General features: G+C 41.1%; 1 protein-coding gene across 1 annotated transcript; it reads right to left on the bottom strand.

Annotated features, from left to right (window-relative positions):
- Window positions 1–2,286: 2,286 nt before the first annotated feature.
- On the bottom strand, window positions 2,287–218,346 carry MYO10 (myosin X). Its single transcript, XM_075826765.1, has 41 exons — window positions 218,075–218,346; window positions 177,971–178,069; window positions 148,551–148,709; window positions 109,500–109,687; window positions 96,737–96,871; window positions 94,201–94,325; window positions 92,520–92,533; window positions 92,347–92,431; window positions 86,050–86,153; window positions 82,856–82,985; window positions 82,388–82,506; window positions 81,533–81,679; window positions 80,762–80,862; window positions 80,542–80,608; window positions 78,859–78,951; window positions 77,316–77,384; window positions 77,057–77,139; window positions 75,992–76,100; window positions 75,740–75,820; window positions 41,462–41,586; window positions 40,905–41,019; window positions 37,279–37,385; window positions 35,590–35,892; window positions 35,092–35,131; window positions 31,790–32,683; window positions 29,086–29,209; window positions 24,613–24,856; window positions 21,740–21,835; window positions 17,614–17,707; window positions 15,580–15,635; window positions 14,715–14,857; window positions 13,567–13,761; window positions 13,325–13,482; window positions 12,956–13,079; window positions 11,018–11,315; window positions 9,107–9,314; window positions 8,402–8,538; window positions 6,500–6,620; window positions 5,883–6,335; window positions 5,546–5,737; window positions 2,287–3,267 (listed from the first exon to the last, which is right to left on the bottom strand). The coding sequence occupies exons 1-41, from the start codon at window positions 218,093–218,095 to the stop codon at window positions 3,157–3,159; spliced, it is 6,267 nt and encodes a 2,088-aa protein (XP_075682880.1). The 5' UTR covers window positions 218,096–218,346; the 3' UTR covers window positions 2,287–3,156.
- Between the last annotated feature and the right edge of the window lie 70,012 nt (window positions 218,347–288,358).

Raw genomic sequence — 288,358 nt, forward strand, 5'->3', positions numbered from 1 at the left:
CGTTTTGATAAGTTTTTCGGCACGTTTTCATGCTGCGGGTTTTCGTACAATTTTTCACAGCACTAGACTGTTACAATTCGCAAGCGGAAATGCAAGATAAATTGACATGCTGCTGACTTTAAAATACGCACTGCAGGTCAATTTCCGTCTTGAAAAATACTGCAGCGTGTACATGAGATTTCCTGGAATCTCATTGACTATGCTGGTACTGTATTAGGCTACATTCAGACGAAGGTAGCCAACCTCGGACGTAAAAACTGCAGTTTTTCACATCTGAGGTGCACCCGTGCGGGACGCGTTATCATGCATCCCCCATAGACATGTCCTATTATTTCACTGTCGTGTGAAAAGAGCTATTGAAGTACATGAGTCTGTGTGACAGACCGTTTTTTAACAGCCATCACACGGACTACATATACGGACTACATAAACGCTCGCCTGAATGAGCCCTTAGGCTGAGTTCACACGGTGTGGATACGCTGCGGAAAAGCACGCAGCGTATCCACCCTGTGCGCCGCAGGGAATTTTGGGCGAAAAACCACACCATACTAAGGAGTGGATGTGATTGGCTGCAGCGGCGGTCACACGGGATGAAGCATCATCCCAGGAGGATGGCTGGCTAAGTGCTGCAGTTTTCCGCAGCGGACATTGCGGGCGAAAAATGGACCACAGTTTGGTGGGTTTTTTTTGCCCAAAATTCCCTGCGGCACACAGGGCGGATAAGCTGTGTGTTTTTACGCTCTGACGTAATCCAGGCTGGCCTCTAGGGATGACGTTTCCTCCCATGTCACCACCGCTACAGCCTGTGATTGGCTGCAGCAGTCACATGAGATGAAACGTCATCCCAGGAGGCCGGCATGGAGGAAGAAACACAGACTCCTGGTTAAGTATAAGATAAAAAATTTTATGAGTTGCGTTTTATGCGGCGGAATCGCTGCAAAAAAACAGCAACAACTGCTATTTTTACCACCCCATTGAATTCAATGGAGAAAACCCTCAACAAATAAGCAGTGTTTACGCAAATACAATTGACATGCTGCGGTCAATTTCTGCAGGTCAATTTCTGAGCAGTTTTTTCACTCGTGTGGATTTGTTTTATCTCATCCACTTTGCTGCTATTATATTTGCTGCAAATTTTCTGCAACAAATTCTGTTGCGGAAAATCCACAGTATTTACGCAACGTGTAAACTGACCCTTAGGCCCCATGCACACGACCGTGCCCGCAATTACGGCCCGCGATTGCGGGCACGGCCGGCCGCTGACTGACAGCCGCATTTTCGGGCCGTGCTCCCATACAAAGTATGGGAGCACGGCCTGCAAAATGCTAAAGAACGGACATGTTCCATAATTCCCGGAACATTTCCACGGCACGGACACCCTTCCGTAGTGCTACGGAAAGGTGTCAGTGTTCAATGAAAGTGAATGGCTCCGTTTTTGCGGACCGCAATTGCGGTCCGCAAAAACGGAGGTTTTTTACGGTCGTGTGCATGGGGCCTTACGCTGTGGATTTGCCGCATGCAAATGCGTGCAGCAAAACCGCACATATAACAAGTTGTGTGCATTGAGCCTAAGGGTCAATGCACACAATGCGTATTACGTGTGGTTTTGCCGCGCATATTTCCGTGCCTCAAAGCCGCAGCATAATACAGTACCAGCATAGTCAATGAGATTCCAGGAAATCTCATGTACACGCTGCAGTATTTTTCTGCAGGTAAATTGACCTGCGATGCAGATTTTAAAATCCTCAGCATGTCAATTTATCTTGCATTTCCGCTTGCGAATTGTATCTGCCTAGTGCTGTGGAAAATCGCACCAAAACCCGCAAAAAGAGAGGAAGTGTAGGAAGAGAGGAAGGTGACCTAAGATGTTTTTACAGTAAGCCCATCATATATGATAACGTGTCTCCAATAGAAAAGCATCTGTTAGAAAAAAGGTTGCTGGATAGTTAGGGACTGCATGTGCGATTCAGCTTGGAACTAAGCACCACCGCATCACCCACTTACATACCAACTCTATGGTCGTTGCATTTATAGAGCAGTGTGAACTTTTTGGCCATACTTTTATTTGATTCTGCGGTCCTCCTTATTTTTTGGTTCTGGAATGTATGATCACATATTCATAACAGCAATAATACACCAGCGGAAATAGTAGAGGGATCTTCCCCATCGGTTCTGTATCAGGAGACTTCATTCCCAACTACAGCATGGAAAACCCTAACTAGGGTCCAATGAAAGACAGAATTTCATTTAGAGGTTAATTTTTTTTTTAAATCACACGGATCCACATTAAATACAATATTTTATTGACAAGAGTTTATATTACAATGAAGCAAACCTTTTAACATATAGCATTTCCATTGCAGAATAAAGATTTGGTTTTTCTAACACTTACCACTAGGTGGTGAAATATTTTGCTTCATATTAAAACTTTCCATAGAAAAATAAAGCAGTCACATTTACCTATTTACAAGCACTTTCACAATGTTAATATGGCAAAATGTATAACATATTTCTAGTATCTTCATAATAAGGCAGTTTATAAATACTGTACTCTTTCTAGTAGCTATGTCATCTCTTCATTTAAAATACAGCAGTCAGGGGATGTATACTGGCTACGGTGAGAACGTAAAACTGCCTTTATAACTCATAACCTTCGAACTGCGTGGAAGAAAACACATAACAGACCTTATCACCACATATACCTGACCAATTAAAATATACACACAACATTGCACATTAACATTCCCTTTCATCCAATACCTGGAATAAAAAAAGAATTTACAAGAATGACAAATTCACACGCAAAAGTAAAGCAAAAAGACAAAGTTGCACCATTAAGGGTCCTGGGGAAGGCTGCCTGCAGCTATCCAATATTCTTCTTGAGGAAACCAGGAGGGCAGATTTTTCGTTTCGAGGCACATGGGGGTATTCGGTTTAAAGGCACATTACACTGCATTCGAAGCAGGGTCTGAGGCAACGGTCGCTGAGAAGCAATGAAACTTTGGGATCTTGCTGTCAGTTCTAATAGATTAGGCACTGCTATACCCTGACTGCCATGACAGCCTGGGTATGAGATGAGAAATGTTCAGCTACTTATCATTGAAGCACCTTTTAATTATAGTCGAGGTCCAAGCTATGGTCCGAAAGGATATGTCTTCACCTAGAACTTCCCTGGCTTCCATGGCTACTTTCTGATCGCGTGGTGCTGTATCTCTTCTTTACTATCATACTGATGTATGCCTTCATCAGCTTTGCAATATCAACCACCTTTATCAGAGAGAGAGAGAAGAGAACAAAATAAGTCGTTATTGCCATTTATATACATATATTCTGATATGAATGGTTGTAAATGATTTATAAAAAGATAATATTGAGCTAAAAGTAGACACATTTGGGGGGATAAACAAGTATTAATTACAAAAAAAATCCCAAACTGTGATATGTGCTGAGCAATATGCTACATTTAATTCTCTGGTATATATATATTAGCCAAATGTATTAAGAATTACATGCCGGGCGCTATCAGCAGTATACAGTGGCTGTACACAGACACAGCTTGTAGGCAAAGCTCACTGTATTGACCAGAACACGTAAGTTACATTTATGAAGTAGAGGCCACGTAATGTGCTGCATTTGTTTATCGCTTTCCATATTCGTATGGAGTTTTGAATTTGTCGATTGTGGCCGAAACGTGGTTTTCTACATTACAAGGACTGGTTTATGTGGCAATCTGATGTAAAAATGCTGCATGTTAGTATAGTCTGCTATAAAACTCATATAACTAGAGTTTAACAGCTCTATGTCGATAGAGTAACCCATACGAGGTATCCAATGATATTTCTTGTCTTTATGTTTTAAAACCTCTCTCCTTATAACTCCTGAGAAGTGGTTAGCATACATCGGACAGTAAGTTATAGATGCCCATATACTCTACCATGGAACTCCTACCTGTGGAAGCACAGATAAAAGGTGTTTTCCAATTCTTGGGAGTGTTTTAAATGAATCCTGGTCCATTGTGATGTAACATCTCACAGTCACATGACATAGTCGCATACCGTGAAAATAAATATCAGCAGCACAACCACCAACCAGACCATATGGACCACATAGAAATCCCAACTATAGGGGGGTACTCGTAGAAGATAGTCCCAGTCCAGGGGAAATAGCAGATCCAAATAAAAGAGAAGGAAACCGCGGTTTCCTTCTCTTTATATAGTTACATATAGAGTTCCTTACCTCCTTCGAGCAATTCACCTAAATCTACTTTCAAAATTTAATTCAACAACCTGGATAAAACTTCTAAAGAAATGTCAAAAATGTATAATGTACTATGTGAAAAATTGCTTCATGATAAGTTTTCTTGTTTGGGTCAATGGGAGAGAGATCTGGGAATCCCTACTAGCATACAAGATTGGGAATCTACGTTCAATCTAGCCTGTTCTCTTTCTAAATGTGCTACACACTTAGCGGCATCAAGGAAAATAATGTATAGTTGGTATTACACCCCGAGTCGTGTATCACGTATATATCCAACGTCATCTGACAGGTGTTGGAGATGTCTAGCTTCTAAAGGCCCTATGCTTCATATGTTCTGGGAATGTAGACTTTTATCGAGCTTCTGCCAGCAGGTAGAAAGTTTATTACAATCTATTCTAGGGCTCAATATTAATCCTGCTATATCTCTCTCCCAGTGTATTTCTCCCCCAGTGATAGGAACTTAATTTTTCATATGTTTCTATCAGCAAAAATTTTTATTGCAAAATACTGGAAGTCTACAACAGCGCCTAATATTCGAGAATTTATACAATATGTAAATATTAACTGTATTATGGAACTCTCTCTGGCCACTATCAAGGGTTCATATAAATGTGGGGAAAATGGGCGAACTCTAATTGTTATAATTCCATTTTGTGACTTGATCTTTGCTATCATTTCAGCGTGCCTTTGATAGACTATGTATGTTTTACTTTTATGTTGTTTGTATGTGAAAACTTTTTGGTCCAAATGTTTGCGCACCACCATATATGCAATGTTTCACCTGTACGTAATCATTGTAAAAATATTGATTCAATAATTTTTTTTTTATTAAAAGCGAATGTTCTATGCAGTCACATGACTTTGTTATATTTTCATCACTATGGATGACAGGTCACTGTGGCCTACCCATAACACATATCATAACACGGAATGGGACAGAGTAAACATTTTACAGAAAGTATATTAAAAAAAGGTCTCTTTTTTTATTTCGATCAGATCATGTTAAATGCTGAAGTTGAACTATGAATTGTGTTCCCTCATTCGTTTTATACATTATGGCAGAAAAGCGAGTTTCTGGTTGAGAAATGTATAGCAAACAGATGTTGCTCGCGAGTTTCTCTAACAACAATGAATGCTGACAAAGTGAAGGTTTCTATTCTTCTGCTAAGGAGCAACTGACAACATTAAATGACATGTAGCAAATTTCAGTGAGATTGAGCCTATGTATAAACAAAGATAGCCAATACCACATGTCGAATGTGTCTTTGAGTATACTGGGTTTACTCACCGCACTAGTTTCAAAGAGTAGCTCACGCTCATCCACAACTATCTTGTAGGTGTTGGCTAATGGAGCACCAAAAGAAAGGATATGTTCATAGTGAAACACTTCTAAAGGCCTTCCTTCTCCTCTTTTATAGACTGAAACGGCTTCAACGCTCACACCTAACCACAGTTCTTGAGGAAATCCACCTTCCTTGCACTGTAGAACACGTAAACATGCAAGAATTGTTAGAATTTGATAGGAATCTGCATATCCAACAGTAAAGGAACACATATCTGTTTTGCCTATCCAACATAAAACAAAAATATACAAAACATTTATTTTGCTAATACAATTTGCTTACCTCAACATCAAATAGTGTTGATCCATAACCAGGCCATTCTTTTATCAGGGCCATGTATTTGGTCATGCACTGTTCTGGGGTCATTCCTTGTAGTTTCTTCCATTTGTCAATAATATTGGTCCTGGTTGACATCACCTCCTCTTTAACCCACATATCAAACATTTGGTCTTCTTCCACCTTCTGTTTACTCACAGAGCCACTTCGGAAGCTTCTTCTCAAGGTTCCTTCCAAGAAACTAGACCTCTTCCTCTCAGCTCTTTCTGTAGGTGTGGACACTTTGGTGGACTGGGAAATTCGAGACTTCAGTTTCTGAACAGGATAAAATTGTTCCATCTCTGGAACAGTGGTGTGTGGGCTGTGTTCTCCTTGTGAATACTGTAACCTTAAAGCTGCAAGGACCTGTAGAGTTTCCTCAGGTGCTGGATAGTGGCCCCGAATAACTGCTTCATGTGCCTGAGAAAAGGTTTAATGGCGTGTAAAGTCAAGTTCGAAATGTCCTTACAATTACATGTGTTAATAGTTTGATATTTGTGCTATGTATTACATGATTACAGTAAAGTTTCTAAAGATTTCCTACTGAAATATACATAAATAATATGTGGTCACATTACTCTTACCTGTTCAAACATAAATGCGTATTCAACACTGTCTCTTGGTACATGTTCTGTGTCTAAGAAGCAATACAGCTTAAAGTAGAACTTCCATTGTCTATCTCCTACTTCTGCACTTGCTGCAAGCCTTTGATAAACAAAAACACAGTATAAGGTTACCTACTAAATATCTGACAAATTCCTGTAGAGATTAATACATGATCTAATACTAAAGCCCCATGTACAAGACCGGAATTGTGGTCCGCAATTACAGACCCATTCACTTCTATTGACCGCGGACACCTTCCCGTATATTTAGAAGTATACCACAAAAGATAGCACATGTCCGTTCTTTTTCTTTTTACGGGCTGTGCTGCCATACTTTATATGGGAGCATGACCCGCAAATGTGGGTAGCTGTCCGCGGCCGTCTGGCCGTACCTGCAACCGCGGGCCGTGATTACGGGCACGGCCATGTGCATGGGGCCTTAAACTGCACCACAACAGTCAAGGGACACCAATACTAGAGAATGCAGAGTATAATAAAGAAGTTACACCAGGTTAAGGTTATTGATTGCCCATAAACATGAGCTAACTAATCTGTTCGTAGATCAGGCAATGGGACCAGAAGACCATAGGACCAGACAGTGGATCTCCACCTAAAACTGGCAATGGAACAAATTCCTCTTCTGAGACTCAACTTTGCATGGTAATGTCACTACTCCCAGCCCAGAGGCCCAGGACAATATCAGTAAAATAAATATAGCATTTTGTGAGTTTTTAGCTTTTTGCAGTTAAAGGGGTTTTCCCAACTTAGACATTTATGGCATATCCACAAGATGATGATGGCCACTGCATCCAGTAAGCGAATGAATGTACAGCAGAGGTGGCCATGAACGTGGCTTTCTCCATCTACTTCTATGGGAGTTACAGAAACAGCCAAGCAAGCAGGCAGGACTGGGGTCAGGTGACTCCCGTACTGGAGATTGGTGTGGGTCCCAGAGCTGGGAACCAAATACATCAGACATTTATGGCATATCCTGTGGATATACCATAAATGTCTGTGTGGGGAATTAACCTTTAACATAGTGTTTAAAGGGGTGGTCTCAAAAGAAAGCCACCCTGGCGATCAGCCGCAGATCTGGCTTCTCAAAACCCTGACGTTCAGCTGTCATTCCTCGGGAGGCCTAACTACAAAAGTTAACAAGTCATAGACTATATGTAATAAACTTCAGCAGGCATGTACTGGGTTTATACACACAAGTTATTTTCCTGCATACATACAAGTCAGTATACAGCATATCTATAATCTCTGCTGTATGGTCTTGTGTAGATAAGCAGACACAGCACTATTATATAGTCACATCCCCAATACCTAGCTGAACTAAAGTTTATTACAATGGGAGGCGGAAGCGTTTTTTTTTTCCCAGGCGGCTTTTAGCTGTTTGCGGGGAAAAAACAGCGTCATGTCCTTTCTTGCCGCGGTTTCACCTCTGACATCCCATTAAAATCTATGGAAGGCAGAAAAATCATTCCTCGCAGCGTTTCTTGCCCGCGGTCCTCAATTGCCGTGTTCGAAAAATGCAGTGAAAGTTGCGGCAAAAAAGAGCAGACATGTCAAAATCTGCCTCAAAATCCCTGAAGAAATTTTGAGGCATATTTTTTCTGCCTGCAAAATACTCTGTGTGAACTAGGCCTTATGTTCAGGTTCAACTGTTTACTAGAACACAATACAGTGAAGAAATATTAAAATTCTATAAAGTGGAAGCAATATGGTAAAGCAGATACTGTATATAGGTAATTTTCTATACTGAAATGGCATCAATATTAGATTAATTCATATGGATTGTAACACATTTAAAGAGTTCAATAGAAAACACATCTAAGTACTGTATAATAATCTGTGAATGTTGAACATGTAACATTTTACCTTTCAAATTTAGCCAGTACATCTGCCACTACAGCTCTGCTTTCAATGGCTTTCTCTGTGTCACCATTGTACTCGAAAAGGGCAAACATATTTCTACTATCTTCCATGGCCAGGCCCCGGATCAACTTCTCTACAACCTACAAAGAGACAATGGTTATCTTCTTGTATGGCAAATATTTACTTTTCGCATGTAAGATTTTGGTGTGTACACATTACAAAGTAGTATTATATGACAATTATTGAAAACAATGGGTACAATGTAATACATGGTTGTGCCAAGTTCTCTAGAGCGAGAGCTGCTCATGGGTAGCAGAGGGAGGCCCAGAACTGGCCTATGGACCTGGTTGTCCTGATGGGAAGGCCCCTTTAAGAAGGAGATTAAACATAAATGCAGTACTATAAATTTACTGTAATTTATCAATCATTATAACAAAATACAATACTCATATTAACTTGCATTTTCACTGATATAATAAATAAGAAAATTAAGTAAGATACTTGGAGACAGGTTTGATAATTAGCCAAGGAAAAGAGGAGGGGCTGAATCTAGGAACCAATCAAATTGTTACTTTCATTTTCCCAAGGGCCTTTAATTAAAAATGAAAAATGCTGTTGGTCTCTGTGGGCAACTTGTCCTCTTTTGCTTTCTGCTCATTTTTGTAAAACGTCCCCATCGTGTAAGGGTCAGTCCGTGTAAGGTCTCACCTCGCCAGCTGTGGTGTGGGAGTTGATAGTGATCTTGCAGGCCCCCCCACCGTGGCAGTATACATTGGTTGTAATTTCCTGCCTCTTAATTAAAGCTTCAATTTCATCTCGAGATGGCACAAACTCCCTGCATTTGGTTTTTTTCAATGATTCATAGATAAATACAGCATACTTTTCCATCTCTGAACCTTGGAACTGTTCTCGTAATCTACATAAATAATAAAAAATAAAAAGATACAAAGCATAAATTGATTTACTTATAATGAAAAATCTTAATAATAATCATTCAACACTGACATAGATACAGCCTGTTTTCGAACGGATTACAGACAAATTTCTGGCTGGAATTCGGGAAAACTGCACCAGAACTAAAGCCGCCAACTCCTATATTTCTCCACAAATCCTTCTTCATTTGTTACTACAGATTACAATACAATTTCAAAACAATCTCATGAAAATATCATAAGACCAATTCCCTTACTGCCCACCTTACATGAGTTCGAAGCACCAGGTTTAAGACATGTCACATGAATCACTAACTTATTTTGATCAATAACATTTTTCCAGTCTATCCGAGATAGTTTATTTGAAATGAAGTATCTAGTATCCTGTCCCTACAGAACCAGTCTTGCGGACAGCTGGAGGGATTAAAAGCAGAATCAAATTCCTTCACCTTTCTTCAGCCTATTAACAAGATACAGATTTGTTTTCCGATAGCCCAGAGTCTGCACCTCATAACCTGGCCATACACATGAGATAAAAGTTGCCTGAACCTGCCAATTTGCCACTCTAATGTGTACAAGTGCTTCCCGACTGTCCCGCGATGTCGAGGGAAAGTGTAAAGGATCTGCCAGGCACAACTTCTGTGTATACGCCCATGGGTAATCAGTCTGCACCTGGTTCTATGTCTCTGAGACTGACTCCATCTTCCACCACTCAGGATGGCAGGCTTAGGAGTGGGAGAGCTTATCGCAGCCTGGCCAGACGGAGCTAGCTCCCGCCCTCTGTCTATTTATACCTGCCGTTCCTGTTCCTCCTTTGCTTGTGATTCTTCTCGTGTGGTTTCCTGGCCTTGCTGCAGCTCCTAGCTATTTGACCTTGCTTCATACTGACCCCGGCTTACTGACAACCCCCCTGCCCTTACATAGGCTTGTGATTATGTAAGGGCAGGGGGGTTGTCAGTAAGCCGGGGTCAGTATGAAGCAAGGTCAAATAGCTAGGAGCTGCAGCAAGGCCAGGAAACCACACGAGAAGAATCACAAGGAAGGGAGGAACAGGAATGGCAGGTATAAATAGACAGAGGGCGGGAGCTAGCTCCGTCTGGCCAGGCTGCGATAGGCTCTCCCACTCCTAAGCCTGCCATCCTGAGTGGTGGAAAATGGAGTCAGTCTCAGAGACATAGAACCAGGTGCAGACTGATTATCCATGGGCGTATACACAGAAGTTGTGCCTGGCAGATCCTTTACAGAAAGAGTGGTCAGGTGTGCTGGATTTCAAGATGCCTGATCCTTTGTTCCCGCAGAAGAACTTATATAGTGGCTCAATCCCCTCCCCCCATTCAAATAACCATGAACGCTCAGCCAAGCGTGAACATATTTAATGGTGGAGTCAGGAGAAATAGATATAGATAACAGTTATCTCATGTGTATTGCCAGCTATAGACCATTATAAATCACAGTCTAAGATGTGTCACCTACTCTAAGGGAAAACGCAGAGAATATGTTTTCCTTAACACCGCCATTCCGTGCCTTCAGATCACTGCACTTGCTGACGTGAAGGCTTCGAAACGACATAGCTCATAGCTCTCAACCTTGCATCGTGTATGGTTTTCTACAGTACAGTCCTTTCTTGAAATGTAAATGTTAAATAAATATTTAACTTACTACTTTCCGAACTAAACTTAAACCTCACCTCTTCAGATGAAATTTGAGATACTTCAGAATACTGCGGCTGGGTGGAAAAGTACAGCTCAGACAGGTGAGTATCTGCCAGTGATACAGGTTCCCAGTGCTGCCAGGATGGAGGGCGTTGTTGGTCTGTTTAATAAGCTGGCAGTAGAGTTCATCTCTTAAAGGTCGCAAGTCATGACCAGTTTGAAGAATACCCTGGATTATCGGGACAGGATCAGAGAGAGACTCGAGCTGCTGCAAAGAATTGAAAATCTTAATGGCTTCGTCCTGGAGCGTTGTATAGCCTTTGTCTTTTAACACTGTAACAAGAAATGACATGGGTGATTAAATCCCTAGCATATCTGATAACATTCAGACTATGATGGAATCTTAAAGAAACCAAACTAATTGCCTATTCCATGCAATAACATGAAGTACTCTGCTGATACTGATAACTACTTAGGGGGTTGACTGTACTATGAAATATACTTTACTTTAGTGTTTGACTTCATGACTACATTTCATATCAGTATAACAGAGAAGGAAAGGATCACACCTTAATAGAATATAATGCATAGCTGGTGCTGGCTCACGTTGTAGGAAACTACAGTATAATTTGGCTTTCACCGAACATCATCAATGTATACCATGTATACAATGTGCCACTCATTGCATTTCTAGGCACTATGATGATGCAAAACCATATTTCATCTTCAATGATATTGTCTAAGGCCTAGCCTTTAAACTAGAAGTTAGTTAGTTCTTAAATTAAAGTGGCTGTCTTGTCAGAGGACAACTTCTGTCAGATGGGAGCCATATCAGAGATCAGCTGATCACCGCGGGTACGGCTCCCGGCGCCCCTGCCAAAAAGCTGATTTAGTTGATCTATCTATCTATCTAATATCTATCTATCTAATGTCTATTTATCTAATGTCTGTCTGTCTATCTAATGTCTGTCTGTCTATCTAATGTCTGTCTGTCTAATGTCTGTCTATCTATCTAATGTCTGTCTGTCTAATGTCTGTCTGTCTATCTAATGTCTGTCTGTCTAATGTCTGTCTGTCTGTCTAATGTCTGTCTGTCTGTCTATCTAATGTCTATCTATCTAATGTCTATCTATCTAATGTGTGTCTAATGTCTGTCTGTCTAATGTCTGTCTATCTATCTAATGTCTATCTAATGTCTGTCTGTCTATCTATCTAATGTCTGTCTAATGTCTGTCTATCTATCGAATGTCTGTCTGTCTATCTAATGTCTGTCTGTCTAATGTCTGTCTGTCTAATGTCTGTCTGTCTGTCTAATGTTTGTCTGTCGAATGTCTGTCTGTCTAATGTCTGTCTATCTATCTAATGTCTGTCTGTCTAATGTCTGTCTATCTATCTAATGTCTGTCTGTCTAATGTCTGTCTATCTATCTAATGTCTGTCTATCTGTCTAATGTCTGTCTAATGTCTGTCTGTCTAATGTCTGTCTATCTATCTGTCTGTCTAATGTATGTCTAATGTCTGTCTGTCTATCTGTCTGTCTATCTATCTATATAGATTGTAAGCGCCTATGGGCAGGGCTCCTACAAAATGTATCTTTTAAACAATTGTTCCATTTGTAACACTGGCTTCTGTAATTGTTACAATGAGTTACTCCAATATTGTGCTTTGTTAAGCTCTGTGGAAGTTAGGCTCTGTTCACAACTGCGTTGGGGTCCCGTTCTGATGTTCCGTCGGAGCTTTCCGTCAAAACGGGACCCTGAACAGACACAAATGGAAACCAAATCAATGGTGATAGAAACGGAAACCTCTGGTTTCCGTTTGTGTCTGTTCAGTGTCCCGTTCTGACGGAAAGCTCCGACGGAACATCAGAACAGGACCCCAACCTATCTTCCTTGCATACATAAACTTGTTTGCATTCACTAATATTGTAAAGCCAATATATAGAAATAGATACAGAAATAATAAATGAATTACAGTTTAGGTTGATGTCTCCATATGGAAGTGGCAGCAATGGAGAATGTAAAGGGTGATGAGTATAACGAAGAATTGGATTTCTTTTGTAGATCTGCTCTACTACTTCATTATTAAGGCAGTTTTCCTTAAAAACAAAAAAACAGATACAGTGAAAATTGGATAGAAATCAGGCTCACGTCACAACAATGTTCATCAATGAAAAGCCTTCAAGAAATGTATTATTTATAATGATGTTATAATAATATATTCTTATTGTGGAGATTTATATAAAATGCCATACACATTAATGTTATTATATCGTCCAGGCCTTGTTAGTTGACAAGGCCTACCTGACTTTCGAGCAACCTCTTTTTATTATTAGATGCTCACCTTAATGTCCTGTATGAGCTGCTGTGTTGGGGTGTCTATAGGTGCCTTAGTGTCGATGACATTCTGAATAGCGCTGGCCCACCTTGTAGCTTCATTTAAGAGCTTTGTGTAAAGACGGTAACAGTGCTTGCGTCCATACACTATTACATTCCAGTGTCCTGTAAAACAAATCGTTGCCCGTGAATATATTGAATATGGACTTCTCATGCATCAAATATGAAAAAAAGAAAAGTTTTTTTTACCAGTTTCTTTAAATATCTTCTCCTCCGGCTGTACTACAGAACATAGACTGTTAAGAACCAAAGTGCCCAGTTTAATAGCATATTTCTCAGAGTTCTTGTAATAGTCTAGTGAATTGTGGGTAAGGACAAACCAACGCTTCTTTAGCTTCAACAAAGACATCTTAGAGCTATTTTTCACTTCTTTGTGTAGCCAACCTGTAATAAAAAATATCATTTTAATCCGTCCTCTGTTTTATTTTCATATAATAAGTGGAAAGATGTACGCTTTGGTAATATTATGTCGTGACACATTTGCAAAGTTATAACAATTAAAAGTTGACATACACCCATTCTGTATAGCATGTAGGTGGGCATTACTAATAATTCCAATGTTTTTGCCCTCAGTTTGAGCCTATTTAGGAATAAATAGATTTTTTTTTGCATATTTACCTAATTTAAATGGCTATTCTAGTTTTATCAAATAAAGGTTATTCATCGCACAGTGAACTATGAAATATTATACTATTTTCCAATATACTTTCTCATCTCACGATTTTTAAAATCTCTGCTTGCTGTCATTCATTAGTAAACTTCATAGTTTACTTTCAGGAAATAAAAATCTGTCCATGATCATGTGATGTACACACAGGTGCGTGGCTCGAAACAAGACATAGCTCTGATACACATACTGTAACGAACCACGCACCTGTGTGTCCATCACATGATCACGGACAGAATTTTATCCACTGAAAGTAATAAAGAATTCCATTAAATAACGGCAAACAAATGTTTTGAAAACCATGAGATATTGAAACAAAAAGTATATATTTTTTATTATACCATGAATAACCCTTTATTTGCCGAGTCAGTAAACACAGGTGACATTTCCTGAAGCAGACCATAAAAAGCGAGATACTGATAAAAATAATATCCTTTGAAAGTTACCAAAAGTGAATTTACTCTTTCAAGCATTTCTGATTATTAACCATCCACCAATATTTTACTCACACAGCACTTTAAATAAAACGGGGGTTGGGGGGAGATCATACTTACTATATTAGTCCTAGCCATGTTCTGTTCTTTACATGACAGAATTAGAAATACAAATAGATTTCCTGTGCTGCCACACATACAGTATATAAGTGTAATAAACCGAGCATGCATCTCACCTCGAACAATGAATTCCTGTCCTTCCACTCGAGTGTCGCCCTTCGACCTCTGCAGTAAAGTTATCCAGTGATGCATTTCTTCAGGTGTGTCTGAGTTACAGTGAAGGACACGATTTGCAGTAATGATTACAAATGAATTCGGTCTGGGGATGGAAAAAAGGCGGGAAAAACACTATTAGCTGTAAACATGGACACTGTTTGCACAACAGCCAATGGCCCAATAAGGATTTACCCTCACCGAGCAAATAAGTACATATGAAAGAGGTGTCGGAGTTCTCACTTTATTGTTATTTACTGTAAAGCTGCACAGTCGTGATGGAAATACTTATAGACGTATCAATCTAAATGTCTTGTAAGCCCAGCCCTTGGCCATGTCTGGTCTCTACCCTCAATAGATTGTAAGCTCTTATGTGTTTTCATATGTGTGAACTGAGATGTATGCTGCATTGCCCTTATGTACTGGTGATACACCATCTGTATTGTTATGTAAAGTCCTGGGGAAGATGATGGCGCTGGCCTGTTCACATCAGCGTTGGGCTTCCGTTCGTCGGTTCCGTTCAACCTTTCCGTCGGAGGAACCGATGAACGGAAAGCCAAACCGAAACCATAGCTTCCGTTTGCATTACTATTGATTTCAATGGTAATGCTTCCGTTGTAGTTGTATTCCGTTTGTTTGCATTCAGTAAAGTTTCCGTTTTCTTTGCGTAAACTTTATGGAAAGGTCGAATGGAATCAATGAACGGAAGCCCAACGCTGATTTGAACAGGCCCTTAGTGAATAACAATAATCAAATGCACATTTATTATATATTTTATTTGGAAGGATTGCTTTGATTTGGTTATTATGAATGGTAGTACAGACTTACCTATCAGGATTATCAGAAGCACAGACAGAATCGATCAATCCAACATCCAAAGTCCCCTGTATAGAGATAAAATATGTTGTTCAGCAATGAAAACAGGAATCATTTCTCTTCAGGGTTGGACTGGCCCACAAGAGGGTCCTCTGGTGGGCCCAGGCTCTGATAAAATTATGTACATGTACTCTATAGATCGGGGGTGGGCAATCAGAATAATATCCTCTGGTGGGCCCAAGAAACCCCAGTCCAACACATTTACTGACTTACACAATTTTATATTTACAAAAAAAAAAGTCTGAGACCATGACACATAATAAAGTGCTTTGTACATATTAATATGCCTCATACAAAGGTGCCAATGAAACCCTAAAGAATTCTAGAGGTTTTCCTATTAATAAAAATAATGTGATTTTGTGAGGAATAATTCCAGTCGTTATTAAATGGTAACATCAGATGGAGAATGTAAATTATACAAGATAACTCATTGTACAATAACTACTTACTTCCAGGACTGCCTATGGATGAAGTCATAGGCTGCTGGAGACTTGACCTTGTGAGACATTTGCAGCAGATTAAGGATATTAAGCAAAATAAGTTGGATTTTTTAACCGGCAGATGCAATAAAGACTGCATCACAATGGACATTAAAGTGTAGCTAAACGTTCCACAAACTTCTGACTTGTCATAGTGACATGTCAGAAGTTTGTATTGGTGGGGGGTCCGAGCACTGAGACCCCCAACAATCTCTAGAACGAAGCAGCTGAAGTACTCGTGTGATTGCTCAGCCGCTTCTTGTCTGTTCGGCTTTTTCCGGAAAGCCGATGTAGCGGAGTATGGGCTCATAGAATTTCTATTGAGTCCGTACACCGATACATTTATTTCCGGAAAAAGCCGAACAGACACGGAGCGGCTGAGCGCTCACACGAGCGCTTCAGCTGCTTCGTTCTAGCGATTGGTGGGGGTCTCAGTGCTCGGACCCCCACCAATACAAACTTCTGACATGTCACTAAGACATGTCAGAAGTTTGTCAAACGTTTAGCTACACTTTAAGCCATATAGTAATAGACTTGGCTTAGACTAGGTTCACATCATATTTGGGCATTACATTCTGTGCGTATGTCAGGGAATTCTCCTGACATATATCTAATGTGCTAATAGATTTTTATTAGCAAAGCACATGCCAAAAAAAAAGTCCCTTTGGCATACATTTGGCCAACACTTATTGGTATACCTTTGCCTCAATTGTTTTGAAAGTGCAATTCACAATGCTTTGTCTACAATATACAAAAAATATATAATTTTTTTTCAAAAGGAGACAACGGCAAACATATGCAACTGTATAGACATACTGTTGCATATGTATGGGGCATACATACAGCGTAATACCCACTAGTACTAGCAAAACGTGGTGTGAACGTAGCGATAGATTGATCACAGACGTGTGTTACATTACATGTTATTCTCTTTTTTTTTTATTAACCGTAAACATTTTGGTTTCCAAAATTCTAAACTGATGTGGACCTCAGAAGTACATTCCTTTACCCATTCTCATCTGGTTCTACCACCTTCCCTATCAGGTCCGCCTCTTCCAAAAACCTTTTTCAATAAAACTCAACTTTCATACCATGCCATAAGGGGTGACTAATAACTATATTATAAAACGTAATCCAACGTTCTTAAAATGCTTTGGTCATATCAGCCAAGAAGAGAAGAAGCTGCAACAGTGCGCCCAATGACCAAACACAGTCCAGCGTCCTGCTGGTGCCCCAACAATGTCAGGACAGTGTGATTAAAGTATGTTATCCCTATTATATTATTATTATATATTTTTGTATTATTATTATTATTATTATTATAGTGTAATAACATTTTCATTCTGAATTCAGGCACAATAGAGTGAAAGAGCAGATTCACCCATGTGTGCATTACCAGACAGATATATGTTGACCAGCACAAAAAAAAAAAAGTAAAAACAAAATTAGGATTACAATAAATCACTGAATAATACGCTTGGCTGAGTAATGAATGATTTCCACTTACGACAGCATTTTGTGGATTTGCTTGCTCATCGTGCATCTCCCGAATCTCCTGCTCTGTGGATGACTGGACCTGGCTCATCACGCTGAACCACTGACTGTAGGAAGAACAAAGAAATCACACAGTCATGAGCAGATTTGATACAGAACATCACAACTCTGTTCTCACTGAGTGAAATTACATGTTTAGTCCCATTTAAAAAAACAAAAACAAAAAAACAACTTTTGTAAATAGTCTTGATTAAAAATAACCTACTATTTTTCTATACAGATTTATGCATCTCCAAGGTTACAGACTACAAACATGACGTGTGTGTAGTCTGATCTTGTAGTCATAGGTTACTCCAATTTGTCCCCTCCTCTAGCTAACCTACAGACAGACTCCTGGACCTGGACTAAGCAGAGGAGTTGGACAAGTATAGAATGATCTTGATTAATGTAAGAAACAGCTATTTTATACTATGGTTTCTTCTATTAATCAGGTGTGTACATAGGTGCTGTATATTATCAGACTATTATTAGCGCACTACCCACATTCATAACTTCTGCCTAGTAGTGTCTATTCTGCTTTCACACCCCTCCTGTTCTAGACACTGATGGAGTGACTGGTGTGAATACGTGCTGAAAGCTTTATAGGAGTTGTGGCATTTGTTTACTGGAAACACAGAAATCATTATCTCCTCCAATGCTTCGGAAAAGTTAGTCATGGGTCACAAAACAGATATGACTAACATTACTAATATTACTGTGTGCGGACTTCTATTTTAGTTTTGTATTGGAAATAATGTCTTCTTGACCGGTAGGAATAGCTACTTTATTACTGGTCATATACAGTATACGTTTATATGGGAAATACTTGGGAGTCCAGAAGCCATGTATAATAAGTTAGCAATGACCTATGAAAGTGCTGTAATTGACTAGACCGCTGAAAGTATTTTAGAAAAATAACTTTTATTATGCCACTCTGAACTTATCAGACCGGGTTCACACACTTTTAGGACATACAATTATTTTCAATGAAATCTATTCCAAACTGCTACATATAAATGACATATAGTGATCAATTCCAATTGACAGAAATATTTGCCAAAATGTTGAAACTAGTTTAATAAGTCTGTGTTGTCTGACGGATCAATTTGTGGGGGTCACCGCTGTAAATAGCAGTCTTTTTCAGTTGTTATTATAGTACTCCCATGTTATCAATGTTATATAGAAATAAATTCAATTCAACTGAAAACATACTGAATAAAAACAAACATTGTGCAAACCCTGGTATATACGGATTTAGTCGTAAATTAGTGATGCAGAGACTAGAAATGAAGGGCTTATAAGCGTAACCATGCAGGGATGAATTGAGAAATCCAACCTTCATCTGAGTGTTTTTGCAACATTTTGTAATTTTCTTAACCCCTTCCCAACCGTTTCATGTAAATATACGGCAGCTAGCAGTGTGCCAGTTTGCAGAGCTACTGTATATTTATGCCTCCCCTTCCTCTGGCAATCGCAGCGTTTCTGCTGCAACAAGTATCCAGATCTAACAGATCCAGATATAACATCCCCTAGTCCAGGTGTCTTCATTGGGATCTGATGGGTTAATTACTTTCAGATATGGACAACCTTATGCTGCTGCCGGGCCACATTTGGCAGGTTGCAGCAGCACAATAGTGTCTAGATCTGACAGTAACCTGCATTCCCTGGTCTGGGTGCCATCATCGGGAAATTAACCTATCAGATCCTAATGACGTCACCTGGACCGAGGCTGTTAGTTGCTTTCAGACCTGAACGCCCCCATGCTGCAGGAACGCTGTGACCGCTGGGTTCCAGCAGAATAAGGGTGTCCATGTCTGGCAGTAGCTAATATTTTCTGGCTTGGATGCCTGTACGGTTAATAAATAAATATATTAAAATGTAAAAAAAACATAAGAAATAAATAAAAAAAATGTAAACAATTAGAACAAAATAATAAAGACAATGAAAAACTAAAAAACAATTAAAAACGCTCCCTCTATTAAAAAAATGTACATACCTCTGTGAACCCACATGCACAAAATTAGATATCCTGCATGACATAAACACGTTTTGTATGGGCATCGGGTGCTCAGGCATATAAGTGCCACTTTCCTGTCACATATAATATACGTTACCCAAAATATATTATAATTCCCCCTGAGTCCCCAATTTTTGCCTGTTCTCCCTTTCTGCTTTTTGTGCCTTCACTAAAAAAAATGTTTGTACTTGGATGATTTGAATCCATGTGAAGAAGTTGTATCTGAAGTTCAGGAGGGAGACACATGTAGAACTAAAACAGTGTCTTTGCTCTCGGCGCACTAGTGACATCATATGTTACACAATGTACACATATAATATCGCTATGCAAAGGAGAACTAGAGAGTTTATTTTTGGGGTAAATATTATGGATTGAACAAACTACCTTAAACAATTAAATTTTTTTTCCTTTTCTGACCATTTGTTCTCTAAACAAGACCCACAAATGTAAATTATATTAGCACTAATTTGAAATAATAAGAAAGTCCTATGTGTCCCGCAAAAAAGAGAAACAAAAAATTGGGGGTAAACTAAGAAATAAAAAAATATATAGAATATAGCATTCCAAATGGTGACATTTTGCTCTGTGCATCAATGCCCAAAACAACTATGGTTCTAAAATAATGAAACTATTTGTGTTTTACTCCAGACAAGTTACACACATGCAAATTTGAGCTACACCCTGCATTACTTCTACATTGGCAGCAGATGGCGGTGTTACATCAAGATCAGTTCTGAAAAGCTTCCAAAGGGATTTTATTTATTAAACAACAAATTGTGAAAAATGTAGTATTTTCTAACTTTTAAAACAGAATAGTTCTAAAGTTGCTTCTTAGATCAGGTTTAGAACATAAAATATTTTCCTGACAAAACATGTTAGGCATATTATTTATTAAAATATTTTCCTGACAAAACATATTAGGCAAATTTGATACTCAATTAATAAATAATTGTGATCCTAGGTTAAAGAGACTCTGTCACCACATTATAAGTGCCCTATCTCCTATATAAGGAGATCGGCGCTATAATGTAGGTGACAGTAATGCTTTTTATTTAGAAAAACAATCTATTTTTACCACTTTATTAGCGATTTTTAGCTTTATGCTAATGAGTTTCCTAATGCCCAAGAGGGCGTGTTTTTACTTTTGACCAAGTAGGCGTTGTACAGGGGAGTGTAGGACGCTGACCAATCAGTGACCAGTCAGCGTCATACACTCCTCTCCATTCATTTACACAGCAGCATCGCGTTCTTACTAGAACACGACGTGCAGCCACATACACAGACATTAACGTTAATCAAGTGTCCTGATAATGAATATACATGACTACCAGCCTGGACGTCATGTGTATTCAGAATCCTGACACTTCTGAATCTTTTCTGTGAGATTCCATCAAGCCACGTGTAATCTCGCGAGATTACGAGGTAAACAAGATTTCGTTTCCATTGCTGGAAATCTCACAGAAAAGATTCAGAAGTGTCAGGATTCTGAATATATATGACGTCCAGGCTGGTAGTCATGTATATTTATTATCAAGACATTTGATTAACGTTAATGTCTTTGTATGTGGCTGCACGTCGTGTTCTAGTAAGAACGCGATGCTGCTATGTAAATGAATGGAGAGGAGTGTATGACGCTGACTGGTCACTGATTGGTCAGCGTCATACACTCCCCTGTACAACGCCCACTTGGTCTAAATTAAAAACACGCCCACTTGGGCATTAAGAAACTCATTAGCATAAACCAAAATTGCTAATAAAATGGTGAAAATAGATCGTTTTTCTAAATAAAAAGCACTGCTGTCACCTACATTATAGCGCCGATCTCCTTATATAGGAGACAGGGCACTTATAATGTGGTGACAGAGCCTCTTTAAACCCTTCTGTTAACTTTTCTTTTACTTTTCTTAACTAAAGTGCTTATATAATGTTGAAACTAAATAATCTCTTACAGCAATGTTGTTATAAAATAGGAAAACTTACTGCACTGCCAATGAAGCAAGCAGACATTGTTCATGCCGCAACATAGCACAATAAACAGCCTTTGTGTGCCAATGTACCATGCAAATGTAAAAAATGGTGTTACCTCGCATCTTCAGGGGACTCTGCAATTAAGTGGTAAATTCGATTTTCCACTACGATGTCAATGCCATTCTCTTTGCCTGTGTTGTCGATGATCTCCCTGTAATAAGTGCAATTCATAAAATAATTTAAATGTTATAATAGTTTAAAAAATGTTTATAAATCTTTAATAAAAATTGCTTAAAAATAATTGCCAGTTCCTTTCTGGGTAATGTTTAAAGGTCATTTGGATAACCAAACACAACAACTTGTAAGAAAATTTCTAAACATATTATACAAAGAAATTAAAGTGCACCTCCACTTTCAGTGCAGAAGTGCGCGCAATAATCGTTGTTCTAAATACCTTTAATTAGCTATATTACTTCTAGCAGCATGGACTGTGTATAGTCTGTGCTGCCGGTTGCTCATAACCCTTCAGTGGCGACCTGCTTGTCTCCATGGCTCCCCTATGCAGTACAGCTGTGGGCACTAGAAGACAATTGCGATTCACAGGTCGGTTGCCGATGGGTACCTGGTAGATCGTGGGCAGAAGTGCAATCAGTACTGCAAAATAACGTTCAATCTGTAGTACTGACAGAACACTGCTGGGTGGCCATGGAGCCGGGTGCTGCACATGCATGCATTGACAGACTGATGCTACAGCAAAGGAGTTTGAGAAGGGAGTGAGCTTCAATGCTATAGCATCAGTACGTATCTATCACCTGGCTCCATAGAAGCCTGCACCGCCCTGCTGAAGGCGGCAAGCAACGAGAGTTAAGTGAGTATTGGATTTAATTTATTCTTTCTTCCTTTGTTGGTACACTTAATTTTGGGGCACTATGGGGAAGCACTACTACTAATTTGGGCAGTCTGGGGAGCACTATTACTAATGGGGGCACTCTGGGAGAACATCATTACTATAGGGAAGCACTATTACTATTGAGGACACTATGGGGGGACTAATATTATTACTATTGGGGGCCACTATTATTAATAGGGCTCTCTGGAGAAGCAATATTACTATTGATGGCACTATGGGGGAGCACTATTACTAATGAGGGCACTCTGGGGGAGAATTATTACTATTGGGGGCACTATTACTAATGGGGGCACTATGGGAGTATTATTACTATAGGGGAGCACTATTACTACTGAGGGCACTTTGGGAAACCTGCTATTAATGTTGGCGCACTGGGCTAGCATTATTACTATTGGGAGGCCACTATTACTAATAGGGGCACTATTATTGCTGTTCGGGGCACTATTAATAATTGGGGCCCTCTGGGGGAGAATTATTACTATTAAGAGCAGTATGGGGAAACATTATTACTAATAGGGGCACATTGAGGAGTACTATTACTAATACGGCCACTCTAGGATAGCAATATTACTATTGTTGTCAGTCTTACTAATGGGGATCTCTGGGGATAATTATAAGTATTGGGGCATTATGTGGAATTCTGCTTCAAACAACATTTTTTAGAAGCAATGCTGAAGTACTATTACTTTCAGGCGCACTATCTACTTGCCAAAAATATTTTTGGGGTCATTTAGTGGCCATTATTACTGTCAGGGCCAGAATTATTTTTGGGGGACATTATGTCACTGGAACGGTTAGGGGCACTATTTGCTGGGTACAATTATTTTTGAGGGCACTATGTGTGGCACTAATTACGGTAGGATGGACATCTGCGGTAATGGTATTTTTAGCAGAACTATCAATTTGGCGTTATTATTTCTGCAGTACAGCATTTGGGGCCACTGGGCAGCATGAAAAGCACAGCATTAGTGGTAGCAGCAAGATGCCACTATTAGGGCACCAGGATGGGGAGTTTGTGTTGAAAGGATGATTGAAAAGTGAGGAACCGAAGATGTCTGGGCAGAAAACTCTGCAGAGACCATTTGTGGTTGGAAGAAACATTTATGGCGGTCTGGGCTGGATGAAGAAGATGACAAAAGAAAACGTCTACCATCAGAGATGACATCACCTGTAAGTCACTGGCTGCATTTGTGTTTTCTGCCTTACTGATTAGTGCTGTATTCTCCTGTATGTTCTGTAGCGATGAATTTCATTTAATAATTAATATCCATCAGGGGACAGTGTCTTTTAAGACACTAACAACTCCCCTGATAACTTTCACACCATTCCTCCCATTCACCACACATTATCTGTGGTGGTCTAGGGTAGTAAAGGACTAAAGTGTAATTATCATTTTATTTAATCAAAATAGGTGCAGAATTATGTGCTGATTAATTTAATAAGACATCTATATAATGGTTGGAGCCCTGTTTTTCTGTTACAGAGCTCCAAATCTCCTCCTTTCCTTCCCACAGTCATAGTTATATGATACCACTCTGGCGGCCTACACATGGGGAGGCTCACTGCATATAGATTTATATGGCTTTGAACTCAACACTAGCTGCATAAAGCCATATATAAGGAGCTCTCCCTACGGGTGACTGCAGGCAAATATCTGATTTTATCTGAACAATCCCTTTTCTACATGGCCAAACTTTTATGCTGCTGATAAGTAACCCTATGTTTAAAGTGTCTGATAGTGGCTTGTCCCTCTTTCTCCTATTAAAAAGAGAAGTTGGGGGAGATACGTCGTTTGGGTGACAACTATCTTATGTGTATGGCCAGCTTCACAGATATAGTTCCGGATGTCAATCATTTTGGTTTAATCACTAGAAGTCAATATGAAATAAAGAGAAGAGTTCATACAAGTAATATATGCTCTCTCTAATATGTGCAAATTCATTTAATTCATTTATAACTTTGCCCACTGGCCTAGTAGATGCACCAACTACAAAAGCCTGGGTGAAGACAATTAAGTTGGCAATACATAATAAAGCTTAGTTTAAGAATTGTAATGAATCCTAGATGAAGTAACTTACTTAGCGCCTCTGAGTTCTATGGTTCCTTTTAGTTTTTCCTCACTGTCACTTTCAAAGTACATAAGCTTGGACTGCCGGAGAACAAACCAACGCTTCTTCCAGTTCCTTCTAGACAGAGTTGATGATCCTCCACCTTTTTTATAAAGCCAGCCTTGCTTCAAAGCTTCCTGCTTGGACCTGAACCACAGGAAGGCTTCATCTTTCAAGACACACCAACGCTTCTTCCATGTATTCATCATCCCACCTACAAGTAGATCAATAGAAGAAATGATTATTAAATACTTAGCAGTGAAACAAAAAACCAAAATGATTACAATAAAGACATTTGTACATGATAATCCGCATGTACAGTGGTGTTATACTGCAACTAGATCAGTCTGATGGGTAGTAATAGCTATTAATATAGAGTGAATTGAACAAAAGTCATCCATATTTGGACTTCATTTTCCATTGGAGATACATTATTGCACACATATGCTGTGCATACATCAATCCACTGTCCCTCTTGAATAATTTTGCATACGGGACACATGAATAAGTAAAAAGTTTCCATATTCTGTTGTTATTCTTTAATATGCTGAAATTAAAACAGCTTGTAGCCTGGGCCTGACTTTTTACAGTGTGAGTGTATGTACCCTAAAAATCTGTCCAGTCCTATATCACCCCAAAGACTTACTTACAATAATTGGTCCAGGAAGCTGACATACAAGGGAGTTATTTGCCTGGACATAGAAAAAACAGCGTTCAGCGATGATTTCCATTTGCTTTACAGTGTGAGGACCAGACAGCTCCCCATATCTTAGCTTTCTGGTCCCCTGTGAGTAGGACATTGAGGAAAATTGTATATTATGGTTAACTGCAGTGAAACTTCAACTTTAAATCTTAAATCTATCTCTCTAGCCATCAGAATAGTGAGCTGCACATAAAAAGACTGTAAATTGTTTTTCAAATAACAAATGTTTAATCCTGCTAGCCCCATAAAAATTCTGCAAATACTTCTGATGCATGAAGAAATATAGAACTAGTAATAATACCGTCCTTATGCGCTCATCTGTGTAGACACTAAATATGGAAAAAAAATTATGTGCTTCTACCAACAAAAAAACCCAAAACAAGTTTGACAACCAGCAGTTAAAGATTACCCTAAAGGCAGACATGCTTAACTCTAGCTACATTGACGTCAATGGGACTAGTATACTGTATTTGCTCTCTTAATTCTATATCCACATTACAATACCTGCATTATTTACTAAAGTCTTTTGTTCTGTGATTGGTGTAAAAGCCAAACAGACACGAAGCGGCTGAGCGCTCACACGAGCACTTCAGCTGCTTCGTTCTAGCGATTCGTGGGGGGTCTCAGTGCTCGGACCCCCACCAATCCAAACTTCTGACATGTCACTATGACATTTAATTTTCTGAGAGACTAAATTTTGGGTTTTCTTTAAGGGCATGTTCACACGCAGTGAGCAAAAACGTCTCAAAATATGGAGCTGTTTTCAAGAGAAAACAGCTCCTGATTTTCAACCGTTTTTTGTGCCACTCGCGACTTTCGCGTTTTTTTTCTATAGAGTCTATGGAAAACGGCTCCAAAAACGTCCCAAGTAGTGTTCTGCACTTTTTTTTCGCGGCAGTTTTTTTATGCGTAAAAAAACGCAGCGAAAAACCCTCTGTCGGAACAGAACGCCGTTTTTCCATTGAAATCAATGGGCAGATGTTTGGAGGTGTTCTGTTTCCAATTTTTCGGCTGTTTTTCGGGCGTTTACGGCCCGAAAAACGGCCGTGTGAACATACCCTAACTGTTCCCATAATCACCAACATTAAAAGAAAAAAATGCTGGAAATAGATCACTCTGTGTGTAATGAATCTCTATAATATATGAGTTTCACCTTTGGAATTGAATTACTGAAATAAATTAACTTTTTGATGATATTCTAATTCATTGAGAAGTACTAGTATATATTCAAGAAAATCAATGCTATTCACTACAAGACAACCAATGTTATTCACTTCATCTGTCAGCGGTTTTAATGTCGTGGCTAAATGATATGTATTTATATATAAATATACAGTATATATGTAATGATGGGGGTAGGGAAACAGACAAGTGAGCCCTAATCTACCCGCCACTCAGTCCCTGCCTACTTGCAACGACCCGCCCTAGGCGACGGGGTAAAACTGGGCGACGGTCCCTACGCTCAATAAGTGCATGACAGACAAACAGACAAGGGTACACAGAAGCAAGGGAAAAGGGGCAGTTGCCCACGGCAACACCGTGAGCAACAAGAGTGGTGAACGAGCCGAATCAAACTAGGAGTGTACGAGGTACCAAACGCAGAGCAGAAGAGTAGTCAGTAAGCCAGGGTCAATATGAAGCAGGGTCAAATAGTTCAAGAAGCTGCAGCAGGGCCAGGAAACCAAACGAGAAGAATCACAAGCAAGGAGGAACAGGAAAGGCAGGTATAAATAGACAGAGGGCGGGAGCTAGCTCCGTCTGGCCAGCCTGTGATAGGCTCTCCCACTCCTAAGCCTGCCATCCTGAGTGGTGGAAGATGGAGTCAGTCTCACTGACATAGAAGCAGGTGCAGACTGATTACCTATGGGCGTAGATACAGAAGCTGTGCCTTGCAGATCCTTAACAATATATACATACTCTTCAGCCATAACTTTAAACCGCTGACAGGTTTAGTGAATAACATTGGTTGTCTAGTCTTGATTGCACCTGTCAAGGTGTTGGATATATTAGGCAGCAAATGAACAGTCAAATTGTGAATTGCAGCTTGCAGCTCTGGGGTTGCATCGCAGCAGACCGGTCAGATTTTCCATGCTGTCCACTGCCGAAAGTGCCTACAATGAACACATTAGCATCAGAACTGACCATGGGACAATGGAAAAAGGTGGCCTATTCTCGTGAATCACGTATTCCTTTACATCATGTGGATAGCCAGGTGCGTGCGTGTCGTTTACCTAGGGAAAAGATGGCAGCAGGATGCACTATGAGAAATAGGCAATCTGGGGGAGGCAGTGTGATGCTCTGGGCAATGTTCTGCTGGGAAACCTTGGGTCCTGGATGTGGATGTTAATTTTACATGTATGACCTACCTAAACATTGCTGCAGACCAAGTACACCCCTTCATGGTAACAGTATTCTCTAATAGCAGTGGCCTCTTTCAGCAGGATAATGCGCCCTGCCACACTGCAAAAATTGTTCAGGAATGTTTCGAGGAACATTACAAAGAGTTCAAGGTTTTGGCTTGGTCTCTAAATTCTGCAGATCTCTATCTGACCAAGAATCTGTGGGATGTGCTGGGAGAACATGTCCGTTCCATTAAGGCCCCGCAGCTTCAAGAATTAAAGCATCTGCTGCTTACATCTTGGTGGCAGACACCACAGGACAACTTCAGAGGTCTTGTGAAGTCCATGCCTCGACAGGTATATATACACACACAGTGTATATTTGAATTGTATGGTGGAGAGGTTCCTATATTTTTTTAGAAGAAGCCTTTGAAGGTTATCTTTGGTTTGGGTCTCCTTTTTCTCCAACTCTCATATTAATATGGGGTGAAAATTTATAAGTAAATCTTGATAGAGACATAGTATGATAAACGTTTTCAATGTACTTAAGTTCCTGGTATTTTTATCAAATAATACCACAGACTGTAGAAAACACCTTTTTAGCCACATTTCTACAAAAATAATTTGAGACCACTTAAAAAATGGAGTTACTGTATCTTTAAAACATTATTAATGAGCATTCGTATAGTAAACCACATTCTTTTTATGCATGGTCAGCATAAGGGCATATACAATTTCAGTCTATAGCTTTGTGATTTTGCAGATGTCAGATTGAGAAAGTTTTGACCCTTTTGACCTTTAATAATTCGAGAACCCCTCAGCATGACCTGATTGTGTCGCCTCATTATGCACGTGTGCCCGAGCGTGGGTTCATTCAGCTCTCATCACAGCAGGACATGTCTTCCATCCCCTGCACAACTCAAACAAAGACACCAGAATACAAAGTGCTGTATATATTTACCTTAATAGCCACATATCACCAGCAGCCCAATATGTATGCAAAGCCCTCACATGATCTGTTACAGGAGTGGATTGTATTCATTATGGATCATTTATGAGAAAAAGTACACGCGTTACAACTTTTATATAAAGGAATAGCACTTCCATCATGGTTGCCCTGCAATCTGCTGTTTACAGTAGCCTGTACACTGCAGACACATATTAATGGACTGAATAGACTGAGATCCCAACAACAGCCTTCTCTGCTTTATCACATTATGGTATGGTATTACAACTGCAGTCATTATCCTTACTGTACCCAACATGCATGGTCCGTAGCTTCATTATACTACAACATGCATCGCAGCCATTATACAATAACAAGATCAGATCATACATCAAGACTAAAAAGGAGTGATATACAAAGTATAATATCCTGTGACATGGTTAACACTAGCTTACCTTTCATATGAAGAAAACTGTGGAAATAAGGCTGGGTAACGCAGCTGTAGACAGAATCCCGTCTGTAGGAAAGTTCATCATCCGTGTCAAACCTTGAATCAAAGTCTTCTTCACTGTCTTCAAACTAGAAGTACATAAGCACAGCATTAAGAGACCTATAAATGGATCCTAAAGATTAAAGAACTATATGAGAATTTTTCTCTGAAAACCTTGGTTACTGCCATTTGTGCCTTTGCCAAATCAGGAAAATTCACACTTTTTGTAAATGTTTTCTGGAGTTTACAACAAGAGTAGACCAAGAGTATGCCAAGTTTTTTCTAAGTGCCATTGTATAGTACGATTTAGAGTCATACACTGCTTGCACAAAGATGAGGTAAGTCAGTACTCTGATCGTATATTATTTCCAAGCATATTTTTCCATCTCCATCTGTTACAGATACCAAATTGCCTTATGAGAGATGATGTGGCAATAATCAGAACGATGGAATACTTGAAATTAGCAACTCATTCAGACACCATAAGCAAACAATAAAATGCTTTGTGAATAAAAGCTGGGCACAAAAAGGCCCACCATAACTACAAAAGACTTGCAAAGGATTAAACATGAAAGCTCTAGGTGCCCTATAGCTTCCAGTACTACCATTTTCTGGAACTACAACCTTTTTGAAATCTTGACATACTAGGTAAAGCGCCTAGGGAGGCTGAAACATGACATTATATAAAAAAATCACTAGACAGAGCTAGCAAAAAAATAAACATATAAGACTGATTTTTCAAAGGTGTTGACAGTGAGGCTGGGTTCACACGACCTATTTTCAGGCGTAAACGAGGCGTATTATGCCTCGTTTTACGCCTGAAAATAGGGCTCCAATACGTCGGCAAACATCTGCCCATTCACTTGAATGGGTTTGCCGAGGTACTGTGCCGACGACCTGTCATTTACGCATCGTCGTTTGACAGCTGTCCAACGACGACGCGTAAAATGACTGCCTCGTCAAAGAAGTGCAGGACACTTCTTTCAGACGTAATTTGAGCCGTTCTTCATTGAATTCTATTTCAATTTCTTGGAGAATATAATTGTTGATTAAAACAAACATGTTGGGAAAGGTGAAAGGTCCTCTACAAACCAAAGATTTTATATCTCTTTGTATAAACACTGTCATATCAGTAGGATCCTATTCTTTGTCAGATATTTAGAATATTTGATAGATATTTATGAATTGTATTTTTGCCTATACAATATTTTGGGCAGCATATTTATGAGCACATTTCTAGAGACTATAGAACATTTACTAATAATGGCATATTTATGCCAGTCAAAAAGTAGAGAGTAGTTAGTGAGATTTGCACCTCTCAATGAATTTGGCAGTCTTTGAACTCTCTGCCAGGTGAAAAATATTTCTACGCCTGCTATGAGCAGACAGATTTGCACTATAATTTTTGTTTAAGTGTATGCTGCTCTTAATGGGGTTGTCTGACCCCCATTTCTTATAGCAGCTCTCACAATGGTGAGCTGATTGCCGAGGGTCCAACTGCAGGAAGCTACAATTGCGCATCCACATTGCCCCTGAAATGTTGTATTACCGAGCACTGATTTGTAATACATGGTCACTACAAGTCCTCCTGAGTGAAAAACTCTCTTTTCAGAATCTCTTCACTTTGGCTCACAGAAAGGGGGTCTTGAGCAGAACACCTCCTGTATGACATCCATATACGCTAATAGACCACATGGACAGCCACTGTCCTGAGTGGACAACTCCTTTAAAGGTTATGTACACCTTTGAAAACGATTTTTTTTCTTTAAATAAAATAGAGTATCAGAGTGTTTGGTGCAACTTTGTAATGACTTTTTATTAAAAAAACATTTTCCCTTTTTCAGATACAGTGGCTTTGTATCCTGTACACAGAACAGCTGTATCCTGCGCTGAAACCTGTATCCGTCAGTTCAGCAGCATTGACGGGTTCAGTGTCAGCGAGTCCTGCGTGACTCTGAAACGCAGGATCAAGCTGTTATCGATCACATCTAAGTTCATAACTTAGATGTGATCGATAACAGGTGACACACAGGAGCCACTGACACTGAAGCACACGATACAGCTGTTGTGTATCCAGGAAGCAAAGCAGCTGTATCACAAAAAGTAAAAATAAGTTTTAATAAAAAGTAATTACAAAATTGAACCAAAAACACTGATACACTGTTTTATTAAAACACAAACAATAGTTTTTAAAGGTGTACATAGCATTTAAAGAAAAGTGAAAAGGAAATATTTTTTTAAACTTTTTATAAACTTGCCAATACACACAAAGTGATATTAACTTGTGATTAAGATTTTCAAGTTTAGATCTCCGAAACCACAGCTGCAGGATTGTGTTATTTCTATTTAAATACGCACATCTATAAAAAAAAAAAAAACACTATAGACCCAATGCATAAATTAAACTGTATATAAGCAGCATTCACATAGAGGAAGTTGTATAGACAAGCAATATTTTACAGCTCATACACTCCACTTGTGAATATGGCCTCATAGTTGTCACTGCAATTAGGAATTCTTCAGCAGGTCCAACTAGAAAGCGCTACCGTCTAATCCAATTATTTTATTGTACTAACCCGTCTATTTCTAAAGAACTTTTAAAATATGTACACAGCTCCAGAGAAAACATTGTAGTATAGGGACAGGATAACATTTAAGAAGAAACTTACTGATGACTGAGCTCCTTCTGAGCTAAATCTGTAGGCCGAGGAACTGTTGTATGTTCCTATGGAGCACTGATAATCTGGAGACCATTGGCTGCTGTGAGAGTTAGAGAATGTCACACTGCTCCCAGAGGTCATAGCTCTATCCTGGTAATCATCATGGTCATAGTCATAATCTCCATCATGGATGATGAGGTTATCCAGACCCTGCGGGCAATCTGGTTGCTTTTCTGGTACACAGTATGTAGACTCTCCTCCAGGCACTTTTTTTGCTGTTTTTGGATCTTGTCCAGGTGGAAGTAATATATTGTTTGGCCCATCTTCAGCTGCTGGCCCAACAGTATAATTCATGTAAGGGTCTTCTTCTGAAGAATCATCACTGGTTCGAATACCACTTGTTCTTTGGTCAGAGTGACCATGTTCACTTGGATTTGGCGAGTCCTTAAATGCATCATCATCAGCTTCAAAGCCCTCATCGACCTCCTCTTCAGGATATGGTTGACTAAAGTTAAAAGTGGGTTTTTCAGAGCTGGCAATGCATTTGAGATCCTCTGGAAATACATCACTTACAGATAAGGACATTTCGATATTCTTAACACATTCATCAATCTCATCAAAGTTCAGGGACTCCAGAAACTCCTGGGCTGCTCTGCATGCCTCTTCCTCTAGACGTCGTAGCTCATCATCTCGGAGCTGTTGCAGCCGCTGTAAGGAGGCCTCTGTTAAGGTTAATTCTTGTTTCTCCTTAATACGCTGCAAATCATCAATTTCTTTCTCCAATCTGAGAATATCTTCCACCTGTTTGTTTTCTTTCTTTTTTTCTATTTCTCGATTTTCTTTATCCTCTTTTTCGGCTTCCAACATGGCAGCAATTTTTTCCTGTTTTTTTATTTCTTCAACCTACAGTTGAGTAGATGAAAACATTAGACTCAATTTGAACAAATAAACGTTAATGTTAAATATTAGTATTTTTTATTGAATGATAAAGCCAAAGTAATGTTCACACAATTACAGTATAATGCACTATTATTTACCATCATAATAACTTTCTTTATACTATGACAAGAAGAAATCCACATATTAGTTGAACAAACACAGCTTTGATAGGAATATGAAACAGAATACAAGACAGAACATGAGAACTATCAAACACAGGGAGCAATTGATGGCAAGTAAACAAGGCACAGGTCAACTGACATCAAGATAAGACTAGATCTTACTAGCATTACTGGTATGATCTATAGTTTGCCACTGCACTGAAACGTCACAGAAGGAATAAAGGACTTAAGGCCGTTTTACATTTACCGATTATCGGGCATATAAGCATTCATAGAACGCTCGTTTACTAAAATTGCTCTGTAAAAAAAGTGCAGCGATCAGCAGATGATACGAGTTCATCTGCTGATCGTATTGTTTTAAAAAAAAGTTAAATATTATCGTTGTCGGCAGCACATCTCCCTGTGTAAACAGAAAGACATGCTGCCGACATGATAATAATGTATGAGGATGAGCGATCGGAGTAACGACCGCTTGTTCCCATGCGTAGCTCCTTGTGACAGGAGCAAACGAGTGCCGATCAGCGATGTCTCGTTGATCGGCGCTCGCCGTACCGACCGATTATCGGCCGTTGTAATAGGGGCTTTAGAATTGGTTTATAATATACAATTTGCGATTATCAGTGTGAGCTATAATATAGGTGCTTGAGCTAGATATATTGTATCTGTAATACATTATAAGATGACAGCAGATAGGTAGAACTAAATTTGTGTCTGTTGTATGTACTGTATAAGCTGGGAAACACGGGTTTAGTCTAGAAATATTTAGATGAGGATGGCATGCGCTGAATGACTCTTCCATGAGCCTACGTGTTTTTAACTTTCCTTATTACTCCTTGTATGTGAAGCAAAAACATACATTGTTGCTATAGCTTCCTATACGCAATAGAATAATCAAAGGGGTTTTAAGAAAATCAAAGGTTATTCATATATAATAAAGAGCTATAATAGATATATCATGTATAATGTGCAACAAATCCTTTGTGTATCAATTCTTCACAAGTTTTTAAGATCTCTGCTTGTAGTAATTGAATTGAAACCTTCATTGTTTACTTCCAGTTGATTCATGTTCTACTCAAGTGATGCTCTTGTAAGACAGAGCGTAACTGTAAAGGAACCGGACACCTGTGTGATAATCACATGACCGGGATGCATTTGTATTCCCTTAGAAGTAAACAATGAAGCTTCCACTCAATGATGGCAAGCAGACACCTTGAAAACCATAAAGAATTGATTTACAAAGTACTTCAGAAAGTTGCAATGTCATTTTATATCATAAATAATAATAATAATTATACCATAGAAAGTTAGAACAAAACCTTGGAAGAGCTTGATAAAATGTTGCCCATAGATCTGCATTATTGACCAAATATAGTTAATAATCATTCAATTAAAATATATAACCTGCTTATAGGAAGGCTAGAAAGGGTCTATAGTCACTCCAGCACAAACAAAAATAATTAAATATAATAGTATCTCATAATATCTACTGTAAAAATCACGCTGCATCTAGAGGAGGTGGCAATAAGAGGAGGCGTTATGCTTTAACTATTCTGCTGGCGCGAATTCTAACCAAAGCTGGAATATTTGGTAAAAATAGGTAATGTAATTAAAATGAAATGAATGAACATATTAAGGTTGGCCGGTGGGAAGATGTGTGTTCAGTAAATCATGATCATAGCTTGACCATTTTCCACTTTATTTTTATTGTGTATATTTGTTATATTGGACAAATAATAGCTTAGAGGTCATGTTGCTATGCACTTTTTTCCCTGTTGCTTAGAATTGTATCACATATCATATTAAAGGTCAAACCAAGATTCCATTATGAGTGTGAAGTATAAGGTTTTGCTACAGTTCATGTTTGAGGGATGATAGTAAATCAGATGTCCCATAAATGCATATCTGTCCAGCGAGCAGATAAATGTCTGGCCATCAGTTTAAACGCCAAAGAAACCCCACCCAAGAAACGTACCTCTCCAATACTAAAAGCATGAGTTATGGCTAGAGATGAATCACTATCATAAGTTATGTCCTGTTATATTTGTAAGCTAAAATGATGGTATGGTGGCTTGTTATATACAAAATAAGTCCAATATATTATCAATCTACCAGTAGTCGCTGTTTTGGTGACTTTACATTTTTATTGTTTGACATTATTATCATTTATATCCAAAGTTCTTGCAATTTCTAAAAACACAACATCCTCTAGAAGAAAGCAAGCAGACATTTGTATATTAGTTAATTGCCTACCTGCTTGGCTAGTAGTTCTGCCTCTTGTCTGTGCCTTTCTCTGTAAGAGGAAACGGAAGATTAATAGATGCAATTGTCGTTGTTACGGCAGGCGCATACAGAACGTTCTTTCATTGATTTCCCAACCAAACCTATGCAAGGAAGAATCTCCTTGTAGTGACTGCTTGTAGACATTAAAGCATTTACATACTGAATGTATGAGATGACTTCAGATCAGTCATTTGCAAGGATTGTTTGTATCTATACACATTTACAAATGTAAGATCATTGCATTATAAGGACCTGTAATGTATTGGCTATTTTAGACACTCATACAAGTGACATTGATATTGATTGACTTTATGGAATAATGGCTTCTGCATATTCACCAACATATTATCACCAGATGTTCTGAAATAGTTGTATTGTGCAATGTATTCTAACATTAGATGTAGCTGGTTATGAATAAATGTACACATGACATGACTTATGATTCCCTAGATATTCTGCATCCCATACCTTTCTTCTACTTCTTGTCTTAGCCTTTCTTCTTCTTCCTTCTTCTTCCTTTCCTCCTCTTTCCTCACCCTCTCTTCCTCCTCTTTTCTCCTTCGCTCTTCTTCCTCCCTTCTTCTCCTCTCTTCTTCTTTTTGTTTCTGCTCCCGGAGCTCCCTGTAAGTACGGCGGGCTATCTGTCCACGCAGCTGCTTCTGGAAGGTCACAGCTGCTTTTTTAAGACATAAAAACTTTGTCCTCCACAGGAAAGCTCGGTAGTTCTTCTGTATCACGACAATGTAGTGGAGCACCTTTCTGTACTGCTTTCTACGGAAAGAAAGGAGAGAGGCTTGTTCCACAAATCTCAATCGATAAGAAATAATCCATCCTATTTATGCATCCCGTTTATAGCAAGTGTCAAGGTGTGACAGCCGCAATATAAATGACATCCACAGTAGGAAGCATGCAAGCTCCCTGCAGAGTCTGAATGCAGGCTAAGCTGATGTTAAACAGAGCCGTATCTTTATTTCGCCTGACATGACGGTGGTTTGGAAGAGCGAGAATTAGCTCTGATATATGCCATGCTTACACAAAAAGTAATTACACCCAGCAGGATGCCATTCTGGGTGACATATTGCCCTATACGTACAGCCAGGACTCATATGCACTTGAAAAGGGATTAACTTATTATGCAAACAGCTATTGAACTGTCTACTATTGACTTTCTGAAGACACACAAAAGTAAGCAGATGCATAGCATTGTTCTGGATTTAATACATAATGTATGACACTTTGTTAACCAGTGATTTTTATAAAAAGCGGCATCAGGGCAGTATTTTCTGATACTATTATTGCTCATGATTTGAAGATAGGAAGGTAAAAATATTTGTGAGCAGGAATATTCAGAAATAATCTTGTTGTCCTGGAGAGGTTAAACCGGATCATAGCAATTTAATATTTCACTGATACCAATATGGCTACAAAGTGAGATATAGATATAACTAAACTTTTATTTATTGTATTATTTATTAATTTAAATGATGTATTGTTTTCAACAAATGTAAATGTAAGTGTATAGGAATGTCAATATACAATAGAAGGATGACATATTCTGAACAGGTTATAAGCAAGATCTTTTTTGAAAAAAAAAAAATAAAAAAATAAAAAAAAAAATATATATATATATATATATATATATATATATTAGTTGCAAAATATGTGGAATATTGCATTGAAGAGATTTTCATTAATTTCCCAACCCTAAAACACCATCACAGTTTTCACTATGTATAAATGATGCAGTTCTAAAGACCTGCTACATCTATTAACCTACTGACAATTATACATGACTTTTTCCATACATAAACCATTGTCTAACTGCTTATTCAGCATTTAAATGGACAATAAACTGAAGTATGAACTATATGTAAGAAGCCATTTTTGGCTGGGGAGATGAAAGCTGTACAGAAATGCCAGAAAATGGCAACCCAATCATCACTACGTTACCTCACATATGTCCTATATACACGCGACTGAATTATAATCTGCACTTTTATAAGCATTGTACTTTAGGTGTAGTGCTTTTTAACTGTAGTACATTCCCATTTATTTAATGTACTCTTATTGCACAAAACTTCAATGCATGCAATCCAGAGAACTTTTACTGAGAACATTTTACTTTTCAATGTGATGGCAGACCATCTATTCACTCACCTTGCCACAAAGCCCATGATGTGTGATTGTATTATTAAGGCTGCCTTGTAAACCTCTACTTCACGTTGCTTCTCCAATTTGTGCTCCAGAGACTCTCGCAGAAAAACCTGGGAGAACAAAAAATATACAGAAATTTGCTTTCTGAGCTGCGGGGATTTAGTTTTGCACGCAATTTTTGAAGGGTGCTGAAAAAGGACAAGGAGCAATAACCACCTCAATCACTGACCATTAAAAAAGAAGGAGAGGTGACTGCACTTATCTTTTATCAGTTGTAGTATTAGGAGTATTTACACTGATTTAGTACGAAGACACTTGGACTCTTTTCATGGATAATAAAAAGGAAATTGTTTTGAGTTCTGATAGTACTTGCTTTATAACTGCACTTTTTATACTTTTTTTCTGCCATATTGTTAGATTGAGGTCTCCCAGAGCTGATATATAAGATCAAACTGGAGCAATGCTTCTTAAACTGTGAGGCAGGCCTCAATGGTAGGGCGCCCACCAGTTGGTGGTGAGGCACAGCAGGGTAAACAGTCTGGACAGTACGTTTTTTGGCTGCAGAAAACTCTGGTTTATCAACATTTCTGCTTTTGAGTGTATTTTAATGTTATATTCGGTTCAGGAGAATATGGAACAATCCTTTTGGCATGGACTTTGACCACTGGTAGGGCCTGCACATTACCATACTCTGGTTGGTAAGGCCCTAGTAGAAAAGGGTTGAGGAACTCTGTTCTAGACAGTGATGGACATAAACTGTATAGGACATATATACATTATGAAAGTTGGTACCCACAGCGATGCAAGCTCTTCGCAGGGGCTTTCTGAAGTTAGACCTGTGACAATCAGCTAATCGCTGGGTCGGCTTCAATTTAAAAAAGGGGCTGTTGAGATGAGATAGCGCCTTAAAAATTGGGCACTGGTAGATAACATGCTTTTAAACCTGGACCCATTCTGAGAAATTTGCGACAGTCTGCAAATATGTAAGAAAATAATGATTGTAACAATTTTGTACATACTCGAATTCTGACTCACAGTGAAGATGGGTTTTGCTCAAATTGTTCACACTGAATTATTGGTAATGACCCCATATACAATTCCATGAACAACAATGAATCATAATTTGTCTGAATGCACTTCTAACGGGTTAAGATTGTAAATATATAGAAAAATTGGTTTGCACTCCTGGTTAAGATATTCAGGTGCTATGAGGGTTCGGGTTTGGGAAACCCACAATATTCATCAAGAAGATAACCCAAGCACTCAGACGTATAGATGAGTAAGATTCGTTTATTATATTATTTTATTATATTTTATTTTCAGTTTAATCTTCACTGAAATAAATCTTCACAAGATTTCAGTAATTTCTTACAAGCGATTTTTCAAAAATATATTGACATTTCGGCCAAACCTGGCCTTTATCATAATCGCTTCAACTAATATGCAAAGAAAAAAGGAAGATACAGAGTATAAGTATTGTTACATATAAATGTATATAAAAGTAAAAAGATTAAATGCAAGAAGACAAAAGCTCAATAACTGCATAAAGAACGTATAGCATATATAAAGATATGATAAATAAAACTATAATTAAATAGATAAAATTGAAGAATAACATACAAAATGTCTCAAGTAACAAAGACTATGCATCCATTTAATGAGCAACAAACTGACAGAGATGTTGGCCAGAAACAGGAACATATTGAGCTACGTGCTCGATACAGCAGAGATAGATTAACAAATAGTTAACAAACAACTTTTAAGTTTTACAAGGGACGCTTCACATAGAAGCAGACACACGAGCAGACACATATGCAGAGCGTCTGGCAGACGCCTCGACACTCAGTTCCACGTTTTCAAACAGGTAACAGCTGTTTCATTTCTCTATGTTTTATTTCTCTATACTATACTTACCGTTTTATTCACACCACCGGTACCTTATGGTATGGTCCTGAGGGGTATTTTGTCAATACCCCTCCATCTATTAAACTTAATAGTTGTTTGTTAACTATTTGTTAATCTATCTCTGCTGTATCGAGCACGTAGCTCAACATGTTCCTGTTTCTGGCCAACATCTCTGTCAGTTTGTTGCTCATTAAATGGATGCATAGTCTTTGTTACTTGAGACATTTTGTATGTTATTCTTCAATTTTATCTATTTAATTATAGTTTTATTTATCATATCTTTATATATGCTATACGTTCTTTATGCAGTTATTGAGCTTTTGTCTTCTTGCATTTAATCTTTTTACTTTTATATACATTTATATGTAACAATACTTATACTCTGTATCTTCCTTTTTTCTTTGCATATTATTTGAAGCGATTATGATAAAGGCCAGGTTTGGCCGAAACGTCAATAAATTTTTTTTAAATCGCTTGTAAGAAATTACTGAAATCTTGTGAAGATTTATTTCAGTGAAGATTAAACTGAAAATAAAATATAATAAAATAATATAATAAACAAATCTTACTCATCTATACGTCTGAGTGCTTGGGTTATCTTCTTGATGGGTTAAGATTGTAAGTTCACCACCATTTGAGTACTATAAATGTAATGATTATGGTTAAAAATGGCTATTTATCATGTACAAAACCATTTAATCCCAGACCATCTAAAAGCTAAAAGTACGATAGCGTACAGAAAGAAGACGCTTGAGTTCAATGACTATTATCAATGACTGCTGTAAAGGATCTGGCAGACACAGCTTCTGTGTCGACGCCCGTGGTTAATCAGTCTGCATCCGTTCTTAGGTCTGATAGAATGACTCGATCTGCTACCTCTCAGGCTGGTAGGCTGAGGAGTGGGAGAACCGATAACAGCCTGGCCAGACGGTTCTAGCTCCCGCCCTCGGTCTATTTATACCTTCATTTGCTGCTTGTCCGTTGCCTGTGATTCTTGTGTTTCCTGGCTTTGCTGTTCCTGCTATTACCATTGACCTCTGCTTCATATTGACCCTGCTTGACGGACTATTCTCCTGTTCTGCTTTTGTTACCGCGTACTCTCCAGGTTTGACTCGGCTCGTTCACCACTCTGTTGCTCACGGTGTTTCCATGTGCAACTTCCCCTCTTACCTTGCTTCCGTGTTCTCTTGTCTGTTTTGTTTGTCGTTCACATAGTGAGCGTAGGGACCGTCGCCCAGTTGTACGCCGTCGCCTAGGACGGACTGTGCAAGTAGGCAGGGACTGAGTGGCGGGTAAATTAGGGCTCACCTGTCCGTCTCCCTACCCCGACATTACAACTGCTATGTGAATACGCCTCAGCAGCGACAAAAAACTGTTTATACCATTCAGGATTTACTTTTCCTGATTAAACTGCATTTCACCATGAAATATGTCAACACGAGAAAATCCACACAATGTGAGGATCTGTTGCTTACATAGAGTGCCACATACATGCGATACACACAAGAGATTATTGCCTCAGGCATACACACCTACATTATCACACAGTGCACCTGATATAGAATATGAAGTACCCTACATCAGCAAAGACTAGTTCTGTAGGTTTTCTGGTTTTTAATGTGAGTACAGTAGCAGTCAATGATTTATTGAACCATCCATACACCACAGTAATAAATTGCTGTCCTACTCACAACCTCCTATAAATACAAAGGGTAGAGTATTACCTTGGTCTTCCCAAGCTGCCATTCAGTATCTGTCGTGTCATGAAGATGGAGTAAAGTCTCACACTTGCCTTTCAAATCATCAGGAAGCGTCAAATTCCTCATCAGAACTTTATATCTTGGAAATGTAAAAACTTTCATAATCAATAACTAATCAGGATAATAAGATTAATATATATTAACAATATTATAAAAAGAATACTCTATCAATGCTGGTTGTTAAGGCATATGCACACAGTTAGTGTGTAGTAAGGGTTGTCACATTGGCGCTCTCTTATTTTCCAGGCAGGAGGCAAACAGGCCAGAAATGAGGAGTCCATTGACCTCTATGGAAAGAAGATGTCTGGTGCACAGAAAGCACATATATACACTGATAATCCATTGGGCATTCTCTCATTGGGCATTCTGGTGCCATTGACTCAATTAGGGAAAACTTTATCTATGTCCCTGATCAGATATGTACATTCCTCTGCTTTTTATCTTTACCATATATCTAATATTTGAAACATAATAGCCATACAAACATAGAGGAATAAATTCAAGAAACACAATATGCTCACCTAAAATAAAAATCTTGGAATGGTCTTCTGACTGGAAAACCAGCTCTGCGGATCCTGACTGTTTCAAGCATTCCTGAGTACCTTAACTGGTTGAGGACCATTGTTTGGTCAAACTGGTCTGGCATCTGAAGAAACAAGCAGGTAGAACAAAACCTTAATGTTGATAAAGAAGAAAAAAAAGAAAATAGAAAGAAAAAAAAGAAAATACAGACAAAAAGAAAACATCAAAGAAAAAAAGAAATAAATAAATAAAAAAAGAAAGAAAGTTTGTACATATATAGAATCCTTGTAACTATTTTTATGATAATTTTACTACCTTTCCATTAACAACCAATGATTTGAACAGGACATTGAAGCAACAACAGAAGAAAATGGAATGAAAAATCTAACAGTAAGATATGCAGAATGTGATTCACATAAATAAAATGCCCAGAATATATTGTTTTCTTAGCCCCTATGTTGACACCACCCTATAAATAAATAATTCCATGTATATATATATATATATATATATATATATATATATATATATATATACACACACACACACACACACACACACACACACACATATATATATATATATATATATATGCACATACAGATCTCCATGCATCCTGTTTACCATCTGTATAGTAATAGATGTTGAATTTCCAGTTCATACCCAATCAATGCGGTGACTGCGCCTCACACCTACAGCTTTCCAGTAAGGCGCTACTATACGTATATCTCCAGAGAAGACATTACTTTACCCTGACTACTATAGCGCTTGCAGCATCTGGCGTTGAAGTTGTCCCCTGACTTACATTCACATGAGAAACAAGCTGTAGAATGACCTGAGCCAGTGAAATGAAGAGTCTCAGCTATAATGAACACTAGAGCCATGCTTTACATGTGCTCTGTAGCCATAGTAACTCTTCCCCGTCTAATGAGGGGCATTGTATAAACTCATCATCTCTAAGGGGCCTCTTTGACCTAGAGAAGTCAGTGGGCACTGAATGGGTACTGTCTAACCATGATAATAGTCCTTCTAGAATTTTGACGTACTTTTTAGGAGTAGAGGACGTCTCTGCAGGATATTTCGAGCGGTTATTCTGCAAATTCTTCTTGTTTTTCCTTGTCCATGAATCATAATGTGATGCATTCACCTCTATTATTTTTGATGGACATTGTTATTACTTCTATGTATCATAAATATGTGTCTGTATTTGTTCTATTATTTCCTCTCCCACCATGCGATAAATGTGACAAAGTATGACTGCATGAGAATGAGTATAAAATGTACCAAACCTTGACCCCGACACACCGTAACAGCCACAAGAAATACTACACAAGTATCCTTACCAAGCAGTTTGCCTAAAACAGTATACACATTATATAACTGTAGAGAACATTATTGTTATTATTATTATTATTATTATTATTATTATTATGTTATTAGAAGAATGTTGGGATATTAACCCCTTCAGGACTGAGCCACTTTTGGACCAAATGACAGAGCCTCATTTTTTAAATCTGACGTGTGTTACTTTATGTGGTAATAACTCGGGAATGCTTTTACCTATCCAAGCGATTCTGAGATTGTTTTCTCGTGACATATTGTACTTTAAGTTAGTGAAAAAATTTGGTTCATATATTCAATATTTTTGCGTGAAAAACACCAAAATTTAGAGAAAATTTGCAAAAAATTAGCATTTTCTAAATTCAAATTTATCTGCTTGTAAGACAGATAGTAATACCACACAAAATTGTTACTAGCTAACTTTTCCAATATGTCTACTTTAGATTGGCATCATTCTTTGAACATCCTTTTATTTTTCTAGGACATTACAAGGCTTATAAGTTTAGCAGCAATTTCTCACATTTTCAAGAAAATTTGAAAAGCCCATTTTTTTAGGGAACAGTTCAGTTGTTAAGAAGCTTTGAGGGTCTTATATATTAGAAACCCCCACAAATCACCCCACTTTAAAAACTTCACCCCTCAAAGTATTCAAAACAGCATTCAGAAAGTTTTTTAACCCTTTAGGCGTTTCACAGGAATTAAAGCAATGTAGCGGGGAAATCTACAAATTTCATTTTTTGGGCAGAAATTCCATTATAATCCATTTTTCCTGTAATACTGAAGGTTTCTACCGGAGAAGCACAACTGAATATTTATTGCCCTGATTCTGCAGTTTTTAGAAATATCCCACATGTGGCCCTAGTGCGCTACTGGACTGAAATACCGGCCTCAGAAGCAAAGGAGCACCTAGAGCCTTTTAGGGCCTTCCTTTTCTTAGATTATATTTCAGGCACCATGTCAGGTTAGAAGAGGTCTTGTGGTGCCGAAACAAAGGAAACACCCCAAAAAATACCCCATTTTGGAAACTAAACTCCTTGAGGAATTCATCTAGGAGTGTAGTGAGCATTTTGACCTCACAGGTGTTTCATAGATTTCATTAGAATTGGGCAGTGAAAATGAAAAATGCCATTATTTTCCAATACCATGTATTTTTACCTCCAAATTTTTAATTTTTTCAACAAATAAATGAGGAAAAGCACCCCAACATTTGTAAAGCAACTTCTCCAGAGTACGGAAATACCAAACAGGTGGTCATAAACTGTTGTTTGGGCAAGCGGCAGGACTTGGAAGGGAAGGCACGCCATTTAGCTTTTGGAGCGCTGATTTTGCTGGATTCATTTCTCTGCACCATGTCACATTTCTAAAGCCCCTGAGGTACCAGTACAGTAAAAAAAAACCAAAAGTGACTCTATTTAGGAAACTATACCCCTTGAGGAATTCATCTAGGGGTGTAGTGAGCATTTTGACCCCACAGGTGTTTCATAGATTTCATTAGAATTGGGCAGTGAAAATGAAAAATTACATTATTTTCCAATAAGATGTAGCTTTACCTCAAAATTGTTATTTTTTTCAACAAATAAATGATGAAAAGCACCCCAACATTTGTAAAGCAACTTCTCCAGAGTACAGAAATACCCAACATGTGGTCATGAACGGCTGTTTGGGGGAAGCGGCAGTACTCAGAAGGGAAGGCACGCCATTTAGCTTTTGAAGTACAGATTTTGCCGATTTGATTTCTCGGCACCATGTCGCATTTGTAAAGCTCCTAAGGTACCAGTACAGTGGAAGCCCCCCAAAAGTGACTCCATTTGGGAAACTACACCCCTAGAGGAATTAATATAGGGGTGTAGTGAGCATTTTGACCCCCCAGGTGTTTCATAGATTTCATTAGAATTGGGCAGTAAACATGAAAAAAATCATTTTTTTCCACTAAGACGTAGCTTTAGGTAAAAATGTTTCATTTTCTCATCAAATAAAGGAGAAAAACCACCATAACATTTGTAAAGCAACTTCTTCAGAGTAGGGAAATACCCCACACGTGGTCATAAACTGCCATTTAATAAAGTACTGTATGAATACACATCCGGGCTCAGAAGGGAAGGAGCACCATTTGGCTTTTGGAGAGCAGATTTTGCTGGATTGGTTTTTCTGCGCCATGTCGCTTTTGCAAAGCCCCTTAGGTACCAGTACAGTGGAAACTACCCAAAAGTGACTCCATTTGACAAACTACACCCATTGAGGAATTCATCTAGTGGGGTAGTGAGCATTTTGACACCACAGGTGTGTCATATATTTTATTAGAAATGGGCAGTGAAAATGAAAAATTACATTATTTTCCAATAAGACGCAGCATTAGTTAAAAATGTTTCATTTTCTCAACAAATAAAGGAGAAAAAGCACCGTAACATTTGTAAAGCAACTTCTTCAGAGTAGGGAAATACCCCACATGTGGTCATAAACTGCCATTTGGACACACAGCAAGGCTCTAAAGGGAAGGAGCGCCATTTAGTATTTGGAGTGGAGATTTTATAAGATTCGTTTTTTGACACCATGTTGCATTGAGCTATAGTACCAGTACAGTGGTACCCCCAAAAAAATTACCCCATTTTGGAAACTAGATCCCTCAAAGAATTGATCTAGGGGTGTAGTGAGCATTTTGACCGCACAAGTGTTTTGCAAAAATGAGTAAACAATAGATGTTGCAGATTGAAAATTGCTGTTTTCCACAAATATGCCATTTCAGTGCCCAATGTGTTGTGCCCAGCTTGTACCACTGTAGACACACATCCCATAAATTGTTAAGCGGGTTCTCCAGAATACCCCATATGTGGTCATAAATTGCCGTTTGGGTACACTGCCAGGCTCAGTTGGACCACCATTTGGCTTTTGAAGCGCAGATTTTCCTTGGTGTATTAGTGGTATTTCAGCTTATAATGTGGGGGCATATGTGAGCTGGGCGGAGTACACCAGGGTATATGTAAGCTGGGCGGAGTACATCAGGGTATATGTAAGCTGGGCGGAGTACATCAGGGTATATGTAAGCTGGGCGGAGTACATCAGGGTATATATAAGCTGTGCGGAGTACATCACGGTATATGTAATATGCGCAGAGTACATCAGGATATATGTAAGCTGTGCGCAGTACATCAGGGTATATGTAATCTGTGAAGTACATCAGGGTATATGTAAACTGGGCGGAGTACATCAGGGTATATGTAAGCTGGGCAGAGTACATCAGGGTATATGTAAGCTGTGCGGAGTACATCAGGGTATATGTAAGCTGGGCGGAGTACATCAGGGCATATGTAAGCTGTGCGGAGTACATCAGGGTATATGTAAGCTGGGCGGAGTGCAACAGGTCATAATAGGATGATGTAATAAATGGGGTGAATGAAGAATCCATGGATCCATGGATCGTAACTGTCATTCTTCATTTGACAGTTAGCGTATTAGGTCCTGCCTCGGGCAGGACCTAATAGGCTACCGTACCTGGGCAACCAGGAAGCCTAGTAACGGCTTCCTGGTTGCCATAGCTCCCTCCCTCTGTAAACCACTTCAATGCGGCGGACGTCATTGACAGTCGCATTGAAGGGGTTAAATGGCTGCGATCGGCGGTAACAGCCATCGCAGCCATTGCAGCGGCATGTCAGCTGTGTATAACAGCTGACAGCCGCTGAAGATAAAGCACGCACAGCTCCTGTGCTCGCTTTATCTGCAGGGCGTAACTGTACGCCCGTCTGCGGGAAATCACTTTGATTTCGGACGTACAGTTACGCCCAATCGCGGGAAAGGGTTAAACCCTTAATGACCGGGCCTGAAAAGGTCTTAATGACCAGCTAAATGTTTCGGTTTTTACCGCTCTGCCTTTCAGCAGCCATAACTTTTTTACTTTTTTATTGACGTGGCCGTATGAGGCCTTTTTTTATGCGGGAGTAATTGTATTATTATTTTTTTCACCGTTTGGTGGTAGAAAAAAATAATATTTTTACGGTGTGAATATAGGAAAAGCTATTCTTTACATAGTTTTTCTTGTTTCTTTTTTATCCCGTTCACGTTTTACGCAAAATAACGAATTAGATAAATTATTCAGGTTATTAGGGTTATTTAGATTCCTAATATGTGTAGCTTTTTTTGTTTTTATTTAATGTAGGGGCAATAAAACATAATTTATGCAAAATAATGACTTTTTATTTTTTATTTATTTATATTTTTTGTTACTATTTTCTTAATCCCATTAGGGGATAACTTTATTTACAACTCTATTTTTTACTTCTAATGTATTAGCATACTTTTGTATGCTAAAAAATTACACTGTGTCACTATGACACAGGCTGCTGTTAGGGTACACTATGTCCTGCCCTAACAGCAGGCAAACTGAACAGACAGCCCTGGGGTCCTTTGTAGGTCTCCAGGGCTGACTGCAGAGGGATTCCCTACTCTTTAATCACGTCACCGGGTTTCCGGTGATGCGATCAAAGAGGGGGAGTTCCCTTTGATTATGCCACGGTCACAGACAGCGGCGATTACAGGGTTACACAGTTGGGGTCCGAATGTTTTCCGACCCCAGCTGTATTTAGCAGGCTGCTCTAAGATGTTAGTTACAGCTCCTGCTTCGAGGATGAGCGCTAACTGGAGCGCTCATCAGCCTCTTCTACAGCAACGCCAAAAGGCGTCGCACCTGCACCACCTGTCATCTAAAGACGGTGGGCAGTCGATAAGGGGTTAAAGAGTTCATAAAGCACTAAAAAATAGCCCACATTTATTGACTTGCGTATTTAACCCTGCCAAAGTGGAGAGGGTAGTTGTGCGGGATTTGCTTCAAATTTATTAAAAATTGCACGTCCCTTAATAAATTTGTTATCAATTAAACGCTCTGACAGGCAAAAATTCTTTCTACGCCTGCTATGAGCTTACTTTTCTCGTCACTTTTGAAAATTTAAAAACAACTGAACAAATGTGGCTCAAGCTCCCAAAAAAGTTGCATTTTACACCAAAAACTGGGGTAAACACTTTTATAAATGTGGGCCATATAGTTCAATTTACTAATAGTTTTGCATTAGCTTACGTAAAATGTACTGTACACGCTTAAAAAAACACTCCAGGCAGAATTGATACACAGTGTTATGCCTAGTGTAGAGTCTGAGGGGCGGAGCATGACACAAGGAATTTCTCTATGGTGTTTTTTAGCTATATGAGGGCCAAAGTCTCTCACTGTATGGAGCATTAATAATAACAGTCGTTGTAGCTGAAATCTGTAACTATTTATAGTAGGAGATTTATTCCGAACAGCAGTCAGAAGCTTTTTTGCATTTTTAGGGATACATTTGCTTTATACATGGACCAGATCCTACTGTGACTCAGATACTGTATGTGCATGTCCCACTATTTTCTTGTAAAAATGTATCATAAAACTTGGTCTCTGAGAGGATATGTCAATGGATACAATGAGTTACATGCACTAGGTGCTTTATATCCTTTATAATAATTTATTCAGTTTTTATATCCAGTACTTGATGGTCCAGCACAAAGACACTTTTCACCCAATACTTCATAGGTCCAGAGGAGAAAATTGAAATGCCTGGAAGCGCTACACTCTGGATCAGCAGGAACCAGCATGAAGCTCGCAGCACAAAAGGTGAATGTTCCACAAAAATCTAGATTTGTTGACCTATCCTTAATCCGGTGTTAGACTTTTATTATACAACCAAATAAAAAAATGCCTTTCGTACCATGAAAATAAGACTTCCTTCCATCTATCCATCGTCACCAGGCCTATATCTGTCCATGTATCCAGACTTATGAATGTATCCAGCTCTACAGTTGCTCTACAACATCTTAGCCATGGTTAATGACAACACGTCTATGCACTTGACTGTTTTGCATGACAGTAGATTGTGGGCAAAAGCAAGACCCTTTAGAACGTCTTTTATGGGGAACCGTAGAGGGACACTGCCTCAGCTTCCCCATAATGTGTTAATAATATGGTCTAATGTCAAGCCTATTAAACTTTCTGAATGATTAATTTCAGCACTGTATGGCCACTGCATCATCTCTCCGCCACCATTGTCTCCAATTATTTTTTCGCTAAATATCAAACAGTCTCCTAAATGAGGGATAGATTAACATGATAAACAGGCCATCAGACGCCTATTATATAGCATCTGCCGCTCCATGGTTACTTTATTTCTGAACAAAGAAAACGGTTGCACTGTCCTTAATTTCATTAAATGCTAGCGATGCATTGTATTCCAATATGGTCTTCCACTACAGTATGTCAACGCCTGCTGCATTTAAAATATATAAATGTGAGAATGTATATAGATATAAGTACATCTATCTATCTATCTATCTATCTATCTATCTATCTATCTATCTTCTCATATCAAACTCTCTATCGATAAGGGGGTTTTACACAGGACGATTATTAGGCAGATGAGCATTTAAATAACACTTGTTGCCAATAGTTGCCCTGTGTGAACAGGGAAACGATCAGGAGATGAACGACCAAACGCTCGATCATCTGTTGGTCGTATCGTTTTAACAAAGTAAAATATTATCGTTGTCGGCAGCACATCTCGGTGTGTAAACAGGGAGACACACTGCCGACATGATAATAATGTGTGGGGACGAGCGATCGGAGTAACGACCGCTCGTCCAAATCCATAGCTCTGTGTAACAGGAGCAAGCGAGCGCCGATCAACGATGTTTCGTTGATCGGCGGTCGCTGCACAGACCGAGTGTTGGCCGGTGTAAAAGGGCCTATAGACAGCTCTTGACAACTGAAATATGAGAACACAATAAAATACTTCCTTAAGTACAAGCAATTTTAAGTTGCTAAGATAATATGGGAGTCACATTTTCTCTTAGCTGCTTCAGGAAAACCTTGAGAAAGTTGTGCACTGGACCATTTAGAAAACCGATTTTGTTTTTTTGGATACACAACTGAAAATTCACCATATTATACCACACAGCAATGCATTGCTTATCCTAATGCTAACTTTTTAACCTGTTCCTTAAAAAAGCATAAAAAAAATACTTATGGCGATTATATTTGGCCCGATTTGAATACCATTTGTTCTGTCTGGCAATAACACACATTTCAAGCTATTATAGTGAGACAGCAAAATCCCTTTGTACGTAGAGACAATAGCTACAATCTGAGCAGAGAGAAAGAGAAGACTTCCCAGTGACACATAAATTACATCCAAATCTTTAATTGAACAAAGATTTATTTCAATTTCCTTTTGCACATCATGGAAACAAAGACAAGTGTTTAAATAAGGGGATGTAAATCAACGAAGTGTAAATAAATGTATAATTAACAATATTTGCCATCACCCTAACAAAAGGAAAATCCCATCGCCAAGGGCATTAGTCAGTAGCCATGAGATTCACTTGAATAAAAGTTTCTTAAGATTTATGTATATGTAGCATGCTATACATTCTGTTCTATTCTATATATTCTGTTTTAATTAAAGAGGCTCTGTCTCCACATTACAAGTGCCCTATCTCCTACATAATGTGATCCGCGCTGTAATGTAGATAACAGTGGTTTTTATTTTGAAAAACAATCAATTTTGAGCAAGTTATGCACAATTTTCGATTTATGCTAATTCGTTTCTTAATAGACAACTGGGCGTGTTTTTACTTTTGGACCAACTGGGCGTTGTAAAGAGAAGTGTATGACGCTGACCACTCAGTGTTATACACTTCTCCCCATTCATTTTTAGCAGTACTCACAACGCAGCGTGATCTCGCGAGATCACACTGTGCAGTCATATACTCCCATATTAACTTTACCGAAGTGTCTTTGGAGTGAATAGACATCACCTCCAGCCAGGACGCGATGTCTATTCACACTGCCGACACTTCGGTATAGTTTCTGTGAATGACAGCACACGTGATCTCGCGAGTACTGCTAAAAATGAATGGAGAGAAGTGTATGACGCTGATTGGTCAGCGTCATACACTCCTCTGTACAACGCCCAGTTGGTAAAAAAGTAAAAACACGCCCAGTGTTCTATTAAGAAACTAATTAGCATAAATCTAAAATTGTGCATAACTTGCTCAAAATTGATAGTTTTTCTAAATAAAAAACACTTGTTATTTACATTACAGTGCCGATCACATTATGTAGGAGATAGGGCACTTATAATCTGGTGACAGAGCCTCTTTAATGTGGTGATTGCCAAGTGGAGATCTCAGGGACTGTACTGTATGCCAATTTTCTATGGATATTTTATGGACCCTGAGATCCCCATCAAGGGCGACACTGACACTGGGAGTAAATAGAATAGCTCTATTGTTCTATGTAGAACTTCCCCATTGATTAACTTTGAACATGTATTCTATACCTTCACTACTTTTCTAGTTGTTTCTCTAATTTTTTAGTTCGTTTTTTTTTAGAATAAAAGGTTGTGTTGCTAATTTGAAATTGTCGACAAGATGCTGTTGATAGATCTGATACTATTAAGTGTCACTTTGGCTTCTGCGACTCTGCTGTAGGTCAAACTGGCTCAATTACCTTCCTAATGTCCTAAGAAGCCATGTTAAGAATTGGATATTCATATGTTACTCAGACTATTTGGATGCACATGTGTTATTAAGTGTCATTCGTTAATTTGTTATTGGTGGTTTATTGCTATGATAAGATTTGTCAACAGCATGTAACCAAAAGGTCTACCTGTATTTTTTTTTTTGTTTATTTTGCACTCGGTAAAAAAAAAAAATCTCAAACATAGGTAAGACCAGCTAAAATAAAAGTTCTAAATAAGCGAAAAAATCTAAACAATGTTAATTATAACTTGAGTTTCACTTTAAATCCTGCAGGACCCCCTTAATCTACATTATTTCAATTAATTTAATTATTTATTTATTTTCTTGCAGTGGGATGTAGACAGTGATATCATGTTATCCGTCAGAACCGATGGTTTAACTTTCCTTCTTTCAAAACATATGCCAGAATGGAACCACTCAGAATTCTCTCCTGGAAGGGATAGCACCTTATACTGGGAGGGGAAAGAAAAGGGGATAAGCACTGCAGGTTGCTTGATGAATACGGGGGAAAAGAGGTGGATGGCACACATTTTGAGATCGTTTCAAAGTTTAACATGAGTGGACATCACCTCTTCTCTTATCTTCAAATATAAGCCTTGGGTTCCATTACACGACCTGACGTGGGACGTGTAAAGAAGCCCCGATCTATGAGACAAGGAGCGATGTATGGGAACGAGCACTCAATACTACGATCACTCGTCTCCATACATTTCTATCATGTCGGCAGCACGTCTCCCAGTTTACCCAGGGAGATGTGCTGCCAAGTGCCAACAATGATAATATTTTAGGCTGCATAAATGATACACTCAGCCGATGAACGAGCGTTTGCTAGTTTATTGGCTGATCGTTGCCCTGTTTACACAGGGCAATGATCGGGAATGAGCGTTTTGTGAAGGCTCGTTTTCCCAATAATTGGCCTGAGTAAAAGGGCCTTAAGACTCTAGACTCAATGATCTGGAAAAAGAAGCTTTAACCCTTTTGCTGACATGTTAGGCTTCCCCTCATACAGGAGGACATTCTTTAAGATCAAGATATTACACATAAAATTCTAGAGTGCTGGACTTAGGTTAGAAGGTGTATATTTAGTGAGAGGTGAAGGGAAACATTTTTCAGAATAATAAACAGAATTAACCTTTCGAAAAATCAGAATGAACCAGACAAAACCACTGCTTGTCCTAAATGTCAGACTCTAAACACAGACATGTGGCATGGTCTGTGGACATGTTGGAACATACAGGTCTTCTGGCAAGATGTTTAAGACGATATCCAGACTCTATGGCGCATCTCCATCCCGTTAGACCCTGTAACATGCATATTTCAATATAAACAAACAGAAACAGATAACAGAGCACACAATCCGCACTCCATGCCACTAGCTGTACACGCAGTATTTCTAGTGGCAAAATGGTGTATAATGAATAACTGGATAAATTCTCTAGATCCAACAAAAAAACAGGCACGCACATTCTTCCAGAAGCGGAAGATCTTTATTGGAGAGCACCTCACTAGATAAGATATCATAGAACTTGTTACCCCCATCCAATGCACACAATGGTATAACACAGAGCAACTAAGGGGATTGTTAGGACTGTTAAGACTCTGAAGTCAAAATCGTGATCCAAATTAATAATGGGTTATTAAAAGTTGCAGTATGCCTTGTCTGATTTACTAATAACCTTGACTGCTGAATTGTTGACCAGTTGAGTTGTACAGCACTGTAGAGTTATCACGATAGCAGAATTTGGACTTCGATACCGATACTTTGTGTAGTGTTACGATTTTCGATACCAAAACGATACTTTGCCAACAGCAATAAAAATAAAATAAGTTCTTCCATTTTCTGATGTGAGGCACGAGGTGTGATTAATTTTGAATGTGCCTCACATTAATAGTAATTACCCCTATCATGTTTCTCAGTCATAATGGACAACATTGGGTTAATGTGTGAGGCACACTAATAAGTGAAAGACGTTTTTTATTTTATTTTTTTACAGCGTACACATCATAAATGACGCAAAAAAATTGTTGTGCAGGTTATTACGACTGCGCCAATACAGAATATGTGTATATTTTATGTATTGAGAATTATTTTAATGTTTATTGTAAAAAATGTGTATGTGTATTTTTTTATTTAACATTACTTTATGTTTTTACTTTTTTATTTTTAAACTTTAATGTACTGGCATATATCTATATGCCAGTACATTAGCCTGTGTACAGATAGTACACAGGCAGTTGTGAGGACATATACCTAAGTATGCCCTAACAACAGGAAATATGGTCAGACAGCCCTGGGGTCCTTCAATGGACCCTGGGCTGTCTGCCCATATATGGTATGTCCCTCAATCGCATCATAATAGGGATTACTTGTGACGCGATCCAAGGGACATTCCCCCTTCTTATTTTCCCCTTGAATGCTGCGGTCAGCTTGGATCGCAGCATTCAAGGGAATGGCGGTGGAGATGAGAGGTTTCTCTAATCTCGGCCGTTAGAGCGGGGCTGCGGCTGTGAAATACAGTCATTGCCCCGCTCCTGACAACTGCGCGCCGTCAGCATGAGGTGATGTGGCCGGCGCTGCACTAATGAGCACAGGCACTGAACACAGAACATGGGGGAGTTTTGCAGTGCGTCCGCCATGTTCTGTCTTCAGTGCCGCCGCTCCTTAGTGCAGTGCTGGTCGCATCACATCGTGCTGACCGCACGTACACTTGTTAGGACTCAGGAGTGGGGCAATGGCTGTATGACACAGCCGCAGCCCCGCTCTTATACATTCATGTGTTACAATGCTAGACTGTGCGGCGGCACAGATTAGTATTGAAATACATGAAGTAACGACATCGATCCGTTTGAGGGTGCACGGCATCGAAATAGTATCGAAGTTTCGATGCATCGTGCATCCCTACCTCATTGTTCCAGGGACTGAGTTCCAAAACCTGGCTAGTAATTGGTTTTGTTTTTCAAAAATCAAATAAAAATATGAAGAAAAAAAAGCTATATTACTTGGTGATGTGACATGTCTTTCCTAAAGAATACACATGCTCCTGGTAGTACATAGGATGTTCACACGCTCATAGATATTCATTGCTGCTGAAAGGATGGCTCTTTACAGCAAATAAATAAAAATCACACAGGGGGGAGTTGCAATAACATGTACAGCCGCTGAAAGGGATGAGCTGCTGCCCCTGTGTAAACAATGAAAGGGCCCCTTCATTTTACGGTGCACTGAAGGTCACCGTTTGGAGCGCAATGATGAAACAAATAGGATATCAATGTTAAAATCCCAAGAAGATAATACCAATAATATCTCACACTACATACAACATTTGTTTTCTTGAAAACTCTTTATTTCCTTCCATCAATTGTAGCTGCCTCGGACAGGTTGCTGGTGTTAGGCTTTGTTCACACCTGCTTCTGTGTTTCCGTTGTTCTGCTCCGTCAGAGGAGCAGAACAAGAGAATTACGGAAGCAACAGTTCCATTGCACAATGGACACCGCTGCTGGAACCCATGAACTTCTGTCGGCTTTTCGTCAGGGTGTCCGTGATTTGCCAGAGACAATAGCGCAGCATGCTGTGCTATTGTCGCCGGTAATCTCAGCCAGATCTGCGACGGAGGCCCCTAAGGGAGCCTCCAACGCAGATGTGAACGAGGCCTTAGACATAGACAAGAGGATGCATAACCATGTTTCTGGAGGTGGAAGGGTCTTGTTTGTGTCCTACTTAATACACTGCAATAATTACTTTTCTTGAACAAATACTGTCCCTGGGACCTGAATTATGAGATGGTCACCTTTGGTGGACATAGAAATTGTGTTTGCAGTCAATACCATCTCTTTCAGTCAGAGAATACACAGTGTACTGTCTTTGTCTGTCACCAATAACTGAACAGGGAATCCTATTCTTATTTGTCTGATAAATGCAGGGCAACTGTTCAAGGCAAAAATACGAAACCTTCAAAATCACAAAGCCAGGGTTTTGTATTCAACCTTTCATTGAAGTTTCTAGGTCAGTGTGAGAAGGACTGAATCTATCTTTTGACAATTTCCAGCAAGCTCATCCAGTTGTAGCAGAGCTCAGTTTGTTATGTGGAGCAAATCTTAACAGTATGTGTTATCTGTGGTTTTAGATGGGACTGCAGGTTATGGATGGCATTATGGTGCTCAGTGGTTTTGGACACTGGCTATGAGAACTATGACAAGAATTATGGGGAACTATGGCTATGGATGTTATAGCTGGCATTATAGCGTACTGTGGCTTTGGGCATTATTGCTTTAGGCAGTATGAATGGAATTATGGGCACACAGTGGCTGTAGGCACTATGGCTAAGAGCATTATGGCTGTAGTCTTCATGGTCGGTATTATGGGGCATTAAGGCTTTGGGCACTACGGTTGGTTTCAGGTGGGCATTAATGTTGGTGTTCTGTATGCACTAGGGCTACTCTTGTTTAGACATTATAAATTACACTACTTTTTATGTACTACATAGTAATAGTACAACCTCCTTGAGACAAGATTCCAAAATTGGTCTTTTAGAGGGGTGGTCCTCTCAAAGAATATGGCCGGTATATATAATACATTATCTAACTGAACATCTGTCTGGAAATCAGGTCTAAAGAGGTCTTCACAAAGTCATGGTCTTTTGAAGAGGTTTCACTGTAGGCTGATGTAATTATATATGCACTGCTAAAAATGCAATATAACTATATATATATATATATATATATATATACACACATAGGACATTTATTGTTGGTGTATTTTATTTCTAGCCTTTATAAGGCAAAGTGTACATGTGAATACAAATAACTAATACATAGGAACAGAATGGAGTATAAAAATAAGCTCTGCCAGAATTACTTTGTATCTCATGGAGTGTTTTTTTTAGAGCTGGTGCCAGGATGACGGGGGAATGAAATCATCTGACATCCTATAACTTGGATGTGACTGCTTTTACGGAGTCAAGCGCTACTATCAGGTTTCTGAAATTCCTACATATTATCAAACGTGTTTCTGTACTGACAAATTCGAATATAAACAATGAATAAGTAAGCGGTTTGTTGCGGATGTTTTTTTCAGGCCTATATGTCATCTTTAAAAATAGTTTGTCATAACATCATAAAATATTGTAGTATTCGATTTTTTATTACATATTTTAGTTAGTTTATGAAAAAGGGCAAAACTAGGGAGATATAAAGTGTGAAAAAATTCTGGATATATCTGTACACGTTCTGTCAATGTATATGATCTGGGATTATCAATGCAGCAGAGCTGAGCATGCCAATGTAGAATAGCGGAGTTTGTCAAAGTAGCAGAGTATGTCAATATAGCGTAGCTCAGCCTGCAGTCCTGGATTATCAACACTGGAGATCTCAGTTTATCAATGCAGCAGGGCTGAGGTTGTCAGTGTAGAGAGCTAAGTTTATTAATGTAGCTCAAGGAGTTTGCCAAAGTTGCAGTTTATCAATATAGCATATCTCAGTTTGTCAATGTAGCAGAGCCGAGCCGATCAATATAGTATGACTCGGTTTGTCAATATAGAAGTGCTGAGTTTAGCAATGTAGAAGAGATAGCAAGAAATAGAAAGTAAGTCAGCACCTCCAAGCAAAAGTAAAATAAATGGGCAAGTGTAATCTTCTGTGATTACAATGCAAAAGAACAGAGTTTTTTGTTAACATAGTAGAGCTGAGTTCATCAACACAGCAGAGCTTATTTTTTCTATGTCACAAGCATAAATATATTATTGCAGCAAAGCAAAGTTTGTGAGGCATAGCAGAGTTGAGCTTGGTAAAGTAGCAGAAAGAAATTGGTTTTCTATAGGACTGTAGGTAGTTGCATATATAGAGCGAGTGCCATCACACCCTACCAACATCAGACATGTGGGTCAAGTGCTTATGGCCTTCTCCGCAATCCTAATTATGTCTCCTCTAGGTCTGAAAAGGGCATTGCTCACTGACTATTGTGTAGTCACTTGTTTGCTGATATTGCTGCAATTGAGGATAGAGAAGAGCCCTATACAGGTTCCCAAAGCTCATAGGAAAGGGATAGCCCAGGAGTCATCAACCTCCGGCACTTAAGCTGTTGTGAAACTACAATGTCCAGCATGCCCTGACAGACATGCTGGGAATTGTAGTTTCACAACAGCTGGAGTGCCAAAGGTTGCTGACCACTGGAATAGCTTAAGTGTGAACCTTCCCCCACGGATCTGCCACTAAGCTATATATGCCCTTGACTGAGTTATCAAAGTACAAATTCAGCTCTTCTATATCTGTATAAACATGTCACAATCCCAACTACAACATTTTAAACATAACGAACAGGTGTAAACATACATATAAAACTACTCCATGAAATCAGTATTAAATCCATCCCAGTACTCGTACGAGAGATGGACTTGTGTCTTTTTACTCTTTTTATATTACTACCACTATAATCTAGTGGAATAAATTTGTAGATATATAGAATTATAATAAATCTGTCTTCCATTCATTTAAATATGTGTGAAATAAAAGCAGAATTCAAGATCTATCTGCTCAATGCAAACTCTATGTCTCTGCAGTAAATCCCTATCCCTGGATATATGTGGGGAGTCCATTATACCCACCTTTCCTTTCTTCCTCTGTTCGCTCAGTTTGCTTCGTTCCTAAAAAGTCTGCACGCTAGCAATGACTGGAGAGGAGTGCACACAGGCTCCGGCACACAGAACAAGGCTTTCTTATGCGGGCTGGTATTTCAAGTCCCCCATGTGATATCTTTGGCTGAGCTTGTTTAATTCATTCCTTCTTGTGTCTAAAGGAAGCCGGACTTGGAAGATAGCCTTGCAGGTTCGGTGTGTCAGCATACATAAGGAACTGGCAGCAGGCGGCATAGACAGAGACACTAGAATTGTGCACTTAAATAACTTGTACAGGCAGGAGAGTTCCTGAGGTTAAAACAAATAGCATTCCTGGAACAGTCTACTGTAAGAAAAATAGACAACCTGCTGCAGGTCGGCCCTGCCTGTGAATACTTGGTAATGAGGCATACACTCTCCGAGGACTTTTGGAGAATTGCAAATCTTTCCCAAACATTTCCAGGGCAACCTAGTCACTTGGATGCTGACTATGGGGTTATTTTCAATGATGGGCTCTTCACAATTCACAAGTTCTATAAGAATACTCTGTACAGTGTAACCAATACTATAAGATTGTTAATATGAGTAGAATAGAAATATTCCATATGAAGGAGCTGCTGCTATTTAGATAGAGGGTAATGTATTCTCTGACTGTGCATGGTATATGCGTTTTGTGATTTATTGTGGAAAATCTAGAAAAGGCCATCCATAAATCATACTACGCATAATGTAAATCCTGACATGTATCTCACTGTGTAAATAGAAAAGCTGATAAGCCTACTATATGTAGAAGAAGCTGGATACTGTTCCAAAATATATACGAGTGATAATAAAAGTTCTTTATTGTCAAGTGGTATATGATATTACTGACCAACTACATATCACAGTATAGAAGAAAAGTAATGTGAGTTAAGGTGGTACGGATGGCACCCTGCTCCTAAAAGAGGCAACGGGGTGTGACGCCAGACAGCTAGTTATTTACTTATGGTTAAGTTGCTATCAGGCATACACATGTATTACAAATGTCATTATTTGTTTGGGTGAGTTGCTATTATGCACTTATGTTCCATATATGTGTATTCTGACCTTGTGTGAATTGACATTTGCATGCATGATTAGAGTACAAACACACACACACAAATATATATATATATATATATATATATATATATATATATATATATATATATATATTATGTGACAACTTGGGGACCACTTAGCTCATGGGATCGCCATCTCCCGGGTGAGATGGTTGACACACGTAGAAAGTTCACTCCAAAAAGGTTTAAACCAGCCGCAGCTAGCTTTATTGTCTTCACAACAGCAATCAGTGGTACAACAATAAACATACAAAATAAATCCTAGGCCGTCCAGCCTCTAACTAACACATTCAGTGTCCCTCACTACGAGACACTGAGCCTTGTGCCCAGCACCTCAAAACCTTCAGTTTTACCTCACATGATGGTGACTCTCACAGGCTAGCATGCCTGTCTTCCCCAAACTGCTAGCCCTGTGTGGACTGCACACACCTGATATAAAGAGCCGTCTCAGGTGGAGCCTAACTAGGCTCATCAGACAGCCCAAGCACCAGCAGAGAAAACCCTCTCTGCTGTACATGCTCCTTGGTTGCTTAAAACCTGAGTTTCTGCACCGTCCAGTAGCTGCACTGCCACATATCCCCCCCCCCCTTTGGTAAAGGCCGTAAGACTGATCACATTTCAACCACCCTCCAGGGTCAAAGCTCCTACGTTGGGACATAATCACACTTAGGGTCACCCCTACTGTAACAGACATTTGATAATCACCCCTGGGTGTATTATATAGGTGCTCCTGCAACTCTTCTATGTTGGCATGCCTAGCATCCTCATCCCTTGTAGGCACTACTAGCTTTTGCTGATCACAGCCGTATTTACATGTGTTGTGCCCTACATTCATGGACCTTTCCGCATCCATGAAGTGGCTTTGTGTGTCACCCCTTGGTTTAGACACTGGCTCAGTGTTCAGTAACACTCATCTCGTGAGTTTTGGTATACACCGTACCATCCAGCAAACCACTTTCAGACGCTATACTCCCCTCCATCTTGGAGTTTTTCATCTCAGCATTTAAATGCTCAGACTGTCCGTCCAGAGACAATTTTCCACCACACTCACCAGACCTCTCTGGGTTACTATTAGTAACAGTACGCACATCACATGTGACACTCTCGACTTTCTCAACTACGGCCTCAAGGGGCACACTTGAACTAATCCCCTTTTCTGTCTCGGCTGCTGTTTCTTTACCCCCTTAATGCTCCAGGACATACTATTATGTCATGGTAAGTGCATCGTTCGCGCTCCATGACATAATAGTATGTCATGCATTAAACAAAGCGCCGCGCGCGTTCACGAGCTGTGACAGCCGCTGTTTCCGACAGCAGGCTATCACAGCTCAATGTGCCGGGACCAATCTAAATGGTCCCGCCTTCACGATCGCAGCTATTGGTTAGTTGCTGACCAACTGTCCAATAGCGGCGATCTGTGTCTAAACTTCCTCTCCCTGACATCACATCCGCCCTGAACGTCTCTGTTGGAGTTCGTGAGGCGTTCGGAGCGGTTGTGTGCAGGAAGAGAGAGAGAGAAAAAGTTAAAAAACAGACTTTTTTCAGCTACCCACTACCCACTACCCACTTCATCCACTACCTTCTCCTGTTCCCTTCCTTTTTGTGGTCCTTCCACATTTTTGGTCAGTGATCTCCTATCACTGACCACTTCTTAGTCTTCAGGGACAAATTTTTGGTCCCTGGGGAATATTTTTTTCTTTTTTTCTTTATAAAATATATAAAACTAAAAAAAAAATGTAAAAGTAAAAAAAAAAAAAAAGTTTAGACAATTTAGACAATTTAACTGGTTAGTTTAGTATTAGGGTTAGTTAGTGTCAGGGAACAGTCAAAAAGCGTAGTTAGGTGTAGCGTCAGGGACTTCAGGGTCAGGAATCCGTCACCGTAGCTAGGTTTAGCGTTAGGGATCCATCACCGTAGTTAGGTTTAGCGTCAGGGAAGTTCACATAAAATCTTGTTAGGTTTAGCGTCAGGCACCCGTCACCGTAATTAGGTTTAGTGTCAGGAAAGCTCGGAATTATCTAGATAGGTTTAGTGTCAGGGAATCGTCGCCACAGTTAGGTTTGGCGTTAGGGAAGTTCACATAAAATCTAGTTAGGTTTAGTGTTAGGAACCCTCACCCTAGTTAGTTTTAGTGTCAGGGAAACCCACTTGTTCTCTAAAAACAAAACAAAATAAAACACGCTTTTGTGCTAGTTTAGGTAGCAGCCTATTGCTCCCAGTTTGGGATTTTTTTATTTTGTTTGCTGTATACTAAGCACAACAAACATGTCCCAAAAGGACATTTAGTGCCGAAGAGGCATATTCATTTCTTGCCTCCGACACAGACTCGTCGGATGATGAGACTCTATTTTATTTGTCGACTTCCTCATCCAGTGATGAAGAGGAGGGACCCCCTAGGAGACGCCCCAGGACCACCACCACCACCGCCACAGTTGAAACCCCCTCGACAAGTGGCCGTACAACAATTGATACCCCTGAGCGAAGTGACACCATTTGGTCGCCCACACCAGACCAGACCTATGAACCCCAAATCCCTGAGTACACGGGCAGCCCAGGGATCAAATTTAACACGGCAGGGCTCAGTGAGATGGACATTTTCAAGTTCTTTTTTACTGATGATTTTATAGAACTTATGGTGTCCCAGACAAATTTATATGCCCAACAATATATCACCAAGAACCCAAACTCATTTTATGCCCAATCCCAGAGGTGGACTCCTGTAGAGTTGGGCAAGTTCTGGGGACTTCAATTGAATATGGGGCTTCTAAAAAAGCCATCCATTAGGACCTACTGGAGCACGGACATCTTATACCACACCCCGATGTACCGTATGGCCATGTCCAGGATGCGTTATGAGGCAATACTTCGCTTCCTACATTATACTGATAATGAGCAGTGCCCACCCCGAGATGACCCCAGTTTTGACCGTTTGTATAAACTGAGACCCCTATTAGACCATTTCAGTGCCCGGTTTGCCCAAGCATACACCCCCGAGAAGTGTATTTCTATAGATGAGTCCCTGGTACATTTTAAAGGGAGGCTTCAATTCCGCCAGTACCTGCCGAGTAAGAGGGCAAGGTATGGCGTAAAGATGTATAAGCTGTGCGAGAGTGCATCAGGGTATACCTACAAATTTAGGATATATGAAGGGAAGGACAGCAGTATTGAGGCCCCAGAATGCCCCCCCCTTACTGGGAATTAATGCAAAAATTGTGTGGGATTTGGTGCACCCACTGCTGGACCAGGGTTACCACCTCTACCTGGATAATTTTTATACCAGCGTCCCACTCTTCAAGTGCCTCACTTCTAGAAGTACTGTGGCATGCGGCACTGCTAGAAAAAAACCTGAGAGGCCTCCCTAAGACACTGCTTGGGCAAACACTCAGAAGGGGTGAGAGCAGGGCACATTCTAGCAGCAACATATTGTGTGTCAAGTACAAGAGAGATGTCCTTGTATTGACAACAATACATGGCCACACCAGTACCCATGTACCTGTACGAGGTACCAGTACAGAGACCCCCAAACCAGACTGCATCCTGGACTACAATAGGTACATGGGAGGGGTGGACTTGTCAGATCAAGTCCTGAAACCCTACAGCGCCATGCGGAAATCGAGGGTTTGGTATAAGAAGCTGGCCGTGCACATCATACAGATGGCATTGTACAACGCGTGCGTGCTACATCGATATGCAGGCCAGAGGGGAACTTTCCTGGAATTTCAAGAGGTGGTTATCAAGAACCTAATCTTTAGGGACCAGGAAGAGGGAGCACCTAGTACTTCTGGAAGCGAGGCCACACGCATCGTACCAGGGCAACACTTTCCAGGAGAAGTTCCCCAAGTTGGCGGGAAGGGAAAGACTCAAAAGAGGTGCAGAGTCTGCTATAAGAGGGGGATAAGGAAGGTCACAATATATCAATGTGACACGTGTCCTGAAAAACCAGGGCACTGTATGAAAGATTGCTTTAAAATTTACCATACATCCCTTGATTTTTAATTTACCCTGATACACTCCGCACAGCTTATCCCCCTCATCTTTCCCTTCTGAGCCATGCCGTTTGCCCAGGCAGCAGATAACAGCCACAAATAGAGTATTGCCGTACCCAGGAGAACCCACATTACAATTTATGGGGTGTATGTCTCCGGTGGCACATGCTGGGCACCATATATCGGACACTGAAATGGCATATATGTATAGAAAATTGCAAATCTCACTCTGCACCCTCTGCTGCGCATTACCTTTTACACAATAACTGTGGGGTCAAAATGCTCACTACACCTTTAGATGAATGCCATAAGGGGTGTCATTTTTAAAATTGGGTCACTTCTCGGGGGTTTCAACTGTACTGGTACCTCAGGGGTTCAGCATACATGACTTAGCAGCAGAAAAGCGCCAGTAGGCCAAATGGTGCTACTTCCCTTCTGAGCCCTCCCACGGGCCCAAGCGGCAGTTGATCACCACAAATGGGGTATTGCCGCACTCAGAAGAAGTTGGACAACAACATGGGGTCTTTTATTCCTTGTGAAAATAAGACATTCTGAGCAAAAATTAAATATTTTTGCAAAAACAATCATTTTTATAATTTCACAGCCCAATTCAAATACGTGCTGTGAAAAAACTGTGCGGTCAAAATGATCACAACAACCATAAATTAATTCCTTGAGGGGTGTAGTTTCCAAAATGGGGTCACTTCTGGTGGGTTTCCATTGCTTTGATACCTCTGGGGCTCTGCAAATACGGCATGACACCCGAAAACCAATCCAGCAAAATCTGCACACCAAAGAACACAAATCGCTCCTTCCCTTCTGAGCCCTCCCACGGGCCCAAACGGCAGTTGATCACCACAAATGGGGTATTGCCGCACTCAAGAGAAGTTGGACAACAACATGGGGTACTTTTTCCTTGTGAAAATAAGACATTCTGAGCAAAAATTACATATTTATGGAAACAAGTAAAAAAAAAATATTTTGCAACCCAATTCAAATACGTGCTGTGAAAAAATTGTGGTGTCAAAATGGTCACAACAACCGTAAATGAATTCCTTGAGGGGTGTAGTTTCCGAAATGGGGTCACTTTTGGGGGATTTATACTGTTTTGGTGACACAATATCTCTTCAAATCTGGCTTGGTAGCTAAAATATATTCTAATAAAAAAAGAGGCCCCAAAATGCACTAGGTGCTTCTTTGCTTCTGGGGCTTGTGTTTCAGTCCACGAGCACACTAGAGCCACATGTGACACATTTCTAAAAACTGCAGAATCTGGACAATACATATTTAGTAGTGTTTCTCTGGTAAAACCTTCTGTGTTACAGAAAAAAATGGAATACAATTGAATTTCTTCAAGAAAAATGTAATTTTCAAATTTCACCTCCACATTGCTTTAAAGGAACAGTGTCATCGCAAATAATTTTTTTATATGTTAAAGATGTTAGTGCTTTAATAAAAACGTTTATATTCATTTGTGTGTTTGTGTTTTACTGTTTCTTATTTTTACACTTTTTCTTCCCTATGGGGGCTGCCATTTTTTGTTCCATTTCTGTGTGTGTCGATTAACGACACACACAGACATGGAATACGGCAGCCACAGTCCCATAGGGACTGCGAACGGCTCCCGTCCCATTGACTGCCGTGTACGGCGTCTGTGTGGGAACTGCGCATGCGCCGCTCCCACACAGTCCTATTCGAAATTGGCGCCGTCCGGCGCCATTTTCCTGTGGACCGGAAGTCGCGGCCGGACAGTAATATTACTACTTCCGGTCGCGGCTTCCGGACTTGTGCACATGGAACAGCGGCAGCAAACGGAGCGGACGGGCCGGAGGGAGCCGCGGCGGCAGGAGCAGGTAAGAGATTTCAATGTATGTTAGTGTTTGTGTGTGTTTACTACTGTATGTAAACCTACTACACTGTGGGTTACCTCAAAAAATGGCGACACACAGTGTAGGAGGTTAAACCTTTCAAACCCCTCGTTTATCCCGGCACTAGCCAGGATAAAGGAGGGGGGGATGCTGAGAGCTCACTAGAGCGAGGGCTTTTAACCCAATGTTGCAATGCTGCAATTTTGGGAACAGCCCCATCTAGTGACCAAAAATGGGTAGTATTATAAATTAGAAATAATTTATAATATTTCCTGGCTCGTGCCAAAAAAAAAAAAAAAATTTGAACAATGTTTAATCACCCACACACTAAATGTTTAATTTTTAAAAAAAAAACATGTTTTTCTGGCAACACCATCCCTTTAATTCCTGTGAAACGCCTAAAGGGTTTACTTTATAAATGCTGTTTTGAATACTTTGAGGGGTCTAGTTTTTTAAATGGGGTGTTTTATGGGGTTTTCTAATACATAGGCCCCTCAAAGCCACTTCAGAACTGAACTGGTACCTTAAAAAAAAGGGTTTTGACATTTTCTTGAAAATATGAGAAATTGCTGTTTATGTTCTAAACCTTGTAACGTCCAAGAAAAATAAAGTAATGTTCAAAAAACGATGCCAATCTAAAGTAGACATATGGGAAATTTTTCCATTTTTCACAAATATACACTGAATGTAACGACCAAATTTTACCACTAACATGAAGCCCAATGTCTCACGAGAAAACAGTCTCAGAATCGCTTGGATAGGTTTAAGCATTACGACGTTATTACCACATAAAGTGAAATATGTCAGATTTGAAAAATGGGCTCTGAGCCTTAAGGACCAAACTAGGCTGCGTCCTTAAGGGGTTAACCGCCTGTTCACACAATGCATTAACCTGCTCAGGCTGTGTGACATACTCACGGGTTAAAGACACGTTAGGCACAATTTTGGACATTTCACTAGTGTCATCACATAAACGCTGTGCATCAAATACATGTGCGCAATTTTTAGCAGGCATTTCCTGAAACACATTATCACTTGAAATCATTACAACTGGGGCATTTTCCATTTTTGGCAGTGGAGCAGCACACCCTGCAGAGGACTTTTCCCTGTAAGGCTTATCGGAGATATTGCCTTTCTCCAACAACTGCCAAAAATGAGGGAAGTTCCTTCCCAGCACAAACTCCTCATCAAGTTCCTGACATTTTATAAGTCTGTGCTGCACAGTCCCAAAATCAGTTTCAAAGTCAATCAGAACGGTCTCACCCATCTCAGGATCCTTCTTTACAAACAGTAAAATGTCCTGATGCACCCTTGAGACCTCTTGGCGAAGATCCAGACTGACCCGTAGCGGAATCCCACCAACCAACACTTCACGTGTTTTTTCTTGCGCTCTCTCTGGCCTCCTGACCAGAGAACAATCAGGTGCACATCCATCCGCTTGATGGCATCTCCAACAGCGCTCCTTCTGCTGAACAACAGCCACATGCTGTCAGGGTTGTTTGCTCCTAGCAACGGTCCTCACAGCTTGTATCACAGGTACGCACGCTCCGTGCTCTTCTCTGCGAACTCTCTGTAATACCTCCAGAGTACCCGGCATAAATGCAGCGGACGATGAAAAGAATCCACTTGGCTTGGAAGGCTGTGCATCCCCGGACAGCACCCGTGCCCTTAGAGCCTCTCTATCTGATTCCAACTGTGCCAGGACCCTTTGGTTATCCTCCCTCTGTTTGGCATTTGTTTCCTACAGCTCTGCATTCAACTGCACCATTTGTTTGAGGAATTCCTCCATAAGACCCATTGCAATGGAAAAAGTCTCTTTAATTGGGCTTCTGGCCCTTTAAATTTCACTGCATACTTCTTGTGCCATTTTATTGCCCAAAGCAATTCTCCGCCATATGTGACAACTTGGGGACCACTTAGCTCATGGGATCGCCATCTCCCGAGTGAGATGGTTGACACACATAGAAAGTTCACTCCAAAAAGGTATAAACCAGCCGCAGCTAGCTTTATTGTCTTCACAACAGCAGTCAGTGGTACAACAATAAACATACAAAATAAACCCTAGGCCGTCCAGCCTCTAACTAACACATTCAGTGTCCCTCACTACGAGACACTGAGCCTTGTGCCCAGCACCTCAAAACCTTCAGTTTTACCTCACACAGTGGTGACTCTCACAGGCTAGCATGCCTGTCTTCCCCAGACTGAGAGCCCTGTGTGGACTGCACACACCTGATATAAAGAGCCGTCTCAGGTGGAGCCTAACTAGGCTCATCAGACAGCCCAAGCACCAGCAGAGAAAACCCTCTCTGCTGTTCATGCTCCCTGGTTGCTTAAATCCTGAGTTTCTGCCCTGTCCAGTAGCTGCACTGCTACAATATATATATATATATATATATATATATATATATATATATATATATACACATACGCACAGACACTACCCATTCAAAAGTTTAGGGTCACTTAGAAATTTCCTTATTTTTTAAAGAAAAGCACAGTTTTTTTCAATGAAGATAACATTAAATTAATCAAAAATACACTCTATACATTGTTAATGTGCTAAATGACTATTATAGCTGCAAACGTCTGGTTTTTAATGCAATATGTACATAGGTGTATAGAGGCCCATTTCCAGCAACCATCACTCCAGTGTTCTAATGGTACATTGTGTTTGCTAACTGTGTTAGAAGGCTAATGGATGATTAGAAAACACTTGAAAACCCTTGTGCAAATATGTTAGCACCGCTGTAAACAGTTTTGCTGTTTAGAGGAGCTATAAAACTGACCTTCCTGTGAGCTAGTTGAGAATCTGGAGCATTACATTTGTGGGTTCGATTAAACTCTCAAAATGGCTAGAAAAAGAGAGCTTTCATGTGAAACTCGAGAGTCTATTCTTGTTCTTAGAAATTAAGGCTATTCCATGCGAGAAATTGCCAAGAAACTGAAGATTTCCTACAACGGTGTGTACTACTCCCTTCAGAGGACAGCACAAACAGGCTCTAACCAGAGTAGAAAGAGAAGTGGGAGGCCCCGCTGCACAACTGAGCAACAAGACAAGTACATTAGAGTCTCTAGTTTGAGAAATAGACGCCTCACAAGTCCTCAACAGGCAGCTTCATTAAATAGTACCCGCAAAACGCCAGTGTCAACGTCTACAGTGAAGAGGCGACTCCGGGATGCTGGCCTTCAGGGCAGAGTGGCAAAGAAAAAGCCATATCTGAGACTGGCTAATAAAAGGAAAAGATTAATATGGGCAAAAGCACACAGACATTGGACAGAGGAAGATTGGAAAAAAGTGTTATGGACAGACGAATCGAAGTTTGAGGTGTTTGGATCACACAGAAGAACATTTGTGAGATGCAGAACAACTGAAAAGATGCTGGAAGAGTGCCTGACACAATCTGTCAAGCATGGTGGAGGTAATGTGATGGTCTGGGGTTGCTTTGGTGCTGGTAAAGTGGGAGATTTGTACAAGGTAAAAGGGATTTTGAATAAGGAAGGCTACCACTCCATTTTGCAACTCCATGCCATACCCTATGGACAGGCGCTTGATTGGAGCCAATTTCATCCTTCAACAGGACAATGACCCAAAGCACACCTCCAAATTATGCAAGAACTATTTAGGGAAGAAGCAGGCAGCTGGTATTCTATCTGTAATGGAGTGGCCAGCGCAGTCACCAGATCTCAACCCCATAGAGCTGTTGTGGGAGCAGCTTGACCGTATGGTACGCAAGAAGTGCCCATCAAGCCAATCCAACATGTGGGAGGGCCTTCTGGAAGCATGGGGGGAAATTTCTCCCGATTACCTCAGCAAATTAACAGCTAGAATGCCAAAGGTCTGCAATGCTGTAATTGCTGCAAATGGAGCATTCTTTGACGAAAGCAAAGTTTGAAGGAGAAAATTATTATTTCAAATAAAAATCATTATTTCTAACCTTGTCAATGTCTTGACTATATTTTCTAGTCATTTTGCAACTCATTTGATAAATATAAGTGTGAGTTTTCATGGAAAACACAAAATTGTCTGGGTGACCCCAAACTTTTGAACGGTAGTGTATACATATATCCTGCTGCTTGTATGTAACTGCTTTTGCATACGATGTATGTCTACATTATCATTAGATATTAGTCAGTTATTCTATGTATTTGCATTGTGTCATTATCACCATTTGATTCAAAAGTCTTGTAGATTCTACGAGACTGATACTTGCTCTATTCGTCTGTGTAGTTACCCTCTTTCTGATATATGATATTTTACCACATATGTCTTGTAGACATCTACATTTTGTCAAAGATTAGTTGCCGTTTGGCCTCTATCACACTGTGGCAATCATCTTTGCTTTTAATATGTATTTTATATTTTGTAATCAATAAAATGTATACGTTTTATAAGTATTAGTGTGGTATTGACTCTATTTGTTGGTCTTTATCCCAAAAAGAGGCAAAGACTGACAAAGTTAAAGATAAACTCTTGCCAATATATAGTTGTTTGAATGAATCGTAAAACGTGTGTTGGTGGAGGTCCCAGGGCCATTGCCCAATTTTCCATTCCTATAATAATGTATTCTCTCCCTCTCTCTTTGTGTCTTTCTCTATACAGATGTGTCCTTCCTTAGCTTTTCTCTTATGTCAACATATCCTGAGATGTGTGGTATGAGATGACCAGCTATGAAAAAAACCCATGATTTTGTGATACTCTGTCACGAGATGTCTATGCTATATGTGTCTATGTGTGCCCCCAGTGGTTGTGATGTGAATTACAGCCTGTCAAGGATTTTACAAGTATGTCGCAATATTGTATTGAATTGGTTTAATGACAAATTGGAGTCCATGACCAAATTCAAGCAAAGGTAAGAATGGACACATCTGTCTATATAGATGGAAAAACAGAGTCGGAGCAGCACTGTGGTATAATATACGCCAAATAAGGCCAATGCTAGGCTTCAGGACAAGGAATGACCTCTCCTTATACGATAAAGCATCAAAGAAAAACGAAGCAACACTTAATGTGTAGTGGGTTTATTCACCAAACATCCAGTACAACATTTCACCTTCTCAATGAAGGCATTTTCAAGTAATATAATATTTTGTGTATAGATATATATATATATATACATACAAATACAATGTCAGCCGCACAGCCTTGTGAATCATGGATGGGTGCTGACCTGCCCAGGTCAGGGCTAACAGACCTGCTATTAGTAGAATCCAAAAATCAGGCAGCACTCCAAGGTATAAGCAAAGTAGAAAAAGGTGCTTTATTGGTCCATATACACACGACGTTTCAGCTCAACACAGGAGCCTTTCTCACTTGAGAAAGGCTCTTGTGTTGAGCTGAAACGTCGTGTGTATATGGACCAATAAAGCACCTTTTTCTACATACTTTGCTTATACCTTGGAGTGCTGCCTGATTTTTGGATATATATATATATATATATATATATATATATATATAACACACAAAATATTAAATATTATAAAACAGAATAAGATCATCCTCTACATTGATTCAAATATGCCCAGAGCAGAATATTTATCTACTATATATAAAATATATACTGGAGGAACCCCTAATTATTCATAGAAAGACTTCATATATAAGAGAAACGTGATACAATAAAGATGTGTCCCCATGCCTACAAAAAAAAAAATGTAGACTGTCCCACTTTATAAAGGGAGAAGTGACAAAACAAGCTACTTCACTCTGAAAGGGATATGTGACAAAACAGAGTGTCCACTTCTAAAGAAAATGGCAACAAAAGAGTCTGCCCTAGTTTAAACAGAGTCATATGATGGAACATGAATAATGAGGAAGGAAACAGTTCAGGATTGCAGTCTGAAAAGCCAGGCTGGTGGGTACATTGTGCCAGATCATTGGCCTGGCGCTACTAATGACTGCAAGTAATTATAGTCAGACATCCCCTCATTAAACTACATTTATTGAAAATTTTAAAAAAATCTACCAAAACGCTTATCCATAATTACCACAATTGTAAATTTATTTTTCTTAGAGTTATGTTTATATATCTAAGAGTATGTTCACACAGGTCGGATACGCTGCGTAAATGTACACAACGTATGCGACCTAGAACCGCAAAAAATTGTCGCTGAGATTTTCATATGGAAAAGCTGCTGCAGAAAGGAGAGAAGAGCAGGAAAAAAATAATACAATACTTACCTTCACTGGCATTGTCATAGCGATCCGACCCTCTGGTCTTTATGCAGCCTGGCCTCCTGTGATGACGCTGCAGTCCATGTGACTGCTACAGCCTGTGATTGGTAGCAGTAGTCACGTGGGATGAAGCGTCATACCAGGAGTCCAGCCGCACGGAGAACAGTCGGGGAAACAAGGAGCGGTCGTTATTACAATGTCGGGGAGGACTAACATTTGCTATTTGTTGCGCCTTTTACCTGCTAATTTAACTCAATCGGGGGAAAAAAAAGCATCAAACGTGCAACGATTCCGCACGCTTATTAAAAAACTTTATGCACGTTTTCTCAAGCACATTATTTCCGTAGCGTGTGGATGAGATATGTTCAAATGTCACCCACTTTGATGCTACTGTAATATGCTGCGGATTTTCCGCAATTAAATCCATGGCGGAACATCCGTAGCTAATCCGCCCAGTGTGCACATACCCTTATTCAGATTTCTATTTGTGCAGTTTGTTTTGCTTTGAACTCAGAATCTCCTCTTACAGAATACTGTACTGAACATAGAAATACAGACGTCTGGAATCTATCCCAATCAGGAGTTGTTGTAAGGGATATAAAAGGATGCAGCTGCTGTGCATGTAGAATGACATTTCATAGTAATGGTAACTGACTATTGGATCATAAAAGTGACTAGCAAAATCACATCATTTATATGAAGGAATGGGCAGCAAATATCTTAAGCGGATCTCTATGTTGCTTCGCTACATGCACACCTGGCTCAATTGCCATTACAAAAGAATGGCAGCGTTGTGGATGAGCGGCATGTTACACTAGAGGGTGAAAGATTTTTGTATACTTGAAATATCAGTTGTGCAGCTTCCATACTAAAAAAAAGAGTTGCTTTTACCTTTTAGTAACATATAGAAATAGATGAAGAATGGTGTGTGGAGTCAGCAAGAAAACAGTGCCACCTAATGGCAAATTACTAAGAATATTCCTTATAATAGTTTGTTTCTGATTTTATATACCTTAGTTAAAGCTGTGTGGTTGTAAGTATGATATAAAGCATTTTGTGTTTCTTACTGTAACAAGAGCAGCAACTTTTTCTAAACTACATATGAACGTACAGTGAAGGAAATAAGTATTTGATCCCTTGCTGATTTTGTAAGTTTGCCCACTGTCAAAGACATGAACAGTCTAGAATTTTTAGGCTAGGTTAATTTTACCGGTGAGAGATAGATTATATAAAAAAAACAAAAAAACAGAAAATCACATTGTCAAAATTATATATATTTATTTGCATTGTGCACAGAGAAATAAGTATTTGATCCCTTTGGCAAACAAGACTTAATACTTGGTGGCAAAACCCTTGTTGGCACGCACAGCAGTCAGACGTTTTTTGTAGTTGATGATGAGGTTTGCACACATGTTAGATGGAATTTTGGCCCACTCCTCTTTGCAGATCATCTGTAAATCATTAAGATTTCGAGGCTGTAGCTTGGCAACTCGGATCTTCAGCTCCCTCCATAAGTTTTCGATGGGATTAAGGTCTGGAGACTGGCTAGGCCACTCCATGACCTTAATGTGCTTCTTTTTGAGCCACTCCTTTGTTGCCTTGGCTGTATGTTTCGGGTCATTGTCGTGCTGGAAGACCCAGCCACGAGCCATTTTTAATGTCCTGGTGGAGGGAAGGAGGTTGTCACTCAGGATTTGACGGTACATGGCTTCATCCATTCTCCCATTGATGCGGTGAAGTAGTCCTGTGCCCTTAGCAGAGAAACACCCCCAAAACATAATGTTTCCACCTCCATGCTTGACAGTGGGGATGGTGTTCTTTGGGTCATAGGCAGCATTTCTCTTCCTCCAAACACGGCGAGTTGAGTTAATGCCAAAGAGCTCAATTTTAGTCTCATCTGACCACAGCACCTTCTCCCAATCACTCTCAGAATCTTCCAGATGTTCATTTGCAAACTTCAGACGTGCCTGTACATGTGCCTTCTTGAGCAGGGGGACCTTGCGGGCACTGCAGGATTTTAATCCATTACGGCGTAATGTGTTACCAATGGTTTTCTTGGTGACTGTGGTCCCAGCTGCCTTGAGATCATTAACAAGTTCCCCCGTGTAGTTTTCGGCTGAGCTCTCACCTTCCTCAGGATCAAGGATACCCCACGAGGTGAGATTTTGCATGGAGCCCCAGATCGATGTCGATTGACAGTCATTTTGTATGTCTTCCATTTTCTTACTATTGCACCAACAGTTGTCTACTTCTCACCCAGCGTCTTACTTATGGTTTTGTAGCCCATTCCAGCCTTGTGCAAGTCTATGATCTTGTCCCTGACATCCTTAGAAAGCTCTTTGGTCTTGCCCATGTTGTAGAGGTTAGAGTCAGACTGATTAATTGAGTCTGTGGACAGGAGTCTTTTATACAGGTGACCATGTAAGACAGCTGTCTTTAATGCAGGCACCAAGTTGATTTGGAGCGTGTAACTGGTCTGGATGAGGCTGAACTCTTAATGGTTGGTAGGGGATCAAATACTTATTTCTCTGTGCACAATGCAAATAAATATATATAATTTTGACTATGTGATTTTCTGTTTTTTTTTAATATAATCTATCTCTCACTGGTAAAATTAACCTAGCATAAAAATTCTAGACTGTTCATGACTTTGACAGTGGGCAAACTTACAAAATCAGCAAGGGATCAAATACTTATTTCCTTCACTGTATGTGAGAGATTACTGCCTTCGGCAGAAGGGGCTTCGCCCCAGAAGTAATTTTGAGCATTACAATGGCTCGTTCTGACAACTGGACAGATTTAAATTATGTATCTTATCACATTTCCCTTATTCTTTCAAACTGAACACTACTCCAGCTGTAAGGGATAGTAGCACTGACACGTGATATTATTTATATATGTATTTCGAAAAGAGATCTTCTCGAGTTCTACGTAACAGATGTATAGTATTATTCATTGCATTGCTAATTGTGAATGTTTTACACTATGATCAGCTTTATGAGTACATGGCTTTCACACCTTCTTTATGGAAACTCCGTGAACACTGCCGGACAGTAAGATGACGACTTCCGGCCGCGGCTTCCGGCCATATGTTCAAGGAAGCGAAGACGCAAGGAACAGGAGCGGAGGCGGCAGCGGCGGCAGGAGCAGGTAATTTATGTTTGTGTATGTGATGTGTGTATTATGTTCGTGTATGTTCGTGTTATACTGTCTGCTTAGCACTGTATCTAATCCTCCTACACTCTGCAGTCGCTCAGAAAATTGTGGCACACAGTGTAGGAGGTTTGAAGATTCAACCCCTCCTTCTCCTGGCACTAGCCAGAATAAGGATGGGGGGATTATGTGAGGACACTAGAGCGAGTGTGTCTACCCCAAATTTGCAGCATAAAGCAATGAGGTTGCTTTACCACATTGACCATGCTGCAATTTTGGGAACTGCTCCCTCTAGTGACGAGCATATGGAAATGTTATAAATTTGAATCTAGAAAAAATTAAAAAAATTAAAACAGATAGGAGATAAGAATTCTGAATGAATGCACGTTATTGGTGAGTTTGGAAGATTTAGAAGAATTTAGAACTGTGGTATGTAGGGAAGGCGAATTCAAAGCAACACAAACTTCAGCTGGCATGTGTACATAGTATATCCCTTCTTAAAAATACATAAACAAAAATGTAATCCCTAATACATGGGGATCAACAAACTAAAAATATAGTAAACTAGTAAACTGACCGGCTGCTATACTGAAAAGTAGGTTAATTCTTTGTTTCGACAACTGTGTGCAGAAGGCTTTATGGTGGCATTCAGAGTCCTTGTGGCTCCATACTGTGCTGACATATGTGTGGCGCCGTATTATGCAGATATACCTTCGGAGTACAACATCCAATGTAGCATGCCACAATTTGTACATGTCAGATTCACTATCATAGCTCCGTACAACTCGGAGGTTGCTTGTTAAGATTTTAATTAACATAGATAAATGATATTTAGGTAATGTCATTTTAGATTAATCAACATCTTCAAATTAAAAATAATCTCTATCCCCTTACAGTTTGACTATTAGGGCATATGAGTATGGCGGTCTCCATTATTAGATCGCATAGTCCTTTTGTAAAGGTACAGATGATTACTTGATTAAAATTTCATTCAGATGCACAGGTAAAACCGGTATAAAATATTACAGAGGAATTCTGTAATTCGGGTGGAGATCTAGTTTAAAACAACAGTGTGTAGTTAGTAATATCTGGACCATCCCCCACTGCTATTGTACGTACATAACTGCACGTACAATAACAACTCAATGATGGCAAAGATGTTATCAGTGTGTGGGAGTGAGCAACTAGAATCCGGTTTATAATCAAGTAACAAGTGCATACTCATAACAGCGATGAGGTAGCAGCGGGAGACAAGACAGCATAGACAAATGGTTCTAAAAAAAAAAAAATAATGCTTTCAAGTTTACTTTTGATTAATTTTTTAATGCAATACAACCCGGAGACCTAAATCAGTATCTCACCATAAAATATATATTTTTACATCTTGAGTAAATAAGAGATCAGCTCCTCCATTAAATAAATAATAGCTCATACCACACACATACACTAAACGGCAGAAATTCTATATTTAATTATGCAGAACTGTATCTTACCTTGTGTATATTTGGCTTAATGCAGCGCACAAAGAAAGGATTAGATGTGCTCAGTGTTGCCATCAAGGAATGCAGGGAATCCTAAAATTAAGAAAAGCCTTATAATTATTCATATACTAAACATAACTGATTTACCACATGGGGTATTCAGATTTGGCAGCTCTATACAAGTGTCCATAGGTTTTAGACTTCCCAACAGTGCCCTCTGGTGGTAGTATGAGATTCACCATAGTACCACACTTATATACAGACCTTGAACTGCAGGCTGACGGTGGGTTTCCGGTGCTTACTTCCAGACTTTAGAGTGTCTTGGTTATTTCGGCTTGAGACATGTTCAAACAGGTCATATATGAAATCAAGTCTAGAAAAAACAAATGTTAGAAGACAATAGTAAAGTGGTAGAAACCAAGCAGCGCAATAAGCACTGACAATACACAACTGCAACAGTTTCATGCAATTTGTCATAATCCAAGGATCTGCAGAATAGAATCGATAAAACAACTGAGTACTACTGTAGATGTCTTATTTCCTAATACAGTTAAAGTCTGTTAGTCTGGAATTTAATTGTCTGGAAATCCTGATAATCCAGCAATGACATAAACAGCCTCATGGTGAATTAAGGCTGGAATCACACAAACTATTTACCATTGTTGATGAAGATACACATTAGCACCAGCGCCAAGCGTTGTCGGCATCAAAAATGTGTGCTTGCGTCAGAGTGACCCAGATCATAAACTTCTTCCATTAACACAAGTGTCAGACCAGTGGAGCCCAGATCTTCTCTGGACCTCAGGCCTATTAGGGTGGACAGACAGCCATCGAGGAGGAGATCAGTACTTCCGGTGCTTTGAATTTTTTTAGTATCCAGCATCTCGACAGTCATGGATATACCGGATTATTGCCATTTCACTAAATAGTCTCTCTTACAAATCCCCAAATCCTGATATCAGGAACTGTGGTGGCATTGGGGAAATATCTATTAACTTATATTATGTCCATAGATAGGCATCTGTGCCTGATATTTCCTAGGAATGGACAGAACTTAAGTAAACAAACAGTTCCCTACACCACCACTATGAGCCCTGAGATCAACACTATAGAGAGTATGGTGACCATCTAAAGGCCCTATTACACGGGCAAATGATTGGGCAAACGAGCGTTCATATAAACGCTCGTTCCCGATCATTGAGCTGTGTAATAGCTTCCTCGTTGACCTGCGCTCGTTTTCACGGCCCATATCTAATACTATATGTGGCTGGCAATAAGTGATTCTAATAATGCTTGTACAGTACATGTAGAAGAAGCAGAGTGCCTTACCTGCTTTCACGTAAAAGGTTGAGAAGGTCATCTCTGAAAGTGTCTCGATTCTTTTCCAAAGTACCTCTGACATCATACAAGACCTTTTAATTGGAACAGAGAGCATCATTATACAACTAGATAACCTTTGTAAAACATCAGATGAAGAATAACTAGAAACTATGAATCTGATGGCAAATCACATACATACAGTATTGTCAGAGCCTTGTCCTTGTACTCTATCATTACAGTTCACATAGATGATATTTTTAAAGGTTACCTCTCCAGCATAGTGCTTTACACCAAAGTTGTGAACAGCAACTCTTGGCTTCACATAAAAGGAGTTATTCTATAGAAAATAAACATACACAAATTAATACAAAAATACAGAAAAAAGTTAGAAAAATGTAAATATAACTGTTATTTGTCATTAGATTGTGGAAAATGAAAAGGACCCGGCTGCATATTATCATAATCCCGAATCAAACATTTGCTGGTCCACTGACTACTATAGATGGTTCTTGTCTACATGTCAGGATGCATGCAGCTGCACACCTGTCATTCCCCTGGTATATCCACCCACTCCATCTTCTCCACATCCCATGGCAGCCATTGGCAAAGTACAAAAGGTATGAGGTTCAAAAACATAAGGGAGGTATTTATTAAAGAGGCTCTGTCACCAGATTTTGCAGCCCCTATCTGCTATTGCATCAGATAGGCGCTGCAATGTAGATTACAGTAACGTTTTTATTTTTAAAAAACAAGCATTTTTGGCCAAGTTATGACCATTTTTGTATTTATGCAAATGAGGCTTGCAAAAGTACAACTGGGCGTGTTTACAGTAAAAGTACAACTGGGCGTGTTGAAAAGTAAAAGTACAACTGGGCGTGTATTATGTGCGTACATCGGGGCGTGTTTACTACTTTTACTAGCTGGGCGTTGTGTATAGAAGTATCATCCACTTCTCTTCACAATGCCCAGCTTCTGGCAGTGCAGACACAGCCGTGTTCTCCAGAGATCACGCTGTGACGTCACTCACAGGTCCTGCATCGTGTCAGACGAGCGAGGACACATCGGCACCAGAGGCTACAGTTGATTCTGCAGCAGCATCGGCGTTTGCAGGTAAGTCGATGTAGCTACTTACCTGCAAATGCTGATGCTGCTGCAGAATCAACTGTAGCCTCTGGTGCCGACACGATGCAGGACCTGTGAGTGACGTCACAGTGCTGCACTGCCAGAAGCTGGGCGTTCTGAAGAGAAGTGGATGATACTTCTCGTCAGAACGCCCAGCTAGTAAAAGTAGTAAACACGCCCCGATGTACGCACATAATACACGCCCAGTTGTACTTTTACTTTTCAACACGCCCAGTTGTACTTTTGCAAGCCTCATTTGCATAAATACGAAAATGGTCATAACTTGGCCAAAAATGCTCGTTATTTAAAAATAAAAACGTTACTGTAATCTACATTGCAGCGCCTATCTGCTGCAATAGCAGATAGGGGTTGCAAAATCTGGTGACAGAGCCTCTTTAAGCACCCTGCGCGTACAAAAATCGCAAAAGGTCCAAAAACTGAGTGGACGGGCTTAGCAGGAGTGGCAGGGCCACCCGTGGCACGATAAACTTACTATAATTTACTGGAGTAAATTATTGCGCAAATCTATGCCAGTGTTTATTAAATTACAACCTGCGTATGAAACACCAGTCTTAATAAATTCCCCCATGGTGTTCTCCTGTTCAGTATAAGAAGTTGGACACTTATATCTATGTGAAAACTGGGATTCCATATTCTAACCGTACTACAAAATGTAAAATACAACGTACCGCATGCTGGTTATGTAACTTCTCCAGTAAGGTAGTATCGGTGGCTTTAGGAAAGTAGCTTTCTTCATTGAATAGCGCTAATAAGCCAAGTTTCTGTTTAAAATAGATGCAAACAAGTCAGCGAAGTCAGCCATGTTGCTTCTTCCTGCATACAAACATGGCTGAATGTTCCTATTTTGAGATGTGTCTACAAAGTTTTCTTCAACACTTGTGGTGCAGAGTTATTTGTACCAAAAATATCCTATTTACAACCGTCAAAGCATTCAGTTTTTACACACACACACACACACACACACACACACACACACACACGCACGCACGCACGCACGCATGCACACACGCACACACACTAGTTTACACATAACAAGAAAGCTACACATGATGTCCTATATTTGAGCCACACTAAGAACAATGAATCTATGCTAACTACTAAACATGCATACAAAAAAGAAATGTTCCTGACACAACATAAAGGGGATCTCCAGTCAACAACTAAAATGTACGTTTTTGTCTTGTAAGGACGAAATGCCTCACCCCTCTTTACCTAAGGTCCTGTAATGCTGAGATCACTATGAATTCTTTGAGTAATTCATGGTGCTGTAAAGTGAGGGGGGATAAATCTCAAGTTTGAGGGGAACGTTATTTTCCATGCTTTTGTATTTTGGGCCCATCGTGGCATTGCAGTTATATTGAGACAGATATTTGTGAACGGTGTCTTTTACTGCGTGCTATTGTTTGCGTTATCTGCTGGTTTCCCACCTAGCTGGTATTGCAGAGGAAAGTGGTCAGTCTTGCCACTGTGTATAGCACTTATGTTATCTTGTGTACCCTTGTGTACACTGTACTGTTGTGGTTCTGTTTACAAGCAACATTGTAGGCTGGTGCCTAAAGTTACTAGGCAACGGGATGAACGACACAGATGCCACTTTGGTTGTGTTCGGTTGAGCAATGATGCACAGAATGATTAAGCGGCATCATTACGCTGGGGGCAACACTATTCAATGTCTGGAGGGAGTTATAGTGACCTAGGCTCGTGAGCTGCTGAGGTGGTTGGAGAGCAAGCAGCTGGAAATTACGGCACTGATCATTGGGTCTGTAGCCTGTGTCTGTCCATCGAACAGTGATGGGTTGGGCAGGAGCCTGCTGCCATAGACAGCAAGTGAGCAGCAATTTTGTTGTATACAAGTTCTTATTGCCAGACCAACATCTGTATTGTGAGGGGTGCCATTGGCCATTACATATCTGCAACAATTATACAGCACGCCAGCCATAATTGCCTGCCTGGGCAATGTCCAACCACTGTGTCTCCCACATAGGGAAGATCTGAATATACGTGTGACCGCGTGCACCATTGGCAATGATCTGAACATACAGTAAAGTTTGAGATTGCAATTACATCTCCTGTCCTCGTGCCATTTTTCCCGCAACATCCCTGTAGTGGACTGTATACTACCTCATCCTTATAGCATCATTAGTAAATGAGTGATGTCATGAACGGATTACAGTCATCCGTGTTAAGAAATACTCCCTCTACTGGTAATTTCTAGAATACAATCTATAGCATTTGTCTTTTCATATGAACCCTGATAACTTTTCCTTCATCTAAACTACAATTTCTAAGATATCTAAATGAATATTTGGCTCATGTTTATTAATGAGACATGTACTGTTATAAATACTTACCTTTTCTATCAAGTCCAAACACTCCCCATTATCCGTCCAGTTAATGTCTTCCCATACAAGTCCTTCCCTAAAGTGAACATAAGGTACAATAAAGTGTTATATACAGTATGAAGAGACTGGGGCTTCAGTATGCGTGATGTTTTCTATGCTTGATATAAGTCAGACAGTATTGTGAGAAAAGTTTATTGCCTTCAATAGTTTACAAAACTTGGAATCTAACCTGCTATATTCTAGCTGCTCCAAGGAAAAAATGTGCTTATTGAAATATTCCTGCAGCTTTTCATTTGCATAGTTTATACTGAACTGTTCAAAGCGATTGACCTGCAACAAGAATAGTAGTTTTAAGAATATGTTTACATTTGAACATTTTACAGTTTACATATAGCACTATGGGTCTGTCGACAGGCTTCTTGACTGTTTCCAATAACAACCAGCAGAATTGTGATTGCAGCTCTTGGCTATAACACAGGCTGTAACTCAGGAGAATATAAGTAATACAATGTATTCATAAAGTTACCTGACTTTTTAGATAACGGTCTAAGTTTGAATATATATTTTCTAAAGTCAGGTTTCTTCATGGGGCTTGTGCTATGACATTAGATTCATTATAATTGATTGATAAAATAACACCCACAAACCATAAATTAAAGGCCAAAAAACAAGTATGTTACCACTGCTAATAAGATACTTGAAAAAAGCGGCATAAAATATGGGTAAATAGCAACAAAATCACCAAGCCGCATCTAAGGGCATATATATATATATATATATATATATATATATATATATATATATATATATTTATTATATGTGTATATATATATATATATATATATATATATATATATATATAAATATTTATTTATATTTACATGATTTATAATATTTGATGGCCTTGATTCCACATGAAGACAGATAAGGGCAGCTGTTTGTGATGCTACTGTATTTTTACAGACCAGAGGGCGAAATCTATGTAGATATGAAGAAATACCTCAAAATTTTCAAAACCAAAGATGTCGAGAATGCCAATTGATTTGAAATCATCTTTTCCTTTAATCCGACTGTTGATCTTCCTGATCACCCAAGTAAAGCATTGTGAGTAGAGAGCCATGGCCACTGAATCTCTGCTGTCTTTTGCCTGTGGTACCGCATGTAACAACTTGGATTAATACAAGGTATGCTTTTTTCCCCCAAACCCATGACTACAAGATAGTAACTATATTCAGACAAAGACTTGTGCAATATGAATAGTCTGAATGTCCAGAACACGCTGACATTAGATAGATCCTTCCTGTCTAGTACAAGTTTATGGGAAGCATATATTTTTTATGAGGAACAGTTATTATCCTTTCTTTGACTTCTATGTTTAGCGAGTTAAAATCTGACAAACATGGTGTCCTCCTGCTATCTCTTTGAATATCCACATGTCATGTGAGTACTGTTTTTAGTGGATTATTGACCATTTCATACACATTAGAAAAGCTTTTACTATACTGTTTTGTATTCTACAGCACAATATTTCTTGACCATTGAGAATTATTTAACTAAGATCGGTTTAAAAAAATAACGTAAATGTAACCTTGTTAGTCAAGGTTTCCCCACCTATTAATTGAATTGACAACTTCCATGCGGGACGCTTTTATCAGTGGGGGCTTGTGACCTGGGACCCCCATTGATCAACAGAAGAACGGGGCACAACATTTACAAATACAAACTAATGTTAACGTGGCGCCCATACTTATTAATGGGACTGTGTTTACATATTTCTTTTCAACTTTGAAGTTATTAGTAATATGTTAACCATAAAATGGCGATTTCTATTTTCATCAATAGTTTGTGAACTTACTTGCTGTATGCTGAGCGGTGTAGAAATCTCCTCTCCCCTGAGGATCATTGATCTGTGTGTCAGTGCTTCTGTCAGTTGCTCAGAGTCCAGCCCCAGCAAATCTGCAGTTCGCCCTAGTGCTGGGAATAACATAATATGTCTCCATAGATTACATCCGATCATATAAAAAAACACAGTGCATCATGGTCTATCTGACCATGCAAGTTATTCCATGACTGGGTGGTAATATGCGATCAGTTCATATGATCTGGTAGGATCTGCTTCTAATATTACTCTTGTGACTAGACCAAGTGCTTCCAAATCATCTTATACGTTTTAGTCTAAGCGAACATCTGTCTAACTATTCAGAAGTTTTTTTATATTATGTACACAGATCTCCAATAAAAACATAAAAATGTGCTAAATACCCTGGCCCATATATAATCAACACGTCTGTATTACCATACATATCACTTATATGGCTTTTACCTGTCTTTGTAGAGATTTGTGCCCCTCCAGCAGTCATAAAGTCAATGTTTCCCAGGTGCAAAATCCCAGCAAGCAACCTAAGAACTTCACGGAGATCTTCAGAAGTAAACTTCATGACCTCCATAGCAGTCTGCAAGACATTGCAACATTACAGAAACATATAAAGTACAAATGTAAGACAAAGCAACAAACCATTTTGCAATATTTAACACATGTTAGTTCAACGGCTTTAACTATTTTATTTGTCGGGCTAGTGACGTGATTTTTGCGATGTATTTTACTTAGTATTTTAGTTAATAATGCTTTTTTTTCCAGATTTTTCTTTTGGTAATAATATAATATTACCCTAAAATAGAGTTTTCATTTGTGATCGTCATTGTCTACTGGAAATTTTTATATCTCACATGTCTATTTTAGGGTAATTTGCTCAAGGCTAGCGTTAAGACAATGATTGGCGGGGAAAGCATTTTTTTTTAGAGAGGAGGTATTTTATGTGTAATTTTTATTTCATTTATATTTGCTTTTAGTATTATTTATTATTATGGTCTGTCCCTCAAAGGTCTAAATACACCATTTGGGGACTTTATTATTTCAATATTTTATTTTCACATTATGCATTTTCGTTGCAACTGGGGCTGCAGTTACTGGGGAAATCAGCCCTGCTTTAGTGACTATTGTCACCGATAGGGCTGTACTGGTCTAGTTAGACTCAGTAACAGCAAAACCACTAAAGGGTATTCCCGGCAAACAGGCGACCAGTCACATAGTCACGGGACCAACAGAGGCAGTGCCTCTATTCTTTACAAATTGCTCATTGATCGTTGTGTATGTGAAAGCAGAGACAATTTCCTCTCCAGGGTCCCCAGCTAAATCCAGCTTAAGCCCACGCTGTGGATATACTATAACGCAGACTTTAAGGACCAGGAATACCCGCTGTAAATAAACAGAAGGCATTCCTGAACCGGTTAATAAGGAACATGAAAACAAGAAGCCCCACAAAATGATCATATAAGACCAGATCCTGCCACTACAACTAATGGTTGAGTAACATGAAAAACATCTACATGGCTAAACGCATATCATCTGATCAGAGGATTAGGACAGACAATGTAATACTTGGGCCATAAAATTTATCAGTACACACTAGTATTGGGGTGGTCCGTTCATCAATAATGGATAGATATTCCAGATCTATAACTTTCCTATCCATTTCACTTTTTGGTGGAAAAAAAAAAGTTACAACTCTCACTAGTTAGTATCTAGTTTATTCAATATAATGTAAACTAATGCAGAACATCCCTCATCTATACTTGGAGAATTTACAACTTGTGATGGTGAAACCAAAATCTCCAGAATTGCAACACATGATGTACAGTATGTGAATAAATAGAAACGCCACAAACATCTGAAGATGTGATCAGACAACCACATCAGACAAAAGACGTAAGGGCTTTCTCCTAACTTCTGGATTTATACACTACTGTATATGTTATGTTGACAGATTCTCAAACATTTTCCAATGCAACAACTTAAGAACGTACAAAACACACTGTACACATTATCCCTGTAAACACGTTGGGCAATGATATTGTGAAACAACGTAAAAAAACACAATTTAATAGTTCTTGATAAATGCAAATTAATGTTCAGAAGCCAAGTGGCTGATTCAGGGGAAAGCTAAATTGGAAATATGGGCAGTAATGTAACATTCCTTGGCTCTTAAGGAATCCTTAAGAACCGTTAAATGAAGCCATCTTTTCTCAGAGCAATTTCAGCCCGCTATGAAATATTCAGTACGGGAGAATGTGCAACATAAACAACATAGTAAAAATGTCATTAACACAATGTCCAATACTTTAATAAAGTATGATTAATGTGAGATTGCGCTAAAAGATGATGACACTGGCACTGAATAGAATAAATTACCAAACTAAATAAGGAGCCTAATGCAATGACACAGTCTATTTTACAACGTGCTAAGATAAAAAGATGATTAGTTAATGCATAATTAATTAACAATCAAAATTAGTAGTATCAACTAGGTCTCTGAATTATTCACTCTAGTGAAATGTTGGGAGGTCCCCAATTTCTTTGAATGCCTAATTATTGTTAACATATCTCATATAATATAAATATTCAGTATTTCTGGACTCTGATTCATTATATTTATTTTTCTGCATTTGTCAGTAGTAAAGCAAACCTAGATCTTAAGACCACTTAAAGGACACCTGCCATCTAGGACTCAGGACTGTTGGGAGGTCCTCTTTAAAGGGGTTCTCCAATAATCAGTATTTATCACCTATTCACGGGATATGTGATAAATATCTGATCGGTGGGTGTCCAACCACTACCAATCCCAAGAATGTACTTACCTGACCATCTCTGTGCACTCCATATCGCCGGCAGCCCTATAGAATATGAATGGAGCAGTGGCTGAGCATGCGCAGTACCGCTCCATTCATATGGCTTGCACAGGAATGACCAGGTAAGCACATTCTCAGGATCGGTGGGATTCCCATCGGTCAGACACCCACCATTTAGATATTTATTAACTATACTAACATAGGTGATAGTTTTAGAACTTTGCGTTGTGCCGTTCCTCTGTTATTCCTCCTAGAAATGTATGAATAAATTGACAACTGAGTCTTTCTGCATCAGAATCAGCGTGAATTCTGTCTGTCCAAGGCTTCTATTGCTATCAATGAGAAACCGCCCCGTTGTTTTACACTAGCGGAATTTTCAGCATGCGGAATGGGAAACTGCCTCACAGAAAAAAAAAAGAAGTAACATGTCACTTCTTGACACAGTTACCGTGGCATGTTCCGCCACAAAAACAGCGTTGGAAGCCACAAGCAGATTATCCCCATTGAATGGAAATAATCTGATTGCAAAAAATGCAGCTGTAAAATGCCAAGCTGTGGGAGAAATTCAAGGGTCAGTCTCGGTTTTCTGCTGCAAAATATTGACAGAATACACGCCAGATTTTTCCAATGGAAAAATATGTTGTGTGAACAAGGCCTTACCATTCACCTTGTCAGCACTGATTGAGCATTGTCAGTATATGTAGGAGGAACCCACTGCAGCTCATTATTCTAGTCATCAATGGGGTCCCAGCAGTCAGACATTTGTGGCATATAGCTAGCGAATATGTGTATGCTCATATAAGTAGCCTGCATACTCCATATATTTCTTACTTTCACTTCTTGAAAGGTCTCATTGTCACTGATGGTTTCATCCCTGATACATCCAGACTGATTCAAGTAGTGGTATTTCTCTGGTTGCAATAAATAAAAAGCATCTGTGAGAGAAACAGAAAATAAATAGTCGTTTATATATTTGAATTTATGCCACAGAATTATATGATTAAGCTTCTCATAATTCATAGACAAACTTTCATCAAAGAACGCAACATCAGATACAGTCAGTATCGTCACTATACGTCAGTATACAATGCCTGTGAAAGCATGTTGTAATGGTATAGAACTGCCCAGAATGTGAGTAGCCAATGACTGCTCTCCATCTGGCATCGGCAGGAACTCTGCTAGAGAGTGTAATAGTCCTTGCTGATGTCATCCATCTGGGCACCAGCCTTTAGCAAAGCAAACTTGTGAGTAACACAGTTGGCAGAGACTCAACTTTAAGCTCCAGGACCCCAATGCAAAATTTATAATAGGGTTCCTCAAATATAAAAAGTAATTGATAACACTGGTTTCTTCATATGGAGCAGAGTTCCTTTGTAGCCACCTCAGGCTGCAGGGCATGGGTGTGACTGCAACCTCTGCACCCCCTGCACTATAACACCACCTATGGCAGTTGGTTCTCCATAAGAGCATGGAGATCTGGAAGAGTCATCCACTAGCTGCATCGCTTGTTTCTAAGCAACAGCACAAACATATTCAGGCCAATGCTTAGTAATACAAGGTAGAAAAAAATCTGCTTTAAAGAAATTACTATTTTAGGAAATAAATTTCATTTATTTGGTTTTAAGAACCATTAAGAAAGGATCCACAGAAAACAAGATCAGATGAGTGTAAACAGCAGTGCCAAGCCGTCCATGAAGCGAGATGAGTTTCTCACTTCAGCGGCAGCCTGCTGCCTCTCTGAGGGTGAGGCGGTGCCACTGAAACCAGCCGCCCCCTCCTACAGTATAAATTTACCTGCGCCTATAGAACGCAGATACAATTACATGCATAAGTGCTGCATAAGCGCTGAAGGGGAGGGCACGTTCCATGCCCTGCTATTAAACGCCTTTCAATGACGCAAGCAGTGCGATGACGTCATCGCGTTGAATTGCAAGCCACCCTGCCAATCACCACCTTTCAACGATGCAAGTGGCGCGATGACATCATCTCGCCGCTTGTGTCGTTCAGACCTGCTCAGAAAAGAGGCCTGCATGGCAGGAGGACGGCGCGGGTACTGGATCTGGTGAATGTAAAGTTTTTGTTTTTCTCTTAAAAGTGTGAGTGGCATTATCTACAGGGGGCAGGGCACTATCTATAGGGGGGCTATTTGTGGGGCACTACCTACAGGGGGGCTATATGTGGGCCACTATCTACAGGGGGCTCTTATCTACAGAGGCTCTATGGGGGACACAATCTACATGACACTCTATGGGGTCACTATCTACAGCGGGAATTTTTTTGTGTGGGACACAGTGTATGTTGCTATTATAATCAGGGACACAGTTTATGGCGCTATTAGAATTAGAGGCGCAGTGTATGGAGCTATTACATTTAGGGACGTAGTGTGTGGCCCCATTAGAATTTTATCTTTGTTTATAGGTGCAGAAATGTCTGGAAAGTGAGAAGCTGAAGACAACTGAGCAGCAAACTGCAGAAATGGACTGTGGCCAGCAGAAGTTATCATACAGGCCTGGACTGGATGGAGAAGAAAAGAGAAAAAGAACAACTAGAATCTGAGAAGTCATCTGTGAGTCACTTAATGTAAATGTTTATTCTGCCTCTAATCAGTACTGTGGTCACTTTATGATCTGCAGAGAGATGGGTGGTATGATTTTTTTTTTTGTGAAACCGCAACTCCCAGCATATCCTTACCATTGTTTGGGCCATGCTGCGAGCTGTAGTTTTACGCCTTACAAACCTATACGGCAGGGGTTACACTGAATTGAGCTGTATTTGTGCTGGTGCTGTATTTATTTACTGAGCTTGGTTTTGATGCTGTATTTATGTTCGGAGTTTTGTACGGGTGTTGTATTTATGTACTGAGCTTTGTTCTGGTGCTGTATATATGTATTGAGCTTGGTTCTGGTGTTGTATATATGTACCGAGCTTGGTCCCGGTGTTGAATATATGTACTGAGCTTAGTTCTGGTGTTGTATTTATGTACTGAGCTTGGTTCTGGTAGTGTATATATGTACTGAGCTATGTTCTGGTGCTGTATATATGTACTTGGCTTGGTTCTGGTACTGTATGTATTTATTTATTTATGTATGTACTGAGCTTGGTTCTGGTACTGTGTGTATATATATATATATATATATATATATATATATATACTGAGCTAGGCTCTGGTGCTCTATCTATGTACTTGGCTTGGTTCTGGTACTGTTTGTATGTACAAAGCTTTGTTCTGGTGCTGTATTTATGTACTGAGCTTGGTTCTGGTGCTGTATTTATGTACTGAGGTTGTTTCTGGTGTTGTATTTATGTACTGAGCTATGTTCTGGTGCTGTATATATGTACTTGGCTTTGTTTTGGTACTGTATGTATGTATGTATGTATGTATGTACTTAGCTTGGTTCTGGTACTGTGTATATATATATCTAAATACTGAGCTAGGCTCTGGCGCTCTATATATGTACTTGGCTTGGTTCTGGCACTGTATGTATGTACAAAGCTTTGTTCTGGTGCTGTATTTATGTACTGAGCTTTGTTCTGGTGCTGTATTTATGTACTGAGGTTGTTTCTGGTGTTGTATTCATGTACTGAGCTTGTTTCTGGTGCTGTATATATGTACTTAGCTTGGTTTTGGTGCTGTATTCATGTACTGAGCTTTGTTCTGGTGCTGTTTTTATGTAATGAGCTTTGTTCTGGTGCTGTCTATATGTACCGAGCTTGGTTCTAGTATTGTATTTATGTACTGAGCCTGTTCTGGTTCTGTATATATGTACTGAGCTTGGTTCTGGTGCTGTATTTATGTACTGAGCTTGGTTTTGGTGCTGCATTTATGTGCTGAGCTTGGTCCTGGTGCTATATATATGTCAGAGCTTGGTTCTGAAGCTGTAATTATATAGGATATATTTATAATAACAAAATTGCTGGGCAGATGGAATTGTTTTCAATTAATTGTATATTTAATGGGAACCTGTCTGGTAGTTTTAACCCCCTTGAACCGCCACCATGCGGTAATACATGACTTGACAATATTTCGAAACGTTCCCTTGTATGTTTTTTTTCAGATGCAGCAAAGTCTATATAATCAACTTTTAAAACGGCGCATACTAAATGCTAATTACTCATGAACAGGTCATTGGGCGTTGCCGTTATCCTGAAGAGTCACATAGTCCTGCCTCCAAACCCAACTTTCCATGCTTGATTGACATCCCCCTGGCTGTTATACATCACTAGCAGCCTCCTCCAACTTTCTCGGATGAGCCATTGCCTTGGGCACGCACCGTGCAGCGAGGTGTACTCTGCCCAGCTTCATCGCTGCACCACGCATGCCAGGGTAGTACAAGGTAACAGCGCATCCGCAAGAGTTGGAGGAGGCTGCTAGTGATGTAGAACAGCCAGGGGAATGTCAATCAAAATCTGGGGGGGGGGCGCCATTTCAATTTTCGCCTCATGCAGTAGAAAAGCTAGAATCGGCCCTGGTAAACAGGTAATATTTTTTATGACCTAGGTGAAGAATGACTTTTAACTTTAATGTTTTTTTAACTTTACTGTGCCATACATTCTACATTTCTCATGATTGTGCTATATATAGAAACTGATTCTGAGAACTTCCTAGAAACCGATTCTGAGAACTTCCTAGAAACCGATTCTGAGAACTTCCTTTGCTATGTATCTGTATATCTGTATTTGCATTGTTTTACTGATATTGTATTGTTTTACTGCAGTTTTGCTAATTCCCCTGTTTGAATGATAGCACAGTGGAAGGAAACCAGACTACCTGTATCTGCTGGAGACAGCCATATACTAAATTTGAAGTGAAACACATATTTTTTTTTAAGTGAACAGGCAAACATATGACTAAACAAATAATTTTTACATTCTGTGTGCTGTAAGTCAATTATTTTCACTAACTATAATATTTTAAAAAATAAACTTAAAGCGGATATGTCATCAGACTACTGTTTGCGGCCATATGTAATGGCAGCATAGTGTGAGGACAGGTCCTCCCTTCTATGAGCCCAAACAGCACAACAAATTACTGTGCCATTTGGCCGATAGGAGCTGTCAAAGTATACAGTGGACTCACAGTGTAATCGCCTGTTTGGATGAGGGGAGCACCTCTTCTTCCGCCTGTTCCCGCCCCTCTCAGCGGTGAGTGATTGCTGGATGCTGTATATGAAGACACACAGCCTCCTGTCAATCACTGCTGAGAGGGGTGAGGGGGGCAGGGGCGAGCGCTCCCCCATGAATACTGTAAACATTTTAATTATTAGTTTGAGGGATTCTTTGATAGCTCCTAAAAAGCCAAACAGAATATTTATTTTGCCATTTGGGCTAATAGGAGAGCGGACCTGTTCTCACATGTAAGGGCAGCATAGTCTGATGACAGGTCCACTATTCATTTTAATTGTTAATAATTGGAAAGTTCACAATGTGAATATACAATACAAATTATTGTTATTGTGAAGTTTAGATTTTATAGTTCAATTTAAATGGTACAAAGTGAATCATTTTTTTAAAGGTCCAGAGTGAACAGAAAAAAACCTTCCTTCATATTTAAAAAATACCCAAAGAACTTATCTCTGTAGATATTGTAGAGTACCTACTGAAATGACATATTATCGACACCACTTTAATGAACAAGTTTTGCTATGGAGCCATGGCTACTTATGGCGCGTCTGCTGTGTGCATTATTTTTCAAGTGGCATTGCTTTTTTTTATTACCCCATACTGTGATATCATTGTGTGCTTTATAACTGTAATATGACATAAAAAGAACCATTATTTTTGTGCTGTACTATCACTTTAAGTTTATTAAACTAATTATTTAAGTTACTTATTCCTTTACTGTGGCATTACCATGTGTATTATGTCTATGCCAAGACATCACTGTGTGCATTATTCCTGTATCGAGACATCATTTTGTGCATTATCCTTGTAGCATGACATCACTGTGCATTATATTGTGACCTCACTAAACTGTAATCTTACTGAGTGGATTATGCCTGTACTGTAACGTCATAGTAACATTGTGACACACTTCATTATGTGGTCATAGAGTTGGGCTCTATATCAAACATTGCTATGGTGGCCCATGGTGAATTGTTATGCCCCTGCTTCCAACATGTTGTATTAGAATAAATTTATATCATAAAAATGTATCTTTCTGTCATCATTTTGCACAGTATAGGGATTAAGAAGGGTGTTCTTAGGAAGCCCCTTTCTGCTGGGAGAATCAACTTTTCTGCAGTCCATACTCACTCCTGGGCAGTCAGCTCCTTATCTGGAAGGTATATGAAGGGAAGCATCTGTTTAGAATTGAGAATACCTGTAGTGACCACTCAACCAAACCTTGACCTATGCATGATGTCTAGCGAGAATATGTGCTTGTTATAAGTATACTTAAAGAGGCTCGGTCACCAGATTATAAGTGCCCTCTCTCCTACATAATCTGATCGGCGCTGTAATGTAGATAACAACAGTGGTTTTTATTTTGAAAAACGATAATTTTTGAGCAAGTTATGAGCAATTTTAGATTTATGCTAATTAGTTTCTTAATAGACAACTGGGCGTGTTTTCACTTTTTACCAACTGGGCGTTGTGAAGAGGAGTGTATGACGCTGACAATCAGTGACTAATCAGCGTCATACACTTCTCATTGTTCCAGCCCAGCGTGATTGTGCAGTGAAAGAAGCTGGGCTGGAACAATGAGAAGTGTATGACGCTGATTGGTCACTGATTGGTCAGCGTCATACACTCCTCTGTACAACGCCCAGTTGGTCAAAAGTAAAAACACGCCCAGTTGTCTATTAAGAAATGAATTAGCATAAATCTAAAATTGTTTATAACTTGCTCAAAAATGATAGTTTTTCACAATAAAAACCACTGTTGTTATCTAAATTACAGCGATCTGATTATGTAGGAGACAGGGCACTTATAATCTGGTGACAGAGCCTCTTTAATCCTGGTAGCTGCACATGTCTCTGTACCATAAAGCAGTTGCCTTCCTGCGTGAATAAAATGCTAGGTAGAGATTGCTCTCCCCTTGGTGAAAAAGGACTTCTTGGAACCACAGCACACTCTAATGTTAGGTAAAGCTGCAGAAAATAAGCCAAATGATAATGTACGTCAAGTTACCTCTCTCTTCCTTCCCTGCGCCTTCCAGCAGTGCATAAAATATGTGGTAATTCCTCTCCTCTGGGTTCTGCCGCACTACACGATTCTACAAGAAGGTAAAAAAGACCCTTGTTACTGGTAATTTGCCATTTAGCAACACAAAATAATGCCATAAACAGAACTGTCTTACTAACCTTTTCTAATAAATCTTCATTACGAGAACACTGAAGTTAAAGAGTCACAACCATGACCAAACAAATTAAGAAATTATCTATGGGTGAATACATTTAAAGTGAATGAAAAAGAATGATCACAAAGATGCAATGGCGGATCATCATCAGGCCGTTGTGGGCGGCCGCCCAGGCCCAAGGCTCCCGTGGGGCCCATGGCCATCCAAAGTACAATGCAGCGTTGTCGAGTTGTTTTGCCGCAAAACTGCATTGTGTATGACCTGCAAAAGGACCTGCAGACATAAGGTCACATGACCTTATGTCTGCAGTTCTTGTTACTGTTTAGAGACCTGCTGGTCACATGACCGCAGTTTAGAACAGCAGCAAGACTCCATGGAAAAGACTGTCAGGTGAGCTGCTAGGTAAGTATAAGGGGATGCATTTGTTTAAGGGGTCTGTATTTAGGGGGTCTGGTCTGATGTATGTATTTAGGAGGGTCTGGTCGATGGTCTGTATTTAGGGGACTGATCTGGGGTCTGTATTAGTTTAAGGGGTCTGTATTTAGGGGGCCTGGTCTGGGGTATTAGTTTAGGGTACTTTATTTAGGGGATCTGGGGTCTGTATTAGTTTATGGAGTCTGGTCTGGGGTCTGTATTACTTTAGGGAGTCAGGTCTGTGGTTATTATTAGTTTAGGGGGTCAGGTCTGAGGTCTGTATTTAGGGGTCTGGTCTGAGGTGTGTATTTAGGGTGCTTGTTTTGGGGTCTGTATTTATTTAGGGTGCTTGTTCTGGGGTCTGTATTTATATAGGGTGTTTGTTCTGGGGTCTGTATTTGTTTAGGGGCATCTGGTCTGGGGACTGCAATAGTTTAGAAGGTCTGGGGTCTGTATGTATTCTAGGATCTGGTCTAGTGTCCAAATTTATTAGTCTGAGTAAAAGGGGTTGTCCGGGCACATGGATAGGTCATCAGTATGAAAAACCGGTTAGTGCCCTCACAACCCTTTTAATGTATGGTCCTGGGCCTTGGTGTCTGAATTTTTTTGTTTCTATAGAGGCTGGAAATGGCTGCAGAAGCAAGGGGCAAAGATGTCTCATCAGAAAACTCTACAGCCATCAGGGGAAGTTGCCATAACGTGTCAGATGGAGAAGAAAAGAGAACGACTCCCATCAGAGAAGACATCACTTGTGAGTAACTGGATCTATAGAGGATCTGTCCCCTCTCCTGACATGTCTGTTATAGGAAATCCTTGTATTTCACATAAAGTCTTGGTGTACCCAGGACTAATAGACAAATGCTTGTTACCATTCCCATTGTCAAGAGGATGTATCCCTACACAGTGTGATACAGTCAGCGATGGTTGGAGACTGTCAGTATGTAGGGACACAGCCAAGGAGAATCGTAACACTCATTTGTCAATGCTCGCACAGAAAGGTGGTGTTCACTATAGACACAGCAGAGGGGTGGTAGGGAAGGGGGGTCCAAGTTTGTGGAACAGCCCAGGGCCTATGGTCTACTTAATCCGCCACTGCAAAGATGACACTAGAAAGATTTTTAATTATTACAATGGTGATTACATCTCTCTTGTTTAGAGCTGAGAAATGACATCCATCTAGACTAGAGTAAATTACGGCTCATTAGTACTTGACAATGTAATAAGTAGAAATGAGCTTTAATAGTTGTCATTATGTTGCTGAGAAAGGATACAATCTACAATACGTCCTCCCTGAATGTGTCCTTTTTGGCATATATGCAGTTGAATGAACTTCCCAAAACGACTCGAGTTATTGTTGTAAACAGTCCTTGCGTTCCCAAAGGCTTCCATGATTGGACTACGAGACACAAACGAAAATAAATTAATATCATGTTGCATCAGCCTATTTCTAATTGAAAGTATTGTGCAATGTCTATTCCATAATCATGAACATGATTTTACATGCATCAAATGTTATAGCAACTACATGATAACCTCCTTTGTTGTCTATAAATCTTTTTTACTACTGGTTTCCTGCATTCCATCTTTGTCGCCACCTTTGTAAAGTTAAAAGTGCATCTGAGAAAGGAAACTGTTATTATATGTTAAAGGTTATCTGCACTTTTGAAACCATTTTTGTATTGTTTAAGGCATATAACGTATTAAAATTCAGCATCATTACAAATAGTCTTTCAAATTATTTCATTAAAATTACCTACTGCTTTATGTGTACACCTCCTATGCAGGTCATCGTATCTCCATGGTTACAGACCACAAACAAGACATATGTGCAATCAGATCCTTCAGTCATAAGTTAAGGGGGTTTTACACAGGACTATTATCGAGCAGACGAGCGTTAATATAATGCTCGTTGCCAATAATTGCCCTGTGTAAACAGGGGAACGATCAGCAGATGAACGATCATCTGCTGGTCGTATCGCTTTAAAAAAGTAAAATATTATCGTTGTCGGCAGCACATCTCCATGTAAACAGGGAGACGTTCTGCCGACACGTTAATAATGTATGGGGACGAGCGATCGGAGTAACGACCGTTCGTCCCCATCCATAGCTCCGTGTGGCAGGAGCAAACGAGGTCTTGTTGATCGGCGCTCGCTGAACCGGCCACTTATCTCCCGGTGTAAAAGGGCCTTTACTCTCTTCCATCTGTCCCCTCCCTTACGGTAGGTTAGAAAGAAGAAGCCGGCAGAGGGAGTAGAGTAAGACATGACAGAAGGATCAGACTACATATAGAGTTTGTTTGTAGTCTGTAACAATGAAAACACATAGACAAAATATTTTTTCAGAGTTGCCTTATGTTTTAGTTTAGATGCATTCAATCAATAAAACAGATGAATTGCACATGTGCACATAGATTTTATGTTTGGACCTAATGCAAAATGGTAGGAATGAATTACAGTATTTATACAGAATGGCATTGCATAAGTTTCGTTCTGCATCTAAAGGCCCTAATACACCGGCCGATTTTGGTCGATGCAGCGAGCACAGATCAACGAGACAACTCGTTGATCGGCGCTCATTTGCTCCTGTGAACGATAATGTTTTACTTTTTTAAAACGATACAATCAGCAGATGAAGTCAAGTGGCACATTAAAAGTGATAAAAATATATGAAACTGGGAAGTACTGCATTTTACCAGGTAACAACAAATCACGTCAAATTTCTAGGCGTCAGTATTTGCACTTAGCGGTCAGATCTGGTAGAAGCTGGAAAGAGTACTGTTTACATAAAACGAACTGTTAAGATAAACAACTTCCTAATATTATTTAGCTAATACATATATATTGATATTACATATATATTGCTATTAAATAAATATATATATATATATATATATATATATATATATACACATATACACACACACACACACACATACATACATACATACATATGTGTGTGTATTTTCCAACATAGTGATGCAACGTTTCTGTCCTACCTTCGGACCTTTCTCAAGCATCCCAAGGTGGGACAGAAATGTTGTATCACTTTGTTGACTGAATAAAACCACATTTACATTTATCACTGGAGTGCTGGAAGATTTCTATAGTTTATAATCCCTTTATAATCCTTGAATCAGGAATACCTGTTGTGCACCAGCTACCTTAATGACCATAGAGAAAAGTAACGGCACAAGGACTTCAAGGTAGATGAAAAAGGGTGGATTTATTCACCTCAAGTGAGCAACGTTTCGGCAGATGCAACTGCTTTTCTCAAGCCAGCTTTCTCAAGGTAGCTTGAGAAAGTCAGTTGCATCTGCTGAAACGTCGCTCACTTCATGTGAATAAATCCACCCTGTTTCATCTACCTTGAAGTCCTGGTGCCGTTACTTTGCTCTATGGTCATTTTGTATTGAAATTTGGGAACTGATTCATCCCCTGGCAACGAGCACATGGCCTAATCTATGGTATGTTGGAGTGCTGTGTCCATTTGCCTTTGGACTGTATTTATTTATATATATATATATATATATATATATATATATATATATATCAAGAGTTATATAAAGTATATAAGTGTTATTCATATGATGCATTTTAAATTTTCAGTGAAATCATACTCAGCCGGTTCATTGACTATATAGGACATTCAAGTAATTCTAGTGTCAAAACAGTCGTATTGCACTACTATAGCAGGACAGTCATAAAAGTCATTGAGTATAGGGTGTGGTTGTCATACACCTGATTGTGACTCAATAGGTGAGATTGAATAGGCCAGATTGGTACATATTTTTTAATGTACGACCATTACCTGCTCTCCAAGATTGCTTGTTCCACGCTTGCTGTCTTTTCTTTTGAGGAAATTTCCAAAGAATGTTGGCTCATTGCAGATAAGTATTTCAAAATTAGCTTTGTGCTTTCGGTCTTGCCTGCTCCACTTTCGCCGCTGAAAACAATAAACATAAATCTTAGCATATGTACGTATATATGTATATGCATGGCTGCAAGTATGTAACATCTAAGCAGACTAAAAGGATACTTTATATCTTTACATAAGCATGCTTTACAGTTCTTTTATCTGCGAGATTACAATTACCCTAAAACCCTGACAACAACTTTGAATAACCCAATGCAACCGTGTATTACATGGTTAACCACTCATTTGAATAGGTATGATGTAATACTACATTTTCAGCTATAAGGCTGGGTTCACACACACTATTTACGGACGTAATTCGGGCGTTTTAGCATTGAATTACGTCCGAAAATGCGGCTCAAAAGCGTCAGCAAACATCTGTCCATTCATTTGAATGGGTCTTACGATGTTCTGTGCCGACGGTCATTTTTTTTACGCGCCGCTGTCAAAAGGCGGCGCGTAAAAAAGACTCCCGCGGCAAAGAAGTGCCTGTCACTTCTTCAGACGTAAATGGAGCCGTTTTCCATGGACTCCATAGAAAAACAGCTCCAATTACATCCGTAATGGACGCAGCGAAAGACGCCTGCACATGCCTTTACGGCTGAAATTACGGTGCTGTTTTCTCCTGAAAACAGCATTGTAATTTCAGCCGTAATGGACGCTGCCGTGTGAACATACCCTTATTGCTGGGGGTTTCAGTAGCTGGATATATGGTTGCTGGGGTGACTTTCATCTAGTTGGGATCCATATGTTTTAGAAAATGTACCGTAAGTACTTTGTAGGCTGAAACAAATAGGCTCAATGTCTAATGTCTGGTGAACCCCCTTGAATTGGCCAATCAAAGCTTGCCCCAACGTTGTGCGGTCCAAGCTGAGATCATATCATTAGACGCCATGTCATTACACTCAATTTGTAAGCAAGTATATAGCAATTTTTTTTGGACAGTTTCAACATATTAAGCCCTATTTGTACTCCCCCCCCCCCCCCAAAAAAAAAACAACAACTTTAGGTCAGGTTCACACAAGGCAGTTTGGTACAGTTTTTGAAACAGTTTTTTAATATTTTTTTTTCTTAGCTAAAGGTAGGAGTGGATGCTAAAGAGAGTAAACATATAAAGTAATACTTATACTGCCCTTAATCATCCACACCTTGTATTGCCTAAAAAGGAGGCGTAAAAAACTGCACTGTGTGAACCTGGCCTCCAGCAGTATCTATACCTTTCGAAGCAACTATCCATCTGTCTCTTGCTTCTTGCTAACCTAAATTTGGTAGGTTAGCAAGAAGTAGGAGTTAGATACAAGACATTATAACTGCAGGATCAGACTACACAGGGTTTTTTTTTGGTCGGTAACCATGCATACACTTAGGGTATGTTCACACCAAACGCAAAATACATCTGAAATTACGGAGCTGTTTTCAGGCGAAAACAGCTCCTGAATTGAAGTTTTTGCAAGTACTTGTGTTTTTCGCGGCGTTCATTACGGACGTAATTGGAGCTGTTTTTCAATGAAGTCAATGAAAAACGGCTCCAATTACGTCCCAAGAAGTGACATGCACTTCTTTGAGGCGGGCGTCTTTTTACACGTCGTCTTTTGACAGCGGCGCGGTTTTGGGCCGTTTTTTCGGGCGTAATTCGAGGCGTAAAACGCCTGAATTATGTCTGTAAATAGGGCGTGTGAACATACCCAAAATGCTAGACTATTAAATGAGTTGCTTCATTTTGAATAAAAAAATAATTTTTTAGAGTAATACAAAAATGTCAAAGCTTCAAAGGTGAACATTACCTTTAAAGTGTTTTTAAAATGTGCCCATCATCCACTGTGATGTGTTTTGTGATGGGTATTATGGTCTACTATTTGCCAAAAATCTAGTCTTACTCTAGAACTCGGAACTTGCGGCCTAAATACGTTCCGTCCATTACGGACGTAACATGCTCGTGTGAACCCAGCCTTAGGCTGAATTCACACAAGCATGTTCGGTCCGTAAAGGACGGAACATATTTTGGCCGCAAGTCCCGGGCCGAACACAGTGCAGGGAGCCGGGCTCCTAGCATCATAGTTATGTACGATGCTAGGAGTCCCTGCCTCTGCGTGGAACTACTGTCCCGTACTGAAATCATGATTACAGTACGGGACAGTTGTCCTGCAGAGAGGCAGGGACTCCTAGCATCGTACATAACTAGGACGCTAGGAGCCCGGCTCCCTGCACATGCTCTTGTGAATCCAGTCAAGTGACTGATTGTGTGATCATTGAGTGATTTCAGAGCGATTGGATCTCACTAGACCTTTCTCAGCTATGATTGTGACACATGAAACTAATTTCCCAGTAATCGGAGTGGTGAGTCAAATCCAGTGGAGAAAAACAGTAGAGTGAAAAATAAATACACAAAAATATACAATAGCTGTTGAATGCGACAGGAGTTAAAAGGCCGGAATCTTACAAAAATCAATAAAATATAGCAGAGGACTTGCTGACTTGTATACTTTAAGGGCTTATTTAGACGAACATGTAATACGCCCATGCAACGCGCGTGATTTTCATGCGCCTCGCACGGACCTATGTTCGTCTATGGGGCCGTGCAGACTGTCGGTGTGTTTCACGCAGCGTATGTCCACTGCATAAAACTCACGACATCTCCTATAATTGTGCGTTGTTCGCGCATCACGCACCCATTGAAGTCAATGGGTGTGTGAAAATCACGCGCAGCACACGGAAGCACTTCCGTGGGACGCGCGTGATTCGGTCAACAGCAGTAAAAATTATGAATGAAAACAGAAAAGCACCACATGCTTTTCTGTTTACAAACATATAAACAGAGAGTCATAATGATGGCGGCTGCGCGAAAATCACGCAGCCGCGCACCATATGGTGATGACACACGGAGCTGTTAAGTACCTTTTGCGCACGCAAAACACACACGCTCGTGTAAATCCGGCCTAAAGCAGAAACTATTCCAGTCATTCATGGGTTTTGCTACAAAGTACTTTCACTAAATATTTTTTTAATATCAAATATTACAATTATGAACTCGGAAAGTAATTTATAAGGATTGATAAGTGAAGAGGGATACTGCAAAATTGGTCATTTACAGCAATACAGTAATCCGTTACTGTAATCTGGTTTGGACAGCCTTAGCCAATGAAGCCTTGCAGCACTGTGGTAATATATAATCTCTTACTAAAAGCTCAGTGTCTCGTAGCTTGGTGCCAGAAGACAAATTACAAAGAAAAATAATACTTTATTTTCCCATTCCTCAAACCACTAAAATGCAATGAAGAAATTGACAGTAAATCAAATGCAATCTGAACAAAGCATAGATACATGTGAGTTTGTGTGCTGAAACTGAGCACAGAACTTGGTCACATCAGAACAGAAAATGTCATCCCGCAACACTTCTGAGGCAACTAACTTTGGGCAGCGCGGTGGATCAGAGGTTAGGATTGTTGACTTACAGCATAGGGTCATAGGTTAAAGGGGCAGGGAAGGACATATTGCGTGTTACACATGTTCAAATAGGCTTTTCGCCTTTGGGGTATCTGTCACTAGTAAATGTTCCCACTGTGTATGGGCAAATTTGGGAAGTCCAAAGAGAGAAGACAAAAGCTCACCACACTCCCCCCACAAGAAGGCCGGGACCCATGGTTTTTCTGCAAAACTATGCAAAGAGCATCACACTGCCTCCGCCTGCTTGACTCTGACCCGTCTGTGGCTATGCAGCCTGAAACGCAGCGAGCTGCAATGCACTGTGTGTTCTGACACTTTTCTGTCATAGCCAGCATTAACATTCTCAGCAGTTTTTGGTTCAGTACCTCTTCTGTGGGATCGGACCAGATGTGCTAATTTTCATTCCCCACGAGCATCAATGAACCTTAAACGCCCATGACTTGTCGCCAGTTCACGGATTGTCCTTCCTTGGACTACTTTTGGTAGGTACTAACCACTGCATACTGGAAACACCCCAGAAGACCAGCGGTTTTGGAGATGCTCGGACCCGGTGGCCCACTCATCACAATTTAGCCCTTATGAAAATTGCTCATATATTTTCACTTGCACATTTTTTTGCTCCCCACACATCAACTTCAAAAACCGACTGTCCACTTGCTGTCTGATATATCCAACCACTTGACAGGCGCCATTGCAAAAAAATAATCAACGCTATACATATCATCTGTCAGTGCTTTTAATGTAATGGCTGAATTGGTGTTTTTCCCACACAATAGTGCCATCGAATGCTCAAATAAAACTGCAATACAGTGTCTAAAAAGATCTGCCATACAATGCCTAAAAAATGGGTTAATAGTATCCCTGAAAGGGTTAAAGGGGTTTTCACATCAGGGACATTTATGATTTACGGAATCCACAGGATGTTTGGGTGCTTTGTGTTAGAACAATTTCAATGGTGCAGCAATAGGGCAAATTATTTCAATATCTTTCATCGTAGCCCAGTCCGGTAACTCACACTGAGCACGGACGGGTCTCGGCAGTACTACATCCGGACACGCTAGCGCCCCGGATGTAAGCATCTCAGTGCTTATCCTCTCGTAGTCACATACTGTGTTCGCATCGGGCTTAGCAAATAGCGAATACATTGCTCATGCTACGTATAGCTCCCTGATCCAGTCAGCTGAGGAGGCTATCACTCACAATTAGCTTCCAGCACCATGTACCGGTCGCTGATTGTCTGCACTGCTGCTCCGCTGTGACTCCTTCTGACACCGTGGGGCAACGCTGGAGATATCTGCGTCCGCTATCTTGGTGCCACAGCCATCCTACATGGTTGGCACCTTAACTGTTCACCATACAACACTCTGCATGCCCTTATATATCAGCATATACTGCTGACTGTACTGCCCACTCTGGGGGTGTGTGTATAGGGGTCACTCAAACGCACCCAACTGCACCATTGGAATTTTTTTTCTATTTTTTTCTATTTTAGATTGATTAATTAATAAAACTTATATTTTTATTATTTCAATTATAGAGAGACCACACACTTTTCTTCTCTATTCTCCTTCCCTTCATATATGATCTCAACTTAGGTGGTGCACACCAGTGTGGTCTCTCCATTGACATACCAATTTATGTTATTGGTGGCTACCTTTCTATCGGGTATATCATAAATGTCATATATCCAAGAAAAAGAGACTGGAAGCAGCACTCAGCATAAAAATGTGAATTTATTCACCCAACACAGCAACGCTTCACTTCCTCCATGGAAGCATTTTCCTTGATATTTTGAAGCTAGCACCAACCGTTTCTGGCTATTGACACAGTGCTGCTCCTATGTTTGGATCTTTTATATAAATGTCATATACATGCGGTGTCCCACCTCTGGGACCCGCACTTATCTCTAGAACGGGGCTCCCTAAACCCCGTTCTACCATTCTGTATTACGGCTGAAGCGTGGGATTTCCAACCATGAAGAAGGAAACAGCGTAGATCATTAAGCTACGCTGTTTCGGTATGTCCCATAGAACTGAATGGTAGTTACAAAAACAGCATGGCTCGCATGCTACGCTGCTTCCGTAACGGACATTCCCTACTATGGGACTTACGGAAACAGCGTAAATCACAAGCTTCAGCCACAACACAGAACTGGGGGCCCTGTTCTAGAGATAGGTGCGGGTCCCCAGAGGTGGGACCCGCATCTATCTGACATTTATGACATATCCTGTGGATATAAAAAAAATACAAAAAAACTTGAGGACAGCATCTGTATGGCAAAGGTGTAAAAGTGTTTTATTAACACATCCCAATAACAAAGTGCTACGTTTCGACTCCGCAGGAGTCTTTATCAAGCATGATGTCCTCAAGTTTTTTGCATTTTTTTATATCCATAGGATATGTCATAAATGTCAGATAGATGCGGGTCCCACCTCTGGGACCTGCACCTATCTCTAGAACGGGGACCCCAGTTCTACCGCTCTGTGTTGTGGCTGAAGCTTGTGATTTACGCTGTTTCCGTAAGTCCCATAGTAGGGAATGTCAGTTACGGAAGCAGCGTAGCATGCGAGCCATGCTGTTTTTGTAACTACCATTCAGTTCTATGGGACATACGGAAACAGCGTAGCTCAACAATCTACGCTGTTTCCTTCTTCATGGTTGGAAATACAACGCTTCAGCCGCAATACAGAATGGTAGAACGGGGTTTAGGGGGCCCCGTTATAAAGATAGGTGCGGGTCCCAGAGGTGGGACACCGCATGTATATGACATTTATATAGCATGCCTGATATAGACTCCTGCGGAGTCGAAACGTAGCACTTTGTTACTGGGATGTGTTAATAAAACACTTTTACACCTTTGCCATACGGATGCTGTCCTCCAGTTTTTGCATCAATTGATTGTCCAGAAGGGATTTCTAGACTTGGAATTTGCATCCTGCCGTAATCGAGTGGAGATATTCCAACCAAGTGTGTACTGTGGATAACCAGTTTACCATATCCTGTGTATATGTCATAAATGTCTATGATGGGAAAACCCATTTAATGGTAAAGTCCCTGCTGGTGGTCAAAAGCAGGGAAGATTTACATGCTGCACTTTCAGGTCGCTCCTGAGGATCCAGTCATCAAGGGTCCCTAAGGGCATGGCCAGACGTAGCGGAATTGCTCTGGAATTGCGGAATCCTGACACTTCTGACTCTTTTCTTTGAGATTTCTAGCAAGGGAAATGAAATCTCACGAGATTACGGAGGTAAACGAGATTTCGTTTCCCTTGCTGGAATCTCACAGAAAAGATTCAGAAGTGTCAGGATTCTGAGTACACATGACGTCCAGGCTGGATGATCATGTGTATTCATTATCAGGACACTTGATTAACGTTAATCTCTGTGTATGTGGCTGCACATCGCTGCTGTGCAAATGAATGTACATGAGTGTATGATGCTGACTGGTCACTGATTGGTCAGCGTCATACACGTAAACACGCCCAGTTAAAAACACAATACACGCCCAGTTGGACATAACGAAAAAAAAACGCCCAGTTGTCCATTTCAAACCTCATTTGCATATATATATAAAATAGCTCATAACTTGGCCAAAAATGTAAGTTTTTTTAAAAAAAAAACACGTTACTGTTATCTACATTGCAGCGCCGATCACATGCAATAGGAGATAGGGGTTTCAGAATCTGGTGACAGAGCCTTAAATAGAACTTTACAAAAACACTAGTGTTTTTAAGGGTATGTGCACGCACAAAATAACGAGCTGTTTTCTAGGGAAAACAGCTCCTGATTTTCAGCCGTTTTTTATTCAAAGTCGCGTTTCTCGCTGCGTTTTTAACAGCCATTTTTGGAGCTGTTTTTCTATAGAGTCTATGAAAAACGGCTCCAAAAACGGCTGAAGAAGTGACATGCACTTCTTTCTTGTGGCCGTATTTTTCCGCGGCCATTTTGCAAAACGGCCGCGTAAAAAACGCCATGTCGGAACAGAATGCCGTTTCCCCAATGGGCAGATGTTTGGAGGCGTTCTGCGTCCGATTTTTCCGCCTTTTTTAGCACAGTGTGAACAAGGCCTATGTTTTCGTAAGGGTGTTTTCACATTACGTCCTGCCTGTCCATTTATCATATGCGGCGGAAAAGCTCCTGGCGCATACATTATATGGACACAAAAAAAACATACAGTATAATTTTTTTTTACTGGACGCCACTGCATAAAATTGCGCAGTCCCACCCGAACTGAGGCTTTTTTAACCTCCATCAGGTGTATGGGACTGTTTACCATACGTTCTGGGAGCTTTCCCGGTGCATACATTACACGGATGGGCAGGATGTAATGTGAAATTACCTTTAGGGCGGGTTCACACATGGCGGAATTGCACTTAAATTCCGCTGCGGACACTCCGCAGCGTTAATCCGCAGCGGAGCCGTTTCTACATTGACTTTCACTTTAATTTAGCAGTGTTCGTTTACACGATGCGTACAATTCCGCTGTGGAGCATAGGCTGCGGAGCGGAATTTGGTGTCCGCAGCATGCTCTGTCTGTTGCGGAGCAGTGGCGGACTCATGGCGGAATTTCTCCATTGACTTCAATGGAGATTCAAAGTTCCGCAATGAAGTCCGCAGCTGTCATGCACATGTCATGTGTGCTGCGGATGCGTCTTGCTTTTTTTACTTGACATTTCTTCATTCTGGCTGGACCTATGTATTTCTAGGTCTACAGCCAGACTGAGGAAGTCAATGGGGCTCCCGTAATGACGGGAGCGTTGCTAGGAGACGTCTGTAAATAGTCACTGTCCAGGGTGCTGAAAGAGTTAAGCGATCGGCAGTAACTGTTTCTGCACCCGGGACAGTGACTACCGATCCCAATATACATGTATCTGTAAAAAAAAATGAAGTTCGTACTTACCGAGAACTCCCTGTTTCTGTCTCCAGTCCGGCCTCCCAGGATGACGTTTCAGTGTAAGTGACGGCTGCAGCCAATCACAGGCCAAGCACAGGCTGCAGCGGTCACATGGACTGCCGCGTCATCCAGGGAGGTCGGGCTGGATGCCGAAGGAGGGACGCGTCATAAAGACAACGGGCGGTAAGTATGAATTTCTTTTACTTTCACTAGGGAAAGTGCTGTCCCTTCTCTCTATCCTGCACTGATAGGGAGAAGGGAAGCACTTTTCCCGCAGTCCGCAGCAGCTAGTCCGCATCAATTTTCTGCACATTTTGTGCAGATCCGCAGCCGTAATCCGCAACCCGGATTAGGTGCGGCATTGATGCGGACAGTTGCGGAGGAATTCCGCCATGTGTGGTCATGCCCTTAGGATGAGTTCACACGGGGCGGTATACGCTGCGTAAAAGAATGCAGCTTATCCACCCTGTGCGCCGCAGGGAATTTGGGCCGAAAATCCGCACCAAACTGTGGGGCAGTTTCTCGCCTGGAATGTCAGCTGCGAAAAACTGCAGCACTTAGCCAGCCTGCAGCGGCGGTCACATGGGATGAAGCGTCAGCCCGGGAGGCCGGCCCTCTGACATCATCCAGGCCGGCCTCCTAGGATGATGTTTCATCCATGTGACCGCCGCTACAGCCTGTGATTGGCTGCAGCGGAGGTCACATGAGATCAAGCGTCATCCCAGGAGGATAAAACACAGATTCCTAGGTAAGTATAATATATTGTTTGTTTTCTGAGTAACGTTTTTTGCGGCAGGATCGCTGCGAACCCGCCGCAAAAAACACAACAACTGCTATTTGTTGCAGAATTTACCTCCCCATTGAATACAATGGGGAAAACCTGCAACAAGTAAGGTGCGTTTACAAAAATACAATTGACATGCTGCGGAATAAAACTCTGCACCGCAGGTCAGTTTTTTACGCTCAGTATTTATGCAGCGTGTGGAGAAGATTTGTTTTATCTCATCCACTTTGCTGCTGCTGTATTTGCTGCGGATTTTCTGCAACGAATTCCATTGTGGAAAATCCGCAGTATTTACGCAACGTGTGAACTGGCCCTTACTCCGTTTACTCAAAGGCTATCTTTTGTAAAACAGGACAAAAATATTAAAACGGCTGTCCACGTGGGCAATGTTGGTACTTTTTATTACTTCTTATTTAACTCACTGTAAAGGCTGTAAAAAAAAAAAAAAAATAGCCAAAATCGCTGTTTTTTGCTCACATTAACTCAAAAAAATGTAATAAAAAATTAATAAAAAGTTGCATGTACCAAAATATTGTACCAATAAAAGCTACAGCTCACCCCGCAAAAAATAAGCCCTCACACCGGTTAGACAAAAATATAAAAAAAAGATATGTCTCAGAATGTGGCAAAACAACATATTTTTTTTTAACAAATAGTTTTCTTTGTAAAATAAGTAAAATATATGAAAAACCTATAGAAATTTGGTATCACCGTAATCGTATTGGGCCGCAGAATAATGTTAAGTTGTTGTTTTTACCGCACGATGAAAGCCGTAAAATCTAAACCCCAAAAACTATGGAGGAATCCGGTTTTTTTCCAATTTCAGCCCACAAAGAATTTTTTTCAGTTTCCCAGTACATTATATGGTACTATAAATGAAACCAATAGAAACTACAACTCATGCCGCAAAAAATAACCACCATCCTATTGACGGAAAAATAAAAAAAGTTATGGCTCTAGGAAGGCGGGTAGTGAAAAATGTAAATGAAAAAGCAAAAAATGTCTCAGACCTGAAAAGGTTAAAATAAGAAAGCAGCTCATACTTACCTCTCTCTCCCCAGACGTTCCTGCGCTGGGGGCTCCCGTCACCTTTGTTCTCGGTTTGTATACAGAGCGGCTGCAGTGGTGACATCACGTCGACAGTACATCACCGCTGCAGCTGCTCTGTATACAAACAGTGAACAGAGGTGACGGGAGCCCCCAGCGCAGGAACGTTTGGGAGGAAAGATAAGTATAAGTTAATCTTTAGGGTATGTTCACACGCAGTAGCAAAATACGTCTGAAATTACGGAGCTGTTTTCAGGCGAAAACAGATCCTGAATTTCAGACGTTTTTGCAAGTACTCGTGTTTTTCGTAGCGTCTTTTACGGGCGTTATTGGAGCTGTTTTTCAATGGAGTCAATGAAAAACGGCTCCAAAAACGTCCCAAGAAGTGACATGCACTTTGACGCTGGCGTATTTTTAAACACCGTCTTTTGACAGCGACGCGTAAAATGACACCTCGTCTGAACAGAACATCGTAAGACCCATTGCAAGCAATTGGCAGATGTTTGCAGACGTAATGTAGCCGTCTTTTCAGGTGTAATTCGAGGCGTAAAATGCCCGAATTACGTCTGAAATTAGGCCGTGTGAACATACCCCTAGGGTATGTTCACACGCCCTATTTACGGACGTAATTCAGGCGTTTTACACCTGGAATTACAGCCGAAAAAACAGCTCCAAACCGTCTGCAAACGACTGCCCATTGAATTCAATGGGTCTTACGATGTTCTGTGCAGACAGGCTTTTTTTTTTTTTACACGCCGCTGTCAAAAGACGGTGTGTAAAAAGACGGCCGCCTCAAAAAAGTGCATGTCACTTCTTGGGACATAATTGGAGCCGTTTTTCTTTGACTCCATTGAAAAACAGCTCCAATTACGTCCGTAATGGACGCCACGAAAAACGCTTGCACGTGCAAAGACGTAATTGGCGTTGCCATGTGAACATACCCTTATTTTAACTTCGCGACCGCATGTGTCACACGTAGCTAAGGCCGGCCATTCTTGGAATCAGTCGTGATTCGTTTTTTGCTAGTTTTTTTTAGAACTCTCAAGCTTTTTACATTTTCCCAATTTTTTGTAACAAAAATATATCGTTTTTGTAACACTGATACATATATATATATGTATTAGTGGTACATATATATATATATATATATATATATATATATATATATATATATATATATGTATTAGTGTTAGAAAACCAATATATTTTTTTCACAAAAAATTGGGAAAATGTACAAAACGTAAAAGAAAGTTCTGAAAAAAAAACAAGCAAAAAAATTGGTAATTGATCATTTTTATCTGTATATGTATGTGTATATATATATATATATATATATATATATACACATACATACATATACAGATAAAAATGATCAATTACCAATTTTTGCTGCACCAGTTTCTCCTTTATTCCTTCCCTAAACTCTGTTAAGCATTTCCGCCACCAGGGGGCGATAACTGCTTTACATACCTCATCTCCCAGCTACAAATTTGAAGTAATCTTACACATTAGATCTGCTATTTAACTTCAGGATGGTGTTTCATGGTAGGATATCAACCTAAATCGTCTGAGCAGAGTTATCTCAAACCATTCCCAGGAAGTCCGATAATAACCGGCAGTGAAACGTTACGGAAGATTCACACAGTGAGCTTTAGTGTCTGTGCCTATATGTAATAACTGTCTGCGGAACCAATGTCAAAAGCTCATATATAAAAAACATGTTTATCGAAACCCAGGATTCAACTTTTCATAACTTTTCACTCTATACAAAACCTTAATACAAATGTCGCGCTACTTGTCAACCATCATCATTATTATAAATGTTGTTTAAAGATATGTATTTGAGAAGTTGCCTGACATGACAATAGCTCACGGAATCTGGACATTAGTATGTGTAGCCCTAAACTGAACAACAGATGTCAATCCATCATTGCTTCTAGCCGTTCTGCCCACACAGTAAGGTACCATGCAACCTGATGTGAATTAACAAAGCCGAGGGGAAGGGGGAATGAAGGGCAAAACTATATAATTATGACAAAATAAGAAAAAACTGGTATAGTAAGGCAGAAACATTACATTTAACTCCATCTCATCTTACCTAACGTTGTATCAATCCATATGCCTTGTAATGCTGTACAATATATCAGGCCCAGGCTTGATGATAACTTTAGTCTCATGTTGTCTAACGCTGGACTAAAGTCTTTATACTTTTCACATATATACTGAGATTGAATACCTACTCTCCCTTCCTATTGGCAGCATGGATTCTGTCTACAGGACAAAGGAACGGTGTCCGGTGTGAGCTTCAAAATATTTCAAGAAGCCGTTCTAGATAACGTATATTACAAGTCTTAACGACATTGCATTAAATTCACATTGCATGACCATTTTTAATCTCCACTTTAATGTTTGTATCCCATTTCTATAAATCAGAGGAGATTATATTACTCGGTCATGCTCACTGTGTAAAAGAATATGGCTGCCACTCACCTGATAAGAACACACTGATTGTCGTGGCGCTTCCATAGGCAGCGGTAGCATTCGTTGGCCACAGCAAAGATGTGAGGAGGAATTTCTCCCATGTGGTGCCTGCTGTAAAGCTCCACTGTGTTTCGGTCATATAAACCAGGTATTAGCTTGTAGGGGTTAACAGAGGCAAGAATGGAGCCAATATAGGTCTGAAATAAAGCACAAAAGGAAAACATTACTTATACATGCACCAGGACAGTCATTAAGATGCCTTTCTGCGATTCGATGAGCTAAAAACACGTAGTCTATGAATCTGTTAGGAATGAATTACATTAGTAGAGATTACCCAAGTAGTATTCATGAGGCATGAAATGTTGGATAGTTACCTAAAGTGCATTTAGGGGGGAATTTATCAACTTTTCTACTAGTTTTCTGGTGTAGAAAAGTAGCAAATGCCTCAAAAGTCTGATGCTTCTACGCCACCTCCGCTACTTTTTTAAAAAGGGATCGGATCTTATGGGAGGGGGTTGGGACCACCCGCGGCTTGACACATTTACTATAATATACGACTAGTGCAAATTAAAGCAGAAATCTTCACCAGCCCATAGCCTTTGTAGATTTCCCTTTCTGGCACACGGACAGCCAAAGATGCGCCTAATTTAATAAGAGGCGCCTTTTAATAAATCAGCTGCACTTTACACCAGCAGTCTTTATATTAATACTGGCATAAGAAATGCCAATAAATCCCCCCTATCCTTTGTATTCCCTGCTCTAAAGGGGTCGTACAAGCTTAGAAAACAAAGGCGACTTTCTTCCAGGAAAGGCACCACACCTGTCCATGGGTTATGTCAAGTATTCCAGTTCAGCGCACTTAAAGTCCAAGGGGATGATCTGTAATACCACACACAACCTGTGAACAGGTGTGGCACTGTGTTTAGAACAAATAAGACATATTTTCTAATCCTGTACAACTCATTTAAGTGTCTAAGGACATATTTCAGGGGTGTCAAATCTATCTGTCTGAACAAAGAGGCACCTAAGTGTCCCTATTTGGTCTTCGAAAATGTTGTATACCCCAGGGGTGGACACAGACAGCAGTGCAAGAACAGTATATGGGATAATATCTCACCATAGAGCATCCCCCTTATGTTTCTCTAACAATTTACCAGTATTTGTGAGCTATAGACATTAGCAGCATCCTACTAGGGTGCAATGGGTCTCCTTACCAACTGGGCCCCTGCAGAGGTTGCACCAGTGGTATGTCCGCCCCTGGTACAGTTAGTTGTACCACACTCAGTATATATCAATATATGTATCTGAAGAGCAAAATCAATTATTTTTGTATTTTGTAGAAAATATACTTTTCTGAGCACTGCTTAGAATTAGGCAGCTAAAAAAAGAATGATTCCCTATGGCTGAGAACTCAACTACTACTCCAACAACATCTACAGACTCAAATCATATCAATGGCATTTCCTGACCACGGTCTGTGCTGGAGCTCATGTCAGACTGGCAACTTCACATAAACACATCTGTAAAAGACGCAGACATGCCAGCATCAGAGACGGGCGGGCGCGGCCATTGACTTTTACAATAAGACTGTTCTTTTTCCTTTTTCTACAATTTTCTGCTGAGGGAGGACTTTTTTCCAGTTTACTTGGGTTTCTCTTAATTCCATCATCTGACTATTAGACATGATGTCCTTTGATGTGAAAACTAAAGAGCAACAACAAATATGTCTTGCTATTTTTGAAAAAGCTTCTGCCAGTCCAAACCACACACAGAATTTTCCAGCGTTTCGCATTTCAAATTGGATGCCCAGAACTACCACTATACTTAGCTGTAGCTGAATCTCGGAGGGTCAATTAGGAGACTGCAGATGGCAAGAAAGAACACATTTAAAAAAAATAAAAATATGTCATACAGTTACAAGAGTCTAGAGGCAAACACTGGCACATATGATTCATAATCACATAGTCCTAAAAATAATAACATGCCAACCATATATCAAGTAATGATTATATTACAGCTTTGTCAACAGAAAAATAAAAAAGTTATAGCTCTTGGAATGTGTCGATAAAAACACGAAAAAAAGACGCTTGGTCCTGAAAACTCAAAATAGGATGGTACTAAAGGGGTTAATAGGGAAATAATGAATAAGGAGAGGTTAAGATATAAGGGAATAGTAGGGATTGAAACTTATATGTGGTAATAAAAAGGCAACCAAGTTAGGGATTCACTAGTCAGACAGTTGACGGATCCATCAGTGGAGGATGCCCTAAGTACTAATCGAAGAAGGCAAATAAGACACAGCGATGTGACTACAAAAATAACATACAAAACTGACAGACATGAAAAGAGAAGTGGAGGAGTGAGGAGAAATCTGGAGATTTTGGTATAAACTAAAATTCAGGCTGGGTGACTGGGTGACCAAAGACAGCTATCTCTTATCTGCAAAATGTCTTTCTATGGTGGCAACTTCCCTTTCATGTCTATGGTAGTAAGACGTGTCATGTAAATCTGTGCACTGGTGTGAAAAATGAATATGGTAGGGATACAGGCACGCAACTAAGGTAAGCTAAGCTTGAAAAACAGTGAAACCGAACCATTGCCCAGCATAATATGATGAGAAATTCTCCTTTATTATTCCTTGGGTTCACCACATATAATTGCATAGGAGGACACGAACATGTAAATAACATATGCTGCCATTCATACACTGACCACTTGAACAACAGGATACAGATGTGTCGACCCTTACCTTTGTTTGCATTTGGTTAAGGACTGCAATTTTTCATTAAACAAATTCAATACAACGTGACATGCTAGAAAAACCTTTGACAGGTTGTAATCCACATCACAACCATTGGGACACCAAACATGGACACATATAGTATAGACATCTCGTGACAGAGTATCACAAATCATTTATTGACTACTGTGTTTCCACCACTGGAAAAGGGATAATGGAAGAGGAGAGGCAGTAGATAAGTGAGAAGTCAAGAAAGGGCGGAAAAAAGAAAGTAATAATCCAAACCTTTCAAGTTTCTGAAACTCACAGGTGGTCATAATCGGATAGAGCCACTTTTCAAGTTTTTGTATAGGGCCCCAGGGTTACTGGCTGTAACCATATTGCTAAACAGATTGGTAATTACTAGTCACAGGGCCACCCTGTACAATAACTGTTCTGGACAATCCAGTTGTAGCTGCCATCGAAAAAAAGATTAGGACTAGTTTACATTTTCCCTGGCCCAGTGTATATGACTGGGGTTGTACCATAGTTATGTTAAATTCTGGATTTTACATAACAAATTTTAATGAATTTCTGCAGTTTTAAATATTACATTGGTTAATTAACCAGTAAATGACCATTTCATTTTACAACGCTGCATTAACAAGGTTAACGGAATCTATAGCTATAATGTACAAACCACATGCCAGGCAGCTGAATACAACAGCTGTATACAGTCACTGTTCTCTGTTCCGTCGCAAATAAAACACATGTCTTTGAGAATGAGCAGGCAATAGAAAGAACATTACTTAGAGAATGTATCTGCTGATCCATCATAAACACAGACAAGATAATTCATGGTCTTGTTTTAGCTCTCAAACTTAGTTTAAAGCCTGTGGTAATGTAATGAGTAATTTTCCCTGTCTCCCACTAATTTGCACTGGCCATTGTCCAACTTTCTCCCGAAATGATAAACTGTACATCTAAGGTCACATTCCCTACACGGAGCCATTGTTTGTGTTGACTTTATCCAGCACAGTAGTATAAGGACGTTACTGTAATGTAGTGAAAAACACATGTCCAAGTACACAAAATCATCAAAAGGATAATGAACTTAGTATCATAAGACAGAACATGACACCAAACTGATGACTTCAATGTGCTGGTATGTGACTATATATATAGTGCCACACCTGTGCACAGGTTGTATGTAGTATTGCAGCTCAGCCTCATTCACTTTAATAAAGCTATGTTGCTATACCAGACACATCTTATGAACAGGTGCCACGCTGGTTTTGGAATATAAGGGTATGTTCACACGGCAGCGTCCGTAACGGCTGAAATTACGGGGCTGTTTTCAGGAGAAAACAGCACCGTAATTTCAGCCGTAATGGCATGTTGATGCGCTATTTCGCTGCGTCCATTACGGACGTAAATGGAGCTGTTTTTCCATGGAGTTAATGGAAAACGGCTCCATTTACGTCTGAAGAATTGACAGGCACTTCTTTGACGCGGGCGTCTTTTTTACACCCCGCCTTTTGACAGCGGGGCGTAAAAAAATGACTGTGTGCACAGAACATCGTAAGACCCATTCTAATGAATGGGCAGATGTTTGCCAACGCTATCGAGGCGCATTTTCGGACGTAAATCGAGACGTAAAAAACGCCCGAATTACGTCCGTAAATAAGCCGTGTGAACATACCCCAACAGTCATGTTTATCTAATCCTATACAGCCCCTTTAAAGCCGGGTTCCAACGTAGCGTAAAAGCTGCGGAATTTGCACAACAGAATTGTGTGTGGAAACTCCGCAGCATTTACAGTAGCAGCAAAGTAGATGAGATTTAGAAAATCTCATGCCCACGCTGCGGAAAAATAACGCAGCGTAAACGTTAATAAATTGACCTGCGGTGCGGGAATTTAATTCCGCACCATGTCAATTTATGCTGTATCTTTGTTGATTTTCTGTTGTGGGTTTTTACCCCATTGAATTCAATTGGGGTGCAAAACCCGCAACAGAAAGCTAAGTGTTGCGACTTTTGCGGTGTAATCGCCCAAAAAAATATCGCAATTCCGGAATAAAAAAATCATACTTACCCAGACCACTCTCCTCCTGCAGCCCAGCCTCCTGGGAGGACGTTTCATCCCATGTGACCGCTGCAGCCAATCACAACCAAGTCGGACACACTGCGTGATTTTTATGTAGTGTATTTGACCTGTGGGAAACCGGCCTAACAGCTCGATCCTGTGCGTCAGAGACACGCAGGATCCGCTGTCATTGAACCCGTCAGTCCTGCTGACCGGAAAGATACAGGTTTCAGCGAACGATACAGATGCTCTGTATACAGGATATAAAGCAGTTGTATCTCAAAAAGTAAAAATTATTTTGAATAAAATGTAATTGCAAAGTTGCACAAAACACACTGATACACTAGGTCGGAAACGCTGCACAGTTTTTACGTAGCGAATCCGACCCGTGGGAACTCGGCCTAAAACTACTGACAGGTAAAGTGAATAACATTGATTATCTTGTTACAAGGCACCCGTCAAAGGTTTTCTATATATGAAGCGGCAAGTGAACTGTCAGTTCTTAGGGCATGTTCAGACGTGGAGGAATTTTTCTGCTACAGATTTTTCCGCAGATTTGCGGCAATTATGCAACGGATCTGTACCTGTACCTGTCAAATATGAATTTGCATTTTTGACAGGTAATTCAAACGTGGCTGATATCACAAAGGACTTGCCTCAGATTTCAGCCTTTGCATTGCAAAGGCTGAAATCCGCAGTGAAATTCCGCTGCTTCCCCACAACAGACAGTGCATGCTGCGGAGTGAAAATTCTGCAGCACAGTCTAAATTCCGCACTGTTGTTTTCCGCAACGTCAGAACTAAGTTACCTAGAAAGGTATAGAAACCACTGGAAAAAAAGGCTGCTGTCCGCAACGGAATTCAACAGCAATTCCACCACGTCTGACCGTGACCTTAAAGTTAATATGTTGGAATCTGATCGACTTTGACAAGGGCCAAGATGTGATGCCTACATGACTGGGTCGCAAAATAGCAGTTCTTGTGTGGTGTTTCCGGTATGTAGTGGTTAGTACCTATCAAAAATGGTCCAAGAAAAGACAATCGCTTGAATCAGCAACAAGAGAAGTGAAGGCAAGTCCGTCAGGTTCAATCCCACAGAAGATCTACTGTAGCGCATATTGCTGAATATGTTGCTATGATATAAAGGTGTCAGAACACAGTGCATCGCAGCCGCAGACTTGTCAGTGTGCCCATGCTGACCCATGTCCACTGCAAAAAGTGCATACAATGGGCACCTAAGCCAGGGGGGGCAGGCGGGGCATGTGCCCCGGGCGCAGCTTAGAGGGGGGCACCAGTGCCACCTCCTCTTGCACTATAATTGTACCTGTGTCGCAAGGACACAGGTACAATTAGAAGCAATGAATGACCGAGTATATAGCCCCCCCTATAGATATAGCCCACCCCTGTAGATATAGCCCACCCCTGTAGATATAGCCCCCCTTTAGATATAGTCCCCCTGTAGATATAGCCCACCCCTGTATATAGCCCACCCCTGTATATAGCCCACCCCTGTATATAGCCCACTCCTGTATATAGCCCACCCCTGTATATAGCCCACCCCTGTAGATATAGTCCCCCTGTAGATATAGTCCCCCAGTAGATATAGTCCCCCTGTAGATATAGCCCCCCTGCAGATATAGCCCCCCTGTAGATATAGCCCCCCTGTAGATATAGTCCCCCTGTAGATATAGTCCCCCTGTAGATATAGTCCCCCTGTAGATATAGCCCACCCCTGTATATAGTATCCCACAAATATCTCCCCCTATAGTGCTCCACAGAAAGCCCACCCCTGTATATAGCCCCCTTGTACATATAGTCAACCCCTGTATATAGTGCTCCACAGATAGCCCACCCCTGTATATAGTATATACAGGGGTGGGCTATCTGTGGAGCACTATATACAGGGGTGGACTATCTAGTGGAGCACTATATACAGGGGTGGACTATATGTACAGGGGGGCTATATACAGGGGTGGGCTATATGTGGCGCACTATATACAGGGGTGGGCTATATGTGGAGCACTATATACAGGGGTGGGCTATCTGTGAAACACTATATACAGGGGTGGACTATCTAGTGGAGCATTATATACAGGGGTGGGCTATATCTACAGGAGGGCTACATACATGGTTGGGCTATCTGTGGAGCACTATATACAGGGGTGGGCTCTATCTACAGGGGGGCAATATACAGGGGTGGGCTATCTGTAGCGCACTATATACAGGGGTGGGCTATATCTACAGGGGGCTATATACAGGGTTGGGCTATACGTGGAGCACTATATACAGGGCTGGGCTATATCTACAGGGGGCTATATACAGGGGTGGGCTATATGTGGAGCACTATATACAGGGGTGGGCTATCTGTGAAACACTATATACAGGGGTGGACTATATGTGGAGCACTATATACAGGGGTGGACTATATGTGGAGCATTATATACAGGGGTGGGCTATATCTACAGGGGGCTACATACATGGTTGGGCTATCAGTGGAGCACTATATACAGGGGTGGGCTATATCTACAGGGGGGCTATATACAGGGGTGGGCTATCGGTAGAGCACTATATACAGGGGTGGGCTATATCTACAGGGCGCTATATACAGGGTTGGGCTATACGTGGAGCACTATATACAGGGCTGGGCTATATCTACAGTGGGCTATATACAGGGGTGGGCTATCTGTAGAGCACTATAGGGGGAGTTATTTGTGGGACAATATATACAGGGGTGGGCTATATGGGGGCACTATCTACAGGGGGCTCTATGGCAGGCACTATCTACAGGGGGCACAGTGTGTGTGTGGGACACGGTGTATGGTGCTATTATAATTAGAGGTGCAGTGTATGGCACTATTATATTTAGGGGTGTAGTGTGTGGTATAATGATAACTTTATATTTATTTATAGGTGCAGAAATGTTGGTAAAGTGAGAAGCTGAAGACATGTGAGCGGCAAACTGCAGAAATGGACCGGGAGAAGTCATCATAGAGGTCTGGACCGGATGGAGAAAAAGAACTAGAATCTGAGACGTCACCGGTGAGTCACTTAATGTAAATGTTTATTCTGCCTCTAATCAGTATTGTAGTCACTGTATGATCTGCAGCGAGATGATGGGTGGTATGATTATGATAGGATTTATTTTTTGTGAAACAGCATCTCCCAGCATATCCTTACCATTGTTCGGGCCATGCTGGGAGCTGTAGTTTTACGCCGTACACACCTATACGGCAGGGGTTGCACTAAATTGAGCTGTATTTGTGCTGCTGCTGTATTTATGTACTGAGCTTGGTTCTGGCGTTGTGTATAGAACCCTATTGCTTGTAAGATGTACAAATGTGTTACATAAAAAGCAATGACACGTCAATTGGTAGAAAAAACAAACACGGCGAGGGGGAAGGAGATGTCAGGAAAGAGGTTGGGGGGGGGGGTGCCAAACTGAATCTTTGCCCCGATTGCTGAAGAACCTAGCTACGCCTCTGCCTAAGCATCAAAACTGAATCATAAATTAAGAAACTAGCCCAGCATTAAGAATCACATGGCGCTTACCTAGGGAAGCGATGGTACCAGGAAGTACTATGGGAAGTAGACAACCCGGGGGAGGCAGTCTGCTGCTCTGTGATGACTTGCCCTCCAAATTCCTCAGATGTCAATCCGATCGAGCATCTGTGGGATGTGCTGGAAAGCAAGTGCTATAGCGATGATCTTTTTCATTTGCTGTTATTATTTTTGATGTCCGGGAGGTTACCTCTTAAATTGTTTCTTCATGTTCTTTACAAAAATGTATTGTAGAGTCTTGATTTTTCATTGCACTGCATTGCAATATTTTGTATCTGTTTCTTATTCTAATAAAAATTGTTGATAAAGAAAAAAAAAAAAGGAAAACCAAGTGCTAGGCCCCACCTTGCCACTAACAGGACTTAATTAACATTATTATGACCACCTCCTACTTTTGACGTTGGCAGCGCGTAGCCTATGAAGGAACTGATCTGTTGTGGACTGGCTTGGTGGGTATATAAGGTGTGTGATAGGCTGTCTTAACACATGTCACTCGTTGTTGCCATGGGTAAAAGGGGCGATTTATCAGAGTTGCAAAAGGGATGATTATTGGATTTCGGAAAAAAGGATGGCAGTACTTCTCAAACAGCGCAGTTTGTGAACTGTCTGCATGCTGCTGTGATGAAAGTGTATCGTGAGTGGACAAATGGCACTATTGGCAATAACCGACGTGGAAACTGTGGAGCACCACGTGCTATTGATGTGTGAGGTGAACGTCAGCTACAAAGGTGCGCAAGGGCCGAACGACACACTACAGTGGAGCAGCTCACCATGAAAATCAAGCAAGGGGCTAACAGACATGTGTCTAAAACAACAGTTCAGCGAACCCTACTGTGTATGGGGCTCCGAAGCAGACAGATAGTCACTGCTCCTATGCTAACAAAGGTGCATCGGAAATAAAGGCTTTAATTTGCATGGCATTAACAGAATTGGACCACCGATGATTGGCAAAGGGTTGCCTTCTCCGATGAGTCACATTTTCTGCTTTATCGAACGGATGGACATTGGCGTGTCAGGCGAGAACCATCAGAGAACAAACACCCTGCAACCATTGCTCTAAGAACACAAGCTGGTGGCGGCAGCTTTATGGTCTGGGGAATTTTTTCATGGCATTCTCTGGCCCACTCATTCATGTGGAAGGCACTCTGAGCTAATTTGGGTATGAATCCATCGTTGCAGATCACGTTCACCCATACATGCGGTTTGTCTTGCCTGGGGCAGACGGAATATTCCAGCTAGACAATGCGACATTTCACATGTCTAGAAATGTCCGACAGTGGTTGGAAGAGCACAACCAAGACTTCCGAGTGCTTCCCTGGCCCACTAAATTGCTAGATTTTAACCCAATTGAGCATTTGTGGGACCACCTCGATCGTCTTGTTCACTCTATAGATCCTCCCCCACGCACCCTCCAGCAAATGTGAGATGCAATGCAGTCAGCATGGCTCCAGATACCTGAGACAACCTACCAGCACCTTATTGAGTCACTCCCAGTCCATCTAGCTGCCGACTGTGCTGCACACGGTGGTTACTCTGGATATTAGCTGGTGGTCATAATAATGTGACTCGACTGTATATACTGTACAGGGTGGGCCATTTATATGGATGCACCTAAATAAAATGGGAATGGTTGGTGATATTAACTTCCTGTTTGTGGCACATTAGTATATGGGAGGGGGGAAACTTTTCAAGCTGGGTGTTGACCATGGTGGCCATTTTGAAGTCGGCCATTTTGTATCCAACTTTAGTTTTTTCAATGGGAAGAGAGTCATGTGACACATCAAACTTATCGAGAATTTCACAAGAAAAACAATGGTGTGCTTGGTTTTAACGTTACTTTATTCTTTCATGAGTTATTTCCAAGCTTCTCTTTGTTTACAGCCATTGACATGTCGCAGAGGTTAACACGTGAGGAGCGGATAGAAATTGTGTTGATGTCTGGTGAACGCAGTACCCTGGTCATTGCAGCAGATTTCAATGCAAGACACCCTACGAGACCACCCATCTCCCATGCTACAGTTTGCAAACTGTTGCCAAGTTTCAGGAAACTGGTTCAGTGTTGGATTTGCCCAAATGTGGACACATGAAAACTGTCACTAATGAAGAAACATCAGTGGCTGTCCTAGCTTCATTCAGCAAGAGCCCACAGCGTAGCACTCGCCGCATGTCACTGGAGAGTGGCATCAGTCGAACATCCCTTCGGTGGATATTAGCTACTCACAAATGGCACCCTTACAAACTCCAGCTGCTGCAGCATCTCAACGAGGATGACCCAGATCGGTGCACTGAATTTGCAGAATGGGCAAAACAAAAATTGGAACAGGACCCTCAGTTTACACAGAACATTTTGTTCAGTGATGAGGCAAACTTTTATGTGAATGGTGAATGTTCAGCAACTGAAACTACGGATACTGGAAGCCTGTGCTAGCATTTCTTCTGCGGTGTTGCTATCAGTGTGTGAAGAGTGGGAGAAGAGGGTTGCATTGACAATTCAACACAATGGGCAGCACTTTGAACACATTTTATAAGTGGTCAGAAACTTGTAAATAACTCATGAAAGAATAAAGTAACGTTAAAACCAAGCACACCATTGTTTTTCTTGTGAAATTCTCGATAAGTTTGATGTGTCACATGACCCTCTTCCCATTGAAAAAACTAAAGTTGGATACAAAATGTCCGACTTCAAAATGTCCGCCATGGTCAACACCCAGCTTGAAAAGTTTCCCCCCTCCCATATACTAATGTGCCACAAACAGGAAGTTAATATCACCAACCATTCCCATTTTATTTAGGTGCATCCATATAAATGGCCCACCCTGTGTATATATATATATATATATATATATATATACAGTGGAGGAAATAAGTATTTGATCCCTTGCTGATTTTGTAAGTTTGCCCACTGTCAAAGACATGAACAGTCTAGAATTTTTAGGCTAGGTTTATTTTACCAGTGAGAGATAGATTATATTAAAAAAAAACTGAAAATCACATAGTCAAAATTATATATATTTATTTGCATTGTGCACAGAGAAATAAGTAGTTGATCCCCTACCAACCATTAAGAGTTCAGCCTCCTCCAGACCAGTTACACGCTCCAAATCAACTTGGTGCCTGCATTAAAGACAGCTGTCTTACATGGTCACCTGTATAAAAGACTCCTGTCCACAGACTCAATGAATCAGTCTGACTCTAACCTCTACAACATGGGCAAGACCAAAGAGCTTTCTAAGGATGTCAGGGACAAGATCATAGACCTGCACAAGGCTGGAATGGGCTACAAAACCATAAGTAAGACGCTGGGTGAGAAGGAGACAACTGTTGGTGCAATAGTAAGAAAATGGAAGACATACAAAATGACTGTCAATCGACATCGATCTGGGGCTCCATGCAAAATCTCACCTCGTGGGGTATCTTTGATCCTGAGGAAGGTGAGAGCTCAGCCGAAAACTACATGGGGGGAACTTGTTAATGATCTCAAGGCAGCTGGGACCACAGTCACCAAGAAAACCATTGGTAACACATTACGCCGTAATGGATTAAAATCCTGAAGTGCCCGCAAGGTCCCCCTGCTCAAGAAGGTGCATGTACAGGTCCGTCTGAAGTTTGCAAATGAACATCTGGATGATTCTGAGAGTGATTGGGAGAAGGTGCTGTGGTCAGATGAGACTAAAATTGAGCTCTTTGTCATTAACTCAACTCGCCATTTTTGGAGGAAGAGAAATGCTGCCTATGACCCAAAGAACACCATTCCCACTGTCAAGCATGGAGGTGGAAACATTATGTTTTGGGGGTGTTTCTCTGCTAAGGGCACAGGACTACTTCACCGCATCAATGGGAGAATGGATGGAGCCATGTACTGTCAAATCCTGAGTGACAACCTCCTTCCCTCCACCAGGACATTAAAAATGGCTCGTAGCTGGGTCTTCCAGCACAACAATTACCCGAAACATACAGCCAAGGCAACAAAGGAGTGGCTAAAAAAGAAGCACATTAAGGTCATGGAGTGGCCTAGCCAGTCTCCAGACCTTAATCCCATCGAAAACTTATGGAGGGAGCTGAAGATCCGAGTTGCCAAGCGACAGCCTCGAAATCTTAATGATTTACAGATGATCTGCAAAGAGGAGTGGGCCAAAATTCAATCTAACATGTGTGCAAACCTCATCATCAACTACTAAAAATGTCTGACTGCTGTGCATGCCAACAAGGGTTTTGCCACCAAGTATTAAGTCTTGTTTGCCAAAGGGATCAAATACTTATTTCTCTGTGCACAATGCAAATAAATATATATAATTTTGACAATGTGATTTTTTTTAATTTTTTTTATATAATCTATCTCTCACTGGTAAAATTAACCTAGCCTAAAAATTCTAGACTGTTCATGTCTTTGACAGTGGGCAAACTTACAAAATCAGAAAGGGATCAAATACTTATTTCCTTCACTGTATATATAAATAAAACTATACCTTCATCTATCTGTGTTTTATCAATGTATTTCATATGTATCTATATCTATTTATGTAATCTATCGTTTATTTATCTTATACATTATCTATAAGAACTATAAGTTATCTATCTATCTCTACACGCATGTACGCCAAGAATGCTCCATGCGTACGCGCTAAACGTGTTCACAGGCACCTGTTAGCTTTTCAATAGTCTATGGGTCATGGATGTCTGTAATGGATGCCTAACAGTTGCATTTGTCACCCATACACTATTATGGCATCCGTCACGGAATATGTTTTACGTATATTTAAGGAGCTCTTCTCGTTTTTTACACTAAACATAGACCAAAAACGCGAATGGGGCCTGACTTAGAGGAAAGGAGAAATCTCTGCTACATTGTAGTGATTGTTTTGCTCAGTGTTCTGTTTCCTTACTAGACCATGCTAGTAAACTTGCCAGAATATTGCAGAACAAAGGGAAGTGGGATGAAATCCTGGAAAAGCATGTAAAGTACATTGATGCATATGCTAGAACATTGCATGCTGCACTTTCACATCACAGAGCAAAGAGCAATAAGACTTTGTGAAACATGGACACATAACAGAAAAAACATCTGCATAGTTTCAAGACAAATTTGCTGAAGTACACAGGCTGCTGTTTTTCCTTTTAACATCCGTCCAAAACTAGTAAAAACAAATCTAAAAATAGAATTTGAATTTTCTACACACTATTTATATTCAATTAGAGTCGATTTCACATCTACCTAAGGATTTTGCTTCCCCTACTGTTTAGTATAGGTTGCAGAATAGCCATGCTTATGAACTGACCCTTAAAGAGGACCTGTCACTAGGTCGTATAAGTTGAACTGGTTTACAGACTTCAATAGCGCTGTTTCCCTGATTCCAGCGCTGTTTTTCTGGAGTTCCCATTCCAGAGATATGGCCTACTATTGTGTAGGCTGCCTATGCGCTAATTTGCTGTAGTTAGCCAACAGGGTGGAGCTAGGTCCCCTGCCCCTGATGTGAGGCAGCATGATGTGAGGCAGCATGTTGGCTAACAACAGCAAATTAGCATATAGGGAGCCAACACAACAGTGGTCCATATCTCTTGAACGGGGGGTCAGGAAAAAAACAAAAACTAGAATCAGGGAGACATCGCTATTCAGGTCAATAAACCAGCTCAACTTATATAACCTAGTGACAAGTCCAGAGAAGACCAGCAGCTGATACAGTGACATAGTCAAAACTTCTCCAATAAGGTACGTTGTTCATGGAAATGGAGGAAAACCATTGTCATCTGCCAAATACCTAGCAGGGCAAGCACTGAAGCAAGTAACTAATCATATATGACACAATAGAGGATTTCCTTTTTTGTTTGAGTTACTAGAAAGTGACTTTACTTATAGTTAAATGAGTTAGAAGAGCAAACAAAACACAGACATTGATTCACCAAGGAATTCCGGCAGATTTCAGCTCTGAAGCCAACAAAAGACTGAATAAGGCTCTTTGCTATACTATAGGTTGTATCTCAAGATCAGTATGAGATAAATAATGTAAAGTATTGACAAAGTAACTGAACTTGTTATGTAGATTTAATACAGATGTAAACGAAAATGGCGTTCAAAGGTGAACATTTACTTTAATAACAGCAATTGTATTGTAGGTTATTATTTAAATTTTAAAATAGTTCTCTCTCCTTTTGTTACCTTTGTAAAAAGTAAAAAGTAAAAAACCCAAATAAAGGAGTAGTCTAGATTATAAAACACAATTACGAAATTTTGAGTTAATAGACTAAAGAGTGGTTACAAAATATCTCCTGTAGAACCAGTCCTATCTTGTATAATAAAAATAATAATAAATAACCATTGATATGAATGGGCACTATGTAATGCTTAATTTCCCCTGTGGTGGCGCTGAAGGGAAATTAAACACTTACTGCTAGGCTTCCCCACAGATTACAGCTGACTGCTGAGAGTCCCAGCAGATGGGCACTTTGTGATCAGCTTATTGTCAAGGGGCTATTCTAACAAGTAGGGATTGTCCAAAGCGGACAACCCCTTTTACTTAAACATGATACAATGTTGTTGGACAATAAAACGTAAAGAAGCACTCCAGCAAAAAAAAAAAGTTTTGCCTATATAGTGCAGCATAAGCTATTGTTAAAGAATAATGTAGAGGTCCCTGTGTATGATTTGTGTATACCTGTTTTCGTTGATGTGCCATTTATGAGTTGTCTGCCATCTTGCTTCCTTCTTACCTTCTGATGTGGTTCCCCTAATGCAGCCTACATTTCACAAGTTGCCTCTGGCTTTGCAGAGGGGGCAGAGTCTCATCACATTGCACTTTCTCTGCTCTAAGTCCTATCTAAGTGCAGCAAGTGATAGATCTGTGACATAGAACTTCTGAACTCACACTACAGAATCTATGTGATGCTGTTTCAGTCGGTCTCCCCTGCCTCCTGCTTGTGATAGATTTCTCCTTGCAAACAGAATGCAGGGGAGAGCAGTGACAAGCTGCATTTCATAGAAATACACTAGAAATTCTGCACACAGCACTCACAGACAGTATAGACAGTTAGTGTGAGTTAGAGGAGTTTTATAACTCTGCAGCTGATCATTGTATGGACTCACCTATTATATCACTACACTCCTGGACCATTTAGGGCAGAAATAATCTCTTCAGCAGCACTATATGCATGGGGACATTCAGAGGAAAAAGGGTGGAGCTTGGTGGGGAGAGAAGGTGTATCTGAGCCGTCAGGAAGGATTTGATTGGTGATGATGTAATCCTGTAGTTCACAGGAAGTCATCTACACAGGGCAGACTGACCTCCTGTCTACACAGGAGAGCATGGTCTATTTTGGTGGTCAGACTGAGATCACATGACACAGCTTCCTATAATGAAATAATCCAAAATGTATAAATGCAACTGAGCTAGGAAGAAACAAATGACACTACTAGAATATTGCCAGTCAGTTAGCATTATATGTGCCTTTTTTTTTTGTTTTTTGTTGCCGGAGTGCTTCTTTAACAAGTCCAGCAGGGGTGGAAACTTTTCTATATTAAAAATGTTTATTTTGTCACATTCCTTGCAGAGTTTTTCTTTCTTTCCTGGCCAGGCCAAGCTACAAATGCTGTGATTACATTGCATTTCTGTGACTGATTTGTAATGTCTTATATAGTCAATTCAAGAGCAGGGCCGCAGGTTTCTCTTGCTGCTTTAAAATTGTGTCTTTGTGCTCTGTGCAAACTGAAGCCGCTCCAGCTTTTTGTTTAGTTGTTTTATAAAAGCCGTGTTCATCATTATAAACTTTGCTGCTGAAGCTGGAATAACACGCTTACTGTGGGTATGATTTTCTATGACACAGATGTTCCATGGTGACTGTAGTAGCCTATTTTTAGAGTAAAAGAAAACATGCTGGTCAATGGCACTATTCAGGTGGAACGACGGTACCTGTAAACTATTTTAAGACAAGGTCCACAAACTATTCTGTGGTAACAGCCAATCAGCACTGTGGTTTTGAAAGGTATTAGACATTCCTAATGGTAAAGATCATACACAGAAAGTGTGGGGAATATATTCAGCATAAAGTTTCTAAAAGTGAAAAATGTTGACATAAAAATGTGTAAATCCATCAGTTTGTTTTTTTTTCCTTAAGAAGACTACAGTAAGCTATTTATTCAACTATAACTTTTTCAGGTATTCATCTTGGGAAGTCCCAGTATATTATTAGCATTTCCTGTTATAATTAGGTTGAATAGTTTGTGGACATCAAAAACCATTAGGCTGGCCATACCCATGAACCTTCTATCACTCCCGAGTCTACCATAAACATGCAGGCTTAGATTGACTAAGCATGCCTGTTTATTTCATTGGGGAGAGGGGAATAAGCTGCTGACAGACATCTCTGGAAGCAGTTTTACTCCCTAAAAGACAAAGGAACAGGAATGTTGAAATCCAGCATGCCCAATTCTTCTTTCCCCCAACATCTGCCATCAAGGGACCATTGGGAGGACCACATACACTTTAGATCATCCGCCGATACCACTGAAATAGTCAGGTTGCCTAATGCTTTAGTCTTTGTACCAGTCCATTTACCTACCCAGTGGACCAGAAGAGCATAACTATTACAATATTTAAAGAAAACCATTCGGCACTCCGTTAAAGTGTTATGCTCGTGTCACAATTAATATCCATTGAAGAGACTGGCACGTTTAATGCGGAATCTTGTTACTTTATTTATCAATAGGATATAAGCATTAAACTTATGGAGAATCTTTCCCCTGCCCATACACGTGCAGCTGAGTGCAGCATGTAATAGGCAGGGCTTCACAAACACTATCTCACTTTACATTTTGTTCCTATCTTCCTTCATTATTTATATATCGGTACCATTATATTTGGCACCCAATATGTAAATAAGCCCCTAAACTGTCAATGGGGCTTTTATTTCTAATTAAATGGCAAGGGGGCGTGATTTCTTCGCTCTGACATTGTTCAATCAGCTGCGGACAGTATCAGGGCGGCTTGCGCTGTGTTCCCTCCCGCGAGAGCACACACAGACTGGTGGTTCTGCAGCGCTCTCTGTCTGTGTTCTCACAGGAAGGAACACAGCGTAAACCGCCCTGACACTGTCCATAGCTGATTGGACCGTGTCAGAGCCAAGAGATCACGCCCCCTTGCCATTTAGTTAGATAGAAACGCCCCATTGACAGTTCAGGGGCTTATTTACATATCGGGTGCCAAATATAACAGCACCGATATGTAAATAACGAAGGAAGATAGGAAGAAAATGTAAAGTGAGACAGGGTTTGTGAAGCCCTGCCTATTACATGCTGCATATGTATGGGCAGGTGAAAGGTTCTCTTTAATGTGTTTCGGCTGTACCTGACAGCCGAAATGTGTCATTTTTGATGCCTATATCTTATTGATAAAATGACTAAGAAGATTCTGCATTAAAAGTGAGTGCTGGTCTATTTATAACTATGACAAAGCATACATATTAAATATTTTTTTTTAAAAATAGTCGGTTAGTAAGTTGGTAAGCTGTGCCAGTATCTCATAACTAAGGCTGTGTTCAGATCAGCGTTGGTTTGCCTTCATGGGTTCCGTTGCAGCTTTCTGTTTGAGGAACCCATGAACGGAAAGTCAAATGGAAACCAAAACTTCCGTTTGCATTACCATTGATTTTAATGGTAATGCTTCCATTGCAAATGATTTCTGTTTGTTTCCGTTCTGTAAGGGTTCTATTTTTTTAAAACGTCTCCTATCCCTTCCTGCACAGTGACCTCTACACAGGTCATAGAGAATGCCTAGAAAACTGCCATAGAAGTGAATGTGTCCCCTCCTGTTCACAGGTTCCGATGGTCCATGTGGCTGCTCTAAAAATATCTCTAAATGCTGTTAAAATCAGCTCAGGCAAGATGACTGCCCGATAATCATGTACAGAAAATAGAATAAAAAACATCTATAATGGAAAAACACTATCTGGTTTTAATTCTGAAAAATATATAGGTGATACTTTCCTTTTAATTGGGATTGCGCTGCAATATAGTCTACACAACCCATGGACAAATGTGACACAGTTTTTAGGAAAGAAGCAGACCCCTTTTTCAAATCTTGTAAAAGTTGAGGTGAGCCAGACAGACATTCACATATTCATCCTCATCTATAACCCTAAATAAAGTCTCATATGCAATTAGATGTATTCCCTCCCCAGTTTGTAAAAAAGTTAAATACTATAAGTGCCAAAATCAATATAGACAAAAAAGTGTTTAAGTTTTGCCAGATGTGTAAATAGTATATAATTATATACCAGATGGTGCCCCGTTTATTCCATCAAATCCCATAGTTCGTGTACTGATTGATGCAAGCTAATGTAGTGAATGGAAGCACTCAGGAGCAAAACAAAGAAAAATATGAAAAACTTTGCACACATTATTCCCATGTACAGTGTATTTAGCAGTAGTAATGACTAATCGAAAAAAAAACATGAATGGCTGTTTAGTGTTAACACACAGTTTGATTTTATCAGTCCCAACTCTATATTCTACTTTATAGTAAGGCTGGGTTCACACGACCTATTTGCGGACGTAATTCGGGCGTTTTTGCCCCGAATTATGTCCGAAAATAGCGCCTCAATAGCGCTGACAAACATCTGCCCATTGAAAGCAATGGGCAGACGTTTGTCTGTTCACACGACGCGTAATTTACGCGCCGCTGTCAAATGACGGCGCGTAAATAGACGCCCGCGTCAAAGAAGGGACCTGTCACTTTTGGCCGTAATTGGAGCCGTTATTCATTGACTCCAATGAATAGCAGCGCCAATTACGTCCGTAATTGACGCGGCGTTCAAGCGCCTGCACATGCCGTAATGTTTTCAGGCTGAAACATCCCCGTAATTTCAGCCGTTACGGACGCCCTCGTGTGAACATACCCTAACAGATCTAAAGTGTATTTTGAACAAAATCTTTTCAAGGGATATGTCATGATGTACAATATAATTGCTCAATTTGATGTAAAATAAATCCCCATACCTTTTTTCATGCAAGTTTGCCAATTATATTGATTTCTATTAATAATATGAAATTTGAATATGAATAGTATGAAAAGAAGCCACTTTCTGGTATTTTAACTTGTATAACAAAAAAGAAACAAACAACAAATAATACAACATGTAACTTTTTAGGTTATAAATATAGATACATTTTGCATCATACTGGTAAAGAATCAATCAAGCAAGATGAATCTGGAAGCCTAAGGCCCCATGCACACGAACGTGCTTTTGCGGCCCCATTCATTTCTATGGGCCCATGCACACGACCGTGGTTTTCACAGTCCGTGCATGGCCCAGGAGCATGGACCGCAGAAAGAACGGGCATGTCTTATTATGGCCGTGTTCTGCAGTCCACGCTCATCGAAAATAATGGGCGCGGCCATGTGCATGGCCCGCGATTTGCGGTTGGCTCACAGGGGACACTCCGAAAATCACGGCCGTGCACTTGGCTACGGTCGTGTGCATGAGGCCTTACAGACCTATATTTATGGTTTTAAATGGTTCAAAAGAAAAAAAAAGTATATTGGTACGGTCAAACTCATCTAGTTCCAAGTAAGGGAGTATCTGGGGGATCTCAAAGCCATGGATGTAGCTATAGCCTGCAGTCGCACTCAGGCCTTAGAGCCTGGAGTGGGTTCTCTTTCCCATATGATGACACCAATACTGCAAATAATGCGTGATAATTGAGGAACACTGTTACAGATTGGGGCCCTGGGGCTTCAGGTTACACGTCTACTCTTACCTCCATTGATTACAATTAAGTTCTTGTTGGAGAGGTGTGGTCCATTGATATTCCATTACATTCTAAGCTGAGAGAAGCAGACAGGAGCTGAAGGAGCCCAGTGATGAGAACTTCTAACATGAAATTTCTAATAACTAAACATTGCTGATGCACTTTTACGATTGCAGCTATAGCTTTACATTTATGCTTAAAACATTGCAACAACTTATGGGAATGTTAAAAATGGTCATCAACTGTACGAACCTAATGCAAACTCAAAGAGATAAAACTACATAAGTAAATTTAAAAAAAAAACATATTTTAAAATTCTACCAAGGGAGTCAGGTCTTGATTAGTTTATTTTCGATTCGGTTCACATGAAAGAACCGGTACTAATAAATAAAAGCGTCTCTCTTTTTACTATTTTTTAATATTAACAAGCTTGAATTTTTACTTGTTGTGCGCACATGTGTTTTTAATGCCAGATTGAAAGGAAAATCAGACCCATGTGAGCACAAATTAGACATGTGAGCTAAAAAGTGCTGGAGGCAGAATTAACTCGCATGACTGGCACACATGCCAAAGGATCACCACAGGACTCTCTGACCTTGGAAAAACAGCTCAGGTCATATATTAAATTGAATGGTTTTATCCATATTGATTGTCTAAATAAATCTTTTTTCTCATTTGTCTACCATTACCTATAATAAACGATGTATGAACAAGGCATAGGCCCATAGAGTCCTTTACGGATCACTATTACATTATACTTGCAAACAGCACAGGTAGCGTGAAACAACCTGGGGGAGTTCCAGGGCAACAAAACTAACATATAGGATCATTTAATAAGACATCTTTAAAGGGTAACTAAACTTCAAAGTGACAGGTCAGAAGTTTTGATCGGTGGGGGTCTGAGCACTGAGACCCCCCCTGATCGTTAAAATAAAGCGGCAGAAGCGCTCAGGTGAGCGCTGTGCCACTTAATTTCTGATCGGCTTTCCTCAGAAAGCCAAGCAAGCAGTGTACGGACTCATAGACTTTCTATTGAGTCCGTACACCGCTCCGAGGAAAGCCGAAGAAAGCCGATCAGAAACTAAATCGGCACATCGCTCACCCGAGCCCTTCTGCCACTTCGTTTCAGGGTTGGGTGTGGGGCTGAAGTGTTTGGACCCCGACCAATCAAAACAATGATGTGTCAAAAGTTTTTTAAAAGTTTAGTTACACTTTAAGAATTCTGACCACAAAATGAATATGATCTGGTATAGGCAGGAAGAAAAAAATAATTCTTTGATACTATGCCAGAACATATATCAAAATATCTGATTATATCGGGGTGTAAAAGATAAAATGCATTTTTTTTAATCATTCAAATACCATTATTTCTGTGAAAAAAGGCAAGTTTAGAGCTGATCTGCTGTTTCGCAATAGATTGTCTAAGCTCGCTAAAAAAACACATTACATTATTTACAACAATCCAGGGGTCAATCAAAATGTTAAGAAGATTACAAGGCAGTTAACATAGTACCTGAGGCTGTAAAGAGTGGACAATTGCTATAGATGGTCACACATGACCACATATGTTTACCCAACATGACTTTAAAGAGGCTCTGTCACCAGATTTTGCAGCCCCTATCTGCTATTGCAGCAGATAGGCGCTGCAATGTAGATTACAGTAACGTTTTTATTTTAAAAAAACGAGCATTTTTGGCCAAGTTATGACCATTTTTGTAGTTATGCAAATGAGGCTTGCAAAAGTCCAAGTGGGTGTGTTTAAAAGTAAAAGTCCAAGTGGGCGTGTATTATGTGCGTACATCAGGGCGTTTTTACTACTTTCACTAGCTGGGCGCTCTGAAGAGAAGTAACATCCTCTTCTCTTCAGAACGCCCAGCTTCTGACAGTGCAGATCTGTGACGTCACTCACAGGTCCTGCATCGTGACGGCCACATCGGCAACAGAGGCTACAGTTGATTCTGCAGCAGCATCAGCGTTTGCAGGTAAGTCGATCTTACCTGCAAACGCTGATGCTGCTGCAGAATCAGCTGTAGCCTCTGGTGCCGATGTGGCCGTCACGATGCAGGACCTGTGAGTGACGTCACAGATCTGCACTGTCTTACCTGCAAACGCTGATGCTGCTGCAGAATCAGCTGTAGCCTCTGGTGCCGATGTGGCCGTCACGATGCAGGACCTGTGAGTGACGTCACAGATCTGCACTGTCTTACCTGCAAACGCTGATGCTGCTGCAGAATCAACTGTAGCCTCTGGTGCCGATGTGGCCGTCACGATGCAGGACCTGTGAGTGACGTCACAGATCTGCACTGTCTTACCTGCAAACGCTGATGCTGCTGCAGAATCAACTGTAGCCTCTGGTGCCGATGTGGCCGTCACGATGCAGGACCTGTGAGTGACGTCACAGATCTGCACTGTCAGAAGCTGGGCGTTCTGAAGAGAAGAGGATGTTACTTCTCTTCAGAGCGCACAGCTAGTGAAAGTAGTAAAAACGCCCCGATGTACGCACATAATACACGCCCACTTGGACTTTTACTTTTAAACACACCCACTTGGACTTTTGCAAGCCTCATTTGCATAAATACAAAAATGGCCATAACTTGGCCAAAAATGCTCGTTTTTTAAAAATAAAAACGTTACTGTAATCTACATTGCAGCGCCTATCTGCTGCAATAGCAGATAGGGGTTGCAAAATCTGGTGACAGAGCCTCTTTAAGCAGGGGCAAACTTGCCCACCAAAGTACCAGAGGACCCAATAATGGGCCCCTACACTTTATATTTCTATGAATTTATTTACAAACTATCCCTATTTTTAAATGACCTAAATAAAAATCGAATTTTTTATACATTAGAGTGCTGGATCTGCCTTTTCTACACACCATTTTTGTTGATATATTCAATTACCGGATTAAAGATATACCCTTACATTTCTGTTTAATGAAGTAGATTGCTGCAATGTATGAACTTTACTGTTATAGAAATCTTCATGGATACATCCTATCCATAAAGAACTGACAAGTTAATTAACCCTGTTGGTAGAAGGTATAAACAAAGACGTAAACCAAGCTTTCCCCCCAATGCATCTGTGGACCCTGATGCAAAAAATAATCAGTTTTAAGATGTTTTCGTTTCTTAAAATATTGTAATATTAACATCTTAATGGGCTATATGCACTTGAGCCCAATGTAATACTGTAAATTAACTTCTGCCTCTTTCTTTTTTAAAGTATTCACTTTATTGAAAGGTCAGCCACACGCATTGTGATATTTTCATGAAAATCAACCTTCTGTGATTAATTATAACTGCATATGGCATTAAAAAGCAGTTTGTAAATTGTTCTGTCTAATGGACTATATGTGTAGAGATGGTAAAAACGTCAAAGAAAACACAGACGAGTGTGTTGGGTCAACCATCTATACTGTGATCAGTGGCATACCTACCATAAAGACGACTGCCATTATGGGAGAGAGCCTGGCCATGAGCTGCTTCCCCTGACACTGTCATAGTGGCTACCATCAGCTGCCACTGCCATGCAGATGTATACAGCTTCCCATTGACTTCCATACTAGCTGTATAAATCCATATGCAGTTAGCTTCCCCTAGTGGTGGGGGCATGGTACCACAATTATCATTTATACAAAACAAAACAGAGGTACCCTGAATTGATATATTATACATTTATATTCCCCTTCCTGCACTTAGACATACTAGTACATCCTAACTGCGGTATTCTTAACGCAATAGGACGTAATGGTAAGTTTAGTGGATGACACGGATACTGGAGCTGTGCCCACACATTCAGCAGCAGATACCAGCTGTAACTCTGATCCCGACTATTTAACCTCTTAGATGCCGCACTGAATAGCATGGGGAGGTGATCGGTTGCCATGGCACCCGGGGGCCTGACAAAGGTTTCCCAGGCCTGCCATGGTTATTTCTCTATTAGGGTGTCGCACATCCTAATAGAGTGTGTAACATCCACGGCCGCAGACCATCAGGACTACTCACCCCACGAAGGCCGCAGCCATAGACTTATGAGTCTCATCTCCTCCCCAGGAGATGCCAGGGCTCACTTCCACTCCACTCTGCTGTGTCCCGTAGGGACATGTTTCTCGTCACTAATTAGCCCGTGATCACCCTGGACTTGAGTAGGGCCCTGCCCTTTTCCCTGAGCGTTGTTCGTATTCCTCTGTTAGTCTTGCAAATGGTCCCTTAATGTTGTAGTTGTTCCTGTGCCCGCTATAGTGTTGGAGTCGAGTTCTGCCATTTGCCACGTCTGCTGTGTTACACCACGTGTGGTGTCATCTGTCTCATCTGCATCACCTGCCGTCAAGATCCCATCTGTGCCTAGCCGTTGCTACTGTCTGGACTATTACAGGTACCCTTGTGCTTGAACTATATATATTATCTTGGCACACTGAAGATTGACCAGCTGCCATCCCGCTACGGCGGTACGGCCCAGTGGGTCCACACACACACACAGATCGTCACAGTGTGCCTGGCAGTTTATCACTGACTATACCAAAGAATTAAGACAGTGATTGCATTACAAAGTCCCCTACTGGGAGTAAAAACAAATTATGAAAGAAAGTTAAATAAAGTTTTTGATTTAAAAAATAGTTTAGGAAAAAAACTTTTATATTCATAAAAAGTAATTTTATTGTGGAAAAGTGTTAGAAAATAATAATAATACATATTTTGTGTCATCGCAATTGTAATAACCCATATAACAATAACGTTAAAAAAACGCAAAAAGGAACAACTATATTTGATTTTTTTTCCATTCCCCCATAAAGATAATTAAAGTTAATCAATAAGTTATATGTATCCCAAAATTGTGCCATTGAAAAATACAACTCGTCCTGCAAAAAAACACAAGCTTTCATACAGTAATGTTAATGGAAAACTAAAAGATGTGGCTCTCAGAATGTGGCGATGAGAAAACTAAGTACACTCCAGAATGGGTGGGGTTAATTAGCACAATTTTGGACCTAAAACTGAATGGCAGGCATTAACTTTAATTAAAGCATAGATCATACGGCGGAGATGTCAGTAGGGGGGTGGGGGGGCTGGCACATTTTATGAAATGATCAAAAATGCTCACAGATACACAAGCACCACCATTTGTTCATCTTTACAAATAGTCACATGTCCACAAAATCAGAGGTCCAAATGAAGACTGGTGTATTAGTGGTATGCCAGGCTGAGGACGTGGCATGGTGTGCTCTGTATCTGACAACACAGCACATCACAGCATATCATACTGAACATTATCAGGTCTCACCACCACTTTTTGAAGAAAAAAAAGCACCACAGAATTTTTTGCATATTGAAAATTAACAAGCCGTATGAACACCCCTTCAAAACAGCCGGAAGTCGGACCGAAAAGGTATTGATGGCTGTCAGTCATATTGCAGTCCCATCTACTTTTGGCTACTGAGAATTGTAAATAATTGGCATTAATAGCACTGACCAGTATAGGATATGCATATACTTTTTTCTACTTTAAATCTACAGTTGGTCTATACGTGTGTGTATCTATATATATATATATATATATATATATATATATATATATATATATATATATATATATATATATGTATGTATAGATATATACAAAACCTAGCAGCACTGGCAGCGTGTGGGTGCAAGCTCTGAGGAACAGACCAAAGTTCCAAGTACACAGAAATCAAAAAATGAGCAGCAACTCCAAAGATTCAGGTGAAAAAAATAGGTACTTTATTGCCCGTGCAACGTTTCTGCTCCGTCCACTGGAGAAAGGCTCAGAAACGTTGCACAGGCAATAAAGTACCCATTTTTTTCACCTGAATCTTTGGAGTTGTTGCTCATTTTTTGATATATAAATATATTGTCTAACACTAATGTTCTGAAACAACAACAATATAGCAAAAATAGCAGGTATCATCATCAGCAAGAATACTTACACAGACCAGTTATGTGCAATTATAGTATAAACTTGTCCCTTAACTACATTTATAACATGCTGACTGTTTCGATTTTGATTCTTAAACCAGGAAAACATAGCTGTGGTACATACAGGCGTAATCTCTGGATTTAGATAAACTGACATAAAAACACCCAAGGTGTGGCAACTAACCACAATGTTAAACACAGGGTGGAAGAATATAATTGGTAGTTATTTGGACTTCTAGAAGCCAGTTTGCAGCCAAATTTGAAGGGAGAAACTCTTTAAGCATGATGATTGGAAACATGGCTTCTGACTTCTGTATAAGGGTATGTTCACACGAGGGCGTCCGTAACGGCTGAAATTACGGGGATGTTTCAGCCTGAAAACATCCCCGTAATTTCAGCCGTCACGGCATGTGCAGGCGCTTGAACGCCGCGTCAATTACGGACGTAATTGGCGCTGCTATTCATTGGAGTCAATGAATAACGGCTCCAATTACGGCCAAAGAAGTGACAGGTCACTTCTTTGACGCGGGCGTCTATTTACGCGCCGTCATTTGACAGCGGCGCGTAAATATACGCCTCGTGTGAACAGACAAACGTCTGCCCATTGCTTTCAATGGGCAGATGTTTGTCAACGCTATTGAGGCGCTATTTTCAGACCTAATTCGGGGCAAAAACGCCCGAATTACGTCCGTAAATAGGCCGTGTGAACATACCCTAATAGACACATGTAAAGCAAAAAAAAAAAATGCTATTAAGTGTTAGCTTTACATTTCTGGCACTACTTCATCTAAAACATTTACATAATACGAAGCATTGGACTAGAGCAATGTTAATGGAGAATGCTACTTCTCTTTCAGCATCTATTTTGAATACCACCTTTTATTCCCACAAACCTCAAATCAAACCTATTCCTCGCTGTAACGCAATTGGCTGCAGCATTATCCCTCCCCCTTTGCTTTGTCTGCAGACAAAGTAGACCTGTCGCACCAAGCCACGCCCCTAATTAAACGACTCAGCCGCTTGCAAGCAGAAAATCCTTTGTTTACTGTTATAATTCATTTTTAGGTTTACTGTTCCTTTAACACACAGAAAATAATTTATCCAAAAAAACATGATTCACATTTTAATATTACAATTTTCTCTCTGGTTACAAGTGCAGATATTTGAAATGTTGGTGAAGCTTTATGAGGTTGACACATTTATTATTATTTTTCTTTATAAAAACTAATGAGAGATTGTTACAACCTGATCCTATTTCCAATGTTGCTTAACAGTAATATAACCTTGACTTATGCTGTAACTATATACACTGATACAAATCATGTATGCTACCTTCCAGATATGCCCTATTATTATATTTTTCATTAAAAAAATGGAGTATTAGACAAAGGGAACCTGAGTAATCACAGAACACAACTGGAATATTTCAGCAAAAGCAATAGCCCCCTTACTTACGCAATTGACCATCTTTAACACTAGAGCTATTCTCCGTTTTATCATGCTTCTTGAATTTATTCAGATCGGTATGAAAACAGATTAGTCATAGCTGTCATTGTGGCCTTAGCTTCTGCTGATTGAGCACTATGCTTATTGGCGTTGTACACCTTTGATGGGCATTTTTTTTTTAATAAACAGGTCAGTCATTGTGTTTAGTGTAATTTTTTAAGTAGTCTTTATTAAAAAAAAATTACTTTTTGAGATACAGTTGCTCTGTATTCTCTATGCAGAGCAGCTGTATATAGCGATAAATCCTGTTTCTATCAGGTCCGTGGGACTGACGGGTTCAGTGACAGTGGGTCCTGTGTGTCTCTGACACGCAGGAACCACCTATTATCCATTACGTCTAAGTTAATAACTTAGATGTGATAGATTACAGGTGGATCCTGTGTGTCAGAGACATGAAGGACCTGATGACACTGAACCCGTCAGTCCCACGGGGCTGATGAATTCAGGTTATAGCAAAAGATAAATCTGCTCCGTATAGAGAATACAGAGCAGTAGAATCTAAAAACTAATTTTTTATAAAAACGAATTATAAAGTTAAACTAAACACTATGACTGACCTGTTTATTAAAAAAAAATATATATATATGTCCTTCAATGGTTTACAAAGCCTTTGAATGCAGCTAACCCTGTTTCATTTTTGAGCCTCCCATTGTGAGTAAATACCAAGGTATGGAAATTCTGACTTCTTGATCATAAGCCACATTATATGCAATTTACCAACATCTTATAAAATATTGATTATTGGCTTCACTTTGCTTGTGTGCTGGTGCAATAAAGAAAATGACTAAAACTTTACATGTCATTTGCATACAACATAGGTAAAGGTCCGAATCAGTGGTCCACAGCTTGTATCTACTGTCCCACCACAGACTCCACAACCATTGGGTAGCATAGTTCCTGTTTCAAACAATTTGTGAGATAGAGTAAGTAAATTAGTCTAAAACATGGAGCTTAGTTGGTATATGTTACAATAGCAGAATGCACCATCACTTTGGATATACCAAATAATTCATTTTTCTGTATCACTTTTTGTGTATTATTACTAAATTCTTCAGTAATTAAGTTTTGCATGCTTTTTACTTAATGCTTTAAGGCCACATATGATACTCTCTGCAGCTGGAGGCCGCTTTTAACACAATTGAAAAGTATGCAGCTCTAAAGATAGAAGTAATGGATTAAGGCTCGCTTTTATTTCATATCAGCACTGAGGTTTCCTTTACATAAAGCCTTGCATTCCATGCATATTCTATAAAGTGTAGGAATGTAAAACTGTAAATTACACGACCTTGTTCAATGCTGGAAAATATCACACTATGATAACTTACAAGATGTCCTGTTCCTAAATTTAATAACACTTAATATCAATAAAACATAAGATAATGGGAGAGAAGCATGGAAAATATTTCAGAACATTAAAGCCAAAATCTCCATTAAACACATCTTCTGATATACTGATAAGTGCAATGTTATTGGTGGGGGTCCTTCAGCTCGAATTTCTAAATTGAATAGGCTGTGGGATTTGTAAAATGTTTAAGACCCTTCAGAACTAGTCAAAAACTTTCAACACTGGAAAACTTACAGTATTGCTACTGAAATCAATAGTGTAGTTTTTCCAAAATTTTAGCATGTCGATGGTGTGGTAAAAGCATGACATTTGATAGATTTTCTGTGATCAAACTAAGTACTTGTAGCCCCTTTGATTTAGGAATCAGTGGTGTCCAAGACCACAGACCCCACACAGGACCAGCCGTGTATTTGGTCCTGCATTCTATTTCAGTCCTAAACCTGTTGAATCAATATCCCTTATTTCAGAAGCTACATACATACCCCTATCTCTAATGGTACCCAGTCCCTATCTCTAATGGTACCCACAATTATATTTCTCCCCCTAACTGTAAGAAGCCTATTTATATAGGTTTGGAGTTTGAGAGTAAAAAGGAGCACTAGAGGTAGCCCACTGACACGAAGTAGATTTTTTTCCTGGGTATTTTGTCCTATGGCTTTGATACTGCATGATGTTAATACTTACCACTGACTGTGTTGCCAATGTTCAGTAAAAATGTATATTAACCAATCATTGAGCCTGGACATTGTAGACATTCCGTAGTTTTGACGGAAGCAATACCGTAGTCGACTACGGTATTGATTCCCTAAAAACGACGGAACCCTTGCACAACTGAGATAAACGGAAACCATTTGCACCGGATCCGTTACCATTGAAATCAATGGTGATGCAAACGGAAACCTATGTTTTCTGTTTGTTTCAGTCAGGTTTACGTTTTGACGGAAAGCTCCGACAGAATGCCGGAACGGAGCCCTCATGCAGATGTGAACGAAGCCTTTAACTTTGCTAATGGAGCATGATTGGCCAGCTTAGATTACTATTTGCTCTACAAATAATGAAACAGCTTCCCAAATGACCAAACATTCTCAGTGATCCTATGGTCCGATAAGATTCAAAGACATATTACATGTCTACATTTATATAAACAAGAATTTAATATTTTGTGGCTGGGCTCAATGCACTCTTAGTGAGGAAAAACAAGTCTTGGAGAGTTCACATGTGCTGATGTTGTAATTATAAGCCAACCAATGAACCAATCACGCAGTATAGGAAAGGAAATTCACGACAATTCATAAATGGTTAATAATTGGAATAGTAGCACGATGATGAATAACACTAGGGTTTTAATGGAAAAAAAAAATTAGGTAAAACTAGGTATTGAGAAATAAAGTATTATACTAATAAAAGGCAATGAAACGTAAGCCAAATTGTGATTTCAGACGCTTTTCCAATTTATGGGCCTCCTTTATAGCAATTCCAAAAGGGTACTTGCTTGTTCCTTCAGATATTGTTTGTATCTAGGTTATCCTTAAATGGGTATTTCATGATATACGGTACTGTGCAAAAGTTTTAGGCAGTTGTGGAAAACTGCTGCAAAGTAAGGGTATGTTCATACAGAGTTTTTTGCAGGCAGATTCAGGCAGGCAGATTCAGATTTTGGCGTGTTTTTCGCAGCATTTTTCGCTCGTGCCCATTGAGCGCCCATTGAATGCTGCAAAATACGCTTTCTATGCCTCCCTTTGATGTCAATGGTTGGTCAGAGACGTAAACGCCTGAAGATAGGGCATGTCGCTTCTTTTGCCCGCAAGTGTTTTTTTCCACTTGCAGGAAAAAAAACGTCTCCGCCTCCCATTGTAATCAATGGGAGGCATTTTTGGACGTTTTTTGGCGCGTTTTCCAATGCGATTTCCGCATTTAAAAAAAACTGTGTGAACTGGGCCTAAGAATGCTAATTGTTAATAGATTTTTTTATCCATTAGCAAAATACAAAGTGAATGAACAGAAGAGAAATCTAAATAAAATCAATATATAGTGTGATCATACTTCGCTATCAAAATAGCATGAATTCTTCTAGGTACACTTGCACAAAGTCATAGATTTTGTAGGATTATAGTCCGGTCCATGATTAACCAATTATACCAAACAGGTGACAATGATCATCATTTTCATATGTAGGTTTAAACACAGTCATTAACTGTAACAGAAACAGCTGTGTAGAAGGCTTAAAACTGGGTGAGGAACAGCCAAACTCTGCTACAAAGGTGAGGTTGTGGAAGACAGTTTCATGTCACAGGTCCACCATGGCAAGACTCAGCACAGTAACAATACACAAGGTAGTTATACTGCATCAGTAAGGTGTCTCCCAGGCTAAATTTTCAAAACAGACTGGGGTTTCAACATGTATTCAAGCTCTATTGAAGAAGCACAAAGAAATGGGCAATGTTGTGGACCTTATACGCAGTAGTCGGCCAAGGAAACTTGGTGCAGCAGATCAAAGACACATCATGCTTACTTTGCTTCGAAATTGGAAGATGTCCAGCAGTGCCATGTGCTCATAACTGGCGGAAACCAGTGGGACCCAGGTACACCCATCACTATTCGGAGAAGTGTGGCCAGAAGTGGAAGAATTGCAGCCAAAAAGCCATACCTGCAATGCCAAGCAACTCAACTATGCACGAAACATAGGAACTAGGGTGCAGAAAAATGGCAGCAAGTACCCTGGACTGATGAATCAACATATGAGGAAACAGTGAAGCATAGTGGAGGTTCCATGCAAGTTTGCATTTCAGCAAATGGAGTTGGGAATTTAGTCAGGATTAATCGTCTCCTCAATGCTGAGAAATACAAGTAGATACTTATCCATCATGCAATACAATCAGGGAGGCGTCAGATTGGCTCCAAATTTATTCTGCAGCAGGACTCCAAACACACCGCCAATGATATCTCAACATCATCGTGTAGGATTTGAGGAAGATATGTGGTTAGTCCTCCAAGATCTTTGGAACAACCTAACTGCCGAGTTCCTGTAAAGACTGTATGCGAGTGTACCCAGAAGAATTGATGCTGTTTTGAAGGCATGCCCTATTACTGGAATTTTACTGTGGATTACTTTAGCAAGTGTCTGGCTGTTCCAGATTTATGCATATATTTATGTATATACAATATTTGTAAAAGCCACTTTTGACCTTCCTGACAGAGCCCTATTTTTTAAATTTGACAAATGTCACTTTACCTGTGCTTTTACCTATCCAAGCGATTCTGAGATTATTTTCTCATGACAAATTGGACTTTATGTTACTGGTAAAATTTGGTCGATACATTCAGTATTTAATTGTGAAAAACATCAACATTTAGCTAAAAATGTAAATGTAATGAAATTAAATGTATCTGCTTGTAAGACAGCTAGTAATACCACTCAAAATAGGTGCCAATTAACATTTCCCATATGTCTACTTTAGATTGGCATCATTTTTTGAACGTCCTTTTATTTTTCTAGGATGTTACAAGGCTTAGAACTTTAGCAGAAATATCTTACATTTTCAAGAAAATTTCAAAAGGCTATTTTTACAGAGGCGAGTTCAGTTGTGAAGTAGCTTTGAGGGGTCCATACAATACAAACCCCCATAAATCACCCAATTTTAAAAACTGCACCCTTCAAAGTATTCAAAACAGAATTTAGAACGTTTCTTAACCCTTTAGGTGTTTCACAAGAATTAAAGCAAAGTAGAGGTGAAATGTACAAATAATTTTTTTTCAGAAATTCACTTTTAATCAATTTTTTTCTGTAACACAGAAGGTTTTATGAAACGCAACAGAATATTTATTGCCCAGATTCTGCAGGATTTTGAAATATAAAATGTGGCCCTAGTGAAGCAAAGGAGCACCTAGAGGATTTTGGGGCTTTCTTTTTTTTAGATTATATTTTAGGCACCATATCAGGTTTGAAGAGGTCTTGTCATGCCAAAACAAAGAAAACACCCCAAAAAAAAGACCCCATTTTGGAAACTACACCCACAAGGAATTCATCTAGGGGTGTATTGAGCATTTATTAGAATTTGGATGTGGAAATGAAAAATGAAAATTTTTACAAATAAGATGTCATTTTAGCTAAAAAAAAAACAAACAACAATTTCCACAAGGAATAGAGAAGACAAAGCTCTCCAACATTTGTAAAGCAACTACTCCAGAGTACGTAAATACCCCATATGTGGTCATAAACTGCTGTTTGAGCACATGGCAGGGCTCAGAAGGGAAGGCGCACCATTTGGTTTTTGGAGCACAGATTTTCCTGGATTGGTTTCTTGGCACAATGTCACATTTGCAAAGCCCCTAAGGTACCAGTACAGTGGAAACTCCCCAATAGTGACTCCATTTAGGAAACCACACCCCTTGAGGAATTAATCTAGGGGTGTAGTGAGCATTTTGACCCCAGAGGTGTTTCATAGTTTTTACTAGAAATGGGCAGAGAAAATAAAATTTTTATTTTTTTCCAATAAGATGTAGCTTTAGCTCCAAAATTTTTCATTTTCTCAACAAATAAAAGGCGAAAAAGCACCCCAACATTTGTAAAGCAATTTCTCCAGAGTACGGCAATACCCCATATGTAGTCAAAAACTGCTATTTTGGCCCATAGTAGGGCTCAGAATGGAAGGAGCGCAATTTGGATTTTGGAGTGTAGATTTTGCTGGATTGGTTTCTGGGTGCTATGTCGCATTTGCAAAGCCCCTGTGGGACCACAACAGTGGAAACCCCCCAGAAGTGAGCTCATTTTGGAAACTACACCCTTCAGTGTTTTCACCTAGGGGTGTAGTGAGCAGGTTAACCCCGCAGGTGTTTTCCAGAAATTAGTGTGCACTCAATGTTGCAGAGTGAAAATGGCAAGTTTTCCATAGATATGCCAATATGTGGTACCCAGCTTGTGCCACAATGAAATGACAGCTCTCTAATTATTATGCAGCATTTCCCGGTTTTAAAAATATCCTAAATATGGCCTTAATCTTTTGCCTGGACATTCGACAGGTCTTAGGAGTGAAAGAGTACCATGCAAAATTGAGGCCTAATATGGCGAATTACTAGTTGGTATTGGTATTGGTATTGGTTGGAAGTATTGGTTCACAATTACAGAGGCAATGTGACATAATAAAAGAAACCCCTGAGAAGTAACCCCATTTTGGAAACTACACCAATCAAGGCATTTATTAAGGGGTGCAGTGAGCATTTTCACCCCACATGTCTTTTCCATAAATGAATGCGCTGCGGATGGTGTAAAGTAAAAATTGCAATTTTTCTTTAGATATGTGATTTCAATGGCAAATATGTCGTGCCCAGCTTGTGCCACTGGAGACACACACCCCAAAAATTGTTAAAACGTTTCTCCCGTGTATGGAGATGCCTTATATATGGAAGTAAACATCTGTTTGGGCGCAGAAGGGAGGGAGCACCATTTGGCTTTTGGAGCACTGATTTTGCTTGGTAGTAGTATTACTAGTATTTTAGTTCATAATGTGGGGGCATATGTAAGTTGTGCGAAGCACATCAGGGCAAAATAAGAAGGTATAATAATGGGGTAAAAAAAAAGAAAAAAGAATGCATAGATGTGTGTTACGCAGTGAAGCAATCCTTTATGCACACACCAGTGTCGCACTGATAAATGGTGTCCTTTCTTATCTCCCTTTTTGTACACACTCAGCACTAGGGATGATCTAGGGATGTGCGATGCAGGGATCAATACCGTCAATTTATGTATTTTGATACGAAGCCGTGCGGCCGCACAGCTTAGTATTGCAATAAAAGAAGAGGACATGGCACGCATGCACTGTACAGTGCCTGCGATGTTCTTTTCCTTCAGTGACCGCCCCGCTCGTCATTAGCGCCCGCTGTGTCACATGAGGAGGCAGTAACGCTCCTTCCTACTCTCTCTACTGCCACAAATGATAATCTGAGCATGTGAGAAGGAAGAGTGAGGCGAACGTTGCGAATGGGTTCTTGATGACGTGCCTGTGTTGCTCGCACCACTAGTGTGGAATCAGGACCGCGCTGCAGTGTAGTGACAGACCAGCCCCAGGCAGGTATTAGTTAGAACAGTACCTGTATGTGCCTCACATTAATTATAAATAACCTCATCATGTACCTCACACATTAACCCAATGTTGTCCATTATGACTGTGAGCGAGGTACTTGATGGGATCTCTTACTATAATGAGCAACATTGGGTTAATCTGTGAAGGAAATTATGGGGTCAATTACTGTTAGGCCTTATTCACATGGCTGTGTTTGATATATGGACCGTATGTCGCCCGCATTTCCCAGATTGAACACATTTCAGGAAGCCGAACTCCTAGCATCAGTTATCTATTCCCTGCCTGCTCGTGGGAATAGTGTCCTATACTGAAAACATGATAACAGTACAGGACAGTATTCCCACGAGGAGGCCGTGACCCCTAGCATCATAGATAACTGATGCTAGGAGCCCGGCTTCCTGAAATGTGTTCGATCCGGGAAATGCGGGTGACATACGGTCCATATATCAAACACAACCATGTGAATAAAGCCTAATAGTAATTAAACCCAATATTGCCCATTATAATTATAGTAAGTACCTCGCTCAGTCATAATGGGCAACATTGGTTTAATGTGTGAGGTACAAGATGGGGTTAATTACAATTAATGTGAGGCACATGCAGGTTCAAAATTTGTAACACCATGTGCCTTACATCAGAAAATGTAAGGACATTTTTGTGGGATTTTTATTGTTGGCAAAGTATCGTTTTGGTATCTAGTATCGCAATACTACTCTAAGTATCGGTATCAAAGTCCAAATTCTGGTATCGTGACAACCCTACTCTGCACCTTTGCTGTTTGGAGAATTTTGCTGGGAAAGTGTTGTCCTGGTATAATACGGGTACACTCGCTTCTAGCAGATATGTTTAAGCTCCCCCCTTCCTGGTTCCCTAATTTTAGGGCCTTGATAAATCACCTCTTGAAACAGAAGAAATGTTCCCGTCGGGCCTGCACAACTGCATATTTTTTCTTTCTTGACTTATGGGAGCCTTAACTTATTTTTTCTTAGATGTAGTGGTATGAGGGCTGTTTTTTTTTTTGCGAGACGACCTGTAGTTTTTATTGGTACCATTTTGGGGCACATGCGACTTTTTGATCACTTTTTATCCTTTTTTGGAGGGGCAAAGTGACCAAAAAACAGCAATTATGGAATAGTTTTTTAGTTTTTTTTATAGTGTTCTCCATGCGTTATAAATTACATGTTAACTTCATTCTGCGGGTTAGTACGTTTCAGGCGATACAAAATTTACGGCACTTTTTTATGTTTTACAACTTTTTGTTTAAAGAATGTATTTTTTCTGTCACCGTGTTGTGAGAACCATAACATTTACATTTTTTAGTTGATGGAGCTGTATGAGGGCTTGTTTTTTAAAGACAAGCTAAAGTTTTTATAGGTACCATTTTTAGACACATGCGACTTTTTGAGCACTTTTTATTCCAATTTTTGGAAGGCAAAGTGACCAAAAAAACAGCAATTCTGAATTGTTTTTTAGGGGGTTTTTTTATGGCGTCCACCACGCGAGACAAATAACATTATATTTTTATAGTCCAGGCCGTTACGGCCAAATATGTATGGTTTATTTCTTTCTTTCAATAATAAATGACTTGATAAGGGAAAAAGGGCGATTGTGTTTTATTTTATTACTTGAAACTTTTATTTTATTTTTTAGTCCCACTAGGCGACTTGAATGTCCAACTGTCTGATTTATTTTCTAATACATTGCACTACCTATGTAGTGCAATGTTTTAGAACGGTTAGTCGTTCACTGACAGCAAGCCTATTAGGCTTCGCCTCTGGGCCTAATTGGCTGCCGTAATGGCAGGCCCTGCGATCGCATCGCAGGGCTGCCGATTTGCTGCAAACCCCTAAGAAGCAGCGATAAGGAGTTAATGGCAGGGATCGGAGCTAGCTCTGGTCCCTGCCGTTACAGCAGAGTGTCAGCTGTAACATACATCTGACACCCGCCGCTGATGACACGGGCTGAGCTCACACCATCTTGCCGTCGGTACCGGAAGCCTTTTAGGCCCTGCCTCTGGGTGGGGCCTAGAAGGCTTCCATACTAGGCAGACCGGGAGGCCAGTATTAGGCCTCTGGTTGCCATTGCAGCCATCGGTCTCGTTGCTGGGGTGATGATTGGCTGAAAATACCTTAAATGCAGCAGTCGCTTTTGACCGCTGCATTTAAGGGGTTAATGGCGGGGATCGGAGCTAATTTTGGTCCCTGCCATTACAGCAGGGTGTCAGCTGTAACATACAGCTGACACCCGGGGATGATGGCACGGACTCAGCTTCTGAGCCCGTGTCATCCATTTGTTGTACGGATACGGCAAATTGTGGGAAGCACTGGCTTTCCAGGACGTATCCATACAACAAATGTTGGGAAGGGGTTAACATACCAGTTGATATTTTGACAGTGGTAGTGAGTTAAAGATATACAGATAACATAGGACAATTTTTATATAATAATGTAACATTAACACAATAACTATACATATATAAGACTTCTGTGAGACAGAGATGAGTTAAAAATTATTGTGAGAAGAAAATAATTTAATTGACACTTCCGGATATTGATGCAATGATTGCAAGAGTAGAGATTGAATGAACGAGATAATTAACCAGATGGTTTCAGTCTTCCTCAGGCAAGGACGGCTAAAATCTATGTGCAGTAGGCTTCAAAAAATAAAATAAACTATACAAAGCTTGCCAAGCTGTAAGCAAGTGCTTGCCATGATGCTATGTGCACCTTAATGTTTTGAGAATTTAAATGTACAAACATAAAGTGCAATGCTAATTACTGTGTTGACTGTATCTTTCTAGGTCAGCGTTGTGCTATATCTATGTGAAATGTCCTATAGACATCATTTGCTGAAGGCTAAATGATGATGCAATTCTGTTAACTTATCAACTTAATAAAACACAAAGTACAGAAAATAAAAAAAACACCTCCATCTCCTTACACATTTTCTACATAGTGGAACCAAAATGAAGGTGGAAGACAAAACATCTTCAAGATAACTTTTTGTGAAATCGTCAGAGAGCGTAATCTCTTTATACAGTTACTAATGCTTACATGTCCATTAACATTTCAGTATTTAAAGGGGTATTTTGGTTTCGGAAAATAAGTGAATGCACTGTATAACGAACAGTTTTTTTTTAATTTTTAACATACTTTGTGTAGCAACAAAAACTTTGTTCACATGTTCAGGATTTGCATATGGCAAATCCTGGCGTGTATTTTTTAGCCCTATTGTCATTTTATTAGGCTAATCTGCAGGTTTCTGTGTGGAACCTTCAAAAATAATGAGAATGCAGATTATTTTTCTGCATGGTTTTTTTCTGGTGCATATTAATAGGGTATAAAATATCCAATGTATTAGCATTGGATGTAAAATGTTAAGAGATTTGTTGAGGATTTAGGCGCTGAATCTGCTCCTAAATCCTCATCAAATCCTGAACTTGTGAACATAGCATGTTGTATACCACCAGAGGATGAAAATGTGTCCTGGTCATATCATGATCACATAGGTGAACAGCTCATTACAAGGCACAGCTCTGAAAACAGCGCTGTAACTGTTACGAGTCACGCATCGGTGTGAGCATCACATGACGGGATAGTTTTATCCACAGATACAGAAATTTTGAGAATACACTATTACAAATGATTAATGAACACAACCACTGAATGACAAGTAAAAAGTAGAAGATATTTTAGGCTTCGTTCACATCTGCGCTAGGGCTCTGTTCCGACGGAACGTTTGAGCTTCCTGTCGGAACGAAGCCCATTTCCCTCACAATCGTCGTTTTGACGTAATCAATACCGTAGTCGACTACGCTATTTATTCCATCAAAACGACAGAACCCTTGCACAACGGAGACAAACGGAAACCATTGGCACCGGATCCGTCACCATTGAAATCAATGGTGATGGAAATGGAAACATATGGTTTCCGTTTGTGTCTGTCAGGGCTCCGTTCCGACGGAAAGCTCCAACGGAACGTCGGAACTGAGCCCTAGTGCAGATGTGAACGAAGCCTAAGGCTCATTGGAAATTAGCTATAACTGAGGAAAATAACTCAATGACTCCTGCCATAAATGACTTTGTAAAATAACACTTACATATATGTTGTTCTCCTGGTATCTCCGATAGAGATTGTACATAATTGATCCTTCATGGAGATCACAGAGTGCTGCCATATCTTCTACACCATTTGTGCTGGTTGAATGCATAATGTTCACCTTCTGCCGAGTAATTGTGCTCTGTTTGTATGTAAATACCTAAATAAATAACCAAAAAACACAATATTTCAGTATATGTTTAACATTTAAAATCAAAAATAGATATTGGGATGCACTCCTCAATCAATTGGCGTGGTGATAGTAAGGTAGGGACGAGAATCCCACAATATTGGAAATATATAACCCCAGCACACACAGAGGTACGCAAAAGATCCAGATGCAAACAAATTTAAGTTTTATTGCAACAAAAGATGGTAAAGTTGAGGTGGAAAGCGACTTGGTAAAAACGTTTCGGCCGAACCTCGGCCTTTGTCACGGTCGCTGTAAGACGATATCACTGGTATGGGTTGTCCGCCGGATATTCCCTGTGTGGACACACAGGGAATATCCGGCGGACAACCCATACCAGTGATATCGTCTTACAGCGACCGTGACAAAAGCCGAGGTTCGGCCGAAACGTTTTTACCAAGTCGCTTTCCACCTCAACTTTACCGTCTTACAGTGATATCGTCTTACAGGTCTGCACTGTCAGAAGCTGGGCGTTCTGAAGAGAAGAGGATGTTACTTCTCTTCACAGCGCCCAGCTAGTACAAGTATTAAAAACGCCCCGATGTACGCACATAATACACGCCCACTTGGACTTTTACTTTTAAACACACCCACTTGGACTTTTGCAAGCCTCATTTGCATAACTACAAAAATGGTCATAACTTGGCCAAAAATGCTCGTTTTTTAAAAATAAAAACGTTACTGTAATCTACATTGCAGCGCCTATCTGCTGCAATAGCAGATAGGGGTTGCAAAATCTGGTGACAGAGCCTCTTTAAGGCATCACACGCTCTAATGAAGAGTAACCATCTGTTCAACAAACACAGAATAACGATAGTCCACGGCAATGACTTTGATATATTTAATTAAGCTATTAATATAATGTCAGCCATTTAGTTCCATATAAAAATATTGGAAGAAGTAATACTGAGAGGGCCACCATGTAAGCTAAATTAACGTACAAAAAGTACTTGAGTCAACTACTACAGCATGAGATTTAGAAGGACCAAACAACATAACACAGCTCACATTTCAATAAGCTTCAGACATATACCTTTTGGATGTAGACATACAAAACAAGAGTTGACGTGGTTGACCCCAGAATTTGATTACTGTCTGATGACTCAATAGTAACACTTAGTAATGTTTACAGTAGGTATAGCCAAGTATGAAATATTCTTATACTAAGATTAGCAATTTATTAGTCTGATTGGTTCTAATTCTAACGGAAACAGCTGGAAACATTCAAAGGATAATGGGGAGCCACACTTACAACCTGAGTAGATGAGCTGAGGTATCGTAAGTAACGTCAATACACTAGGCCTACCTTCGTACATGGAGTCAATCAAGAGGTGGTCCAGAATTCTGACTGGCCACACTAATAGCTGAATGATGTAATGCACATACACCACCAGGTATTTACAATACTTTTACGGCATAGTTAAGTCATGTCTGATAGTGGTATAACGTGAATGTGACATTTAACGGTTATGCTAAAACAAGGGTATGAGTATCAACGATCAGTGCTTCTCAAACTGTGAGGTGGGCTTCATTGATGAGGCTCCACTCAACAGTTTTGACATAAGCAATTCTAAAGTGCACCGGTGTTTCTCCTTTTGTGCTTATGTCAATGTCAAATATTGGGTTCAGGACGCAAACGAATAGAGATGTTTAAATTTGGAATGGGCTTCAACTAAGGGTGAGGCCCAGGCATCATGAGGGCCTGGCTGGTGAGGCCCCAGTAGGAAAAGTTTGAGAATATTTGCCATAGAGCCACCACTGTGGCTGCTATGGAGCCAATATAGTGGAGGAACCCTGCTCATGTTAGCCTTATCCACTTTGCCAATGTGAACCTGAGGAGGGTGCCTCCTCTCCAATGGCACCATTATGTATGAGACCATCCTGAATTGTAATAGGGAAGGGACTGGTCACATTAACCTTCACCAGATCTGTGCTATAGGGCCTCTACTCCCCTATGTAGTCCAAAGTTTATTTTTTCTTCTCCTTAGTATTTGGCAACCAAAACTTAACCTGGAATTTTCTTCCAGAAAGCTGAGCTTTCTTTGACTATTAACAACACAGTAATAAGAAAATATCTGGAGATTTACTTTTAGCTTAACACTAGCCATTTGAGGACGGCAGTGTGGAGTTACTTTATATTGAAACTTACCACATTTAGACATTGTATCCATTCATCATCAACACTTCATACAATAACTGAACCCAGCAGACAATTGTTCTCCAGTATGATTACTATAAAAGTACATGCTATGTGTTGGGTACTGGATCAGACAGCAGCTAGAAAACATTGTGGTGTGGAGCAGAAATACCATAGAAATCTATCCTGCTTTGGGGAATTCTTATTTGTATATATTTAGCATCAATAATGTATACCATAAACTTGCTAAAGCTCTCACATCTTGGCCCTATGGGGGGAAGTGAGGCCCAAGGTTCACGTTACAAGTTGAGGAATGCGGTATCCTGCGGAGTTCGTGCTGAGATGCCAGACTATTTGAGCAGTTCACTGACAATGCTGCTAAAATATCTCACTCAATGCAGCTATTAGTATAAAACAATGTGTTTTAAGGTAAGGATGTCTATTGAATAATGCATTTCATTCCAATACGCTGTTTCCAGAAGTTGCAGCACACTTCCAGAGACGTAAACATGACCCATGACATACATTCCAGTCTTTTTGCTCCTTTGTAAAGTTGTGGTGGTTTTGGTACCTTATACAGTAAATCTCCTGAGGAGAGACTTATTGATGAGAAACAGACGCCGGCAGAATATTACAGCTGCTGTTTAATCATTCAGTCTAGAAGGTAAGAATGTCCATAGTGGAAGTCATGTTAAAGGTTCGATGTCAATCACCATAAGAGCGTAGTGTAGAGAATGGAAAAAATGCTATATAACCAATTTAAGAGTCCTAAACGGGTATGTCTGGACTTCTTCCACTAAAATACACACAGAATTAAAGATGTCTGAATGAGATGGAAAGATGTTTTATACATTACTGGTAACATTAATAGACTGTAATAGTAATAGACATGTATAGCAATGAAAAGGAACCTGTCACCAGAACAGGCCTTCTTAGTATATGGGCATTTGTGAGATGCTATATTACCACTCAACTAGTTGGTGTGAAAGGCTACAAATGAAGTGCCGCATATACTAATGAGTCAAAAGTGCCAAGATGTGTGGCAAAATGCACCACCAGATTTGCTCAAAGCAGATTATTACTTTAAAGGGGTCTCTCTTTGTGGGATATTACTCACAATGTAACAGAAATGTTAAAAAATCTCAGCTCTGAAGTATTTTAAGAAACTTTGTGAACTCACTAACAGAAATGTTCGGTCCCTAAATACATGTCTACCAACATTTAAAACCAAAATGATAGAACATTTAAAGTTTTGCACGTTCTACACTGGAACGCCCCCAAAATTGCCTAGAAAAGTCTCTGTAAGGACAAGTTTTGCTACTTTCATGGGCTGGTTCACAAGACTGTCCTGCATAAAACAGGCCTGTGGGGACGAATGCTTTATAAAGGTTCCCTGGTTATATGGAAATAAAGCTTATTCTCTGTATAATAATTTTTAAAAAAAACGCAGGAAATTTCAAGTAAACACTATTTTTTTACTCTTTCCATTTCAAGATGTCTGCTTACTGTCAGAGAAACGCGGCATTCTTTTTAAGGCTGGGTACACATTGCGTTTTTACAATGTTTTAGCTGTAATGGGGTTTTAAATTTAATGGTTATAGGCTTACAGCTGAAACACTTTACAAAAAACTCATTGGTATTGAAAAAACTCATGCGTTTTTTTGATGCATTTCTTTAGGCTGCATTTGAAATCGCAAAAAAAAAAAAATGCACAATGTAAACTCAGCCTAACATTTAGAGACTGAAAACCTGCCCTGGAAATTTGCTACTCTCACATTTAATGAGACATGTACCTTTGTCAATTAGAAATGATCGGGACTGGTGATCAGTCTCTGAATGTAAACAAAATTGTTTCTATTCAATGAAAGCAAGGAGAGAGCTTGAAAATATTAATGATAAAAATACAAAATATTTTACAAATGTACATAACTTCTCATTATATAATTATTAAAGTTATTAACATAAAACTGGAAAACCCTAGATAACACAATAAGGTTGTTTATACAATAAAATACTTGTACCTGTATTATAAGGCTAATTCACACCATGTTTGTGTCTTTTTTTTTTTTGTATAGCCAAATATAAAACTAATATGACGTGGTGAACAGGAGCTGAAACCAACTCAACAAACATATAGGTTCTGTCAAGAAGCCGCATCATTGGCTTCAGCATTGAGCAGGTCCGATCTCTGCCTAAACACTTATCATTTGCTCTCTGTTTAGTGACCTTGTAGCAAACTGATTGCTTTCAAAGCTAGATAATGGTTAAACCCAAACAATCTGCAAGATTTATAGCTAAGCTCTTTACATGAGAGTCAGAATTAAACTGTACTGCATCCTTGACTATGGCTTATCCGAACACAAAATATGCAGAACTTATCTACTTTCAAAACGCAACTGGCATCTGTATGACGCAATATAAAAGCTCGGGGGCACTTTGACTTTGGTATAGATACGCTGACAGTTCATGTGTATATATTGCATAATTAGTATAGGACGGTCATTAGTGTAAAAACGGCTGCCATATTGATTGAGAGAATGTCATTATATTGTAGCTGATCATCTGGGCACTATAAACCAGGTATGGACAAAATACTGTAGAATTTAAGAGCCAGTTACTCCAATCCAGCAGAACCTTTCACTTTTTTAATAGTCAGACAGTAACTTTATTCATGGGCATAAAAAACAACCTAGTAACAAAAGGTCTAGATCCATTGGCTATCTGGCGCCTTAGATTTGTTAGATCCAGCTATAGACGCAACTATTGTAATAAGCACTCTACAAAAACACTAATCCAGAATCCACTCCAGAAGGCCACCTCTTTGAGTAGACCGCCCCTAATCTAGACCAGATTCTTCTGTGACGGTGTCTCAATTCCCTTATGAAGCAATCGAAACAATGGTATGTGTATGCCCCGGAAGTCTGGCAAAACTCTTGGTGTGCGCATGAGAGAGGTGTATGATATTTATTTTACTTCCTATGAGTATAGTAAAGGTTTTGATTGAATATAAACTTTACTCTGCTACTCTTTGTTACATTGGTCATGAAAGGTGACTGGATGGAGGAGTTGATAATGGAATTCCACTAAAGCTCTATACTATGTGGAGCCACAAGGTCCAAGGCAACTATTGACGGCAGGGAATACAGCATATGTCGCTTACTCTACGGTGTTTGGGGAAGGGACATCTCTGTAAGTGAATTTGGACTGAGATCAAAGACTGTCTGGGTGGTAATCTGTAAATGAACTATTATTAAAGGCTTACTGGAGTTTGCTTTGTTTTACCAGCTTTGGTTTTCTTAAAAGAGTGTTCTACGTTGAATTCATTTTTTAGACTTATAAAAACAGTCTCTTTATTTCATCCGTTCAAAACATAACGTGGAAGTTACAACTTCTGACCTGGCAAGGGCCTTTTCGCAATAAATGTGCTTCATAATTGTTATGCCTGTGGTCTCTGACCGCTGCATGTCCTACTCCCCGGTAGCCACGACCGCAGGACACTCACAGCTTGCCGTCTCCCTCCCCGGAAAACACGGGCGCACGCGGCTGCAGCTCTCCACTGCTTCCCCTAGTGTGCGCGTGCACGTTCCCGGCCTTAAAGGGACAGTGTGCCAGTAAAATTGTCCCTACCTAATCCCAATGCATCCTGGACTTTAAAAAGGACTCTGCCCTCTTCCCCCTAGCATTGTTGTGTCTACCCATGTTTGTTCTGCAAATGGTTCCTTAGCTGTATCTTGTTTTCCCGTATCCAGTATTTGTGTTTAGTTCCATTGTGAAGTCTAGTGTCGGAGTCGAGTTCACCATCTGTGCTCGATGCACATGCCGACCCATGGGCCCAGACAACTACGCTACTTCTTTGTCAAGTGTCTGCCAAGTCAAGTGTCTGCCAAGTCTTCTATCCAGGTACTCTTGTCCTAAAGACTATATTTGACTCTTGTTTGGCCAGCTGCTACTCAATTACGGCGGAGCGTCTCAGTGGGTCTACATACCCCACAGTCGTGACAATCATGGCCCTGAGTAAGGCCGCAATTTCTTCCTATTTGCTCCTTATATACTATGTGAACTAGCCCACTTTTTTAAGAGGACCACCACTCTAGAAAACCATTTCTCACAGCAATTGTCTCAAAAAGTTTTCACTATATATAAAACATGAAGACGAAAATTCATCATATTTTTCACTTGAACATTTAATAGGTTTCAGAAAATAATAAAATGTATATAAATGGCATCCACTTACATATTTATTTATTTATGGTCATTCCCATGTGTATAAGGATAGTCAGCATTTTACATGAGACGACCTTGGCATTCAAACAACCAAGGTTTAGTGTGAGAGCCGCACATAATTAGGAAGTCTGTGTCATACCAGTTCTACATTAACACTTCATTATTCACCGTTTCCCCTTACAAATATATGTGCATGTGTCTCGCCAGCACACACTTGTGAGGCCCCCTATTTACACACAAAGCACATTGTGGATTTTTTAACATTATAGATAATCTTGGTGAAAAGTCAATATTATTAACGAAACTATAATGTTTTATGCTCTACACTTAGTAGAAGTTCGTGACCATAAGAATTTCAGTTAAACGTAATTGCTCGGAGCCTAATACAGAAATATTGTAATTAAAGGGAAAGGGAGTTTCCAAACCTTAACATGCCAATACATTACTTTTACAACTGCTTTTACGTTTAAACAAAGTTTCTGGGATTATTTAATTAAACATGACACCCATTTTTGGCAATGAACCACCATTTTCACAACAGTATCTATCTCAAAGCGATAAGTGCATGAGATAAGGATAATTTACTCTGTTATTTTTTGGATTTATAGAATTGTGTTATTGTAAATCAAAATAAGGGCACTGTATATGTTTGGAATGCTTACTACTACTTGTACAGTTTTTCCCTTTAATCGATATTGCACTGGCCGGGATTCAGGGAAAGACTGAAAATTGTCTGGGTCCTGGGCAGTCAAGATAATGGGCCCTTAACCAAACATGATACTTTTTTTTATAATTTTGTTTAAAAAATTATTAATTCATTACTTTTCTCTCATGTGAAGGAAAGCAGGGTATTTGTGTATAAGAAAAGATAAGTGGAGGGTCTGTGGGCTCCCTAAAGCCCTGAACTAGAGGCAGTGCCCTATTGGCAAAATGTTCAGTTCCTCCCTGCTGGAATAATATATAGCCAATGATATACCCTACTCTTGTTATATTATATTCATGCCGTAAATGTGCTAAAAAGCAAACATTGATCAATTCATCTGTGGTGGCTCGATGGCACGGCCATTCTGAACTTTACAGTATTTTGATACAGTATTATTCTATATTAGTATTATCTTTGCTCACCTTTCACCACATTCTGCAGCTATAGTAGAAATGTGCCAGCTGCATACAATGAACACATAGACATTCTTAAACTAAAATTGATTTTAGGCCACATTTGACTTTTCCATTATTGGTGACTGACCCATTGCTGACTGTAAGTGTTGCTAGTTAAAATTGACTGCGAGTAGAACTGAAAAGTTGATTTGAAGATGTTGTTTTCATGTACCTATTAAAATTATTGAAACAGAAAATGTAACATAACTGTAACACAATTTATTAATAAGAAACTTAGTTAACATGAATAGATGCGGCAATGCTGGGCAAAATCTGACAAGTGACAATTTCATATTACCCAAAATCTTTCCTCTAGTCCCATAATGTAGAGATCTATGGTTCGCTTCCTTTATTTAATTGCTGTGATCTATCTGGTCATCTGTATAACGAAATAGTCCTTCTTCTGGATCATGTGATATTTACTAGCATGCAAAATAGCTCTCCCCCAAAAGGTTGAAAATTGTGTCTCTAGTGTCACCTTTAGGTAGTTACCCTGTCAGTCAATGTCTGACCCCTTAGGCCATGTACACACGTTCTGGATTCTGTCAGGATTGTGGAACAGATTCTGCACCAAAATCCTAACATAATTCGCTAACATTCTGCCGGCAATACATGACCCATCTGTAGACAGCACTGTTTTGGAATAGGTGCTCCTCATCAGTATTGAGAAGGGTTCTGTTTGGCTGTGTGAGATCCAATATTTAAGAAAGATGCTAATTCTCCTTTTGGAGATGCAACTGGCAGGGGAAATATTTTTGCTGTTTTTCCAATAGTTACATTTTAAATATGTGTCCTTGGAAAGTTCCGCTATTACATATACTCGTTCTTATGTATATTATAGTATTCTTATTTTATATTTATACTTTTAATGGTTTTTATAGTATGTCAGGTACACATTATTAGACCGGGCACTAGCTAACCACATCAGTCACTCACCCTAGAATGCCAGAATATTATCTGCCACATCAAAAGAATAATGAATAAAGCTTCCTAGGTTACTCCCAAACAGCATTTTCATTAAAGGCTATTTGAATGTGTTGTTTTTTTTGTTTGTGCATTAGTGTGTGTTAAACTTTGTAAATACATTTTATTAAAAATTATGTTTACTTTTTACGATACAGCTGCTCTTTTTTCTCTGTACAGACTAGCTGTATCTTTCGCTAAATCCTGTTACAGTCGGGTCCGCGGGACTGACGAGTTCAGTGAAAGCCGGGAGACACACAGGATCCATCTGTAAACTATCACATCGAAGTTCTGTCACTGAACCCATCAGGTCTGCGGGACTGACGGAGTCAGTGAATAGCGCTAGATACAGCTGCTCTGTCTTGAGAATACAGAGCAGCTGTATCTTAAAAAGTAAAAATAATTTTTAATAAAATGTATTTACAAAGTTTATTAACATACACACACGCTAATACACATTTTTGTTTAAAAAAAATTAATAAATAAATATTTACATTTTTACATAGCCTTTAATAAATTAAGCAGGATTATAACAACTATTGATTTTAAAAAGCTTTACAGGCAGAATATTAAAAGACAAGTTCAGAGTCATTTGACTTAAAGAGGCTCTGTCACCAGATTCTCGAATCCCTATCTCCTATTGCATGTGATCGGCGCTGCAATGTAGAGAACAGTAAAGTTTTTTGTTTTTTTTTAAAACGTTCATTTTTGGCCAAGTTATGAGCTATTTTATATATATGCAAATGAGCTTTGAAATGGACAACTGGGCGTGTTTTTTTTCATATGTCCAACTGGGCGTGTATTGTTTTTAACTGGGCGTGTTTACGTGTATGACGCTGACCAATCCGTGACCAGTCAGCATCATACACTCCTCTCCATTCATTTACACAGCACATAGTGTTCTTACTAGAACGATGTGCAGCCACATACACAAGTGTCCTGATAATGAATACACATAACCTCCAGCCTGGACGTCATGTGTATTCAGAATCCTGACACTTCTGAATCTTTTCTGTGAGATTACAGCAAGCCACGCGTAATCTCGCGAGATTACGAGGTAAACGAGATTTCGTTTCCCTTGCTGGAAATCTCACAGATTGGCAATTTATGCGTGTAACATGAACACAAGATATTCACATCGTGGCAGTGACACTATTGGAGATATTTATCATTATTATTATTGTTGTTAATTATTATTCCGCTTTGGTTTTATCAGTGGTTGAGTTTCTGTTTTACACATGTTTGCTGTGTTAGCTGCATGCCTAGGTTGGGTAGTACGGGACATTGAGGATGGGGTTTGATGGGGACGAGGTAGTTAATTAGTATGGACAGGTTATTTAAAGAGGCTCTGTCACCACATTATAAGTGCCCTATATTTTACATGATGTGATCGGCGCTGTATTGTAGATTACAGCAGTGTTTTTTTATTTAGAAAAACGATCATTGTTGACGGAGTTATGACCTATATTAGCTTTATGCTAATGAGTTTCTCAATGGACAACTGGGCGTTTTACTTTTTGGCCAAGTGGGCGTTGTACATGCCCAGTTGTCCATTGAGAAATTTATTAGCATAAAACTAATGTAGGTCATAACTCCGTCAAAAATTATCGTTTTTATAAATAAAAAACACTGCTGTAATCTACATTACAGCGCCGATCACATCATGTACAAGATAGGCCACTTATAATGTGGTGACAGAACATCTTTAAGTAATGGCAGTATGCCCTCACTAGCAAGCAAGTTATCCCTCATACTACACATGCGCAAAAGTACAAGACCTACTGCATTACATGATGTGGCCCTAATGGAGACATGGACTGATGACACTGACGGAATTTGATGATACTTTCTCTACATCATTGTGGAATATGTTGGTGCTATATGAACAATCAGAAATTATTAACGATTATAAAATAAGTATGGTTGATCTATCGTTCAAATTTGACCAAGTAGATTGGATTGGTGATCTAATCATTGCTTGCAAATGATTTACTTTATCAAATCAATCACATAGTAGCATGAAAACCAGTTGCTGGGAGCGAATCCTATTTTACTGAAGGAAGGACAGGTCTTCATTTCGCTTAGCGGATTGTCCTTGCTCCTATACCATGAGGGGAGTCAACACAAAGAGAACATCTTGCTTGACCACATTAATAGTGTATCAAACCTTTATATAGGAGATACTATTACCACACAAAAGATTGTATATATTTCTTTGCATTTCTTTTTTAAGCAGTGATACAGAATGACCTATTAACCAGTGGAGATACAACAAACTGGATCCAAAAAAGGAACATCCTGAGGTTATTGCAGTAAGTGTAGTAAATTGGCAGTTTTCGCTTATAATGAAGCAATACTGTACATGTACCCATTCCTGCTGTTCCCCATTCACAGGCTTTGATCATCTACCATATGCATGATATCTGGCCAATGTTCTTTTGCAAATAAAACACATCCTGTTACTTTGTGTTTGTGAAATTTGATAATTTTATTACACAATATATAGGAAAAATATGCTTTCCATCAAGTGACTAACAACAGGTGCACCACAGTCTCTGTCTGCTTATGGCTATGTTAACATAGCGTCTTTACACTACGTTTGGCATAAGTGAGGGTAATGCTCCTGGCGCATAAGCCTTACATATCCATGGGGCACAATTTACCTGCCAGATGCCAAAAATATGTAATTTCGCCATTCGCCGATGCATACCTTTTTTTCCCCACTTTATAGGAAAATATGCTGAACTTTCCTATACAGAAGCATGCTGCAGAAAATACATATGTACCATGCAGTATATAGTTTTTGTTATATCATGGGAGCCTATGGACGACATACAGTGGCATACATCAAAACTTTTCCATCAGAGGTATACATTGAGAAATACTCCTGACGTATAACTCCGATTCTTAGTATAAGATTTCAATATCCTATTGAGATGTACATAAAAAGTTGTGAGTGTGGCAGCCAATTATACTGCTAAAAGCCCAAATAGCTATAGGTCTATGAGAAAAATTATACCAATTACAAAAAGATCTACAGGTCTGTTAGGACTAGAGGATGCGCAGACAAAAGATGATTCTAATGACCACGCCCTATAGACATGCAAGAGCAAACTGGACAAACGTCCAATATCTGGATCCTAATGTCAATGAATGTATGGGCACCTATTGTATCCAGCTAGTGAAAACTGTTGAACAACATTGTCAATTATTTTGGTCTGAACCATTCAACAAAGAATCACTTTGCATTTTGGACACACATTTGCACAAAGCCACAAAATTACTAGCTGTGTTTGTGGAAAGCAGTTAGCCCAAAAACAATATATTATAGAGTCCACATCAAGTCTTAAATTTATTCAAACAACTGAAGCATTGTAGTCTACACTACCACTGTGAGGTGGAAATAGTTAACCAACTCAATGTAAAATAAGTTCCCTGTGCAGTAGCTTATATGGGTGTCCCACCTTATGGTGTACCATATAGTTCCCAAATAATCATGCAGTGCCCCCTACAGTAATGATAAGTGAAGCGCCCTGTGTGACCGCACAGGTCGCACACCCCTAAGGTCTGCCATGGAAAGTCGCCTTACTTTTCACTGTGCAAGGATAATATTTTATTCCCATAAAAGCACAGAACTACGTTAAAGTGAATGTCCGCCTTTTAACACCACAAGATTTAGGGTAACATTTTCTGTGCTGATTTAAGAGTTTGTCCATAATTCGAAAAACATGGCTGCTTTCCTCTATAAACAAGCCAACATCTGTGCATAGGTTGTGTATATTTTTGCAGCTCAGCTCGATTGACTTGTATTGGTCTAAGCAATACCACACACGACAGGTGGGGTGTTGTTTTTGAATGAAAGCAGCCATGTTTATCTCACCCCATACAACCACTTTATTACCTTGCATTCTGCTTTTTTCCAGGAATAGAAGCAAGGCAGCTCTAAAGATATATCGAGAAATCAATCAGACCAGAAAAAGATAAAAAAATAAATACAAATTGTGTACAGAGGTGGACATTGACTTTAAAGAGGCTCTGTCACCAGATTTTGCAACCCCTATCTGCTATTGCATCAGATAGGCGCTGCAATGTAGATAAGAGTAACGTTTTTATTTTTAAAAAACGAGCATTTTTGGCCAAGTTATGACCATTTTTGTATTTATGCAAATGAGGCTTCACAAAATCACATATGTGTTTTCATTAATGCATATTTCATACAAAAATATAATATACACACACACATATATATATATATATATATATATATATATATATATATATATATACACTGTACTGCAGTAGTGAGTAAAGAGAAACAAGGACTGTTTGGCTGTACAGAACAATAGCTGGGCTTGGAGGTCATTTAAGTGGTCGTAAATTTTTTGCATTAGGTAAATAGCATCGACTTGGATTTTATTTATAGAAACATTGTAAATGCTGGAGGGTTAATTCAAGCCATCTTGTTTTAATTCTAACAAAGAAAAAACCTTGCTAAAAATGTTTTGTAATTGCAATGTTATCCTAAATGGAAGGATAAGTAAACAGTTTTTTACAGGATGAGGTTTCAGATGCTTACAAGAACAAAGTGAAAATATTGTGATTCTGGAATATGTGGATTTATTGCTTAAATTACTATTTAAAAGTTCTAAAACATTTCCAAGTATTCAACCATTAAATGCCTGAATAAGTAATGTGAGTAAGAACTTTTATATAGAGAGGACCTGTCAGCTCTCCTGATGTGTCTGCTTCAGTAAATAATTGAATTTCCCACAAAATAACGATCCTGGAGCATATTTTCTAAGAATTCTGCATTGTACCGTTCCTCTGTTATTCTTCCTACAAATTTATGAATACATTGACAATTGGCTGTTACCAGTTGAGGGTGTGTGCCTAAACAGTCAAATCAGCACTCACAGTCTCACACACATGTGAATGGGGCTGACAGGTACTCTTTAAAATACTGTAATTAGGCTTACGCTATGTTCACACTTGCGTTGTGGATTTTGTTCAAAACGGACGCCACAACGCTCTATTGAATCCATTGACTTACGGTGTCCATTGTTTTGCTAGACGACAAAGCGCTGCAAGCAGTGCTATTTTTCAAATCAAATTTGGTGGAATCTACGACAGAGGCTCCAAACGGAGCTTCTAGAACAGAAGTGATTAGAGTCTTACACGTGTGCATGATTCTTAATTATTCTAATAATTGAGAAAAGTTCCCAGTATGCAACTGTTCATGTCATAGGCTTATGTGAAAGTTGTAATTTTGATTTATGGGCATTACATTTTTTGCTATTTTTGGATTTGTCTGATCATTTGCTTTCCTAGGGATAAGCAGCACCACAACTTTGGGCTACTCCAATCTAATAAATCACTGAAAAAGAACAATATTAATTTAAAATCACTGAACAGGCCATACTTGGGTTGTGGTGTGTCTACCTGCCCTCATGAGTAAGTACGGCCTGTTCAGTTACTTCAATCTAATAATATTAAATCATGATCCTGCCACTGGGTCTCAGTAATCTACGTAACAAATCTTTGCAGAAAACCAAGAAACTATAAGAAGATTATGGGACAAGAACAGTAAAAAATATCATGCTCATCTACAGCACAATCCAAATTATGAATAATATTTGCTATTACCGCTTCACTTTTGAACCACTTGAGAAACACAGAGGAAGACAAAGTATGATGCCTTACAGTGTAAATTTGGATACTTGGCACATACAATATGTAACATTGAGAAGAAAAAAATAAAGCACAATGCATCTCTCACTAACTAATCTTATGATTGATTGATTGATTGATTGATTGATTGATTGATTGATTGATTGATTTAACCATCTTTTTTTTCTTTAACAGCAGATTAAGGTTTTACCAATGATCCCTTGAAAAAATCCATCAATTTCTCTTAAGCTATTACACGGCGAGGGCCGTGTAAACGAGCGCCGATCAACGAGATATCTCATTGATCGGCGCTCATTTGCTTCTTTCACGAGGAGCTAGTTTGGAGACGAGCACTCGTTACTCCAATCGCTCATCCCCATACATTTTATCATGTCGGCAGCGCATATCCCTGTTTATACAGAGAGACAACAATAATATTTTAGCCATTTAAAATGATGCAATCAGCCGATGAACGAGCATTTTCTCGTTCATCGGCTGCTCATTGCCCTGATTACACAGGTCAATTATCGGGAACTCTTGTTTGCCCGTTAATTGGCCAGTGTAAAAGGGCCTTTCGTTTCCAAGTTTTGACAAAATGGGGGCGATTGCAAAGTTTAAGCCACGGGCGTAGCTATAGGGAGTGCAGAGTAGCAGTCACACCCATGCCCTGATGCCTGAGGGGCCCAAATGCCTCCCTGACACATGAAAGGACGCCAGTATTATAAATGGCATGGGGGGGGGCATGATACAGATTTTGCATTGACGCCCCAGAACTTCAAGTAACCACTAGACTTGGTTTAAATGAGTACATTTTGTCATTATTATTTATTAAAAGGTCATATTTGATTGGCTCCTGAAGCTTGTGCTGGTAGACTATTTTTCTACCTTTTGACGTTATGTGGTACCAAAACATTCAGTACCAATGTATGAAAAAGTCTCTTCTATAGGTCAGAACGGTTATTAGACGTGCTTCAAAATTGTTAATATTATAAATGTAATTGGAAAAATCAATCCCATTACCTCAAAATAATGTTGAATGTATGCCCTCTCAGGATGACCAATTCAATAAAGGAAAAAAATCTGTGTTCCATTTCTTTAATTTCAAGGCTTTAATTCACTTAGTGAACACTGGGGCAGATATTTGTTAACTGTTTTAGATACTTTTTTCAACATGCTCGACAAGGGGGCGTGGCTTAGCAAAAAGGGGTGAGGGCCACATATTTGCATTATTTTCTTTCATATGACATCCTCTGACAATGTCCTTCTTGCTATCTGTATTTTGGGCGTTCCTCTGTGTTATATGAATTATTACTGGTGACTACTGCTATTGTGTCTATCACATGTGTATATGGAGTGGTCACAGATACAGGAAGTCATTGACAACTAGGTTAGATGGAGACATTAAAAAAAAACAGAAGGAATGATTTGAAAATTCACAGAACAGTATTTTATTGTAATTAGATTATGCCAAAAAGATTTTGGAAGTGGAGTTAGACTTTAATGTATGAGGAACTATGTGTAATACTTTTCCTTTAAATGGACCCTCATCACTCTTTTTTTTTCTATAATTTTTTATGTTTATTGCCTCCTTCATTGTCCGCACATGTGAACGTCCCTTTGTGTATGTGAATCAGCCTTTTGGTTCACATCCTCTTGCTTGTAGTTAGTAAACATTCTCATGGCTATGCCGTGTACCCTTAGCCTTTTATCAGTAACAATTAATTCCGTAATTCCGACAATCAAACGAGGACTTTCTCAACAGCCTCTCAAGCATCCACCCATACAGCTGAAATAAATTATAACTCTTGCATAGTGGAATGAGGATGTCGGTCTGTGCAGAACATCTGCTTTAATATGAATTCATTAGAAGTGTGGCTATTTCTGTACTTTTCTGCACAAGAAATAAGACCCAGATGGCATGTGCTATGTGTCTGAAATCGGACAGAATGTATGATCTTCTTACCATTTCTATTGTGGTAATTTTAAAGGCTCTACTGCAACCTCTGTTGCTGAAGTGTAGTTGTTCTATATGTCATAAGATATAAATGACTATCATGAAGAATTCAATCTATTTTGTAATATTTCTGATGCAAACACATACAAATATTAACTAGCACAAGAGTGGACATCCCGGAGTACATGAATATATATGAGACAATATCACAACTAAACTGAATACGGATGTACTAGGCTTAGTCACAGACTGATCCCTGCGGAATCGTAGGCACTCCATGCGCCCACCGCATGATATCCCAGTGAAGCATTGTATTTTCTCTTAGAAGCATACCTGGGTTGTATGGCAAACAATGGAGCATGCCATGATGTTCTGTCTAAGAAATCACAGCGAAAAACCTCTCTGTACTTCTTGGTGCTGTTTTAGGGTATGTTCACACGCACTAATTACGGACGTAATTCGGGCGTTTTTGCCCCGAATTACGTCCGAAAATAGCGCCTCAATAGCGCTGACAAACATCTGCCCATTGAAAGCAATGGGCAGACGTTTGTCTGTTCACACGAGGCGTAATTTACGCGCCGCTGTCAAATGACGGCGCGTAAATAGACGCCCGTGTCAAAGACGTGACCTGTCACTTCTTTGGGCGTAATTGGAGCCGTTATTCATTGACTCCAATGAATAGCAGCGCCAATTAAGTCCGTAATGGACGCGGCGTTCAAGCGCCTGCACATGCCGTTACGGCTGAAATTACGGGGATGTTTTCAGGCTGAAACATGCCCGTAATTTCAGCCGTTACGGACGCCCTCGTGTGAACATACCCTTACAGAGCACATTGGTGCTGTATTATGGGTCCATACAGCAAGGATCCCTAATTGACCATGTGCATTAGGCCTAGGTGTCCATATATTTATCCACATGTCATATGGGGTCAAGTATCAATGAAAAGAAAATCTACAAAGTATGGTGGTCACAACGTACTTTTTCTTTTTACCTCAAATACCGAAAGTTTTGACAGTTTTCTTTTAAACAAAAAGGGTGTGATTACACAGTCATAATATTACAAAATACATATAACCTCAGTGTCCTCGATATTTATAAATAATGGCATACATGTAAGACAATATAGACCTGTCATACAGGTTTTCTTACAGTTGAAGGCACAACAAATTAACAAAGTGTTATACAACGTTACTATAAATATGTTGCAGAATCAGGGGCATATTGAACAAAACAATACTTAGTAACACATGACCTCTTAAATAGTCACATTGAGAAAACTGGTGTATGAGTCTGATTTATGCTTAGTAGTGGGTATTAATCAATGCTGTGTTTGACTTACTGTAAAAATTTGTCTGTGAACCCCTATTAAGATAATTGTGACACCCAAATATAGTGTTGTCTTCAGTGCATAACTAGACCAATGTCAGCGAAAAGTTTGGATATTTTTAACCCTTGGTGACACGTGACAATCACGAAGGGGGATTATGCACCTCCATACTCAACAGGTGTCGGCCGATTCTTCGGCTTACTCCGATCCTGGCGGTTTAACCACTTAGATGCTGCAACCAATAGTGTCCCCAGGAAGTAATTAGAAAATGGGGGGCCCGTTTTATCACCCCCCCCCCCCGTGACAGGATCACTTGGTGCTGATGGTTGTCTACCTGGGGGCCTAGTGAAGGCCCCGAGGTCTGCCATCTTTGTCCTTCTATTAAGCCAGGTTTTTACCCATTACATCCCACAAAGATTTTTTTTTATGCAGTCCCCTAATATATGGTACATAAAATGGTGCTATTAAAAACTAGAACTTGCCCAGCAAAAAAACAAGCCCTCATACAGCTATGTCGATGGAAAAATAAAAAAGTAATGGCTTTTGGAACTCGTGGAGGAAAAAATAAGAATGGAAAGAAAATGGAAAAATGGCTGTGACACCAAGGGGTTAATATTTACTTTTCTGAAAAACATAGTGATTTTTTTTTCAGTATCACATTACTAGTACCAGCAATACTTGCCTTATAATATCTCCATGAAACACAACACTGTAGCTTCACAGTCAATAGTGTGGAGTCTCCTCTTATTTGCTATCCAAAAATAACGGGGGTCCATATTAAGCTTAAAAATCTTAAGATAAATGAAAAAAGCCATCAGCTGTTGTCAGGGTATTTATAAATGAGCACACACACTGTGACACTTCAATGTCCACAGGCAATGTGACAGTTACAAAGAAACAATCCTTGTCAGCAACAGATGTCCATAATAATAGGTGCAGCATGTTCACCCACCAATAGCCAGAGACAAGCACCCAAAAACAATATAGGTCCATTGTTAAAGACTGTGACAAAGTAAACCAATAAAAAAATGCTTGGGACTGGAAAGGTTATTCTGTTTTATGCCGTCTTCTTATGTGGATGTGTTCTCACATATAGGTGCATTTGGTAGCTCGTACCAAGGAGGTACAGGTTAAAATACTTCTGACTATGACTGCTTTCCACATAAAGAATAATGCTCATACATGAGAAGAATGACGATTTTATTTTTAGATTTGCTATTTTGATACATCGATGATGTATATAGTAACAGGGTGGGATTTTATGCAAGTCCAGAATGATTTGTTTTTATTACTCCAAGCAAAGTATCGCTGAGTAGCTACAAATATCAAGGAAATTAGAATGAATATGAAAAAATATACATTAGCATTATTATCAATAAGTCCTATCGAGCTGCTTGACACTGCCGATGCTCATATAGCTACTGCGTCTTCAGATTTCCCTATATTCTGGCTTCTCAATGGAAAGTTCATGAAGTTCATGATGTTTTTTCTAAACTTCATAAAGAACATCAGAACCAGTTCTACAGGGAAATATAGTGCCTTGAAACCACAAAATGCAAACTTAACAAATAGAGTTTGAAGACTCTCAGCCAAGGATGTTGTTATGAAAACCATTACTAAAATACTTTGAGCTATGTACCTTTACTATTGGGTCCTTTGCATTGTTGGAACATCATAGAAGGCTCTTTGCCCAGTTGGATTTTACGCATTACGTATGACAAGAAGCACAAAACAATTGTTTTGCCTGTGTTATAAAATAGAAATGGTTGTGAATACAAACACAACTTAACCTTGAGGTGAACGCTCAGTTTCTACTGCACCCCTTACATTTGTCTGGTAAGTATTATGTTACATACACTGGAGCCTATGAAGGAGTTAGTAGCGAGTGTTAAAAAGAACAGAACATTTTTCACTTGTAAATATGAAGGACTGCCAGATTTTTCTACAACACATGCGTGAGAATTAGAGGATTATCCAATGTTCTATAACAACTACAACTTGAACCAATTTTCCTGCACAAAAATCTTAATATCTATATTCAACTATAGAGAAGCAATTAATAATCATTGATTTTAGTGAGAAAAGTTAGATAAGTAAATATTCATTAAAGCGATTCATAAATTCAGAAGTCAGACTTCAGCCAAACACTAAGCAGACACACAAAAGATCCAGTCTTCTCTGACCTCCGAGCTTTCTGTTCTGGAATCTTGACTGCATTTGACATCTGTAACTCATTGAGTTTTTGGTTGGCTTTCTGCAGTCAGCAAACTGACAAAGTACAAAAGTATTCCTATCCCTTTATAAAATGGTGCTACACAAGTGTCTGTTCCATGCTCATGAGAACGCTGCTTTGTGACTCTTATCAGGAAAGATTCTGTACTGTCATAGATGGCTGCTTAGCCTGGGACCCTGAATGTGATTTACTGGTTCTGGGGCTAGTTCAAAGGTTAAATGACTTCCCTAGTACTGCATGACCTTTGGGATGAAACCTAGGTTTGTTCTGCAAACCCATAAATGAATCTGCATTCCACAGGGGCTTTGTACTGTTTATGGAGCTATCCTATTACTATGGCTGGCAATTCTTCCTTCTGTTTCCCCAAAATAAAATTAAAAGGATGGATCATCCACGTGTCTAAGATTACAATCTACAATAATCTACAATCTGTCTTCTAGATATATCTGAAACAAAATTTGATGTTAATGAAAACAAAAACATGGAAAAGGATAATACAGAATTAAAGGGGTCCTATACATTTAGAAAACTGTGTCCGCAATCTCATGGGGTTATATGCAAAACAAGAGGACAGGAAGTCATGCACTATTGAAAATAGAAAAAAAATCTTTATTGCAGCAAAAAGCTAAAACAGAAGATCCAAACAGAAATGATGGTCTGCAGCTATAAAAAAGTTAAAAACGACACCACAAGGTCTCAATATATTAGTAAAATCACAGTGTATGCAGATACTTATATAAGACACTAGGCAGACAATGCAACTGACCATAATGTTGCGCAAAATAGTATAAACAGAAATAATAATTAGTTCCACAGAAGAAAGAGGTATAGACTAAGGTAGAATAACTTATAGGTATTTAAGTGCAGTGAAACAGAAACCCACATCGGTAAGATGCTGGGCAATAAGGGAAAAGAGTCCCAAATTTGGGACACTAAGTCACACATTTATAACTAAGTAATGTCTTACCCATTTAGTGTGATGAATATATGCCAGACAAGCGCCCCGACGCGCGTTTCGCGTAAAATAGTCTTCTCAAGGGGTTGTAACTTTCTCATATAGTCCCCCATCTCCATTTTACATCACTACCCTGATCACTGGACTTGCAGGAAAAGGGAGAAGGTAGCAATTCAGCAGTGGAACATCATGTCTTAAATTATAGAATAGGCACCTGCACATAGGAGAACATTTCCTGCAGTTGCACCACTGCCCTTACCCTATATACCCCATGACTTAGAAAGCAGCACTCTCCCCAATTTTATTAAAGCACTTAACCTTTTTAAAGAACAACAGTACTTATGCCAGCACAGCCGGCTACAAGATAGGCACAGATTGATCATTATTTGGTGATCACCCAAATTTCCTCATAAAATACAGGTTCACCTCCAGGGGACAAAAATCTTTTTTATGGGTTCCTGTAAGGGTTGTACTTCATCCATATTTAACTGAATACGGGCAAGGCAGATGTCCTATCGAAATAGAAGTGCTATGCAGGATAGGGGCCTTGCAGAACGGATGCATGGTTTGGATCAAGATTATTGTATTTTTTAATAGCTCCTAATGCTGTGTATGTACATGGAAATAGAACATATTTTCCAACATTATCATATATATATATATGACTTGTTGGCTAATTATGCAAAAATGTGGTCTTTTCAATTGTTAAAAGAAAGGGTTTAAGGTTTTTTTTTAAAAAATACAAGACCAATTAATGTTCCATATATAACCACAAACACACAAATAAATCAAAAACCGAAAAGGTGGAAAAAACTAAACATAAAATAGAAGCATCACGAGTCATAGATTTAAAGTGATTCAGGCTCTCCATGGCTTGTGATGTCTCAGTACTCTAAAGGGTTTTATATGTGCTAATATATTTTAAAAAATGGGCAAACAAGCAGCACTCAAAAAATGAGAGGTTTATTCACCAGATACCACCACCACCACTACATTTCACCCTCTCTATGAGGGCTTTTTCAAGTAGTGTTGATTGATCGAGTGCGGTTTGTTCTGTATATGTATATATATATATGTATACATATAGATATACACACACATCAACTATGGAGGGAATTTGACAACATTTCCATGCCAATTTTTAAAAACGTTGTTGGAGACTAGTGGAAGGGATGTGGCCACCCATGGTCACCATATTTACTATAATTTACGCCAGAATCTAGTTTAAATTATAGTGGAAGTCTACGCCAGCCCCTGGCTGATGTAAATTTAATTCATTGGCGAATAGGCAGTCAAAGATGCGACAAAGTTATCAAGAGGTATGTACCTCTTAATTACTTTGTTGCAACTTACTCCAACTTGTTTCTTGCTAAGACTGGCGTATGAAACGGCAGTTTTATTCGATCTTCCCCTATATGGCCAAAAGTATGTTGACACCCCTCCTAGTTACTGAGTTCTGGTGTTTCATCCATACCCATTGCAAACAGGTGCATAAAATAAAGCACATAGCCATGTATTCTCCATAGACAAACAATGGTAGTAGTATGAGTCGTACTAAAGAACTCAATGACTTTAAATGTGGCAGTGTCAAAGGATGTCATCTTTGTAAAAAGTCAGTTCATGAAATGTCTGATCTGCTAGATCTGCCACCATGTAGCAATATGTGCCATTATTGTGAAGTGGAAGGCTCTAGGAGTAGTAACAGCTCAGGCATAAAGTGATAGACAAGGACAACGCATGCTAATAGATAGGGGCCGACAATTGTTGAAGTGCATTGGTGTAAAGCACGCCGGCACTGGACAGTAGAGCATTGTAAACGTGTTCTCTACAGTGATGAATCACATATCACTATCTGTCAGTCTGATGGACAAATCTGGGTTTGGCAGATGCTAGGAGAACGCTACCTACCAGAATGCATGGTGCCTGGTGTAAAATTTGGCGGAGGAGGCATTTGTCTGGGGCTGTTTTCAGGGTTTTGGCTAGTGGCTGGTCTAAAATTTGGTGGAGGATGCATTGGTCTGGGGCTGTTTTCAGGGTTTTGGCTAGTAGCTGGTGTAAAATTTGGTGGAGGAGGTATTGGTCTGGGGCTCTTTTCAGGGTTTTGGCTAGGCCTTTTACTTCCATTGAAGGGTCATGTTAAAGCCATAGCATACAAAGTTATTTAAGAAAATTGTATCTTCCAACTTTGTAGCAACAGTTTGGGGAAGACTTTGACAAGCTTGGTCTGGAGGAACTCGAGTGGCCTGCACAGAGTTCTGACCTCAACATCGTCGAACACCTATGGGTTAATTTAGAATGCCGATTGCAAACCTTTTTGTCCAACATCGGTGCTTGACCTCACAAATGCTTTTTTGACTGAATGGGCACGATTTCCCATAGACGCACTCTTGTGGTTAGCTTTCCCAGATGAGTGGAGGATTTTATAGGTGAAAAGGCGGCCCAACTCCATATTGACGCCAATGATTTTGGAATGGGTTGTCCAATAAGTTCATATATAGGTGATGGTCAGGTGTCCACATATGTCTGGCCATATAGTGCAGCTCTGCCTAACAAATATACAAAGACTTAAAGATTCTCCAATGTACTTTATGCACTCAACATTCTTGACTTAAAGAGGCTCTGTCACCAGATTTTGCAACCCCTATCTCCTATTGCAGCAGATCGGCGCTGCAATGTAGATAAGAGTAACGTGTCGGACGAGCGAGGACACATCGGCACCAGAGGCTACAGTTGATTCTGCAGCAGCATCAGCGTTTGCAAGTAAGTAGCTACATCGACTTACCTGCAAACGCTGATGCTGCTGCAGAATCAAATGTAGCCTCTGGTGCCGATGTGTCCTCGCTCGTCCGACACGATGCAGGACCTGGGGCATAAAGTGACGTCACAGCGTGATCTCTCGAGAACACGCTGTGTGTCTATGCACTGCCAGAAGCTGGGTGGTAACGAAGAGAAGTGGATGATGCTGATTCGTCAGCATCATCCACTTCTATTCACAACGCCCAGCTAGTAAAAGAAGTAAACACACCCAGATGTACACACATAATACACGCCCAGTTGTACTTTAGAAAGCCTAATTTGCATAAATATAAAAATGGTCAGAACTTGGCCAAAAATGCTCGTTTAAAAAAAAAAACAAACGTTACTCTTATCTACATTGCAGCGCCGATCTGCTGCAATAGCAGATAGGGGTTGCAAAATCTGGTGACAGAGCCTCTTTAAGTGAATTACCATCGCCCAAATTCAATACCTTTCCTCAATTCTACATTTTGTATTGGCTTTACTCCAGTGATGTTTAGCTATAGGTTAATACCATCTGTCTGTGTTGTTTATTTTTGTAGTCCTTGTATAAAACATAGGTCAGCTGTAGACCTTACATATGATAAAACTGTGACTAGAAGGGACCATTGTGTTCTATTCCAACATAAAATAAACATCTCTGCCTAATTATATAAAGTAATGCTGATAAATCATACAAGTAATCTAACAAAATAAATCAACACATTAAATAAAATGTACAGAATGCCACACAAAAACCAAAGAACATACCATTTGAAAGTATGTCCTAACTAGTCATTGTCTGTAGCACTGGCATTAAGTAGAGACAGGAGAAGCAGCTACATCAGATGTCTTAGTTATTAGTTGTTAGTTATTAGCATTAGTTTCAAAACGACATATATTTTTATTCTTTCATGTACCTTTTTTTTTTTTTTTTACTAAAAATAAAAGTGGACTTTTTTTGCTTCAACCAAAAGTATTCCTGGTCAGGTTGAATTTTTTTCTTATTTTTTTGTTTCCCTTAAAGGGGTATTCCAGCCAAGACAAGTTCTCTGCACATCACCGCCCCATTCAGGCATGGTGTAAAAAACTGTATCTGCAGTTTATTCACAGTGGTAGGATGTCTGTTTAGGTAAAAATTCCAGGAGACTTAAAATCAGCTCTTGGTTGACGGAGATGCCTCGTGAAGGGGGTAACCCTAGGTGAACAACCCTTTATAGAACGACTTTTAAGAAGCAAAACATTGACGTTCTAAATAAATATTATAGACTTGGGCAGATATATTACTCAAGCTGCAATCCATACTCTGACAGCCAACAAACGGAAAAACCGACCCCTGAAACACTATCTAGATGATAACTCTGAGCTTATACTGTCACAATGAGCAGCCCTGAGTAGCATATGCTGTGCAGAGTATTGTTATCAGTGAATATATATCTCCGCATCTGCCAATAGCTTTGTTTGCAAGGGGCCTCAGCATATGCTAGGTAATCATTATAAAATATTAACCTGAAAGACAAGGTACTTCTAAATACATTTTCTGGTATATATTTATTTGGACGTGTATTATGCAAATAAAAGTTCCCTTTTTGATAGCATAAAGTAATTCTATCCTTCAAACAATTGTGGATAGGTGATAAATGTTGGTTCTGGGAATTCTGCTTTCATAAAACGTCACTACGCATGTTATTTGATAACGTATAATGCAATTGACAATGATTAACAGCAAGGCCAAGAAAATGCGAGCGCGACAAGCTTCTAGTTTTAATGAGATTAAAGACAGTCACAAGGGTAGAAAAACACCACTCTCATATTGTATTGGACTGATGCCGAGCAATTGAATTACATGTAAATGACAATCCTGTCTTTTGTAGCCTCCGCTTACGTAAAAGTAACACTGTTTACCATAGAGGAGCTACATTCAGATGTCTCTCTTTTGAAACCTGAGACATAATGTGAATTTGCTTTCTGGCTTATTTCTGAATGAAAGAATTCATTGTCGTTGAGAATAAGGTAAATTATTTTGGCAGATGCTGTTATTCGGTGTTAATTTGTAACAGCTGCACTTCGGATTTGACATGAGTTATTTACTGGGGAAAAAACTTTTTTTTTACTAAAGTAGTCCACATATCATGACTGAAATCTATTCATAGACTACCATATAAAACATTGGCCCTAGAATGCATGGAAATTTTTCCCCTAAGGCCCCATGCACACGGCCGTGCCCGTAATCACGGGCCGCGATTGCAGGCATGGCCAGCCGCTGACAGCCGCCCGCATTTTCGGCCGATGCTCCCATACAAAGTATGGGAGCACGGACCATAAAAAGCAAAAGATAGGACATGTCCTATCTTTTGCGGTACACTTCTACGGCCCAGACACCTTCCCGTAAATAAATGGGAAGGTGTCGATGGACAATAGAAGTGAATGGGTCCGTAATTGCAGACCGTAATTGCGGTCCGCAATTACGGACAATTTTTACAGTCGTGTGCATGGGGCCTAAGAGAAATAATACCTAGGAATACAAGTCCCTTCAATAATCTCAGCTATTTCAGCACTTATACCTAGATGTCCACAGACTCTGAATGGCATATAAATCTGTATTATTATGTAGTTACATTCACAATCTCACTCCATTTTCCTGGATCCAACATAGTTCAGAAAGCCGGGATCCTAGTCATCATAGTCAGCCATGATCCTGTGAGTCACTGCCTCCCCGCAGTAATACTGTCCCATAGTGTAATCATGTTTTCAGTACAGGACAGTAGTCCCTTAGGCTTCGTTCACATCTGCGTCAGGGTTCCGTCGGAGCTGTACGTCGGAATGAAGCCCTGACCATAGGATTCCGTTTCCATCACCAGTCGACTACGCTATTCATTCCGTCAAAACGACGGAACCCTTGCACAATGGAGACCAATGGAAACCATTTGCACTGGATCTGTCGCCTGTGGTTTCCGTTTGTGTCAGTCAGGGTCCCGTTCCGACGGAAAACTCAGACGAAACGGGAACCTGGCACAGATGTGAACGAAGCCTATTAGAACTATTTAAAAAATACTCTGCTTTGAACCAAAATACTGCCACTGTTCTTAAAGTCAGCGCAGGGGGATTTCAAGGAAAGGCTCTCCTCTCAAACTACAGACTACATTTTATGGCAGCCTACAGCCTGTAACGAGTATACCCAAGAAGAGCCCAAAATTGAAAGCGTAACTGTTCGTTTGCAAAACTTTTGATATGTCATAGAGACATATCAGAAATTTTGATCAGTAGGGGTCAAAGTGCTGAGACCCCCACCATAGCTGAAATTATGTGGCAGAAGTGCTCAGCTGAGCGCTCTGTACCTTCGGCTGTGTTTGACGCTCATCCTAGGCTGAAGATTGGCTCACATAGAACGCTCTGCAGGAGCCATAAAAGAGTGTCATACAATATACCCATATGGGAGTGCTACAGTTCTACTGCCATACAGTAGCCAACTAATGAAGTGCCCAAATAACAGGGCCATACAAATTACCCACAGCAGTTGCTGACAGTGATAGATTACTTAATACTCTAAACCCGATAGATTCTCACCTATCTCCATTGGCTGGCCGTGAATCTGTATGCCCATTTTAAGGTTACCTGATGCCCTAAATGCACATGTTACAGTAAGGATTAAAATGATGAAGGCCCTAAATGTAAGAGGCCTTTAGGGATATTGTACCACTCTATGCTATTCGTACTAGTTTATTTTTCTTTTTAAATCAGGGTAAAAGTGTGTAGTAGAATAAATAATATTTTAAGCTCTATTGGATCAAAGAAGAAATCAATGACAAAAATCCATATTGAAATAAATTTATACGAAATGGTAAATTAGGAATTTTAAAGAGTTGCTTCTACATTAGCCCTCCATCCAGCGACATGCCATGTATGTCTGAAAGATGGGAGTCTCAGCTCTTGGACCCACACCTATCTTCATAACGGGGTTCACCCGACCCCTTTCCGCTTGCTCAGCTGTTTCCGTAACTCCTATAGGAATCAATTGAGAGATGCGTGGCCACCTCTCTATTTATTCTCCACTTTAAAGGCTGCTGGCTGCCTCACCAGGTGGGGTGACCCGTGTTCTGGCGATAGGTGTGGGTCCCAGAGGTCAGACTCAGACATTTATGTCATATCCCGTGTAACGTTAATGTCTGAGGACGGAATACCCCTTGAAACAACTATTCCCTTTCTTCAACATACAATATTTACTCTAAGAATTTACAAAGCATGTGTCCGTCTTGTAAAATTGTGCAGCTGCAACTACTTTCAAAATGACTATATGTTATAGTGCATGGATACACTGCACATTTATGAAGGGAAATGTTTTCCTAGCAATAAAGAAAATGAAACAGAGCGTAGTAGGAATAAGTAAACATGCGCATGCAGCTTGCATTGACAAAAGGAACTAAGCTCTCTATAGATCAATGTAATGACTAGCACTGATACATTAACAATGGAAGGAAGACTCGTCCTACAACACTTTTTGTAGTATTATTCCTGGTGACATGCAAGAAAAAAATAGCTTTTATTCCACAGACATTTAAAGAACTGTTAAGTCTAAATTGCCAGCTGCTTCTCATAAATGAGCTATCCGGGTGTAAAAGTCTGTCAAAAACAAAAACCAGGTGCTCAAAAATGTACCAGTTATGAAAAAAATTCTGAATAACGTGTACTAAAGTCCATGTAAAAAGTATGTCAACTTTTACAAACAGTGGTACTGAGACCAACAATACAGCCCCACTAAAAATCTGTAGTACTTTTTTCTCACCAAATTTTAAAATTAGAAGTCAATGGGCGAAATTGATCAAGATTGGCGTTTCATATGTCAATCCCTATTAACAATTAGTTGGAGTAAGATGCAACACATTTATTAAGAGGCAAATGGTTTTTAATAAATGTGTCGCATCTTTTGGTCCGGCCGTGCGCTATCTATTTCCCCACAATCGAAAATAAAAAATTAGTATGTTCGTTCACTTAACCGCTCATTTACACTTCTCCTCACTGGGTCCCCTCAACAAGCCATGGCTCATACAAGGCTCTGACACCGAGCAACTTCAGTGTTGCGTCACATGCTACGACCTGCCACTGCCCGGCATCAGTACCTTGTGTGAGTTGCAGAATACTGAGGAGGCCTGAAAGGACCCGATGGGTAGAAGCGATGAGGTGTAAAATGCATACACATCTTTTCTTAATAGTTTGATCGGAGGGAGTCTGATGGGGGGCCAAGGTACAGAGCCCGGCATGGGTCTTTACCTTGCTATGCACCCTAGAGTGAAATATACGCGAGCTAGGAACTGGCGTCGATTTCTGCTATAATTTACGCAGCAGAAAACTGGTGTAGAGAGGTTGATAAATTTCCCCAAAAAAGTGAGTTTCCTCAAAAGGGCAATAATAGTTGGTAATAGAACTTCTTCAACTCAGTTCTAGTGCAGTTAATGTAAAACTCTAGAGGCTTCCACTGTATTTATTAATATTTTTTTTTAGAATCCCTAATGAGTAATTATGTATGCACCAAGTTTTCTTAGTTCAGTTCTAGCAACAGGTCATGCCACCTGAGGGTGGATGGTAGATCTCCGTGCTCCTGTAAATATCAGTGTGGTAGCTAGTAGACGGTCATATAAAGTGCATCACAAAGCAAATACAAGCAAGGGTCAAAGTAAGAAAAATATGGAACATGTGGTCCATCCAGATGCTTGAAAGTAGGAATGTATGGTACTGGTGCTACTAATGTTCATAGCTCAACGTAAAAATGGTCTCCATAACCATGGCATTATTTTGGTGAACATATTTTAGGAACATAAGGACAGTATTAGCTTTCCTTACCTGATTGTAATATGTCTTAAATACAATAACACCGCCAGCACAGGACTGAACGTAACTTGGATAATGTTGTCCATTTTCCCGTAACCAAACTTGTGTTCCCTGCAACAGAAAAAGATGATGTAACAATTTCGTTTTAAAAGTGCTGTCTATTTAGAAGGGTCAAACGTATGCACAGAGGGGGCAATTTGGCGTTTCAAACATCAATCTAAAGAAATTATTAAGAGCTATGTCACTATTATATTGATACAGAGGTATTAAACGATTTTTCAATCCTGTGCTCTAGTAAATCTGAGTGAATTGCTTTAGCCTGATACTAGTAATTTTGGCAAATAGCGCATTCTTAAGGTTAACGTAGTAAATAATTAATTGTAATCGTTCTCTCAGGCAGTATCTTTCTAATATTTTAAGACGCGCACACCTCCTAATAAATGAGGTAAATCTCTGGCCGCTCCACAGGACACCCCGCAGTGAGGAGGATCAGGGGGTTCTGGACCCCCGTTCTCATGATCGTTGGGTGTCCCAGCGATCAGAAAATGATCACCTATTCTGTGGATAGGTGATAATTCATGATTTTGGGAATACCCCTTTAAGAAGTTAACAATTCCTCTCTTTACATATTTACATAAGAAGAAGTCAGTGTCTATTTGGATGAATCATTAGAGGGGTTGTCTGGTTTAGAAAACCCATTTTTAAAAATACATTTATAGGGTATTCTCAGTTAATAGAGGAGGCTACTACATTCAGGAATCTCATCAGCCTGAACAGATTTTTTCTAGTTTATTAAAGTATTATACATCAATACATCAAAACATAAACTACTATAAAATATGCAGAAAGACACTCTGATGGGGCCAGAGAGCAGAAAAAGGCTCAAAGATACAGAAACCGCAGGGAATCAAAAAGAGAATAATATTATATATACATATGGGATAACGACCCAGAAAATACCAGTTATAACATGTCTGAGAGTACGGCCTTTTGAAATAATCAGCAGGTATCCCTAAATTCAATAGTAGAGATAAGCCTAAAGGTCACACTGACCAATAACAAAAAGTATAAGCGGCACACTGTAGTGAAATGCTGTTATATCCAAATTGTGCTTTGAGAATATGTAAAAATATAGCTAGAACAGATAGTGGAAGATAAGAACAGTGTAGCAGCTCTGGATAAATATCCTAACATTGGTAGAACTCAAGATGAAAAAATGAGTTCAAATACTAATGTGACACATGGCTATAGCACAAACCACCATGTTCAGTCCCAAAAAATCCAATATGCACATAAATGGAAAATAGTGGTTTAAAGAGGATCTGTCACTATTTTATTAATTCCCTATCTCCTAACTAATCTAATAGGCGCTTTGCTGCTGATAACTACAGTGTTTTTTGTTTTTTTTCAAGAACCTTTATTATTATTTGCAAAGTTCTGTGTATTTTTCTAAATATGCTGATTTGGCTAAAATAGCCAAATAGGAGGGGACTCTTTCTTTTCACTCTGGGCGGTGTAATGTTTTCTGTATGACGCTGTCCAATCAGCATACAGCTTCTCCCCCTTCCCTGCCCAGCAACACAGTGTGATCGTATAGTACTGTGTTTTCAACTGGCGATATCTCCGGTTGTGTCACATCTAGAACTGCGATCCTGGTGTCATATGAAAGATTAGAATCAGAGGAACCGCTGTTCTCGGTGTGCACAGCCAGAGATATGGCTGTTTTAAGTGATCCCCCTTCTCTCCAGTGTGTGTGAAGCAGTTTCATGCGGATAGGACAGCACCATAGGCTGTGAGGTAGCTCCACCACAGGAAAATAGCTGCTGTTGATGCCCATTTTTAAGTATAGAGCATTTGCATATTTAGAAAAAAGCTCATAACTTTTAAAATAGTACAAGTTTTGGGACACAATTTTCACTACAATTATCAGTATGACAGCACCTTTTAGATTATCTAAGAGATAAACCATTACTAAACTAGTGACAGATCCTCTTTAAAGAGGCTCTGTCACCACATTATAAGTGCCCTATCTCCTACATAAGGACATCGGCGCTATAATGTAGGTGACAGTAATGCTTTTTATTTAAAAAAAACGATCTATTTTCACCACTTTATTAGCGATTTTAGATTTATGCTAATGAGTTGCTTACTGTCCAAGTGGGCGTGTTTTTACTTTAGACCAAGTGGGCGTTGTACAGGGGAGTGTATGATGCTGACCAATCAGTGTCATGCACTTCTCTCCATTCATTTCTTCAGTTTATAGAGATCCTTTTAGATCGCTATGTGCTGTCTTATACTAACACATTAACAATACTGAAGTGTTTAGACAGTGAATAGACATCCACGGGATGTCTATTCACAATCTTTGCACTTCGTTACTGTGTCTGTGGTACTTACAGCAGAGCAAGCGTAATCTCGCGAGATTACGCTGTAAATGACAGCTTACAACGAGATCACGCTTCCTCTGCTGTAACTACCACAGACACATTAACGAAGTGCAGGGATTGTGGATAGACATCCCGTGGAATGTCTATTCACTCTCTAAACACTTCATTATCATTAATGTGTTAGTATAAGCCAGCACATAGTGATCTAAAAGGATCCCTATGCGCTGCCTAAATGAATGGAGAGGAGTGCATGACACTGATTGGTCAGCGTCATACACTCCCCTGTACAACGCCCACTTGGTCTAAAGTAAAAACACGCCCACTTGGGCATTAAGACACTCATTAGCATAAATCTAGAATCGCTAATAAAGTGGTGAAAATAGATCGTCTTTTTAAATAAAAAGCACTGCTGTCACCTACATTATTGCGCCGATCTCCTTATGTAGGAGATAGGGCACTTATAATGTGGTGACAGAGTCTCTTTAAGTCAGTGCAAGGCATTACCTTTGAACATAGTAAATAAAACTGTCAGATGGCACCTCGACACGCGTTTCGCTGGCCTGCAGCTTCGTCAGGCTGTCCATATCTTAGACCAGCAGTAGGACACCATGTGATCAGCTTATCATCGAGGAACTCTTCTAACAAAAAAAAATTGTCCAAAACGTACAACCCCTTTAACTGAATAATCTTATAAATACTCACTATACTGTAACTGACTTGTATTAACTTATTTTCATTTACAAACCAGGCACAAATAGAAACTTTAAATGTATCACTGCTTACTATAATCCTGAGCAGAGAAATCCAGAGACACTTAAAGGACCAGTGTCACGGGAAAAATATTTTTTGTATCAATTTGCTTTTAGTGTTTGATTTAAAAAAAATATATTTATTTGTGTGTTTGTGTTTTACTTTTTTAAATTTTTTCACTTTTTCTTGTCCATGGGGGCTGCCATTTTTTTTTCCATCTCTGTATGTGTCGATTAACGACACATACAGACATGGAATACGGCACATACAGTCCCATAGTGAATACGAACGGGGCCCGTTCCATCCACTATGCTGTATGCCGTCTGAGTGGAAACGGCGCATGCGCCGCACCCACACAGTCCAAATTGAAGGTCTTCGGCCGAGCGACGTCCGGCGCCATTTTCTTGTGGACCGGAAGCCGCGGCCGGACAGTAAGATTACTACCTCCGGCCGCGGCTTCCGGACTTGTGCACTTGGAGCGGAGGGTTCAGACTGAGCGGACGGACCGGAGGGAGCAGCGGCGGCAGGAGCAGGTAAGTTAGGTCTGTGTATGTACGTGTTTTACTGTGTGTTTACTACTGTATGTAAACCTACTACACTGTGTGTTAGCTCAAAAAATGGCGACACAGTGTAGCAGGTTTGACCGTTCAATCCCCTCCTTTCTCCTGGCACTAGCCAGGATAAGGGGGTGGGGATTCTGTGAGCTCACTAGAGCGAGTGTGTCTTCTCAAATTTTGCAGCATAAAGCAATGTGGTTGCTTTACCACATGCCAATGCTGCAATTTTGGGAATTGCTCCATCTAGTGACCAGCACTGGGAAATGTTATAAATTAGAATCTAATTTATAATATTTCCTGACTCGTGAAAAAATTAAAAAAATTAGAACAATGTTTAATCACCTATACACTAATTGTTTAACTAAAAAAAAATAAAACATTTTTCTAGCAACACATTCCCTTTAAGTTACATTTTGGTGTAGAAAGTACGATTTTAATATAATAATTTCATTTCTTACTTTTCCTAATGACTTAAAGTCATCAGTGACAGAGATGTAGCAAACCACAAGGAAAAGCACAATATTTACAGGTATACACAATATCCATTTACCCTACAACATTACAATGACTTTCATATAGGATATTTCATCTGTATATAATTGACTTGGTTCCATGTATCTACTTTCATTTAATAAGCGGACGTGTATCAACATATAGCCTATTGTTTAATAAATGTTATGTTACAAAAATATCATTTGATAGTCATACACTTGTGTCATTCTGACGCATAACTTACCCATGAAATACAACATGGACTCTTTTGTTTTACCTGAATAAAATAACATGTAGTGGAAGTGTTCCCTGCCCTGATGACCTATATAAAGCACCGCTCTACAAAAGGTTTATTCCATGGTACAATATCCTGAGCTGCCTACACACGTTCCACCCAAGAATACTGGAAAAGGCAGATAGTTACACATTTAGAAGCGGTGATATTGCGTTTTCTTCTCATACTGGCTCATATAGCTGATGATAAAGGACACGTCTTGACTCCCACCACCAAGAACAAGAGGCTTACCTCCACACTAAAGAATTTACTTAAAGAATTTCCACCCAAAACCATAACATTTATATATTTATTAGTAAATCAGGAGGTAGCCTAGTACCTAAAGTAATTATATTTGTTTTTCTCACAAATTTATTGGAAATTTCCTGTTTTATTTCAGATGACATTTTTGTGAATGTAACAACAGGTAGTGGAGCCATGTTGGTTGTCACTTTTAAATTAACTGTTTATGGCCCTATTACGCGGGCCAATGATTAGGCAAATGAGCGTTCATACGAACACTCATTCCCGATGATTGCCATGTGTAAACAGGGCAACGATAAGCCGATGAAACAGCAAATGCTCGTTCATCGGATGATCACATAGTTTATGCAGAAATAAATATTATTATTGTCAGCAGAACTTCTTCCGGTGTAAACAGGGAGATGTGCTGCCGACATAATGGAAATGTATCATTGTTCCTTGTGAGAGGAGCAACAAACGAGCTGTCTTGTCAATTAGCGCTCGTTTTTACGGCCCATATCGGCCCGTGTAATAGGACGCTTAGTAACTAGTTACAAACTGTCGGTTTCTGAAAAGCTAATTATGACTCAATTTCCTTGTTATAACCCAAAGGGGTTGTACAGAATAAGAAATAAATATCTGATGTGTGTTTTTTTTTTTTTAAATAAAAATAGTGCCAATCTTGTCGATGGGTTATGTCTGGTATTGCAGCCCAGCCCCACTCAAGTCTATTGACAAGCATGGCACAATTTCTAGGAAAAAAGCAAGCCCCTTTTTTTTCTAATAATGGACAACCCCTTTAATAAAAACAATAATTTTAGAGTAGAGAATGGAAGCAGGACAGTGCATGGCTCACACAATTCCATGAAAGTGCGCACTAGGACCCTCACATTTATTATTTATTTACCCATACTGCGTCAACATATTCGACAGCGATGTCACCATTCACATCAGTCATTATACTCAATTTGGCTAACAATCAAATACATATCTTCTGCATAATTACTATAACTGAACTCTGTAACAATTACAATACTTGGAACCATACAACTTTTTTTTATATCTGAGGCTTTGAAATGATGGGAAGCAAATTATCACCATTATCATTTAGTGTAAATATTAATGTAACACCAAGAATTATAATGCTTAGTACAGGACACTGTAGCAAAACACGAGTAGAAGATATCACATGTGGGAACTAGACAAAATAAAAAGTCAGCGGCAGATGTGCAACTCTGGTCACTGATCTTGTGTTTAGGTATAATATTCTGCAGGTACCGCTGGTATCAGCCCTAATAATACAGCTGTAAAAAATATTTGATTGTAATCTGTATAAACATGAAATGAAAGAACCAAGCTAGAAAGATACAAAATATATTTTTAGCGGCTCCTTGGATTGGTCCATTTTGGTTAGTGGTGGACAGCTGCACTTGCCAGCTTCCTCTGCTGTCAACCAGCTGCTCTAACAATAGTGAAGACAGATCGGACAACACAGATCCATGGCATCAACAGATTGACAATTTAGTTGGATGTTAGTGATTCCTTTAGTTTTCTTTTGTCAGCTACATGAAACAGTATGGCCCATTTAGAAGAGCTAAAGAGTAACCAGGCCAGTACAGACAAATGGAATGTTTAGGCAGCTATAATTTTCCAATATTATGTTATAATCAAAATTTATATGCGATGAGCTAGCATATGTATGTGACATGTTTGCCAGCCTCTTCAACCATTAAGTTGCCCATGAAAGGAGAAGGGGGCAGTTTAGTATGTACTTTTTAAATGATTGGCTAAGCCAGGACACATATTTAGGGGGCAAGGCTAGACACAAGGCATGAGGGCTTGGTGAAAGGCCCCATTTTGATGTTAGTAGGGGGACTACCCCTTCACTATGTACATCTCTGGTTTACAAAATAAGTTTTTTCACCTAATGAAACGAATGCCCCAATAATTGTGTTTAAGCTGTCTATTTACCCACTGAAACACTTGGCTACAAAAGAAACAAGAACCAGAAAAAATTGTTCCAATAATACCAAGATAAAATCTTACTATTTCCCATAGTTTGTTTTTTTCTAGAATCATCTATGCTATGCTATAAGTTATTATGACTGTACAGACAATTGTGGCCACTACAACAAAAGTCAGATACATTTCCACCAATGGCTACAGTGGGGAAGATTAACTAAGCTGTTTAAGATTTAGTGAGTATAAACTTAAGGTCCGATATGGGCCATGAAAATGAGCGCCGATCAACAAGACAGCTCGTTGATCGGCGCTCGTTTGCTCCTTTCACAAGTAGCTATGTACGGAGAGGAGCGATCGTTCATCCCCATACATTTCCATTAGGTCGGCAGCGCTTCTTCCTGCTTGCACAGGCAGATGTGCTGCCGATAACGATAATATTTAATGCCGCATAAACGATACAATCAGCCAATGAACGAGTGTTTGCTCTTTCCTCGGCTGATCATATGAACGCTCATTTGCCCACTCATTGGGCCGTGTAAAAGAGCCTTTAGATCAGGCAGTCTGAAGGTGCGCCAAATTTACCACAGGGGCGCACGCTATGTCATAAATTTGGCGCACCTTACTAGTCATGCTAGACGCTTTTCTCTTCCATACATCTTGGTTGGCTTGATTTTAATTTGGCGCACTTAGACCTATTCTTTCGCCTTCCCGCTAAGCCACGCCCCATTTCCCTGTGTCTAGTGAGGTGCGGACATCTGTTCTTAAATTAGTCTAAAATTAAATGCGCGAAATTGTGCCAAAATACACCAAAAAAATATACTTTTTTTTACGCATTCTAGACGCAGAAGTAAATCTGCCCCAATTATTTTTGCAATTCACAAACAGGAATTATAGATAGAGGTGGTAATGTATGTGGTGACTAGTGAAGCTGCTATGTGTAACATACACTTTCACATCATGAATGGGGCAGCACTAGCCGGCTATTATCATAGTGCACGCTGACTCAGACATTGGTGTAATTATTCTTTACCTGAGCTTGGACAAGGTGGATGTGAAGACATTACTATGTTTTTGAAGGAGACTGTTAGACAGTGACTGACTATTGAAGATGCACTGAGGTTTTTATTACTCAGTAATCTGATCCATAACAATGATAAAATGCACTGCCGGCATACAAGCTGTTATACCAGAGCTGCCGGTGAGCCAGGTGTGACAAAGTGCCGATAAACTTTACAGGGACAGAGGGCAGCAGGCGACGCGCGATAACAGGCCTAGGTTCTATTGCACCATTTGTATTTGAATAAAAACATCAGGGAAATGCTCTTATGAACACGTCATAAACCACACTGAACTCTGCTACATATTCTGTGCTGCGTGCACAGGAAAAAGTGCTAATAAAAGTGAAGCTTATTTAGTCTGGAGCCTGACATGCAAGTAAATACTACAAAAAGCACATGGTCCGGATTTCAGGATTTCTTGACAAACTACATATAAAAAAAAGTGCTATTAAAACTTATTACTATCTTACAATCATTTCACACCCTCCTCTGAGGAGGAAAAAGTATAATGTTTATTTATACAAAAAATATAGTATGCAAATTTGTAAGAGAAGTCTAGAAGATGGCGCAGACACGGCAAAATCCAGCATTGTTGGACTGTAGTGTAAGAAAAGGATGTGATTATATCTATGAACAGTGGCAAACATTGTTTTTGTTCAATAAAAGTGTTGAAAATGTATGAATAATAATGTGTGATCTTTGAACTGTACCATGTCTATATACAAACCATATTCAGCAGCATTGCCGAATGTTTAAATAATAGTGCATACCTTAAAAAAAAAAAAGGAGGTGGTAAAGCGACCAGAATATATTTGAAGGAAATGGGGTGATAAAACAGTACACACAAATATTTGAGCTGATACAAAATGAGTGACCGTACCAGTGACCCATTCAAGAAAACAATGGCTTCCAGCAGATAAACATCAGTCAAAAATATATAGGACTTGTAGAAATGTTTGTCCAGGTGGTGCTTCGAAACTGGGGAAATGTCAGCGTCTATAATAGACCCGTATCCAGTATGTCCAGTATCTATGCATCGAAAGTGTTAGCTGAGAAAAGTAAATATGTCACCTGAGTCATGTCCAGTCCTGCAGAACAAAGAGCGGTGTAAAGTCCAAGTGGTAATTTGAGCAGTGTAAAATAGGCTAACAAATTAAATTCAAGTTTTCTTCTTTATTCTGGATAAATGAATGACATAGTCTTACAACTACAATGTCTAACTAACTTAAATCAGCACAGAAAAAAATTTATTTTTCCGTTCTGGGGGCGTTCTTTGTCATGTATTTAATTTTATTGCATTAATTTAACCCCAGTTTGGTACAATTACAACCCATGTCCACTCAAAAACACTCTGGAATAGACTGAACGGTGCTGACAGCTCTTCTATGTGCCATGTGCTGCTTCCTATGTCAGGTAGTTATGCTCCTGTGCTCATTTTCTTTTCAGCGGCAACAGAGCTACCAGTATCATTTTGTCAAAAAGTCAACACATCTTTACAGAAATATATAGTTCCTGCTCTTTCCTCCCTCCTTTCTTCTATTCTCCCTGTGGCTACTCCTGTAAGGTTTGGGAATGAAAAGCTACGAAATCAAATAATATTAGAATTTTACTACAAAATCACGGTTCTTTAACACAGCATAATGATGGACTATGAATCTTAAATTAATTTACTGAATTCTTCAAAAAAATGCTATTCAGCCGTTGCTTCCAACAACAATAATATATTGGCCTAGCAGGCATTCACTAAAGGCAGACCTGAGGCCTTTGTTAGGACCCCGGCTGCCATAAATACCATAGGCACACCCGTGATTGCATTGCGGGTGTGCTGATGGGGTGAGAGAGGGAGCTCCCTCCTTCTATGACTACTTAGATCCGTCATTCGCTAGTGAGCGCCGCATCTAAGGGGTTAAACGGGAGGGATCGATGCCGATTTTGATACCTCCTGTAGCTGACAGCAGGGAGCTTTTACTGTTCCAGGCGGCGCTGCGTAAAAGGGCTACTGCATCAGAATAAAGACCGTGAGTGACCGATGTAAAAACAACTATGGGCGGTCACTAACGGGTTAATAACCATAAACCAATGTTTGAAAGCACATATGCTAAATATATAAAACATATGAATAAATTATTACCGATTCGATGTGATCATAAAGGTAATAATTGTTGTTTAAATTATTACTAAAAAATAGCTACATCTATAGCCACTATGGAGGTTTGTAAGACCTGACAGGGTTAAGGTGGCCATACACATTGAAATTTTTCCTGAATCCCCCATAAACATGCAGGCTCAGCTTAATTCCAACATCTTCCCTCGGGTTGGAGTGGGGAGGCACATTATGTAGTTTGCCGATCCCACCAAAATTGGCAGGTTCGGCTGAATTTCATCTAATGAGTAAGGGCACCTTTAGAACAACCATCAGACACCAATACAATTGGGTATAATTAGATAAATAGTGCAAAAAGACAGCAGCGATGTTCACTAAAGAACCTTTTCCCCAGGCCGACAATAGGCCGGTGCAGCGAGAACCGATAAACGAGACATCGTTGATCGGCACTCGCCCAGTGTAAAAGGGCCTTAATCTAATTTTCTTAATGTATACAAACTGTCCTCATACTGTATCATATCTGCCACACAATTATTTCTAAACTTGTGCTACTTTCTAAAAATACATCCAAAATTATTTTTTGATGTTAAACACATTATCATTATTGGGATAAAAGTCAGAAGGATTGAACTCAATGCACCCTGGAGTATTCTCTACACAATTCTGGCAAGAGCTGTTTCTTTAGGAAGAGAAGGAAGGCCTCAGGTCTAACTGCCTTCCTTCAATAAAAGTTTATAATTTATTTGTTGTTTTTCAACTTCTTTGGGGTGACAATGTTTGGACTGAGAACTAGCTTTAAAGTAGAGCAGATTCTTCCTGTCAATTATAGTTTTTCTGTTGCATTGAACTAATCTCATGACACAGGGAAAAGAGATTCTAAGGAATCATGCACAAGATCATATTGCAACCTCTGAGTCATACAGAGCCGTAATATGGCACTCATAGCATTTCAGTGGCCCACACTGCTTCATACGAATTTTATACAGAAGCATATAGAAATTTCATCTAGTGACTCAGTGTGGTCCCTTAGAGTGGTAGGAGTGCCATATTACGACTCTGTGCAACTCAGAGGTCGCAATATGCCGTTGTGCATGATTCCTAAAAATCTATGTTCCCAGTGTGATGTGCTTAGTTCAATGCAAAAGAAAGACTATAATTGACAGGCACCGTTGGCTTGCATCAATGGGGTCCTGGATTCAAATCCGACATAGAGAAACCCAGGGGCATAGCTAAAGGCTCATGGGCAACGATGCAAAGGTTCTTCTTGGCCCCCCCAAACTTCTGATGGCCGATGGCCCGCAGCTTTCAGAAGCATCGCTTGGTCTCCTAAGTGACCTAACGATGCAGCACTAGCAGCCAGGGGCGTCACTAAGGTCTTGAAATGCCAGGGGAAATAGCGGCAACACATATACTCCCCCCAAAAAATGTGTGTGTGCGTGACTATAGGAGACAGCATATCTATAGAACTACGACCCTATAGCTATGGATAGGATTAGATACAGTGGCTCAGCAGACAGTATCACACATGATAGGATTAGATATAAGGCCCAGCAGACAGTATCACACATGATAGGATTAGATACAGTGGCTCAGCAGACAGTATCACACATGATAGGATTAGATACAGTGGCTCAACAGACATTATCACACATGATAGGGTTAGATATAGGGCCCAGCACGCTGACATTGCGGCTCCAGCGCTGGACCCAGGAAAGGCTAGAATAATAATTGTTTTGCTTTTTTATGTGTTACTAATTATTTTTGTGTTTGTGATTTTTTTAGAAGTTCGGTTGTTTGACTACTTTGGATTCGAGGATTACTTTGATAACGGCGTTTTTTTTATTCTCAATAAAGTGGATAATGAGGGTTGTGTGTGGGATTTCTATTTCAATAAAATATTTTTTCTCTGTCTTTGTATTTTTCGAAACTTTATTACTACCACCTTAGTAATGGCCGCTGGCTGACGTCCATTACTAAGGCAAGGCTTAATGTTAGACATGAAGAGGCTATCACTAACCCCCGTTATTACCCTGGTACCCACCATGGTGACGGAAACATTGCTAAAGGTTTCCGTTTGTCACCGTTGACAAGGCTCCTTTGTTTTGATGGAATCAATAGCGCAGTCGACTGCGCTATGGGTTGCGTCAAGAACAATGGAACCTTGTAACAACGGTGACAAACGGAAACCTTTAGCAATGTTTCCGTCACCATGGAGATCAATGGTGAGGAAAACGGAAGCTGAGGTTTCAATTTGCCGCTCCGTTGCGGGGTTACCCGACAGAAGCCTCTGACGGAACCCCTCAACGGAAGGGAAACGGTGATGTGAACACAGCCAAACACATATGGCAGGCTTAGATACAGAGCCCATGTGCATGTGTGATACTGTTTGTTGAATCTTGTATCTAAGCCTAAGGTAGGCTTAGATACAGGGTCCAGCAGAAAGTAATCTTATACAGTATATGATTACTGTCTGCTGGGGGTCTGTATCTAAGCCTACCACATGGTAGGCTTAAAAGGGGTTGTCCAGTCCCTAAACATTGATGGCCTATCCTGAGGATAGGCCATCAATAGCTGGTGGGTCGGGATCCGACTCCCAGGACCCCCGACCATCAGCTGTTTTGAAGGGGGTTCAGCGCTCGTACGAGCGCTACTTCCCTTTAATTTTCCTTACTTACTCACACTGTGAATCGCTGACAGGTCCGTGTCGGTGATTCACAGTGTGAGAAAGTGACTGGAATGAAGGGGAAGTAGCACTCGTACGAGTTGGGATGTTGTGCGCAGCACATAAGGTTGTGACGTCATGTGCTGCGCACAGCGCTGTGACGTCAGGACCTCCGCGGCGCTCCAGAAGGAAGAATGTAAGTACTGTCAGTTACTATAGTAACGGGGGCCCGTGCAGTTTATTACATAGGCCCCAGTTACTATAGTAACTTTTCATTGATGTGGTGTGGGGGGCCGCAATTGCGACCGCTGCGACCCCTATAGTTACACCACAGGGGCAACCTATTCCTCGAGTTTGTATGTTTTATGCAATTTTGTGTGAGTGGTGATAGCTCAACCTGCTTTCTATGAAATTGACTCTAGTGTGTGTGTCTGAGATAGGAAAATTAGATTGTAAACCCCACTGAGGACAGGGACTGATGTGAATGGTGATAAATAATCTTTGTAACTATTTAAGCAACCAGCCAGGCTGGGCTAGAATATTACAAGAAAAGGTTAAATATGTCATGGGGAAGTAGAAGAGCAGCATTATGACAAGGTAAGGTAAGGGGGTGAGGGATGAAATAATTTTTTTGTTGTTGGAGTTTTTCTTTAAAATGGCAGTTTAGGCTGTGTTCAAATCTGCGTTCAATATTTACGTTGTTCTGCTCCATCATAGAAGAAGAAGAGCAAAAAAAATAATAGCAGTGACGGAACCGTCAATGACTATAATGGGATCCGTGGGGTTTTCGTCGTTTTACGGGACAAAATATTATATCTTACTGCGCTATTTTATCCACCATTTTTGCTGGATCGGGAATGAATGCTTTTAACGGAGCCTCTAATGTAGATGTGTACACAACTTTACAGTATTTTTATAGATTCTACCCATTCATAACGTTCACTACGCTGGACGTCTTTCTTTATCTTATCTACCTACTGTCTTTTCCTAAACTGATGTCACCTGTAAAGCATTCACATTTAAATGAGATTGTGCAAATCAGTTTCGAAACAAATGGCCACCACACCACACCCTTGTATTACATAGAACACTACTACAGTGCCTTGGAGCAAAATTCATTTGCTTCCTGGGCCTAATATGGTTTGCACTTGCCTGCAAGTCATTCGTTACTAATTGTTGCGTCACACATACGTCAAGAACAAGACAGCCTTTGCTTGAATATAACATGCATCAGTAAGGTACAACTCATACAACACACAAGAGTAATTACTATAGGAATGTAAATTTCTGCATGTTTAAGGACAAGTACATGATAAAACTAGTTGATGATGATGAAGATGAACACACATGAGCACTGTAGGAGGTAGAGTATGACTATTTATTGTGATAATGTGTGTGATACTGCTTAAGGGGTTCGACAATAATTAAAAAATGCTAAAGCTGGCAGAACACCACCATTTTTTTTTAGCAATCAGGCAATAAGAATATTCATAGACATGAATAGAAATCAACAAGAAAGTTAGGCACCAGTAGTAAATGTGTAGGTGCATTGGCTATCTGTCTCCTGGGTTTGTTCAGCCCCGGTGATCAGACATGCCATAACCCGATCATAGAAATATTCTGGTTCAATCTTTTACTGTGCAGAGTATGACTGGTAACGTCTGCTTGCATCACCAAGGTTAAGTCAACCGTCTTAACAGGGAATGGGTGAGGTCCGTATCACAGGTGCAGCACTAGTAGTACAAAAAGGAGAAAATCTGGTATTGATTGCAATTTTTTTCTACATGAAAGCAGGAAGAGATCCAAAAGAGAAGGGTTAAACATGTCTTTAACTTTCCTACTTTTTGGAACCCACTCCCTCCAACACCCCCAGAAAAAGAGACACAACTGCTGTTTTTGAACCTTATTATTTCTGAGTTTACCCCCAATATATTAGAACACTTTAAATCATATTTTAGGTCTTGTGATTAGACCAACCCAGATCAAATGTTAAATTAGCACTTCTACATGCCATCTAATATACATTTTTACATACAGCAATTGCTCCTGCCAGGGGCTCAGCTACAGGCGCTGCAGTGGTTGCGGTTGCAATTGACCACTGGATACTCAGGGATCCAAAAGGTCTGTCCGATAGGAGGAGGCCAGTACTGTCAATGATAAATGGTAGTTTAGGGACCCTGTTATAGATTTTGCAATGGGGCCCAGAAGCTTTAACTTATGCCTCTGGCTACCAAATATGTCAGGTTATATATTTGGTATTTGCTCTAACGAATAATTCATGTTTTAAAAAAAACACTGGTATTTTACTAATATTATCTCAAAAGGTTGTAACGTAGAAGGTAAAAGAGGTAAAAAGATCAAGTGTTTAAGCCTGACATTTAATATTAGTAACTTGGCTCATAATGAAGGGAAAAGGCTTGGGTCTGTCTGGAAAGATCAAGAGTTAGTAGTTAAAATATAACTCTTATTCATTAGGAAGTCTGGGTGGGCAGAGGGTAAAGATGAATGGCAATTTAATTTGCCACATGGTCAGCAAAGCTGCGTTGCAGGAGCGGGCGTGACAACAAAAAGAACCATAAAATGAGGCCTTTATTTAGGGCAAGTTTATGAGCGTTAGCAGAAACACTCTAAACTTATAAAGAGTCATGTGCAGGGTGCTCAGAAGTATGAAGTGCGTGCAGCTTAAAGCTCTCCATTCATTTCATTGGCAAGCCTGCTGTCTATATTAATTTTAAAAGTGGCCATTTATCAAGTAGTCATTATAGTTCAAAAATGAAAAGGGACACAAACTAAATTAAACTATCATAAAAAATGCAAAGATATATTTTACTGCAAAGTAAAGGGTAAACAAATCAATCATTTGGGCAGTTACTGGTATCCTTATTTATGATTTATTCCGTATGGGTATGTCAATTTCTTTTTAGGAGAAATATCTGAAATCTACCACTACATTCACTATAAAGGTAGGGGATGTAACTGTGCAGGAAGAATCCATAGGGGTAACCATATTTTTTTTGGGTGAAGGAGATACCTTTACACCCCATTGATTGGATTGCATGGATTTTAAGTGACTTATTACTACTCAGTACTTGTTTGTCTGAATCAGACTGCTTTGTCAGCTGTGGAGAAAAGCAAAGAAATATGAACGACCCCTTTAATTTCTTCAAATGTTGTATGTTATGGAGCTGATCAACAGGTATAAAATAACTGAACACTTCATAGTTAACCAAATATGTTGATCAGGAAAAAATCTGATGATTCAAACATTGCTCTAAACAATTGTACCAATAAATAAAATAGTGGGTTCAGTTGCCCTCTATTACATACAATAATTTAAAGTAAACCCAGTGGATTGAATTTTGCCTAGTGCGTATCGCTGCCTCTTGAGCATGCAGTAGGTGTATTAACTAACAAGAATCAAGTATTAATATGGACATGGGACATCCTCCTTCTTTTCCATCTACTTGGTCAAACACACATCAAGTGTAAATTCAATCCTGGACAGTTGCTTCCCTGTAGGTTTGTGAAGTAGCAGAGGGTCCTTGCCCAGCAAATTCATTCCCCATTTTTTTTTCTGTGTCTATAGTGCTGAATGCACGTTATACAAAGAACATCAAGTTCAAGCATAACCCTACTAAAAGGTCCCTTTCAAAACAATGAGAGCTATATAATAGCAAACAGCCAAACAACATTTTCTTTATTTCAATAATTGCTTAGAATAATGCATATAAAACTGAAAGGCCAATTGCCCCCCCCCCCCAGGATAACAGGGCTTCGTGGGAAGCCCCTGTCCCTACCCTAACTTTGTGAATAATGCAGTATATACAAAGCAAAGAAAATAATAATAATACAGCCCAAGGGAAAGTTGTCCTTTAAAATATTTTTCAGAGAATCTGTTGTTGAAACAGTTTATCTAAAGGGGGTTTTACACAGGACGATTATCGGGCAGACGAGAGTTCATAGAACACTCATTGCCGATAATTGTGTGAACAGGGGAATGATCAGCAGATGACCGAGCAAAAGTGAAATATTATCGTTGTCGGCAGCACATCTCGGTGTATAAACAGGGAGACGCTCTGCCGACATGACAATAATGTATGGGGACGAGCTATCAGAGTAACGACCGCTCGTCCCCATCCATAGCTCCGTGTGACAGGAGCAAACAAGCGCTGATCATAGATGTCTTGCTGCACCGGCCGCTTACCGGCTGGTGTAAAAGGGCCTTTAGACTATCGCAGACTCGGAAAGCATGCAGAACAACAATCCCTGTTACGAAAAGATTATAGATAGGATAAGAAATTGAGAATAGTTCTGTTTAAAAGTAGTAACAATAAGCCTGGGGAATATGTTGAATATATAGCCTTATCAGCTGTAAAATAAGTTAAATCAATTTCAATTTTACAGATAACATCGAGTGACATATATTCCATGCTAGATGTGTGATTGACGTGTAATAAAGGGCTAGATGCCAAACTTTAGTGGGTATTGTTAAAAGGCACAATTCCTTTTCAATAGGGACTAAGTTTGTTATCCAAGGGCAAGACGGTTAAATCCTTCTTGGGATATAACAAGCACTGCATGCTTTCTATGGCAAGGACAGGTTCCATGCTGTTCACTATAAAGAGGAGCCCTTCTGTTCTTATACAGGCTTCCTTTCAAATGACACACAGCTAAACTATAATCTGTTACAAGTAACAAACTAGGATCAGTCAAGATGAATCCATGACAGATTGTAAATGTGAAGTCTCTGTGTGAAGGCTGTTACTTTATATCAGCATACTTAGCTTGTATACATGGTTACCTTTCACTGTATACTAACTTTTATAGGCAAGAAAGAATTGTGTATATGGATAAAGAGTATAACAACATGTAGCCTTTCCAGTATGTTTTAGATGAGTGTTCTCAAACTGTGAGGTGGGCCTTACCAGTGAGGCGCCCCTAAATTATTATTGTTGTGCTTATTTTTATACTAGGTTCAGGAAACTAATGAAAGGTTAATTGAGCAATATTTTTCGTTTTGGCATGGACAACAAACATGGGTAATGAGGCCCCGGTATCACCATGTTCTTGCTGGTGAGGCCCGAAAATAAAAAATTTGTGAGGATATGTACAGTGTCAAGACACAGTCCATAATGATGCTATAGTATGACTACACAATAATGAATTTATCTGTATTAAGAAAGAAATTAGGTGCACTAAATAAGGCTGACCATACATTACAGATTTAGATTAAGACCATTTTTCTCCAGAAAAATTGATCCAAAATTGAAGTTTTGTATTCTCGGTGTTCAATTGTTTTCAGCTGTTGAAAAGTCGTTCATGCCAAGCGATCATCCCATCAATAGAAGTCCAAAACCAGGGCACAGATCAAGACAGAGATCAGTTGGCGATTTGTCAGTTTAATTTATGTAGTTGTCATCCAACACATCAACCTTCACAGACCGATCATGGACAGCTTAGGGCTACATTTACATGACAGTGAAAAACGGCCGTACGACGTCCGTTTTTGTAACGGCTGTCACACGGCCGTTTTCAGATCAATAGAGTTCTATGGGTATATTCACTTGACCGTTTTTTTTAACGGCCCGTGAAAACTGTCCGTCAAAATTTTTTAGGAAAGAATTCTTGTAATGGCCTGTAAAAACTGATCCTGGCCGAGGAATCCGCACACAGCGCTACATTGAGCCCGGGGAAGCCCTTAACATTACTATCCATATATGGACAGTGATGTCAGGCATTTAACTGTAGAGTCTCCGGCCAGAGCATTCGCGAGATCTCTGGCCGATGACTCCGGTGTCCCACCCCCTTGTAGATAGCACCCCCCTGTAAATAGCAGCACCCCCCGTAGATGGTATACCCCTATAGTGCCGCTGTTGCTCCTTGTAGGAGCGGAATCCCCGGCCGACGCTCTGGCCAGGGGATTCTGCTACTAGAGAAGCCCCTGGCGTTACTGTCCATATATGGACAGTGACGTCAGTGGCTACCTCTGGTATCCCCTACCAGAGAAAATCCCCGGCTGACGCTCTGTCCAGGGGATTCCGCTACTGGAGAAGCCAGGTGCTTTCTACAATGAGGGGTGCTATCTACAGTGGGAGGTGCTATCTACTGTGGGGGGTGGTGCTATCTACAGTGGTGGTGGTGCTATCTACAGGGGAGGTAGTGCTATCTATAAAGGGGGGTTGGTGCTATCTACAGGGGTGTGGCGCTATCTACATGGGCACTGTGGCACTATATTGGGGTGTGACACTATCTACAGGGGACACTGTTGTGCTATCTACATGGGCACTATGACACTGAGGGCACTGGCACTTTATATGTGGTCACTATGGCACTATGTCACTTTATATGTGGGCACTGTGGCACTATCTGCAGTGGGCACTGTGGCACTATGTTGGCACTATCTACATTGGCCACTATGGCGCTATCTACAGGGTCATTGCAGCACTATTTACATGGCAACTGTGGTGTTTTCAAGGGATTTGGACAATAAAACCAACAAATTAAATCCAACCTTTTTTTTAACGGCCATGAAAAACGGATGGCAAACGGCCATTAAAAACGGACAGATGGAGTGGAAATGGATGAAAATTTGGAGACACACTGATGCAAAATGGCCATGAAAAACTGACAGTTGATCAGTTTTTAATGGCCATTTTTTTTCCACTGTTGTGTGAATATAGCCTTAGGCTCAAACACACTAGCATTTTCTCTTCACTGTCATCTATTAGCTTTCATTTGTTGTGACATTGCAGACCTTCCAGACCCCACATGAATACGACACTATATTCGCCTGCCTCTCCAATAATTCTATCCTTTTGCTTGTAACAGTATGAAAAAGGTCAGTGTGGACAGAAACATCTCTACTATTATAATTACTCTACTCCTAGTAGGCTTCTTTCACACTGGCGTTACTATACGTTTACCTCTATTCCGTCAGAGGAAGAGGGGATCAATACATTAAACAGAAAGCAACGGTTCCGTTAGAATTACCATTGATTTCAATGGGACTACTTTTGTATCAGTAGCTTTCCATTTGTCACCGTTCTCTAGGTTTCCATTTTTTGGAACGGAAACAAAAGTTCTGCAGACTGCACTTTTGTTTCCGTTCACAAAAATGGAAACCTAGCAAACGGAGACAAACGGAAAGGAACTGATACAAAATAATTATCATTGAAATCAATGGTAATTCTAACGGAACCGTTGCTTTCCGTTTATTGTATCGATCATCTGTTCCTCTGACAGAAAAGAGGTAAGGGTAAGGGTAGTGTGAACTTAGCCTTACATTGCATTATTACGGTATTTACCGTTAGCGCAATAATACTGGAGAGTGCTGTGATTTCTTCAGTATAGCTGAACATAAACATAAACTGTTGGATGAACGATCGTTCGATGGGAAGTTATCTCACCCTACTCCACAATAAACGTACCCCTTCTGATCAGCTGAACATGCAAGTAAATACTATTGTGGGATCAAGGGTAAAGGGGGTTTTACACTGGTAGATCATCGTGCAGACGAGCATTCATATAACGATCATTGCCGATAAAACGCTCGATCATCTGCTGGGCGCATCGTTTTAAAAATGTGAAATATTATTGTTGTCGGCAGCACATGTGTAAACAGGGTGTTGCGCTGCCGACATTTTAATAATGTATGGGGACGAGCGATCGGAGTAACAACCGCTCGTCCCCATCCATAGCTCCGTGTGACAGGAGCAAACGAGCGCCGATCAACCATGTCTCGTTGATCAGCGCTCGGTTGCACGGCCGGTGCAAAAGTGCCTTAAGTTACAGCTAGACATGGGACCTCCATCTAAGCACATATGACTTCACATGCACCATACATCTAATATAAATTACACTTATAGAATCTATATATAGTGGAAGGGCTTGTCCACATGTAGCGGAATTGCAGTGTATTTTCCGCTCAGAATTGCGGATGTAAAGTAAGCAGCAGAATACAGTAGCAGCAAAGTCCGTGAGATTCAACAAATCTCAACCACGCGCTGCGTAAAATTTCCGACCAGAAATTTACCTGCGGTGCGTATTATTTGTACCGCAGCATGCCAATTCCTGCTGCGGAAAATGGACTGAATTGCTGCGTTTTTCAGAGATGTCACCAGCTCCCAGCATTGAGAAAAAATCTGCATCATTTTCTGCAGTAAAAACGCAGGGAATGGTGCGGTTTTTCCGCAGTGGTAATCCTGACAGTTTCTGCAGCAAATCCGCTACATGTGGAGATGCCCAAGGAATAAAAAGATGTATTTGTTTTGGGGAGCTAGCTTTATCACAGTTTACATCATTGTGCAGTTAGCCATCAAAAATCTGCCCTACCTATGTATGTCGGTTTTATGTACCATAATGACCTATTGGGCCCAGTTTCTATTTCTACCTGGGTACCACCTACAGTGACGCTTCTTCTCAACAGCCTTCTCTCTCTGCAGGCTTGCACCTCAAATAATATACTTTAACCTCCTTGTATGTCATGTTCATACATGGTACAATTGTCTACCAAGTATTGCACATTGTTGCTTTTGCTAGTGTGAATAGGTATAAAGAGAGGCAACAGGCATGCTGAAAAACCAGTGACACCTTTCTCAATCCTGTTTTCAGAAGATTTGATTGGAAAAGTAGTTTTAGGCCCCCTGCATACGTTACGTATTTGTTGTGGATTATTGGCAGTGTATCCGCAGCGTTTCTTCTGCATATATTGCTGTGGATCACCCCCCCCCCCTCCCAACCTTAAAAAGGGTGAAATCCCAAGTGAACATCCAGAACGGAATGAGGATTTGAAAATTTGCAGCAGGCTCATATTTCCAAAAGTTTAGAAGCATGTGAATGAAATTTACTTTTAAGTCTCATCCGCTTGCCTGCAACAGTCTCCCACTGCGGATTTTCCACCCGCAAATCTGGACAGAGGATCTGCAACAAATCCGCATCGTGTGCACGGGGGCCTTAAAGTCCAAGTCCTTTAAGATCTGAATGAAACTTCCCTTTAAATAAAAGAAATATAAAAATACACTAGGAAACAATTAATAACATGAGGTTCATAAACAGTATTGTCACTTAGGGTATGTGCACACGTAGTGACCAAAAACGTCTGAAAATACAGAGCTGTTTTCAAGGGAAAACAGCCCCTGATTTTCAAACGTTTTTTGAGCAACTCACGTTTTTCGCGGCGTTTTTCGCGCCGTTTTCGCGGTGTTTTTTACGTCCGTTTTTGGAGCTGTTTTCATTGGATTCTATGAGAAAACAGCTCCAAAAACGTCCAAAGAAGTGTCCTGCACTTCTTTTGACGAGGCTGTATTTTTACGCGTCGTCGTTTGACAGCTGTCAAACGACGACGCGTAAATTACAGGTCGTCTGCACAATACGTCGGCAAACCCATTCAAATGAATGGGCAGATGTTTGCCGACGTATTGTAGCCCTATTTTCAGACGTAAAACGAGGCATAATACGCCTCGTTTACGTCTGAAAATAGGTCGTGTGAACACAGCCTTAAAGAATAAAGTAGAGATTTGATAACATTCTCTAAATTTCATGATTCAATATGCTTTTAAAGTCGTGATCCTTTATGTTTGTCATCCTAAATATATATCAAAACCAAATCATGCCATGGTTAGAAATCAGTAACATATGGAAGTCAAATACTATATGTATTTATTTTTAATAACCCCAAAATGAGGCTTCATGTCTAAACAACTTGTGGCCAATCACTCTTGTGACGGTCTAATTGACTTCATTCTTCAGAGGTAATTGAAGGTAATTGGAAAACCCTTCTGTTACAGATGCTTATCTATGGTTAAGGCAATGTATGGCTTGTATTATTGAGGTGGAGTGGGTGAGGGGCTTTGGGTGAAGGGAAAATGTAAACAGACTTTTTAATGAAAACTGCCATTCTATACAACAAAGAGACAAAAAGTCTTAGGGTATGTTCACACGCACTGTTTTCAGATGTAATTCTGGCATTTTACGCCTCGAATTATACCTGAAAAAACGGCTCCATTACGCCTACAAACATCTGCCCATTGCTTTCAATGGGTTTTACGGTGTTCTGTTCGCACGAGGTGTAATTTTACGCGTCGCTGTCAAAAGACGGCACGTAAAAAGACGCCCGTGTCAAATAAGTGAATGTCACTTCTTGGGATGTTCTTGGAGCCGTTTTTCATTGACTCAAAAAACAGGTCCAATAACGTCCGTAAAATACGCCGTGAAAAACGCGAGTAGTTACAAAAACGTCTGAAATTCAGGAGCTGTTTGCAGGCGAAACCAGCTCTGTAATTTCAGACGTATTTTGCTACTGTGTGTGAACATATCCTTATAATACAGCATACAAGAAGATAGCAAAACAGTGTTGCAATAGTCAACACCAAAATTATTTCTTCAATCTACTGTATTGTAATAGTGCTCATTCACTTGACATTTATTATCCACCAATAGATTTTATAACTATATTTGCTTATAACCGCTTTATACATGTGACAAAATTCAAACTTTTTTAAAGGAAGAAATCTGGCAGACCTTTTCAAATTAGGCCATTATTAATAATAAAAAATTTGTGAGTGTAATTACACCCACTAAACAACCCACCTAAAGCGTTGTTCCGTGGGCCTCAATAAAGCACGCCACACATGGTAAAAAAAAACCCTAAGCAAGACAACTACTACATTCAGCTAAGCAAAAGGGTTTATGTAACGCACTAAGGGTATGTGCACACACACTAATTACGTCCGTAATTGACGGACGTATTTCGGCCGCAAGTCCCGGACCGAACACAGTGCAGGGAGCCGGGGTCCTAGTATCATACTTATGTACGATGCTAGGAGTCCCTGCCTCGCTGCAGGACCACTGTCACGTACTGAAAACATGATTACAGTACGGGACAGTTGTCCTGCAGCGAGGCAGGGACTCCTAGCATCGTACATAACTATGATGCTAGGAGCCCGGCTCCCTGCACTGTGTTCGGTCCGGGACTTGCGGCCGAAATACGTCCGTCAATTACGGACGTAATTAGTGTGTGTGCACATACCCTTAGGGTCCTTTTAGGGCATGCCCAGACGTGGCGTATTTCTTCCGCAACTGTCCACATCAATGCCGCACAGAATCTGCGTTGCAGATTCTGTTGCGGCTCTGCCCAAAATGGGCATTAAATTGATGCGGACTAGCCGTTTGAGGGGAAGAGGGCTTCCCTTCTCTCTATCAGTGCAGGATAGAGAGGAGGGACAGCACTTTCCCTAGTGAAAGTAAAAGAATTTCATACTTACCCGGCCGTTGTCTTGGTGACGCGTCCCTCTTTCGCCATCCAGCCCGACCTCCCTGGATGACGCGGCAGTCCATGTGACCGCTGCAGCCTGTGATTGGCTGCAGCCGTCACTTAGACTGAAACGTCATCCTGGGAAGCCGGACTAGAGGAAGAAGCAGGGAGTTATCGGTAAGTATGAACTTCTATTTTTTTTACAGGTTGATGTATATTGTGATCGGTAGTCACTGTCCAGGGTGCAGAAACAGTTACTGCCGATCGCTTAACTCTTTCAGCACCCTGGACAGTGACTATTTACTGACGTCGCTTAGCAACGCTCCCGTAATTACGGGTGCACACACGTAGTCACCCATAATTACGGGAGCCCCATTGACTTCCTCAGTCTGACTGTAGACCTAGAAATACATAGGTCCAGCCAGAATGAAGAAATGTCATGTTAGTAAAACCAATACGCTCTGCAGCACACAACATCTACATAACTTCTGCGGATTTCATTGCGGAATTTTGAATCTCCATTGAAGTCAATGGAGAAATTCCCCAATGAGTCCGCAAACAGTCCGCCACAACCATTGTATGCTGCGGACACCAAATTCCGCACCGCAGCCTATGCTCCGCAGCGGAATTGTCCGCAACGTGCAAACGAACCCTACTAAAAAGCTGTGGAAGGCAATGGAGAAACGGGTCCGCTGCGGATTTCCGCAGCGAAATTGCAGAGCAATTCCGCCACGTCTGGCCATGCCCTTACACCGGCCACTATTGCCCGTAAAAACGAGCACCGAGCAACGAGACAGCTCGTTGATCGGCGCTCCTTTGCTTCTTTCACAAGGAACTATGATCAGTAGTGTATGGGACGAGTGATCATTCGTAGCATCACTTGACCTGATGCATTTCCATCATGTCGGCAGCCAGTGGTGTAACTACCGCCGTAGAAGCAGTAGCGACTGCTACGGGGCCCGTGGCATGAGGGGGCCCGTGTCGCCCGCCGGCACGGGCCCCCACCATGGCCGCAGGCTCCGCTAGCAGCCGCTATGGCTGCTACAGCGGGACGCCACTGAACAGTACGGCAGAGCAGGGAGGTATCTCCCCGCTCTGCCATTAAACAAAAGACATGTATCCCCTATCCACAGGATAGGGGATACATGTGTGATCGCCGGCAGCGATAGGGAGAACGGGGGACTGAAATTCCCCTGAAGTTCTCCATCACAAACCTCGGACTTCCGGGGTCTGTGTCGGCAGCTCCGTAGAAATGAATGGAGCGCCGGTCGCGCTTGTGCGCATGCGTGACCAGCGCTCCTTTCATTCTTAGTGAGCTGCGCAGACGCCGGAAGTCAGAGGTTAGTCATGGAGAACTTGGGGGACTTTCGGTCCCCCTTTCTCCCTATCGCTGCCAGCTATCACACATGTATCCCCTATCCTGTGGATATCCTGTGGATAGGGGATACATGTCTTTTATCGGACACGCTGTAGGTCGCATTTTTTTGGGAAGGGGGACGCTGTATGGCGTTCCTTACAGGGGGGGGCGCTGTATGGCGTTCCCTACAGGGGGGGCGCTGTATGGCGTTCCCTACAGGGGGGGGCTCTGTATGGCGTTCCCTACAGGGGGGGGCTCTGTATGGCGTTCCCTACAGGGGGGGGCTCTGTATGGCGTTCCCTACAGGGGGGGCTGTATGGCGTTACCTACAGGAGGGGGGGGGCTGTATGCCATACAGCCCCCCCTGTAGGGAACGCCTTACAGCCCCCCCTGTAGGGAACGCCATACAGCCCCCCCTGTAGGGAACGCCATACAGCCCCCTCTGTAGAGAACACCATATAGCCCCCCCTGTAGAGAACGCCATATAGCCCCCCTGTAGAGAACGCCATACAGCCCCCCCTGTAGAGAACGCCATACAGCCCCCCTGTAGAGAACGCCATACAGCCCCCCCTGTAGGGAACGCCATATAGCCCCCCTGTAGGGAACGCCATACAGCCCCCCCTCTAGGGAACGCCATACAGACCCGCCCTGTAGATAACGCCATACAGACCCCCCTGTAGATAACGCCATACAGACCCCCCTGTAGATAACGCCATACAGACCCCCCCTGTAGATAACGCCATACAGACCCCCCTGTAGATAACGCCATACAGACCCCCCTGTAGATAACGCCATACAGACCCCCCCTGTAGATAATGCCATACAGTCCCCCTGTAGATAACGCCATACAGTCCCCCCTGTAGATAACGCCATACAGTCCCCCTGTAGATAACGCCATACATCCCCCTCTGTAGATAACGTCATACATCCCCCTCTGTAGATAACGCCATACATCCCCCTCTGTAGATAACGCCATACATCCCCCTCTGTAGATAACGCCATACATCCCCCTCTGTAGATAACGCCATACAGAGTCCCCCCTGTAGATAACGCCATACAGAGTCCCCCCTGTAGATAACGCCATACAGTCCCCCCTGTAGATAACGCCATACAGTCCCCCCTGTAGATAACGTCATACAGAGTCCCCTCTGTAGATAACGCCATACAGTCCCCCCTGTAGATAACGCCATACAGCCCCCTGTAGATAACGCCATACAGCACCCTCTGTAGATAACGCCATACAGCACCCTCTGTAGATAACGCCATACAACCCCCCCTGTAGATAACGCCATACAGCACCCTCTGTAGATATCTACAAAGGGGGCTGTATGGCGTTATCTACAGGGGGCTGTATGGCGTTATCTACAGAGGGGACTGTATGGCGTTATCTACAGGGGGGTCTGTATGGCGTTATCTACAGAGGGGGCTGTATGGCGTTATCTACAGAGGGGGCTGTATGGCGTTATATACAGGGGGCTGTATGGCGTTATCTACAGAGGGAACTGTATTGCGTTATCTACAGGGGTCTGTATGGCGTTATCTACAGGGTGTCTGTGTGGCGTTATCTACAGAGGGGGCTGTATGGCGTTATCTACAGAGGGGGCTGTATGGCGTTATCTACAGAGGGGGCTGTATGGCGTTATCTACAGAGGGGGCTGTATGGCGTTATCTACAGGGGGGGCTGTATGGCGTTATCTACAGAGGGGCTGTATGGCGTTATCTACAGAGGGGCTGTATGGCGTTATCTACAGAGGGGGCTGTATGGCGTTATCTACAGAGGGGGCTGTATGGCGTTATCTACAGGGGGGGCTGTATGGCGTTATCTACAGGGGGGGCTGTATGGCGTTATCTACAGGGGGGGTTGTATGGCGTTATCTACAGGGGGGACTGTATGGCGTTATCTACAGAGGGGGTTGTATGGCGTTATCTACAGGGGGTTCTGTATGGCGTTATCTACAGAGGGGGCTGTATGGCGTTATCTACAGAGGGGGCTGTATGGCGTTATCTACAGGGGGGGCTGTATGGCGTTATCTACAGGGGGGTTGTATGGCGTTATCTACAGGGGGGCTGTATGGCGTTATCTACAGGGGGGGTTGTATGGCGTTATCTACAGGGGGACTGTATGGCGTTATCTACAGAGGGGGTTGTATGGCGTTATCTACAGGGGGGGCTGTAAAAAAGGCACTATCTACAGGGGGGGGGTTGTGTGACACCCAGGGGAGGGGGGGGTCCCAGTCAAAAGTTTGCTATGGGGCCCAGTCTTTCCTAGTTACGCCCCTGTCGGCAGCATCTCCCTACTTATACAGAGAGATGTACTGCCGACAACGATAATATTTTGTGCTGCATAAACGATACGATCAGCCGATCGTTGCCCTTTTTACACAGGGCAATCAACGGGAACGAGCGCTCATATGAACGCTCGTTTGCCCGATAATTGTCCTGTGTTAAAGGGCCTTTAGACCTCAAGCCTTTACTAGTTTAGAATTACCTAATTTAATTAAGTCTGTCCTGGAGACTGAATTATTTTTTAAATGGGTTACATGACTATCCCAAATTAATCCAAATTAATTTAGGAATCTAGAAAAAATGTAAACATTGAAATATGACCATTTCTTACAGTCTACTTAAATTTTAAATGGGTCTGCATCAGGAGATTATTAAATTGTTGACCCTATTTAATGATGCATTTCATATGATGTAACATAAGGAAAGTGTCCTAAATGTTGGAAAATCTTATTGCACATGCGTGAAAAATAGAAGGGTCATAACCTTTCTGTCTCACTCTCCTGGCAAATATACAGTCAATTCTAGACCCAAGGAAATTCATTGTTAATTGTTATCAGATGGACACGCAAAGTTCAAAAGGTGAATGTTCAACTCCTATGTTAGGGTCAAATAGAAAATGGATCGTTCCTAAACACATTATGGTGTTCCATACGCTTTTATTAATACCATACAACCACAAAAAGGTAGTATAATTAAATGCAAACTTGAAATATTCATGAATACACAGAATAAATCAAGCACAATGACCTTTGAAATAGTTTTGTGTTGTTTTTTTAAAATTAAAATGTCTATCAGTGTGTTTGGTGCAACTTTCTAGATACTTCTTATTAAAAATTATTTTTACTGTTTGAGATACAGCTGCTTTATATTTTGAATACAGAGCAACTGTATCTAGCACTGAAACCTGTATCCGCCAGATCAGCGGCACTGACAGGTTCAGTGTCAGGGGGTCCTGTGTGTCTCTGACCGTTCATAACTTAGGCTTCGTTCACATCTGTGTCAGGGCTCCGTTCCAATGTTCCGTCTGAGCTTTCTGTCAGAACGGAGTCCTGACTGACACAAAAGGAAAACATAGGTTTCCGTTTCCATCACCATTAATTGGTGACGGATCCGGTGCCAATGGTTTCCGTTTGTCTCGGTTGTGCAAGGGTTCCGTCGTTTTGACTGAATCAATACCGTAGCCGACTCCAATCTGATGGAAAGCTGGATGCAGATGTGAACGAAGCCTTAGATGTGATCGATTACAGGTGGATGGATTCAAGTCTTAGCGCACGATACAGGTGCACTCTATACAGAATACTAAGCAGCTGTATCTCAAAAAGTAGCACCAAACACACTGATAGACATTTTTATTTTTTAAAAAAACAACAGAAACTATTTCAAAGGTGTACATAGCCTTTAGGCCTCATTTACACGAGCGTATTATACGCGCGTGCGACGCGCGTGCTTTTCACGCGTGTCGTACGCACCTATAATAGTCTATGGGGCTGTTTAGACGATGCGTGAATTTTGCGCAGCGTGAGTGCGTTGCGTAAAACTCACGACATGTTCTATATTCTTGCGTTTTTCACGCAACACGCACCCATTGACTTCAATGGGTGCGTGAAAACAACGCATGCCACACTGACGGTCCTGCGTTGCATGCGCGAAAATCACGCAAGAGCTGTCAAACTCCTGAATGTAAACAGAAAAGCACCACGTGCTTTTCTGGTTACAAACATCCAAACGGAGTGTCAAATTAGAGATGAGCGCACCGAACTTCACCGGGTTCGGCCGAACTCGTTTTAACCGAACCCGGCAAAAAATGTTCGGGTACGCGACGTCAGGAGACAGTCACTGCCCACGGTGCTGAAAGACTTAAACTGTTTCAGCACCATGGACAGTGACTTTCGATCACAATATACATATACGTGTAAAAAAAAAAAAGAAGTTCTGACTTACCGATAACTCCCGGCTTCTTCCTCCAGTCCGACCTCCCGGGATGACAATTCAGGCCAAGTGACAGCTGCAGCCAATCACAGGCCAAGCACAGGCTGCAGCCAATCACAGGCTGCAGCGGTCTCATGGCCTGCCGCGTCATCCTGGGAGGTGGGGCCGGATGACAAGAGAGGGACGCGTCACCAAGGCAACGGCCGGGAGACCGGACTGGAGGAAGCAGGCAGTTCATGGTAAGTGTGAACGTCTTTTTTTATTCACAGGTTGGTGTAGATTGTGATCGGCATTCACTGTCGAGGGTGCTGAAAGAGTTACTGCCGATCAGTTAGCTCTTTCAGCACCTTGGACAGTGACGGGCGTCGACTACCTCATCTCTATGATGGCGGCTGCGCGAAAATCACGCAGCCGCGCATCATACACGGATGACACACGGAGCTGTCAATTGCCTTTTGCGCACGCAAAACGCAGCGTTTTTTTGCGTGCGCAAAACGCACACGCTCGTGTAAATGAGGCCTTAAGGCTAATAGCATCGGGTACTATACTGCAATTTCAGGCACTAAAATATATAGTGCGCGAGATCATCAATAACAAAAAAAAAAGTTTTTTATATTGTCATATAGATAGGAATAATACTAGGGGTATGCTATGAGGTTACAGTATACAGAGCTTGAGACATGTTCAGCAAAATGGGGAAGTTATTTTTTAAAATACATGTTTTAAAACTCCTCCCCTTTATAAAAAAAATATACCACTTTCTGCATGTGATTCAATACTTTCGTCCATGGGAATATATTTCACCTGTGGATGTTACTATTGTCTCATTCACACAAGTGATGGCAATCAAGGATTTTAATAAAATCCGAGACATTGTTGATCGGCGCTCGTTTACTCCTGCCACACGGGGCTATAGATGGGGATAAGTGGTCGTTACTCCGATCGCTCGTCCCCATACATTATTATTATGTCGGCAGTACGTCTCCCTGTTTACAAAGGGAGATGTGCTGCCGACAACGATAATATTTTACCTTTTTAAAACGATACGACCAGCAAATGCTCGAGCATTTGCTCATTCATCTGCTTATCGCTGCCCTGTTTACACAGTACAATTATCGGCAACGAGCGATATACGAACGCTCGTCTGCTTGATAATTGCCCAGTGTAAAACCCCCTTAAGTTTACGATGAATGCGGATAATAACTATCCACTGAAGAAGTGCCCTGTTACATCCATGTATGGATATAGGCAATTATCTGCATCAAATGGTCTATACAAAATAGGAAAATAAGTGAAAGGTGTATGGTGGACAACAAACATTAAAATTTAGTTTAACTGCAAGTGAACATATATTTTGCGTCATGGGAAAATAGTTCAGGGTAAGGGTATGTTTACACGGCAACGCAAAATATGTCCGAAAATTATAGAGCTGTTTCAGGTGAAAACAGCTCCTGAATTTCAGACGTTTTTACAAGTGCACGTGTCTTTGGCGGCGTCCATTACGGGCGTAATTAGAGCTGTTTTTCAATGGAGTCAATGAAAAACGGCTCCAATTACATCAATGAAAAACGGCTCCAATTACGTCCCAAGAAGTGTCCTGCACTTCTTTGATGCGGGGGTAATTTTACGAGCCGTCTTTTGACAGCGACGCGTAAAATTACACCTCGTCTGCACAGAACATCGTAAGACCCATTGCAAGCAATGGGCAGATGTTTGCCGACGTATTGGAGCCGTGTTTTCAGGTGTAATTCAAGGCGTAAAACGCCTCCATTACGTCTGAAAATAGGTCGTGTGCACATACCCTTATAGTTCAGGAGACCTTTGGGTTCTGCCTACTTACTCAAGGAAACAACAATTTCAGGTTAGTAAATTTGAGGTTTTGTTAGGCTGGGTTCACACGACCTATTTTCAGACGTAATGGAGGCGTTTTACGCCTCGAATTACGTCTGAAAAAACGACTCCAATGCGTCGGCAAACATCTGCCCATTACTTTCAATGGGCTTTACGATGTTCTGTGCCGACGACCTGTCATTTTACGCGTCGCTGTCAAAAGACGGCACGTAAAATTACAGCCTCGTCAAAAGAAGGGCAGGACACTTCTTGGGACGTAATTGGAGCCGTTTTTCATTTACTCCAATGACGAACAGCTCCAAATTACGTCCGTAAAAGTCGCCCCGCAAAACGTGAGTACATGCAATTACGTCTGACATTCAGGAGCTGTTTTCTCCTGAAAACAGCTCCGTAACTTCAGACGTAATTGCAGTTATCGTGTGCACATACCCTTACCATATAAGTAGCGATTGTTGAAAAGAAAAATCCCTATTGCTAATACAGTATCATCCGAAACATTTGTGCAACCATGTCCAAAGTAATATGGCCAACTTCATGTGCTCGATATAAGGGCTTGTCCACACACAACGAAATTGCTGCACAAAATTTCTGCAGTAATTCCGTTGAAAGTCAAATGCTTTCCGCTTTGGCAAAAACACACCATTTCCTGTGGTTTTTACGGCAGAAAACGGTCCGTAAATATCTGCGTTTTTCACAATGTTAGGAGATGTGCTCTGAAAAACGCAGCAATTCTGCACACTTTTCATAGCAGGAATGGACATGCTGTGGTCCGAAAAATACGCACCGCAGGTCAATTTTGGCTCAGAAATTTTACGCAGCATGTGGATGATATTTGTTAAATCTCACCCACTTTACTGCTACTGTATTCTGCTGCGTTTTTTCTGGCCTAAATTTCGCAGTGTGTGGACAAGCCCTTACTGTGAAATGATTCTGTGACTTATTTTATTTTTGTCATATCCCAGACATAGCTTTATAGGATATTTTGTAGGTATATGTTGAAGGATCAAAAAAATCAGTAGTTTGTATTTTTTACATTTAGAAATTTTCTATTCATTGGTGAACTGTTTGTAGCTTGAAAATAGGCCTGTGACATAATAGGTTACTTCTCCACTATATTATCCTCTAAGGTATGATCAACACGTTTCAAAACTGTGTTCTCGGATTTCCCTGTTTACTGGCTATACGGTGAATCAGTCGTAGTCAGCAACACTGGCAGTTACGGACGTCACGATGCTGTTTAAAAAAATACAAGTACTAACAAGTGGAGTAGGTCGGGAAGATGTATCTGGATCCCAATGCTTTATTGCTCAGCGCACCATACCTGGTTAATCATTAGCAACCCTTTCAAGTTAACCTGTTAAAGCGAGGAAATAAAAAGTAATGTTTCATCTATAGTAGAAGTGTTTTTGAACTTGAAAGCTTAAATACAACAGATTTAAAAGCAAGCATGCCGGCCTTAGGAATGAAATGCAAATTTAAGAGCCGCCAGGATGATTCCCACCTGCCCGTCTGGACTGTGAACAAACAATAGGCAGGTGTTCAGAAAAAAAACGACTCAACAAAGAAGTTCATTCAACATATAAAAAACAAACATGGTTCATTTATGTTACGGTATGGGGAACAAGTAAAAATAAAAAGCTCAACAATGATAATTTGACAATATTACATTAACAGTTTAATTGGACAGTCCGTTCATTACAACTTCTGTGTTTGTGGCCTATTAGGGTATATGGACGTCATAGAGGGGTTTTTTTCACACTCGGGGCAGCACTCATTTAGTCAAAGTAGAGTGCTGCTCGAAAGAGAAGCTTTAATTTTGGAGGACATATTGTGCCCTACATTTTTCAACAGGAAAAATGTGTAAGTGCCAGTGGCTTCCACTTGAAGTTACATGTATGCAGCTAAATACATAAGTAACAGTTGCGCCACCCTATCTTGAGTTTGCTACAATGTATCAGCCTGCAGTCCAGGCTGTTTAGCTCATCGAACATTGTCTAGACTGGATACAAGTGAATTCACTTCTTAGCTGAGAGTAGGACTAGGTATAGTATGTAAAGTACAGGGTTCTGCCTCTGAATGTAAACAAGTCAATATGACTATTGACCGCAGCATCTAAGGGGTAAAACAGCCGAGATCGGAGGTATCTGTTGCTGGAGGTCCACTGTCAATCACAGCCATCCTCCTGTGGCTGATGGCACTGGCTCAGTCTATTTGCTTGAGTCATTACTGTGCCATACATGTACGGCGCTTGTCATTAACATCAGGCTCCCAGTACAGTAAATGTATTGGAGTGTAAAGTCAAGGGGTTAAAATTTACCCAAACCCCTTACTTTAGTAGAATGGGAAGAAGGAAAAAGGCTGGCACTGCTGAACCGGCACAATCGGAACAGGGGTATGTCAAATGGCTTCTTTTCTAAATGGATAATTGCAGGCAAGTTGCCACGGAGTTGCTCATCGAAAGTGCTGCACAACCAGCTAAATGTATTATAGAAGAATGATCGAGGCACTCACCGCAATGGCAAAACAATTTCTTTATTGGAAAAGATCTCGGTCAGGATGTGGAATTGCCTACGGCTGTTTCACGTGCGTACACGCTTTCTCAAGGGCCTTTTATTGCCCACCCAAATTATAAGCCTAACAGTTCAAAAATTCACAAAAATCGCATCGCTAACCCAACAAATAAAAAAAGTTACAGCAGTTTAGCTAAAATGTACTAAAAATGGCTAAACAATGTCTGGTGCTGAAGGCTCAAAATAGCCTGTCCTGAACTGGTTAAAAAAACACACAAGTATTTTTGGAGCCTGTGCTATGGGTAAAGCCACGCTGGATTCACGATCTCCGTTTGGTAGGACTACTTTTGACTATGCTTTTCAGTACAGTTGGGACTACGGGATCCCCATATTTAGCCTAGCCATATAAACAAGTAGCCACAAGAATGGCTAATGGAGAGGGATACCAAGTGGCTATAGTTTGTATTGATAATGTCCAATAGTATTAAGTACATTACTGAAAATGCTACATTGTAAGGAACAAATGTTCTAAGGGCTCTTGTTAATGTATAAATAAACATTTCGCATACATACTGATCATATCTTACAGCTATAACAGACAACCCCCATAGACCCAAAGTCTACACCCCGAGTCTCAAATGTAAAGCACAGAACAAATAGATAAAGATGAAAGTCTAGAAATGTCAACAAATTCCAAAAAGGTGTTAGCAAAGCCTGTTGTATCTGCATTTCCAGGGAACTACTTTCATTGTCCCTGAATCATTTAGACATCAAGGATGACTACTGAGTATGCTGATTCATATGTACTAAACCTAACTTAGACCACTGCCTAGACAGTACAGTAAAATAGAAGGCCAATGACATTAATTAAAATAAAAGGAGTTTACGAGGCTCGTCACATAATGTGTAGTACAAAGACTTCCCTGCCACATCAAGTCAAATAGTGCACATCACAAGTGCTTTGATGTGTAAATGACCTCTTCCGTCTTTTTTTTCTCTACACTGGTCTTATAAAATATTTTAAAAAAATAACAGTGCAACTAAATTACCACAACAATCCAGACAGATATATGTCAATAAATACAGAGCTCTAACTACATACTGGCATTTTATAGCCTACTTATCTCGTGAGAGCTTATACTATTGTATTGGAATAACAATTGATTCAGCTACAATAAATTAATGAAAATAATTAAAGAGGTTCCCCGGGACTTTTATATTGATGGCCTATGCTTAAGATTAGTCATCAATATCAGATCGGTGGGGGTCGGAGTCCCGGCACCCACGTCAATCAGCTGACAGTGTTCGCAGCCAGGGCCTCTTCACAGTTTACCAGGCATAGTGCCGTACACTTCCGTAGCAGCTGTGCCTGGGATGGCAGTTCCGGTCCTATTCATGTGAATGGTACTGAGTTGCAATCCCAGGCACACCCGGCACAGAAGCTTTTGGTGCTGTGTTTGGTAAATATTGAAGATGCCCCCTTTCAGTAAGCTGATCGGCGGGGGTGCTGGGACTCGGACACCCACCAATCTGATATTGATGGTCTATCCTAGGGCCATCAGTATAAAAGTCCCAGTGAAACACCTTTAATAACATAAAATCTTTAAAAAATTCTTGATTTAGGCAGTGGGATAACATGTCTCTACGCTACAGACTTTATATCCGCATGATCACTTGAGGTTGTAGTGCTAACCACCTGTCGTACATTTTTAAAGCAAAGAATTACATTAATATTGTTAATTGCAGGAGATGATAATTGTTCATGCTTAAAAGTTTACACGTGTGGAATTTTTCTGCTATCCTGTGAACAGAAGTCTAAAGGTACATAACAATATTACTACTAAGTGACTGGTTTTTGGCAATCCCTACATATGCATGGGCCTTAATATATCTACAATACCTGCAGCCCTGTTCTCTGTATAACAAAATATTCACTCTAGCCAGCCAAGTAAGGGTTTTGTTGAACAGGGAGAGGGGTCAGCAGAAGTTGTGGTCTCAGATGAGCAGATTCTGATGTTTGATTATAATAGTTGGGTTAGAGGATAGTAGGAATGGGTACATAAAGCAGGCTTACTTGGAACCTTGTGCGTAGGTTGAGATAACCACATAAACATATTGACTGATGGTGGATCACCAATGTACAGCCATATTTTGCAGCATGTCTAGAAGGATCATTTTAAGCCAAAGGGATTGGCTGAAAGCTTTGGGCTGAAAAGTTTCTTGTGTCATTGAAGTATGGCTGTCAGGGTCAAACAAAATTTATATTGACTTCTATGGAGTATTAGGGTATGTGCACACGATAACGTCAATTACGGCTGAAATTACGGAGCTGTTTTCAGGAGTTTTGCAAGGCGTCCATTACGGACGTAATTTGTAGCTGTTCTTCATTGAAGTCAATGAAAAACGGTTCCAATTACGTCCCAAGAAGTGTCCTGCACTTCTTTGAAGAGGCTGTTATTTTACGCGCCGTCTTTTGACAGCGACGCGTAAAATTACAGGTCGTCGGCACAGTACGTCGGCAAACCCATTGAAATGAATGGGCAGATGTTGGCCGACGTATTGGAGCCGTGTTTTCAGGCGTAATTCGAGGCGTAAAACGCCTCGTTTACGCCTGAAAATAGGTCGTGTGAACTCAGCCTAACTGTCCAACACCATTGCACTCAATGCTTTGTGCCACATACTAACTTGCATGAGAAAATGAAGTCTTATTATAGCCTTAAAGGGATTTTCCAAAAATAGACATTTCCTTTCCCCATGCTCTTTTAGGGTATATGATCACCACTCTATGAGCCATAGCAGAGGTCCACCATAGCTGTATTACAGCTTATTACTGGACATTATAGAAGCCAAACCCGCAGCAATCAGTTTATCTTGGAGGCTTTTTTTATTCTTTCATCCAAATCAAATGTTTCTCTTAGGCCTTATTCCCACAAGCGCGTCGGACCGTGTTTGCTTTTTTATATCCATATGTCATGCATTTTTCACATACGTTTTTGTCTTCTGAAAGCACTTCCTGGGTTTGCTTTTGGCATCCGCAAAAACGACCCAGAATAGGGAATGCTCTGAGTTTCTCGCAACGGACACACGCTCCGTAAAAAAAACAATTGTGTAAAAAGCCCTGTTGCCTCGAATGGGTCCGTATGCCGTCTATTGATAAAATAGACAGCACACGGACGAGAAATACATTAGTGTGAGTAAGGCCTAAATAAAGCGATCAAAGGTGTATATTTCTATAGGAAACATCTATCAGCTGACAACTTTTTAGACGATGTGTCCTGTCAGGTCATTTACAAGTTATGCCACCGAATGTTCATGGCAGTTGTCCTGTCCGAGGTGTCCATTTGATTTAATTCGAGTCTTTTATTCAGAACAGACAAGCGCATTTTTTAACTGCGTTTAACATTGTTATTCCAGTGTTATGACCCAAGAAACGTCTTCTGGGTGACTGAGCTGGATTTGTCTGGCATCTGGGAACAAGGTTTTTTTCTATTATGAACAAAAAATTGGTTAACTTGGTTAAATAAAAAGAGATAACTAAAAAAAGTAATCTAAAATGTTCTCAATACGAATGGTAGATGTGGAGGCATGGGAACCTGAAACCCAAAATAAGTTTTTTACTACAATTTATATGCACAACCACAGAAAAAATAATACAGAGTATGCACATTTTAGAAAGAGAGAGAGAGAGAGAGAGAGAGAGAGAGAGAGAGAGAGAGAGAGTGAGAGAGAGTGAAAGAAGGAAAGAAAGAAAGAAAGAAAGAAAGAAAGAAAGAAAGAAAGAAAGAAAGAAAGAAAGAAAGAAAGGAAAGAAAGAAAGAAAAGAAGGGAAAGAAAGGAAAGAAAGAAAGAAGGAAAGAAGGAAAGAAAGAAAGAAGGAAAGAAAGAAAGAAGGAAAGAAGGAAAGAAAGAAGGAAAGAAAGAAAAGAAGGGAAAGAAAGGAAAGAAAGAAGGAAAGAAAGAAAGAAAGAAGGAAAGAAAGAAGGAAAGAAAGAAAGAAAGAAAGAAAGAAAGAAAGAAAGAAAGAAAGAAAGAAAGGAGGAAAGAACGAAAGACCCAACCTTTAATATTTTTCTTCTTGTATTGTCTTTAGGACCTAACAAAATCCCCCAACTCAATTGTGCTGCAGTCCCTTTTACAGACATGGGTGGGATTTTTATCCAGTCTATTGCCATTTACAACCATGAATTAGAGTTTGAGCCAAATGTGAAACAGAAACATATCACCAGAGCTGGATTTAGACTAATAGATGCCAGATGATGTCACAAGCCGCACAAGTAGCAATGCCCTATTTGTTTTAACATGTAACGTACATTAGTATGTAGTGGCATACACCCGAGTTGGCTCTTTTACCTCCACACCTTTACAGAATGGGCAGTTCTGGCGCACCAGTAACAGCTATGATAAAGACTATTGCGTAAGTCGAAGTGTTGCATGCATTTTTTGGGGGGCTGTGTTGATGGACACTTGAGTTTTTGCCACATGGATGCGGTCACAAGTCTTCTTATATTTGACATAATGGTCTGAAATTTAGTATTTCTTGGACATTGCTGAATTTTTAGCATTTTCTGAATTTTTCTAAGCGAGTGCTTCAGGCAACCAAAAATATTTATGGTCTGAATTCAAGGCAACCACAGCTTCACCGAAATGACTACAAACAGAAAGGAGCTTTTTTTTGTTGTAGATTGTACATATGACAAGCTACAAACAAGTCCATGAAACGATCCATTCAACACAGTACTACATAACAAAATCACATGAGTCTCATGGATGATGTCGTTTAACTTTTAGAAACCTCCATGAAAATGTCTCCAGTAACCTCGAAAGATTGTTTTTAATCCATGTCAAAAACAAGTTAATTCTTTCTTAACCATAAAAATAAAAATTTAAAAATTCATGAGAGAGTTTGCATGATGATGTCTGTACACAAATTTTCACAGAATCAGGAAGCAAGTGCTTAAACCAGCAAGCCATCTGATATTATTATTATAGCAGGTAAATACTGTAGTTTGCCTCTAGAGTCTATGAGTATGCCATGATCATAGGGCCACTTTTTTTTTTTACTGCACAGCGCCACTTTCTACTTGGGGCTGTGCAGGTACTGCAACTAAGCTTCATTTACTTCAATGGGGTTGAGTTTCAGGTTTTTTAGCACATGGCCTGGTCAGGAGTGATGCTGAAAGCTTTGAAGGTTTTTTTTTAATATATATATGGGATTCCTGCGATGGAAACCTCCACTGATCAATAAGTTCTGGCATATCCTAGTGATAGTTTAAGCCCAATGTTAAAGTGGTTTGTACATTGATGACTTGTCCAAACTGCAGCGGCTGTGCTGGGTACAGCAGCTCAGCCCCATTTACTCGATAAATTCCCGAAAAAACCCTTTTAAGGATTGTTTACAAATAGCGATTATTAGTAATATTCAAAATGAAAACAGTAAATGCAAAAATCATTGCTTCATGTAAATAGAGTGAACGTCAGACAAAAATAAATAGTGTCACAAAGGTGTTAGGTGTAAACAGATGAATGGAAGAGCAATGACAATGGGCCATCTGCATCTATCATAGCAAAGCCAATGGGTGTGAATGATGAAACAACTTCCAGGGTTGTAAAATAGTTTGGATCAAGAATCCTCTGTCACTCTAGTATTCAAAAATAAAATGTATGACAATACAAATGTTAACGTAGAATGATTTTTATCATGAACAGACTTTGTAGTAAAGTATCTATGTACATAGGTGGATCAAACGTCAATATCTGCAAATGTGTCCGGTCGTGGGCAGATCTCCATGCCTAGAGCCGCCTTCAGAGCTGACGCTCTTTTTTATTACTTTTATCCCCGTTTTCTTTTTCGGGCATGTGGTTTGTCTTTCTCTACACAGCGGGTCCGCACGTCCAGCTTCATATATCAAGGTACTCCTCACAGGAAACCCAAATTCTGCTAAAAGGAAATACCAGAGGAATCAGGCAGGCTGCCATCTCCTTGTTTCTAATTCAGCATCCAATAACAAAACAGCGGATTCTATTCTCATGTCCGCCACCAAATAGCCACTAGTAATACATGTGGAAGTAACTAGTAACAGTGGGCAATGTCCCAGGTTATGTGTCCCTTACACAGCATCTGGGGATGTTTCTATGTCACTTTCCTGTTACCAGCAGAAAACAGGAAAGCCAAAGGCGACAGGAATTGAGCACAATTTCATGGGAGGCTAAAATTCAGGAAAGGTGGCGAATATTTACCCACAATCCGGCTTATTTGTTACTTCTCAGAATGTAACACAAACACCTTTGTATCAAACACAATGTAACCACACTGACTACCAAGGTGAGAACTTCCAGCGGTGGCCACAAAGCCATCATGTGGGCTCTTCATTCATAATGTCTACAAGGAACTACTAATAATAAAACAGAAAACAGCAAGAACCAAGCAGAAGACCTGGACTCACCTCTGTGAAGAAGTTATCCATGGTGGAGTATTGTAGGAAGTCACGTCTAGAGTAAGATCCCGGGGAACCATGTGCTACATGTATATATAGTGACTTAATCCATTCTCCCCTTCTGAAGAACACCACGGATCAGTAATGCACCTTCATCCGGAGCCTTTGTCTTATCCTGAGCAGTCCCTGGCACTGGGACAACTTGAGCCGGTGTTGTCCCTCCAGTGAAGATCCGTCTGTAGTCAGAAGGTCCCGGGATTAAGTTGCACTAGTTTGGTTCAGGCTCCCCGACTCTGTCACTGTGCTGACTCGCCTATGCTCGGCTGCTGCTGGAAGCCTGACCCTCCCCAGTCCCAGTATGAGATCCCTCCCCCGGAGCTGCCAATCACCTCCAGCCTGCAGACGTCCTGTGCTTCGTACAAGCGTCGGGGTCCTGACTCCTGACTGAGGGGCGCCCCCCACAATGGAGGGAAGGATTCGACGTGAGGCAATTCTAACAGCTGGACGGAGGGAGGCAGAGTGCGGAGCTTCCCTCAGAAGGACGGGAACAGCTGGAGGCTATGTCCATCATCATCATCCCGCACAGACGGGACACAGCTTCAAAGCAGTTCTGCAGCAGCCAGTTACTTTCTTTATATGTGTCTATAATAATACCTGTCCCCTATCAGAATATTCTCCTGACGGAAATGGCCATAGACTTTCATTAGTCAGCGTCATGTTTGGTTGGTATACACTGGAATACCGTATACAATATATATATACATTTAACATGTGGGCGGCATAGTGTAGAGTTGCATGTGTCTAGGGTAAAAGTTTGCCAAGCTGTTTCAAATTTAATTCTCAAACGTGGTGGGAATCTTAAAGGGGTTGTCTGGTTTCAAAACCCATTTTCATATTCACTTTAAAAAAAATAAAAATCTAAGTTATTGTAGGGCCACCCTCTGTTCAGGATCCTCACACATTGGCTAAAGTGGAGAGCGTCCTGTGCTGACAACATATTGACTTGAATGGGCCCTGTGTAATAAGTGGTGTAGCTATAGGGGTCACAGAAGTTGCGACTGGGCCCGAAGCCGGGGAAGCCCGTGGTAACACAAGCACCACCCAACATACAAAACACACATACCAAAAACGTAACTAATAAATAAAGACCGAGAGACAATTCATATGGAATAAAATGGCCACGGTATTTATTAAGGGGTTACATAATAAATAGAATAAATAAATATTAAACTTGTAAGGGGCCGTTCAGATATGTCCAGCGTATTGAAGAAAAGCTGGAGGTAAACGGAGGATATCAGTTGTGGCACCATATGGCGCAGGACCTCCCTCGGAGCCGGATCTAAAAACGTTACCTGCATCGTTTTTGGTTCCGGCTCCCAGGGAGGCCCGGCACCGTATCCTATTTTAATGGTGGCCGGATGATTGCCGGGTGCTGCCGCAGGTGGGTGTGAGCTAGGAGCGGAATACCCAGTCATAGCATTGCCAGGGATTCCGCTCCAGGCAGAGACCCTGACAACTACCCTCCCCCCCCGTCTGGCCTTAGGGGTGTGTGACACGTGCCATTGCACATGGCGCATCACCCCAGCAGGTGGAAGGGGGCGCTGCGCTGGCTCCCTTCCCCTGTTTGTTTCAGAAGCGCCCGGGACCGGCGACTCAGCAGTCACCTTTCCGTCCGGCCGCTTCTTCACACAGTGGTGTCGCTGCCGCTGTAGCAGCCATAGCAGCTGCTAGCGGCGACACCGGGCATGAGGGCGCCCATCGGGACAGGGGACGGGAACCCCCATGGCCGGCGGTGTCGCAAGCAGCAGCTATGGCTGCTACAGCGGCAGCGACGGCACTATAGCAGAGCAGGGAGGTATCTCCCTGCTCTGCTATCTACTAGCACCACTGTAGCTCCCTGAAGGAGCAGAATCCCTGTGTGGCCGGGGATTCCGCTCCTGGAGTTCTCCGCTTGATGTCTCTGTCCATATATGAAGAGTGACATCAGGGGGAACTCCTGAAGCGGAATCCCCGTCCACAGAGTTGTCGACTCTGTGGCCGGGCATTCCACTCCAAGATAAGCCAGTGACGTCACTGTCCATAAATGGACACAGACGACAGGGGCTTCTCCTGGAGTGGAAATTCCCAGTCACAGCGTCGGCAACGTTGTGTACAGGAATTCCGCTTCAGGAGTTGGCCCTTATGTCACTGTCCATATATGGACAGAGACATGAAGGGGAGCGGAATCCCCTGCCAAAGGGGGATTTCGCTCCTTCAGGGAGCTACAGTAGCGCTATCTATAGGAAGGGGGAGAGGTGCTATCTACATGGGGGCTGTGGGCTGTATGGCACTACCTTCAAGGGGACTGTGTGGCACTACCTACAAGGGGGCTGTGGGGCGTTACCTATAAGAGGGCTGTGGGCTGTGTGACGCTACGTACAAGGGGGCTTTGGGCTGCGTGGCGCTATCTACAAGGGGGCTGTGTGGCGCTACCTACAAGGGGGCTGTGTTGCGTGGCACTACCTACAAAGGGGCTGTGTGGCGCTACCTACATTAGGGCTGTGTGGCGCTGCCTACAAGAGGGCTGTGGGCTGTGTGGCGCTGCCTACAAAGGGGCCTGTGTGGCGCTACCTACAAGGGGGCTGTGTGGCGATACCTACATGGAGGCTATGTGGTGCTAGCTACAAGGAGTCTATGTGGCGCTACCTACAAGGGAGCTGTGTGGTGCTATCTACAGGGGGGCTGTGTGGCACTATATACAGGGGGATGTGTGGCACTATCTACAGAGGGCACTGCGTTATTATCTACCCCCTGTAGATAATAACGCAGTGCCCTCTGTAGATAGTGCCACACATCCCCCTGTATACAGTGCCACACAGCCCCGCTATAGATAGCACCACACAGCTGTGTATGGCACTATATACAGGGGCACATTTTCAGAGCCTAGACTTCCATTTTGCAGACCATTGTGGTAAAAACTTATGTTAAAAACGGATGGTAAAAACTGATGACAACTGATGGTTTTGTAGTTAAAATTGTGAAAAAGCCTGATGGTAAACTGATACATTTTGCGTCAGTTCTTGCATCAGTTGTAATCCCTTGAGAGACAAAAAAACCTGATGCTGATACAACTGAGGGCCTGTTCACATCAGCGTTGGCTTTCCGTTCCGGGGTTCCATTGGAGGTTTCCGTCAGGTGAACCCCGCAGCGGAAAGTCAAACTGAAACCACAGCTTCCGTTTCAGTCACCATTGATATCAATGGTGACGGAAACATTGCTAATAGTTTCCGTTCGTCACCATTCCGGCAGGTTTCCGTTTTTCCAACGGAATCAATAGCACAGTGGACTCTGCTATTGATTCCGTCGTTAAAACGGAAACCTGCTGGAATGGTGACGAATGGAAACCATTAGCAATGTTTCCGTCACCATTGATATCACCATTGAGCTCAGTACATACATACAGCACCAGAACAAAGCTCAGTACATATATACAGTACTAGAACCTAGCTCAGTACATATATACACTACCAGAACCAAACTTTCTACATAAATACAGCACTTGAACCAAGCTCAGTACATAAATACAGCATCAGAACCAAGCTCAGTACATAAATACAGCACCAGAAGTAGAACCAAGCTCAGTACATAAATACAACACCAGAACCAAGCTCAGTACATATGTACAACACCAGAACAAAGCTCAGTACATAAATACAGCATCAGAACAAAGCCAAGCTCAGTACATATATACCACAAGAACCAAGCTCTCTACATAAATACAGCACTAGAACCAAGCTCAGTACATAAATACAGCACCAGGACCAAGCTCAGTACATATATACCACAAGAACCAAGCTCTGCAAATACATACGGCATCGGAACAAAGCTCAGTATATATATATATATATATATATATATATATATATATATATATATATATATATAAATACCACAACAGACAACCTATAAGCACAAATACTCAGGGAACATAGCGCCAAAAGAAATCTTTATTATATAATAAGTATCAACAATACATGGTATCACAAAAATGAATATATAGAAACAACTAGATAAAAGAGGTCACATGCATAGAGCAAAATCCGTTAGGTAAGATGTTAATATACCTAAGGGTATGTTCACACGGCCTATTTACGGACGTAATTCGGGCGTTTTTGCCCCGAATTACGTCCGAAAATAGCGCCTCAATAGCGCTGACAAACATCTGCCCATTGAAAGCAATGGGCAGACGTTTGTCTGTTCACACGAGGCGTAATATACGCGCCGCTGTCAAAAGACGGCGCGTAAATAGACGCCCGCGTCAAAGAAGTGACCTGTCACTTCTTTGGCCGTAATTAGAGCCGTTATTCATTGACTCCAATGAATAGCAGCGCCAATTACGCCCGTAATTGACGCGGCGTTCAAGCGCCTGCACATGCCGGTACGGCTGATCTTACGGGGATGTTTTCAGCCGTTACGGACGCCCTCGTGTGAACATACCCTAAGGCTGGGTTCACACGACCTATTTTCAGACGTAAACGAGGCGTATTATGCCTCGTTTTACGTCTGAAAGTAGGGCTACAATACGTCGGCAAACATCTGCCCATTCATTTGAATGGGTTTGCCGACGTACTGTGCAGACGACCTGTTATTTACGCGTCGTCGTTTGACAGCTGTCAAACGACGACGCGTAAAAATACAGCCTCGTCAAAAGAAGTGCAGGACACTTCTTTGGACGTTTTTGGAGCTGTTTTCTCATAGACTCCAATGAAAACAGCTCCAAAAACGGACGTAAAAAACGGCGCGAAAAACGCAGCGAAAAATGCGAGTTGGTCAAAAAACGTCTGAAAAGCAGGGTCTGTTTTCCCTTGAAAACAGCTCTGGATTTTCAGACGTTTTTGGTCACTACGTGTGCACATACCCTAAGGGTATGTTCACACGACCTATTTTCAGACGTAAACGAGGCGTATTATGCCTCGTTTTACGTCTGAAAATAGGGCTACAATACGTCGGCAAACATCTGCCCATTCATTTGAATGGGTTTGCCGACGTACTGTGCAGACGACCTGTTATTTACGCGTCGTCGTTTGACAGCTGTCAAACGACGACGCGTAAAAATACAGCCTCGTCAAAAGAAGTGCAGGACACTTCTTTGGACGTTTTTGGAGCTGTTTTCTCATAGACTCCAATGAAAACAGCTCCAAAAAAGGACGTAAAAAACGCCGCGAAAACGCAGCGAAAAATGCGAGTTGGTAAAAAAACGTCTGAAAAGCAGGGTCTGTTTTCCCAGTTTTCAAGGGAAAACAGCACCTGATTTTCAGAAGTTTTTTGAGCAACTCACGTTTTTCGCGGCGTTTTTCGCGCCGTTTTCGCGCCGTTTTTTCGCCCGTTTTTTGAGCTGTTTTCAATAGAGTCTATGGGTATGTTCACACGTAGCCAACAAAAACGTCTGAAAATCCAGAGCTGTTTTCAAGGGAAAACAGACCCTGCTTTTCAGACGTTTTTTTACCAACTCGCATTTTTCGCTGCGTTTTTCGCGCCGTTTTTTACGTCCGTTTTTGGAGCTGTTTTCATTGGAGTCTATGAGAAAACAGCTCCAAAAACGTCCAAAGAAGTGTCCTGCACTTCTTTTGACGAGGCTGTATTTTTACGCGTCGTCGTTTGACAGCTGTCAAACGACGACGCGTAAATAACAGGTCGTCTGCACAGTACGTCGGCAAACCCATTCAAATGAATGGGCAGATGTTTGCCGATGTATTGGAGCCGCATTTTCAGACGTAAAACGAGGCATAATACGCCTCGTATACGTCTGAAATTTGGCTGTGTGAACATACCCTTTGAGAAAACGGCTCCAAAAACGTCCCAAGAAGTGTCCTGCACTTCTTTTGAGGAGGCTGTAAATTTACGCGTCGTCTTTTGACAGCTGTCAAACGACGACGCGTAAATTACAGGTCGTCGGCACAGTACGTCGGCAAACCCATTCAAATGAATGGGCAGATGTTTGCCGACGTATTGGAGCCGTATTTTCAGGCGGAAATCGAGGCATAATTCGCCTCGTTTACGCCTGAAAATAGGTCGTGTGAACCCAGCCTAAGGGTATGTTCACACGAGGGCGTCCGTAACGGCTGAAATTACGGGGATGTTTCAGCCTGAAAACATCCCCGTAATTTCAGCCGTTACGGCATGTGCAGGCGCTTGAACGCCGCGTGCATTACGGACGTAATTGGCGCTGCTATTCATTGGAGTCAATGAATAACGGCTCTAATTACGGCCAAAGAAGTGACTGGTCACTTCTTTGACGCGGGCGTCTATTTACGCGCCGTCATTTGACAGCTGCGCGTAAATTACGCCTCGTGTGAACAGACAAACGTCTGCCCATTGCTTTCAATGGGCAGATGTTTGTCAGCGCTATTGAGGCGCTATTTTCGGACGTAATTCGGGGGCAAAAACGCCCGAATTACGTCCGTAATTAGTGCGTGTGAACATGCCCTAAGGGTTAACAGAACAACCCATCTCAAAAATGGCATAACCACATCATGCACAACCCCACCACTGATGCGTAAATGCTACAATATAAAGTGCACAATCACTGAATACTAGAGTGCATAAATGTAGGTACAATTAGTAGAATATTACTAGTAATGAATATACAAAATGACAAATACTAGATAAAGTGGACTCAAAGACCCAACCAAATTAATGACTAGGTGAACAACCAGAAGGATATTCAAGGAGACGAAAGGAGCGAAAGGCCGTGTGAGATCTGTCAAAAAGACCGCCTCAACGCGTGTTTCGCCCAAGAAGGAAGGGACTCAGTAAACTTGTCCACCTAATATGTGTTTATTAGCAGAGTTGCGTTGTAGGGTAGTCCACTTGCGGTAGGTAACTGTCCCGCAAGATATACTTAGAAAATAAATTATCGTTTTGCGCTTACCTTCCTCTCACTTGGCAGTCCGGACGACACGTCCTTGGCTTCTACTGCGCCTGCGCGTTCGGCATGATGCGGTCGATGATGACCCCTGGCTGTCAGCTGACGGCGGGGGGTCACATGGGCAGGTGTCACGAATCGAGAGGGTGTTGTGATTGGTCAGTTCATGTATCGCCGCCAAATACGAGGGGTGGAGTTTAGGTGTTTATAGTAACCCAGCGCCTGCAATGAAGTATGCCGTTGACATCGATACGTGCATCTTCCCGTGACGCACAGCAGAATATCTGCTGTTGAACACTATTATCGCTGGTGATGAGGCCAGAGTTACCAAGATACGGACCCCTGAAGATGAGTATCTGAAACGCGTAGGGTCGTTCATTGTACATGGAATGTCTGCATAGGGGACAGTAACATTGTGTTACACCCAGCACTAGGAGATCCGGAGATTTATTTCGGACACTGGTGCTTTTTTTGGGGATTGTACTATTGCTGTGCCCAGGATATATGCTGGTTCCAGACAAATATTGTTACAAACACTGAGATATATCTATCATAATGACTCAGTGTTTTCTGTTTAATACGTTTTTTAATTTTCACGGTGGGGCTCATTTCACAGTGGTGTGTTACCCCTGTTTTTAAAACGAGTTACTATTAAAAGGTATATTTTACTCAGTTGTCACTTCAGTGAACCTTCTAATTTTTTCATATTGTGGGAGCACAATTATATTTATATCAATTTATACAGTGAATTTATATTTAGTCCATACAGTTAATAATTCCATTATATCTGGGTATGGCAGCCTTTGCACTCTCTGATTTAAACACAGAAGGGTGGATGAGTGAGGCAAAAAGTGTCTTTTCTGAATGTGAACTGGTGTATACAGCACAGGGTGCATCTCTCAAATCTACCTTTAAAAACCTTAATAGATTGCATAAGGATTACACTAGAAGCTGGTGGGAGATTCAGAGTCTGGATAACTATTTAAAAAATAACATAGTTCCCAGAGGCCTTAGGGTCCCCATTGTTCCAGCATCAAGATTAAAAACCACTAATATAAAAGAAAGGTGGGAACAGGAGATCACAGGGAGTTCACTTAGGCTGATGCAGATTTTAGTGGAGGAAGAGAAAGTCCAGTTTGACTCTATTAGTGCTGAGCTTAAAAAAGAAATTGAGGCAGCTAAGTCTTTGGTAGATACCCCTGGTTTTGATAAAAAAGACAAAATCCTTCAACAAACTATAGAAAGGTTCACTAATCATTTAAAGGAACGTAAACACTTCCAATTCCAGAGAGACCTACAGGAATTTAGGGAGAAAAAAGCTTACGACTTTGTTAATACCCAACAACAGCAATATCAACAGACTAATAGGGGGCCGAGGGAAACTGACCCTTCCACATCAGAGAGTGAAACAACAGACTCTGAAAGAGTGGGCCCTTTCTTTGGTGGTAGTGGTGGGAAACAAAAATATAGGGGAGGAGCTAGAGGTAGAAATAGAGGCCGTGCTAGAGCCTCTTCTAATAGTGGCAATAATTTTTTAGCCAACAATCCCCCCATTTCCCGCTACATGCTGAGGGGACAAAAGGATTAGTGAAGGGAAATAATATGGATAGGCTACAAATCATCAACCTATCTGAATACAATTTGAGTGCATCAGAGAGTATATTATTAGAAAAGGGACTTTCCTTTGTCCCCACAGTTAAATTTGACTCATTTTCTTGGATAAAGGATCTCAATTTATTTGCTCGCAAGCTCAAATGGATCAAATTCTTCAAACACCATAATAGGAAAAAATGCATGGAATTGGGGTTAGAAGAGTCTGATATGGAAGGCCTTGTGGCCTTAGAGGGGTTACTAGAGGAATCTGGTAGAACCCCAGGTCTAGGTCCTTTCACCAATCTAAAAATGAAGAGTAGAAAGTTGCCACCTATAGGAGACTTTACCAATGTGGATTTATTTGTGGAGATGGTGGGAGATGAGATCAAAAATCTTAGTCAGGACATTAGGGGCATAGATAACAACTTGTCTTGGTCCGAACGAGTAGCTCTGACCACTTTAGAGAAAAAACAAAATATTGTTCTAAAGGCATCTGATAAAGGTGGGAACATTGTGGTCATGAGTAGGGATGATTATAAAAAAATGTGTGAGGACATTTTACTCAATCCTGATTGTTACACCATTTTAAAGGACAACCCCACAGCACTATTCAAGAAAGAGTTGCTGGGCATTCTGAGTGATGCAAAGAGCAGATCTTTGATTAGTGCGAGAGAGTTTGGGTTCCTGTTCCCACAATTTCCCATCATGGCGTGTTTTTATAGCCTGCCCAAAATCCACAAAGGGTATCCCCCCTTACGTGGCAGACCCATTGTTTCAGGCATTAATAATTTAACTCAAAATGTGAGTACATATGTTGATCAGGTGTTGCGCCCTTTTGTTTTGAGTCTCACATCATATGTACGTGACACTATGGATGTCTTGAAACAGATTGACGGTATTTCTTTGGAGAAAGACACACTTCTGGCTAGCCTGGATGTTGAGGCGTTGTATTCATCCATACCTCACAAATTAGGTTATAAGGCGATCGAGTACTTTCTTGGATCAAGAGGCACTCAGTTTGCAGCCCATAACCATTTTGTTTTGCAGTTATTACAATTTGTTCTTGAAAAAAATATATTTATCTTTGAAGACAAGATCTTTCATCAGCAATGTGGCACTGCAATGGGGAGTCCTGCAGCTCCCACCTATGCAAATTTATTTCTTGGCTGGTGGGAGGAGACAATTGTCTTTGGGGACAACTTTGCTAAATGGACTTCATCCGTTGGATTATGGATTAGATATATTGATGACGTGCTGCTTCTCTGGAACTCTACAGCAGAGGAGTTCCATAGCTTTGTAGCAGCCCTCAATACAAATGATGTAGGGCTTAAGTTCACATGTGAGATCAGTGAAAAAGAATTGTCTTTTCTGGATTTGAAAATTATAAAAACAGAAGAAGGCACAATTCGTACCAAGGTACACCGGAAAGAAACAGCAACCAATAGTTTCTTGCAATTGAATAGTTGTCATCCTTATCCCCTCAAACGTGGCATTCCGAAAGGCCAATTTATGAGAGTACGTAGGAATTGTAGCTCCATGGGTGATTTTGAGTGCCAGGCCCAAGAACTCAAAACAAGATTGAAGGATAGAGGTTTCCCCAAGAGTGTAATCAGGAAGGCCTATGAGGGAGCAAGGGACGCAGACAGGCAATGTCTCCTGGTTCCTAAAAAACGTAAAGAAGAACAAGTTACGAGACTCATAGGCACCTATGATTCTAAACAAAATGATATTATGCAGATCCTGAAAAGGTACTGGCGTATTCTCAGTTCTGATATAGATTTGGTAGATCAGATCACACAGTGGCCTTCTGTCACGTATCGGAGAGGGAAAAACATTAGGGATAGAGTCATGCACAGTTGTTTTGACCCCATTACACCTGGGGGTACGTGGCTGGATAGACAAATACCAGGCACGTTTAGATGTGGTAGCTGTAAAGCTTGTGATTTCATTCTCAAAGGGAATAGCTTTACCAGTGTTGCAACACAGGAAAAATACAACATTCGGGATTTTGTCAATTGCAAAACAGCGGGGGTGGTTTACCTAATTACATGCCCATGCCCCCTAAACTATGTGGGTAAAACAGCACGACAATTTCGACGCCGGATAAGGGAGCATGTTGGAGATATTATCCATGTTAGGGACACCCCAATATCTAAGCATGTGCATGCTAAACATCAAGGCCATGCAGCATGTTTAAAGTTTCAAGCAATTGAACTCATTAGACCCCCAAAAAGAGGAGGTGACTGGGACAACCTAATTCTACGCAAAGAAGCCCAATGGATCCATAGACTGGCATGCATACAACCAGCGGGTTTAAACGAGCAGACTAATTATACGTGTTTTATTTAATATGCAATACCATTCCCCTTAAGGTGGCCAAATTTCACCTTGGGTTGCCTCTGTGGGTGGGTGGGTTCCATTTGCATTGTGCACTATGTTCGATATGGCCATATTGGCCAGCCAACACATAAAGAGATCTTTTGTCAGTTTTTTCAAATGGAAGGGACTCAGTAAACTTGTCCACCTAATATGTGTTTATTAGCAGAGTTGCGTTGTAGGGTAGTCCACTTGCGGTGGGTAACTGTCCCGCAAGATATACTTAGAAAATAAATTATCGTTTTGCGCTTACCTTCCTCTCACTTGGCAGTCCGGGCGACACGTCCTTGGCTTCTACTGCGCCTGCGCGTTCGGCATGATGCGGTCGATGATGACCCCTGGCTGTCAGCTGACGGCGGGGGGTCACATGGGCAGGTGTCACGAATCGAGAGGGTGTTGTGATTGGTCAGTTCATGTATCGCCGCCAAATACGAGGGGTGGAGTTTAGGTGTTTATAGTAACCCAGCGCCTGCAATGAAGTATGCCGTTGACATCGATACGTGCATCTTCCCGTGACGCACAGCAGAATATCTGCTGTTGAACACTATTATCGCTGGTGATGAGGCCAGAGTTACCAAGATACGGACCCCTGAAGATGAGTATCTGAAACGCGTAGGGTCGTTCATTGTACATGGAATGTCTGCATAGGGGACAGTAACATTGTGTTACACCCAGCACTAGGAGATCCGGAGATTTATTTCGGACACTGGTGCTTTTTTTGGGGATTGTACTATTGCTGTGCCCAGGATATTTGCTGGTTCCAGACAAATATTGTTACAAACACTGAGATATATCTATCATAATGACTCAGTGTTTTCTGTTTAATACGTTTTTTAATTTTCACGGTGGGGCTCATTTCACAGTGGTGTGTTACCCCTGTTTTTAAAACGAGTTACTATTAAAAGGTATATTTTACTCAGTTGTCACTTCAGTGAACCTTCTAATTTTTTCATATTGTGGGAGCACAATTATATTTATATCAATTTATACAGTGAATTTATATTTAGTCCATACAGTTAATAATTCCATTATATCTGGGTATGGCAGCCTTTGCACTCTCTGATTTAAACACAGAAGGGTGGATGAGTGAGGCAAAAAGTGTCTTTTCTGAATGTGAACTGGTGTATACAGCACAGGGTGCATCTCTCAAATCTACCTTTAAAAACCTTAATAGATTGCATAAGGATTACACTAGAAGCTGGTGGGAGATTCAGAGTCTGGATAACTATTTAAAAAATAACATAGTTCCCAGAGGCCTTAGGGTCCCCATTGTTCCAGCATCAAGATTAAAAACCACTAATATAAAAGAAAGGTGGGAACAGGAGATCACAGGGAGTTCACTTAGGCTGATGCAGATTTTAGTGGAGGAAGAGAAAGTCCAGTTTGACTCTATTAGTGCTGAGCTTAAAAAAGAAATTGAGGCAGCTAAGTCTTTGGTAGATACCCCTGGTTTTGATAAAAAAGACAAAATCCTTCAACAAACTATAGAAAGGTTCACTAATCATTTAAAGGAACGTAAACACTTCCAATTCCAGAGAGACCTACAGGAATTTAGGGAGAAAAAAGCTTACGACTTTGTTAATACCCAACAACAGCAATATCAACAGACTAATAGGGGGCTGAGGGAATCTGACCCTTCCACATCAGAGAGTGAAACAACAGACTCTGAAAGAGTGGGCCCTTTCTTTGGTGGTAGTGGTGGGAAACAAAAATATAGGGGAGGAGCTAGAGGTAGAAATAGAGGCCGTGCTAGAGCCTCTTCTAATAGTGGCAATAATTTTTTAGCCAACAATCCCCCCATTTCCCGCTACATGCTGAGGGGACAAAAGGATTAGTGAAGGGAAATAATATGGATAGGCTACAAATCATCAACCTATCTGAATACAATTTGAGTGCATCAGAGAGTACATTATTAGAAAAGGGACTTTCCTTTGTCCCCACAGTTAAATTTGACTCATTTTCTTGGATAAAGGATCTCAATTTATTTGCTCGCAAGCTCAAATGGATCAAATTCTTCAAACACCATAATAGGAAAAAATGCATGGAATTGGGGTTAGAAGAGTCTGATATGGAAGGCCTTGTGGCCTTAGAGGGGTTACTAGAGGAATCTGGTAGAACCCCAGGTCTAGGTCCTTTCACCAATCTAAAAATGAAGAGTAGAAAGTTGCCACCTATAGGAGACTTTACCAATGTGGACTTATTTGTGGAGATGGTGGGAGATGAGATCAAAAATCTTAGTCAGGACATTAGGGGCATAGATAACAACTTGTCTTGGTCCGAACGAGTAGCTCTGACCACTTTAGAGAAAAAACAAAATATTGTTCTAAAGGCATCTGATAAAGGTGGGAACATTGTGGTCATGAGTAGGGATGATTATAAAAAAATGTGTGAGGACATTTTACTCAATCCTGATTGTTACACCATTTTAAAGGACAACCCCACAGCACTATTCAAGAAAGAGTTGCTGGGCATTCTGAGTGATGCAAAGAGCAGATCTTTGATTAGTGCGAGTGAGTTTGGGTTCCTGTTCCCACAATTTCCCATCATGGCGTGTTTTTATAGCCTGCCCAAAATCCACAAAGGGTATCCCCCCTTACGTGGCAGACCCATTGTTTCAGGCATTAATAATTTAACTCAAAATGTGAGTACATATGTTGATCAGGTGTTGCGCCCTTTTGTTTTGAGTCTCACATCATATGTACGTGACACTATGGATGTCTTGAAACAGATTGACGGTATTTCTTTGGAGAAAGACACACTTCTGGCTAGCCTGGATGTTGAGGCGTTGTATTCATCCATACCTCACAAATTAGGTTATAAGGCGATCGAGTACTTTCTTGGATCAAGAGGCACTCAGTTTGCAGCCCATAACCATTTTGTTTTGCAGTTATTACAATTTGTTCTTGAAAAAAATATATTTATCTTTGAAGACAAGATCTTTCATCAGCAATGTGGCACTGCAATGGGGAGTCCTGCAGCTCCCACCTATGCAAATTTATTTCTTGGCTGGTGGGAGGAGACAATTGTCTTTGGGGACAACTTTGCTAAATGGACTTCATCCGTTGGATTATGGATTAGATATATTGATGACGTGCTGCTTCTCTGGAACTCTACAGCAGAGGAGTTCCATAGTTTTGTAGCAGCCCTCAATACAAATGATGTAGGGCTTAAGTTCACATGTGAGATCAGTGAAAAAGAATTGTCTTTTCTGGATTTGAAAATTATAAAAACAGAAGAAGGCACAATTCGTACCAAGGTACACCGGAAAGAAACAGCAACCAATAGTTTCTTGCAATGGAATAGTTGTCATCCTTATCCCCTCAAACGTGGCATTCCGAAAGGCCAATTTATGAGAGTACGTAGGAATTGTAGCTCCATGGGTGATTTTGAGTGCCAGGCCCAAGAACTCAAAACAAGATTGAAGGATAGAGGTTTCCCCAAGAGTGTAATCAGGAAGGCCTATGAGGGAGCAAGGGACGCAGACAGGCAATGTCTCCTGGTTCCTAAAAAACGTAAAGAAGAACAAGTTACGAGACTCATAGGCACCTATGATTCTAAACAAAATGATATTATGCAGATCCTGAAAAGGTACTGGCGTATTCTCAGTTCTGATATAGATTTGGTAGATCAGATCACACAGTGGCCTTCTGTCACGTATCGGAGAGGGAAAAACATTAGGGATAGAGTCATGCACAGTTGTTTTGACCCCATTACACCTGGGGGTACGTGGCTGGATAGACAAATACCAGGCACGTTTAGATGTGGTAGCTGTAAAGCTTGTGATTTCATTCTCAAAGGGAATAGCTTTACCAGTGTTGCAACACAGGAAAAATACAACATTCGGGATTTTGTCAATTGCAAAACAGCGGGGGTGGTTTACCTAATTACATGCCCATGCCCCCTAAACTATGTGTGTAAAACAGCACGACAATTTCGACGCCGGATAAGGGAGCATGTTGGAGATATTATCCATGTTAGGGACACCCCAATATCTAAGCATGTGCATGCTAAACATCAAGGCCATGCAGCATGTTTAAAGTTTCAAGCAATTGAACTCATTAGACCCCCAAAAAGAGGAGGTGACTGGGACAACCTAATTCTACGCAAAGAAGCCCAATGGATCCATAGACTGGCATGCATACAACCAGCGGGTTTAAACGAGCAGACTAATTATACGTGTTTTATTTAATATGCAATACCATTCCCCTTAAGGTGGCCAAATTTCACCTTGGGTTGCCTCTGTGGGTGGGTGGGTTCCATTTGCATTGTGCACTATGTTCGATATGGCCATATTGGCCAGCCAACACATAAAGAGATCTTTTGTCAGTTTTTTCAAATGGAAGGGACTCAGTAAACTTGTCCACCTAATATGTGTTTATTAGCAGAGTTGCGTTGTAGGGTAGTCCACTTGCGGTGGGTAACTGTCCCGCAAGATATACTTAGAAAATAAATTATCGTTTTGCGCTTACCTTCCTCTCACTTGGCAGTCCGGGCGACACGTCCTTGGCTTCTACTGCGCCTGCGCGTTCGGCATGATGCGGTCGATGATGACCCCTGGCTGTCAGCTGATGGCGGGGGGTCACATGGGCAGGTGTCACGAATCGAGAGGTTGTTGTGATTGGTCAGTTCATGTATCGCCGCCAAATACGAGGGGTGGAGTTTAGGTGTTTATAGTAACCCAGCGCCTGCAATGAAGTATGCCGTTGACATCGATACGTGCATCTTCCCGTGACGCACAGCAGAATATCTGCTGTTGAACACTATTATCGCTGGTGATGAGGCCAGAGTTACCAAGATACGGACCCCTGAAGATGAGTATCTGAAACGCGTAGGGTCGTTCATTGTACATGGAATGTCTGCATAGGGGACAGTAACATTGTGTTACACCCAGCACTAGGAGATCCGGAGATTTATTTCGGACACTGGTGCTTTTTTTGGGGATTGTACTATTGCTGTGCCCAGGATATATGCTGGTTCCAGACAAATATTGTTACAAACACTGAGATATATCTATCATAATGACTCAGTGTTTTCTGTTTAATACGTTTTTTAATTTTCACGGTGGGGCTCATTTCACAGTGGTGTGTTACCCCTGTTTTTAAAACGAGTTACTATTAAAAGGTATATTTTACTCAGTTGTCACTTCAGTGAACCTTCTAATTTTTTCATATTGTGGGAGCACAATTATATTTATATCAATTTATACAGTGAATTTACAATTAGTAGAATATTACTAGTAATGAATATACAAAATGACAAATACTAGATAAAGTGGACTCAAAGACCCAACCAAATTAATGACTAGGTGAACAACCAGAAGGATATTCAAGGAGACGAAAGGAGCGAAAGGCCGTGTGAGATCTGTCAAAAAGACCGCCTCAACGCGTGTTTCGCCCAAGACCGGCTTCGTCAGGAGACTCATATATACCACAACAACCAAGCTCAGTACATAAATACAACACAAGAACCAAGTTCAGTACATAAATACAGTATTAGAACCAAGCTCAGTACATAAATACAGCACCAGAACCAAGCTCAGTACATAAATACAGCACTAGCACAAATACAGCTCAATTTATTGTAACCCCTGTATAGTTTTGTATGGCGTAAAACTACAGCTCCCATCATGGCACGAACAATGTTAGGGATATGCTGGGAGTTGCTGTTTCACACAAAAAATCATGCCACTTATCATCTTGCTGCAGATCATACAGTGACTACAGTACTGATTAAAGGCAGAATATACATTTGCATTAAGTGCCTCACAGATGATGTCATCTCAGATTCTAGTTGTTCTTTTTCTCCTTTCTTCTCCATCCGGTCCAGACCTCTATGATGATTTCTCCCGACCACGGCCCATTTCTGAAGTTTGCCACTCAGATGTCTTCAGCTTCTGACTTTTCAATCATTTCTGCACCTATAAACGAAGATAAAATTCTCATGGTGCCTCACACTACACCCCTAAATATAATAGCGTCATACACTACACTTTTCAATATAATTGCGCCGTACACTGTGTTCATGATTATTATAGCACAATACACTGTGTCCCCCCCCCCACACACAGTGCCCTCTGTAGATAGTGGCTTTCATAGAGGCCCCTGTAGATAGTGCCCTACATAGATCCCCCTGTAGATAATGACCCCCATAAAGCTCCCTGTAGAAAGTGTCCTACATAAATCCCCCTGTAGATAGTGCCCCACATATAGACTTCCTGTAGATAGTGCCCCACATGTAGCCCCCCTGTATATAGTGCCCCACGTATAGCCACCCTGTATATAGTGCCCCATGTTATAGCTCCCCGTGTGTATAGTGTCCCATATATAGACCCCCTGTAGATAGTGCCCAACATATAGCCCCCTGTAGATAGTGCCCTACATATAGCCTCCCCCTGTAGATGCAATGCAGGCCTGCTCTCTTCTGGGCAGGTCTGCTGAACGACGCAAGCGGCGTGGTGACATCATTGCGTCGTTGAAAGGCGCTAAATGGCCGGGCACGGAACTGGCCACGCTTATGCATGTAATTGTATCTGCGTCCTGAAGACGCATGTACAATTATAGTGCAGAAGGGGGTGGCGGCGGCTTGTTTCAGTGGCGCTGCCTCCCTCTCAGAGAGAAGCTCACCTTGCCTCATGGACGGTGTGGCCCTGGCTGAGCCATGTATCTAATCCTATCCTGTGTGATACTGTCAGCTGAGCTGGTATATCCAAACCTACCATGTGTGATACTGTCTAAAAAATGAAAATCTGATGTATTCAGCTAGGGTTTGTTTGGATCCATTATAAAGTATCATATGCATCATGGATCAATTAAAAATAGAAACCATGATATCAGCACAAATTTTTTTTCTCGAAAAAGAGGACCTGTCACTAGGTCCTAACATCCAATTTATACTGTACATATATATTACCTTTAGCCCGCTCTTCCCCCGTTTCCAGCGCTGTTTTTCTTTTTGTTCTGAATGCACCCCCCCCCCCCAATTATGAGTAATGATGCTCTGTACTTTAAGCCTCCAAAATGCTAATTATTCACTGTAGTTAGCCAACGGAGCATGAACTCCAGTGAATCTCACTGGCTGGAGCATCTTCACTGCCTCTGACGCCGTCCAATCAGCACGAGGCTGCTCATGACAAGCCATGTGCAGTGAGACCACGCTGGGCAAGACTTCTAATCAAACACGTTTGTCATAAGTTGTTTTGCTCGTATTGGACAGCATAATAGGCAGTGAAGATGGCTCCACCCAGGGAGATTCACTGCAGTTCACGCCCTATTGGCTAACCAGTGAATTACCATTGGTTGCCTAAAGGACAGAGCATCATAACTGAGAAGCATGGGGGGGGGGCAGAACAGAAAAAAAAAGCGCAGGAAACCAGGTGGAAGCGGGGTAAAGTATGTTCACACGCAGTGTTTTCAGGCGTATTTCGGGGTGTTTACGCCTCGAAAAACGCCTGAAAAAACGGAAGCTGAACGCCTACAAACATCTGCCCATTGAAATCAATGTGAAAAACAGCATTTAGTTCATACAGGGCGTCTTTTTACGCCGCTGTTTTAAAAAACGGAGCGTCAAAAGACGCTCTGTAAAAAGGAGTGCATGTCACTGCTTGAGGTGTTTTTTGGAGCTGATTTTCCATTGAACACTATGAAAAATGCCTCAAAAAACGCCTCAAAAGAAGCGCCATATTCAGGCGAAAACAGCTCCTGATTTTCAGACTTTTTTTTAACAACTCGCGTTTTTTTCGTGGCGTTTTTTATGGCCGTTTTTTTAGCTCGTTTTCAATGGAGTCAATGAAAAACGCCTCCAAAAACGTCCCAAGAAGTGTCCTGCACTTCTTTTGACGAGCCGTCATTTTACGCGCCATATTTTTACAGCGACGCGTAAAATAAAGGCTCGTGGGAACAGAACATCGTAATTCCCATTGAAAGCAATGGGCAGATGTTTGTAGGCGTATTAGGGACGTTTTTTCAGGCGTAATTTGAGGCGTAAAACGCCCGAATTACGGCTGAAACCACTGCGTGTGAACATACCCTTAAAGAAGCTTCACTTTCAGCTTCAAAAACGCCTAAAAATCAGAGGCTGTTTTCTCTGGAAACAGCTCCGTATTTTCAGACGTTTTTTTTTTAAGGGTCTTAGGTTATGTTCACACGCAGTGACCAAAAACTTCTGAAAATACGGAGCTGTTTTCCGGCGAAAACAGCTCCTGATTTTCAGATGTTTTTGTAGCAACTCGCGTTTTTTACGGCGTATTTTACGGCCGTTATTGGAGATGTTTTTCAATGGAGTCAATGAAAAACGTTCCAAGAAGTGACATGCACTTCTTTTTTGTGGGCGTCTTTTTACGCACCGTATTTTGACAGCGTCGCGTAAAATTACACCTCGTGGGAACAGAACACCGTAAAACCCATTGCAAGCAATGGGCAGATGTTTGTAGGCGTATTAGGCCGTTTTTTCAGGCGGAATTCGAGGCGTAAAATGTTCGAATTACGTCTGAAAACACTGCGTGTGAACATACCCTTAGGGTATGTTCACACGGCCTATTTACGGACGTAAATCGGGCGTTTTTGCCCCGAATTACGCCCGAAAATAGCGCCTCAATAGCGCTGACAAACATCTGCCCATTGAAAGCAATGGGCAGACGTTTGTCTGTTCACACGAGGCGTATATTTACGCGCCGCTGTCAAAAGCCGGCGCGTAAATAGACGCCCGCGTCAAAGAAGTGACCTGTCACTTCTTTGGCCGTAATTGGAGCCGTTACTCATTGACTCCAATGAATAGCAGCGCTAATTACGGCCGTAATTGACGCGGCGTTCAAGCGCCTGCACATGCCGTTACGGCTGAAATTACGGGGATGTTTTCAGGCTGAAACATCCCCGTAATTTCAGCCGTAACGGACGCCCTCGTGTGAACATACCCTGAGGGTATGCTCACACACAAACTCAAAAACTTCTGAAAATACGGAGCTGTTTTCAAGGGAAAACAGCTCCTGATTTTCAGCCATTTTTTTTAGCAACTCGCATTTTTTGCGCTGTTTTTTCTGCCGATTTTGGAGCTGTTTTTCTATAGAGTCAATGAAAAACGGCTCCAAAAATGGCTCAAGAAGTGACATGCACTTCTTTTTTTGCGGGCGATTTTTACATACAGGTAATGTATGTAAATTGGATGTTAGGAACTAGACACAGATGACAGGTCCTCTGTAAATACATTACATGCGCTGTAAAAATGCCTATATCATTGAAAGTTATATAAATGCCAAAGTATTTTCATTTCATTTATTTAATAAAATATAATGGAGCAAAGGAAAAAAAAAATACAATTAACACAATTTGTTTTAAAGTAATACTTTTTATTGAATAAAACTTACTAAACAGTAAAAAAAAATAATATTTGCCACATACTTATAACAGCCCATACAATAAAGTTATCCCCTCAATTAAGGTGAATGGCAGATGGCATAAAAAACAAAAACAAAAAAACAAAAGCAAATTAATTGTTTTATTCATTTTGCCATTATAAAAAAAAAATCATAAAATTAATTGTTAACTTCCCAAAATGATAGAGGGGAAGGGGCGGGGGCAAAGGATAGACAAGGTTTAAATGGAAGAAAAATAAAAAAGTTACTATTGTCCTTAAAGGGGTACTCCAGATGTCAAAGTTTAGCGCCTATCCACCTATCCTGTACCTCGCACAGAGTTGTATGGAGTGACAGTTCTACATGACTGTATATTGCTCCAAACAACTCCTCTACACTGCAGATGGGAGGATAGGTAATAAATATTGACACCTGGAATACCCCTTTAAGGACAAAAAAAAAGGTTAAGAAAGTACTCTATGAGGTGCAATAGAAGCTACTTTCTCCCTGTGGGATCTTCGTGTTAATCAGTCACACATGCATTAGTATTATGGCAATACCCCCGGCTTTCCTTTAAGAGATTTTGTCACATACTAGGAGGCCAGACCAGCTCTCCTATTTTCCAGACTATTCCTTCCCCAGCATTTCCACAGATGTTTCAGAGCTTGTAAAGACAACCCGTAGGCATTCTGTATGCCTCTTTCTCCCCTAGAAGGAATGCTTCTAGATGAGAATATCTCAGCCAGAAAACCTCTATGCATAATTCTACGTACACAGTGATACAGTATGGGCCCATAGAATTCTATGGACATATGGAAACGTAATATGGCGGTGTGTATGAGGCCTTAGAAGTATTTAAAAGTTTATGTATATGGTGTTTTCAGAAGTGAAGGGTTATAATTTTGTGATACTTTGTTTTATTCTTGGTTTACTATAACATACTCTATATGGCCAAAATTATGTGAACACCTGACCAATTCACCTATATAAGCTTGTTAAAAATCCCATTCCATGGACGTTAATATGGAGTTGGGCCCTTTTTCCGGCTATAACAGCCTCAACTCTTCTGAGACTTTCCACAAGACTAAGAGTTTCCTATGGAGATTATGGACCTTGCTTTGTGCACTGGAGCAAAGTCATGCTGGAACAGGAAAGGGCCTTCTCCAATCTTTTGCCACAAGGTTGATAGCATACAATTGCAAGCTTCCCAACCATCATGGATACAGTGGGACAGTCCCAGATTCCGGGCAATATTTCGATGTCCCAGGAGGCCGGCTAATACATACTCCACCATTCACCCTGTGATGTCTGCCGTGTGTGACTTGGCGCAGACAGGGACAATGCAGTGATGTCATCGTTCCTGCCTGTCCTGAGCCACACACAGCACAGACCGGAGGAGACTTGCAGAGGGATTTCCTTCATTTGTCGTGTATTTTATTATCTGGGGGCATTACACTGCGTGTGAGAGGCACTCGGGCGCTTTATACTTTGTGGGGATACACCATGGAGGCTTTATACTATGTGTGGGGGGTAGCTCTATGGGAGCATTATATTGTGTGTGGAAGCACTATAAGGCATTATTCTGTGTGGGAAGGTACTATGGGGGCATTATACCGTGTCTGGGGTGCACTATGGGGCATTATACTGTGTGAGGAGCACTATGGGGGCATTATACTGTGTGTGGGGTCACTGTGTGGTCATTATACTGTGTGTGAAGGCACTATGGGGGCATTATACTGTGTGGGCAGGCACTATGTGGGCATGATACTGTGTGGGGAGGCATGATACTATGGGGAGGCACTATGGTCGCATGATAATGTGTGGCGAGCACCATGGGAGCATTATACTGTGTCTGGCTCTCTGGGGGCATTATACTGTGTGGGGGCACTGTGGTTGCATGATACTGTGTGGAGGCACTCCTGGGGCATGATACCGTGTGTGGGGCATTACTGGGGAATGATACAGTGTGGGGGTACTAAGGGGCATGACACAGTGTGTGGGCACTACTGGGACATGATACTGCATTGGGGCAATGTGGGGGCATGATACTGTGTGGAGACACTCCGGAGGCATGCTACTGTGTGGAAACATTATAGAGGCATTGTACTGTGTGGGAACACTACGGGGGCATGATGCTGTGTGGGGGCACTATGGAGGCATAATACTATAATACTGTGTGGGGTTACTACAGGGGCATGATACTGTGTGGGTCACTAGGGGGGCATGATTTTGTGTGGGGACACTACTGGGGCATGATACTGTGTGGAGGGAACTGTGGGGCCATGATACTATGTGAGGGCACTATGGGGGCATGGTACTGTGTGGGGGCACTAAGGAGGCATCATACTGTGAAGGGGCACTAAGATCGTATAATGGCTGTGTTGGGACAATATTGACATATGCCATACAAAGAGGACACTATGAAGGTGTTTAGGGCCCAAAGGAGCACTAGTACTGTTTGTTACCTAAAGCAGGGCACTATTATTGTGTGGGGTTACAAACAGGACTGGGTGTGCATGGACAGGAAGTAATGGGCATAACCTATTTGTTAAAAAAAATTGCTGCGCCACTCAGCACGTGTCGCATGAGTTTTTCCTCTATATGATCGTTGAAAGTTGGGAGGTATTTGCCTAAAATATCTTAGTATGCAGTAGCATTTAAGGGGTTGTCCCAAAAAAAACCATTTATCACCTATGCACAGTGATCGAGAGAACTAGGGTCCCATGTCCCGTTTAAATAGGGTGGTGGTCACGTGTGCACACTACAACTCCATTCATTCATTATGAGAATGACGGAAAGAGTACAGCACTTGATTTTCCTTGTTAATCCCATGGAGAATTATTGGAGCGGTAGTAACCACTGCTCCATTTGAACGGGGATACGGGACCCTCGTTCTTGGGATCACTGGGAGCCCAAGTAGTTGGACCCGGAGTAATCATACATTTTCATACAAACCCCTTTAACATTACCCTTCCCTGCAATTATGGGGCCTAGACCAAACACTGAAAAACAGGTCCCAGATCATTATCTCTTCCTTACCAAATTCTCGAGTAGGCACTATGCATTCCGGTAGGTAGCATTCTTCAAGCATCTTCCAAATTCAGATTCGTCTACCAAACTGTCAGATAGTGAAACGTGATTCATCACTGCAGAGGACACGTTTCCACTGCTTCAGAGTCCAGTGTCGGCATGCTTTAAACCACTCCAGTCCATGCTTGGCATTGTGCATGGTGATCTTAGGCTTGTATTATGCTGGTCAATCATGGAAAGCCATTCATGAAGCTTCCGATGGACAGTTATTGTGCTGATGTCACTTCTAGAGGCAGTTTGGATCACTGTACTGAGTAATGTAACACAGGATAGGTGATTTTTATGTGTCACATGCTTTAACACTCGGCAGCCTGGCTTGTGAGTAAGAGCGATCTACTATTTTGTGGCTGAGCTGTTGTTACTCTTAGGGTATGTTCACATGTGCACGTCCGTTACGGCTGAAATTACGGAGCTGTTTTCAGACGTAATGGCAAGTGCAGGAGTTTTTCTATGGAGTCAATGGAAAACGGCTCCAATTACGCCCCAAGAAGTGACATGCACGTCTTTGACGTGGGCGTCTTTTTTACGTAAAAAAAAATGACCGTCGGCACAGTACATCGTAAAACCCATTCAAATGAATGGGCAGATGTTTGCCGGCGCTATGGAGCCGTATTTTCGGACGTAATTCGAGGTTAAAACGCCTGAATTACGTCCGTAAATAGGGTGTGTGAACCCAGCCTTAGACGCTTTCACTTCACAATAATACCACATACTGTTGACCGCTACAGATCTAGCAGATCAGAAATGTCACAGACTGACTTGTGTCACAGGTAGAATCCTATGACATTGCAATGTTTAAAGTTACTATGGTCTTCAGCATGACCCATAATACTACCAATACTTGTCTATAGAGATTGTATAGCGGTGGGCTTGATTTTTATGCATCTGTTTGCAGTGGGTGTGGCTTAACCCATTTCCATCGTAAACAATTTTCAGATTTTCATTTTTTCCTCTCCACCTTCCAAAAGCCATAGCTTTTTCATTTTTCCGTTGTTATAGTCCTATGAGGGTTTACTTTTTGTAAGACGAGTTGTAGTTTTTCGTAGCGCCATTTAGTGTGCCATATAATGTACTAGGAAATGGGAATAAAATTATTTGTGGGGTAGCAAATGAAAAAAACTGTGATTCCTCCATAGTTTTTTGCGCTTCGTGATCTTTATTCTGTGGGTCAATACGATTACGGCTATACCAAATATATATAGTTTTTTTTCTATGTTTTACTACTTTTACAAGGAAAAAACTAAGTGTAAAAAATAAAATGTATTTGGTCTCGCCAAATTCTGAGATTCCTAACTTTTTTATTTTTCCGTTAATTAAGTAGTATGAGGGCTTATTTTTGCGGGATAAGCTGTAGTTTTTAATGCTACCATTTTGGGGTACATGCGAGGTTTTGATCACTTTTTATTTAAAAAAAATGTCTCAATTTTTTGGGATATGAGGTGACCGAAAAATTGTGATTTCCATTTTTTTTACGGCGTACACCTTATGGGTTAAATAATGATATATTGTAATAGTTCAGACGTTTACGGATGCGGTGATACCAATTATGATTATTTATTTATTTTTTTACAATGCTTCAGGAGGAAAATGGGAAAATGTTTTTTTTTTTAACTTTTAATATATATATTTTTTTTTACATAAAAAAGACTTTCTTTTGCAAATTTTAACTTTTTTTTATTAGTCCCCCTAGGGGACTTTAACCAGCGATCGCTGGATCGCTTGCACGATATACTGCAATACTAATGTATTGCAGTATATCGTCTTTCTGACAGGCTTCTATTAAGCCCTGCCATAGGCAGGGCTTAATATGAGCACAGATATGGCAGACCTGGGGCCTTCAGTAGGCCCCCAAGCTGTCATAGCAACCATTGTCACCTCGCGATTGCATTGCGAGGGGTGCGATGAGCTGCTAACAATTTAAATGCCGTGGTCGCTATTGACCGCGGCATTTAACGGGTTAAACTAGCGGGATCGCGTTCGAGCGCGATCCCTCTCGTTACTGTGAATTGTCGCCTGTAACATACAGCCATCACCCGCATTGTCTTGAGCGGGCTCACTACGTGAGCCCGCTTCATACTTCCCCTACCCGGCTATGATGTAGCCATTACGTCAAATGTCGGGAAGGGGTTAAACACCTGAACTTAATAATTAGAAGGAATGTTCACAAACTTTTGGCCATATAATTTATCTTTCTGCTCCATCCTCCAAAGAAATGATGAGAAAAAGAAAACCACCTCCTTCATTTTTTTTTTTTGCTGATGTAAAAAACGTGCGACATACGGATGACATACGCGCATAAAAAACGCAGACGCAAGAGGTTACACTTTCCTATATGTACTTGATGTATCTTGTATTCTGTAAATATGTGGCTGTTGGCCACGAAAATAAAGAATTAAAAAAAAAAAAAACGCAGACGCACACCGTACACGGATGTCGCACGGGACTGCAACGCAAGAAATACTCGTGTGAATAAGGCCTAAGGAGGAGCCACTGCAGCCTCTTCATTTTACTCATTGGTAGAACGTCTCAGAGTTCAGAGCCCTACCAATCAAACATGGGTGACCTGATGGGGCATTATGTTATAGTCCTGAAAAACCCCGTTATTATTTCAGGATAGTTTTTAGAATAAGTCATCATGTGTGTGTGTGTATTTTGTGATCACAATTTTACCTGTATGGGCTTGTCCACATGTAGCGGAATTGCTGCGTATATTCCGCCTGGAATTACGGATGGAAAATACGCAGCAGAATACAGTAGAAGCTAAGTGGGTGAGATTTAACAAATCTCATCCACACGCTGCGTAAAAATTCAGACCAGAAATTAACCTGCGGTGCGTATTTTTCGTACTGCAGCAAGTCAATTCCTGCTGCGGAAAGTGGACTGAATTTCTGCGTTTTTCAGAGGAGATGTCACCAGCTCCCAGCATTGAGAAAAACGCAGCAAAATACGCACCATTTTCTGCAGTCAAAAATGCAGGAAATGGTGCGTTTTTGCCGTGGCGGAAAGTCTGCTACTTTCAACGGAATTGCTGCAGAAATTTTCTGCAGCAATTCAGTTACGTGTGGACAAGCCCTATCACGCACCTCCAGTTTTCCCCTCTGCTGGCCTTATCTTTAATTGTCAGTTTTTCCTCAGCTTTGTTTGTTCCAGAAGGGGTGAACACTAGCTCCTATAATGTTCTCCCACACTGTGGCCTTATTTAGGCATCAATTACACGAGAGTAATATTCGCGCGTGCGACGTGCGTGATTTTCCACGAGTGTCGTACGGACCTATATTACTCTATGGGGCAGTGCAGACAGTCCGTGGGTTTTGTGCAGCGTGAGTGTGCTGCGTAAAACTCACGACATGTTCTATATTTCAGCGTTTTTCGCGCATCACGCACCCATTGAAGTCAATGAGTGCGTGAAAACCACGCAGGTCGCACGGAAGCACTTCCGTGCGAACTGCGTGATTCGCGCATCAGCTGTCAAACTCTGAATATAAACAGAAAAGCACCACGTGCTTTTCTGTTTACAAACATCCAAACTGAGTGTCAAAATGATGGCGGCTGCGAGAAAATCTCGCAGCCGCGCATCATACACTGATAACACACGCAGCTGTTAAGTACCTTTTGCGCACGCAAAACGTTGCGTTTTTTGCGTGCGTAAAATGCACACGCTCGTGTAAATCAGGCCTTACACGAGCGTAGTTCACGTCCGTGATACGCGCGTGAAAATCACACGCGTCGCACGGACCTATGTAACTCAATGGGGCCATTCAGATAGTCCGTGATTTTAACGCAGCGTGTGGCCGCTGCGTAAAACTCACGACGTGTCCTATACTTAAGCGGTTTTCGCACATTACGCACCCATTGAAGTCAATGGGTGCGTGAAAATGACGCGCGGCACACGGACACACTTCCATGTGCTGCGCGTGTTTCGCGCAACAGTAGATCAAGTAATGAAGGGAAAAATAAAACCACCTCCTTCATTTCTTTTTCTAAACATAAAAACAGAGTGTCATAAGGATGGCATATGCGCGAAAATCACGCAGCCACGCACCAAACACTTATGACACACGGAACTGCAACACGCAAAAAACGCAGCGTTCGTGAGAATTTCGCCTAAGGAGCACTGAATTCCTACCCCATGGTTCTGTGCTTGCTTCTTAAGAACTAGCAGAGGGTCCTGTTCAGAGTCCTGCGTGAGCTCCCCATGTTTACCCAGACTCAATACTATGATCAATCATTTGCTTGCCCATGAGAAATAGTAAACTGGCTGCAGATACCCCTGTCTCATAGACAAACACAGGCACAGCAGCAGCAAAGCGTTTAGGACATTTTACATAAGAATTTACATTGAAAATACTGAGCAGTGCTTCTCTCAATCAAGCATTAGTGTGATCTAAGGCCTAGTTCACACAGAGTTTGCTGCAGGTAGAAAAAAATCTCCCTCAAAATCCCTTTTTTTCCCGCATTTCTTGTGGCATTTTTTTTACCCGCAATGTAATACAGGGACTGCAGGCATAAATGCAGCAAACAACGCTCAGAAACGAGCACCGCAGGTATTTTCTGCCTCTCATTGATTTCAATGGGAGGTCAGAGGTGGAAACTGATCAAAGAAAGAGCATGACACTTTTTTTTTTGCCATAAGCCGCTCAGGAGAGAAAATCCTCTGCCTTCCATTGAAATAAATGGGGGGCGAAATGGGACTTTTTTTGTCACTGATTCCGATGCGGTTTCCGTGAACTAAGGCCAGGCTCCCGCTGGTCGTATATGCTGTGAAAAACTATGCAGCGTATTCAACCTAGAACGCACCACATTTCAGAAAGAGGCACTAGGAAAAAAAAAATCGTACTTACACCTTCTGTGGTATCCCTGCGAATCAGCTTCAAAAGTCGCACCACTTGGCTATTTGTTGCAGGTTTTACTTCCCCATTGAATTCAATGGGGAAAACCTGCAACAGAAAAGTCATGATAACGCAGCATAAAATGACATTCTGTAGATTTAGAATCTGCACCGCAGGTCAATATATGAATGTTTTCTCTGTGATTTTTTTCTGCAGTGTAGCCATGAGATTTTCTAAATCTCATTCACTTTGCTGCTAGTGTATATGCTGCAGAATTTCAGCACAGAATTCCATTGTGCAAATTGTGCAGCAAGCAAAATGAGGCTGGGTTCACACACCCTATTTACGGACGTAATTCGGGCGTTTTAACCTCGAATTACGTCCGAAAATACGGCACCAAAGCGTCGGCAAACATCTGCCCATTCATTTGAATGGGCTTTACGATGTTCTGTGCCGACGGCGCGTAAAAAAGACGCCCGCGTCAAAGAAGTACCTGTCACTTCTTGAGACGTAATTGGAGCCATTTTCCATTGACTCCATGGAAAAACAGCTACAATTACGTCCGTAAAGGACGCAGCGAAAAGTGCCTGCACATGCCATTACGGCTGAAATGCCGGAGCTGTTTTCTCCTGAAAACAGCTCCCTAATTTCAGCCGTAACGGAGGGTGCCGTGTGAACATACCCTAAGGGTATGTTCACATGTCCTATTTTTTTCATTTTACGGACCGTGCTCTTATACTTTATAATGGGAGCACGGCTCGTAAAACCGGCCGGCTGTCCGCGGTTGTCCATGTCCATAATTACGGGTCGTAATTACGGGCATGGTCGTGTGCATGAAGCCTTAGACAGTGTATGGGTATGTGCACACGATAGCAGGCATTTACGTCTGAAAATACGGACTGTTTTCAGGAGAAAACAGCTGCCTCGTTTCAGACGTAAATGCTGCTCCTCGCATTTTGCGAGGCTTCTCTGACAGCTGTAAATTTTGAGCTGTGCTTCATTGACTTCAATGAAGAACGGCTCAAATGACGTCTGAAAGAAGTGTCCTGCACTTCTTTTGGCAAGGCTGTATTTTTACGCGTCGTCGTTTGACAGCTGTCAAACGACGACGCGTAAATGAAAGGTTGTCTGCACAGTACGTCGGCAAACCCATTCAAATGAATGGGCAGATGTTTGCCGACGTAGTGTAGCCCTATTTTCAGGCGTAAATCGAGGCATAATACGCCTCGTTTACGCCTGAAAATAGGTCGTGTGAACCCAGCCTAACAGCTAGATATGGGGGAAAAAAGCCTCTGTAAATGGGGAAAGAGGCATTTTTCTTTAAGAAGATATATTACAAAATGTATTATCTTTGTATACACTATCGATTTATGAAAAAAAAAAAAAACAATAGGTACACTTTTAATGATTGAAGTTACACAATTAGGGTATGTTCACACGGCCTATTTACGGACGTAATTCGGGCGTTTTTGCCCCGAATTACGTCCGAAAATAGCGCCTCAATAGCGCTGACAAACATCTGCCCATTGAAAGCAATGGGCAGACGTTTGTCTGTTCACACGAGGCGTAATTTACGCGCCGCTGTCAAATGACGGCGCGTAAATAGACGCCCGCGTCAAAGAAGTGACCTGTCACTTCTTTGGCCGTAATTGGAGCCGTTATTCATTGACTCCAATGAATAGCAGCGCCAATTACGTCCGTATTGGACGCGGTGCTCAAGCGCCTGCACATGCCGTTACGGCTGAAATTACGGGGATGTTTTCAGGCGGAAACATCCCCGTAATTTCAGCCGTTACGGACGCTGTCGTGTGAACATACCCTTATCAACAGATGTTGTCAAAATAATCTATAATAATAATAATAATTATTGTCCAAAAGAGGCTAATATGACTGGTGTGTGAAATTTTTGCACTAAAGCATGTTCGAAATGAACTAATGCACTTGACATCCATGAACTCTAATCCTTAGAAGTCCTCTGTATTCACACAATTAGACAAAAATGTGCACTAGGAACGGGACATACTAAAAAGAATGAAGAAACAGAATGAACATATTAGTAAGTATAGTAAGTATAGCAGTAATCGTAAATATTCTAAACACATTTTTGCAATATTTTTTGATACTGTATTAATGAGTAATAACTTTTCGATTTTTGTTCTAATAAATCACATTAATTAAAGTTAAAGTAAGTGTAAGGCTAACTTTGGTAAAGTTACACTTATATAATAATGAATTGCATATACACCAATCCCTTAATGTAAATCTCTTCTGGGTATCACTGTTTATGAGCTGAATCTGATAGTAGAGTAGCACAGCGGTGGGAAATGCAAATTCCTATTCTCTGTGAATCAGTCATCAGAATATTGATGGTGCAGCAACATAGACTGACATAAAATAGTCTTGGTCTTCAGACAGACTGACCAAGTAGCAGAAGCTTGTTATGTGAGTGCAGGGTTGAGACAAAGGGTAGGCAAAGAATGATGATGCTTAGCGCAGCATTCGGGGGTTGGGTTTACATTTAAGAAAAAAAAAAATGACTATACATATAGTACATATTTATAGTACACATACACTTAGGTCCAGAATTATTTGGACAGTGACCCAATCTTCATGATTTGGGCTCTGCATGACACCACATTGGATTTGAAATGAAACAACTGAGATGCAATTGAAGTGTAGATTTTCAGGTTTAATTCAAGGGGTGGAACAAAAATATCCTGTGAAACATTTAGGAATTGCAACCATTTTTCTACACAGCTTCCTCATTTCAGGAGCTCAAAAGTAATTGGACAGATTAACATTACCATAAATAAAATGTTTTGTTTTAATACTTTGTAGAGAATCCTTTGCAGGCAATGACTGCCTGAAGTCTGGAACCCATGGACATCACCAAACGCTGGGTTTCCTCCTTTGTGATGCTTTGCCAGACCTTTACTGCAGCGTCTTCAGTTGTTGCTTGTTTGTGGGTCTTTCTGCCTTAAATTTTGTCTTAAGCAAGTGAAATGCAGCTCGATCGGGTTGAGATCTGGTAAATGACTTGGCCATTGCAGAATATTTCACTTCTTCGCCTTAAAAAAATCCTGGGTTGCTTTCGAAGTATGTTTAGGGTCATTGTCCATCTGTACTGTGAAGCGAGGTCTAATAAACCTTGCTGCATTTGGTTGAGTCTGAGAAGAAAGTATATCCCTGAACACTTCAGAATTCATCCGGCTGCTTCTGTCTTCAGTCACATTATCAATAAACACTAGTGACCCAGTGCCTTTGGCATCCATGCATGCCCATGCCAACACACTGCCTCCACCATGTTTTACAGCGGATGTGGTGTGCTTTGGACCATGACCCGTTCCAAGCCTTCTCCATACTTTCTTTGTCCCATCATTCTGGTACAGGTTGATCTTAGTTTCAACTGTCCAAAGAATGCTGTTCCAGAACTGGGCTGGCTTCTTTAGATGTTGTTTGGCAAAGTCTAATCTGGCCTTTCTATTTTTGAGGATTATTAATAGTTTGCACCTTGTGGTGAACCCTCTGTATTTGCTGTCATGAAGTCTTCTCTTTATGGTAGACTTAGAAACTGATACACCTACTTCCAGAAGAGTGTTCTTCACTTAGGTAGATGTTGAGAAGGGGTTTTTCCTCACCATGGAAAGGATTCTGCGATCATCCACCACTGTTGTCTTCCGTGGACGTCCAGGCCTTTTGGAGTTCACGAGATCACCAGTGCGCTCTTTTTTTCAAGAATGTACCAAACTGTTGATTTGGCCACTCCTAACATTTGTGCTATCTCTCTGATGGATTTCTTCATTTTTTCAGCCTAACGATGGTCTGTTTCACATGCATTGAGAGCACCTTTGACCTTATGTTGGGGGTTCACAGCAACAGCTTCCAAATGCAAATGCCACATCTGGAATCAACTCCAGACCATTCACCTGCTTAATTGATGATGGATTAACGAGGGCATAGCCCATGCAGCCCATTAAATTGCTTTTGAGATAATTGTCCAATTACCTTTGGTCCCTTGAAAAATAGGCAGCTACATATTAAAGAGCTGTAATTCCTAAACCCTCCCTCAAATTAGGATGTGAATACCCTCAAATTAAAGCTGAGAGTCTGCACTTCAAGCCCATATTGATTATATAACTGTATATTCAATATGTTTTGCTAAACAGCTAAAATGCCATAACTTGTGTCACTGTCCAAATAATTCTGGACCTAACTGTACATAGAGGGGTCACGACTCTACATACAGGAGTGCAATACAAGCCAAACATACGTTACTGATTGAATCGGGGCTGATGGATGTCGTCTGCATGATTGTCCATTTTTCAACAGCTATCATGCTGATCTGCAGGCACCAAGGGTGGGGATGTATCTTGCCTTGGACACCAAGGCCGAGTTCCCACGTAGCGTAAACACTGCGGAACTTCTGCAATGGAATTCTGTGCGGAAATTCCACAGCATTTACAGTAGCAGCAAAATGGAGGAGATTTTCAAAATCTCATGCTAACGCTGCGGAAAAAACCCGCAGCGTAAACGTTAGTATATTGAGCTGTGGTGCGGAATTTAATTCCGCAGCATGTCAATTTAGGCTGCGTTTTCAATGATTTTCTGTTGCGGGTTTTCCCCATTGAATTCAATGGGGTTGCAAAACCCAGAACAGAAAACCAAGTGTTGCGACTTTTGCGGCGGAGTCGCAGCGAATTAGCCACAAAAATCGCAACTCGGGAAAAAAATAAATATCATACTTACTCAGAAGTCTCTCCTTCTTCCTGCAGTACGACCTCCTGGGATGACGTTGCATCCCATTTGACAGCTGCAGCCAATCACAGGCTGCAGCGTCACATGGCCTGCCATGTCATCCCAGGAGACCGGACTACGTGCAGAGAAGAGGGAGGGGGTAAGTAAGTTCATTTTTTTTTCTCCTGAGCGATTTTCGCCTGGTGCGATTTTTCAGGCGGAATGTACCGCGAGTTCCAGGTCGGATACGCTGCATGATTTTTACGCAGTGTATTCGACCCGTGGGAACCCAGACAAGAGAGCTTGTCTTGTCCCTGTGTGGGTGCACAACAGCAAAGTTTTTTCAAACAGTTGTTATGCACTTGGTACATTGCATAGATAGACATATTTTTGTCCCATAAGTAGATATGGTCAATGTGTTTCTTTTTCATATCTATATTGTAAAGTACATTGAGATACTGTAAAGTTTGACCTTATATGACTGTAAAACAAAATGTAGTTCTAGTGGCTGTTGAATAAGGACATTTTAGATTTGTGCAAGAAAAGTTATTACCCTTACACAATGGATTTTTATGAATTAAGAAGGAAATTAAAGCATGTCAAATAGGGTAAACTTGCCAGTTCATCTGATTAATAGGGCATATGCATTAAAAACCTGACCTCCTGCTGTAGGAAGAAGTGCAGTGTAAAAATCAAACAGGGTAACCTTGAAAGTATCCTTAGAGTTTGCTTTCTTGTTTTTTCCTTGCTAATCCGTAAAGCTATTTGTCCCAAAATAGGGAATCCCTAGGTTGCAGTTCCCGGAGTGGTCACAGACTGGCAATTTGCGCAGGCAGAACAATCATGTTAACAGGAGCATAAAATAGTGATAATAAGATATCAGTCAAGAGAGCAACATAACCGGAGGATAAGGCTAAAACAGGGTCAGGGACGGGCCAAGGATCAAATACCAGGCGAAGAAAATTAGATGCAGATAACGGAAGTAAGGCAAACGGACAGTCCAAGTTTCGGTAACCAATAGCAATCAACTGACGTGGTCAAACAAGCTGGGTCAGAATTTAAACTTCACAATAGAATTTAACACAAATACCAAGTTAGACAAACGAATACCTGCCACTGAAGCCAGAACTCAGATCACTTAAATAGAACACCTAGGCCTCTGATTGGTCAAATAGTCTGATTTCTGATTAGCCAAACGGCCGTGTATCTCAAACTAGTTAATCGGCAGTGCGCTCTGCGGGAGGGCAGTGCTGAAATGTGGACGGGTGAGTATACTATAGCGTCAGGGTATGTTCACACGCTTACTAAAAAACGTCTGAAAATACATAGCTGTTTTCAAGGGAAAACAGCTATTGATTTTCAGCTGTTTTTTAAGCAACTCGCGTTTTTCGCTGCGTTTTTCACGGCCGTTTTTGGAGCTGTTTTTCTATGGAGTCAATGAAAAACGACTCCAAAAACGGCTCAAGAAGTGACTTGCACCCGAAGTTGACTGACTTCTGGTCAGAAGTGTGGCGCATCTCCTCCAAATGTACGGAGTCTCCCCTTCCCTGCTCCCCTGCCTTCTTCCTGCTCCATCTGTGTGACATTCCAATAACTACGTACAGGCGTTCGGTGGTTCGTCATCTGGTGAATGCGGCTAGAGCATGCATTCCTGCGCTGTGGAGACAATCTCGTCCTCCGTCGATTGCTATGTGGTTCGGCAAAATCCAGGCGATTATGAGAATGGAGGATTTCACTGCATCCATGAGAGGGACCCATGCTAAATTTCTCAAAACCTCGTATAATTGGATTCGATTTCAATCTTCGGCGGAATTTAGGACCATTGTTGCCTCTTGATTTTAATCCCTATGGTCTGGTGCTCTATGTAAGCTCCCTATCCGCTCCAATTCCCTTATCCTCCCTTCTTCCTTCTGCTTCTCTCTACCTTCGTTTTGTCCTGTTTTTCTTAATGGTTCCCCTGCGTGTCTGCTGGTATCAGTGGGCACAGGACTACTTTTCTAGTAATGTTCTCAGTCGCTCAATGCTGTTTTTTCGCATCTGCTGTTACAGCTTTATGTTGGCCTGCGTGCCGATGTGTGTGCTTCCATATGTATGCACTTTATTACCTATTGCTTGATATTGAAAATGGAAAATAAAAGAATTTATAAAAAAAAAGAAGTGACATGCACTTCTTTTTCGCGGGCGTTTCTTTACGCAGCCGGTTTTTGGAAACGGGGCTTAAAAAACGCCCATCAGAACAGAACGCCGTATTTCCCATTGAAATCAGTGGGCAGATGTTTGGAGGCATTCTGCTTCCGTTTGTTCAGGCGTGTGAACATACCCGTACTCATTTATGCTCTTCTAAGGTCTCATGCACATCACAGCGACTTGTATGGAGGCACCAGGAGTCCCTGTGGCTCCTTACTAGGGAGATATTGTCCTCTAGAAGCATTAGAGAATACCTCCTTAACCCCTTCCCGCTCCTTGACGTACTATTACGTCATGGCAGCTGTATCGTTCGCGCTCCATGCCGTAATAGTACGTCTCGGGAGTAACGGCCGTTTCGGCCGTCCTCCCGACACATACAGAAGCTGTGACGCTGCTGTCTTGTTCAGCAGCTGTCACAGCTCCTACAGCGGGGACCGATCGCTGTGTCCCCGCTGATTAACCCCTTAAAAGCCGCGTTCTATAGAGATCGCAGCTTTTTAGGGGTTAAGCTGCCATCGCCGGCCTGCTACGCGATAGCGGCCGGCGATGGTGACTATGGCAACCGGACACCAAACAATGGCGTCCGGCTATGCCATAGACGGAAGCCTAGTGGGTCCTGACAACGTCAGGACCCACTATGCTTGCTGTCAGTGAGTAGCTGACAGTTCTAATACACTGCACTACGCATGTAGTGCAGTGTATTAGAATAGCGATCAGGGCCTCCTGCCCTCAAGTTCCCTAGTGGGACAAAGTAATAAAGTAAAAAAAAAGTTAAAAAAAGATGTGTAAAAATAAGAAAATAAAAGATTTAAAAGTATTAAAAGTAAAAATCCCACCTTTTCCCTTATCAGTCCTTTATTATTAATAAAAATATATAAACAAACAAATAAACTATACATAATTGGTATCGCCGCGTCCGTAACGGCCTGAACTACAAAATTATTTCATTATTTATCCCGCACGGTGAACGCCGTAAAATAAAATAATAATAAACCGAACCACAATCACAATTCTTTGGTCACTTCACCTCCCAAAAAATGGAATAAAAAGAGATCAAAAAGTCGCATGTACCGAAAAATGGTACTGATCGAAACTACAGTTCGTTACGCAAAAAATAAGTCCTCGCACGGCTTTATTGATTGAAAAATAAAAACGTTCTGGCTCTTAGAATAAGGGAACACAAAAAGTGAATGATTGTTTACAAAACGTATTTTATTGTGCAAACGCCATAAGACATAAAAAAAAACTATAAACATCTGGTATCGCCGTAATCGTATCGCCCCGCAGAATAAAGTGAATATGTCATTTATAGCGCACGGTGAACGCTGTAAAAAAAAAAGAAAAAAAAAACAATTGTAGAATTGCTGTTTTTTAGTCACCACGCCACCTAAAAATAGAATAAAAACTGATCAAAAAGCCGCATGCACCCCAAGAAAACTACAATGGATTCCTCAAGGGGTCTAGTTTCCAAATTGGGGTCACTTTTGGGGGGTTCCCAATGTTTTGGCACCACAAGACCTCTTCAAACCGGACATGGTGCCTAATAAAAAAGAGGCCTCAAAATCCACTGGGTGCTCCTTTGCTTCGGAGGCCGGTGCTTCAGTCCATTACCGCACTAGGGCCACATGTGGGATATTTCTCTAAACTGCAGAATCTGGGCAATACGTATTAAGTTGCGTTTCACTGATAAATCCTTTTGTGTTATAAAAAAAATGGTATAAAGAGGATTTTCTGACAAAAAAAAAATTTAAATTTCACCTCTACTTTGCTCTAAATTTTTGTGAAACACCTAAAGGGTTCATAAACTTTCTACATGCTGTTGTGAATACTTTGAGGGGTCTAGTTTCTAAAATGGGGTATTTGATAGGGGTTTCTAATATATGGGCCCCTCAAAGCAACTTCAGAACTGAACTAGAACCTAAAAAAATAAATAAATGAGGCAATACTTCGCTTCTTACATTATACTGATAATGAGCCGTGCCCACCCCGAGATGACCCCAGTTTTGACCGTTTGTATAAACGGAGACCCCTATTAGACCGTTCCAGTGCCCGGTTTTCCCAAGCATACACCCCCGAGAAGTGTATTTCTATTGATGAGTCCCTGGTACATTTTAAAGGGAGGGTTCAATTCCGCGAGTACCTGCTTGGTAAGAGGGCAAGGTATGGCGTGAAGATGTATAAGCTGTGAGAGTGCATCAGGGTATACCTACAGGTTTAGGATATATGAAGGAAAGGCCACCCCCAAACCAGACTGCATCCTGGACTACAATAGGTACATGGGAGGTATGGACTTGTAAGATCAAGCCCTGAAGCCCTACAGCGCCATGCGGTGTGGTATAAGAAGCTGGCCGGGCACATCATACAGATGGCATTGTACAATGCGTACGTGCTACGTTGATGTGCAGGCCAGACGGGAACTTTCCTGGAATTTCAAGAGGTGATTATCAAGAACCTAATCTTTAGGGACCAAGAAGGGGGAGCACCCAGTACTTCTGGAAGCGAGCCCACACGCATCGTACCAGGGCAACACTGTCCAGGAGAAGTTCCCCAAACTGGCAAGAAGGGAAAAAGTCAAAAGAGGTGCAAAGTCTGCTATAAGAGGGGGATAAGGGATGACACAATATATCAATGTGACACGTGTGCCGAATAACCAGAGCTCTGTATGAAAGTGTTTTAAAATTTATCATACATCACTTGGTTTATAATTTATCCCAATTTTACTTACCCTGATGCACTCCACACAGCTTATCCCCCCTCGTCTTTCCCCTCTGGGCCCTGCTGTGTGTCCAGGCAGCTGATAACAGCCACATGTAGGGTATTGCCATACCCGGGAGAACCCACATTACAGTTTATGGGGTGTAGGTCTCCGGTCAAAATGCTCACTACACCTCTAGATGAATGCCTTAAGGGTGTAGTTTTTAAAACGGGGTCATTTCTTGCGGGTTTCAACTGTACTGGTACCTCAGGGGCTTCTGCATACATGACTTCGCACTAGAAAATCCCCAGTAGGCCAAATGGTGGTCCTTTCCCTCTGAGCCCTCCCATGGGCCCAAACGGCAGTTTATCACAACAAATGGGGTATTGCGGCACTCAGGACAAATTGGGCAACAAAATGGAGTATTTTATTTCTTGTGAAAATAAGAATTTTTCAGCCAAAACTACATATTATTTGAAAAAAATAATTTTGTTTTCATTCCCAGCCCAATTCAAATAAGTTCTGTGAAAAAACTATGGGGTCAAAATGGTCACATTACCCATAAATGAATTCCTTGAGGGGTGTAGTTTCCAAAATGGGGTCACTTCTGGTGCGTTTCCATTGCTTTGATACCTCTGGGGCTCTGCAAATGCGACATGGCACCCGAAAACCAAACCAGCAAAATCTGTACTCCAAAGAACACACAGCGCTCCTTCCCTTCTGAGGCCTCCCATGGGCCCAAACGGCAGTTTATTGCCACAAATGGGGTATTGATGCACTCAGGAGAAATTGGGCAACAAAATTGAGTATTTTGTTCCCTGTGAAAATAAGAAATTTTGGTAAAAAATTACATCTTATTGGAAAAAATGTCATTTTTTTAATGTCACAGCCCAATTGAAATAGGTGCTGTGAAAAAACTGTGTGGTCAAAATGCTAACAACAACCATAAATGAATTCCTTGAGGGGTGTAGTTTCCAAAATGGGGTCACTTTTGGTGGGTTTCCATTGCTTTGATACCTCTGAGGCTCTGCAAATGCGACATGGCACCCGAAAACCAATCCAACAAAATCTGGACTCCAACAAACATATAGCGCTCCTTTCCTTCTGAGCCCTCCCATGGGCCCAAACGGCAGTTTATCACCACAAATGGGGTATTGCCACACTAAGGACAAATTGGGCAACAAAATGGGGTATTTTGTTCCCTGTGAAAATAAGAAATTTTGATCACAAATGACATTTTATTGGAAAAAATGTCATTTTTTTCATTTCAGAGCCCAATTCAAATACGTGCTGTGAAAAAACTGTGCGGTCAAAATGGTAACAACAACCCTAAATGAATTCCTTGAGGGGTGTAGTTTCCAAAATAGGGTCACTATTGGGGGATTCCTACTGTTTTGACACCTCAACACCTCTTCAAACCTGGCATGCTGCCTAAAATATATTCTAATAAAAAAGAGGACTCCAAATGCACTAGGTGCTTCTTTGCTTCTAGGGCTTGTGTTTTAGTCCACGAGGGCAGTAGGGCCACATGTGGGACATTTCTAAAAACTGCAGAATCTGGACAATACATATTTAGTAGTGTTTCTCTGGTAAAACCTTCTATGTTACAGAAAAAAAAATGAATAAAATTGAAATTCAGCAAGAAAAATGAAATTTGAAAATTTCACCTCCACTTTGCTTTAATTCCCGTGAAATGCCTGAAGGGTTAAAAAACCTTCTAACTGCTGTTTTGAATACTTTGAGGGGTCTAGTTTTTAAAATGGGGTGTTTTATCAGGGTTTCTAATACATAGGCCCCACAAAGCCACTTCATAACTCAAGAGGTACCTTAAAAGAAAGGCTTTTGAAATTTTTTTAAAAATATGAGAAATTGCTGGTTATGTTCTAAGCCTTGTAACGTCCAAGAAAAATAAAAGAATGTTCAAAAAACTATGCCAATCTAAAGTAAACATATGGGAAATGTGAACTAGTAACTATTTTGGGTGGTATAACCGTCTGTTTTACAAGCAGATGCATTTAAATTCTGAAAAATGCAATTTTTTCAAAATTTTCTCTAAATTTTGCAATTTTTCACCAATAAACACTGAATATATCGACCAAATTTTACCACGAACATGAAGCCCAATGTGTCACGAGAAAACAATCTCAGAATCGCTTGGGTAGGTTTAAGCATTCCGACGTTATTACCACATAAAGTGAAATATGTCAGATTTGAAAAATGGGCTCTGAGCCTTAAGGCCAAAACTAGGCTGCGTCCTTAAGGGGTTAAAACGACATCCAATGGAGCTTGCCACAATTTTTTTCTGTTAAAATCATACAAAAGGCTCATGTTTTTATACTTGTTTTTGTATCATTTGTTAATAGTATGTATTTAAACCTCTCTCTATTTCATATATACAGCACCCTGGAAGATATACAATATATAATATTAAAAATAGCATACAGTACAGTTGTATTTAAAAGTGCAGTCAACTTTTCAATATAGTTGCGGCTCTGGGATCTTGGCCAAACATATGCCAAATGGACACCCAATTGGCGTACATTTGCCAACTAATGTCGATGGGCACATCAGTGTTTCTCGGGAGTCGTATGAATCTATCCTTTATGATACATTACTGGCATTGGCTAAAAAAACTTTACCAAAAACGATTTCAAAAACTGCATGTTGGAAGGCAGTCTAAAGGAGGTAATGCGGTGAAATAATTTTATGACAGGCTAAATCAGACATGTCATATTAGGCAGGATTCACACAGATGTGTAAGTGCAGTTTGGTGCTGTTTTTGATGCATATTTTGTTTTCTTACCAAAGTCAGTAGCAGATCTTAAAGGGAACCTGTCACATCAAATATGCAGTCCGATCTGCAGGCAGCATGTTATAGAGCAGAAGGAGATGAACAGATTTATATACATAGTGTGGTAAAAGATATAGGATAACCTGTAATTTATTTTATAAAACTCTCCCGCACAACGGCTTCCTCTGTCACGCCATTGTTTCCCCCCACGGCGCAATCACATAGTAGTAAAAAAGTAGTAAAACATGTAAAAAACAATATCAAATTTGTATTGCCGTAATAGCACTGACCCACAGAATAAAGTGAGCATGTCATACTCCACGGTAAACACTTTAAAAACAAAACTGAAAAAACAATGGCGGCATTGCATTGTCTTTCCATTCCACCTTTTTTGTCATAAAAGTATTACAATGAATAATATGTACCCCAAAGTGACACTAAAACATACAACTCTTCCCACAAATAACAAGCCCTCATATGGCTACGTTAATGGAAAAATCAGAAAAATCATGGCTTTCTGAATGCAGTGATGAAAAAACAGAATTTTTTTTTTGCATCTTTAAGGCCAAAACTGGCTGCGTCCTTAAGGGGTTAAATCTTTGCTAACTCTGGGCTTAAGAGTCCAGTGGGCGGTCTTACTCAGGGATTGTGTTAGGGATCTGCCAGGTACTTCATCTAGCTATACTCCTGGGATTAATCAATCCACACCTGAGGCCAGACCTGTTCGACTGACACCATCTCCCACCAACCAGGGTGGCAGGCTCAGGAGTGGGAGAGCCTATCGCGGCCTGGTCTGTCGGAGTTAGCTCCGCCCCCTGTCCTTTATTACCTGCCCTGTGCTCTCCCTCAGTGCTTGTAATTCTTTTGGATTCCTGGCCCCACTGCTGCTTGCTCCAGCCTGCTTCTGCCGTGCTTCTGCCTTGCTGCAGTTCTGCTTGACCTGCTTTGCTTTGCCCCTGGCTTGCTTCTGTCCCCGTGCTCGCTCGGGTGTACTCACTTCGTCCTGGTCCTGACTGTTCGTTCGCCGCCCCGTTTCCTCGTGGCGTTCCGTGGCTACTGCCCCTTCCCTTGCGTGTTCCCTGTTTGTCTTCCTGTGCACTTAGCCAGCGTAGGGACCGCCGCCCAGTTGTACCTCGTCGCCTAGGGCGGGTCGTTGCAAGTAGGCAGGGACAGGGCGGTGGGTAGATTAGGGCTCACTTTCCCTTCACCTCCTTCCTGCCATTACATAGTAAGGGCATGTTCACGCTGGGGTATTGATCAGGAGGTTCCACCTCCTCTTCCCCACTAAACCGGGTCCCCTTAGTAAGGGTCCGGTGGCCCCTCATAAAAGGGGGAGTACTGTTAGGGAGGGAGGCATGGAAGACGTCATGTATGCGAAAGGATGGGGGGAGCTCCAGACGGAAGGATACAGGGTTGAGGACTTCAATGATCTTATAAGGTCCAATAAATCGGGGAGCAAACTTCCTGGACGGGACCTTAAGGCGCAAGTTCCTGGACGACAACCAGACCAAATCCCCGACGACAAACCGGGGGTTAGCAGAACGTCTACTATCCGCCTGAATCTTTTGTGCGCTCTGGGACGCCTCTAGGTTCTTCTGAACCTGGGCCCAGACAGTGCACAGTTCCCGATGAACCTCCTCTACCTCAGGATTATTGGAACAACCAGGGGAGACGGAGGAGAACCTTGGGTTAAACCCGAAATTACAGAAAAACGGGGGACCCCCTTGAGACCCTGACCCAGCAGATGCAGGGCCTCTCCCTACAGGTCCAGGCCCTGGCCCAAAGGGTCAATCAGGGTGACGCTGCTTTAGTAGTACCCCTCACCTCACCTCTAGAACCTGACCTCAAGCTACCTGACCGGTTTTCAGGGGACCGTAAGACGTTTCTCTCCTTCCGGGAGAGTTGCAGACTGTATTTCCGCCTAAAGCCCCACTCCTCAGGTTCCGAGAACCAGCGGGTGGGTATCATCATATCCCGACTCCAGGAAGGGCCCCAAGAGTGGGCCTTCTCCTTGGCTCCTGACGCCCCTGAACTTTCCTCTGTTGATCGTTTTTTCTCTGCCCTCGGACTCATTTACGACGAGACTGACAGAACTGCTTTAGCCGAGAGTCAGCTGGTGACCTTACGTCAGGGTGGGAGACCGGTTGAGGAATACTGTTCTGATTTTAGGAAGTGGTGCGTAGCTTCTCAGTGGAACGATCCGGCCCTAAGGTGCCAGTTTAGGTTAGGATTATCTGACGCCCTGAAGGATCTGCTGGTTAGCTACCCCTCGCCTGACTCCCTTGACCAGGTTATGGCCCTAGCAGTACGACTTGACCGACGTCTCAGGGAACGTCAGCTAGAACGCTTCAGTGTGCTCCCCTCTGACTTTTCTGCGATCCCCCCCGAGGTCCCGTCTCCTCGCCCCTCCACGGAGGACTCGGAGGTACCTATGCAACTCGGGGCCTCCATGTCCCCTCGACAACGTAGGGAGTTTCGCAGAATGAATGGTCTCTGCTTCTACTGTGGGGACGACAAGCATCTACTGAACACCTGTCCCAGGCGCAAGAATAAGAAGCCGGAAAACTTCCGCGCCTAAGTGATCATCGGGGAGGTCACTTGGGCGCACAGGTATTTCCCGTTAATGTGAAACGCAATAAAATTTTGCTTCCCTTTCAGGTCTCGTTTGCTGGCCGGTCTGCCACGGGCAGTGCCTTCGTGGATTCTGGCTCATCTGCTAATATCATGTCTGTGGAATTTGCTATGTCTCTAAAGATGCCTTGTATTGATTTACCTTATCCTATCCCTGTAGTAGGAATCGACTCAACCCCCCTTGCTAATGGTTATTTTACTCAGCATACTCCTGTTTTTGAACTCCTGGTTGGCTCCATGCATTTGGAGCAGTGCTCTGTACTGGTGATGCAGGGATTATCGTCTGATCTGGTTTTAGGCCTTCCCTGGTTGCAGTTGCATAATCCCACATTTGATTGGAGTACTGTTAGGGATCTGCCAGGTACTTCATCTAGCTATACTCCTGGGATTAATCAATCCACACCTGAGGCCAGACCTGTTCGACTGACACCATCTCCCACCAACCAGGGTGGCAGGCTCAGGAGTGGGAGAGCCTATCGCGGCCTGGTCTGTCGGAGTTAGCTCCGCCCCCTGTCCTTTATTACCTGCCCTGTGCTCTCCCTCAGTGCTTGTAATTCTTTTGGATTCCTGGCCCCACTGCTGCTTGCTCCAGCCTGCTTCTGCCGTGCTTCTGCCTTGCTGCAGTTCTGCTTGACCTGCTTTGCTTTGCCCCTGGCTTGCTTCTGTCTCCGTGCTCGCTCGGGTGTACTCACTTCGTCCTGGTCCTGACTGTTCGTTCGCCGCCCCGTTTCCTCGTGGCGTTCCGTGGCTACTGCCCCTTCCCTTGCGTGTTCCCTGTTTGTCTTCCTGTGCACTTAGCCAGCGTAGGGACCGCCGCCCAGTTGTACCTCGTCGCCTAGGGCGGGTCGTTGCAAGTAGGCAGGGACAGGGCGGTGGGTAGATTAGGGCTCACTTTCCCTTCACCTCCTTCCTGCCATTACATAGTAAGGGCATGTTCACGCTGGGGTATTGATCAGGAGGTTCCACCTCCTCTTCCCCACTAAACCGGGTCCCCTTAGTAAGGGTCCGGTGGCCCCTCATAAAAGGGGGAGTACTGTTAGGGATCTGCCAGGTACTTCATCTAGCTATACTCCTGGGATTAATCAATCCACACCTGAGGCCAGACCTGTTCGACTGACACCATCTCCCACCAACCAGGGTGGCAGGCTCAGGAGTGGGAGAGCCTATCGCGGCCTGGTCTGTCGGAGTTAGCTCCGCCCCCTGTCCTTTATTACCTGCCCTGTGCTCTCCCTCAGTGCTTGTAATTCTTTTGGATTCCTGGCCCCACTGCTGCTTGCTCCAGCCTGCTTCTGCCGTGCTTCTGCCTTGCTGCAGTTCTGCTTGACCTGCTTTGCTTTGCCCCTGGCTTGCTTCTGTCTCCGTGCTCGCTCGGGTGTACTCACTTCGTCCTGGTCCTGACTGTTCGTTCGCCGCCCCGTTTCCTCGTGGCGTTCCGTGGCTACTGCCCCTTCCCTTGCGTGTTCCCTGTTTGTCTTCCTGTGCACTTAGCCAGCGTAGGGACCGCCGCCCAGTTGTACCTCGTCGCCTAGGGCGGGTCGTTGCAAGTAGGCAGGGACAGGGCGGTGGGTAGATTAGGGCTCACTTTCCCTTCACCTCCTTCCTGCCATTACAGATTGACAGCTAATTCTGTATTCACACTCATATAGGGAAGACTGTCAATGGTTGAGAGCGCCCATTGGACTCTTTAGCCCAAAGTAATCAGGGATTTAAAAAGAATAAATTACAGGTTATCTTGATTTCTAATTTTACACAAAACTATATATCAATGTGCTCTGCTCCTCCTTCTCTATAACATGCTTCCTGCAGATCAGACACCATGTTCTATGTGACTGGTTCCCTTTAAACAAAGGAAGAAAATATATGAAACACACGTACAGCCCTTATTTTCTGGATTCAATCCTAGGTTTTGGCTAAAACAAACACAAAGCATGAAAAGCATTAAACACTGCCCCATAATTGAAAAGCAATTTCTCCTGATTAAGGTAATACCCCATATGTGGTAATAAACTGCTGTTTGGACCCACGGCAGGGCTCAGAAGGTAAGGAGCACCATTTGGCTTTTGGGGCTCAAGTTCTGCTATAATGGTTTTCGAGAGCCATGTCGCATTTGCAAAGCTCCTGAGAGACCAAAACTGTGGAAACCCCCAAAAGTGAACACATTTGGGAAACTACACCCCTCAAGGAATTTATCGAGGGGTATAGTGAGCATTTTGATCCCATAGGTTTTTTGCTGAATTTAGTGGAATTAGGCCATGAAAATTAAAATCTGTTTTTCTAATAAAATGTAGTTTTAGCACAGATTTTTCCATTTTTACAATAAATAAAAGAGAAAGAGAACCCCAACGTTTGTAAAAAAAACTCTTTTGAGCACGGCTGTGCAGTGAATACAAATGGACATGAATGGAGAGAAGTGTATGACGCGGATTGGTCAGCGTCATACACTTCTCTTTATAACGACCACTTGGTCAAAAGGTAAAAAACGCCCAGTTGTGTATCAACCACTTCCCGCCCTGCTCCGCAATAGTACGTCCTGCAGAGGCGTTAGTTCCCGCATCAGGACGAACCGGGAGGTCAGCTGTCCCAGACAGCTAACACTCCAGACTTGCCGGTAAGCGGACCATTGCCGCTGATTTTGTCAATTAACCCCATAAATGCGGCGACAGATTGCCGTCGTCGCATTTAAGTGGTTTGAAGCACATCGGCAGCCCCCACTAAGTGATCGTGGGGGCTACCGATGCTTGTCGTGGCATACGGAGGTCAGACAATGACCTCCGGGTTGCCATGTATGGAAGCCTCGGAGGAGCAGCCTCCGCCGGTTCTCCGAGGCTTCCTGTCAGTGTGACTGTCACGTCACAATGACAGTTGGAATGCATTACACTACGTAGGTAGTGTAATGTATTCCAGCAGCGATCAGAGCTGCAAGTCTAAGTGTCCCCTAGTGGGACAAGTGAAAAAAGTAATAAAAATGTTTTAAAAAAGTGTAAAAATAAAAGTTATAAGTTATATAAACAAACACTGCATTTTTTTCCTATAATAAGACTTTCATTATAGGAAAAAAATGAACACGTTAAAAAAAGTACACATATGTGGTATCACCGCGTTCGTAACAACCCCAACTATAAAACTATAATGCTATTTTTCCCGCACGATGAACACCCCAAAAAAATCAATAAAAAACGACACCAGAATCGCTATTTTTTGGTCACCACCCCTCCCAAAATAGAGAATAAAAAGTGATCAAAAAGTCGCATGTACCGGAAAATAGTACCGATAAAAACTACAACCCGTCTCGCAAAAAACAAGCTCTTACACAGCTTTTTTGACTGTAAAATAAAAAAGTTACGGCTCTCAGAATATGGTGACACAGAAAATAAATTATTTTATAAAAAAGTGATTTTATTGCGCAAACGCTGCAAAACATAAAAAAAACTATATACATATGGTATCGCCGTAGTCGTATCGACTCGCAGAATAAAGTAAAATTGTCATTTATAGTGCACGTTGAACGCCGCAAAAAATAAACTAAAAAACATTGTCAGAATTGCTTGTTTTTGGTCACCCGGCTTGCAAAATTTTTTTATAAAAAGTGATCAAAAAAATCGCATGTACCCCAAAACGGTACTAATGAAAAGTACAGATTGGCCCGCAACAAATAAGCCCTCACACAGCTCTGGTGGTGAAAAAATAAAGAAGTTCTGGCTCTCAGAATATGGCGATGCAAAATGTGCAGTGTTTTCTAAAAGCGGGTAACATCCGACACCATGTATCAGTGCGACACAGGCCACACATCTATGAATTATTATTTATTTACCGCATTATTATACCCTCTTATTATGCCCTGATGTTCTCCGCACAGATTACATACGCCCCCACATTATAAACTGAAATACCAGCGAAACCCAAAACAGAAAATCTACCAAGCAAAATCTGCGCTCCAAAAGCAAAATGGCGCTACTTCCCTTCTGAGCACTGCCATGGGTCCAATCAGCAGTTTATTACCACATATGGGTTATTGCCGTAATCAGGAGAAAATGCTTTACATATGTTGTGGTTCTTTTTTTCCTTTATTCCTTGTAAAAATTTAACATTTCTATGCTTTTTCAGAAAAAAAGTTGACTTTAATTTTCACTGCCTAATTCCACTAAATTCTGCAAAAAATCTGTGTGGTCAAAATGCTAACTATACCCCTAGATAAATTCCTTGAGAGGTGTCGTTTCCAAAATGGGGTCACTTTTGGGGGTTTCCCCTGCTTTGGTCTCTCCAGGGCGTTGCAAACGCGACATGGCACCGAAAACCAATCCAGCAAAATCCGTGCTCCAAAATCCAAATGGCGCTCCTTCCCTTCTGAGCCTTGCTGTGGGTCCAATCAGCAGTTTATTACCACATATGGGATATTCCCGTAATCGGGAGACATTGCTTTACATATGTTGGGGTGCATTTTCTTTATTATTTCTTGTAAATATTAAAAATTTCTATGTTTTTTCAGAAAAAAAGTAGATTTTCATTTTTACAGACTAATTCCAATATATTTAGCGAAAAATCTATGTGGTCAAAATGCTAACTATACCCCTAGATAAATTCCTTGATAGGTGTAGTTTCCAAAATGGGGTCACTTTTGGAGGGTTTCCCCTGTTTTGGTCACTCCAGGGGGTTGCAAACGCGACATGGAACCGAAAACCAATCCATCAAAATCCGTGCTCCAAAATCCAAATGACGCTCCTTCCCTTCTGAGCCTTGCTGTGGGTCCAATCAGCAGTTTATTACCACATATGGGATATTGCCGTAATCGGGAGACATTGCTTTACATATGTTGGGGTGCATTTTCTTTATTATTTCTTGTAAATATTAAAAATTTCTATGTTTTTTCAGAAAAAATTTAGATTTTCATTTTTACAGACTAATTCTAATAAATTTAGCGAAAAACCTGTGTGGTCAAAATGCTAACTATACACCTAGATAAATTCCTTGAGGGGTGTAGTTTCCAAAATGGGGTAACTTTTGGGGTGTTTCCACTGTTTTGGCACCACAAGACCTCTTCAAACCTGACAAGGTGCCTAAAATATATTCTAAAAAAAGGAGGCCCAAAATCCACTGGGTGCTCCTTTGATTCTGAGGCCGGTGCTTCAGTCCATTATCACACTAGGGCCACATGTGGGATATTTCTAAAAACTGCAGAATCTGGGCAATAAGTATTGAGTTGCATTTCTCTGGTAAAACCTTCTGTGTTACAAAAAAAAATGTATTAGAAATGAATTTCGGCAAAAATAATTAAATTATTTTTTTTGTTAATAAATTTCACCTCTACTTTGCTTTAATTCCTGTGAAACGCCTAAAGGGTTAAAACACTTTGTGAATGCTGATTCGAATACCTTGAGGGGTGCAGTTTTCAAAATGGGGTGACTTCTGGGGATTTTCTAAAATATAAGGCCCTCAAAGCTACCTCAGATCTTAACTGGTCCCTGAAAAAATTGCATTTTGAAATTTTCTTTAAATTATGAGAAATTGATGCTAAAGTTCTAAGCCTTGTAACGTCCTAGAAAAATAAAAAGACGTTCAAAAAATGATGCAAACATAAAGTACACATATGGGAAATGTTAACTAGTAACTATTTTGTGTGGTATTACTATCTGTTTTACAAGCAGATACGTTTAAATTTAGAAAAATGCTAATTTTTGCAAATTTTTTCTAAATTGTGGCGTTTTTCAAAAATAAATACCAAAATTATCGACAAATTTTTTTCACTATCATAAAGTTCAACATGTTACGAGAAAACTATCTCAGAATCGCTTTGATAGATAAAAGCATTCCAACGTTATTACCACAAAAAGTAACACATGTCAGATTTGAAAAAATCGGCTGGGTCCTGAAGGCCAAAACAGGCTGGGTCCTGAAGGGGTTAATAAACTAATTAGCATAAATCTAAAATTGCTTAAAACTTGCTCAAAAATGATAGTTTTCCAAGATAAAAACCACTGTTGTTATCTACATTACAGTGCCAATCAGATTATGTAGGAGATAGGGCACTTATAATGTGGTGACAGAGCCTCTTTAAATGTTTTTTTTGGGTGTGATGTCGCATTTGCAAAGCCGTGAGGGACAAAAAAAAAGTGGAAACACCCCAAAAGTTACTTCCTTTGGGAAACTACACCCCTTAAGAAATCTCTCTAGAGTTATAGTGAGCATTTACACTGGTCTTTTGCAGAATTTCTTAGAATTAGGCAGTGAAAAGTAATATCAATATTTTTTCCAATAAAATGTTGCATTTTTTTCATTTTCACAAGGGATAAAGGAGCAAAAGCACCCCAACATTTGTAAAGCAATCTCTCTCCGGGTACAGCAATACCCCATCCCATATGTGGTCATAAACTGCTGTTGGGACACACGGCAGGGCTCAGAAAGGCAGGAGCACTATTTGGCATGCAGATTTTGCTGGATAGGTTTTTGGGCATCATGTCGCATTTGCAAAACTACCGGGGGTACTAGAGTACAGTGGAACTACACCCCTCAAGGCATTTATAATTTGTCTGGACATATGACAGAGTTCAGAAGTGAAGAGCACAATGCGCATTTGAGGTATATTTTGGTGATTTTCACAGCATTGGCCCACAATTGCAGGGCTCTGATGTCAAATAGTAAAATAAATTCACAAGTAGTGGCCCCCATATTGGAAACTACACCCCTTGAGGAATTTTAAATGGTGTAGTGAGCATTTTGACCCTACAGGTGTTTTTTCATTAGAAATTATGAGCAGCGGATAGGGAAAAGTGAAAATTGAAATTTTATACTGATATGCCATTTAGTGCCCAGTTTGTGCTACTGAAGACAAATATCTCATACACTGTTAAGCTGGTTCTCCCCGGTATGGTGAAGCTATATATTTGGACGTAAACTGATGTTTGGGCGTGCTGTAGGGTTGAGAATAGAGGGAGCACCATTTGGATTTTGAAATGCAGATTTTGCTGGTAGTAGTGATTTTTGGGGTTTTACTGGCATTTCAGTTTATAATGTGGGGGCATATGTAAGCTGTGTGTAGTACATCAAGGCGTAATAAGAGAGTGTAATAACGCGGTAAATTAATAATCCGCAGATGTGTCGCACTGATAAATGGTGCCCAATCTTATCTGCTTTAGGAGCGCACTCTGTACATTTTGTGTCGCCATATTTTGAGAGCCCTAACTGTTTTTTTTTTGTGACGGAGCGTTGTAAGGGCTTATTTTTGCGGGACAATCTGTACATTTTTTTGGTACCATATAGGGGTGCATGCAAGTTTTTGATCACTTTTTATTCCATTTTTTTGAGAGGAGTGGTGACCAAAAAACAGCATTTCTGATATATATATATATATATATATATATATATATAGAAGAAGAAGATTTGCAGCACTCCAACATGAAAAAAAGTGGTGGTTTATTCAATCCAAAACAACAGCAACGTTTCAATCCTACAATAGGATCTTTGTCAAGCCTAGTGACACATCTATTCAACAAACTTATATATGGTTGAGACTGTTTTACATAATTGGCCTCATTATAATACAATAAAGTGCAAAGTGTATGAAAACATACATAATACATAGTGTACGGTATCATCGTAAAAATAAACCTGATACAGAAAATACAGAAATGTGTATGTGACATCGTGAGTAACAATACATAATATCAAAAACATTAAAAACAACTGATTACATCATAATCATTTATGCAGCAGTGGTGTAAAATCTATCGTCATATCGTCACTCACCAATCAGAACTTCAGATTTAACTAGTCAGTCATTGGTATATGTGTTCGTAAGAGTGTATTGCAGCAATCAGCTGCAGCCCTCGTGGTGATTAAAGTTTGACACATCAGTGTAATCCCCCGAGGCGGAAGTGTATCATCATTCAGCAGCAGAGAGCATCGATCGCATCCATATGATGTAATGCGTGTCAATGCGTTCCACTGAACTGACCCGTCTATAACGGTATCATAGGTTGCTAAGCAACTGTTATAACTCTGTCATGGATACCTATTGACAAGGCTATGTCAGTCAAGAAGTCAATAATTGCAAAAAAATGCAAGACTATTAGTCAATGCTCCTCATGGTAAGTGATAGAGATATTAAGGAAATTCAACAGTAACTTTATATCAGTATTTTTAATCAGTTTTTTAAAAGACGATCCACACGTGGGTGCAAAGATCTCTGTTCACAATCAAGTATCCAGAACGATCTTGTTCCCGGAGTTATGGGACCACATAGCTACGTCTTCACGTGTCTAGGATGTCCCATTACCCTCCTCCGTGTAACGGACCGATTTGTCACATCAGTGACATAGTATCTCATAAAGCATACGGCATAAAAAATAAAAAATATATGAGAATCCTTCTCACTTTTCTTGCAAAGGCCTATAATATCTCTATATCACTTTAAAACCAAATAGGAGACTAGAAAAATTCAACAAATAATAAACATATTTTATTGATATAATAAGACTTGATGAATTGAACACAGCCCCGTCAGATATCGTAGCACAGTAACATTACTATTTGAAAAAAATCAATCAAAGAAGTTCCGAAATTCTGTTGGGAGTGGTATTCCAATCTAAAAAAATACAAAAATAACATTTTTAGTATTTATCAAACATTGACAGTAGATGAGAAATATAGATATTGATGTTAATGTGTCAACAATCATCATACCGAAGAGGACATCTAAAGGACCCAAGGAAAAAGAACATGAGGACATCATAAGGCTATTCTATCTACAACGAATTCTACATTAAGTCCACAAGGTTTTAAGGTGTTCAATAAAAATATCCATCTCAATTCTTTTTTGTGTAAAGCCAAATGGCGATCACCGCCAAATTGTAATGGAGGAACATGGTCCAGGATCATGAATGTTAGATCCCTTTCATTGTGACCATGTTCCGAAAAATGTTTAGCCACAGGTAAGTCAAGTTTCTTTTTGCGTATAGAGAAACGATGATTGTTTAGATGAGTTTTAAAGGCACAGGTGGTTTCACCCACATATAGGAGACCACAGGGACACGATAGCACATATATGACCCAGTCTGAGTCACAGGTGAAATTGTGTTTAATTTGAAACTGTTGTCCAGTCACTGGATGTCTAAAAAATTCCCCTTTGTACATCAAGGCGCAATTGACACATCTATAGCATGGGATATTGCCCGGTTTTAGTGGTTTAAAGATAGGTTGTGCCGTTTTTTTATGTTCTGGCATTCTGGTTTTCACCAGTCTATCTCGAAGATTTTGTGAGCGTCTATAAGACATAAGTGGACCATTATTCAATACATCTATGTGTCCAAAGCTATTGCTGATTATTGGCCAATGTCTATTCATAATCCTGGAAATATCTCCACTTTTGTCATTATAAGTTGAGATATGTTTGACATGTTGGCATTAGATGAGTTGATCCATAACCACGATCTCATTATAAAACCTGCTGACAAAGGTGGAGCAATCGTGGTTATGGATTCAGATATGTACATGAGAGAATGCTATAGACAACTAGCGGATACCAATGTATATAGAGTACTTAAAAATGATCCTAGACAGGATATTACAAAGAGGATTACTTCACTTATTAAGACAGCATTAGAGGAGGGCATAATTGATCAAATGTTATATAAATTCCTCATTATTGAATTTCCTGTCACTCCTTGCTTGTATTTATTGCCAAAAATCCACAAAGATTTAATGAACCCTCCAGGTCGCCCAATTGTATCTGGTCGGGGTTCATTAATGAGCAATATCTCTATCTTTGTGGACAAAGTGCTAAGAAATTTTGCTATTAACTCCAAATCTTATATCAGGGACACCACCGATTTTTTACAGAAATTAAAATCTATAAAACTACCAGAGGGATCTATTTTAGTCTCCTTTGATGTTACATCTCTTTATACCTCCATTGATCATAACAAGGGGCTTGATGCGGTACGACGTAAATTGATGACTGCAGACTATGACAATGCTACTTGTGAGTTTATTATGTCATTAGTAGAACTTATTTTGACATCCAACTATTTTTTATTTAAAGATAGTTATTACATTCAGTTGAAAGGAACGGCCATGGGATCCAATATGGCTCCCACGTACGCCAATATTTTCATGGACAATATTGAGGAGATGTCGGTCTATGTATCCCACCACTTCTCACATGTTTTGAGGTGGTGGCGATACATAGATGACATCTTCCTCATTTGGACTGATACTGCCACTACATTAACCGATTTTCACCAGTTTCTTAATTCGATAGATGAAGATATTCAATTTACTATGATACAATCTATGGATAATATCCAATTTTTGGATGTTACTGTATCCATTGTTAATAATACAATTAGAACTAAAATGTACACCAAAGAGACCGATAGGAACACTTTGCTACGATTTGATAGTTGTCATCCAAGAAGTATGGTAAGGTCCTTGCCATACAGCCAAATGATTAGGGCCAAACGCAATACTGACAGACAGGAGGATCTTGATATATCTTTAGACACCATGATTGATAACTTTCTACTAAGAGGTTACCCTAAATCATTATTGTGGACACATAGAAAGAAGATCGATAGTATAGCGAGGGACAGTTTGCTACAGTCTAAAAAACCGTTAGTAGATGGAAAGCGGAAACGCATTCCATTTATCTCAACTTATAATGACAAAAGTGGAGATATTTCCAGGATTATGAATAGACATTGGCCAATAATCAGCAATAGCTTTGGACACATAGATGTATTGAATAATGGTCCACTTATGTCTTATAGACGCTCACAAAATCTTCGAGATAGACTGGTGAAAACCAGAATGCCAGAACATAAAAAAACGGCACAACCTATCTTTAAACCACTAAAACCGGGCAATATCCCATGCTATAGATGTGTCAATTGCGCCTTGATGTACAAAGGGGAATTTTTTAGACATCCAGTGACTGGACAACAGTTTCAAATTAAACACAATTTCACCTGTGACTCAGACTGGGTCATATATGTGCTATGGTGTCCCTGTGGTCTCTTATATGTGGGTGAAACCACCTGTGCCTTTAAAACTCGTCTAAACAATCATCGTTTCTCTATACGCAAAAAGAAACTTGACTTACCTGTGGCTAAACATTTTTCGGAACATGGTCACAATGAAAGGGATCTAACATTCATGATCCTGGACCATGTTCCTCCATTACAATTTGGCGGTGATCGCCATTTGGCTTTACACAAAAAAGAATTGAGATGGATATTTTTATTGAACACCTTAAAACCTTGTGGACTTAATGTAGAATTCGTTGTAGATAGAATAGCCTTATGATGTCCTCATGTTCTTTTTCCTTGGGTCCTTTAGATGTCCTCTTCGGTATGATGATTGTTGACACATTAACATCAATATCTATATTTCTCATCTACTGTCAATGTTTGATAAATACTAAAAATGTTATTTTTGTATTTTTTTAGATTGGAATACCACTCCCAACAGAATTTCGGAACTTCTTTGATTGATTTTTTTCAAATAGTAATGTTACTGTGCTACGATATCTGACGGGGCTGTGTTCAATTCATCAAGTCTTATTATATCAATAAAATATGTTTATTATTTGTTGAATTTTTCTAGTCTCCTATTTGGTTTTAAAGTGATATAGAGATATTATAGGCCTTTGCAAGAAAAGTGAGAAGGATTCTCATATATTTTTTATTTTTTATGCCGTATGCTTTATGAGATACTATGTCACTGATGTGACAAATCGGTCCGTTACACGGAGGAGGGTAATGGGACATCCTAGACACGTGAAGACGTAGCTATGTGGTCCCATAACTCCGGGAACAAGATCGTTCTGGATACTTGATTGTGAACAGAGATCTTTGCACCCACGTGTGGATCGTCTTTTAAAAAACTGATTAAAAATACTGATATAAAGTTACTGTTGAATTTCCTTAATATCTCTATCACTTACCATGAGGAGCATTGACTAATAGTCTTGCATTTTTTTGCAATTATTGACTTCTTGACTGACATAGCCTTGTCAATAGGTATCCATGACAGAGTTATAACAGTTGCTTAGCAACCTATGATACCGTTATAGACGGGTCAGTTCAGTGGAACGCATTGACACGCATTACATCATATGGATGCGATCGATGCTCTCTGCTGCTGAATGATGATACACTTCCGCCTCGGGGGATTACACTGATGTGTCAAACTTTAATCACCACGAGGGCTGCAGCTGATTGCTGCAATACACTCTTACGAACACATATACCAATGACTGACTAGTTAAATCTGAAGTTCTGATTGGTGAGTGACGATATGACGATAGATTTTACACCACTGCTGCATAAATGATTATGATGTAATCAGTTGTTTTTAATGTTTTTGATATTATGTATTGTTACTCACGATGTCACATACACATTTCTGTATTTTCTGTATCAGGTTTATTTTTACGATGATACCGTACACTATGTATTATGTATGTTTTCATACACTTTGCACTTTATTGTATTATAATGAGGCCAATTATGTAAAACAGTCTCAACCATATATAAGTTTGTTGAATAGATGTGTCACTAGGCTTGACAAAGATCCTATTGTAGGATTGAAACGTTGCTGTTGTTTTGGATTGAATAAACCACCACTTTTTTTCATGTTGGAGTGCTGCAAATCTTCTTCTTCTATATATTATACGTCCTAGGATCGGGACGTTTTGCTGGGCACCTGGTCGATTATTCATTAGTGAGTGCTGCTGCCTTCTTGTTTGCTATATATATATATATATATATATATATATATATATTGATTCTTTTTTTTTAAGCCATTCACCGTGCACTATAGATTACATATTTACTTTATTCTGCGGGTCAGTAGATTATGGCGATACCAAATATATGTAGTTTTCTTTATTTTTTATGGTGATACGATAAAATCACTTTTTAAAAAAAAATCATTTTGTTTTTGTGTTGCCATATTCTAAGAGCCGTAACTTTTTTATTTTTCCATCAAGAAAGCTGATGGCTTGTTTGTTGCAGAACAAACTGTAGTTTATATTGGTACCATTTTTGGGTACATGCGACATTTTGATCCGTATTTATTAAATTTTTTGGGAGGTAAAGTGACTAAAAAAAGCGATTTTAGTATTGTTTTTTTTTTGTTTTTTTACAGCGTTCACCGCACGAGATGAATAACATTATATTTTTATAATTCAGGCTGTTACGGATGCGCCGATACCAATTATGCATAGTTTATTATTTTTTTTCTAATAATAAAGGACTTGATAAGGGAACAAGGGCAATTTTTAATTTTATTACTTGAAACCTTAACTTTTTTTTATGTTTGTACAACATTTTATTTAACTTTTTTTTTAGTCCCACTAGGGACTTGAAGGTCCAACTGTTTGATCATTGGTATAATACCCCGCAATACTTAAGTATTGTATGGTATTATACCTGTCAGTTTCACACTGACACGCAGTGTATTAGGTCCTGCCTCTAGCAGGACTTAATGGCCCTCTGTAGATGGCAGACCTGGAGGCCTTTTTTAGCCTTCGGTTGCCATAGCAGCCATCGGCACCCCACGATCGCGTCACAGGGTGCCGATGCTGTTGTAACCCCTTAGATGCGGCAGTCGCTATTGACCGTCGCATTTAAGGGGTTAATCGGTGGGAACCACTTCTGTGATCCAACCCAATGGCGGATCATCATATGGGCGAACCGAACATAATCTTAAAAACGATGCAGCACACTAGCGCTGCTAACAGTCGCTGCAGAGATGGGGAGAAGGTGCAGGGAGAGCAATTCAGGGCGGGTTTGGCTGGGATAGTGAAAGACGTTAAGCACATCTGCTAGTGTTTAGGACACGCCTCTCTGATGCTGCGCGCGCCGCCAGAAAGGAACAGGAGAGCGATCCCTTCACAAACCTAGAAGAGAGGAGCAGGGCTGTCACCGGCGGTGAGGTTAGTGGTAGTGGCGTAGCTATAGGGGTCGCAGCAGTCGCAAATGCGACCGGGTACTGAAGTCAGTGGGTCCCGGGCCCCCTGCACCACATTTGCCTGTGTTGGTTTACATAAAAGTGCTCCGAATACTGTAACATAGTAGGCTAAAGGAGCTTTGATGATGTCATGCCCATGTGACCCCGTCCACCAATTAGGTCCTTCTACCACAGTGAAGAAGCAGAATATCTGCAGGGGAGAAGGCCCGCCCACCAGGCAGGTCCTTGTACAGAGCCCCAGGCTGGTGAGTGCTTTTGCAAACCCCCATCCCTTCATCCCTCCCTCCATCTCTTCATCAATTCATCCCTCCATCACCCACTTGCTTCATCACTCAATCCCTCCCTCCCTTCATCCCTCCATCCCTTCATCCCTCCATCACTAACTCCCTCCCTCCATCACTCACTCCCTCCCTCCCTTTATCCCTCCATCACTCACTCCCTCCATCCCTTCATCCCTCCATCACTCCCTCCATCCCTTCATCACTCCCTCCCTCCCTTCATCCCTCCATCACTCACTCCCTTCATCCCTCCATCACTCCCTCCATCCCTTCAGCTCTTCATCCCTCCATCACTCCCTCCCTTCATCCCTCCATCACCCCCTCCCTACATCACTCACTCCCTACCTCCCTTCATCTCTCCATTACTCACTCACTCCCTCCATCCCTTTATCCCTCCATCACTCAATCCCTCCCTTCATCCTACCATCACTCACTCCCTCCCTTCATCCCTCCATCACTCCCTCCCTCCTTTCATCCCTCCATCACTCACTCCCTCCATCCTTTCATCCCTCTTTGTCCCTTGTCTCTCCTGAGCGCTTTTGAAGAGTATGTTAACTTTTTTATTCATTGTGCTTTTTTTGCCGTGATTTTTGTAATTGCTGCAAAAAGGGCTGTTATAAAAATTGCGGCCAAACTCCGCCATTTGTAAGACAATAATGAAAATTGCGCCAAAAATAATAGTACAAGGCAATAAAAAACAGTAGGCTTTATTCACACAGTGTGGTTAAGTCACGTTTTTTTGCTGCGATTTTATCACATCTAAGTTATGAACTTAGATGTGATCGATAACAGCTAGATCCTGCGGATACAGGATACAAAGCAGCTGTATCTCAAAAAGTAAGTTTTGGGGCTATTTTTTCTATTTATTTTAATATGTTCCCTAATGTAACTGTATTTATTCATATTTTTACTTTTGTGGGGCAGCCATCTTTATTAGCATCTGTCTATGTGTCTCTGCACGACACACATACAGGTACTATACGCAGTCGCAGATCATCATTAGGGTGGTTAGCCCGAACCGCACATAACCACACGGGCCCCCTCAGGCCCGGTGGTATCGCTAACACCGGAGGGGGCCTCGGCACATTTACTTTTATCTGCGTCCTCAGTAAGCAGATACAAATGAATACTGTAGGCTGCAAACCACATTAGGCCTGCAGTCTATAACGCTCAGGGAAGACTCCCTGCGTAGGCCGGCGTAATGACGTCACTGCATCACGTTGGTTTGCGTATGTGTCCCGACCGGAGCCTGTACAGCGCCCTGTCCGTTGTTTTTTTGGGGAGGCGAGTGCTGTGTAGCATTATATACAGGGGGGGGTGCTGTGTGGCACTATATACAAGAGAGGGAAGCGCTGTGTAGCACTATATACAAGGGGGGCAGCTCTGTGTGACACTATAAACAAGGGGGGAAGCACTGTGGCACTATGTACAAGGGGGCGTGCGCTGATTGGCACTATATACGAGGGGGGTGCACTGAGTGGCACTATATACAAAGGGGAGCGCTGTGTGGCACTATATAAAAGGGGAGTGCTGTGTGGCACCATATACATGAGGTTGAATCGCTGTATAGCACTATACAAGGGGTGGGAGCACTGTGTGGCACTATATACAAGGGGGGGCTGTTTGGCACTATATACAAGGGGGGGCTGGGTGGCAGTGTATATATGATGCTATATACAGGGGTCTGTGTGTGGCATTATCTACAAGAGGGGGTCTGTGTGGCACTACCTACAGGGGGTCTTTGTGGCGCTAACTACAGGAGGCAGTGTGTGGCGCTATCTCAGGGAGTGTTGTGTGGTGCTATCTACAGGGGCGGTGTGTGGCGCTATCTACAGTGAGCGGTGTGTGTTGCACTATCTACAGTGGGCTGTGTGTGGCGCTATCTACAGGGGGTGGTATGTGGCACTATCTACAGGGGGCTGTGTGTGGCGCTATCTACAGGGGGCTGTGTGTGGCGCTATCTACAGGGGTCGTGTGGCGCTATCTACAGGGGGATATGTGTGATGCTATCTATAGGGGGCTTTGTGTGGCACTATCTATAGGGGGCTTTGTGTGATGATATGTATATGGGGGTGTGTATGTGGCGCTATCTACAGGGGCTGTGTGGCGCTCTCTACAGGGGTGTGTGTGATGCTCTCTATAGGGGGGGCTGTGTGGTGCTATATACAAGGGGTTCTGTGTGGTGCTATTTTCATGAGGGGGAGGGCCGTGTGGCGCTATCTAAATGGGTCTGTGGGTGGCGCAATTTACAGGGGTCTGTGTTTGGCGCTATCTACAGGGGTCTGTGTGTGGCACTATCTACAAGAGGGGGTCTGTGTGGCACTACCTACAGGGGGTCTGTGTGGCGCTAACTACAGTGGGCATTGTGTGGCGCTATCTATAGGGGTGGGTGGTGCTATCTACAGGGGATGTGTGTGGCGCGATCTACAGGGGCTGTGTGTGTTACGCTATCTACAGGGGCTCTGTGGCACTACCAACAGGGGCCTTTGTGTATGTAGTGCTTTACTTCACAGTGTTTGACACAATTATATTCAGGGGCACAGTGTATTGTGCTATTATATTTAGAGGCACAGTGTGTTGCACCATGATAATTTTATCTTCGTTTATAGATGTGGAAGGAGAAGGAGACATCTGAGTGGTAAATTATGCTGAAATGGGTCATGGCCTGTAGAAGTCGTCATGAAGTCTGGACCGGATGGAGAAGACAAGAGGAAAAAAAGCTACTTGAATCTGAGCAGTCGTCACCTGTGAGTCACTAGATTTATAGAGAATCTGTCACCGCTCATGACATGTTTATTATAGGAAATCCTTGTATTTCACAAAAAGTCTTTGTGCAGTCCAGGACTAATAGACAAATGTGTGTTACCATTCCCCTTGTCAGGAGGATGTGTCCCTGCACAGTGTGATACTGTCAGCGATGGTTGGAGACAGGGGTGTAACTATGAAAGACTGGGCCCCTTAGCAAACTCTTGACTGGGCCCTCCCAGGTGCCACAAGCAGCCCCCCTTATAGATAGTGCCCCCATGTAGAATGTGCCATAAAGCTCCCCTGTAGACAGTGCTATACAGCCCCGCCTATAGACAGTGTCACACCCCACTTGTGGATAGCGCCCCCATCTCCCCCTTGTAGATAGTGCCATACAGCACCACTGTAAAGGATTTCCTGACACAGCTTCTGTGTCGACGCCCGTGGTTAATCAGCCTGCATCTGTTCCTAGGTCTGCTAGAGTGACTCGATCTGCTACCGCTCAGGCTGGTAGGCTGAGGAGTGGGAGAGCCTATCGCAGCCTGGCCAGACGATTCTAGCTCCCGCCCTTGGTCTACTTATACCTTCATTTGCTGCTTGTACTTTGCCTGTGATTCTCCTGTTTCCTGGCTCTGCTGTTTCTGCTGTTACCATTGACCTCTGCTTTATATTGACCCTGGCTTGACTGACTATTCTCCTGCTCTGTATTTGTTACCATGTACACTCCTGGTTTGACTCGGCTCATCCACTACTCTGTTGCTCAAGGTGTTGCCGTGGGCAACTGCCCTACTTCCCTTGCTTCTGCGTACTCTGTCTTGTTTTGTCTGTCGTGTACATATTGAGCGTAGGGACCGTCACCCAGTTGTACGCCGTCGTCTAGGACGTGCTGTGCAAGTAGGCAGGGACTGAGTGGCGGGTAGATTAGGACTCACCTGTTTGTCTCCCTATCCTGACATTACATAATCACAGGCCCATTTACCTTTTCTACCCTGGTCCCTGACACACTATGGACCCCCTTGAGGCCCTGGCTCAGCAAATGCAGGGTCTCTCCCTACAGGTCCAAGACCTGGCTCAGAGGTGAAACCAGCGTGATGCTACCCAGGTAGTACCCTCCACACCACCTTTTGAACCCCACCTCAAGTTGCCTGACCGGTTCTCAGGAGATCGGAAGACTTTTTTTTCCTTTCGAGAAAGTTGTAGGCTCTATTTCCGTTTAAGGCCCGGCTCCAGGACGGACCCCAGGAATGGGCCTTCTCCTTGGCCCCTGACGCACCTGAACTCTCTTCTGTTGACCTTTTCTTTTCGGCTCTCGGACTCATCTATGACGAGACTGACAAGACTGTCTTTGCCGAGAGTCAGCTGGTGACCTTACGTCAGGGTAAGAGACCCGTTGAGGAGTACTGTTCTAACTTTAGGAAGTGGTGTGTAGCTTCTCGGTGGAATGACCCTGCCTTGAGGTGCCAGTTTAGATTGGGTCTGTCGAACGCTTTGAAAGACCTGTTAGTTAGTTATCCCTCTTCTGACTCTCTAGATCAGGTTACGACTTTAGCGGTACGTCTTCACCGACGTCTCATGGAACGACGACTTGAACGTTTTTGTGCCTTCTCCTCTGGCTCCCCTATGATGGCTCCTGTGGTTCCACGGAAAACTCGGATGAACCGATGCAACTTGGGGCCTCCGTGTCTCCCCAACAACGTAGAGAGTTCTGCAGGAAGAATGGTCTCTGCTTCTACTGTGGGGATGGCAAGCATCAAGTGAACGACTGTCCTAGGCGTAAGAATAAGCAGCCGGAAAACTTCCGCGCCTAATTGACCATCGTGGGAGGTCGCTTGGGCGCACAGGTATTTCCCATATACATGAAACCTAATAAGATCTTGCTTCCCTTTCAGGTCTCTTTTTATGGTAGGTCTGCCACCTGCAGTGCCTTCGTGGATTCAGGGTCTTCTGCTAATATTATGTCTGTGGAATTTGCTATGTCTCTAGCTATGCCATTGATTGATTTGCCTAAACCTGTCCCGGTAGTGGGTATTGACTCCACTCCACTTGCTAATGGTTATTTTACGCAGCATACCCCTGTTTTTGAACTCATTGTAGGCTCCATTCATTTGGAGCAGTGTTCTGTACTGGTGATGCAGGGATTATCATCCGATTTGGTTTTAGCCCTTCCTTGGTTGCAGATGCATAATCCCACGTTTAACTGGAATACTGGGGATCTTACTAAATGGGGTAATGAATGCATGACATCCTGTTTTTCTATTAATTTGGTTTCTCTCGCTGAGGAGGTGAACACTCTACCTGAGTTTATTCAGGATTTCACTCATGTTTTTTCTAAAAAGGCTTCCGAAGAGTTACCTCCTCATAGAGAGTACGATTGTGCAATCGATTTGGTACCAGGAGCTAAGCTCCCTAAGGGTAGGATGTTTAATCTCTCTTGTCCCGAATGTGAAGCCATGAGAGAATATATCCAGGAAAGCCTGGCCAAGGGTTACATTCGCCCCTCTACTTCTCCGGTAGATGCTGGCTTCTTCTTCGTAGGGAAGAAGGGTGGTGGTGTTAGGCCGTGCATCGATTACCGAAACTTGAATAAGGTCACTGTAAGGAACCAATATCCCCTTCCTCTGATTCCTTATCCGAATCAGAGAAGGGGATGAGTGGAAAACTGCGTTTAACACACCCGAAGGTCACTTCGAATACCTCGTCATGCCCTTTGGGTTGTGTAATGCTCCCGCGGTCTTCCAGAATTTCACAAATGAGATTTTAAGAGACTACCTGGGGGTATTTCTTGTAGTGTACCTTCATGATATACTTGTGTTGTCCAAGGACTGGTCCTCCCACATTGAGCATGTCAGGAAGGTGCTCCAGGCCCTTCGGGAAAACAAACTCTTTACTAAAACTGAAAAATGTGTATTTGGGGTGCAGGAGATACCATTTTTGGGTCAAATCCTCACTCCTCATGAATTCCGCATGGACCATGCAAAGGTTCAGGCTGTGGCTGAATGGGTCCGACCTGCCTCCCTGAAGGCTTTACAGTGCTTCCTGGGGTTTGCTAATTATTATAGGAGATTTATTGCTAACTTCTCGGTCATCGCTAAGCCTCTTACAGACCTTACTCGCAAAGGTGCCGATCTCCTCCACTGGCCTCCGGAGGCGGTCCAGGCTTTTGAGGTCCTTAAGAGGTGCTTTATCTCTGCCCCAGTCCTGATTCAGGCTAACCAGATGGAGCCATTCATCTTGGAGTGGGTGCTGTCCTGTCCCAGGGTACTAGGTCTCTCACCCATCTCCGTCCCTGTGCCTACTTCTCCAGGAAGTTCTCCCCCACTGAGAGTAACTATGACGTTGGCAACCGCGAACTCTTAGCCATTAAATGGGCATTTGAAGAGTGGCCCCACTTCCTGGAGGGGGCTAGGCACCAGGTAACGGTCCTTACCAACCACAAGAATCTGGTTTTCCTAGAATCTGCCCGGAGGCTAAACCCGAGACAAGCTCGATGTGCGTTGTTTTTTACTAGATTCAACTTTATGGTCACCTATAGGGCTGGGTCTAAAAATATATTTTTTTTTCTTTATCAAAGATTTTTATTTTGAAAATTTCCACAACAAAACAGCATATACATTAGTTTCATGCATTTGCAAAATTCACATACAGTGCACTATAACACTTCAATATTTCAATATTACATAGAGTATCAAAGACACAGAGCAGCAGTAGGAGGTAGCCTCCTAATCAGCAGACAAAAATTTATACAAGAATGCAATGGAAACAACAGTCCCATAAGTGCGGCAAAGATAGTGCATTGTTAAGGGGATCCAGTCCCCACAGGTGGGTAACAATTATCACATATAAGTGCACTTTATACGACAAACTAACACTAACACAAGACAACAATGGGAAACACATACGGATATAGCACGCAAAAAGTAGACTTTATGTAGGTATTCAAAAGAGGCCATCCAGCCAGAGAGGTAAATCATCACCACCCCGGAATCCAGCCCACACTGCCCAGGTGCGGACAAAGAGCTCCGCCTTACCCTGATCAGCAGATATCAACTCCTCCATCCTCATAATTCCATTCTCCTCCGTCACCCATTCCTTCAGGGAAGGCACAGTGCTGGACTTCCAATGACGAGGAATCACTGTTCTTGCTGCGGTCAAAAAATGCCTAAAGACACTCTTTTTGAGGTGTGAGAGTGATCCCGGAACCATGGAAAGTAAACCAATAGAGGCCGAAGTCTGAACCTCAGTATGAAAAAGTTTATTTCCGAGATCAAAAATCTTTCCCCAAAAGGGACGAAGTTTGAGACAATCCCACCAGATATGCAGCATGGTTCCAGGAGCCTCCCCACACCTCCAGCATTCATCAGGTACATCAGGGAATATCCTATGCAGTAAAGAAGGACAGCGATACCATCTAGTAAGAATTTTATAGTTTTTTTCCTGGGCAAAGCACGAAGTCGGCAGTTTATGCGCCAGGAAGAAAGATGTGCCCCACTCCTCAGCAGAGTGTCAAGTCCCCAATTCCTCATCCCATGCGGTGGTGAATGTCAGCTGGGAGTAATCGTATTTAGGGAGGAGGATCCCGTGCAAAAAAGACAGCACATGAGAGGGGGCAGTAGTCAACAACAAGTAGTGTTCCAGAGGAGTCTTAACCTGCAGCAAAGCAAAACGGTCGCCCATTGACAAAAGATAGGAGCGCAATTGAAAATAGGACCACCAAACCGGACATCCCCCCGGGCAGGCCCCGGAGACAACAGCCTGTGACAAAATTGTACCTTCAGGTGTAAGAGTCTTAGCCAAGAAACTACCGTCCTGTCTCTCCCAACAGAGGAATGTGTCCACACCCACCGCCGGAGTAAAGGAAGGATCATCAAAAAGAGGGGTTAGAGGTCCTGGACGGTGAACAATGTCCATCGTAGCAATGATCCTCTCCCATACTGCAAGAAACTGACGTGTGAGGTAAGGCAGAGAAGATGAAGGTCGCTGAGAAGCGGACAACCAAGGCAGAGACTGCAATGCTAGGGGAGACATGGCCTTCTCAATGCGCACCCATTGCTTACCCGCACCTGAACGGAACCAGTCTACTAATCGCATCAGTAATGCAGCTTGGTGGTAGCGTTTAAAATCTGGCAAACCTGCTCCCCCCTCCTTTTTCGGCCGACTGAGGACAGAAAACCGAACACGAGGCTTAGAGGAGCCCCAAACAAATTTAGTTATGGCCCTATGTAAAACTTGGAAGAAGCTTGTTGGAATCATGATAGGGACAGTTTGGAATATGTAAAGGAATTTGGGTAAAATGTCCATTTTTACCGCATTAATGCGCCCAAACCACGATATGCGATTCCCACCATACGTCATTAAATCCTTCAAGGTGCGCTGCAGAATGGGTGTGTAGTTCAGAGCGAACAGATCCGACTGGTGTGTGGGAATTTGCACCCCCAGGTATTTTAGAGATGTAGCTTGCCATTTGAACGGGAAAACCCGAGCGAGATGGGTGGCTAAGGTAGAATCAAGAGAAATATTCAATGCCTCCGATTTGGAATAGTTGACTTTGAAATTGCTCACATGTCCAAAACGCTCGAATTCCCCAGTCAAAGATGGCAAGGAAACCATGGGAGTTGTAATGTACACGAGGAGATCATCGGCATATAATGCTAATTTGTGGTGTTTTGCGCCAACACAGACGCCATTAACATTAGGGTTGTTCCCCAGTGCCACGGCCAGGTGTTCCATGACCAAAACATAGAGTAAAGGTGAGAGTGGGCACCCCTGTCTCGTGCCATTAGAAATAGACAAAGAGTCAGATAACAACCCATTAACTCGAACCCGGGCCGTAGGCCCTTGATATAATGCCATAATCCTATCTACCATAACGGCGCCAAGGCCGACCTGTGTCAGGACACTGCGGAGAAACACCCAATGTACCCTGTCGAATGCTTTTTCCGCATCGACCGAGAGTAAACACATCGGTATCTTATGGGATTGGCAGTATGATGTTAAAAGGAGGGTCTTGTTAGTGTTGTCCCGTGCTTCTCTGCCGCGCACAAACCCCACCTGATCATCTGTGACCAAATCTGGTAAGAGAGGCGAGAGTCGAGAGGCCAGTATCTTCGCAAAAATCTTAACATCTACATTTATCAATGATATTGGTCGGGAGTTTGCGCACACCGTCGGATCTTTGCCAGGTTTTGGTAACAGGGTAATATGAGCCTCAAGGGACTGGGGTGCAAAGGGACACGAGGAAGACACTGAATTAAAAACTTTCGTCAAGAACGGAGCCAATTGATCCTTAAATTTTTTATAGAATTTATTATTGAACCCATCGGGTCCTGGACTTTTGCCCAAGGGGAATTCCCCAATAGCACGCTCCACCTCCGTTTCCAAAAAATCCTCCTCGAGTCCCAAAGCCTCCCCGTCCCCCAAGGACGGCAACGCAGTGTCATGTACATACCGGTCTATTTTATCACGTAACGCATCCGCCTGCATATCCTGAAAATGGCCTTTAAGATTGTATAATGCCGAGTAGTACTGTCTGAAGCAGTCGGTGATCCCCACCGGATCATGAACCTCACCACCCGAGGGGGAAGTAATTTTAGGGATATACGACGCCTGGGTGCGAGGATGTAGTACCCGTGCTAGAGACTTGCCACATTTATCTGCAAATTCGTACGAGTGTTTTCGCATACGGTCCCTGAATCGAGCGTGTGACTGGTCTATCAGAGAACGCAAGGATTCTCTCGCTGCAGTGAGTTCCACAAATAACTGTGAGGAAAGCACTCGTTTATGGCGGGATTCAAGGTCCCGTATCTGAATAAGGAGCCGCGTAATGGCTACCCCTTTTTCCCGCTTCAACCGAGCCCCATGTTGGATTAGGACTCCCCTGACTACACACTTTAACGCCTCCCACTGCAATGGTAATGGGGTAGTGTCCCGAGTGTGTACCTCAAAAAAACTGTTAAGCGAGTCCTTAAGGGCTGACACACACACTGAGTCACCCAGTAAATTATCATTAAGTTTCCAAGATTGGAAATTGGGTACTGAACTGGGAAACGTAAGTGTTAGAAATACAGGGGCATGATCCGACCAAACCATAGGGCCCACCTCCGAAATGGGTTGCCAGGTAAGCAAATGGTGGCTAATAAGAAAGGCATCCAGTCTACTATACATATTGTGTAGCGGGGAGAAGTAAGTGTATTCTCTTACCTGAGGATGAAGAATCCTCCACACGTCAATCAATTGCATGGAATGCATCACAGTTTTCAAGGCTCCCAAATGGGATTTCGGTACCGCAGACCTGCCCGAGGAGGTGTCCAGCCTAGCATCGAACGTCAGGTTAAAATCACCACCCACAATCAAAACTCCCTCCGTGAACTCTTCCAATTTCCGCAAATACCCACAACATACTCGCGCCTGATCCTGATTGGGGAGGTACATATTAGCCAAGGTGAACAGCTTATTCCGAATGGACAGTTTGAGAAACACATACCGACCACCCGGGTCAACCAGAACGTCTACCAGTTTATGAGAGAGTGACTTGTGTATACATATACTAGCGCCCTTGGACTTGGATTCCGGGTTGGTACTGTGGAACCACACTGGATAATAGCGATTTGTAAACTGTGGAGTGTGACCCACCTGAAAATGAGTCTCCTGTAAAAACAGGATATTTACCTATTCTTTGTGCATATTATACAATATCTGTGACCGTTTTTCGGGGACATTAAGCCCTCTAGCATTAAAGGTACAGACTTTCAGCTGCGACATTTCAAACGCACGTATGTCTAGGAAATCAAGAAATGTGCTATAACAATGAGGAAAAGGACGGGACAGACAAGGAAGGGAGACACGACAACAAGGTCAAACAAGCGGGTGAAACAAGCACCCACTCCTTGATCTAATCAAGGAGAAACAATCCAATATACACCGGATATAACCAGTGAAACCCTAAGAGGAGGAGTGTCAGGACAAGGTCTAGCCAGCGCCCCGCACCCCCCAACCCAGCAAATTTTATATAGCAAATAACGATATAACATAAAAGGAAAACCAAGGCACTTATTGCGTTACCCAAAAATAATTAATTAAGGAATTACATTGTTAATAGGGCCTTAAAGAAACCCCAGCCGCGAACACCCCTGAATGCATTCATTATCAGCATAAATGTACAAACAGGTTTAGCAATAAAGAAAAATAATGAGAAAAAAAAAATACATTCGCAATTGTGGCATATTAGCGGCAATCGACCACTATTAGTGAGCACCAGGACTCCAACAGCAATCACCTGTGAAGCATAATGAAGACCCACTCAGTAATGACCATACGTAACTACGAATATAATTACTTCAGCTGATAAACGCAATAAGATTGTAATTAAACTCCGACAGCAGGCTGCAATTAAGAAACATTAAAAGTGCATCACATCGGCTCCGCAAGACGCCCATCATGACGCCTCACAGGAGAAGCAGGAGAGCGACCTCGCCTGCGTGACCGTGGACGCGGCGGCGGGATGGGAACATAAGGCCAATCCGGGAGAGAGACTCAAGGCAAGCGGAGAGCATCACAGAAATCTGGAACGTCCCCCGGGTCCCGAACACTCAGCAGTGCCCCATTCCTGCGAACCTGCAACTGAAAGGGGTGACCCCAGGAATAGGAAATCTCATGTTCTCTCAAGATGTCAAGTAAAGGACGTAGCACCCGGCGCTTGTCCAGAGTCATTCTGGACAAATCAGATAGCAGCTGGATCTTGACTCCCTGTAATAAGACCTCGCCTTTATCCCGAGCCTTCCTCATGATCTGCTCCTTTAGAGAAAAAAAATGGACACGGCATAGCACATCTCTAGGCCTATCAGGATCTGGGCTGCGCGGACCTAGAGTTCTGTGTGCTCTATCCAGCTCCAAGGGATCGTCAGCAGGGCGCCCAAGTAGAGAATTAAACAGAGACTGTAAAGCAGGAATGAGTTGACACGGAGAGATATCCTCAGGAATGCCCCTCAGCCGAATATTATTACGGCGATTCCGATTCTCATGATCCTCAGCAAGATTAAATAATGTGTGGATCTGCTGAGAGTGCTGATCTAATCGGTCGGCATGAGAAACTTGTTGCTGTGTAATATTGGATACATCGCTTTCCATCCGCTGTACTTGATCGGACAATTGAGATAAATTGGTAGTAAGAGATTGTATTTCCGATTTATATGTCGTCTCCAGGCGGTTTACATAACGCTCCATGTCCTGTTTAGTGGGCAATGCCGATAGCTGTCGTCTCAGGCCCTGTAAATCATCCCCTAGGACAGCAGTAACACCAATATGAGAGGAGGGATGAACAGCCATATCTCTGGGAGAGGTAGAAGGCAGGATTGCAGGCCCCAGCACATGAGGGGAAGATAAGGGAGAAACCCGGCCGCCATTACAGGCACCACGTGGCGAGCAGTCCCGCGTAGGCAGCGCCATCACAGCCCCAGAAGAGCACGGCTCAATCCCATCCAGCAAGGAGGGAAACTGCCCCTGAGAACCCGATATCGAGGGGAAGGTACTAGCGGTACCTGATGCAGCTACACCGGCCGCAGATGATAGCCCCTCTGGAAGCGAAGTCCCGGCGCCATCTCGCCTCCCTTCCAGCGGCGCCATCTTGGATGATGTTCCAGATGCAGCATCGGTCAGAAATCTCTGGATAGAGCCGGCTGAAGACATCTGCCGTGTACAGTAGGGAGTCCCCGTGGAAGCCTTGGATTTCCTGACCATCAGGGTGATAAAATATTGCTTATTAATGTGCTTATGAGCGGGTTAGGGAAGTGCAGGAACGGAGCTCTCAAGCAGCACGTCTGGTCAGCGCCATGTCCAAGCCACGCCCCCCGGGTCTAAAAATATTAACGCTGATGCGCTGTCGCGTAGCTTCATGGAGGAGGATCCTGCTTGTGTTTTGACTGCAGGTATAATCATATCCTCTGTTGATTCTGACTTAGTCTCCGAAATTGCGGCTGATCAAGGGTCAGCTCCTGAGAACCTTCCTGAGAACAAGCTGTTTGTTCCCCTGCAATTCCGGCTAAGGGTACTCAGGGAGAATCATGACTCTGCACTGTCTGGCCATCCAGGCATTCTGGGTACCAAGCAACTCATTTCAAGAACCCATTGGTGGCCT

This window comes from Rhinoderma darwinii, chromosome 5, assembly GCF_050947455.1.
Source record: "Rhinoderma darwinii isolate aRhiDar2 chromosome 5, aRhiDar2.hap1, whole genome shotgun sequence".
NCBI lineage: Eukaryota > Metazoa > Chordata > Amphibia > Anura > Rhinodermatidae > Rhinoderma > Rhinoderma darwinii.

What these genes read in the sequence shown, in the direction of transcription:
- MYO10 (XM_075826765.1), bottom strand. Translation starts at nt 218,095, where the DNA reads ATGGATAACTTCTTCACAGAG. An exon ending in AGACCTTTCAAGAAGTGAAA is followed by an intron (nt 82,986 to 86,049) that starts GTAAGAAATATA and finishes AATGTCTTGCAG; the next exon opens with ACTGCTATGGAGGTCATGAA. An exon ending in GAGTCCCCTGAAGATGCGAG is followed by an intron (nt 17,708 to 21,739) that starts GTAACACCATTT and finishes TTCTTCCTACAG; the next exon opens with TCAGTGGTTCAGCGTGATGA.